General features: G+C 35.4%; 17 protein-coding genes, 4 long non-coding RNA genes, 1 other non-coding gene and 4 pseudogenes across 51 annotated transcripts; 11 read left to right on the top strand and 15 right to left on the bottom strand.

Moving 5' to 3' along the window:
- Positions 1–4070: 4070 nt before the first annotated feature.
- LOC147500248 (putative 12-oxophytodienoate reductase 11) lies at positions 4071–23455 on the bottom strand. The gene is made up of 6 exons (XM_086561925.1): positions 23396–23455; positions 6579–6650; positions 6334–6474; positions 5490–5620; positions 5118–5294; positions 4071–4915 (listed from the first exon to the last, which is right to left on the bottom strand). Exons 2-6 carry the CDS (start codon positions 6647–6649, stop codon positions 4311–4313), a joined length of 1125 nt encoding a protein of 374 aa, XP_086418051.1. The 5' UTR covers position 6650; positions 23396–23455; the 3' UTR covers positions 4071–4310.
- Positions 11195–16298, bottom strand: LOC147500250 (RNA cytidine acetyltransferase 1-like). Of its 8 annotated transcripts, XM_086561939.1 has the most exons (12): positions 15876–16298; positions 15635–15761; positions 15032–15188; positions 14334–14874; positions 14163–14250; positions 13981–14080; positions 13832–13884; positions 13139–13330; positions 12679–12827; positions 12002–12080; positions 11634–11874; positions 11195–11536 (listed from the first exon to the last, which is right to left on the bottom strand). In XM_086561939.1, the coding sequence occupies exons 4-7, from the start codon at positions 14471–14473 to the stop codon at positions 13832–13834; spliced, it is 381 nt and encodes a 126-aa protein (XP_086418065.1). In that variant the 5' UTR covers positions 14474–14874; positions 15032–15188; positions 15635–15761; positions 15876–16298; the 3' UTR covers positions 11195–11536; positions 11634–11874; positions 12002–12080; positions 12679–12827; positions 13139–13330. The 8 variants fall into 8 exon arrangements, with proteins under 8 accessions (XP_086418065.1, XP_086418063.1, XP_086418064.1 ...); XM_086561937.1 differs by having other exon boundaries at positions 12002–12365; positions 14334–15188; positions 15635–15731; positions 15882–16298; XM_086561938.1 differs by having other exon boundaries at positions 12679–12816; positions 14334–15188; positions 15635–15731; positions 15882–16298.
- Positions 20382–23282, bottom strand: LOC147500249 (putative 12-oxophytodienoate reductase 11). The gene is made up of 5 exons (XM_086561930.1): positions 23113–23282; positions 22226–22356; positions 21860–22030; positions 20796–21343; positions 20382–20630 (listed from the first exon to the last, which is right to left on the bottom strand). The coding sequence occupies exons 1-4, from the start codon at positions 23265–23267 to the stop codon at positions 20871–20873; spliced, it is 930 nt and encodes a 309-aa protein (XP_086418056.1). The 5' UTR covers positions 23268–23282; the 3' UTR covers positions 20382–20630; positions 20796–20870.
- Positions 23456–25632: 2177 nt separating the features above from the next.
- On the bottom strand, positions 25633–28070 carry LOC147500247 (uncharacterized). The gene is made up of 3 exons (XR_015196268.1): positions 27899–28070; positions 26631–26673; positions 25633–25899 (listed from the first exon to the last, which is right to left on the bottom strand). It is a non-coding gene; the product is annotated as an uncharacterized LOC147500247 (long non-coding RNA).
- Positions 28071–33268: 5198 nt separating this feature from the next.
- LOC147500246 (uncharacterized) lies at positions 33269–43656 on the top strand. 10 transcript variants are annotated; one of them, XR_015196263.1, is made up of 8 exons: positions 33269–35217; positions 38254–38342; positions 38506–39709; positions 39815–39895; positions 40808–41239; positions 41356–41548; positions 42202–42253; positions 42829–43466. It is a non-coding gene; the product is annotated as an uncharacterized LOC147500246 (long non-coding RNA). The 10 variants fall into 10 exon arrangements; XR_015196259.1 differs by lacking the exon at positions 38506–39709 and having other exon boundaries at positions 33703–34450; positions 34829–35217; XR_015196262.1 differs by having other exon boundaries at positions 33703–35217; positions 39061–39709.
- Positions 43657–45370: 1714 nt separating this feature from the next.
- LOC147500245 (putative 12-oxophytodienoate reductase 11) lies at positions 45371–48137 on the bottom strand (annotated as a pseudogene). The gene is made up of 5 exons (XR_015196269.1): positions 47921–48137; positions 47653–47793; positions 46774–46904; positions 46415–46591; positions 45371–46214 (listed from the first exon to the last, which is right to left on the bottom strand). The product of XR_015196269.1 is annotated as a putative 12-oxophytodienoate reductase 11 (transcript).
- A 1558-nt stretch (positions 48138–49695) lies between these two features.
- Positions 49696–52641, bottom strand: LOC147500244 (putative 12-oxophytodienoate reductase 11). Of its 3 annotated transcripts, none has more exons than XM_086561921.1 (5): positions 52412–52641; positions 51698–51833; positions 51282–51412; positions 51059–51205; positions 49696–50398 (listed from the first exon to the last, which is right to left on the bottom strand). In XM_086561921.1, exons 1-5 carry the CDS (start codon positions 52470–52472, stop codon positions 49800–49802), a joined length of 1074 nt encoding a protein of 357 aa, XP_086418047.1. In that variant the 5' UTR covers positions 52473–52641; the 3' UTR covers positions 49696–49799. The 3 variants fall into 3 exon arrangements, with proteins under 3 accessions (XP_086418047.1, XP_086418048.1, XP_086418046.1); XM_086561922.1 differs by having other exon boundaries at positions 52434–52640; XM_086561920.1 differs by having other exon boundaries at positions 51698–51838; positions 52412–52639.
- Positions 52642–52896: 255 nt separating this feature from the next.
- LOC147500243 (uncharacterized) lies at positions 52897–53802 on the top strand. The gene is made up of 3 exons (XR_015196256.1): positions 52897–53089; positions 53227–53322; positions 53665–53802. It is a non-coding gene; the product is annotated as an uncharacterized LOC147500243 (long non-coding RNA).
- Positions 53803–54553: 751 nt separating this feature from the next.
- On the bottom strand, positions 54554–57638 carry LOC147500242 (putative 12-oxophytodienoate reductase 11). Its single transcript, XM_086561919.1, has 5 exons — positions 57126–57638; positions 56880–57035; positions 56005–56135; positions 55487–55663; positions 54554–55266 (listed from the first exon to the last, which is right to left on the bottom strand). Exons 1-5 carry the CDS (start codon positions 57197–57199, stop codon positions 54662–54664), a joined length of 1143 nt encoding a protein of 380 aa, XP_086418045.1. The 5' UTR covers positions 57200–57638; the 3' UTR covers positions 54554–54661.
- An 8454-nt stretch (positions 57639–66092) lies between these two features.
- On the top strand, positions 66093–85480 carry LOC147500241 (exportin-4 protein). 4 transcript variants are annotated; one of them, XM_086561914.1, is made up of 32 exons: positions 66093–66333; positions 66501–66588; positions 67943–68051; positions 68993–69091; positions 70191–70233; positions 71581–71652; positions 71766–71861; positions 72017–72253; positions 72344–72527; positions 72919–73030; positions 73112–73198; positions 73957–74095; positions 75288–75381; positions 75562–75624; positions 75725–75834; positions 76092–76196; positions 76904–76977; positions 78488–78563; positions 78735–78971; positions 79741–79812; positions 80441–80512; positions 80608–80672; positions 80761–80863; positions 80951–81082; positions 81259–81402; positions 82262–82369; positions 82466–82516; positions 82584–82661; positions 82742–82855; positions 83885–84081; positions 84219–84288; positions 85129–85480. In XM_086561914.1, exons 1-32 carry the CDS (start codon positions 66241–66243, stop codon positions 85243–85245), a joined length of 3441 nt encoding a protein of 1146 aa, XP_086418040.1. In that variant the 5' UTR covers positions 66093–66240; the 3' UTR covers positions 85246–85480. The 4 variants fall into 4 exon arrangements, with proteins under 4 accessions (XP_086418040.1, XP_086418038.1, XP_086418041.1 ...); XM_086561912.1 differs by having other exon boundaries at positions 85057–85480; XM_086561916.1 differs by having other exon boundaries at positions 66193–66333; positions 67954–68051; positions 85057–85480.
- A 1963-nt stretch (positions 85481–87443) lies between these two features.
- On the top strand, positions 87444–92588 carry LOC147500240 (uncharacterized). The gene is made up of 7 exons (XM_086561918.1): positions 87444–87813; positions 87888–88065; positions 88832–88929; positions 90765–90861; positions 91406–91491; positions 91568–91642; positions 92265–92588. Exons 1-6 carry the CDS (start codon positions 87604–87606, stop codon positions 91619–91621), a joined length of 723 nt encoding a protein of 240 aa, XP_086418044.1. The 5' UTR covers positions 87444–87603; the 3' UTR covers positions 91622–91642; positions 92265–92588.
- Positions 92589–93869: 1281 nt separating this feature from the next.
- LOC147500239 (putative methyltransferase PMT8) lies at positions 93870–98482 on the top strand. The gene is made up of 8 exons (XM_086561917.1): positions 93870–94111; positions 94751–95230; positions 95387–95551; positions 95639–95821; positions 96120–96714; positions 96881–96993; positions 97127–97347; positions 97742–98482. The coding sequence occupies exons 2-8, from the start codon at positions 94964–94966 to the stop codon at positions 98058–98060; spliced, it is 1863 nt and encodes a 620-aa protein (XP_086418043.1). The 5' UTR covers positions 93870–94111; positions 94751–94963; the 3' UTR covers positions 98061–98482.
- Positions 98483–99012: 530 nt separating this feature from the next.
- LOC147500238 (Serine/Threonine-kinase) lies at positions 99013–104652 on the top strand. Of its 3 annotated transcripts, XR_015196254.1 has the most exons (11): positions 99013–99212; positions 99293–99366; positions 99462–99542; positions 99656–99748; positions 100069–100188; positions 100363–100434; positions 101003–101080; positions 102131–102349; positions 102434–102528; positions 103197–103312; positions 104325–104652. XR_015196254.1 is itself a non-coding variant. In XM_086561911.1 (9 exons), exons 1-8 carry the CDS (start codon positions 99134–99136, stop codon positions 102320–102322), a joined length of 789 nt encoding a protein of 262 aa, XP_086418037.1. In that variant the 5' UTR covers positions 99013–99133; the 3' UTR covers positions 102323–102349; positions 102434–102786. The 3 variants fall into 3 exon arrangements, 1 of the variants encoding a protein (XP_086418037.1); XR_015196255.1 differs by lacking the exon at positions 103197–103312; XM_086561911.1 differs by lacking the exons at positions 103197–103312; positions 104325–104652 and having other exon boundaries at positions 102434–102786.
- Positions 104653–113647: 8995 nt separating this feature from the next.
- On the bottom strand, positions 113648–119811 carry LOC147500237 (uncharacterized). The gene is made up of 3 exons (XR_015196253.1): positions 119676–119811; positions 118744–118866; positions 113648–113981 (listed from the first exon to the last, which is right to left on the bottom strand). It is a non-coding gene; the product is annotated as an uncharacterized LOC147500237 (long non-coding RNA).
- Positions 115705–120176, top strand: LOC147500236 (protein CUP-SHAPED COTYLEDON 3-like). The gene is made up of 3 exons (XM_086561910.1): positions 115705–116243; positions 119217–119482; positions 119626–120176. Exons 1-3 carry the CDS (start codon positions 116075–116077, stop codon positions 120040–120042), a joined length of 852 nt encoding a protein of 283 aa, XP_086418036.1. The 5' UTR covers positions 115705–116074; the 3' UTR covers positions 120043–120176.
- Positions 120177–121116: 940 nt separating this feature from the next.
- TRNAI-AAU (transfer RNA isoleucine (anticodon AAU)) lies at positions 121117–121190 on the top strand. The gene has a single exon. It is a non-coding gene; the product is annotated as a tRNA-Ile (tRNA).
- Positions 121191–128900: 7710 nt separating this feature from the next.
- On the bottom strand, positions 128901–130756 carry LOC147500234 (SUN domain-containing protein 3-like; annotated as a pseudogene).
- A 286-nt stretch (positions 130757–131042) lies between these two features.
- On the top strand, positions 131043–139360 carry LOC147500233 (putative lysine-specific demethylase JMJ16). 2 transcript variants are annotated; one of them, XM_086561907.1, is made up of 13 exons: positions 131043–131777; positions 132961–133045; positions 133189–133490; positions 133625–133696; positions 133793–133870; positions 133988–134497; positions 134588–134815; positions 135032–135193; positions 135664–136032; positions 136145–137927; positions 138046–138149; positions 138418–138615; positions 138802–139360. In XM_086561907.1, the coding sequence occupies exons 3-13, from the start codon at positions 133194–133196 to the stop codon at positions 139069–139071; spliced, it is 4071 nt and encodes a 1356-aa protein (XP_086418033.1). In that variant the 5' UTR covers positions 131043–131777; positions 132961–133045; positions 133189–133193; the 3' UTR covers positions 139072–139360. The 2 variants fall into 2 exon arrangements, with proteins under 2 accessions (XP_086418033.1, XP_086418034.1); XM_086561908.1 differs by having other exon boundaries at positions 131344–131744.
- Positions 139361–139600: 240 nt separating this feature from the next.
- On the bottom strand, positions 139601–141346 carry SETH3 (Sugar isomerase (SIS) family protein). Its single transcript, XM_086561909.1, has 3 exons — positions 140664–141346; positions 139997–140220; positions 139601–139903 (listed from the first exon to the last, which is right to left on the bottom strand). Exons 1-3 carry the CDS (start codon positions 141291–141293, stop codon positions 139747–139749), a joined length of 1011 nt encoding a protein of 336 aa, XP_086418035.1. The 5' UTR covers positions 141294–141346; the 3' UTR covers positions 139601–139746.
- A 6647-nt stretch (positions 141347–147993) lies between these two features.
- Positions 147994–150120, bottom strand: LOC147500231 (protein LIGHT-DEPENDENT SHORT HYPOCOTYLS 3-like). 2 transcript variants are annotated; one of them, XM_086561905.1, is made up of 2 exons: positions 149825–150120; positions 147994–149035 (listed from the first exon to the last, which is right to left on the bottom strand). In XM_086561905.1, the coding sequence occupies exon 2, from the start codon at positions 148987–148989 to the stop codon at positions 148444–148446; it is 546 nt and encodes a 181-aa protein (XP_086418031.1). In that variant the 5' UTR covers positions 148990–149035; positions 149825–150120; the 3' UTR covers positions 147994–148443. The 2 variants fall into 2 exon arrangements, with proteins under 2 accessions (XP_086418031.1, XP_086418032.1); XM_086561906.1 differs by lacking the exon at positions 149825–150120 and adding an exon at positions 149466–149705.
- Positions 150121–163419: 13299 nt separating this feature from the next.
- On the bottom strand, positions 163420–169302 carry CDC5 (cell division cycle 5). Its single transcript, XM_086561904.1, has 4 exons — positions 169046–169302; positions 167205–168968; positions 165337–165618; positions 163420–164816 (listed from the first exon to the last, which is right to left on the bottom strand). The coding sequence occupies exons 1-4, from the start codon at positions 169220–169222 to the stop codon at positions 163821–163823; spliced, it is 3219 nt and encodes a 1072-aa protein (XP_086418030.1). The 5' UTR covers positions 169223–169302; the 3' UTR covers positions 163420–163820.
- Positions 169303–169680: 378 nt separating this feature from the next.
- LOC147500229 (ARM repeat superfamily protein) lies at positions 169681–174690 on the bottom strand. Of its 3 annotated transcripts, XM_086561901.1 has the most exons (6): positions 174301–174690; positions 174120–174185; positions 172996–173283; positions 172535–172651; positions 170484–172367; positions 169681–170069 (listed from the first exon to the last, which is right to left on the bottom strand). In XM_086561901.1, the coding sequence occupies exons 3-6, from the start codon at positions 173269–173271 to the stop codon at positions 170007–170009; spliced, it is 2340 nt and encodes a 779-aa protein (XP_086418027.1). In that variant the 5' UTR covers positions 173272–173283; positions 174120–174185; positions 174301–174690; the 3' UTR covers positions 169681–170006. The 3 variants fall into 3 exon arrangements, with proteins under 3 accessions (XP_086418027.1, XP_086418029.1, XP_086418028.1); XM_086561903.1 differs by lacking the exon at positions 174120–174185; XM_086561902.1 differs by lacking the exon at positions 174120–174185 and having other exon boundaries at positions 172996–173276.
- A 2308-nt stretch (positions 174691–176998) lies between these two features.
- LOC147500228 (bifunctional aspartate aminotransferase and glutamate/aspartate-prephenate aminotransferase-like) lies at positions 176999–194653 on the bottom strand (annotated as a pseudogene).
- Positions 194637–200191, bottom strand: LOC147500227 (putative E3 ubiquitin-protein ligase XBOS34). Its single transcript, XM_086561900.1, has 9 exons — positions 199825–200191; positions 199634–199748; positions 199459–199539; positions 199280–199368; positions 199071–199162; positions 198849–198930; positions 198506–198608; positions 196411–196496; positions 194637–195491 (listed from the first exon to the last, which is right to left on the bottom strand). Exons 1-9 carry the CDS (start codon positions 199924–199926, stop codon positions 194808–194810), a joined length of 1434 nt encoding a protein of 477 aa, XP_086418026.1. The 5' UTR covers positions 199927–200191; the 3' UTR covers positions 194637–194807.
- Positions 200192–202874: 2683 nt separating this feature from the next.
- LOC147500226 (ENTH/VHS/GAT family protein) lies at positions 202875–205840 on the top strand. The gene is made up of 3 exons (XM_086561899.1): positions 202875–203467; positions 203573–203836; positions 205299–205840. The coding sequence occupies exons 1-3, from the start codon at positions 202982–202984 to the stop codon at positions 205614–205616; spliced, it is 1068 nt and encodes a 355-aa protein (XP_086418025.1). The 5' UTR covers positions 202875–202981; the 3' UTR covers positions 205617–205840.
- Positions 205841–207055: 1215 nt separating this feature from the next.
- Positions 207056–218439, top strand: LOC147500225 (monothiol glutaredoxin-S15, mitochondrial-like; annotated as a pseudogene). The gene is made up of 8 exons (XR_015196249.1): positions 207056–207173; positions 217242–217325; positions 217404–217526; positions 217613–217711; positions 217798–217864; positions 217945–218023; positions 218134–218189; positions 218290–218439. The product of XR_015196249.1 is annotated as a monothiol glutaredoxin-S15, mitochondrial-like (transcript).
- The last annotated feature ends 2730 nt before the right edge of the window (positions 218440–221169 follow it).

Raw genomic sequence — 221169 nt, 5'->3', positions numbered from 1 at the left:
TATATATATATATATATATATATATATATTTTTTTCCTTATCCCTAAGGTTAATAAGATTTAAACTTTCCTATAGATCGAGAGTTTCCTAATAGGAAATGCTTCATTTTGATAGATTTTACATTTAAAATTTTTACGATCTAATTCAAGCACAAAATGTGATGCTTTAGTTAAACCCTTCAATATACAAAATATTTTAACTACGCATTTGATAGCAACTCCTGACACCACACGTGAACACCCCAACTAATACATCACAATTAATCTATGTAGGTACAAACTGTAGCAAGCACTTATAGTAGTAAGAACTTGTAAGTTATAAGTACAAAATATTCAAGTTTTTTTATCTCCCCTAGTCCCCTTAATATTAAACTTGATAGTTTAATTCAAAAAAATTTGGCCATCTCAACAATTAAGAGTCTCCTTGTGTATTTGCCCTACTCAATTTATCTTCTTTTTTATTTCCTTCTTATAGATTTTGAATAAATTATGGTCTTTTTTCAACTTATAGTTGGTCGATCTCATCCCTAGCGGTATTCTGGCTACCTGTCAATATTTCAAAATAGATATTTATTTTGACCAAATGTGTTCTATGCTCCATTGCGCCTATCATCAGTCTATCCCATATGTCCCATTCCCCAAGCCACTTTGAAGTCCAAGCAAAATCCCCATTTCCAGTCAAGGTTTTTGTGATGTTATGTCAAATGGATTCTATGTTAAGATGGAACCAAGACACGTACATAACATAGTTTCTAGACTATTTTCATGATTTTTTGACAAACACACAATTTCTCTGAGTCAATTAGAGAAATTATATAATAGGAAAACACAAAACGGGACTCAATTATACGTTAGGCAACACAACTTCGTTTGCTTAATTTTTGGTTCCGATCAAAAGGTTATTTAACTGACAATGAGGTTACTTGGCCACAACAATAATGATCTTCTTTTCTTTAATTCCAACATGAAATATCAAAATCTATTCACAGAGGCGGATGGAGATGTCTTGGTGCCAAATCTTGCTTAATTAAATGCAATGGTCATTCTTTTAAAACTTTGAATTTAATGAGTGTGTTTCATTTCAAGTCCCATTATGTACATTTATTTTGGTGGTGTCAATGCCTACAATTTTATGATGGCATCCTATTTGTTAGTTAAACATAATTATTTTTGCGGAATTTGTTTTAGGAAATAATTGTACATGCTAATTTGAATTGCCCTTAAGTTGGGAGAGTTGTACTAAAATAGTACGTCATGTTAAATGGTTTATGTTGATTTTTAATTCCAACATTGAAGAAAAATATATACGTACATAATTTAAGATCATGTGTCCTATTTTTTAGGAAATAATTAATATATATTCTTTATACGTGCGACATTTGTGTGGTAATTCCTTTCCTATTTTTGAGGAAATAATTGTTAGTTAAACATAATTATGTTTGCGGAATTTGTGGGGACTAATTTGAATTGCACTTGAGTTAAGAGAGTTGTGCTAAAATAAGAAACCATGTGGTAGAGCTATATTAATTGTAAGTAGGCACTCTTTTGGAAAGTAGGAATTGAATCAAACTCTCTAAAGAGTCCACGTGGCAAGGTAGAAAGCATTGTAGAAAGCTAGGAGAGACAAAAAGTTATCTCTCATATTAGAGTGCCACCTAGGTGAGAGAAAAATCTCTTTTAGAGGTCTCTGCTTTAGTATATAGACCGGGACTAGATTTTGAACCCGGGCATACGCCTGAGATCTTTTAGGTATAAACCCAGTGACCCACTACTAACATTACTAACAATTTGCTTCATCTGCATGATCTCTCTCCTCAAGTATCACTTTTATAATGTGTGATTCATGTAATGTCGTACTGAGTGGAACAATAATTTGTTAAACAAAAGTTAATGCAGAGAACATATAGTGTTTAGACTATTTTTGAACGTACAATATAATTTATTTAATTGACTCTTGTTTTGTGTAAATTTAAGTAAACAAACAAACTAATAATTGAAAGAATGCAAATAATTGATGAATTCTCCTTTGTCGTCGGTTATGCATTACCCGTGGTGAAGATTTAAGGTCAACAATTTATGAGGATCCCAATAGATGTTTATGCATACTCTCCCATGTAAAATTTTATATCAAAAAGTTCCCAGCTCATAAACATTGCCTCTTAAAAAAAATGTAATAAATGACTTCTGTGTTTGATGGAATATTCAGCCTTTAAGGAGGACCAACTGTTTGCCTATTCCCATGGTTGACCTCCAAGTTGGTTGAAATTAATGCAGAGAACATAGTGTCTAGGCTATTTTTGAATTTTTTTTGTAGAGTTTTAATTGAGAGAGAAGTCTACATGGCATTGTAGGGGTTATTAGAAATGGATAACTCTCATATTAGAGTGCCACCAGCTAGGAGAGAGAAAATCGTCCATTGGATGTCTCTGCTTTAGTATATAGATAGTAGATAGTAGATGTAGTTTAATCGGGCACTCATGAAATTGCAGTGGGCCAAAAAAAAAAATACACCTAAATTTAGTATGCGCAGGATTTTCAACAACACATTTTCAAGGGCAAAACCGGAATAACCGGGTGAAAAAGTTTCGAAAGACTTAGGCCTGCTTGATAACCGAGTGATTCGGTAAGGTCGTTATATAATATTGAAACCGACATGGCTGAGTCGTGGTATGTTTCAGTGGACGATTGGAGTGGATCGTTCAGAGCATAATCGAGCGATCTTGGTGAGAGTAGCGGAAAGAGTTATGCATATTGCTTTTTATGTTTTTACTCTTTAATGTGAAAATTTCATTTTTACCCTTAACTGTTCCTTTTACTCAAACTTGCTCATCCGGTCATGAAAATTTCAAATGAGTGGTTCATAAGACAGCGCACTCATGCACCTTGCGCACCCTAGATTTAGTTGTGTTATAATACCGTGAGAAAATAATTCAACTAGTTTTTTTATATTTACAAACGGAAAAGGATTATTCCTTACGCTTATATACCGTTAGCAAACAACTAACGCTTACAAAAACGTTAGAAAGCTAAAATTGTGTGCGTTATAGTAAATCACCCAAATGGTGTAGTGATGGTTGGCTAAGTTAAGTAGATTTTCTCACTCTTGGACTGCCCATGAGCACCGTCCCACACTCCCACCTTTGTGCATGTCATTTTGTTCCTCTATCAAAGTCGGTCGGATGTGTCCAATTTAAGAAGTGTGGATGGCCTAGGAAAACCAACTGCTTTGATCAAACATCTCAAAATTTTGATAATGCCCCAAATCCATTTTCTTATGATTTACTTTACCCACATATAAAAAGAGACTTATGGTTAGGGTTGAGACAACTTTGAGAGATTCATTTCATGATAAATGTGGGAACTCTATTAAGTTAGGGTTTGAGTGAGGTTGTTTGTTCTTGATTCTATAAAATATTTCCTATAGTGGAAACTCGGCTCTTGTGTAGACATAGATAACATTTACCAAACTACCATAAATTTTGTGTTTCTTTGCATTTACTTTCATATTTATTGACTGTTATTGATTGTTTGTAGATAACTTAGTGGTTTTGCTCTAGTGTGTTTGTTGTGATAACTTTCAAAGTCTTGGATTGGTGACTTTTAAGAAGTTGAACTCATTTGGGATAGAAAGTAACTAAGATTGAGGTGTGACTTCCTAGTGAAATATCTCAACAAGTAGTATCGGAGCATTAGGTTATTTAAATCATAATTTGAGAAAAAGACTCAACTTTTAGCGTTGCACAAAAGTTGTTTTGCAAGTTAGTGTTTGTAAAAATTACTTAGAAAGATTATCCACTGTCATTTGGTTCATTGAAAGTCACTCCGTTGTTCTTTAATATTTTTCAAATTAGTTTGTTTACATGTTGAGCTCGTGAGATTGTGGAATTAGCGGATTCCAAAGATGATTCTATTAGTAGTTGTTTCGGGTTTATTTGATAATTTTCATTCACCTTTTGAATCTAAGAATAAATGTTTATTTATTGGAGTTTGATATTTTGATTATGAATAGTAATATTTTGAATAATGGCAATTGGAATAAAGGTTGGACTTGTATTTGTATTTGGATTTGGATTTATGGAAAAATCCTTATATTATGGAAATATCATTCAAATATAATGATTTGAATGAAGTCATAGATACTTCCAAAGGCACAAGGCGTATCAATAGTACTATATTTGTTACATTTTCAACTGGAAACATCAGTATTAGATTCCAGAAACGGGTAGTCAACATAACCACGAACAGGATCAGGGAAGTCATAGATACTTCCGAAGGCACAAGGCGTATCAATAATACTATATTTTTACATTTTCAACTGGAAACATCAGTACTAGATTCCAGAAACGGGTAGTCGACATAACCACGAACAGGATCAGATATGTAAAAAGTCTCTCTGTCATATTTGTTAAGAGGTGCACCAAGCTCAAACCTCCTCGGCAGATCAGGGTTGGCTAAGAACCACCTGCCATAAGCAACAAGATCTGCATAATTCTCAGCAATTGCTTTGTTACCATCTTCCTCCACATAACCTCCAACAGCTATGAAAGTACCCTTGAAAGCCTTTCTCATTGGCAGAAGACTATGAGGAGTTTCTAATTTCTGTCCTACCAACTTCATTCTTGGTTCGACCATATGGCAGTAAAGAATGTCATATTTGTTTAGTGATTTAGCCATGTAAAGTCCAAGAGCTTTTGGGTCTGAGTCACCTGACTCCATATAACTAGCGAAAGGGGAGAGCCTTATTCCAACTCTATCAGCTCCAATCTCATTGACTACTGCCTCCACAATTTCCAGAGCGAACCGACACCGATTTTCAAGAGTGCCACCATATTCATCTGTTCGGTCATTGACATGATCTTTCATGAACTGATCAATCAGGTAGCCATGCGCCCCATGGATCTCAACCCCATCAAAACCTGCATTAACATGTTTGAAAATGATCAGTACAAGATTCTGACATGAAACAGAAGTATATTAGTGTTGAATGCAAATGCCACATGCCATTTAACGTGTCAAAGTCTACTTGCACGAGGAAACAAATAAGAGTAATGTAGACACAGGTAACGCCTTATGATGTGCCAGTAGTGTATAAGAGTGTATTGAGGAAAGTGGTGTTACCAGCTTCTATAGCATTCCTGGCAGCGATTCTGAAATCGTTTACAATTTGAGGAATTTCTTCTGTTTTTAACCTCCGAGGAGGCGAAAATTGTGCTTCATCAATGCCATTGGATCGTATTTGTGGTGTCAGTGACTTGTCAGTAGAAGATATTGGAGCTTGTCCATTAGGCTGAAAACCTGCATAAGAAGACATTAAGAACCAAAGAAATGATTGAACACTAGATGAGAAAGAAAAACAAAATCATATCCACTTTTAAGATCCTTAAATAGACATGTTGCATCCACTAAACATTTTTCAAATGCTTTTTCAACTCATCGCCTATGAAGAAAATATAAAAATAGTAGTTTAGGTTTGACAAATACAAATCATACCTGTATTAGAAACCCTTCCTACATGCCAAATCTGGCAAAAGAAGATACCACCCTTCGCATGGACAGCATCTACAATGGGTTTCCAAGCTTCCACCTGTTCCTTTGTCCAAATACCAGGCGTATCTGGATACCTAATAAATTAAATGGCAATAAGTAAATTAAACCATATACAGAGTCATGCAATTCCGACAAACCATCTATATGTGAAACAAATGTAGATCGCGACCTTTTCAAGATTGATCCTTAGCAAGTGAGCTTTTCGAGAGCAAACTTTGGTCTCCACATCCATAAGCAGGGGTACTACCTTAGCATCTTCCCCCAACATACGTTCCAAGCAGTGCTTATATATTTTCCTAAATAGTAACGTACTAAGCCTGGCTTGGTCTAAAGCAAATAGTTTCAGAACATATCTGGAATTCAAAAAATTCGGTTGTTGCTAGCTATAATCTACAGTGCTAAAGCATGAAATGAGAGAGCCATTTCCAACAAAATTCCATGGAGTATTCCTATATAACTCCTGATTATCTCGGATCACTTTGATACAAGCATAGCTCATCCACATTTTTCCTTTCTAGTAATCTTTTGATTTATACCAAGTGCACCCAGGACCAAGGTACAATGTGGTCCACTAGAACCTTAGTACCATACCTAGATACTAAAATGCCATCTTCACGAGTATTCTACAATGTATAAACATACTAATAGTTTACGAGGATTTTGAAATTGATACAGAGCTGGATTCATGACCAAGAAGTTACGAAACGGAGATCTAAGTGAAATCGACACAGGTAAAATTGAGGTATATCACCTTCAATAGAAAATTAATAGATGGTAAAGTTATTACCCTTGAGCAGTATCAGAAACCCCAGTGGCTTCAGTTATAAGAAATCCTCCTTTGGTGGTTCGTTGAGAGTAATACAAAATTGCATGCGGTTGAGGGACATTTCCGTAAGATCTCTGTCTAGTCAATGGTGCCAAAACAACTCTACAGCCCAACATAAAAAAGATCAACTAACATTTCTTAGCATCTAATTTCCAGCCTATGAAAAATATGTTGTGTATAAGAGAGACAAAACAGTATAATAATACCTGTGAGATAATTGGAACTTGCCCATCTTGTAAGGTGTGAGAAGAGGGATTGTCTTTTCAATAGAACCCATTCTCGTCTCTCTTTCTTTATTTTCTTTTCTTTTCTTTGTTTCAGTTTCGAATTAATATCAATTCAACCACCAGGTGCGGGGTTTTATAGCTGAATTAGTGTGTGTCCGTTGACGAATCAAAATCAAGAAAGTGATTGGATTTGTAATAAGCACGCACACTTGTTTTGACGGAGTTGAGTTTTATAATAATATACAAATTCAATGAACTTGGACGGTGGTACAGAAATAGTATGATCTTGTGGTGAGCTACTGGCAATCATTTGATTCCTTCGGTCTAATAAATGTAAAAACAAACGTCACTACTTACGCCCTCGTCCTTACCGGGGACCAATGTCTCGCGAGTCACGACTCAAATCACTTTGCTACCCCAGTAAGGCCAGTATACGCGCAAATATAGTTAATCAACTAGGGAACTGTTTTTGCAACTTCAAAAAAAAAGGCAACTTCAAAAAAGTTGTTAAAGGTGATCTTGGACATACCCCAAAAACAGGCCTAATTTTGTAAATAAATAAAATTGTTTAAGACACATTTAGATTCCTAAATTATCCCTTTTTTATTAAATATATCATGGAAAAAAAAAAAACAAGTGTTTATCCTTCCAAAGAAAAAAAAACCTTCGTGACTTTTTTCCTTTTTTTCTCACTTTTTACGAAAGGAATTAGAAAGAGATAAAATTGTAGAATTTAGTCTTCCTCCTCCTCCTCCTCTTCAAATTAATGTATTTTTTACTCATTCAGCCCTTTCCTGTTTTCTCATTTTCCAAAATTTTCAATTTAATATATTTCTTAAACTCCTTTAACCCTTCTACAATGATGAAGAAGTAATTGCAATAAGAAAAAAAAAAATTTTCTAGAAAGGAAAAAACAATTTGTTTTTGAATTTTTTACCTTTATTAGAAGTTATCTTATTGTGTAGTCCGTTTGTAGTAACACAAAGATTTTCAAGGTCCGTAGAGTATTATTTTCAATTTTTTTATTTGTTGTTTCCTTTTGGAATGAACTCTCGGTCTTTTTTTTTCTCTTTCTTTACTCCTATTGAAAATATCTCAAATTAATTTGGAAGATATTATTGGATTGAAGCGGTTATTGGGGTATGGCAAAAAATGAGTTAGTTATGGGGTACGGGAGTATTTTTATGGGTATGTCCAAGATCACCCTTCTTAAAAGTTCGGTGTCAAATTCCAAATTTTCAAAAAATTAAAATATGTAATTATCGAAGATATAATTATCTTAATCATCACCCTATTCAATCAACTGAAAACCCATAATGAAATTAAACCCTAATAACATATTATCAACCACAATATTAAAATCTAGTATCAAATTTAAAACCAAAATGAACAATCTTTTCAATCACATTATTAAACTACAAATAAACTAACCAATTCTATTACATCTGTATCAAAACAAAATCGTACTCTTCAGAAAAACTTAAATTATAAGACTCAAAGAGCAAATCCAAATATGTGTCTTCATCCACAGCATTTCATCATCTATGTTTCCAAGAACACACTCACATTGCAAAACAAAACAAACATGGGTCAGAAAATTGAATTTATTGGTATGAGTAAGACTAAAATAACATTTACTACATTTAATCTTTCAAATAAATAAATATAACATTACCAACCATTTCAACTTGGAAGACAAGATAGTTCTGTTTTTTAAAACGGCGTATAGTTTCTTTCCAAATAAAATTTCAATCCCAATATCTAGTAAGTTGATTTTATACAGAGACGTGTTAAGGTAGAACAACGTCTCTGTATAAAAAGTTAATAAATCCTACTCTCCTGCAAAGTTACGACATACATTTATTTCAAAACAAAATTAGATTTTCCAAACGAAATCCTTTAAAATATACATTTATTTCAACTATTATGGGTATACATAATCCGGCATAATATATCGCCAATATTACCATTCATGTCACACCACCATATCCATCATATCACATTAACCACATTCACGTACATTCCTTCGTAAGAAATTATATGCATCATATCATAATATACAACCAATCATATCCAATAACTCACTCATATATAAAGCCAATATTTTACTTAAACCACTAGTCTACTTATGAGAATGGGGAAAATATCACAACTAATGAGTACATTCATCCCTTGTGAATATCAATTCACATAAACCACGTATATATTTCTCATAAAAAATCATATACATCATAATACATAAATATTCGTATGCAATAACTTACTCACACGTAAAATCAATATTTTATTTTAATATCACTCGTCTACTTATGAGAACGAGAAAAAACACAACCAGGGAGTACATTCATCTATCGTGAGTATCAACTCACACAAACCACATAAACATTTCCTTGTAAGAAATCATGTACATCATAATAGATAAATATTCATATGCAATAACTTCATTACATGTAAAATCAATATTTTACTTTGCTTATTAATTATCTCGTTGACTCATTTATTAAAAGACACAGCCCAACCTTTAGTTCCTATTCCACGATTTGCACTTCACACATTTGTCAAATCACACATATCTGTGTGCCTCACTCACACCAAGTACCACTACAAGACATATGTCCCAAGCCTGGGATATCGCCTCCAAGAAATATATTTTCATCTTGTAAACTCGAAAGTTGTGAGTCACAGCCATTTCTCTGGGTTTTCCATACACATAATCACAAAATCTTTTTTGGGCATAACAAAATATCAGGTCATTCATGGCAAATTCATTGAATACCTAGGGTATTTCCCGCCACATTCAAGGAATATCCATCATAACACTAACAGATTATTCATAACACATTCAATGAATACCTTGGGTCATTCCCGTCACATTCAAAGAATAACCATCATAACACTAACAGTTATTCGATCATGGCACATTCAATGAATACATTGGATCATTCTCGCCACATTCAAGGAATACCCATCATAACTGTCACACCCCAAATTTCCAGAAAATACAAATAGGGAATTATCCAAGATATAATTATCTCAATCGTCACCCTATTCCATCTTCTGAAAACCCAGGATTAAACGAAACCCTAATAACCCATTACTAAACATGATATAGAAAAAAAAAAATTAAATTAAAACCAAAAGAACAACTCTTAATATACGACTTCAAAAATTACTAAACAACTATATTACATCTGTTTCAAATCAAGACTTTATACTTTATAAAACTTATACCAGTAAGACTCCAAGAGCGAATCCAAATCAAACGTCTTCATCCACTGCATTCCACTTATGTTCCCAAGAACACACCCACGTTGCCACAATAAAGCAAACATGGGTTAGGAAAATAAAATTTGCTAGTATGAGTAGACTAACAACATAAAAATAATTCCATACTTTAATTATCCAAACAAACACTTTATATGTACCCATAACTTAACCATTCTCAGCTTGAAAAACATATAGTTCCGTCATTTCAACCGGCATAGTTTCTTCCCAAGCAAAACTTACATTCTGTTAACTCATTATAATAACTCATCTTGATAACTTAATAATTGAATTAAATCTTACCGATATCCACTTCTGTATAAGGGTAGGACAGCGTCCCCTGACAAATATTATTAAGTCCTACCTTCCTGCAAACGGAAGTTAGAAATTCTATATAAACATATGTAGATATCTTATAAGTATTCAAATGCAAGTCCAAGTACACCCGTACAATCAAATCAATTTCTCTTATTAATTAATCAATTACTTTTCTTATACACCCACCCTTTAGTACCTACTCCACGATTTACACTCCACACATTTGCCAAATCACACATTTCTATGTGCCTCTCTCCTTCCGAATACCACGATATCATAGCCATCTTTGGGCTTTCATACACATATTTCACAACCTCTTCGAGCATATAAACTCAGGTCATTCATGGCACATTCAATGAATATCTTGGGTCATTCCCGCCACATTCAAGGAATACCCACCTACATTTTCGTACACTTAAGGAATACAGTCCACCCGCAAGGCGAATGCCTTAGTTCCTCTCTAAGGCGGCTTTTCACATGATATCATTAGTCATAAACATTTCAATTCATTTCTTTTCATCAAAGATGCGTGGAGAGATCTAAAGATATGGGCGACACATTAAATTTTCACCGGACACTTTTACACCGGATTTTAACACTCAAGAGTTATCATTTATTATAATATTTTCATTATAAATTAAACATCGTCTCAAACAATTGAATCATTAATAAATATTCTAAACACAATAACCAATCAACTCATCTCATTATCCATTATATAAATCATAAATATCCCGATTATCAATTATGATTAACACGTTAATTAAATACCTCGTGAATACCTTTTAAACCACCACAAACACATACATAATTAAGTATTAACATTGTACATATATAATTATCACAATAACTACTATATAATACTAGCAAGATGCACATGCTCTGCACGCGATGTCAAACAAAACTTACCAAAAATTGTAAACATAATTTGTTTGACTTAATATGTTTACAAAGAAAGAAGCTCGAGATATGCTAGGCAAAAAAAGTACCTTGTCTGACTTAATGAGAAGATCTTCGGCAAAATTTAAGTGAATACTTTAGCATTTCAATATATAATAAAAGCATTTCAATAACTATAAGTACATCCCGTACAAGATTTTCATCTTCAAAATAATTCGCCCCAACTACATAGTACACAAAAAATAATAAACTGGGTAACCTTAATACAGTACAACAAATCACAAACAAAGAAACTGTTCCTTGTTCCTTAGAAACAGAAAACTCTTCAGAGATCTCTTGTTGCCCTCCAGATACAAGTAGCTGACGACTCATTCCCAATGATGGGCCTGATCAGCAACCGTGAAATGGTAATCAATTGCATCATTTTCTTGCTAACTGTAGGAGAACATGGCATCCTTGCAGGTGAGAACACCAATATTAGGCGTGCATGGTCAATTTCTACTGTAACGTTAAAAATTGCTCGGGAAATATATAAAGGCAAAAAGATCTTACTCCTCGCATCCTATTGTGAAAAACAACAGGTTTAGGATAGTAACTACACGCAATGTCATGGTTGTCCTTTTCTTTAAAGGTTTTACCACATCCTTTGTTTTACGCAAGTCCGAGGCTCGCTGGTTCGGACCAACAATCTTCTTCACTGGAGCAGGATCATGTTTCGGAACATCGACATTGTTATCCACAGGTATAACTAGAGCATTCAGAGGTTTTGAGTTTTCTTCTTTAGGTTGTGAACCTGGGGGGAGAAAGACTTAACTTATTATTTCATTCCCCATCTGTTTGCCAATTAATCAAAGTTCTCATTTTAAACAAAAAAAATTTCTATACCAAAATATCATTCCTATTTAAATCAAATTTTGTACCTGGAAAAACGATCCATTAAAGACAGCACGAAGCTTCCTTGACGCAGGAATGCATATGCTTGGGACTCAAGAATATGAGCTAGAGAGCATTAAAGAAGCTTTGATTCAAGGTACTCATGAGATTCCATAATAAACAAAGTCAAAGATATAACAAAAAGTATATGGCCGGATGGAAGGATTCTCTTTCCCATGATGTATAGATGGGAACCAATTCAGTGTATGAAAAGAATCAGATCTAATCAATCAAAAACCACAACCAATTCAGGATATTTACTCACAACGCAAGGGTCGAGCTTTCTCCGTGGCATTCTAAGTATGCAGGCTACATTGTTTCTTTGGGTCATAACCTTTCCTACCATCATACCTTATAATATAAATGTATGAAGTTCTCATGTCAAAATATAGGGAAAATTTTCAAAAAATCACTACAGATTGGTTTTGGGTCTTCTATTATACATTGTATAAAATTTTAGTGTCTGAATGTGGGGAAATTTTCAAAAGAGTGATTTTGGATGAAGTCTTCCAAACTCGGTCAATTGTTTAATCTTTTGAGACCGCATTAACGAAAAATCACCACATCAACAACACAAGAAGGACCTCCTTTGAACATCTCGCTATTGCTCACATGAAGTAAATAAACAAAGCGCATAAAAATAAGATTAACACTTTCTCTATACCATGTTCTGAGCAAATGAATCCTTGTTTGCATCTTGAGCAAGCCACGTTCGATGATGCACTGTCCAGTGGAGAGGGAATCGGCTTCATTGTAGTAGAAACAACCTTTGTTATCACCAGTTTCTCAGTTGTGTGTTTACCTGTCTTGCATCTTCATTAATAAAAATTTCTTTGAGCGACTGCTATTCATAGATATGTCAACATAATCATATTTAGAAACCCTAATCAATAGTTGAGATACTACTCATAACAAACAGTTCTAATTCTGCCTATCTCTACTTATCCGAAAAAAGGTCCGCTCTAGCTCTCTTCATGTTACTCAAGTTTTCGTTTAATTATATGAACGGAAAGTGCAAAAAAACTAGAGTCTAAATAGAAATACGTAAATTAAAAACTGAATTGTAACTACCACAAATATTCCATATCTAATAGAAAGTAATACACAAACATGTCAATGCTAACCATTAAAATGATAGGCCTCAGACACTCGAGCTAAAATCAGTAAATAAGTGTACAATTTCTGTCTTTAGTATTGTTACTTGCATCAAGAGCATCCTTTGGGCTGGGCATTCCAGACCACTTCTCAAAGTTTCGTATTCGAGAACAATTGAAGACCACTTCTCAAGAGCATCCTTTGGGCTGGGCATTCCTAACCTACAAATTTAAAGAAACCAAAAAGCAAAACCACCAATTGTCATTCTAATAAACATAGACATCTTTATTACAAAAATGGATCTCATCTAACTGATACACTCATATGAAGCAAACTATGATGAGGGAAGGGTCGGTGTACTTATTATGATCAAATGGAATATGCCTGTGTATACATTTGAGGAATACTTTGATGTAAAGTAACAATCCAAAAACTGCAATATACAGACTCCTCCAACTGCCCCGTAGAACTGCATCTAAACAGGACGGAAGTACACTATCATGTACAGGTATGTAGGTATGTCCTGCATTATCAGGATCTAACCAAAGAATCTGCCTCTTTGTGTGTTTTATTACATGGAATACAACTAAATTCAGTTAAGCACTACATCAGTATTATACGCTTAGTTTTATGATGAAAAACACTTATTACAAGGAAGAGCTTATAAGTAATATGTTGCAACAGATCATTATGTTTGTACAGTTACAAATCAGGGCACAAACCTAGATGACACACAAAATAACAGGAAGGTTGTTTTTGGATTCATCTACAGGACCTGCACAAAGGAATAGTCAATGAGTATGTAATAGTCAGTGAGTATATAATTTTTACAAGAGCCAAGCTTGCAGAGAACGAAAACAGATTTAAATACCAAGTAAGACAAACAACTGGTGAGCCGGTGCATCTGCCATTAATTGCAAGTCGTTTGGAGAATTTTTATAGTGAGAAGCAACATAAAGGGCCATCATACGCTGCAACAAAAAAAAGTACAGGAGTCAACTATAAACTAATACAACAAACATACTAAACGTTTAAAATCAATAAAAGTATTACCTGCAAAAATATTTCACTTTCTTTGTGATAAGAGAAGAGTGTATCTCGATTAACGTAATAGAGATCACACTCATTTCCATCAGGTAACCTGGAAATGATACATAAAATATTAATAGGATGTGGAAACATCAGTTTCTAGAGATCCCAAGTTCCTAACAATTAAGTGCTAACCTGCGAATAGGAGGGATAGAACTTGTAACATCCAAGCAAAGCAAACCATGAAGCCAAGACTCTATTGGATCACCAGAAGCATATCTGATGGATTCACTCAATTCTACTTTCTTAAAAATCCTGCCTACATCCACCATCATTCTCCTATTTTGATTCCAACATGATATATTGGATCACCATAAGCATATCTGATGGAACAACATGACGGGTACTTCTCAAAGGGCCCGTCAGAATCGCAAGCAACAGACCCCAAATTTTCCAATCTTTTCAACAAACTCTCTGACGGGCTTTCAGAGTTTCATATATCACAACATCTTGAACTTGAATGGTACTCTTTTTGGATAGCTTAAGCAGAAGATTATTACAGGAATGATAATCTCCAAACGCAGGATGGGAGTATGGATCTTCATTTTAGTTAAGTCTCACCCTAAGATGTTTTGGAATACCGTGAAAGCTAGGGTGTAGAAGGAAGCGCCATCAAGGTCCAAGGGCTGGTCCAGAGATCTTGTATTTAGCTTCCTTTTTCCCCGTCTTTCCCGTCCTATTACCATTAAACTTAAATGAAACTATATTTAAGTATTTTTTCATATCACTACCATGGATTTGTGGCCTACTTAATTAGTACCCGTAGTGTTATGCGAAACAACTGACGAAGTTGACGATTCAGTATAGCGATACTAATGAATTTGGTTATCTACCTTAAAAGTTTTTAACCTTCGAAACAATCTTCACTGCAGATACGATAGCTTACTTCTTGTTGCTGGAGGAATCGGGATAACTCCATTTCTAAGCTTATTGCAGGAAATCCATTCTGCTCAGAACAACAAACAAAGTAGACTCCCCACAAGCATTCAACTGATATATGCCATCAAGAAAACACAAGACATTAATATTAGGCCGGCTTAATTTAAAATTTTGAAAACTTGATAAAGGAACTAAAATCTTTTAGATTCAATTAAAGAATTCAATGGCACTATCCATGGGAAACGTATGAGATGTTTACCAACTAAGCATACAATTAACATCCCAAAATAGCAATCAAACACACAACTAAGTTGACCGGTAAAAGATAAGCTGACAGAACTTTGGTTAATACAAACTGGAAATATCTCGAAAAGTTGATCCAGTTGTAGCATAAATTACGCATATCATCACAAACAGATAAAAAGAAAAGGTGTGCGTAAGAACTTCACATATAGACTCTAAACATAAGCTAGAAATAGTGGAACAGTATATATTTACTCAGTAGAAATATGTTAGCTAGAAGAGAAAGAAGCTGCCAAAGAAAATCTAAGAAATACCTTCTTCCAACCTTCTCACTAACTCCTCATATGTTTCTCCTAATGAAGAAGTTTGTTGATCTTGAGTCGTCTGAGCTTCAGGGTACTTGGCCAGAACCTTAATGCAGAAAATTTGGAAACAAATCAACTATTAAAAATAGAAAAAAAAAAAAAATAGGGCTATCAGCAACCGCCATGTACAACATATGGTATATCATTATTCACTGTGTCCCTCACTTAGTAGCTTAAGATTAACTTGTACGCATACCTCACCATATCTGCTTCAGTCGAAAGGATAGCAACCTCTTTAGTGTGTCCCAATCATTCCTGAACACAAAGAAAACCATCAACAAAGCAATCGGCTTGCTAGAGACATCGATTCCATATTTAATGTCATTGGTTTTTATAAAAGAGAGATGAACACATAATTATAGGATGAGAATGAGATAGAGAGAGGGGTTTTCCTCTGTGACACTTTTTTCTCCGAGCTCTTTTCTAATGGTTTTTTGGTTACTTTTTTTTTTTGTTACACTCATATTACACTCAATTTTTTGGTTATTTTTTATTTCATTTTGTGTTACAGGGAAAAATCCAAAATTAAAAGAATGAGAGTAGTAGTTTCATTATGAGAAAAAAAAATTATGAGAAACACAAGAAATAGGAGAGAAGGATAAAAAATCGGTTTGTATTATCTGATTAGACTTTTCCTTTTCTTAACCTCTTATTAAAAAAACTCAATTATTGCTAATTAAATGACATTTATAATAAGGCGTACAATTGAGAATGGCGTGGATTTGGTTTTCTAATATACTGCCACATGAAAATACCGATTGCTCCTATTTAAAGGCGTTAAGCAATATTTTTATTTAAAGACAATATCGGTACTGAAAATTTATAAAGGCATAAAAAGATCTAGGCATCTGATTTTATTATTCATCAAGGATATTATGGGTCATAAAAAAACACGGATGAATTTAAAAGGCCACGATCATTATAGGCTATACTACTAGTAGAGATATAATATAGTATAGTGACTGCACTTTTGCTCAAAGCTGCATACGTATTCAAATCTTTTAAGATTGGAATCAAGCCTTCGTAGTTCTTATCAGCCACATAGTCAAAATCAAAGTCCATTAAAGCCAAATATATTTTATTGCATAATACCATGTCAAATCTTTATTAGATAATTACAAACATGTTTATACAAGTTTCGACACATCCTATTATTGGATTTGTCCACAAAGTTAAATATGTCAAAAGTCCGAAAAGTCAACATTCCACAAAATTTCACAATTGCTCCAAACATATCGCATAACCTTTTTAAGCGTTTTAGGAATATTATGTCTCTTAAGATTTCACTATCGGCACGTGTCAATAACTACACAATGTCAACGTCAAATCTTTCTTAGATAATGAAACCAAATTATACAGGCTTCCGCAACATTCTATCATTGGACTTTGTCCCTCTATACAATTTACAACATAAAAAGTAACGCCATTAAGCAGTCAATAGTCCACAATTAAGGCCCAAAACCAAAGCCCAAAAGTCTAAACATTTAAAGATCCAAATTGGACCCATTTTAAGTCATATGGACATAACCCAAACAGAATAAAAACTGGCCCAAAGAAAGCTAATGGATTTCGGCCCAAGCCAACTAAAAATAAATGAAGCCCAAAACTTTAATTGGTTCGGTCCAAAGAAATAAAAGAAATTGGCCCCAAAGACCAAACTGAAAATGGCCCATAGAACTTAAACTGAACTGGCCCAAAACAAACCAACTTAGTTGTTCGGGCCCAAGCCCAAGCAAAACATAAAATCAGTTTCAGCCCAACCAACAAAACAAATCAATTTCGGCCCAAAGAAACAATCAAACTTAGCTACGGCCCATGACCAAGCCCAAGCCCAACAGAGTCATCTTCCTCACCTCGCCAGCTACTCTCCTCCACCACCGGCCCTCCACTCTTCACTTCCTCATTCCCATGGTTGGACTCCCTGCGAAAACCCCTAATACCGTAACAAAAGCAAAAACCTCAATTCATTACTTCAAAAATCCTCCATCAAAACAAGATCGATGTCTCGACCTCCATTAACGCCGGTTCCCAATCTTCAACCTCACACTCTCCAACACCCAATCAAACATCAACAACCAATCACAACAAAAAGTTCAAACCAAACAATCAGAACGTTTTCTCTATTTAGGCTTGGCGACGCCATTAATGCCTGATTCAAAGCTTCGACATCCACACCCAATTTCAATCCCGACAGCACCCAACAACCGATTCTAAACCCGACATCCCCCATAAACCAACAATCTACAATCAATCAAAAACCACAACCACCAAAGTTCAAATCATATAATAAAATAATTATACTAGGCGATTTCGGGGCTTTAGCCGCCATTGACAGCCCATAAGCTTCAACAAATAAAATTCCAGAATTTTACAGTCGACCAAACAATATGCTAACCCTTAAAACAATTAGACAGGATGAAAATATCAACAGTAAGCAGAACAAAATATATACTGAGCGGAATCAAAACCTTGACAGTAAAGCTTTTTTTTCTCGTAGGTTCGGTGAAAATAGATTTAAAAATATAACTACTCACCCGTGATACGCTCATGTTATCCGCTGATATCAGCTATCAGTAAAACTCTAGCAAAAAAACCTCTCTTCTCCTTTATGTGAAAAACTCTATATATTTTTTTCTTCTTCTTTTTCCTTTTTTTTTAACTCTCGTGTGTAAACTCGTATATTTGTTTTCCCTTTTTTAAAACCCTAGAAAATAGGGAATGGGGTTTATCCTCTTTAGCCTATCTCTTTCTAATCTTTATCATTTTTATTTTTGTCTATTATTATTATTATTCTTATTATTATTATTATTATACAAGTAAAATAGGGGGACAGGGTGTTATAATAACACTAACAAAGTCATTCATAAAGACATTCAATGAATATCTTGGAGATCATTCCCCGCCACATTAAAGGAATCTGAGACCTACATTCCGTACATTCAAGAAATCTGACCAAACCAAAGCCGAATGTCTTACTTTAGTTTCTCTCTATGGTGGTTTTTCACATGACATCATTAGTCATAACATTTCATTTCATTTCTTTTCTTTTCATCAAATAGGCGTGGAGAGATCTAAAGATGTGGGCGACACATTAAATTTTCACCGGACACTTTTACACCGAATTTTAACACTCAAGAGTTCTCATTTATTATAATATTTTTATCATAAACTAAATATCATCTCAAACAATAGAATCATTACTAAATATTCCAAACACAATAACCAATCAACTCACCTCATTATCAATTATACAAATCGTAGATATCAAAATTCTCAATTATGAGTAACATGTTAATTAAATGTCTCATGAATACCTTTTAAACAACTACAATCATGTACACAATTAAGTACTAACATTGTTCACATATAGTTACCACAATAACTAATATATAATATAGTATAATGTAGTGGCTGCACTTTTGCTTAAAGCTGCCTACGTATCCAAATTTTTCAAGATTAGAATCAAACATTCATAGTTCATCAGTGTCAATATATATAATTGCATAATACCACGCAAAATATTTAGCTACCAATATACGCTCTATACATACAATATTCATCAAACAATTATGCATGCAACTCTTATTCCAATACATGTAATAGAACTCTTTAGACAAATAAAATAATTACTCCTCCAATCCATACACATTCATTTGAAATATTAAAATGATACAAATTGCATGATCATTACATTTTTTTGGTGTACAACTAAAACCTACACTAATAGGTTACGTATATTGTTCTATGCACGAGAAATTGGTTAGGACAATTTGACCTTTGTCCATTCTAAAAATTATAGAAAATTCATATAATCAAAGTTTTGAATCAATTATACCATTTTAAAAATTAGATAAAAATCCATTTCAATACAAAAATTCTTAAACACTAATCCATTTAGTATGTACCCTTAACTATGTGATGGAACATACCCAACAACTTAAATTCTGCTATTCAATTTTCAAGGCCAATTTCTTATAAAATTCATATCAAATAGAATATAAATTGGAATCAGTCAAAGCCAATTGGAAATGAAAGATGACTAAGAGAACTAAAATTGTTTAGTTTTGTCGAAAAACTAGTTATATCATCTAATTAGTCGAATTTAAGTCACAAGTCAATACTTGTGCAAAATTCTACAAACATATCATCGTTCCAAACGACAATTAAAATTTCAAAACAAATAACAAACGTTCATAATTAAATATGAAACTTTTATAAAATGATAATGAAGCATTTATGAAGCAAACAAGATAAAAATCACAAAAAAACGATTTATATATATATTTTTTGATAAAAATATGTCCACACACCTAAAATTGAATTTGCAAAAGAATACCAATGCTTCCTTTTCTCCAATCTCTTTTCTTCTTCTTCCCCTTCTTTTTTTATTTCATTCAACCAAAAATATTCTTTTTAATGGAGGCTAGGATTTTATTTTTGAACAATAAGATTTTTACAAAGGAAATTCGCAAGTATTGTTTATTCAATGTTTTAAGTCTGTTTAAATTAACATATGGGCCTCAAATGGGTCTAAAAACACTAAAGATTCATACCTATATGAATAGGGTACATTTTAACAATGTTTTCAAACCCAAAAATGATTCTAAAATACCCACAAAAATTCTAACAAACAAATTCAAGTGAAAATAATTTTGAAAAATCAACAACAACAAACAAATTCTAAAACAAATTAGACTTCATAATATAATAGTTATTTTCAATTCAAATAATATAATTTATATTGTTTAAAAATTGGGGTTGTTATATTCAACCTGCAAATTCTTTCCTCCAGGAGGTCACAACATGCTTCACCGAAGAAAAGGATTATTCCCTAGCATTTCCCCTTTCACAACATTATTTGGTAAGATAAAATTGTACAACATTTTTGGATTGTATCTAGTTGCATGGGTTGTTATAATTCAAATGCAGATTCAAGAAATGGATAGTTTGGTAGGGGCTCTGAGAGTTCGGCTTGGGCTTGGCTCGTTTTAACGTTACTATAACCACGAACAAATAAAAGGAACTTGATCAGTTCAAATAGTATTTATAGTGTAAAATAACCGGGGCGCAAAAGTCTCACTAACGTGGTAAAGCTTTGTTTAGCTTGGATAGTCAACGTAACCACGTGCATCAAACGTAATTGTTGAGAGGTGCATCAAAAACCTCCTTGGCAAGTCAGGGTTGGCTAAGAACCACCACCTGCCGTAAGCAACAAGATCTGCGCTGCATAGTTCTCTGCAATTGATTTGTTACCATCTACTCTATCATAATCCCCAGCAACCATGAAAGTACCATTGAAAACCTTTCTCATTGGCAAAAGACTCTGAGGAGTTTCTACTTTCTTTCCTACCAACTTCATTCTTGGTTGAACCACATGACAGTACAAAATCCCATATTTGTTAATTGATTCAGCCATGTAAAAACCAAGAGCTTCTAACTTTGAGTCAGCTGATTCCATATAACTAGGGAAAGGGGAAAGCCTAATTCCTACTCTATCAGCTCCAATCTCATTGACAACCGCTTCCACAACTTCCAAAGGGAAACGACACCTGTTTTCAAGTGTCCCTCCGTATTTGTCTGTTCGATCATTGACATGTTCTTTCATGAACTGATCAAGTAGGTAGTCATTTGCCCCGTGGATCTCAACGCCATCAAAACCTGCATTATATTGAAAGATTAAACCTTCCCCGCCAGTGTACTGATGAATTAAGTCTTTTATATATGCTTGGTGAGTTTCACCAGTGAGAATTAGTAGGTCCAAAATAGAGCAAGCAATCTTGGTTTCACGTTTACTTGAAATCTAATCCAGTGAAGTTTCATATGAAGCAGTACAAGAAAGCTTAGAAGCATTGGAAAGAGTGAAATACCAACATAATCAAGTTGTACTGAGTCAAATACTGTGAAATTGATAGGAGTGACAATCAGCAAGCCTTTGGTTGAGATTCACTTGAACAAGCAAGCATACAAAGGGGAAATTTATCAAATCAAGCATTTGAATGTAGACACACAAGAAATAGAAGTATATTAGTGTTGAATGCAAATGCCACATGTGCCACAGGCCATTTAACGTGTCAAAGTCTACTTGCATGAGGAAACAAATAAGGGTAATGTAGGCACAGGTAACACCTTATGATGTGCCAGTGCATAAGAGTGTACTGAGGAAAGTGGTGTTACCAGCTTCTATAGCATTCCTAGCAGCAATTCTGAAATCGTTTACAATTTGAGGAATTTCTTCTGTTTTTAACCTCCGAGGAGGCAAAAATTCTGCATCATTAAAGCCTCCTATTTGTGGCGTCAGTGACTTGTCAGTAGAAGATATTGGAGCTTGTCCATTAGGCTGAAAACCTGCATAAGAAGACATTAAGAACCAAAGAAATGATTGAACACTAGACGAGAAAGAAAAACAAAATCATGTCCACTTTTAAGATCCTTAAATAGACATGTTGCATCCACTAAACATTTTTCTTATGTTTTTTAAACTCATCGCCTATGAAGAAAATATTAAAATAATAGCTTACATTTGACAAATACAAATCATACCTGTATTAGAAACCCTTCCTACATGCCAAATCTGGCAAAAGAAGATACCACCCTTTGCATGGACAGCCTCTACAATGGGTTTCCAAGCTTCCACCTGCTCCTTTGTCCAAATACCAGGCGTATCTGGATACCTAATAAATTAAATGGCAATAAGTAAATTAAACCATATACAGAGTCATGCAATTCCGACAAACCATTTATATGTGAAACAAATGTAGATCGCGACCTTTTCAAGATCGATCCTTAGCAAGTGAGCTTTTCGAGAGCAAACTTTGGTCTCCACATCCATAAGCAGGGGTACTACCTTAGCATCTTCCCCCAACATACGTTCCAAGCAGTGCTTATATATTTTCCTAAATAGTAACGTACTAAGCCTGACTTGGTCTAAAGCAAATAGTTTCAGAACATATCTGGAATTCAAAAAATTTGATTGTTGCTGGCTATAATCTACAGTGCTAAAGAATGAAATGAGAGAGCCATTTCCAACAAAATTCCATGGAGTATTCCACTATTCCTATATAATTCCCGATTTCACAATGGAAGCTTCTAGCATAAACAGCCAGATTATCTCGGATCACTTTGATACAAGCATAGCTCATCCACATTTTTCCTTTCTAGCAATATTTTGATTTATACCAAGTGCACCTAGGACCAAGGTACAATGTGGTCCACTAGGACCTTAGTACCATACCTAGATACTAAAATGCCATCTTCACGAGTATTCTACAATGTATAAACATACTAATAGTTTACGAGGATTTTGAAATTGATACAGAGCTGGACTCATGACCAAGAAGTTACGAAACGGAGATCTAAGTGAAATCGACACAGGTAAAATTGAGGTATATCACCTTCAATAGAAAATTAATAGATGGTAAAGTTATTACCCTTGAGCAGTATCAGAAACCCCAGTGGCTTCAGTTATAAGAAATCCTCCTTTGCTGGTTCGTTGAGAGTAATACAAAATTGCATGCGGTTGAGGGACATTTCCGTAAGATCTCTGTCTAGTCAATGGTGCCAAAACAACTCCACAGCCCAACATAAAAAAGATAAACTAACATTTCTTAGCATCTAATTTCCAACCTATGAAAAATGTGTTGTGTATAAGAGAGACAAAACAGTATAATCATACCTGTGAGAAGAGGGATTGTCTTTTCAATAGCACCCATTGTCGTCTTTTCTTTTCTTTTCTTTATTTCAGTTTCGAATTAATATCAATTCATCCACCAGAAAGTGATTGGATTTGTAATAAGCACGCCCACTTGTTTTGACTTTTGACGGAGTTGAGTTTTATAATAATACTAGCCTCTTTGTACGTGTCCGACACGTTAACAGTTTCCGATTTTATTTTATTTTTCATTAATTTATGAATGTGAAACTATTATTTTACCCTTGCAAAAAGACAATAAAAAAATAAAACAAAAAATGGCATGAGTTATAATATTCGTGTTTGACAAGGGGTAAAATTGGGAAAAAAATTAATGGTGTGATGAATTTACCGTTGAAGCCCTCGTTTTCTTTAAAGGAGTTAGATACAAATTGAATGAACTTGGATGGTGGTTCAGAAATAGTATGATTTTGTCTTTTTTCTTTGTTTTTTTGATAACTGTAGTGGTAGGATCTACGATATAAAGGATGAGGGTAATGCGACCTGATGCGAGCTATGGTAGTAGGAACCGAAGAGTAGGGATCGACATGGGAAGAACTAACTTTAAAGAATAAATAACGGAAAATAATAATATGGATGCAACTACATTGAACTAACCTTAAAAAATTATCAACGGGAAAAACTAACCTCAAAAAATAATTAACAATAATTTAAAATCTGGATGAAAATGCAATGAACTAACTTCAAATAATAATTAACGAGAATCATAAACTTGATGCATACGCATTGAACTAACCTCAAAAAATAAGTAATGGAAAATCATAAATTTGATGCAGCTGTATTGAACTAACCTCAAATAATTATTAATGGAAAATTGGAAACCGGACACAACTGCAGGGAACTAACCTAAAAAAATAATTAACATGAAATCAGAAAGTAGATTGCAAATGCATTGTACTAACCTTAAAAAATAATTAATGAGAAATAGAGAACTGGATGCAAATGCATCAAACTGACTTCAAATAATAATTAACGGGGAATCGAAAACTTGATAAAATTGCATTGAACTAACCTTATAAAATAATGAACCGAAAATCGGAAACTAGATACAGATGCATTGAACTAACCTCAAATAATATTTAATGAGAAATCGAAAATTGGATAAAAATGCATTAAAGTAATAACCTCAAAATTAAACATTGTTGTATTATATGTAATGGGAATGTCTCAACAAGTATAGTTTTGCATTTAACATAATGTTTAATTATCAAATTTTTTTTTTCGTATGATTGGGAATGCATTGCTATTCAAATAGCTTCAATATGATCTTCGTCGTTATTGAGCATTCTCACAAAACTTCAATCAAACTTCCATTATTAAACAACAAAAAAAAGTCGAAGGATTTTATCAAAGGTTATTTTTTTTATATCAAAGGGATGAGTTATTTTATTTTTAACTGGAGAGTTGCAAATATTTCATAAAATTTAATATAATGCAAAAATTTGGATGATACACAGCGGTTTAGGTATGTTGTTGGATCAAGGTGTGGGGTTTTCTTAGAAAAGGCCTTGATGCTAGTTTACAAAGATCCACATTTTTATACTTAGTGGTTGCTTCATCCTTTGACAATGTGGGACTATTGATATGTCGGTCCACACATCCCAACTTAACAGACAACTGTTCCACAACTTCGAAAGGGATACAATAGTTATTCTCAAGAGTTCGTCGTCTGTATTTTGTTTGTTCAATCGTTGACATGTTTTTTTCTGTTTTGTTTGTAGAACCATCAAGCTTTGATTTGGTGACCCACCAGCATTGGACAGTTTGGATTGCACTGAGGTGTTAAGAGTGTAAAGCATGCACACTGCACCATAACATGCTATTAATTACATATAAAAAATGTTACTAAAAATGTTCGTAACGCTTTTTTAGTAAGTATTATTGTGTTTCTAATTTGTTACAAGTGTTTGTAACGGTTGTTTAACGTTGCAATATTATATTTTCTAACGTTTGTAAGCGTTACTGAAATTTTTGTAACGCTTCTTTGGCTTATTATTCAAAGTTTAGTAACGGTTTTGCAAAGCTTTGTAACAGGGAATTACCGTTAGGAAGCCAGTAAAGCGTTGAAACAAAAGACTTTGTAACGGTTTCTAAACGTTAGAGAAGGGATTGTTTTTGTCAAAAAAATATATTTTTTTTTAATTTTTCTCCCCCCTTTCTTTCGTAGAAGACTCCTACTCTGCAAAAACCCTGTTGCAAAATACAGTAAACATACTAGTAACTTAGAATTTAGCTGCAATTAATGAAAGTGCATTTAGAATGCCATTTATAATTACGAAATAGTGCATAATAATAAAAAAATGCCACTTTACAAGAATCTGTTACTTTACATTTCAGACAACCATTATCCTCGCTAACAAAACAATACCAACTACAGAACAGCCGAAGTACAGAAACTGAATTACAATACGCATTACAATCGATCTCCCAAGCATACAATGACATGTAGCTCCATACACTCTGAACGATCTCCCCACTACTATATAGGTTCGTAGACTATAAATTCCTGAAAAAATAATCAAAACCATCGAAACCCCATCATGAAAAAGGATATGAACAATCTTCTTTTTTAATAAAATACAAAGCTAAAAATGCCTAAACAACAAAAATTAACAAAAATTGAAATTGACAAGCAAAGGTTAAAGACCTCAATCGCCAGGCATTGAACTAACATGCAAGTTTCTAGCTTCAGATTTCTCATAAGATCGTATATAGAAGTCTTCTCTTACTACAATATTCATCAATGTATCACAAGAATATTATGAGCAAGCTGAAACAAGTACACCGCCCTTATACTACTTTTAAGTCAAAATGCAGTACTAATGTAGCTAAAGGTATTTTGTGATGCACCATACATACTTACATAGTTATATGGAGGGAAATATATATATAGAGTAAAAAGTTCAAACAAGATAAAAAATATAAGGTGTTTCTGACTACCTAAGTTAAATGAGTCTACACCACATAAATTCAAAATTTCTTAAAACCTTGTGATCAAATATAGTCCTCTAATAAGACAAATGGTGTGTGTACACAAGCAATTTTGTGCACTATAATACATTAGAAGCAATTACTATCACCAACCACATTCTGCCAAGTATTCCATAGACCATATGTTGACTATAGACTATTAGAATCATACACCGTTTCTATTAAAAAGTAAGCTAACCTTGTCTAAACGTATCAATGAAACTTTCTAGAAGACTTTTAAATGCAACAAAGAGATATACCAAATACCTTAAGCTTAAGCACAGGTCCAATGATATCATTAGAAGAATCCCTGAAATGTGAAACACAATACAACAACACCCATTAGTTTTTTTATTGAAACATTACCTATCCTCTTTTACAATTGGTACAGAAACGAATGAGACAAAAATAAAATAGAGACAACAATATTCACAACTATACCAATAACACCCAAACATAATTACATGGTCCTATCATATTAAGAAATGATACAGATAGTTGTATACAAGTTGCCAAGTGGATCGATGATTAAGATTTCTAGAAGCAAATACCTTTACCCCAGACAAAATTCACAAGACCTGACTCAGCTCTTCTAGTGTAACGGCCCCAACCCATTATATCCTAGCTCACAAGCCATATAATGAGTTAGAGAACCATGCTACTTAACCGTCTCGACATAATAGTAGTCCAAATCCAAAATTCACAAGTAGTCCAAATCCTTATCCATATATATATATATATAGCTCAAAACTTTGAAAATGCATCACTGTCATACATCCTACCTATATTAATATCTGTTTCTCCCAAGATGCTCATAGTGAGCCACATCAGCAAAGTTTTTAAAATAGTTCCTATTTGAAAAATAATCACTTGCCTTCTTACCAAACTAACCCTGAATTTGGCTTCTTTCTAATTTAATATAAATTAAAATTGTCCTTTTCACGTGTGTTATCTTTAAAACAAAAACAAAGTTTCACGGATTTCATTATTTCAAATGTATGCATGGGATAAAAAACAAATTCTAAAAAACAATGGATTAGTTAATTGATATGTATTAGTTATTGGATATGGATATGGATATGTATTAGTTAATAGATATGGATATGTATTAGTTAATAGATATAGATATGGATTAGTTAATGGATCATGATATGTATTACTTATTGGATATGGATATGTTAAACTTCCAAGTGCTTCCCTTAAATATAGGCCCATACATGATGGGTTTAAGAATAACAGGCCCGGCCACAGGTCGGGCTGCATGGCTAGTATATACTTAAATCAAACAATAACTCACTCATCACTACAAATCAGAATACAGGACCAAAAGCACAAACAAAACAAATTTCAATTTAAACATAGGTGTTAAACATAACAATAATAACCAAACTCAACAAGTAATACCATCATACTAATTAACCTACTCATGCATCCAATCTCAAAATAAAGTACACACAGTAACAGTGTCGACAAAGTCGAAACTAAACTTGGTCATAGTTTATTTAAACGAAAAAAAAGTTTGTAGATATACTTGCCTCAATTATTCATCCTGAAAAACAGCAAGGGAAACGCCCACAAAACTGATCAAAAGCCATGAATAAAGTCACCTTATTGACCTATACAAGCTTTCCCACCAATCATAGTTTCTACATCACTCTGTCATAAATTTCTGCCCATAAAAGACCTGAAAAACTGTAACGTCTCCCTGCAAACTATTAAGGAAGACTTCAGTCAAAGCTAGAGACAAGAGAAGTCAGTGCCAGCTCATCATCTTGAAACAGACTTGTAACCGTTTTTGTAACTGTTTTTGTAACTGTTTTCTGTGTAATGAAGAGTATAAATACAGGATGTAAGAACTTAATAATCAATTAATGAAAACATTAGTTTCAGTAATTCTATTTTGGTATCGAGAAGAAAATGCCCTGGGCGCTCATCGATCCATCACTAAAATTCCTAATCCTAGTTTATCAATTCCAATCAATCAATCCAAATGGCAAGAACAAATCAAACTTCTCGCCATCAAACCCTAATCCAAATGGAGTTTGAAAAATCAAGCTTTTCATCAAATTATCGATCAAAGTAACGGGGTTAATCATCAAACCAATGTTGATCTTTTCTTCTTCCAATTGTTAAAACAATGTCGTTCTTTGTTCTTCCGGCTATTTACGCTCGAATCAAGATTCAATTCATAATCTTGGTACACCGCTCAAAATTCAAATCAACACTTCAATTTCAACAACAAAATCCGAATTCTCATTCATTTTTTTCTACAAAATCAACGATTTCAAAGAACAATATCAAAGTTCTCAATTCAATCAAGAACCCCCAAGGTTATCAAGGTCCTTATAATTCAATTCCTACTCCAAGTTATAATTTCACGGGCTTTAACGCTCCAATGGTTGTTCCAATCATTCAACTACATCTTATTCCTTCCGAACATCTCCAACATGGTTCCTTTGAAGCTCAAACGGAGAATTACTTGATGTGGAAGCAACTTTTCTTACCGCTTTGAAAACTTATGATCTAATGGATCTTATTGAAGGTAATCGATCTATGTCCTTCTAAGTTTCTTATGAGTAAAAATGGAAGTATCACAAATACTATTAATCCGAATATATTTCTTGGATTAAAAGAGATCAAATGTTGTTGATTTGGATAAATTCTTCTTTATCCGAGGAAATTTTGCCTTATGTGGTGGGATTGCCAACCGCAAGAGATTTATGGCTTACATTAGAAAAAGATTAAGTACAATTTATGTCGCCATGTCATGCAATTAAAGAATCGGCCACAAGATCCGAAGAAAGGAGAGTTGTCTATGGTGAATACTTGAAGAAGATCAAAATAATAGCCGATAGTCTTTGAAAAGATCGGGATCACCTCGCAATTCCGATTTGATATATCATACCTTGAGAGGATTACCCCAAGAGTATAACTCATTCACTACCTCAATCGAAACCAGATCAACTAATGATCTTGTTTATTCGAAAGTTACATGGTTTATTATTGAATGAAGAGATCACTTTAATTCAAAGAAATAGAGGCGCTGATCAATTCTCGAAAGCAGATTCATCAAGCATTTGCAATCTTGGCCGGCAGAGGTTCTTATGATTCTAACAGAGGAAATGGTAGAAATTCTCGCAGAGGTAATAATAGAGGAAACCGGATGGTAGAGCAAATGGATCTTCTAGAGGCGTAAGATTCAATACCGGTGGTGGTTATTATAATAGTTCATATAATAATAATGGTGGTGGCTACAATCAAGGTGGTTATAACAATTCTTCCGGTCATCTTCCTACGGATCATCCGGACCTCAATGCCAAATTTGTAATAAGTTTGGTCATATTGCTTTGACTGGTCACAACAGATGAATTATAGTTTCATTGAAGGATACCACACTCGCAAAACTTGCCATGTTGGCAAGTTTCAATGATACAAATCCTCAATTTAATGATTCTCGCAAATACTCGCAATGATTCTTATCGGTTTGAAATTCTCAAAAGATGATAATTCTTGTCGGTTCATACCCACTTCTCGTGATGATTCATGTTGGTTTGCTGATACTGGAGCATCAAACCATCTCACTACTGATCTAAATAACATGGCATCTCATGCAGAGTACAAAGGAAAGGACAAAGTACTTGTTGGCAATGGCCAAGGTTTGCAAATTATTAACATTGGATCTACTTCATTTCGTGTCCCTCATACTGATAATACTCTTCATCTGAAAAATATTTTACATGTTCCTACCATAAAGCACAATCTTCTTAGTGTTCATAAGTTTGTATATGACAATCATTGTATGCTTATTTTTACTCCCTTTGCATTTTTTATCAAGGACATGGCATCGGGGAGGATTCTTTTCCAAGGACAAACTAAGAATGGTCTCTACCCTTTGCTTCTATCATCACAGTCTCATCAGTCCATTCAATCCCCTACTGCTCTTCTCTCTAATAAAGCATCAAGTTCAATTTGGCATAGCAGACTTGGACATCCTGCCACTCCTATATATCTTTCACAAGCTTCTTCAAACAAGATGCATTGATGTTCAAAGTCAGTCAAAGAAGTTTTCTTTTTGTAATGATTGTGCTGTAGGAAAGATTACAAAACTTCCCTTTACATCTTCAGTTTGTAAATCTACTGCACCTTTACAATTGTTACACATGGATCTTTGGGGTCCATCTCCAGTTTTTTTAGTAGGTGGCAATAGATTTTTTGCTACTATTGTCGATGATTTTTCAAAGTATTGTTGGTTCTTTCCCTTACACCTTAAGTCTCAATTCTGTTTTGTATACCAATCCTTTAAATCCTTTATTGAAAATTTTCTGTCTCATAAAATAAAAATAGTACGATCTGATAATGGTGGAGAGTTTGTTAGTGATGCTCTTGAAAGTTTTTTGTATAAATCTGGGATTGCTCATCAATTCACTTGTCCACATACTCCAGAGCAAAATGGAGTTGTGGAGAGGAAGCATAGACACATTTTGGATATGTCTAGAACTCTCATTTCTCAGTCTTGCATTCCTTCAAAATACTGGGTAGACCTTTTTTCTACTTCAGTCTATCTTATAAATAGATTACCATCTTCTTCTCTTGCTTTCATCTCACCTTGGGAAAAACTTTTTAACAGAAAACCTACTTACTCTACACTCAAAGTCTTTGGTTGCACTTGTTTTCCATGGTTGAGACCTTATACTAATAACAAGTTAGAGTTAAGGTCCAAACTATGTGTTTTCATTGGCTATTCTTTAAATCACAAAGGTTACAGGTGCCTTCATATTGAGTCTGGTAGAGTTTTCATCTCAAGGCATGTTATCTTCAATGAAAATCAGTTTCCTTTTAAAGTTCATTCTTCTTCAAACTCCTCTTGATCTTCCTCAACAGTTTCTAAAACAATCCACTTCAATATCACCTCTTCAAATTTCTTCTCAACCTAAGACTATCAATACAACCTCTTCTCAATCTCAATCTCAATCTATCAACATAGTTCCAAAAATTATCAGTCCTCAATCATCCACTCTTTCTCAGGTTTTACCATCTTCATCCAACACTCATAACATGCAAACAAGAGCCAAACAAGGTATTTTTAAAACCAAAGGTGTTTCATACAACTAAACATCCCTTACCTCATGCTTTACACACTATTCTTTTTTCCCAAATTCCATCAACTCCAATATGTTATACTCAAGCTATTAAGGACTCTGCTTGGAAAGATGCCATGGTTTACTGAATTTAATGCACTGCTTAAAAATAGAACCTGGATTCTAGTTCCTCCTTCCTCAGCTCAGAATATAGTTGATAATAAATGGGTCTTTAGGTTGAAGCAAAAAGCAAATGGGTCTATTGATAAACACAAGGCAAGGTTAGTTGCCAAAGGCTTCAATCAGCAGTATGGATTTGATTACTTAGAAACTTTCAGTCTTGTTGTCAAGCCCACTACTATAAGACTCATCTTATCACTTGCAATCAGTTTCAATTGGGAAATAAGGCAGTTGGATGTCTCCAATGCTTTTCTGTATGGTCACTTAAAGGAGCAAGTCTTTATGAAGCAACCACAAGTGTTCATTGATCCTCTGAAGCCTCACTATGTTTGTAAACTTTTGAAATCCATCTATGGACTTAAACAAGCCCCTCGTGCTTGGTATGAGGAGTTATTTGAAGCTTTATTAGCACTTGGATTCACTACATCTGAAGCAGATCATTCCTTGTTCATTAAAAAAGGTCAGAAGTCCATTACTTACATTCTAGTTTATGTAGATGATATCTTTATTGCAGGAATCTCTAAAGTTAAGTATCTGCAAGTCATCAGTCAGCTGAGTTCTACATTTGCTATGAAGGATCTAGGTTTACTTCATTATTTTTTGGGACTAGAGGCTCAAAGAGATTCAAGGGGTATATTTTTGTGTCAAACAAAGTATACTTATGATTTATTACGAAAAGCTAACATGATTGATGCTAAACCAGCTTCAACACCTATTTCATCAAGCTGTAAATTGGATTCTCATTCAAGAGAGTTGTTAGCAGAACCTACATCTTATAGGTCCTTAGTGGGAGCATTACAATATCTTACTTGGACAAGGCCTGACATCTCTTTTGTTGTTAATTTAGTCTGTCAGTTCATGCACTCTCCCAGGTCTACTCATTTAGCAACAGTCAAAAGGATCATCAGATATCTGAAAGGTACAATCGATTATGGAGTGTGGTTTACAAAGAGTTCCTTCATTATTCAAGCATACACTGATGCAAATTGGGCTGGATGTCCTATTGATAGGAGATCTACGACCGGATTCGTGTATTTTTTGGGGAGTAATCTTATTTCTTGGTCAATAAAAAAGCAAAGATATCAGTAAGCACGCTCAAATCTTGAAGTTGAATATCGATCTCTAGCACACAATACCGTGCATAAATCTATTGGGTTTGCTTACTATTGAAAGACTTACATATTACTATATTGAAACCTCCTCTCATATTTTGTGACAATATCGGTATATAGCTTAACCAATAATCCTATCTTTCATGCTCGCACTAAGCATGTAGAAATCGATTATCATTATATAAGAGAGTTGGTTGTTAATAAAGTAGTGGATATTCAGTATCTTTGTACACAGGATCGCATCGCGGATATATGTTTACTAAAGGTCTATCATCTCAACGATTCCATCTAATGTTATCCAAGCTATCAAGAAGCAATAATCCCTTCACCTTGAAGGGGGGTATTAAGGAAGACTTCAGTCAAAGCTAGAGACAAGAGAAGTCAGTGCCAGCTCATCATCTTGAAACAGACTTGTAACAATTTTTGTAACTGTTTTTGTAACTGTTTTCTGTGTAATGAAGAGTATAAATACAGGATGTAAGAACTTGATAATCAATTAATGAAAACATTAGTTTCAGTAATTCTATTTCAAACCACCCTGTGAGTCATATATCCCCAGAAACCTCTTTGAATCTATTTTCCAACGGTCCAAACGGCATCTAAAACCAATCACTATGTAGAAAGTTATGACTAATTTGGTGAAAGGTGTCAAATCTGCTCCAAAACCGATTTCTCTCTCATTTCTTCTTCTTGGGTGGTGAGATACCATAGATATTAGAATCAAACAACCATTAATTCAGGGTATTTGAGGTTCCCATCATCTTCTCCATTTGTGAGTTGTGGTTTTCGGCCAAAATGAATGAGATAAGGATGAAGAGAATTTGACATTCGGTGCTGTGTTTCTTTGGTTCTATCTCAAACCTTTAAAGTGGGTTCTGGATCTTAGAATGGTTATTGGGACAGACCAAAACTCAATTCACTAAGCTACCCACTCAAAAGTCTACAAGTCTCAGAACCCGTTTAATTGCTACCAAGCCCCAATCAAAGACCATTAATACTGAGTAGTTGAGAATGCTCCCAGTGACCCACGTCAGTCCCCTTTTTTTTTTTTTCTGAGACTGACACATCAGATTTTACAATAATAATTCGGCTAAAAAAAAGTAAATCTACACTTTTTGCAGATTTCAATTGTTCGTAACCCAAACAAACATAAAAAAACAAAACTCTTCACAAAAAAAAAAAAAAAAAAAAAAAAAAGGTCTCCGCACAGATATATCTTAGGTTTATACATGTTCTATATACAGAACAATATCTCTCCACAAAAGCTATAAGCAAACTTAGAATGATATTTCATGGTCTGTTTTTGGAACAAGAGAAATCCATAGCCAAACAATCGATAAGAAGCACGGTAGGATTACAATAACTGGCCAACGCATTCTTTTGCCTATATTTTCTTCTTCTTTGATTAGGTGCCAATTATAATCTGCCCGCTCTCCATGCATATAAAGATAGAATCTTTGAAGGTTTGGAGATAAGCTGGCAGTTTTTAGTTTTTTTCATTTGGTTTTTCAGTTTTCAAAAGAAGAAGAATAGTATTGTTATTATTATAGGTGTGTAAGGATGGTGGTTGAGAAAGAAAAAGGTGGTGGTGGTGGGAATAATAATGTTGGGTTTAGAAGTTTGATAAGGAGGAAACAAGTGGATTCTGTACATGTGAAATCAGAGGGTCATCAACAATTGGCTAGAGAATTATCTGTTCTTCAGCTCCTTGCCATTGGTACCTTTTTTTTTTTGTTAAATGATTTTCCTTGATATTGAGGTTTGTGGTTATTGTTTTTCCTGTTATTTTGATGTCCCTTGATATCTTTGAATTGTGTATGTGGTAATATGTTGATGGTATATGCGTAAATGGATGAACAGTAATGGGTTTGTAGGTTAGAACTGTTGGTGTAATTATTATGATGATACTATTATTAGCAAAATAAAACATACTGTAATAATCCGCAATATGAAGAATGATGATGGGACTAATATACGTGTTTGCAGAGGTATCAAACTTAAATACATGGTAGGCTTGAAACTTGCAATTACATACAATTATTGTTATTATTGTCTTAACTTGTATAATCTTAAATATGGGGTTTTACATCTCTAGGCTCTCAGTTGCCAACAAAATCAACCATCTAAACCCCTTTAAGAGAGCGTGCCCGAGTTAGCCGTTGTAGTTTTAGCCGCCAGCACATAGAAGCGTGGGCCTTTTCTTCTCAGCCCATTCGCCATCTGTACTTTTTAGCTGCCTAAATCTATCCGGCATCCGTCCGGTTTTCCCTCCAAACAGCACTCAACACCTACCTTATCCTAGCTGCTCAACTCCGAGCCATCCTCCTCAGCTTCCACCGCCTGTTTCACCTAATCAAAAGAATCAAATCAATTCAATCAGTGATTTTGCTGTTCTTATTGAATAAATCGCTAACCCATCGTACCAATTTATCCTTTTTCAATCGCTAAGAAGAAGAAGCAGAAGAAACAAGCCATTAATAAGAGGTAAGAACCTCTTTGTAAATCCATTCATTCTTGCTATCTTGATAACCCTCTTATCTCTTCTTTATATTTGTATTGAATCTGCTTATTGCTTTTATGCTTTCTTTTATGGCTACAAGTTCATATTTTGACACTGACCTGTTAAAAACATTTTAAAAATCATTCATATGTATGTTAAGTAGAAACAAAACCGACGGTGCTAACTTTCAATAAATGTAGAATACATGATATTAAATGGTGTTCCTGCAGTTTTGGGTACAGTTTTCCCAAACAGACCCATGACAATACGACCTGTAAGAAAATAATATAAGACAAAGCAAAGTTGCAAAGCAATAGGTCACTCTCTATAACAAGAAGACAATATTTCACCTCAAGATAAGTAGCATGTGTCATTCCTTTAAGTACAACAAATATAACAAATTGTCGATGAAGATTTGAATAAGGGCAAACCATACCATTAAAAAGAGAGGGACAAAGCTCTAAGAAAGTAAGTCAGAGATTTGGGGGAGAAAGCTACCCTCTGATTATTGACATAATCATTTGGTTGTTGAGACACATTCCCCCGTTGTCCAGTTCCAGAACGTTATATCTGAGGTTGATGTGAACCTGGAAATGAATTGTAGTTTGGAGGTGGTGTCTCTGCCTGTCGAACCCTAATCTGATGTTGAATTTCTGACACTATAGGCTTAGATGTTACAGACTCTAGATGTGCATCAAATTCCCATGGGTTGTACCAATAAAGCCACTACTTTCATCCCAGTTTTTGGCATCTATCACAAGATAAGCCTTTGGTTTGATAGGGAGGGTTATATGTGAGTTTAAGAGAATGAGAGTGACTTTGGTGTTTGACGGAGAGGGACATGGAAGCGTAGAGGATATGGAGGACAAGGTCACAGGAGTTGAAGTAGTAGTAGAAGCCCTTGACATGTTCCCAACATGCATCACATATAGTTAGTGCTCTTTCTAGGTAGGAGGGTCGTGAGAGGTAGGGTAGTAAGCTTTGTTGGAGTAAATGGGTGGGTAATCAAGCTTGCAAGTGGGCTGGTAGCGCTTGGAGGATGAGGGCATGGTTGGGATCTTCAGGGTGCTTAATATGTTGGGGTATTTGAGAGCATTGGATATGGAGGATATAATTGCAAGCCTTGCAAGTGTAGAACCATTCAGAGGGTTTAAGGTTGCACCCTGTACAAGAAGATAAGTTTGGAGAAGGTTGCTGGATGTTAGAGAGCTCTAATGGATGTTCATGTCTGAAATGTTCAATGGATTGGTCATAGTTTAGCTTCCCCATCCCTTTCTGTTTCTCTTAGATAGAGATAAGCACAACGGAGACGTTGATCCCTTGAATCTATATGTTCTCATAAGATGGTTGATTCTAACATGATAGGTTCAAGTTGATTTTTTTTCCTTCAAGGTAACCAAATATTTTGTATTAATCAAGAAAAGAAAAATTCAGTGAAATCCTTAGGCGCGCAACTGTGCAAGTTGACCATACTGTTACTGTCAATGTTGATGGACTCTAAGAGTTGGCAATATTGGCCCACAATTCTTTTTTCCATGTTGCATACTCCGCATTATTAATTTTGGTTGGGAATAATCTTCATCTTAACAAGGGGCGATAAATGACAGTTAATATATGTAGTGATTGACCCTACGTTGTCCTAGCTTCTTAACTCCGACCCATCCTTCTCAACGTCCACCATCGAAACTTTGCTCAAAGCGAGTTTATGTAGAATATTATCATAATACTTACAAACTATAGCATTCTTAGGAAATTTGTAGAAGTTACTCTTCACAAACTAAAGTTACTGAAGTAGAATTCGTTACTCTTAGAATAATTTGATCATAAGGAGATTTACTTTCGGTATCCGTTTGCATAGTACCCGCCTTAGGCGCCACTTATCTTTAGGCACATCTATATTCTATTGTCGTGGAAAGAATTTTTAATGCAAGAATCTTAGAGAAAGTTTGTTGTTCTGTATTTACAAGTCGATCAGGGGATGCAATGCTTGATTATGAAAACATCATAAGGCTTGGGTAGGATAAAAAAAAAAGGAATAGCCCGAATTTTAATATTGACTTGCATGTTAAATGTCACTCTCTTCCTGCCGCCTTGAACTTAGGTATAGTAAACTACCAGTCATGTTGTTTGTTGGAAGTCTTTATTTTAAAAATTGTATAGCAACCCCTTCCCAGTATATACATGTTACAATGTGAAGTTTGTGGGTTATGGTTGCTTTCATACCATTTTCGTCTTAAAGGCTTAACGCTTGAGGGTAAGATGTCCCCGTTAACTCACTTGACCTCTGGGACTTTAGGACACTCTAGCCTTAACTTTGACTTCCAGCTTTCAGTTTAGGAATAATAGGTGTTAGTGGACTTATTTAGTATTTCAATAGTATTTTTATTATTGCTAGCTTCAAGTTTATGTCACGTAGTTATTTACAAATGGTATTCGATTGGTGACACACGAATCACCCTACTTGACAACTATAATTATATATAAATAATATTAAAATAAATTCGCTTCAAAAGAGTTTTATAAACAAATTAACTCCTTTGGACCCCTGCATCAATGCTAAATTATAATGCTATCTCCGGCCCATTAGTTTATAGTTATGATGATTAGTAATATGGTTAGTTGCGGCTAGACTTTTTAATAATCTCCAAGCCCTTGAACTTACATAGAGTAAACTACCCGTCATGTTGTTTGTTGAAAGTCTTCATTTTTAGAACTGTGTAGCAGCCCATTCCCAATATATACCTGTTACAATGTGACGTTTGTAGGATTATAGTTGGCTTCATACCCTTTTCATCTTAAAGTTTTAACGCTTAAGGGTAAGATGTCCTCGTGAACTCACTTGAAAAGACAAGCTACAACTAAGATTTAAACATTCAGTAGGTACGTCAAACTTTTTCTTTCTATATTGCTTATATATGTATGAAACATATTCATTGCGCTATTTATTAACCCTAATTTGAAGTCTTCCGATTACCTAATTTCTACATTGCTAAAAGATTGATCACATGTTTTTTTTTCAGTTCTATATCTCACTATATTAGCTAAGTCGCCGACCTTGCTTGCTTTTTGACTTTTTCTTGGATTTCCTTGAAGAATAAGAAGAAATAAGGTTAGACTTTACAACAACTTCATCTTTTTTATTTTCTGATTGTCCAATTGTCCAGGACTTATAATTTAATTTACTATCAAAATATGCTATGAAATGAGTGTGAAATGTTTATTAAGGTCTTCAGATGTGTTGTTCAGATTGACGTTGATTTTTTTTTTTTTAGGTGTAAGAGGAATAGGATGATAGTAGACAATTTTGTGTAACTGCTTCAGCACAATTTTCTTCATACGATTTTCATCGAGCTCTTCCTATTTGTAGTATTCGTTCGTGACCACCCAAAGCAACCTACTTGACATCTATAACTATATACTAAACTATATATAATAATCAAATTAAATAAATTCACTTCTGTCAAAAAGTATTATAAAGAAATCAACTTATTTGGACCTTATACATAATTGCTCAAGTATACGTTTTCTTCCTCAATTAGTTTATAATTATCATTATTAGTAATTTGGTTAGCTACATAAGATTTTTCATAATATCCAAGCCATTGTGGGATTTCAAAACTTTCAACTCTACTAAACTTTGGGTTCCCGATTACTCTTGACGGTTGTGTGATTGAGGATTTAAGTAGTTATAACTTTTAAATTGAATTTATGGCTATAAATACGACTGTTGCCTGAGTTGTCTATATCATGTGATGATATATAATCATAATTATTCCACCTAAAAATGTATGTCAAGCTATGAAATTTATTGCTTTTCGTTTTTACAGTTATCTTTTTTTGCTCCAACTAAATTGTTAGCAACAACATATCTATCTAAACACCTTTAAAGAAGCGCACCCCAGCTGCCAAGCCTAGCTTTAGCCGCCATCACATAGAGGCGTGGGCGAGCTAGCCTTCCACCGCGCTCTTATCGTAACCCCATTCAATATCTGTCCTTTTTAGCCTTCTAAGCCTATCCGGCGTCCGTCCGGGCTTTTCCTCCAACAACAATAAAACACCTATTTTTCTGAGTTGCTTGACTCCAAGCCATGCTCTGCAACTTCCACCACTTTCTTTGTACTATCAAAAAAAGAAACAAAGAACAAACTCCTAGATGCAATGAGAATAATGAAGAATGCACCGTTTCCGTAGACCCTTCATTTCTTTCCCAAACTGAAAACCTAAAGACCACTCATATTCATTCAATAGTCAATCCTCAATCCCCAATTGAAGGAGAAAATCCCAAGCGGTTTAATCAACTTTATTGGAGTAAATTGAAGATGGGTACAAGAGTGAGGTCACTTCAATTTGAATGAGGACGCCAATGATTGGGTTCTCCAACCCCCAACCTTTTCCACTCCCTCAAACCCCTTCCCCGGTATAATTTGGGCTCACTCTCGAAGGTGGGCTCGCTCTTCATGTATGCATAGAATAAAGGTGTGTTGTTGATTTTATATTTTCCATGCATGTTTCATTGATTTTTGCAGTATTTCCTCATACTACTCCATTCATGTAATTGACATGGCTTTTTTCTTTTCTTAGTTGAAGGCTACAGAAATACAGGTTTAAAGTTGCAGGTTCACTTTGATGGCTTTGGCAATTGTCTATCTCTACATGAATTTGGTATGAACGTTGGGGACAATTAGATCCATATAATGGTTTTTTTTTTTTTTTTTTTTTTTTTTTTTTTTTTCGATCAATCACCAAGTTGCTTGAGGATTTGTCATTCTCAATTGAATTATATATGCTCAGAAATAACTAAGATGGTTGTTTGGCTTTCCTAATACGGTAATACCTACTTGATAAAATCATTTATAGGTTGGAGGACATCAGTTAAAAATTGTTCTACTATGGGAATGTAGCATAAAGGATATGATTGTTCTTTTCATTAAAGGAAAATGTTGCAAACTCCTTTTCCACTATGAATCAAAAGATCAAAAGGTGGGTTTGGAATCTGGTTAAAAAATATTAATTGATAGACCAATCATAAAACTAATTTTCTCATAAAATACATGAGATTCGCATTAGCTGGTTAGTGCTCTGATGGATTTTATATCATATATACAATAATTGTGGCGCTGGACCTTCATAGCTTCTTCCTGGTAAACAATAATTTTTTAGTTAGAACTTATTATTCTCATCATTGAAAGTTTTGCACTCATTAATAATTACACTTTAATGTGTTTTGGGTATAGTTTGCTATATTGCACCAATTTGAGTCAGCCTGATCTAGCTCCTTTTTGGGGACTATTGTCAATTTTTTCGTTGCTTTTATCTTCACTATAGAAGTATAAGGAATGAACTATAAAAGGTCATCATTTCAAAGGCTACGGAAGGCCTTCAAATTATGATCGCCGCTTCAACGTTTTGTTTGCAGGAGATTTTGTCTACACTGGGTACATAAAATTGGTTCATCTTTTGTTATATATATTTTCCAGTTTACTTTAAGGCCTTCTCTTCTTTGGTATGTCTTACTAATCGTTATGACCCATTAGCTTCTCATGATTTTGTTTTTTGTTTGTTTGTTTGTGGCAGGGAAATTCTTGGAACATCTAAACACCTTTAAAGGGGCGTGCCTGCGCTGTTAAGCCTGGCTTTAGCCGCCGTGACATAGAGGCTTTCACGAGCTAGCCTTCCACCGCCATACCATCTTACCACTTTTGAACATCTGTGGGTTTTATTTAGTCTTCTAAGCCTTTTGGCTGTGATTCCGTGTTTATTTGGGTTTTAGTCTACCAGAATGCAACACTTGTTTTCTTAGCCACTCAAGCCTTCAAGCCGTCATTTAACGTTGTTCCTATCTTCTGCTTTTCGTAACCAAATCTCTTTTCTCGCTAAACTCATAACACCCCAAATCTCTTCTCACGAAACTCACAAATCTTCTTACAAACCTCTTTCCTCGCTAAACCTAAATAAACCGATGATACTACTGGCAGCTGATCGCATACTGCCTTCTCTGTGAATCAGGTATGTTTCAAATTTTCATATTGGGTTTTATGTGAAAAAGCTCTATTGAAGTTGGAAATTGAAATGAACAAATATCTGATTTCATTGTTGGTCTGAAAATGTTGATTGAATTGAAGGATTAGTGCAGTTCAACCCATTCCTACTAATGCACCTTTCACTCCCATTTCATCATCTATCTACCAACAAAGTCATCACTTTCAAACCATTCAACCCAAACTTACATTTCTCTTCGTTTCTAAATACCAAGCAAACCCAAACACTCTCTGCTTCAGCTGCTGCAGTTGAAGCTATTGAAGATGTCGAAAAGAGGTATTCACTCAATCCCTCTTTGTTTGTCAATTTTTTTCCACTTATTTGTTTAATATTTACTTATTTAGGCATTTTGTTTCATAAAAGAAAATACGTATTTTGATGGATTATTCCATACAAGGAAAACCACTGCCTTCGTTTATGAGATGGAAACCAAATAAGCAAACTCCTTAGTTCTCGCCTCCATTCTTTGCAACGAATATATTTGTTTGTTTGTTTGAAGGACTTGCTGTTTGAGCTTAGCTATATTTTCATTACCATTATGTTTGTAAGATTTAGGGATTGAGTGCTTGATTTGGATTCAAGAACCTGAGAATGTCAATTTTTTATTACATAAAGTTAAGGTATAAAGAATTTTTTTTTGTTTTCTTTTTAGTGCTTCAACTATTAAGTTTCTCAGCAAAAAAAATAGGGACAAGCATTTAAGTGTGCGTAGGTTTTTCATAAATATGTAAATATTGTTTTTGAGGAGTTTATGTTGTTGTATGTGACAAAATTTAAGCTACCAACTTGGAGTTCCAAGCCATGTCAAATCTTTTTTTATAGTTTCAAAATTTGAGTGTTTTTTTTCTGAAGGGTTGAGTTCTTTAATTTTAGGTACTAGGACTACCTTTCAATTGTTATTCACTTTTTTTTTTACTTTGTTTGCTCAGTGGTAATTGATTGCTGACATCAAGCTATGGCAACCAAGTGGATCATGAGCAGGTACATATTGATGATTAAAATATTAGCATTCTAATGAGTTATGTACTTATATATTGTTTGTTGATCACATGATTAGAAATTTTTGGGGCAGTGGATTTATGTGTTGAGTGTGAATGACATCTGTTCTTTATATTCATTACAGTAATTATTTTTTCTTTTAAGTACCGTAACGTTAGTCTTATTTTGCTGTAATTTTTTGTACTATATTGCAAGGTATTTGCCGAATTGCCATCTGTTTTTCTTGCGACTGCTGTTTAGGGTCATGGATGTTTGAAGATTTTTCTTGCCTTCTTGGTTATTTGATCTTTTCAGTGTCATGGATGTTTGGAGATTGTTGTTTTGTTGTTTTTACCATAACAAAATGATGTTAAAATGTGTTTGTACATTTCATTGACACGTATGCCTTACATGAAAGGAGTGACGATGAGATTAAACAATAAAAGCAGTAGATGCACATAAGTTCTGCTTACATATAACTGTCATGTAGAGCAATAGCTCTGAGTTTTTATGTTTGAGATTTTCTTACTCTTCTTATCTTTTATTTGCAATAGCATAAGCAACATTATTTGATTCAGGAATTCAGGATTAGAAGCGACCTCACTGTTGGGACACATTAGTAATGCCATGATTCTGATGTTCAGTTTGACTGGTTTTGTTCACTCATTGCAATGTAGTATTGCCTATTGGTCACATGCTGAAAAATATGGTCACTCTTTCAGGTTACAGTTTGTATACGAATATATGTGTATTGTTTCACACATTTCTCTCAAATACATGTTTGTGGTCTTCACGACTTTGCATTCCTTTTTATGCATATACTTGCTTGGATTGGCATTGCCGATTTACACTTGCATTGAAAGCATAGGATGGACTTTAACTGACCTTTGGATTTGCACAAGTACATGCTACATTGGATTTGTTTGCGAGAAAGTAACAAGGAAGAAACCTTAGGCAGACTTTTGTAATACGTCGTCTATCTAGAATCCAGACTATTATGGTTGCAGTTGATTTGCCATTAACCTAAAGAAGCTCTATTTAATGGCTGCAAGACAAAGTCAATACTGAAGAATGCTTAAATGTAAGGTTTGGAGTATGTTATTTATGTCTTTACCAAAAAAAAAAGTATGTTATTTATGTCAGCAGCAGCAGATTCTTCTCTTTGTATTTTTCATCAACATATTGAGACGAAATTGTGTAAAAGCATTTTCAAATCTGTGCATGACAGCGTGGCACTATAGGAAGCTCTTGGTGAATACCGCAATAGGAAGCTTGAGTTGTGCATGCCTATGGATTGCAAAGCTACACATTGAGAACACTTTCAATTTTCAACACCAATTGCAATGCAATACTACACTATTTGGGGTGCAATGACAAATTGTTGGAATACACATGCCTTTCTTCAATATTTGTAGATAGTTAACTGTTTGAATGGAATAAACTAAAAACATAGTTGTCTTTACCACAAGGCTATATAAAACGAAAGTTGGCAAATAGAGAACTAAAATTTGGTAATGCTTCGACACGGACAATATATCTAGTCCTATTTAAAAAAGGAGCAAAAAGTAGTTATTAAATTGGAGGGAGCAATCAAACCTGAGTACTTATCCATGAATGACAACAAAACACAGCTACAACTAAGTGCCCTTGGGAATGGTCAGAATATCTCCAGCACCAATTTCAACATACTCCGAGTACCCTTGTGTAGGCCTGCACGTTCCTTAAGCAACTAACCTGATTCTTCGCACTAAAATAATCCACTAGGAATTGAAACAACTATTAGAAAAACTAGCTCTATACCTTATAGAACTTATACGAACATTAAGATCCTTAAAAGAAAAAACACATTCAGAAAACAAGCAATGGTGTTCCTAATTGATATATTTTATGTGGGTTCAACAAGATATATAAAATTTAAGTAGCTAATTGTTGGATGTGATCACGTAGCTCCTTGTGCTGATCAAGTAAAATAATCATGCATTGACTCCAAATAATCAAGCACGGTACACACACAGTAGCAGGACATACACAGAACTGGGAAAATAATATTAAATAAATAAACATCCACATTTGATAAGAGCCGATGCTAGCTCCAAATACCTTAAATACTACACAGTGAGACAATAATCCAAATGAAAGCCATAGTTGGAAAAAAAAAACATAGAGCCATACTATAGTTATCAGATAAGCTAATTGTATCTTACAGACATCATTCACGCAAATACAATCTAAGACGTCTCAATTCCTTCGAAATTTGACATTAGTAAACAAAGTAATGGCAAAAAAATGATTGTAATTATAAAGAAGATAACAAATTCAAAAATTACATTCAAATTCAAAAATAAAAAGCAAAATCAATCAAAATAGAACCAACATTGCACCAACCAAATGAACAAGAATATAATGAAGGTGAGAAAGTAGAAAGAACCTTTTGTCGAAAACTGAAGAGTTGATGACTTGAGAGCTATCCTCTCTGAAACTGACAAGAGTTTGTGATCGATGAATTTAAGTTTTATGTGGTTTCCTTTCTTTATTTTTAGTATTTGAGTGAGGTTGTTTGTTCTTGATTCTAGAAAACTTTACTATGGTTGATTCTATATAATCTTTACTATAGTGGAAACCCAGCTCTTGTGTAGACATAGGTAACACTTACCGAACTTCTATAAATCTTGTGTTTCTTTGCATTTACTTTCATATTTATTGATTGTTATTGATTGTTTGTGGATAATTAGTGGTTTTGCTCTAGTGTGTTTGTTGTGATAATTTTCAAAGTCTTTGGTGCGTGACTTCTAAGAAGTTGAACTCATTCCGGAAAGGAAAAAAAACTAGGTGTGACTTCCTAGTTAAATAGTATTAGGTTATTTAAATCATAATATACAAGTTGTTTTAGGAAATGACTCCACTTTTAGCATTGCACAAAAATTGTATTGCAAATTGTGTTTGTAAAAATTTCTTAGAAAGATTCTCCACCGTCATTTGGTTCATTGAAAGTCACTCCGTTTATTTATTGGAATCTAAAAATAAATGTTTATTTATTGGAGTTTGATATTTTTATTATGAATAGTAATATTTTGAATAATGGCAATTGGAACAAAGGTTGGACTTGTATTTGGATTTGGATTTATAGAAAAATCCTTATATTATGGAAAAATCATTCAAATATAATGATTTGAATGAAGTCATAGATACTTCCAAAGGCACAAGGCGTATCAATAATACTATATTTGTTACATTTTCAACTGGAAACATAAGTATTAGATTCTAGAAACGGGTAGTCAACATAACCACGAACAGGATCAGGGAAGTCATAGATACTTCCAAAGGCACAAGGCGTATCAATAATACTATATTTGTTACATTTTCAACTGGAAACATCAGTACTAGATTCCAGAAACGGGTAGTCAACATAACCACGAACAGGATCAGATATGTAAAAAGTCTCTCTATCATATTTGTTAAGAGGTGCACCAAGCTCAAACCTCCTCGGTAGATCAGGGTTGGCTAAGAACCACCTGCCATAAGCAACAAGATCTGCATAATTCTCAGCAATTGCTTTGTTACCATCTTCCTCCACATAACCTCCAACAGCTATGAAAGTACCCTTGAAAGCCTTTCTCATTGGCAGAAGACTATGAGGAGTTTCTAATTTCTGTCCTACCAACTTCATTCTTGGTTCAACCATATGGCAGTAAAGAATGTCATATTTGTTTAGTGATTTAGCCATGTAAAGTCCAAGAGCTTTTGGGTCCGAGTCACCTGACTCCATATAACTAGCAAAAGGAGAGCCTTATTCCAACTCTATCAGCTCCAATCTCATTGACTACTGCTTCCACAATTTCCAGAGCGAACCGACACCGATTTTCAAGAGTGCCACCATATTCATCTGTTCGGTCATTGACATGATCTTTCATGAACTGATCAATCAGGTAGCCATGCGCCCCATGGATCTCAACCCCATCAAAACCTGCATTAACATGTTTGAAAGTGATCAGTACAAGATTCTAACATGAAACAAAAGTATATTAGTGTTGAATGCAAATGCCACATGCCATTTAACGTGTCAAAGTCTACTTGCACGAGGAAACAAATAAGAGTAATGTAGACACAGGTAACGCCTTATGATGTGCCAGTAGTGTATAAGTGTATTGAGGAAAGTGGTGTTACCAGCTTCTATAGCATTCCTGGCAGCAATTCTGAAATCGTTTACAATTTGAGGAATTTCTTCTGTTTTTAACCTCCGAGGAGGAGTAAATTGTGCTTCATCAATGCCATTGGATCGTATTTGTGGTGTCAGTGACTTGTCAGTAGAAGATATTGGAGCTTGTCCATTAGGCTGAAAACCTGCATGAGAAGACATTAGAACCAAAGAAATGATTGAACACTAGATGAGAAAGAAAAACAAAATCATATCCACTTTTAAGATCCTTAAATAGACATGCTGCATCCACTAAACATTTTTCAACTCATCGCCTATGAAGAAAATATAAAAATAGTAGTTTACGTTTGACAAATACAAATCATACCTGTATTAGAAACCCTTCCTACATGCCAAATCTGGCAAAAGAAGACGCCACCCTTGGCATGGACAGCATCTACAATGGGTTTCCAAGCTTCCACCTGCTCCTTTGTCCAAATACCAGGCGTATCTGGATACCTAATAAATTAAATGGCAATAAGTAAATTAAACCATATACAGAGTCATGCAATTCCGACAAACCATCTATATGTGAAACAAATGTAGATCGCGACCTTTTCAAGATCGATCCTTAGCAAGTGAGCTTTTCGAGAGCAAAGTTTGGTCTCCACATCCATAAGCTGGGGTACTACCTTAGCATCTTCCCCCAACATACGTTCCAAGCAGTGCTTATATATTTTCCTAAATAGTAACGTACTAAGCCTGACTTGGTCTAAAGCAAATAGTTTCAGAACATATCTGGAATTCAAAAAATTCGGTTGTTGCTGGCTATACTCTACAGTGCTAAAGAATGAAATGAGAGAGCCATTTCCAACAAAATTCCATGGAGTATTCCTATATAATTCCTGATTTCACAATGGAAGCTTCTAGCATAAACAGCCAGATTATCTCGGATCACTTTGATACAAGCATAGCTCATCCACATTTTTCCTTTCTAGCAATATTTTGATTTATACCAAGTGCACCTAGGACCAAGGTACAATGTGGTCCACTAGGACCTTAGTACCATACCTAGATACTAAAATGCCATCTTCACGAGTATTCTACAATGTATAAACATACTAATAGTTTACGAGGATTTTGAAATTGATACAGAGCTGGATTCATGACCAAGAAGTTACGAAACGGAGATCTAAGTGAAATCGACACAGGTAAAATTGAGGTATATAACCTTCAATACAAAATTAATAGATGGTAAAGTTATTACCCTTGAGCAGTATCAGAAACCCCAGTGGCTTCAGTTATAAGAAATCCTCCTTTGGTGGTTCGTTGAGAGTAATACAAAATTGCATGCGGTTGAGGGACATTTCCGTAAGATCTCTGTCTAGTCAATGGTGCCAAAACAACTCTACAGCCCAACATAAAAAAGATCAACTAACATTTCTTAGCATCTAATTTCCAGCCTATGAAAAATATGTTTTCCAGCCTATGAAAAATATGTTGTGTATAAGAGAGACAAAACAGTATAATAATACCTGTGAGATAATTGGAACTTGCCCATCTTGTAAGGTGTGAGAAGAGGGATTGTCTTTTCAATAGAACCCATTCTCTCTCTCTCTTTCTTTCTTTCTTTTCTTTGTTTCAGTTTCGAATTAATATCAATTCAACCACCAGGTGCGGGGTTTTATAGCTGAATTAGTGTGTGTCCGTTGACGAATCAAAATCAAGAAAGTGATTGGATTTGTAATAAGCACGCACACTTGTTTTGACGGAGTTGAGTTTTATAATAATATACAAATTCAATTATTTCCTTGATACAGAAATAGTATGATCTTGTGGTGGTACTTTGTGGTTGTGGCACGCAATGATTGGTCTAATAAATGTAAAAACAAACGTCACTTCTTACGCCATCGTCAAATCTGCTAACCCTATTATAATTGAAATTAGAATTTCCTCCCAAACTTGACCGTCAAAAGATGTCAACCAACAGTGGACGTGAATTGACTAATCAAGAATTGTGAATTGTCATAAATATTTTTTTTCTGTGGAAATTATAAAATTTGTCATAGACACTGTTCAGAGCCCACAACTCGAAATTAGATACAGGAGTAAAAACCCTTTACTCAAACCTAGCCATCGAGTAACTTCGTCTTCTTTCTATTCACATTATCCTATTCACCACACACGTCAGAGACACATTACAGAATTGTGAGTCTCCTGAGAATGGCAAGAACTCACTACAGAAAGGAAATATTCCAGGGACATTTTATTTTAGTGTTTTAGATAATGGTGTGGTGTCAAATGAATTTCTGATGATCTGAGCTGGGGTTTGTTTCATTATAGTGGTGCTGCTAAGGTTGCAGGGCAGTCTTATACTGGAGCTGTAGCTAGTCCAAATGGAGAGTATCCAGATGAGATAGAGAAAGAGAAGTTGGTTTCTACTTTCTACACTGGAGAAGTATGGCATCAAAGAAAGGGAGCTTTATATGGTTGATAACTGTTTATATTAAGATTCATGATTTGACAATCTTAGTTTATTTAGTACCAGCAGTAGCAGGTGGTTGCATTTGCACCATTAAACAACCCACCCCAACTTCTTCTACTCCGTCCATTTCAATTGGCCTGCTATGTGCTACCACCACCTTATTATATAAATTCTAAAAGGGAAAATTTTGATAATATCAGACTGTATAGTATCCTGAAAAGTTGATACTTCGAAAATATTATTTAAACATGACTACATGAGACAGGACACCCAAGCTGTGAAAAACCAATGTCTCGGTATATTTGAGTTCAGACTTGTGGTTCGGCTTACTTCCAGAGTTCCAGTAGAGCAACAACGTATGTTGTATGCAGTTTTTCTCCATTCCAAATTGGAAGTAAAAGTAGTTAGTTGCCATTTTATAGTGGGTGTTCGTAATTTTGTATTTGTGTCTTTGTGGGCTTTGAACAGTGTTTAATTTTCGAATTGTGGGTTTTAAACAGTATTTATGGTAAATTTCATAATTTTCACATAAAAAAAATATTTAGAAGAATTCACAATTTTTGACTAGTCAACTGGCGGCTACTGTGGTTGACTTATTTTTCTTCTGACTGTCAAGTTGGGGGAAATTCTAATTTCAATTATAATGAGAATAATCTTAATTGCAACTAGTGGTGGGGTATATCAATATAACCTTTTAAAATTTTGAAGCCCATAGGCTTTGGAAAGGAACCTTACCGGGACCAATGTCTCACGACTCAAATCACTTTGCTACCCCACGTATACGCGCAAAATATAGTTCTTTCCTCCAGGAGGTCACAACATGCGTCACCGAAGAAAAGGATTATTCTCTAGCATTTCCCCTTTCACAACATTATTTGGTAAGATAAAATTGTACAGCATCTTTGGATTGTATCTAGTTGCATGGGTTGTTATAATTCAAATGCAGATTCAAGAAATGGATAGTCAACGTAACCACGAACAGGATCAGGAACGTAAAAAGTCTCTCTAACGTAATTGTTGAGAGGTGCATCAAGCTCAAACCTCCTTGGCAAGTCAGGGTTGGCTAAGAACCACCTGCCGTAAGCAACAAGATCTGCATAGTTCTCTGCAATTGATTTGTTACCATCTACTCTATCATAATCCCCAGCAACCATGAAAGTACCATTGAAAGCCTTTCTCATTGGCAGAAGACTCTGAGGAGTTTCTACTTTCTTTCCTACCAACTTCATTCTTGGTTGAACCACATGACAGTACAAAATCCCATATTTGTTAATTGATTCAGCCATGTAAAGACCAAGAGCTTCTAACTTCAAGTCAGCTGATTCCATATAACTAGGGAAAGGGGAAAGCCTAATTCCAACTCTGTCAGCTCCAATCTCATTGACAACCGCTTCCACAACTTCCAAAGGGAAACGGCACCTGTTTTCAAGTGTCCCTCCGTATTTGTCTGTTCGATCATTGACATGTTCTTTCATGAACTGATCAAGTAGGTAGCCATTTGCCCCGTGGATCTCAACGCCATCAAAACCTGCATTATATCGAAAGATTAAACCTTCCCCGCCAGTGTACTGATGAATTGAGTCTTTTATATATGCTTGGTGAGTTTCACCAGTGAGAATTAGTAGGTCCAAAATAGAGCAAGCAATATTGGTTTAACGTTTACTTGGAATCTAATCCAGTGAAGTTTCATATGAAGCAGTACAAGAAAGCTGAGAAGCATTGGAAAGAGTGAAATACCAACAGAATCAAGCTGTACTGAGTCAAATGCTGTGAAATTGATAGGAGTGACAATCAGCAAACCTTTGGTTGAGATTCACTTGAACAAGCAAGCATACAAAGGGGAAATTTATCAAATCAAGCCTCCCCCCCACACACACAACAACAACAACAACAACAACAACAAAGGTGTAGAAAAAAATGTGTGAACTCTTTCACATTTCAACATGACATTTTGCACAATTTGTCTGGCCACTTGTTCCGTTGGAAATGCACTGCCCTGGATACTTCACAATGATATATACAAGCTTTCGACAAGAAACAAAGTAATTTGCTGTGATGCCGTTGAATGAACGTGCCACATGCTTAGCGTGCCAAAATGTATTTTCATGAAAAACAAATATAGGGTGCCTTAGGCAAGGATGGCCATTTTGTTCGTTCCGTGTATATATGCTCGGGTAAGGGGTCTTACCAGCTTCTATAGCATTTCTGGAAGCGATTCTGAAATCATTGACAATATCAGGAATTTCCTCTGTTTTTAACCTGCGAGGAGGTGAATACTTTGCACCATGTGACTTGTCTGTACAAGAGACTGGAGCTTGTCCATTTGGCTGAAAATCTGTAAACAAGTACTAAGATTAAGAAGAGTATCGAAAACTCATCATCTATATACTTTTAACAAATCGAAATCATACCGTAATTTGAAGCCCTTCCTACATGCCAAATCTGACAAAAGAAAACACCACCCTTGGCATGGACAGCGTCTACAATTGGTTTCCAAGCTTCCACCTGCTCTTTAGTCCAAATACCAGGCGTATGTGGATACCTAACAAAGCAGATGCCAATAAGCTATAAATATATAGGGTCACAAATTAAGGCGCACAAGATTTACGAGACTAAATGGACATGCTGGTACGAATATATTGACACGAGTCAAGGGCTGTGTTCCAGGGAAAATAATTTCTCTGTGGAGATCATGACCATCGTTAGAGAAGGGCCCATTCAAGATCACACCTCCTCTGTAAATGTGAACTTCGCAGTGAAACTATACTCTCTAGGTATGCGAGTAATAAAATGATGACAGAATTATCGGTTGCTAAATGTAGCTTACCCTTGAGCTGTGTCAGAAACCCCTGTGGCTTCAGCTATGAGCAGTCCTCCTTTGGTGGTTCTCTGAGAGTAATATAAAATGGCATGTGGTTGAGGGACATTGTCGAAAGATCTCTGTCTAGTTAGTGGCGCCAAAACTACCCTACAAGAACAAGAAAAAAATATTTAGCTCAGCTATTCAAGATTCACAACAATTTAATCCCAATTGTTCTAAAAACCTGAGATTGTAGAGAGGTATGGTACACCAAATAGATCAAGCAGAGGCCACAAACATGACACACAACAAGGCGGTGGACAGTGGACACATCAAATAATAGTAAGGTGTCACAGACCAGACACTGGCAATTCCTAATTAATAGGTGTGCTTCATGCTAAAGTGGAAGCTAGAAAGCATGATATACCATATTTCATATTGAGTACGGTACGTATCAGTGTCACCATGAAGAAGTTTTACACAAACAGTCCGCATAGGGTACTCCATACCATCTTATTAAAAGACATTGCCAAGCTGGTAACTTCAAACAGATGAAAATCCTGTGGCTTGTGGGAACCAGAAAAAACAAATTATTGCACTTAATTCTGCCCTTTAAATTTCTTTTGAAAATAGAGTAAGTCCTTTAATGAAAAAGTAAATGCTCGGCATAGGGGAACAACCATTTAATGAAAACGTACATATATATTCTGCACACGGAAGAGAAAAACAGCAGAAACACACCTGTGAGATAAATAGAATTTACCCATTGTGTAAGGTGTGAGAAGAGGGATTGTCTTTTCATCAGTACTACTCATCCTGTCTTTCTTTCTTCCCTTGTTTGAATTGTAAGTTCGTAACTCATCAGCTCATCCACGGATCCACCATCAATGTGTCCAGTCCCCAGTACAGTACAAAGAACATTCCAACAAATTAGAGAATCAACACTTACCTACAAATCCAATGAGTTTGGACAATTGGACGGTTGTATGTTGTCCGCTAGCAAACTTGTTTTGTTTCTCGCCTGCATGCCCATAATAAGCCATAACATTGGAAACGGTAATTCGGTAATAGGTGTCAGCTCAAAATATTAAAAACACAACCCGGTCCAAGTCGAGCTAATAATGGGCCTGGACTTGGACTTACACAATTAAAGCCCAACTAACTTGGGCTAACCCAAGCTATAAATAGAAGCAAAAACCTCATTTTTTTCATTTCCAAAAAAGTTCCTTCTACTTTCATCACTCTTCCCTCGTTGATACTCGTCCTCATTTCACCAAAACCAAACTTACTAATCTTCATTCTTCAATATCAAAAACAAAGAGGAAGATGGAAAGTTCTCTATATGGAGCATCATTGATCGATATATCTCGACTTTAACAAACTATGCAAGCAATCGAATACGCTTGTACTTCTATTCAGGTTCTATTTTTTTTCATTTCATCCAAGGTTTTTCATATTATCATTGTTTACTTCGTTAAAACTTTTATAGATTTGTTATTTTTCTGTTTGAGGAAAGTAGATTAAATATTTGTGTTGTTGTTTTGAGTTGTGAGCAGATGCATGTAAGCCCAGCTGAATCAGAAGCGACTATTTTACCGTTGCGTACTTGCGTCAATCTCCTCATGCGTATCGGAAAAGCCGATTCATTCTCGGTAAGTCAAGTGATAGTTCATTTATGTGTGTTATTTCATGACAGTGCTATTACTCAAATATTTGCGCAGATGAATATTTTTGTCTGTTTACTCAAATATTCTTCGTTATGAACATGATTTCTGTTCAGTTTAGTTCAGTCAGACAATCTGCTTCCTTTTGTGATTCCATTTAATTGCTTATATCAGTTTTAGATTGTAAAAAGAGTTACAAACTCATGTCTAAATACTAGTGATTGATGTAATGTCTTTTCAGAAAGTGTGGATGCCATTGAAGGTCATAAGTAAATCAGTATCTGTATTACATTGTTGAAATAATTGGTGGACTTTTCTATCTTCATGCAGTTATCATGTATGTACTTCTTCCCATGCCTTTGATGTTCTTTATGGGTTCGGATAACTCTAATTTTTCTGAAAGTGATACAGGTCAGCCTTCTGATAGAAATGAAATACTCTTTTACCGTTTTGCATTTACACATTCAATTAAAGCTTCTCCTTCATAAAATATTGACTTGCTCTATTTTGCTTTTAAAACCTCTGCAACAGCTGGGAAGATGCTACCAAGTTCTTAATTGGATTTTCAGCAGTTGGGAGCATAGCGATACCAATTATCTTGAAGCATACCGATCTCATTGGTTGGGGGTTCTCATAATGGAGCTATCATCTTTTCTATTTTTGTATTTGTTTGGTCCAAATGAGCAAAGAATCTGAGTTTGATTACATGAAATTATTTGTTTGTTAAATTAAATGAGTATGTGTCTGCGATTTTCTTAGCTTGTCATTCAAGAGTTATTATAGGCTTTAAGCCTTGCTAGGAAGAATTGCTTAGTTTGGACGCTAGGTATACATTTCTCTCCTACCCCCGTTTTTACATTTTAGCAAATTGTACATGTGCCACCCGATATTTCTTTAGTTGTGCCCTGTCCAGCGGGTCTACGGTGTAGTCCTTGGTTTTTCACATTATAGGAGAACAACTGTATGATAGAGCTTCTGATCACATGTCTAATGTATTGAGTAAATCGCCAGAAAACCTTCTGATCTCGTTGGAGATGGAACATTGTATCAACATCTTAAAGTAAAACGAGAAGCCACTAACATGAACACCGTCCCATCATTTTCCCCTGTGGTGTATTTCTCTTATAAGAGGCTTTAGTAAGCTAAATTTCTCAGAACTACGGTACTAAAAATGTCCCAGGTTTGAAAAGAGCCTTTAAAAACTTGGTAAGGCATGAACTAGATTTGAAAATCTGCAATTATTGTTCGCCATTGTATTCATATAAATTTATTCAACCCCACCAATATACACAAGGGGTACCAGTATAATATTATAATTGTTATATTTTCAACTGGAAACATCGGTACTAGATTCCAGAAATGGGTAGTCAACATAACCGCGAACAGGATCAGATATGTAAAAAGTCTCTCTGTCATATTTGTTAAGAGGAGCACCAAGCTCAAACCTCCTTGGCAGATCAGGGTTGGCTAAGAACAACCTGCCATAAGCAACAAGATCTGCATAATTCTCAGCAATTGCTTTGTTACCATCTTCCCTCTCATAACCTCCAACAACAATGAAAGTACCCTTGAAAGCCTTTCTCATTGGCAGAAGACTATGAGGAGTTTCTAATTTCTCTCGTACCAACTTCATTCTTGGTTCAACCATATGGCAGTAAAGAATGCCATATTTATTTAGTGATTCAGCCATGTAAAGTCCAAGACCTTCTGGGTCTGAGTCACCTGACTCCATATAACTACCGAATGGGGAGAGCCTTATTCCAACTCTATCAACTCCAATCTCATTGACTACTGCTTCCACAATTTCCAAAGCGAACCGACACCGATTTTCAAGAGTGCCACCGTATTCATCTGTTCGGTCATTGACATGATCTTTCATGAACTGATCAATTAGGTAGCCATGTGCTCCATGGATATCAACCCCATCAAAACCTGCATTAACATGTTTGAAAATGATCAGGACGAGATTCTGACAAGAAACAAAAGTACATTAGTGTTGAATGCAAATGCCACATTGATGAAGACATGGGTCATTTAATGTGTAAAGTCTACTTGCACGAGGAAACAAATAAGGGTAATGTAGACACAACCACACAGGTAACATCTCATGATGCGCCAGTGCGTAAGAGTGCATTTAGGAAAGTTGTAATACCAGCTTCTATAGCATTCCTAGCAGCGATTCTGAAATCGTTTACAATTTGAGGAATTTCTTTTGTTTTTAACCGCCGAGGAGGTGAAAATTCTGCTTCATCAATACCATTGGATAGTTTTTTAGGCGCCAGTGACTTGTCAGTAGAAGATATTGGAGCTTGTCCATTAGGCTGAAAACCTGTATAAGAAGACATTAAGAAACAAAGAAATGATTGCACAGTAGACGAGAAAGAAAAACAAAGTCACCAGCAGTTTTAAGATCCTTAAATAGAAATGTTCCATCCACCAAACATTTTTCTTATGTTTTTTTTTAACTCATCACCGATGAAGCAGGGCGGATCCGGGATTTTGAATCAAGGGCGGATAGAACAAATTTTTATCATAATTTTATTTTTTGGGTGAAACTGTGAATTATATAACTAGTATTTTTTTTTCGACAATACCCCCCACCCTAGATCCGCCCCTGCGATGAAGAATATATGAAAATAGTAGTTTAATTTTGACAAATACAAATCACACCAGTATTAGAAACCCTTCCTACATGCCAAAGCTGGCAAAAGAAGGTACCACCCTTTGCATGGACAGCGTCTACAATGGGTTTCCAAGCTTCCACCTGCTCCTTTGTCCAAATACCAGGTGTATCTGGATACCTAATAAATTAAATGGCAATAAGTAAACCACATAAATGGTCATGCAATTCTGAAAAACCATCTATAAGTGAAACAAATGTAGATCGCGACCTTTTCAGGATCGATCCTTAGTGCAAGTGAGCTTTCAAGACCAAACTTTGGTCTCCACGTCCATAAGCAGGGGGTACTACCTTAGCATCTTCCCCCAAAATACGTTCCAAGCAGTGCGTATATACTTTTCTAAATAGTAAAGTAATAACCCTTGCTTGGTCTAAAGCAAATAGTTTCAGAACATATAAGGAATCCAAAAAATTCGGTTGTCGCAGGTTGTAATCCACAGTACAAAAGAATGGAATGACACAGCCATTTGCAACAAAATTTACAGCCATTGACTGGCTGCAAAATGCCATGGAGTATTCCTATATCATTCCTGATTTCACAGTGGGAGCTTCTACCAGATTACGTCGGATCACTTTTATAGAATTGTAGCTCTTCCACATTTTTCATCTCCAGAAATCTTTTGATTTATACCAAGTGTCCCTAGGACCAAGGTTACAATGTGGCCCATTAGTTACTTGTACCATTCCTAGATACTAAAATAATGAGCATCCTACAAACATACTAATAGTTTACGGGGATTTTGAAATGATACAGAGCTGGATTCATGACCAATTAGTTACGAAACGGAGATCTAAGTGAAATTACACAGGTAAAATTGAGGTATGTAACCTTCAATAGAAAATTAATAAATGGTAACGATTTTACCCTTGAGCAGTATCAGAAACCCCGGTGGCTTCAGCTATAAGAAGTCCTCCTTTGCTGGTTCGTTGAGCGTAATACAAAATTGCATGTGGTTGAGGGACATTTGCGTAAGCTTTCTGTCCGTAAGATTTCTGTCTAGTCATTGGTGCCAAAACAACTCTACAACAAAAAAAAACAATAACAAATAACATTTCTTAGCATCTAATTTCCAGTCTATGAAAAATATGTTGTGTATAAGTACAATCATACCTGTGAGATAATTGGAACTTGCCCATCTTGTAAGGTGTGAGAAGAGGGGGGATTGTTTTTTCCGGAGTACCCATTGTCTCTCTTTGTTTCTTTGTTTCTTTGTTTCAGTTTCCAATTATCAATTCATCCACCAGGTACCCAGTTTTATAGCTGAATAAGTGTGTGTCCACACTTCATGGAACACTGGAAAGTTGACAAATCAAAATCAAAGAAAGTGATTCGATTTTGAAGGAGTTGAGCCACTTTGCCGATGCTATTGAAATAGTATGATCTTGTGGTGAGCCACTTTGTCTGCTCGCACGCTTGTGTTATTTTTAGTCACAAATACAACGGGAGGAATCCGATTGAGTCACAAAAATCCGTTGCCGTTTCGCGGATAAAGAGATTAGAGAGAGAAGTTAACGGTTGGAATTGGGAAGAAGAGTCCCACAAAATTGACGCAGCTTTTCTATTCGTCACTTTTTGACTTTTTCGTTAGTTATTCGTGTCTCCGGATACGAGTATATCTCTACTACTTATAAGTGGCAGTTTAAGCTGTAACTCGGTTCTAACCACTGCTGATTTATGGACACGTACACGTGCATAATGTTAGCCGTCTGAGCCGGAATTTTGATGTATTTGTGAGACAAAAATTTGTTCAATTCTGTTTTTAGGGTGATAGTGTCTGACTTTCTAACATAATTTTTTGTTTGAGTCTACCGTAAAGCAACATTAGAAAAAAAAAAAAAAAAAAAAAAAAGGAAAATTTAGGTAAATAATTTCAGTGTATATAAACGAGCAGTTTCCATTTACCATAGTTTATACAATTATACCACACTCCCTAGAATATGAGAACATGATACGTGTTAATAATATATGGATATGATCTACTAACCATTGATAATATCTCTTCAAAAATTCGTCTCATTTAGAAATCTCTAACCTAGTTAAAAATTTTGATTTTTTTTAAACGGTTCGAATTTTTCAATTTTGCAATCGTCTTTTAACATAGTTAAATATTATTAAATAAGTTGAAATTTTACATAAGTGATTTTCATGGTTAGTTGAATACATCTACAAAAAATTATGTTATAATTCACGTTGTACATAAAGTTGTAGGGCATGGCATAAACTATGGTATAAAAAGTGTGATAAACGAAACTTGTTATATAAATTTCGCCTTATAGTTACTCCACCACTAATTACAATTAAGTATAAGCTAATTTTTGGTGGAGATGTTCTCCACACAATGGAGATAATCTTCGCAAAAAACCAATTCATTTGAAGGGTACAATCTCGTAAAAAATCATTTATAATGTTATGAAATTATCCAACGGCCTATATTTGTGTAATTTTGGTACAACTTTTGATAAGATTAAACATATTCAATTGAGCTGATTTTTTGTAGGGATATTCTCTCATATATTTATGAGCTACATAATGAACTAAGAGCTTATTTTTTGGGAATATGTTCTCCATACAATAGAGATCATCTCCACAAATTATCAAGATATTTGAACATGTTTAACATTGTCAAAAGTTGTGTTTAAGTTCAATATTTATCTAACGGTCCACAATTTTAGCATTTTTTTAATAAAGCTAGACATATCCAATTGAGACGAGTTTTGGTAGATATTCTATCCAAGATAGGAAGATATTCTCTACTAAAAATCAGCCATTAGTTTAATATACAAATTTACTTTTAGGTTTTGGCAGCTGTCAAGGTATATATATATAGCCGATTTTAGAAGCACACTAGATTTTGGACATGAGCATACGCCCGGGATCTATTAAATATTTTGTGTGTTGAAAAGGCTTTATAAAATATCTCACACAAATTTTTGATTCAGAATATATTTTTATTGAAAATAAACCGAAATACGTTAATGACCAACGATTATGGTGTATAAGTACTTAGAAATTAAGGGATCAAATTGAGATAATTTCTTTACTTTGTGGTTTAGAATATTAAACCATAATTTTCAAATATAATTATCTTAAACTCGGTCTAGTTTGTATAATAGTTTTCTTAGATTTATGGTGATTTAGCAGCAAATTTTCGAATCATAATATATTTTTATTGAAAATAAATCAAAATTCGTTAATGAGCAGCGATTATAATACATAAGTACTTGAAAACTAATGGATCAAATTGAGATAGCTTATTCACTTTGTGGTTTATAATATTAATCCATAATTTTCAAATAGAATTATCTTAAAATCGGTCTAGCTTATATAATAGTTTTCTTAGATTTATGGTGATTTAGTGACAAATTTTAGAATCATAATAAATTTTTATTGAAAATAAATCGAAATACGTTAATGAGCATAGATTATGGTGTATAAGTACTTAGAAACTAAGGGATCAAATTGAGATATATATCCTCTTTTGAATATTAATCCGTAATTTTCAAATAAAATTATCTTAAACTCGATCTAGCTTGTATAATAGTTTTATTAGATTTATGATGATTTAGCGGTAAATCATCATCATTCGGTTTACGTACTAATGTATACAAATCACTTAAACAAATTGACTATTTACATATCCTCAAAGAATACACTACTCACACTTAAAAAGATTTATGACATGAACGTGTCCTGCGAACGGGTGCCATTATATTAAATTATTATAAAAAAATATTAGCAACTATGTATAGCTATGAGATATGAAAATTATATTAATTACTCATTTAAATTTCTTGCACCACTCTTTATAAAAAAGAAATACAAAACATTGATAAAACTCATCGACTTCTTTTTATTGTTAGGTTTAATAATATAAATTTGATTGAAGTTTTGTGAGAATGTCAAATGTGGCGAAGATAATATTAAAGTTACTTAAATAGCAAGGTATTCCCAATCATAATAAAATAATTATAATAAACAATATTTAAAATGCAAGACTATATTTGTCAAGACAGTTATTCTCTATACATATAATACAAATATGTTTTAGGGTTATTAGTTCAATATGTTTTTGCATCAAGTTTATGATTTTTCATTAATTATTCTTTGATGTTAGTTTAATATCGTACGTTGCATCCAGTTTTCAATTTCTCATTAATTATTATTTGAGGTTAGTTCAATGCACTTGCATTAAGTTTTTGATTTCCAGTTAATTATTATTTGAGATTAGTTCGGTGCAATTGCATCCACTTTATGATTTCTCGTTAGTTATTCATTAAGGTTAATTCAATAGTATAGTTGCATCCAGTTTTCGATGTTTCGTTAATTAGTATTTGAGATTAGTTCATTGCATTTGCATCCAGGTTATAACCTCCCGTTAATTACTCTTTGAAGTTAGTTCAATACATCTGCATCCAGTTTTTTTGATTTTCCGTTAATTATTTTTCTAGGTTAGTTCGATAGTTTACTATTTATATACAGTTTGCATACATGTAAGAGTCTATTTTTATAAATTCACTTTCATTTTGGGTTCCTAATTACTCGTAATTACTCATGTGATAAGGCTAAAAAAGTTGATATTTATGTTTTGAGGTTAGTGCGATGTAGTTAAATCCAACTTCCGATTTCTAGTTAACTATTTTTTGAGATTATTTCAAGACATTTGCATCCAATTTTTGATTTCGCGTTAGTTAATCTCTGATTTTAGTTTAATACAATTGCATCCAATTTTTTGTTTTCCGTTAATTATTCTTTGAGGTTAGTTCAATGCAGTTGCATCCAATTTCCGATTTTATATTAATTGTTATTTGAGGTTAGTTCAATACATTTGCATCAAGTTTTTGATTTCCCGTTAATTATTTTTTGAGGTTAGTTCAATGCAGTTATATCAAATTTATAATTTCCCATTAATTATTCATTTATGTTAGTTCAGTGCAGTTTTATCTATTTTTCAATGTTTCGTTAATTAGTATTTGAGATTAGTTCATTGCATTTGGATTCAGTTTCATGATTTCTCATTAATAACTCTTTAATGTTAGTTCAATACATCTGCATCTAGTTTCTGATTATTTATGCTTTGAGGTTAGTTCGATACAATTATATCCGGTTTCTGATTTCCCATTAACTATTATTTGATATTATTTCAATGCATTTGCATTTAGCTTATAATTTTCCACCAATTATTCTATGAGGTTAGTTCAATGCAGTTGCATTTGGTTTTTTATTTTTTGTTAATTATTTTTTGAGTTAAGTTCAATGCATTTGCATCCAGTTTTCGGTTTCCCATTAATTATTATTAAAGGTTTATTTGATGTATTTGCATACTATTTTCGATTTTCTCTTAAATACTTTTCAAAGACTTACATCCAATTTATAATTTTCCGTTAATTATTTTCTGTCGTTAGTTTAATGCAATTTGCATAAAGTTTCCGATTTCCCGGTTAATTACTCTTTGAACTCAGTTATGTATTTGAATATAATTTACGATTTTCTTATAATTATCCAATGTGGTGTGTAATACCAACTTCTACTAATCCATCTATAATGTCCTTGCAAACATGACATAAAAAGTAAATTATGCTTAATTTACTATGTGGGATCATCGAAGAATATCTAGTTTCTGATTTTTCGTTAATTATTCTTTAAATTATGCATGACTCACTAAGTTGAATCTTCAAAGATTATCTACGAACGGGTGTTGTTATATTAATTATTCTGAAAAATATTTGCAAATATGCATAACTATTATATATTAATATTATATTGATCAGTCAACAAAATATTTTATAACGTGAAAACCTCATTATCCATTAAAAAAAAAACTCACCTTTGTTAAAACCCTTCAACTTTATTTTGTCGTTTAATAATATAAATTGGATTGAAGTTTTGTGAGATTGCCTAATAAGGCGAAGTTCATATATATTGAAGTTACTTAAATAACAATAAGTTCCCAATCATACGGAAAGAGATAAAATAAACACCATTTTAAATACAAAAAAACTATACTTATTGAGACATTCCCACAACATATAACTCAACTATATTTTGAGGTTACCTCAATGCATTTGTATCCAGTTTCTGATTTTCCGTTATTTACATTTTGAGGTTAGTTCAATGCAGCTGCATCCAATTTTCAATTTTCGTTATTTATTTTTTGAGATTAGTTTAATGTAGTTGCATCCAGTTTCTAATTTTTTGTTAATTATTCTTTTCGGTTAGTTTAATATATTTGCATCCAATTTCCAAATTCATGTTAATTATTCTTTGAGTTAAGTTTAATGCATTTGCATCCAGTTTCTGATTTCATGTTAATTATTATGTGAGATTAGTTTAATGCATTTGCGTCCAATTTTATATTTATTGTTTATTATTTGATAAAGTTGCATTTGCATATAGTTCCCAATTTTCCGTTAATTATTGTTTTAGTTTAGTTCAATGAGTTTGCATCCAGTTTTCAATTTTTCCTTAATTATTTATTGAGGTTTTGCATCCAGTTTATTTTTTGAGATTAGTTAAGTGCAGTTGCATCCGGTTTTCGGTTTCCCGTTAATTATTTTTTAAGATTAGTTTCACGCATTTGCATTATATTTCTAATTTATAATTAATTTTTCATTGGGGTTAGTTCAATGCAGTTGAATCCAATTTCCGATTTTCAATTAATTTAATCTTTGAGGGTTAGCTCAATGCATTTGCATATAGTTTATGATTTTTTGACAATTATTTTTTATATTAGTTTGATGTATTTGCATCTAAATTTTGATTTTCCGTTAATTATTCTTTGAGGTTAGTTTAATGCAGTTGTATCAATATTCCGATTTTCTATTAATTACTTTTTAAGATTAAATTAATGTTTGCATTTGCATCAAGTTTCTGATTTCCCATTAAATATTATTTGAGGTTAGTTCAATGAATTTGCAACCAGTTTCTAATTTTCCATTAATTATTTTTTGAGGTAAATATTATTTGAGGTTAGTTCAATTAATTTGCAATCAGTTTTCAATTTTCCATTAATTATTTCTTGAGGTTTTGCATCCAGTGTATTTTTTTAGATTAGTTCAGTGCAGTTGCATATGGTTTTCGATTTCCCGTTAATTATGTTTTAAGATTAGTTCCACGCATTTGCATTATGTTTCCAATTTATAATTAATTTTTCTTTTAGGTTAATTCAATGCAGTTGAATTCAGTTTTCGATTTCCTGTTAATTTAATATTTGAGGGTTAGCTCAATGCATTTGCATCCAGTTTTCAATTTTCTCATAATTATTTATTGATGTTAGTTCGATGTATTTGTTGCATTCAAGTTTTGATTTTCCGTTAATTATTCTATGAGGTTAGTTTAATGCAGTTGTATCTATATTCCGATTTATCTATTAATGAATGAGTCAGTGTTTTATCATATACACTAAAATTGTATGATTTGTAATAGAAAATTAGTTTATACAAATCACCTATTTTGTAGCAAATTTTTTTATTTGGCTAAATATATAAGAATTGGAACACTTAAAATGTTTGACTAATCAAAATGTTTTGTAGCAAATTTTGTAGCAAGTTTTGATTCGTAATAGGAAATTACCTTATACAAATCACCCATTTTTTATCATTTATTTTTTATTTGATCATATATATAAGAATTGAAAATACACTCAAACTCTCCAAATATAATAATTATAACTACACTCAAACTCTCAAAAGATATTTCCATATACGTGGGATTGTAGGCTATTAGAAAATATTATCTTTCATATTAGAGTACCACATAGGATAAAGAAAATGCTAACTCTCATATTAGAGTATCACATATGAAAGAGAAAATCCTCATTTAAAGATATCTGTTTTAGTATATAGATAGTAAATATTTATTTTAAGTTAAAAGTAAGTATGTAAGTAAAAATTCACCTATACAACGAATTCAAACGAAATATTTTGTGGATATAATATATTCACCACAAAGATCATCTTTACCAACTTTTAGCTAATTTGGAAACTTCTAACCTAGATAAAATATGATTGCAATAACTCAACATTTTTTTACCATTAGTTTTATTCTTAAATGTAACATCAATTTTTATTTAGATTAGGGGTTTCCAAATGAGCTACAATTTTGTGGAGACAATCTTTTATGGTGAATATATCACATATACAAAAAATTGCGTTTGAATTTATTTTATAAGTGAAGTTTTACTTACATACTTATTTTAAGTATGTACTTCTAAGATCGACCTTATATATCAATATATATATATATACACTAATACGAATGGATATACACAAAGTATGCATTGACAGTTGTGCATATCATTCATGCGTGTGCGAATAAATTGTGTATACCTTAATACATATAAATTATAATGTGTACCGACTCGAGATATATCAAAATAAATAAAAGTTGTAAAACAAAAATAATCATTCATTCAATTCTGACACAATATTGGATGGCACAAATATTGCGTTTTCTAACATAAAAACGAAGAAAAACATATATAATTCATAACTTCAAACTGCCTCACTACTTTATCCCCTCATTTATTTGAGTTACTAGATTCACCCAAAAGTAAATACTCAAACACTTGTTTATGCTCCCCATTCTCACAACCACCAACCATCAATAAGTTCAAGCTATTAGATTCACTTGGAACATAATTGTAATTACTACAACCAATAACTACTACAACTTAACCAAGAGCAGACACTATAAACAACTTCAACCTCCACAATGTACTCCTTATTCACAAAACAATAACATAATAGCACGACAGATAATGTAGACCATTCATCACTCATTTCATGATTCCAACCATCCAAATAAACAAGTTTATGAATGGGCAACAAATCACTTTTATAACAAACAAACACCCACCACACTTAAGTCCATAACACTGCAAAATCAACCAACTACAAACCACTAAAACATCACAAACTAGAAAAATCATTTAAACTTAATAAAGGGTTAACGAGTATTAGTCCCCTACTAGATGAGCTAATTAGGATTTCCCCTACTAGATGGGAAATTAAGGTCTCTTCCTCTAAAATACACAAAAAAAACACACGGTTAACCCAAATTGATTTTTTTTTTTTTGTGTTCCCATCTAGGGGTAATACTAGTTAACCCATTAATTAACCCACAATCATTAGAAACATATTCAAAATAAAAAATACAATTCAATTCAAACAATAAAATACAACATATTCACACAACAAAATTTTATAATAAAAAATATAGTATATATGCACAGTTGTTTGTGCATGCTAAAAACCTTAAATCCATTAATAAATCTAGCTATATCAAAGTAACTACAAATGAGTGACATATGTTTAGATAAAAAAAACCCATAGTTCAAATAAGTTTCTAATCGTATTAAACCTAATTCAACAAGATACCTTTACGAGTCTCGATCTCAAATATATTGAACTACGAATAAATTATTAAAAGAAAAACCCATAGTTCTAAAGAAGCTAAGCTAAATTAAAAATATAGTTAACAAAATAACAGTAAACAAACCTTCCAATTAAAAAAAAAAAAAAAAAGAATCAAAACAAAAATCAAATCGAAAAAATGAAGCGTAGATTATGAGTTTGAATAATAAAATTGAGAAAAACCTTCAATCCAAACTAATCAACATTGCATTTCCTTTTCACTTCGCTTCACCTTTTATTGATAGTTTATTTTGCTTTTAATTCAAAAGGAAAGCAAAAAAAAGTATAATTGGAACAAAAATAAAACAAAAAAACAAGTCAATATGGATTTGTCATTTTGAATGATTAAAAACGAAAAACTGATTTTATTAGTGATTAACATGTCTTAATTAATGATTTGTAAATTCGGCTGGTTTTATTAGCGATATAAAAACTGAAATTTGAGCATTCTGCCCAATTTCTTGATAAATTAAATGAGTCTGGACGGTTAGCGAACTTGATTTGTTTCTCGCCTGCACATTGGAAACGGTAATACGTGTCAGCTCAAATTCTAAAAGCACACCCCGGTCCAACTCGAACCAATATTGGGCCTGGACTTGGACTTATTACAAATAAAGCCCACATAACTTGGTCTAACCCAGGCTATAAATAGAAGCAAAAACCCTCATTTTTTTCATTTCCAATAAATTTCCTTCTACTCCTCCACTACCACTCTCATCAGTCATCACTCTTCCCTGATACTGATACTCATCCTCATTTCACCAAAACCAAATCTACTAATCTTCATTCTTCAATTTCAAAAACAAATAAATAAGATGGAAAGTTCTCTATACGGAGCATCATCGATCGATATATCTCAACTTCAACAAACCATGCAAGCAATCGAATACGCTTGTACTTCTATTCAGGTTCTATTTTTTTTTTTTTTTTTTTTTCATTTCTTTAATCTATTCATTTCATCAAAGTTTCTTCATATTATCATTGTTTACTTTGTTAAAACTTGTATAGATTTGTTATTTTTCTGTTTGAGGAAAGTATATTAAATATTTGTGTTGTTGTTTTGATTTGTGAGCAGATGCATGTAAGTCCATCTGAATCAGAAGCGACTATTTTGTCGTTGCGTCAATCTCCTCATGCGTATCAGAAATGCCGATTCATTCTCGGTAAGTCAAGTGATAGTTCATTTATATGTGTTCTTTCATGACAGTGCTATTACTCAAATATTTGTGCAGATGAATATTTGTCTGTTTATTTGTAGAAAGTATAATGATTGCAAATAAAGGGAGATATATGTATGAATTCCATAGTTGGACTTTTTTGCTGTGTCAATTAGTATATTTAATGTGAGTGTAGTTGATTCAGATAACGTGATTTTATTACGTAACTTGAGAAAATTAAAATAGAAAGCATTGTTTTATTTACAGGATTTTGTAGCATATTATTATAGAAATATAAATGAGATTCAGTAAATGAAAAGGACGTGTCATATTTGGAAGAGTTTTAAAATCATTTTGCCTAGCTTCTAAGTCCCAATTTAGAATTAAATTTTTGAAATTTTTGAACGTATCACCTAAGTTCGCAATACACTGGATACCACATAAAGGTTTTAGTGCATTCTGTCTGGTTGGGAACGATCTTCAAAGGCTTAGATGCTTAATTATCCCTCTGTTTCTAAATTTGCCAACAAATGGCGGAAGGAATGTCCTCTGAGGGGCTTCCTCTTGCGCTTATAATGGAACACTTATCTTTTTAAGAAAATCTCCAATATTCTCTGTGAATAACCTGGAACTAATTAAGACAAGATAATATGGAAGCTGCATACATTCTAATAACTATCTGATTTATTACATGTCATAATCAGAAAACCTTTTGCCTGATAGTTATGCCTACTGGAAATATCAATACCTGTGTGTGAGTGTTGTAGACTTGTAGCACATGTCGGAAATTTTGGGATTCATGCGGTATAAATTCAGAGCTGGTATTGGGTTCACTCCTGAGTCCCAACTGTAGTGCGAGGGTTCAAAACAATAGCAGCAACCAGGTTGGAGGTTTCGGTTACTATGGTTCAATATCTGTTATAAAAGCGTTAGAAAGGGTGACACTAGGAATTGCTTAGGGGCAAGCATGGTTTTATGTGTATCATACATGCAAGACATTAGTCTTTGTAGTTTGAAGACAGTCATGTTATCTTAAAGTATTGATTTTAATTGGATTGAGGAGGGAATAGAAATAAATCTTATCACTTGAATTTTATGATTTTATCGTATGGGTACTAGGATTAACCTCCCATGTCAGTCTTATGAAGGGTGTGCTGAGAACACAAGGCACTAAAATTTCCTAACGCTTAGTTGCAAGTAATGTTTTTTTTAACTATACTGTTTATTGTAACATACTGTTCTTTTAGATGTATGTGAAAAAGGAATCTGATGATGAATGCCACAAACTTGGTCTTAGTATTATGTTATTACTATGACCCAAAAGTCTTGTCTTCATACCAATAATGATTGGTCCTACCAGAAAACTCGCAGGTTGGAAATGCTAGATTTCAGGCTGTTGCGGCTCTTCGTGATGTAGCAGTAAGGGAATGGGGATTGCTTCAATCCGTTGATAAGAAAGGACTGATAAGGTGTGATCATATGTTCACTTGTTTGCACTACTAGAGTAATAGATAACTATAAATGTGGTTGTTGTCCTTGCACAGATAATTTAGTTTTGGTATTTTATGTCGTCATGCCATCATCATTACACAGCAATCATCATGATCGTATCGTTTCTAGGATCGGGTCATCCCAACTTGAACTGAAAAATAAAATTATGCCCCAAACTTCGATTATAGTGATTATGCACTTGATGGAACTTTCTAGAGTTGCATCAATTCTCTGGCTCAGTTTACCTTCAGCACTCACTTCAAGTGTCATCAATTTGAAACCAGTTTTTGTGTCCGAGTGTTTTCTCCTTCATATGCTGTCTGATCACTCGAAGTGGAAATTATTTTCCAGGAGTTGCTTAAAAATCCTAAAAATGAAAACGATGATGAAAAATTGTTTATTCACAGTTGCTGTTGTTGCTTATTTGCTTCTCTACACATTGAATCCGCATTTTATGGAGGATCATTTGCACTTCATGATTATTATCTATCTCTTTAGATGTCCCTATCATTGACGGATTCATTTTTATTTTCAAGATAATGGTTCCTGGCTATTGTTTCTAGTATTTTCATGAAGGACTTAATCCCCATTATTATCAGTTCCTTCTTTTTTGTTCAATCTATTTTCTCTGACTGAGTTTATACTCAGAGAGGGAACATTACAAATGCCACAATTTTTTTTCAGAGATAAGATTCAAATATAACGTGTCGATATATTATGCCAGAATCTCAATGGCAATATTTATTCCCTTTGAAATCTGCCAACCCAGTCATTGCTTTATCTGCGATATATGTCGAGAGGCTGTTGGCACTTTGATGGCTATTGAGATTTTAAAACTTTAGAAAAAGGATGTTTATATTTTATGTTCATGGCAATATGAATAGTTAGAAGTTGATTTCTGTTTCTTCTCCATTGGCAGTTTTTGCTTGGGCTTTCTGTTCCAACACTCTGGTTCGGCAGAAGGATATCTTCTAGCAAAGATATCAGCTGTGGCTGCCCAGCTTTTAAAAAGGGGATGGTGAGTTCTGCATATTTTACTTTAAGCAACCAATGTTCATAATACCAATGGTGATTCCATAATTTTTTAATATTGAACCAACACAGACCATTATAGGTGTCAGTACTAGTTTCTGCATCTGCATTAAGGTGCATGTGGTGAACTGGTATACACCAGGATCACTGGAATTGGTGGGCAGCAAAGCTGGTTGCTATGAGATTGAGTACCTTGCGTGGCCCACACGACCAGAAGCGAGGGCCAAACTCTTGTTTATAAGCACTATATCCATCTCCAGGTAAATAACTGCTATAATCCAATCAGGAAATGGATTAAGCAAGTTTCTTGACGACCTAGAGGTGTTTTCGTATTATGAGGCCGACTTCTATAGTGAATATACGACTCTCCCTGGTCTTTTAATTAGAAGCTTGTGGGATATGGTTCTAAAATAAATAAGGATGGGTCAAATTAGTAAGAGCAGTCCTAGAACACATGGTTTCAACTTTCTAGGATCTTCACCTCTAGTCATTACATACTGGAGGTAACTCCTACAGGTTTCACTAATTTGTTGTTATAACACTGTCTTTTCAATTGCTCTAGCATTCATCCTCTTCAAAGAAGCAAACTCAAACATCGGAGGGGCTTTGACCAACTTCATCCTAGTGTGTCCAAGGTCTTACCTGCATTAATATCTTAAATTGACTTTACCTATCTTTTACTCCTCAACAATTAAGCTAATCTTAGGGCGTAGATGAAGAACAAAATTACTTTCCGTGTTTTTCTTATACAGTTGAGGTAAACAATTGGAACATCATCTGAAGATTTTTGATATCCATGTGGATTTGTTTGTCATCAAATTTTACACTTTACAGAAAGGGTGTTGATCGGGTGTCTTATTATATAACAATATCACATGATGTTAGTGAAGGTGATTGTTAGTGAAGGTGATTGCGTGCCAGTGCAAGCGATTTGCCAAAAACAATAGGGATCATCATGATTTTACAGTCTTCTTTAACATAACTGCTCCTTTTCTGGAACCCATAGAGTGCATGCTCCGCTGTAGAAGGGATCCCTGTTAATGTTTAAAATCATAGTAATATAGATTGTGTTTCTTTCTATGCAGGTTAGACTTCACGTTAGCTGAGAAAGAGGCTTTTCTTTCTGAGGTATCAGCATGTTCATTTCATTTTGTCGAGTATTGCTAATGTTCAATTTCTATTATCTTTTATGTTATTTCTACCTAATTGTTGTATTAGATGAGGAGTATTTGAGGTAATTGGGGCTTTAATATCATATCCATCCTGATATAGCCCATGGTGGTAATGGGGAATGGCAGTATGCCCTATGAGGTTTGCTATGCTTGTGCACAGTGTACATTGGTGTACGGTATCTTGTGTGTGCATGGCCATCCTTGTGCATGCACACATTCTTGTGTATTGCAACTCTAACTATCTTTGTGAAATTTTAGAATGCAAGTGAAAACTGAATGCATGCACCAATATTTTCAGTGTGCTGGTCTTGTTAGAAAATTTTTATTGGAGCAGTGGAGATTGTTTCTTAGTTGCCGTCCAATTAGTTTTCTTTTTCCCTTGTGTACAGTGTGCTATGGTTATTGTTTCCAATGCATATACTGAATTTTTAGAACTCTCAGTTCCTGCTTGTTATCGGGATATGGACCCAGCATATACCACCAACATTCCACCTATGTTATTCGTTTGAGATAAACATAGGTTGGACCAATTTTTTTTAGAAATTGTTGTAGCTGAATTAGTTTTGCCTGGCTTGGAGTTTGGCAAAGATTACAAGTGACCACGGACAAAGCAGGAGGAAGTTGATTTGTTAAATCTTAATGATAGCATTGTTGGCAACTCATAAATTTCATCAACCTCAGTCATCAACTTCCGCGTAATCTGGAGTTGTAAGCACGATGGGAAAGTGGGTGTTTTGGTATGATGGAGTAATAAACTCTGTTTATACTGTCCGAAAAGTTTAATTTGGTGACCGTGGGGTTTAGTCTATGAGAGATTAGAGTAGTGTGGTCTAATTTTCTACCATGTTTTCTGTTTTGTGTGAGCCCACTGATGTTGTTTCAGACGTATTTCTGACTGTATGGTTCGCAAATTGCATTTTGCATCGTCGTGGGTTTTCAAGAGAAGATTTGAAAGTTTGCATGTTCTTGTTTGGTTGGTCATACATGATGAGAATGTGGAAAAGGTCTATTCTTTGTGTGGTGCTCTTAGTTCAGACTCTAGAGAGAACCTCTGGAGTCTGGACTTAGTGGCTAGAAGGGATTCTATCATATCAGGAGTAGCCTTGGGATGGTTGTTTGTCACTTGGGTACTTGTTGGTGACCTCAACTTTGCTTATTCCAATCAATTTGTTTTTTCATTGGAGAAAACAAATTTATATACAATGTAGACCGTATAGTTCTAATTTTATCTGAGTGCCCTATGTTTTTCGTGAAAACATCTATAGCTTTTTGTTGGGAAGATCTAATTTAAATACGTCTACAGGTAAAGCAGGTTGTTCTCGGTGTTCATGGTTTTGTGGCACAGTTCATTGGGATGAATTTCCTGGAGTCCATGGTACATATAGTCTTTCAAGAGTTTGTTCCACTCTTTTAATGTGTTTTTGAGAGTTGAATTGCATCATGTTTTACGTGTCAAGGGATGGTTATTAAAAGATGTCTCTCTTTCAGGTATCAGAGTTTTCACCTTCTACGTCATCTTCCATGGGCCTTCCAAGGGAGTTTCATGAGCAGTGCCGGGATGGGTTTGAACTTGAATATTTAAAGGTTGTTCCAAATGTCTTTTGCAATCCTCTGAGCAATCACAACCATTACTTTTATGTCCTTAACCACTTTTAGTGTAGAAGGTTGCTTATATATTACTCTTCAACTTAATGTGTTTTTTTCCTCCCCTTTCTTTCTTTCTTTCTTTCTTATGGTAGCAATTCTACTGCTGGGCACAAGATGCTGCATTAAGTGTTACAAACAGAATTGTCGAATGTGATTCCGATATAGCAGAAGTCACAGTTTGTTCTTCTGCACTTAAGCTCATGTTTCAAATTCTGAATTGGGATTTCCAGTTCAACAGAAGTTCACAGAGTGTCAAGAACCGAACAGATGTGTTTGCATCTTCAACTAGAGATGATGTTGAGGTGTTTAGGAAGGTTGAGCGTATAGAGGTTGCAACTAACCTATTCTATCTCTTAGTTAGAGGTTCACTTGCGAATAATTTTGTAACTAATATAACTTCTTTCCTTTGTTTTTTGTAGCCAGGATCAACATGGCGTGATACTTTACTCTCAAGTGGTCATATTACTTGGCTCTTGGGCTTATATAGGACACTGCGTCACAAGTTTTCATCAAATGGTTACTGGCTTGACTCTCCTCTTGCAGAATCTGCTCGAAAGCTTATAGTGCATTTTTGCTCCTTGACGGGGACCATCTTTCCCGCTGGTATATCTCAAGTGCTTCTTCTTTCTTTCACTAAGTGTGGTCTGAATAAGAAATATGATAGAATGAATGCACTTACGACAATTGTTGAAAATAATGTTTGCACCAAACATGTGTTGAAAGGGTTGACATGGTTCTTTTGAGGTGGTCAAGAAGGTTGGCACAACAGGATGCTTCTTGAGGTCATTCTAGGAACATTCTGAGTGCTTCCTTTGACTGGTTCATATATGTTGATGGGCAGACGAACAAGCATTCCAATAGATAAAAGTGCTTCCTTATTAAGTTGTACAGATTCTTATGCTATAAATTTTTATTTATTGGTGCCGAAGTTACGAGCTGTCCTTCCAGGGAATGATTTGTCCTTACTGTTTCTAACTGAAATGTATAAATGCAGATAATGGGCAAATGCAAGAACAACATTTGTTGCAAATGTTATCTGGAATCATACAATGGATAGACCCACCTCATGAGATTTCAGCCGCGATTGAAGATGGAAAAACTGAAAGGTTCTACGTTGGAGTCAATTTGAGTTGTTAGTCTTTGTACTATTTATTACCATGCTCAGAATTACTTCTGATTTGTCTCAGTGAAATGCTTGATGGTTGCCGTGCATTGCTTTCTATAGCCACTCTAACTACTCCCTTGGTGTTTGACAAGCTACTAAAATCATTCAGGTCAGGATCCTCCTCCTCAATATATCACTACTACAGCACTTCTCAACACCACTGCTACAGTACTATATAATATTTGTATTGATACATAGAGTGCTGAGAAAAATGCCTAAGAATCCTGAGGCGCCAAGTCTCTTAGAGCTTAAGGAGAGTGTCAAAGGTAATTGAGGTGTAAATGTGTAATCCTCAATGTCTAAAAATGAAAGACGTTTAAAAGTCCATAGAAGTATAAAATAGTTGAGGAATATGAGATACATGTCATATGAATAGTAGAGGTTTGGGGCTCGAAAGCATCAAAGAGTTACTGATCTCATTTAAAACAGGCTTGCCAATAAAAAAAAAAATAAAAAAAATAGTAGAGTTGAAATGGAAATTGAGGTTATAGGCTTTTCTTTGTGAGTACAGTATTGGGCTACATGTAGAGTTGTGGGAGGCCCCAAATCTAATCCTTTAGGCTTGTTTTGATAGTTGAGGGGGGGGGTGTGGAGGGACAAAGTGGAAAAAGAAATAAAAAAAATTAATATGCCTCAGTACTACAGCACTGGGATGTAATCCTTTTATACTGCAAGTGAGGCTATAGCCTCAATGCAAAGGTGTGAGGCTCCGAGGCACCCCTTGAGTCGTAAGCCCTCAATGAACTTTTTTTTAAACACAAAATACACATCATTATATAAAATTAATAAAAATTTTCTTTCATGTTCCATCAACAATAAAAATAATAGTTCTGTATAAATTTTGACTGGCGATTCCTTCTTCTTCAGCCCATTTGGTACTCTTAGTCTGCTATCGTCCTTGACATGTGAAGTTTTAAAAGCCCGTATGGCTTGTTATACTGATGAGGAGACATGGAGTTGGGTGGCACGGGATATCTTGTTGGACACATGGACTGCACTTCTTGTGGTAATTTTCAGTTCCTTTTTTTCTGTTTAATTTTGTTAAGCAATTATCATTGTTTTATATATTTTTATTATTTTTCTCGTTAGACTCGGAACTCACTCCTTTTTAATAGGTAAATCACTCTTTTTAATCGTAATTCACTCCTAAGCGAAAGTAGGCTGAGATTGCCTACAAGTGCAAGAAAACAAAGACAACTAGCAGTCTACAACCAAATAACCCATCACTGGATTGTAACAAAATTAAAAGCTGATCCACCTACCGACTAAAGAATTAAAGAGCACCAAATTAAGCTGAGCTATCAAGGCTCCTTGAAGACTTTGGACCATTGATGCTAAAAAAGTTTGGTTGAAATTTAACCTCCAGCTGTGTGGCTGTGTTGCCGTCAAAATGTCATCAATTTTACTCCATCCTGATACCCTGCAAGATTGCAAAGGGTAATAAGCTCCAAAAGGAGGTCCTAGACTCTAGGTTTCTATATCTGTAAATGATAGCCTTTGGCTTATGCCACAACTAACCATAAGTTTGCTTGTGGTGAAGTGGGGAAATGGTTTATTCTTCGAAGGGTAATGGTGTATAATTAGCTCTGTGGTGAAGTTTCTTTGTTGTGGTTAAACTTTATGAAATACGTTGTGATGGCAGAATTTTCTGTATTTATTTAACTTAACTATGTGGCAAAATTTATAAAACCAACCGCTATATTTAACATCAGAGCTTTGCTCCCAAAGCATGAGTTACTGGAGAAGGCTTACACCTAACAGTACTACTTGTGGTAGCCCAAAAACTCCTGTCTAGTCAGTACTTCCAAGGGGATTAAGACTCGAAGGAACAACCTCTACGGCGTACTACTTGTTATTGTTAACAATCACTACACTCGAGAAGCCAGGTCTGGTTGAGAGAAACATTAATTACATAGCAAACTTGCTGCTACAGGAGAAAGACACAATTGAGGGACAAACGTATTTGTTATTGCTGCTGTTTTCATTTTTTGCGACTTGAAATCATTTAATCTTTTAAACATTTCCGCTCTACATATTGCCACAAGAAATGCATAACACACACCGAAGGGGCTGCAGTCAACCACAAGAATAAGACACCCTAATAACATGTCACTATTGTTGTTGTTTTTGTTATCACTGTGGCTACTTTTTGTGATACAAATTCATGGTACTTTGAATTCTATCCATTTTGTGAACAGGAAACAGATGTTACTAGGGATACTGCATTCCCGCCGGAAGGGATTACTGCAGCTGCGACTGTTTTTGAGCTGATTGTAGAAGCAGAACTAAAGGGTAATTACCATTAGAGCAGTACATTTAAAAGTTATATTTTTGTTTAATTTAGTATCCGTGGGTTCATTTTTTTCATTGTGTTTAGATGTAGTAATGTTTTACTTCCTTTGTCCAATTGCATAGGGTTTAATGCTTCCTCATTTTGCTTATCACTATGTAACCACAAGATTTTTGATATAGCTGCTGCCAGGTCAGCTTTTGATGAGGAGGATGACTGTGATTATCTTCGGGCATCCATTTCTGGTATGCAAATAAACTCCATAAATGTCATATGTATTTCTTCTATTAGCGATCGTTTCAGCATTCTTTATAGTTTATATTCAACTTGGTTGTCCGTTTGTAGCAATGGACGAGAGGTTAAGTTCTTATGCTCTAATTGCCCGGGCTGCAGTCGATGTCACAATTCCTTTACTCACTAGACATTTCTCTGTCCGCTTTGGAGTACTTCATCAGGTGCATAGCGGTCCCCAGTGGTTACATAAACGATTATATAATTATAATTATGAACGAGGGTGTCCAGTGGCCTAAACCTTGAGGGGTTGGGCCCAACCGCCCAAAGTTTTGGGTTCGATTCCCACCTTCACTGGGAGGGGATTTAAAGGGTTTAGGGGATGAAGTTCTAGATATCAAAATGTAATGATGTCAATAAGAAAATTAACAATTATTTTATGGATTTATTTCTGTATTTATTTCTTCTTCTAATTTTGTAGGGAAGGGGCACTTCTGATCCAACTTGCACTCTTGAAGAACTTTACTCTCTGCTATTGATAACTGGGCATGTCCTTGCAGATGCAGGAGAAGGAGAAACTCCCTTGGTAATGACTGTTTTCGATATTTTAACGTGCTGTTATGTTTGAGATTCCATGTTGTTGTTTAGCCTGAATCACTATTCTGTTAGGGTAGAGAAGTTTCATCATTGCTCTGCCTCTGCTAAAATGTTTACCTTGTCCATTTACTTTGAGGCTGTATTTGATTGCTTGCTAGAAAATTTATTCTTAGGATTTGTATCTCTTAGGATAATAAGGCTTCCATCATATTTTTCTATCATTGGCTGTATTACACGAGCTCACACTCCCACATGCACGACATGTCGTGCACTGTCTAACACGTGAAAAGTGTGTTGAATAACAAGTTGTGGACTGTTGGACGATCCCAAAAACTGGAACACAACTTTTTGTGTGGTTATACTTCTAACATATAGGAATAAGTTGATTATTTGTGAGGATGATCTTCATGGTGCAGAGAGGTATAAATGTCCCCGAAAAAAAGTCAGCCCTTGATTCAGTTTTAGAGTGAAGTGGCTCCAAGGCTGTGGCTCTATCCATCCTCATTAATATATATCTTCCTGTCAAAATGTGTGAACCTTGTTGATACAAAATGCACTTTTGTAACTGTTCAATTAGTTTTATGCCAATGGATTGTAATGACACTTAGGTTAGCAGTATGTAGCTTTTAAGGAGCTGTGATCTGTTACTCGAGTTAGATTTTCCTGTTTATATGCAGTTTGAACTCTGAATTTCAGGTCCCTGAGGCGTTACTGACACATTTTGTTGGTATTGTTGAAGCTGAACAGCATCCTGTAATTGTTCTTTCAAGGTAAGTTTTAATTGCACTTTATGATATAAGTTTCAATGTATAAAAATATGACAACTTTTGTGTTTTTTATCCAACTCAGTTTAACTATATATGTATCTACCCTTAAATGTTAATGTGAAGTATGATGTCCTACTGACTCATTATTTTACTTTTTTCTTCCTACATTTATTCGGGACGTGGTACCTTGAAACCCGTAAAAGTTGGTTTGTCTCATCATTTACCTACTCTACTCGGCTTGATTTGGGTAGTGAGCGGAGCTGTGGAGTGAGAGAGAGGAATTATTGAGGGGAGAAGGAAAAAGAGTTTGGGCAAAGGAGAAAGAGTTGGGTGAAGGAGAAAGAGATGTGGGTGGAGAAAAAATGAGACAGACGGAACGAACACCAACCAATTGACGCGTTACCCCAAAAAAAAAAAAAAAGACCCAAAAACGTTCGCTCCGCTCTTGATGATACGGATCTAAACAATGATAAATACCCATATATTTAAGTGGATGTTTAACAAGTCAAAGGATTGGAGGCCATAGGATGTAGAGTAAAACCCTGATGTCACAAGTCTAGCATATAGCAATTATCTTCCTCCTACTTACCTTAACAGTCGCAGCACCTCAAAGTTTCCCACTTGCTCCCGGGGTTACAGGGAAATGTACAAAGCTGCCGGTCACTTCTGACAACCTTGACTTGAAGGAGGCTAAATGGGACTATCCTAGATGACTAGACACAGTTCTGAAAGTCCTTTCTTATTATTTTACTCATATATCCTTTGTTGTCAAAGGCGGCCCAGGGCATCACATGGAAAACCTAGTGCCTCGCTGATACCCTCGCCTTTGACAAAATAGCTCATACCTTCCAGTCTGACATTTTTAATTTGGTTAGTTTGATGTACTACTTATTATATCGCTTAGCACTCATACCCTAAAATAATCTTTATCGTCTTTATCAAGTGAACATTTATAATAAAGAAAGTGCTGAGATGTTTGTTATATTCCCACATGGGATGTGGGAAGCCTTGCAGTATAGTATAGATGTTCCTGGGCCTCTCCACTTATCACCAGTTGCTTTTAAGTTGGATGCTAATAATGTTTAACATAAAGCATATAATACATGGGATGCAATAGTCAGAACTCAGAAGCATCATTCCTATCCAAGACCATTAATCATTAGTAATTACATCCTGACCATATTTATCAAGTTTTATTTGGGATTCTAAAAAAGTAAGCACAATTGACACCCAGATTGAGTTTGGTATAGAAGGGATAGAATGACCAATTGAAGTTAGCATGCCATAATAAGATTTTTAATTGTAGGTGTTTGTGTGTAACAGTTTTTTCCCTTTTTTTATTGTATGCGTTCTCTCAACCTACTTTTCTTATGCTCTAATGAGGTTTTCACTTTACCGTTTAACAAAATACTAGGATGCCAGATCTATCTAATTCGCTTGCAAAAGGTTTTTTTTCGAGTAGTATATTACCATAATACCATTACTCACCGTTTAAAAAAAAAAAAATAAGCAGCTCAATAATAAGGTTTGCTGAGAAGTGCCTAGACCCAGATCTGAGAGCTTCCTTTTTCAGTCCTCGACTTATGGAGGTAATCTGTTAAATATTATATTTGCATTCGATAAGCTGTTTCCTGCTATCATAATCTTCGCCTATAATTATCTTGTGTAGGATGAAATTCTTAGAATTTTGCCACTTGCTATGTATTCAAGGTAATTGGTAACTTAGATTTCTTTTGTTTTCATATGTATAAACTGTACAGGCAGTTACTTGGTTTCTTGCAAGATGGTCTGATACGTATGTAATGTCTCGTGAAATTGGTAGAGGAAGCAACTCCAATCTTATTAATGACCACGAAAGACAACATGTTCAGCTACTTTCCAGGAAAATATTGTTTACTTTCTGTGGAGAGCATGACCAGGGAAAACTTATCCTTGATAGTATTGTTTGCATCTCCTTAGCAACACTCATTTCATACCCTGGGGAGAATGATCTGCAGGTATGGCAGTTATAGCTCATTGTCTTTTTCTCCTCTTCCGCTCATGTTGATTCTTGAACTATCAAGAAGAAGAGGGAGATGTTAGATGGGCGACATTTGTACTTATAACAAGAGAGACTGAGGTTTACTCCAAGGCCCATGTGATATGCTAAATTAGCATTACCTTCTTTAGTAAGAGAGGACCATAGATCCTTACAAAGGAAAAAGAAAACCATAGAGGCAGAGACAAGGAAATCGCGATAAAATTGTTCATTTATTACTTTATCTGTTTGATTAAGGATGAAAGGTATGATTTGCTGTTTACCATAAACGTGCCCAATCTGGTTTGTGTGTCGACACACAAGGGCACGTATTAAAAGAAAGGAACACGTCAGTTTTCTTGTATAAAAAAGGAGCCCATGAATAATGACCTCTTTACCACAGATAGTTTCCGGTATATTGAGACATATATGTTAACTTATCAGGATTTCAGACCTAATTTTACCAACCTTGTAGGCAAACTAGGCATCATGCATACCATAACTACCATAAAATGAGAGACGCGAATATATTTACCTGGCACGGAATTTTGTACTATGGCTGTTGTAGTTTCACGAAAATTAGTTCTTTCAGGCTGCGCTGAAGGAATTATTCTTTCAAAATTATTTACGAAATTTTTGATCCAACATGAGAAAATCTACTTTAAAGTGTTGGACATCTTGAATTGTAGCTGACTTAATGTGTTTCAGGACTGGTGTTAGTGTGCCTTAATTTTTGTATTCCCTGGCAGGCACTTACTTGTTACCAGCTACTTCCTGCACTTGTTAGAAGAAGTTATGTCTGTGTGCACCTGGTTACATTGGTGAGTTTTGGATCAAAGTTGGTGCTTAATATGTTGATATCTTTGTGGTGGTTTACCCGTCCCTTTGCTGTTGTGCACTGTGATGAACCCTAACATTTCTTAATTTTTCATAAAATCTACTTGAATGTGTTGTTATATGATTAGATGAGTTGCGTAGTTGTTATATGACACTCAATGACCTGGCGGAGTTCTACTGCCTTTCTGCTTTAACATGTGCATTTCTTTACCTCCCGGTAATCTCAAAGATGACATTGTCAGCTTGTGGGCATAATCTTAATATTATTGCACCTGTCATGCCTCGAGAAATTCAATTATAGCACATGTCAGGATCATGCTAATTGTATTGCACATTTGCACCTGTCAGCTTGGCTTGTTGATAATTTCTTCGCACATACAGCGTGTTGCACTATTAAGTCTCAAGCAGAAGCTTGGCAGAATCATCTACGCCTTCCTACTTCCTCGGGATATGATGTATTTGGTCACTAAATGGTATCACAGGACCATTTATGTTTTTGCACTCTTTGAAAAGCTGGAGAATGATTAGCTTAGATACTGGAAAAATTAGATATTATTTGCCTACATATTGGAAGAATTTTACTCTTTTTATTTAGCTATTTTCCATTGGCAGGATTCATGGAAGAATTTAGCAAATACTTTTGCAAATGAAAGGACCTTATTCTCATTAACTGCTCCTTATCAAGTATGAACTCAGTAGTTTTCTATTTGCTATGTGATCGTTCCATTCCCTAGTGACTAGCCAGTCCTATGGCCTTTCTCATTGTTTTTTCCTTGCAGCGTTCACTTGCAGAAATCCTTGTCCGTTCTGCTATTGGCATGAAATGTTCAGAGGCATCCAACCAGTGAGCCATTCTTCATTATGTGCCTCTTTCACTTATTTTATGCATATTCGTTATTCAAGAGAGTTAACTGTCCCTTATATTCTTCTAGGTATGTTAGGGATCTCATGAGACAAATAACAGCCTACCTTGTGGATTTATCTAGTAAGAATGGCCTCAAAACTATTGGTCAACAGCCTGATGCTGTACTTTGGGTAAGTCCCAAAGGACTTCTAGCAAAATGTTTCACATACTTCCACTGGACAAAAACTTATTGCATTAGCATCTTGAATATCACGCAGGTCAGCTCTTTGTTTGAGAGGTTAAGAGGAGCAGCGAGGGCCACTGAACCTAGAACTCAAAATGCACTATATGAGATGGGTGTCTCTGTGATGAGCTCTGTTCTCGCTCTTCTAGAAGTCTACAAACATGAGGTACTAATTGTGTTCTCTATTACTTGTGTTGCAACTATTTATATAACTGAAATGTTTTTTGTTATATGTCCTTGTATGAGCATTGTATATCGGGGATTCTTCTTTAGCAATTTATATTATTCCATTATTTGTTATAATGATTCCTTGGTCGATACTGATCCTAAGCTACGTTTTAGCCTGCAGTTGTTTATGTGTTACTAAAATTTGTCGTCGACTGGGTTAATGGACAAATTGTCTATCTGGAAGCTAAAGACACTGCAGTTGTTGTTAACTTTTGCTTGCAGTTGCTTCAGTTATACTCATCTCACAATATTGGCAAGGTAAAGTCCTATATCTTTCTCGTGTGTTCTTGGCCGTCTCTATCTTATATTACAACTACTGTCTCATGTGATAAATTTCTCGTATCTAATCCTGTTAGATTTCTGTTTTTGTTATTTTTGTTGTTCAAAACAGTACTCAGTTGTGGTTTAATTGCACATTGTATGTCATTATGTTCTGTGCACTCATGATAATAGGCAATGTTGCTATCAAATCCTTCTAATCCTTCTTACTGAAAATGGAAAATAGTATCATAAACCACATTATTTTATTTACATGCTTTTGGTTTTATCCCTTGTGTGACTACTACTTATTGGTTTTATGTTCTCTTTAAATCAAGAATATATTCTATTTGTTATACACATTAATTATACAAAGGTAGTAGAGGCAACGCGATACAAATTGCGCTGCAAGCCCCTTCTGAACAATCAAGAATTTATTCTATTTAGTTTCCATTCTTTTTCATTTTTTTTATAGAAGCAAAAATGTAACTTCTATTAAGTTCTTTCTATTCTCTTTGAATGAATACACAGACTGGGGAAAGCTCTGCACTGTCAGGCATGATCTAAAAACTAATGTAACAAGTTTGAAATGTAACAAACATATCATATAGATGAAACAAGCAGAACATATTGTAGATGACACTAGCTGACTAGCATAAACCTATCTATGTCCGTTGGTTGTTCCTGCTTTATGTCTCAGCATCAGCATCTCCGATTGATATATGTAGGTGTTTCTTGTGGTGTATCTGTGTATATTCATTCCCCAAAAAATATGATTGCACATCATCTAGGCGGCTTTGTCAGCCCAGGATGTTTGTTCATGACCGGCCTTATTCGTGAATTTCTGTTGTTTTCTCAGATATCAGTAAATTTTTCAATCAGCTTACTGAATGGAACAAACACTGAGAAGTATAAGGATTTACGAGCTCTACTTCAGCTCCTCACAAGTCTATGCTCAAAGGATCTGGTACGGAATTTGTCTCTTCAAGTAGAAATGGAACATTAATTGGCTGATACTGATAAGTTCTTGCAATATGTACTGATTAATTGTGAATAATTTCAGGTGGACTTCTCTTCAGATTCTAATGACACAGAAAAAACTGACATTGCTCAGGTGAAGTAATGTCGTATCTTCCTAAATCTCTTATTTAATTGTGTTTTCTAAACTTCAGCAACTGCAGGTCATCTACTTGGGCCTACACATAGTTACTCCTCTCATATCTATGGAGTTGCTAAAGTATCCCAAACTTTGTCATGATGTAAGCGCCCCTTGTAATCTAGATAGAAAGATCCCCCTCTTTTATGGTGAAGAAGTACTTATTTCTCCTCACATGTGCAGTATTTTGCCCTGTTATCACATATGTTGGAGGTGTATCCTGAAAAGGTTGCACAGTTGAATGCTGAAATGTTTGCTCATTTAGTTGCCACTCTTGATTTTGGTATTCATAATCAGGTATGTTTCTTCTTGTGGATCCAAAAATCTTTAGAGAGGCATTACATGTGAACAGATCTTGCAAATGACTTCTTTATATAAAATCTGAATGTTTCAAATTTCAATAATTAACACAATTTGTTGCAATGAAGTTAAAAAGAAAAGTTTGTATTATCATCAAAATTTATCACTGTCTCAACATACAACCCCGTAAGGAAAAAATTAATTTTTCATTTCCTTCCAGGTATTTTAGGAATAGGTCCTATGTGCTACTACTATAACTTTCTTCAGTACACTAGGATCTCAAACTAAACTAAACAATACAAAATTCAAGCAAGAAAAAATTAAAAAAAAAGGTAAATAATAATACAATAAATAAACAAAAACCTTTAGTATATAATACATTAATAGTTTAATGCAGAATGTTTGTTTCGACTTTTCTTTAGAGAATAGACACTATTGGTAGGTAAATGCAGGGTAAGTATATAACTACCAAACCAGTAATTTTGTACTCAACAATCAAACTCGTTTTCATGGAGAAACCAGTGATTCTTGTTTTAATAGTATGCAAGTTGAACAAGGTTGAGGTTCAATATTGGAATAGCATATCCGTTTCCCATGGTATTTTTTTGAAACTGAGAGGAACGAGTGAGGAGACATTGTATTATATATTTCATGGAAAAACAAGCTATTCTTGTTTTCATAGTGAATTTTACCATTAAAATAACAAAATAGTAAGCAAGTTGAACGAGATTGAGGTTCAATATTGGAAATAACATATCCGTTTTCCATGGTGTTTGTTTGAAACTGAGGAAAGAGCAAGAAGAAATTGTATTATACATGAGCTTCTCAACGTTACTATTGTTAAATAAGTGTAAACTGTTGCCGTGTTAATGTTAAATGTAACTCATCTGTTTATGAGGTTCAACAGGGAAAGTGGGCCCTGGATGGTGATTGTCATGAGCATTCTATGGAGATAGCTTTCTTACAAATTACAACTTGATCTATTAAAGATTGTTAAAAGGTTGGCAAATTTTATATATGGTACAGGATTCAGAAGTGGTGAACAATTGCTTGGGAGCACTGAATGCACTTGCATCTTACCATTATAAGGAACGAGGTGGTGGCAGAGAGGGGTTGGGCTCACATGCTTCAGGTTTCAATGACTTGAATGGGCAATCACGGGAGGATGTGTTGAGTCGGTTTCTCAAGTCATTGCTGCAGTTGTTACTTTTTGAGGACTACAGGTGAGAAATTGTTTTCACATCAGGAAAGGTAGAAATAGGATAACATGTCATATAAGAAGGAAAACATTTCTTGTTAAATCATACATGATGCTCTCGTGGCCATCTATGCTGATTTTAATTTCTGTGGTTGGATTTAGCTCTGATCTTGTCAGTTCAGCAGCAGATGCGCTCCTTCCATTGATCCTTTGTGCACAAGGTCTTTACCAGGTACATTTGCATGCTTTGCTCTCACCTTTAAACCATTCCTCATTTGATTGCATGGTTGATTCATTCATCTGTAAATTTTGATGATTGAAAGGTAACAAATGTGTTCAATAATTGTAAAGACTGTGAGTGCGACAGTTCTTTTATTGGAAAAATTATGGATAAAATCATAAAATTCTACAGGGTGTGCGGCAATTTGGAAATTTCATTCACATACTAATCTAGTAATTGGTAATGATTCTATGAAGAATGTAAGAAACTGCAAGGAATTTGCGCCCCCTCGAATTATTTTCATTAATTAAATTATTGCCCCCCCCCCCAAAACAAATAATAATAATAATAATAATAATAATAATAATAATATTATTATTATTATTATTATTATTATTATTATTATTATTATTATTAATGAGTAATTAAAATTACCAAGGGGTGTTGGGCGGAAACCAATCTGCTATGCTATTCAGAATTCCTGTCTGGACTTGGAGTAAGTGCACCTTCATGAATTGGATGGTTCAGGAGTAGACAACCGGCAAGACCTATGAATAAACCCACCAACGTGCACATTTTGAGCAAAGGCCACAATCCATAATTCTAAGAGGGATGTATTCGTTTAGTTTATTTACCCAAATCTACTGCTTATACCAATAAGGATAGGCGTCTTGTGGTCTTTTAATTGATCTTTACACTGCATCGGTCTTTTTTTTCTCCCGGTGAGCTCTTCGTTGTACACAGAAATACATCTGGATATCCATATTACATATTTTGCAGAGATTAGGGCATGAATTGATAGAGAGGCAGGCAACTCCCGAGCTGAAATCAAGGCTGGCAAATGCGTTGCAGGTTCTCACAAGCTCGAACCAACTCTCTTCTTCTCTTGACCGGGTAAACTATCAGAGATTCAGAAAAAATCTCTTGAGCTTCTTGTTTGAAGTTCGTGGATTTCTTCGGACAATTTGATGGTAAGAGATATACTCTGTAAATTTTAGAAATCACAGCAAAAGAAAAGTGAGAAATTTTTTGGTGGTGTTGAGGGGTATTTTGCAAATGTAATTACAGTAGAACTATTAGAGTTCGCAAAAGGAATAAAGGAAATATGACATTTTGGTGATGGTGAGCTCTTGTTTGCTAATGTAATCATATACGGCCTTTGCATTCATTTGAGATTCAATTATACATTCCCCATTTTGATTTATTGCTAAATATTCATGTAGTCTCTTCTGTCAGCCTCTTTTCACATCCTACTGAAAGTTTTTGCTCGATCAATATTGCCAAACTTGACATGTGCTTCCCTCGAGGCTCTTTTGAATTGCGTTAGTTTCTCTAGCACATTCACTCTCTGGTGATCCTGATCACTCACATTCCATTCTATTTCCACACACTGCAGCCATTGCCTTAAGCAGGAGGAACTTGAGGAGTTCCAGTTCATTTTCTACTCCATTGAACCAAGAAAAGGCAATGTTTCTGAGGTTTTGAAATATGACTTATTCTTTTCCTATATGCTTTTGCCAAAATTGTTCTATGTATGAAAGGCTAGACACAATATGGTTACGGGCCTGCGAAGACAGAGCAAGAGAAAAACAAGTTTAGATTGACGTTTTATTGTATGTATTAATATAGACGTATATGTGAATCATCCAATTGTACAAAGTGTATTTGCAGTAGTCACGTGAACAGCTATTGTTTCCAAGGAGGGAGAGCTTCTAAACAGGCAAAGAGTAGCTACAATCTGCTTATCTGCCTCGGATCTTCAAAATTCATGCTCAAGCACACACATTTCAGGTGAAAATAAGTAATTGCGGGTTATTGCCTGGCGAGAACTGTAAGATAATTGGAGCAAAAGAGACGAGGGTCAAACATAGAAAAATACCTCTCTTCTTCCCTTTTTTCTTTTTTTGACAAGAAGACGATGCAAAATGGGGAAAAAAACTGTACCTCCACATGTACCTCCCATTTTTTCGGATTTTGACTTGTCCTTGAAGAAGTTTGTCCAGCTTGCATCGTTGCGACATTTTGATCAGTACATCCTCTAGTTTTTAAGACAGTAGTTTTGAAGACAGTGATGCCTTCACAAATCGCATCTACAACTAATTCTGTAAGATTTGGAGCACTCTGAGATAGGGCAGATTACAATTAGACAGACTCAGGCGTTCCAAGAGTGGACTGTTGTTGACTAAATTTCCAACCGTTGACATACAGCTACATATCTAAGTTCAAGGGAAGTCAGATTATTGAGTCCTTCAAACTGAGGTGGTAATTGCAATATACAACCTTGCAACGTTAGAGTCCTTAGATACTGACAGGAGAAGAGACTTTAGTGCACCATATACAGAGGCGACCTTTTGAATACAAGGACTAGATGGTTTAACAAACTTCTTCTTGATAAGACCAATATCCATCGATCAACATCGGAGCAACCAGAATCCAAGTAATTGTTTAGTACAAATTTGGTAATTGCACTATCGTGTAGCATAAGAACATGATTAATACTGGTGACCCCTTGCCATCTGCAGCGTCTGGAATTGCTTCTCCAACAATCGGCCGAAAAGTTTAAGTGGCTCTCTAAGGTAAAATACCAGTGTCTCGAGTATGTGAAGATGTGAGGGAGATGGTCGAATTGTTTGTTTAGGAGTTGCGCGACTTAAAGTCAAGTTGGTGTATGTGTATCTTTAATCAACTGTAAACAATAAACAAATCATGAATTAGTTACATGGCCATGAATCAAATCAGCAATACGATAAACGCTGGACAGAAAGTATGAATAAACTATATATGTTTACGATTTACGAAATAGAACAAGAATAACTTCCATGCATATAGCAAAAGTACTTGTTTAGTTATATAAAATCATACCCGTTCACTAATCTAAATCAAGTTGTTTCTTCATCACATATGCTAAAATTATTAAACTAAAAGTCTTCTTCATTCATATTGACAACAAACAGAATTCAAGGACCTAAATGACTGGAGTTGAATACAACTTCAAATTCTCCAAACTCACGTAATTGACGTCCATAACTCCTATTTACCGATTTTTACCCTTCATGTTTAATCAAACTTCGTGTGCAGAGCGGTATGCCGGACAAAAATGTGTTTGGTTGGTTTCTGTCTTTCCGATATATATATCTCTATATATCAACGAAATATTTAAGAAAAATGAAAAGATATTTTGTACTATGGTCTTCTTATTTCGTGCCACGTAGTAACACCGAACTCTCCAGAAATTCCGGTTCGTTAAATCTCCACTTCTTCTCCTTTCCTTTCTCAAAAATACTTCCCATTCCTCTTTTCCTCTTCTTTTGAATTCTCACCCACCCCATGTCTACTTTTCCGAATTCTTCAACTTCATCTCAATTTACATATTCCAACTCATCATATTTCCCACTTCCATTTCATCTCCAACAACAATCTACTACTCTTCCACATTACCCTCCCCCGGTTCAAATTCCACCCGTTCCGGTTCTTCCTTCGGTTTACCCGACTCCGGTTCCTGTCGTTGGCCCGTATTCTTTACCGCAGCTTCAACAAGTAAGTCAAATGTATGCGTAAGTATACAAGTGTTGTGACATTTAAGATAACGTTTTATTTGTTAATGTGAGCAGGCACATCAGTTATTTCAAAGGGATGCACAGACAATTACACCAGAAGCTATAGAAAGTGTGAAGGCTGCACTTGCAAGTAGTGAAGTGGAGATTAAGACTGAAATGAAAAAGAGAGCGGTTCCTCGTAAAGCTGCTGGACAGACTTGGGAGGACCCAACACTTGCAGAGTGGCCAGAAAGTATGCTTTACTCACTTTCACTCCTTTTTTTTCGTTTTTTTTCTTCTGTCAATGCATGACTTATTGTAATAATAATGTATGGCTTCATAGATGGAAAAAATGGCTAGACTATAAAAGGATTCGCACCCCCGAAATATTTTACAGAAGCTCCACTACTGCACCCCCCTTACTTCAATTACTGGGTTGCATATACTCTTGCACCCCCAGACGTTGAATCCTGGTTCCGTCCCTGTATGGCTTCTTAATCTTTATTTTGTCACTTATAACAAAAACCAAGTATTAGGTTATTTGAATGTCTACACACTATGAAAACATGAATGAGTACATTGAGAAGTGAGAAGATCTACTTAAGGTTAATCACAATGGAAAAAAATAGATATCATATGGAAGTAAAGATGACCGAATATATTGTTGGACAAACCTGTATGAAGTAGCAACAATACCACCCAACTGGAAACCAGATATAGAAACCTGTTGTTGGGAGTGGTCTTTTTAAATCTCGTCTACGTCAGGGAGTCGAGTCCCCGAGTGTACTTTTACGTGAAGTGTTGGAGATTGTGTTTTAGTTAACGATCACATGCATTGGTCCTCAAATATCTTGTAGTCACACATACGAACATACTTCTGTTTTTTCAATGCATCAATGCTTCTCCTTGTAGACATGATTGATTATGTGGTGAATCACATAGCTACTGTTATAAGACTTTATGCCATTTCTCTCCTGAGTGTGAATTTATTATTCATTGATGTTTGGGGTCCTTTGCAGATGATTATCGTCTATTTTGTGGAGACCTTGGCAATGAAGTGAATGATGATGTTCTTTCAAAACCATTTACAAGGTTTCCTTCTTTCAACATGGCAAGGGTAAGTCCCCACTGACCCTTTTATGACACTATTGAGTAGGATTGTTTGTTTGTCAAGTGCATGTGAGGTATTTTCCCCATGTGCCTTCAGTTGTTCCTTTAATAGTTTGATTGCTATGAAGTTATCATTTTCTAAGCAAGTCTGCTCTTATTGGTAAATTTTTTATTTGTGTGTATATAGTCTGCAAGCTGTGAAACATGAAACTATTGAGGCATCAGGATGACTAGGTTCAGATTGCAACTATACACGTAAGTACTTCAGTAGCTGAGTTGGTGGGGTTTTGTGATTTGTGGTATACTGTTGGTAGTTAGACAAGTCATGGTGCTACTAGGTGACAAACTGACAATGCGTTATAAATTGTTGGTGGAGATAACTAGCTTGAAAACATGATCGTGACACAAACTTATGTATTCCTTAATAGCTAGCTAATATTATGACGTTACATGATTTTCTGTCCAAAGAAAATGTTCCTCCTTGTGGTACGTGGATTAGCTGAGACTTGGGCGTTAAATTTTTAGACAGTCCTTTTAAAACACGCATAACCAAAAATGCTGAATTATTTTCTCGCCATTATAAATATTTTTGACATTACTTGTGGTCATCCTAGTCCGAGTTTTATAAATGATGCAGGGAACAGCTCGAACAAACTTTATATTGAGTGTTGGGTTGCTAACAAAATGAGGAAGGTGAGAAAATCCAGTCGGGAGTTGCTAAGTAATAAATATAGAGTTGTAGAACTCAAGAGGGAAAAAGGAACAAGTTTCCAGGATTTTGGTGTGACATGTGACGGTTCGAGTTCTGCAAGTAAATCAGTGGTCAGATTCTTTAGGGCAAGGCCACTCCTAAAACCAATTTAAAGCAAAAATCAAGCATCCCTGATCGTTGGTTTTATGTCCCCACGATCGATCCTTCTTTGTCTTCAAAATGATTCACTGAAGACTTGAAAAGGCAGAACCAAGGGGTTTTGAATGTACTAAGGCAACAAAAGGAAGCTCCCGAGAAAAGTGAATGAAATAACTCTTAGAATGTTTGCAGAAACTCTCTTGAACCAGTGTGTAAAAGTGATGAGACTAGGGCAGAGCTGATTATAGGGAAATATGTAGTAATTAAGGAACAAAACTTGGAGAAAAGACAAAATATGAAATAATTAGGAAAAGAAGTTGGAGAAAGAAGCATTGTTGCAAAGTAATTTATGGAGCCTTAGGGATAACTTAATTTCCTTTTGGGATACCCACATAATTTGGAGTTACGATTTTTTATTACTCTTTCTCCTTGTTGATGCACATCGGAAATATGGAGTAATTAAGGAACAAAACTTGGAGAAAAGACAAAATATGAAATAATTAGGAAAAGAAGTTGGAGAAAGAAGCATGGTTGCGAAGTAATTTATGGAGCCTTAGGGATAACTTAATTTGCTTTTGGGATACCCACATAATTTGGAGTTACAATTTTTACTTACTCTTTCTCCTTGTTGATACACATCGACTTCTCAGTTCTGTAACTTTTATTAACAAATATATATTAAAGTCTATTGTCTGATTTTAAGTTCGTGGTGTGTGAATGTTTAGTTTCGCCATTTTTGCCTGCTTCTTAGATGTCTTGTAGCCCTTCTGTAGATTTGGTATCATGAATGCTGAATGCAACATCATGGAGCAGTCTTATTGTTGTTAGTGGTAGTAACTGCACTCAAGATTTGATACTGTCACACAATTATGGTTTATTCATATCAATTTGTCAACTCTGTTGTCTTTAGTTCAATGGATATAAGGAGTTTGTTCTCTGCATATGCTGCATTAAATGTTTTAGACGTTATTTATCTTTTGTTCAATTTTCAGGTGGTAAGAGACAAACGGACTGGGAAGACCCGTGGCTATGGATTTGTTAGTTTTTCTAATCCCTTGGACCTTGCAGCAGCGTTGAAAGAAATGAATGGTAAGTTGTTATCAACATTAGGTACTGGCCTACTATTTGTCAGAAATGGATTGCATTCTTTTTGTATCACATATTTCATTTTTCAGCCAGATGTGTAGTTTTCTTCCTTGTGGGGAAAAAAAGAAATACAATCATCATAGTAATAAAAGATATTTTGGACATATATTCATGATTAAAGTGAAGGAAAAAGGGGAAAATAAATAAATAAATAAGAGAAAGCACAGCTGTATTGTTCTTGTTGGGCTTTTCAAAGTCTCTGTACCCCAGACCTCATACCAGCCTCTTACAGCGATGTACATTTGTGTTTTGTTGATGTGATTTAGATTTCTAAGAATGTGAAACTTTATGGAGGTTTACGAGGTATATTTCAGTGTATTACATTGTATCTTATGTTCTTCACCGTTTCTTATCTTTCCTGTTTTCTTCATGTACTTTTGTTTGAATCACTCTCTTATTCTAAAACAAGTGACTTCACTATCCCTTGATTCCTTCTGTCTTTAATATCAGAAAGAATGTGTATGTAACTTGTGTAGCATATCTGCAGGTAAATATGTTGGTAACCGACCAATCAAACTGCGTAAGAGCACCTGGAAGGAGAGGACAGATCATGAGGCCTTAGTAAGGCAAAAGGTGTGTTAACTTGACTGGTTCCTTGATTTAGTGTTTAGATGCTAGGAACTCTTCTTAATATTCTTATATTTTCCAGAGCCGTCCTCAAAAGAAACAAAAGTTGCTGAAGAAGAGTGTTTTGCATAAGTGATTCCTTTGTCTCGTAACAATGGTAACTTACCTTATCCGTAATTCTTCCATTTCCCATTTTTTTCCTTCATTCTCTTCTTTTCATCTTACTGCATTTATCAGTTGCAAACCATATTCTTTGTTTCTGCTTACAATTGTATGCACAACGAGGACCATATTTTTGGTCTTTTGGGTTGGTCTAGTGTACATGTCTTAGACTGAGTTTGGCTAGCGGGTGGTCTTTGAATAATTGAAGGGATTTCATCATTTTGAACTAGTCAGCCTCTTTCGCTTGGATGCTGGGAAGCAGAAGTGACACAGACGTTCTGTGGGTTGAGCTGACTTGTATGAAGAAAGCTGAAGTGAAGGCCACAGGGCATTTTTTTTTACCTTTTCCTTCTTCTTTTATTTAGCAGGATACCCATTTTAAAGTAAATTGTGCCTTCTTTTCCCATTTTTAAGACTTGGCAGTTGGTTTACAAATGTGTGCCAGTGACACGCAATTCTGCTAAGTTTGGTACATCAGAGTCAACCTAAGTACATTATTAGCACTGGCTTTTATATATTGTTATCTTGTTGCTGGCTTCTGGTTTCTATGCAATTGTGTACTTGTTGTACATTCTTTTATTGGAAGGAATTTTCATTGACTTTTGTTTCTTTTTCAGGCTGAGAAACACACGGGCGATTAATTATGCAACTTTCTGGCCATCCTTCCCATTATGCACCGAGAGGACCGCATAGATGCTTCACAATTTGTTACATTTTTTCTTTATTAATCTTGAGACCAGATCAACTTTGTTATAATTGTTTGCAAAGGATTTTTGAAAATTCAGATGCTTGTGGTTTGAACTGGATGACATTTGGATTTTATAACCCATAATTGACATTCTGATGGACTGTATTTGTGGTGTTTGCATCATCTGATTGGTACTGGGACTGGGACTATCTATTAGAAATCGTAACAACTGAACCTGAGTTTTACTTTTTTTTCTTCTTTCTGCTTCTAATTTCGCAAGTTTACTGGAGTTTATGAAGTGCTAAGAGTAGCCATCAGAATCAAACCAAGATGGAAGTGAAACATGTTTTCTTGCTGCTTCGATCTATAATATGACTAAAACCTGTCTGAGAAAATGTATTGTAAATATGGGTTTCACTCAAATTTCATGGTTATAGTTTGCTCGGCCCAGATTATATAAACTCAGTGTCAGTTGTTCTTCCGCTGTTAAGTTTTTAGTCATTGTCATGCATCAGTGAGACAAGAATTAATCTCAAGGTTGGAGTTTGGTATCCGTTAGTGTCATTGAATTGTCTCATTGCCTAGATCTTTTAGTCATGAAGCGGTTATCCCAACTTGTGTTACATCCTAACGTAACAAATTGTACGTCTGCGCGTACATTTGGTATAAATGAGCCTCTATGACTTTGTGTCTCCAAGTGGGTCATATTATAAAGAGATTTCATTCTCCGAGTGATTCACCGGCACTTGCGGGGGACCACACCACGATCTGAAAGTCACTAAGGCGAATCTCTTTTTAGCTGTATATTTTTTTAAATCTAGTGTTGAGTCTTCCCATTTTTATGCTCTAATCCCCACACACTTTTCGTCAAGCCAAATAATTAATAGCCGACACTAATTTTTCCTTAAGAGTATTTCCAATCCAAGGCACTTTTATTCACCTCCGTGTAGGCAATATTTTCTTTTTTTTCACCGTAATCCCAATGCAAACTACTATTATTCACCTCCATGTAGGCAGTATTTTCCCTCTTTTCCATCGTTTTGGTAAAAAATAAAGTGAAGTTGCCCAATGCAAAGTGAAAAATAATCATGTATGATATTTTATAATAAGATAGAATTAAACATCCCGTCTGGTGAGTCTAATATCAACAGACGCAAAACAACCCACTTTCACTTTCTTCCAGCCGGACGGGATGTTTGATTCCGTCTGGAAAAAAAGAAATATAGTGAGACGAGATGTTGGATTCCGTCTAATGAGTTTTGTAATCCAGATAGAATCCAACATCCCGTCCAAAGTTCACAACTCAACCACTATCTCAGTTGAATGTTTTATTCTTGTTTTGACTTGGAAAAATAATCACCACCATATTCACCTTTGTATTGGGCAAAGGTTTTGAACTATAATAAAAGGTGAATATTGTCACATTCCCACCATATCCACCTGCATCTAATTATAGCTAAACCAAAATGTAAAATTATATTGGGCCTTTATTGGGGGCCCTAAAAACACTGAATTCCATACCATAAAATTCCTCGCTCTCTCTATACCTGTCGTTTGTTGTGTTTTGGTTTTATTTGTTCCCATAATAAAACAAACAAGAAAATAATAATAATAATAATAAATATTTCAGATCTCATCTACTGAAGTTTCTCGCTTCATTCACTCTTTATAGTTTATATTATATATACCGTCCTTCATTTTTCTCTTGGCCTACTTTCTTCTTCTCCTTTTCCCTACATTCTAGGATTCACTTATATTTATTTGAGATCTCAGCTTGTAAGTTCATTACTTACCTTACATTATTGTTTTAGCTAGATCTGATTCAGTTATTACTTAATTTACTCGATCTGATTATTAGATTTATATTGAGATTATGTTAATTCAGCTCATTTACTGATTAATTATATGCTTTGATTGGTTATATGATTGTTTAAGTTTGTTGTGTTTATACTAAAAAAGACATTTGGTGTTGGTTAAATGTTAATGAATATTTCCATTTTGTATTTGAGATCTCTCAATAGAAACAACTTAGTTTTCCACCCATAGCCAATCAGGGGACTTTAAAAGACTTGTTGTATCAAACATTGTATTCATTTGTAAGCTTGTTAGGTTTGGTATGCGGTAAGAGAATTTTGTTGATCTTATGCTTAGATGTTGATTTGCATGTTTTGTTGGAATTTATCAGCTATCTACTTCTCAACTTCTGATCTGAAAGCACCTAGGTCTGTTTAGCTCTTACTCAATATATCGAATTGCAAACTGTCGTATCAATGACCACACGCATTACCAACTCAGTAAAATGCTATGTTATATTTCAGTCTTCAGATCACTGTACGATAGCATCTGGACTTTATCGGATTATTCTAAGTACATTTGATTTTATTTTTTTATTTTTTATTTTTTTACATTTTGCAGGACTGTGCATTCAGCTTCAGTTATGCTGTGAACTCGTAGGGGATATTAGCTCTGCTTGTTGTTTTAGGTCTGTTGATGCAAGATAATTGGAATGTACTATTCATAGCTCTTAGTGGATTCTTTTATTGATTCAGTGCACCACATGAAGCATATTTTGTAATCAGAGTGGGTTAGAAGAATAGCTAGGTCTTTTAGAATTTTTTTGATACAATAATGACAAGGGGAAGAGCTGATGGAGTTCAAAAGAAGCGCTTAATCTCTGCTTTGTGTGTTGTGGCAATATTTCTGGGGTTTCTGTATTTTTACTATGGGGGGTCCTCTCTCGGATCTCAAGTGCATAGTGGTGCAACATCCTTAAAAAAACTCGGGTCATCTTATTTGGGTGGTGATGACAATGCTGACTCGGTCAGCAAGGATGAAACATTCACAAAATTTGGGCAGGATGATGGAGAGAACAACATAGTGGCAAAGAGCTTTCCTGTGAGTATCTAAAGTGCTGTTGCTTTTACTAACTGTTTTAAATATACCTTGACAATGAGCTTTTCTGAGTTTTCTTTCCTGATGTGCCTTAATGATCAACTTTCTCTTGAAAAGTATCAATATAATAAGTTTAAACTTCTGTTCCTTGCTTCATAGGTTTGTGATGATCGGCATTCTGAATTGATTCCGTGCCTAGATAGGAATCTAATATACCAAATGAGATTGAAACTTGATTTATCTTTGATGGAGCACTATGAGAGACATTGCCCTCTGCCTGAAAGACGCTTCAATTGCTTGATTCCTCCTCCAACAGGCTATAAGGTTAATAGCTTAAGTGAAAGATGGTTTGTTATTTATTTATTTTCCTTTGGAAATTTTAGAAGTGTCATTGTTTTTGGACTATTGTAGGTCCCAGTCAAGTGGCCAAGAAGCAGAGATGAAGTATGGAAAGCAAACATACCTCATACTCACCTTGCACATGAGAAATCTGATCAGAATTGGATGGTTGAAAAAGGTGAAAAGATTATATTTCCTGGTGGTGGTACTCATTTTCATTATGGAGCTGACAAGTATATTGCCTTACTTGCAAATGTAAGATTTTTTCTCCTTTAGTAGTATAAAATGGAAATGTCTTGAAACAGTAGCACCCAGCCCCATCCCCATCCCCTTCCTCCTTTAATTTGTTTTATTGCTAAGAAACAGTGTCTTAGAGGAGATGTCTCCATGACTTTGTTTGAGACTATCTCTCTCTCTCTCTCTCTTCTCCAGTGGTTTTACTGTGCATAAAGTCCATTTCATCCTTTTTTCTCAATTATATTTTGTGTAGATCAGTTTTATAATTGAATTGCAAAATCAGTGCAATAATGTTGTTCTTGGTTTGAACTAACAGATGCTCAACTTTTCAAACAATATTTTAAACAATGAGGGAAGGATCCGGACGGTACTTGATGTGGGGTGTGGAGTTGCAAGTTTCGGTGCCTATCTTCTTTCATCTGATATCATAGCGATGTCTGTAGCACCTAATGACGTGCATCAGAACCAAATCCAGTTTGCTCTTGAGAGAGGAATTCCTGCATATCTTGGTGTGTTGGGGACAAAGAGGCTACCTTACCCGAGCCGATCTTTTGAACTTGCTCATTGTTCTCGGTGTAGGATTGATTGGCTTCAACGGGATGGCATTCTTCTTCTCGAGTTAGATAGGTTGCTCAGGCCGGGAGGCTATTTTGCATACTCGTCTCCAGAAGCATATGCACAAGATGAGGAAGACCTGAAGATATGGAGAGAAATGAGTGCCCTTGTAGAACGTATGTGCTGGAAAATTGCTGCCAAGCAAAACCAAACAGTCATTTGGGTCAAACCTCTGACAAATAATTGTTACATGGAAAGAGAGCCTGGTACTCAACCTCCTCTCTGCAGATCTGATGATGATCCAGATGCTGTGTGGGGAGTGCCTATGGAAGCTTGTATTACACCTTATTCTGAGCGTAAGTTTATGAGTCTTATGTGCCACCCCTGTTTTTTTTTTTTTCCAGCTGGTTTGGTATGTGTTACATAGAATGTGAAAACAGTTCTTTAACCCCAAAGTAGGTGTTTTCTTAGGTAAATGTTTTTGAACTGCAACCTAATTTATTTTATTGTTGCTGTTATCAGAGACCCAGAAATCCAAAGGGAGTGGGTTGGCTCCATGGCCAACTAGATTAACTTCCCCTCCTCCACGTCTCACTGATTTTGGTTATTCCAATGATATGTTTGAAAAGGACACGGTAATTTAAGGCACCCCATTGTTGTCATTTTCATATGTTTGTTCTTGAAATTTTGTTATCTAGCGGACTGTGTTAGTGCAGAAAGAAATGCAAATTTCTGATTAATGGAATAACTGTTGTTGCTGTGGTGCAGGACGTGTGGCAAAGAAGGGTTGAGAATTATTGGACTCTTTTGAACCCGAAGATTAAATCCAACACTCTGAGGAATATAATGGATATGAAAGCAAACTTTGGATCTTTTGCTGCCGCTCTGAAGGGCAAAGATGTTTGGGTGATGAATGTTGTACCAGAGGATGGTCCAAACACACTGAAATTAATATATGACAGAGGCCTCATTGGCTCTGTACACAGCTGGTAAGCAAGAATTTTGTTCAAGCACAATAATTACCTGATGCGTTTTATGGTGTAGAAATTGCGAGGTGTTTTTTGTAAACAGATTATGGTTTCAGAGCAAACTTTTTAGCCTCCAGTGGAATATCAATCAGTTAATTCTTCATGAAATCATACCAGCTGTTGTAACTTGCAGAGCTCCTGTTAAAGTTTAATTGCTCTTTGGTTGATTGATATAACACTGTGATGCTCCTAAATAAGTATATTTAACAATGTTATTTATGATATAATTCATTTTTTGTTTTGTTAATTGAAGAGAAAGAAAGCAAGGAAATAATGAAGAGGAACGTAAATACAGTTTTTGGTTCCACATCTTTATTGAATATAGGGTTTTTCTATCTTGTTCTATCTTTGACAGGTGTGAAGCCTACTCGACCTACCCTCGGACTTATGATCTCCTTCATGCTTGGACTGTCTTTTCCGACATTGAGAAGAAAGGATGCAGTGGTGAGGATCTGCTGATTGAAATGGACCGTATGCTAAGGCCTACTGGCTTCATCATAGTTCGGGATAAGCGTCATGTGGTGGAGTTCATTAAAAAGTATTTGACAGCTTTCCACTGGGAGGCCATTGCAACAGCTGATGCTGATTCTGATTCCGAGCAGGATGATGATGAAGTTGTGTTAGTGATCCAAAAGAAAATATGGCTGGCCACTGAGACTGTGGATTCTGAGTAAGAGGTCCTTTGGGATGGTTTTGTTTCAAACTTTCAATAGTCTTGTTCCCACTTTCACCTATAGCATAGCCTAAGCAGGGCCGCACCTAAGGAGTATGGCCTAAATAGTATCTTTACAGTCGCAATTTAGGTTGTAAGCTGTCCGTTGCTGTTATATAACATTATTATTCTTCCTTTTCAGCATTCTTTTACATTCTTTTGTCCCAAGATTGTGCTTTTTAGCAGATAATATCTGATGGAAACACTGGAATAGATGGTGTTGGGGTAAATTAAGAAAAGCTCATGTATATTTATAATTTTCTTCCAGGTTATGTAGCTGTTCATCTGTTTTTCTTCAGAATATCTGTATTTTTCAATGTCAGTTACTCATGTAAGAATCAACATGTCCCACATATATTAAGAGACCTTGATCACTGATGAAAATGTCGAGCTTCATGTGTTTAATCGTTGTACTTTACATAAAAAAGTCAGATTTAATTAGTTAATGTTTGGGAGCCTCGACTCTTGAGCGCTTGATGCATTTCATGCTTGTGATTTTGGCTCCTATAGGATGCTAGTGGCTGAATTAGCTTGTTTTGTGCCTCAAGTTTAGTGTGCAATGAAGCTTCTGATTTTTAATTTATTGTAACCAGTGTCCCAAACTTTAAACTTCTCAACAACCATAACGAATCCAATTGCTCACAAGTTCATAACTTCAGACCTGATGCTATTTCATCAGACTTGCTTGTCTCGATATTTCTGACCTTGCTAAGGCAACATAACTCTTCTATTTACCTATTCAGCAATTTTTCAAGATAATAATCAAGTGAGCGGTCTATTTGTTCTCATTTTTCTTCTCTTCGTCCCCTCTCTCTCTCCGCACCCTCTTCTCTCTCCGCTCACGGCCCACTGAAACGAAACTGCAAAACAATTTCGATGTATTAGGGTTGTGGGTTGGGTCAATGGGTTGTCGGTGGGGTCGATGATCTTAACCTGAAGGGCCCATGGACCATATATTTCTAGCCCAACTCTCTTTATTTTGCCGCCGTCCCTAAATTTCCCGGACAAATCTCAAACTTGGTTAGAACGTTATAAATGGAGAAACATTCAAATTCCAAAGGAAAAAAACGCCAACGAGAAGAAGATAACGAAACCACGGAAATATTATCCCTTGGTAACTAATCGCCTTCTTTTGTAATCTTCTCTCCTTTCAATAATGGTTCATTTAATATTAATTTATTTCTGTAAATGCAGAGAACAATCTTATGTTTAGTGATACTTTAATTGCTCTTCGAATGATGCACGGCCAATTTCCCAAACTTGACAAGGTTAGTTTGTCTTTAAAATTGTTGTTTAATTATGGAAATGTATAGGCTCTTTATTGTTTAGCTAATTAACTGTTTCTTGTGTGTGTGTTTTAAAGATTTCTATCCATCCTTTTATTTTACGCTCCCAGTTGTATAGCAGTGTATATGACAGGACACAAGTGGATAGGGATTTAGAGGTATGGGATAATTCTTTCCTCCTTCTTTAGTCAGTGTTTGTGTTTTAAGAACCACTTTTTTTTTTTTTTCCTTCTTGAATATAATTGACTTTGATATGTTGTAACAATCGCAGTCGATGAAGGAAGATAAAGTTTTAAGAATATTCAAATTGAATACTGGACAGGATGACCATGCTATCATGTTTATGGAAGACTATATAAATCAGGTTGAACTATATTCTATTTTATCTTGTTAAGTTTCAACTTTCAAGTATGTTTTCATTTATGATCGTAGTACAAAATGCCCTTCGGTTGAACTTCTGTTGGTTGAAATCTCGGCATTTGTTGCATAGTGGCATATCTCCAGACCGACAGTAAAGTATATCGTGCAATTCCTCATAATCTGGCATATGTCACGATTATTTGTGATATATTTCAGAATTTTGTCTTATGACTGTGTGTATGGCATGCTTTGAGTGTTGTTAGGTGTTTAGATCGACAGTATCATGACAGACTATTTTTTTTCTCTCTCTCTTTATGTGTTTAGGTAGGAATTGTTGAGAAAAGGATGGAAGCAAAAGGAAAAGATGACATCATGGTTTTTGATTGGTTCAAATTGTATGTTATTGCCTCCAAGCTGGATCCCAGCATTGGACATCACGAGTTGGTGAGTCATTTAGTGTGGTCTTTTTAATTTTGCTGCCCCCATTTGTACATGTGTTCCTAGCAATTTTAGTATACTGAGCTCTAGGCTTTCTTTCTACTGTTGTCAGTGCATAACACTTTTCATTTCTTTTTATTTTTTTTCTTTTACAGTTTGGTCCTCTTTGCTACATTGCAGTGTTCACTCCTATCATTGGGGGGGAAGGTGAAAGATGAGCATATAACACTGTTGATCAACGCCGGTCTTCTTGTAAGGATCTTTGACATCCTAATTCACTGAATGCATATAAATAGTATTTCTGAGCCTTGTAGTGGTCTTCTGATTTCATTTTCTACTTTCTTTTCCTATTATAAACTTTACGGTCATCTCTGTTCAATCCTTTGTACTGCACTAAACGAAGGAAGTTCCCCCATCTCTTATATGTAAGATATTGTTTGGGGGGGGGGGGGAATGCTTGGTAGTATGTACAATGAGAAATGAACACGTACATGTTGATATGTATTGGCAACAGAAATCTTAACTTATGTTTAGCCTTTCCTATTCCCAAAATACATGAATATTTGTGACCCTCGAGAAATGAAGATGACCATTTAACAGTATGGCCTCTGTGGCTCTTTGTGATTGTAGGACCTACTATACCGGCTGCAGGCTTTTAGATCTCTTACCTTTTTCTTTTCTAAATGTTTTTGATCCATTAAGAATATTAGTTGTTGTGCAATGAAAATTTCCTGAATGATTTCTCCCAACGTACATTTTTTCTTAAATATCCCTACTTCCATGTGGATGTTCTGCTTGAATAGTACCTGTTTTCGTGTAGACACGCCAGTTGATTGATCCGGACATGTACTGGTTTGCAATTCCAAATATTGGTTCAGTGCTTAAGGGCCTCTCTCAGGTATACATGTGCTTCTAAATTATATCAACATTTTGTTGGTAGTAGAGTTTGTAATTCAGTAATGGGCGATTTAGTTGAGTGTTGCTTACTGAACTTTAGATGGGAGTTGTTAACTTGTTATATTCTATGAGTTTTGGGGCACTGTAAGGTAGAGTAAAGTTAATCACATCCAAATGTCATTATGAATGTATGGTAATATCTTTTCACCCATACTTTAGTATGTCACACTGCTCGAGTAAATTGATCTGTTGGTACTTGAACACTACAAAAGCATCTTCAACCACCACGAGAAGTAGGTTTGAATAGTGCACTGATTACCTGTAAGCTAAGAGCCTACATTGCTTTGAACGTCACCACCCCTATAGCCGGACTGTCATCTATATCAAGGCTATTTAGGAGTTCATAAGATATTTTCACGCTGAAGTAATGAACTATTGAAGTGTATACACAATGGATGATTTTAATGAAACACGCTCTGTGTAGATGCGGGTTGGTGTTACATTTGTCTTTTCCCACATTTTAAATTGATCTAGACAATTGGAAGGTATTTAATTGTGGTGAATTTTAACTTATGGAGCCGAAAATTAATATGTTTTTAAGCATTGATATGTATTTGAGGTCTTCTATAACTATTCTTGTCTTCGTTATTCTTTAACTTATGGTACAATTGAATCCTTAACCTTTAGGTTTTTGCAATATTCTTTTCATGTAGCTCTTGCTCATTTCGAATTCTATTGGAGACTCCCTACCTGCTTTGACAGCAGGTGATAGGGTGAACCTCAATATGAATCATTTTTACCAGAACTTGTGAATAAGATGTTTCCTTGATACTTTTTTTTGATGCACTGAGAAACAGTATTTGTTTTTTTTACTCTATCATCTGATTACAATTTGAACAGTTGAACAAGCATGCTATACCGTTGTTTTGTTATCCCTTAACATGATAAGAAAGAAAGATTCTTTAAGTTGGACAGCCACACTAGCAAATTTTACTTAATACGTACAGTTTTCTTGTTTCTGATGGTTAACTATTTAAACGGATTGCTTCAGGGGAGAAAGGAGCTTTTATCTTTCCTTAGCCGTAGAAAATACACAGAGATGCTACTGGCCCTTTTGGAGAAAAAACGGCTTCACATGTCTCCACTTGATATGCGTTTTCATCTTCGTGATTTGATTGGTTCTGGTAAGCTAAAAACAGTTCCAACCCCAACTGGCTTGTTGGTTCGAATAAACAAGGATTAAAGAGACCCATTCTCAAGGATTAACCAGGTATTGCTAGTTCTTACAAATTTTTCATTCAAGCATGAAACCCTTGGTGAGGTTAGTCGCTGATGCTATCTGATGTTTAACCAGTATACAGGATTCCATCATTTCGCGGATACGGGCACCAGAAACATTTTTTAGAAGACAATTTCTTTGTAACTTTGGAGAGGTGATATAACTTCCAGGTATATGCTTGAAGCAATGATTGATCTCTTGAATATATCTGTCATTTGTATGGTTTTCATTATTCGTTCATAATTTTATATGAATTCGAGTGTCATTGTATGTTTCGGTACAAAAATAAATGGATGTTTAATGTAAACGCCATACTTAAAACTTACCAACTCAACCTGGTTAAAGCTAAGGATGTCAATGGCCTAAAATTCATTTCCAATTGTAAACAAAAGTCTGCTGATATGTTAGTAGATTATCTCATTCTACCACAGTATGCCCAGAAGCAATTAATTGGCACATGTTTATTTGCTCATCTTTTGTTGTTAATAAAACTTAAATACTTGAATCTTAATTCCCAAGACATTAGATGCTAAGAGTTGTTAGTATTTATCCTCTATTAGCTTATCAGATGGTTTTTGAAACCGTGGATTCAGCTGAACTAAGAACTTGTCAATTGGCAATTTGTATTTTAAAGCTTGGTTTGGTTTATTTTATCTATTCTTTATTAAGCGTAAAATTTGTCTCTGTTTTAGAGCTATTTTAAAACCTGCATGTCCCTGTATCAAAATTGGTCTTGAATACCATGGCCTGCTGGAAATCATTTGATATATATGGTGATCGTCTTTTTGCAGCTTGAGATTATAGTTTTCCTTGATTAAATTTTGGCAATTACATACAGAGATCCGCAACATGCCAAGATTTTGTCTCCACGTAGTCGTTCAGAGACATGTAACAAGGGCCCACCTCGACACTGATACATAGACCCCCACCGCTACATGTGTTGATGCTTGATAGGTAGTCATTCAATCTGATGAGGCATTTATTGCTTTGGCTTGCTGCAACATACAAAATATTTTCTTCAATTATACTAATACCAGATCACTTGAAGCTTATTTCCGTGTCTGGAGTGGACAAATCCATGCAGGTCCAAATTACCAGCATTGAGAATTGGAGAAAGTGCCAAAATTGAATATAATTATATCGAAAACTACAGCCTTCATTTAAAGTGCCAAAATTGAATATAATTATATCGAAAACTACAGCTTTCAAATGAAGGCTGTCTGATGAGTCTTTCGCTAAAAATACTGAGCCAAATTTTTTTTTAGAAGACATGCAGCTTAAATTTAGCATTGCCATGAAAACAAAAGGAGATTACTATATCCACGTAGTTTGATCCTGTAGAAATTAGGATCCAATGTAGGTGTTTGTCTCATGCACAAACTATAATTGGAGTATTCATGAGGTTGCTATCTATTGCCTGTAATATTCCATTTAATTATCTGATCTGAGTTCGACCTCCCCCCTCTTCCCTCCTTCGATAGGAAATAGGAAAGTTAGGACTGGCCACTATGGCCAAATCTTTGATCTACTCAGCATATATGTTAGGACACGAGGATGGATTTATCTCGAATTATAGAAGACTTGTGTTTTTGTACATATTATTTTTGTTTCTCTCAAGGTAATTGATAGGTAAAATTGTCATTACTGGTTATATATGTTTAAATAACTATGTCAAGTACATTCTGCATGACTAATGCTTACGATTTGGATCATCATTTCCTACATTGCTATACGTTAAACAGCTTTAAACTTTCAAAAATGTAATACGTGCTTAATTTGAGAGACGTTCACTTATTATGATGCCTTCGTAGATTTTGGAAGTTACGCTAATTCTAAATATTCTAGTTTGCTGTTAGTATTTTATTTGTGAATTTCCCAAGTCCCCCATCAGTCGCGGTCCTTAGGTTTGCTATCTACGTTTGGATTTATAGGGTATAATAAAAGATAATTTTAAGTTTTATTGCAGGCTGAAAGATAATCAACGCCATCAACGCAGGTAAATACTCGCGTGTTTGAGAATTTGGAGTTTAACTGTGCTCTCATAGTCATCTTCAATTAAACATTTAAACATCGCATTGTAACATTGTTGTTATTATGTTTACGTACATAAACTTTTGTAATTTAGATTGTGGTTCCCATGGGTTTGCACTTTTGCATGTGGAACACAGGCGCTTTAGGTGTTTAGGTGTGGGTTGACTGTTTACCATATATATGCACTCTTGCGGCTGAGTAAGGTGATAATCGTATGATAGAGTTGGTCTTTCATCTTAATGCTAATGAACCTCTTTGTAAGGGACCTCATACTCTAAGTCAATCACAACGACTCCATCAACTCATAACGACTCCAGACATATGCACATTCCTCAAATTTAAACTCAATGACTCGCACTCTCGTCAAGCTCAATGACTCGCACACTCGTCATGTTGCACATTCTTCAAGCTCAAAGACTCGCATGCATATAAGCACTAACGACTTGTCACTCGGTTCCACCTCGTGACATTATTATTTGTCATTGTTATCATTACTACCATTATCATTAAGCTTTCTTCATGTCGTAATACATGAACCATTACAGTCGTCATTCACCATCATTACGGAGTATTTACCATTATTACACCCTATGCCAGTTCAGACAAACCTGAACACCTATGACTACTACCCACGTGCCTCTTATGAAAGCATATCACTCATTTTGACCGTATATTTGTACTCATCAGTACACGTGTTGCATCCGATGTACACATTCAATACATATAAAAGTCACCCCCCAAAAACTGCGTATGACTTGATTCCAGTGTGATTATTGATTCTAATATGAGTTATTAACTCAAATTTCACTACCACTTCCAATATACATACTAGATACGTAGATATCTTCATTCTCATAAAGAGCAGCCATTAACAACAACCAAAATCCTTCTCTTTTCTCATCCCAACTTAAGAATTAAGTCTTAATTTGGTATAATGTCCTAATAGTCTTTTAGGATAAATGTAGATATTTATACTATTGTTGCCACTTGTGCGCGTAAAGATATGATGGTCGCCCCCCTTACTCCAAATACCCCTAAGCCGGGAAGAGAGGCGAAGCAGCCGAAAGATGATTTTTCTTGTGTGACACAATGACACGAAACCTTTTTCGTCATTTCTCATAGAAGGAAAAAAATTGTAAGAAAGTTTTGAAATCTACTCGAGAGGAGGCGTACCATCTTAGTGTGTAGTCGTAGGTATGCTGATGCAAGAGATTCTTTTGTTTGGTATGGTCGAGTTGATAGATGCGTCATGACCATCACCTTCACTTCTCCGAATATATATAATAGCAATTATAGGACATCCCGGCCAGCCTGCCATGACGATATAAATTCAAAATATTATGAAATATATAAATATATAAATCGGGTGCTCTTCCTTCGCATGAGAAAAAATAGAAACAAGAATATGAGATCATGTTTTTCTAACGAACCTCGAGTCCTAGCCTCTAGCCCTCTAGGAGAAGACTTTACCAAAAAATAAGTCCTAGGAGGAGACGAAAGAGTATTTTGGCAGAGCACTAGACAACACTCATTTTCTTATTTGTTTTATTTTCCTTCAAATGAAAGGTTGCTGTTTGATAATTTTTTTTCGTACAACGAATAATATATGCATCAATACATGCCATGTCGTTTCTATTTGCCTTTTCTCTGTCATTGTTTCTTTAAGCTGGTGAATCTTGTTTCACATCTAATAGTACGTATAAGTTATATTATTTGCCAAATTCTAAAGTAGGCAGGCTTTATCTGCACTGTGACATCTTGGGCCCTATATCAGGCAAAGAGTATGGAGAGTATGGGTGTATTGCATGGCAGAGTCTATAACCACGGCTACTCATAATCCCGCCTACTTTAGCAGCTCTAATGTTATTTTATTTTTTGATGGTGAACTAAGTGTATAGTGTACACATTGATTCAATATGCTTCTTCTGGTCCAACGGTTATGTCACGAGTATGTATCAAACTAACTTAATTTAGAACATTCTATATTCTATATTCTATATCTTACTATATTAGAAAAATATGGGGTTTGATGAACAGTAATTTTCACGTACGTCATAGGGGTATTTTCGTCTTTTCGCATCTAAAACAACAGGGGCAGTTTCGTCATTTTGCACCTAATAGGACAAATTTTCGAAAACTCTCCAACTCGAGAAGAAACTCTCCATGTTGAATTTGGTAGTTAAAAAAGGTATGTTCTAGCTTTCTCACTCCTACAGATTGAATTTCACCAATTGTAATTTTGTAATAAAAATCAATCTGTTTTTCTTAAAATGTCTGAAATAAACTTTGTATATCCATGTTTATAAATTATAATAAGCTCTCCTTCTTCATCTCCCCGCCCCTTTCGTTTCTCTTTTCAATGTTTTTCTGAATGTAAAAGAAAAATAGTTAACATTGTTTGTTCATGTTGATAGAGTAGAGTATTAGTTTATAAATTTTTTATTCATCTTAATTTTCTATGTCCACCCCAGATTTTAGATCAATCTCTAAAAAGGTTTGGATTGTTTTGTTTGGTGAGATGGTTAATTAGATTTGTAAAGGTGGACAAATGGATTTGGCTTTTGTGATAATGTCTGAGATGATGGTGAAGAATGTATTGCCTAATGTTGTAACTTATAGCACCATGATTGATGGTTGTGCCAAAGGGTGGAAAATTAGAGGAAGCTTGAGGCTTGAGCCCAATTATCCTGGGGATAGCTGAGATACTAAATCCCGGGTAAAGGGTTGTGTGTTCCTTGTCACCCCGGGTGCTAACACAATAGTTCATTATCAGAAAATGGCTAAGACCACAATCGACCAAGTAAACCCCGTTTCTTCAAGGTCATCGTTCTGGTTCACACTTAAAGAAATTGTGAGCACCTCTTATTTTCTACTATTTCCTTATATGTAGCTCGAAAAGTGCTTTGATCTCTATTTAGCTGGATTGTTTTTCTTTTATTTATTGTAGTCAATTCTCCTCGCTTTCAAGAACCAACACTTAGAAGAGAAGTGCAATTGAAGGAAATGTCACATTGAGGACCGTAGAAGTAGCAAGTGTTGGCTGTTAGCATGAATGAATAGGTTTTGGTTTTAGAAGGTTGGGAAGATTTTGCAAGAGCACATGATCTATGTATTGGGGATTTTTAGTTTTCAAACTTGAAGATGGTTTGAAGTTCCATGTTCGCATATTTGATCCCATAGTGAGAAAGAGTATCCAATCCTGGATGTTGTTGGAATTTGGAAGTGATGATGAGATAATGGAGAAAGTTCAAACAACAAAAAGTACAACAAATTCACCAAGTCGTTTTACTTCACCACCTATTTCTCATTTTTCAATTAGCAATTGCTTTGTGCCAAGGCCTTTGATTACCCCAATTTTCAAAAATTTTCCCTATTTATAATGCTTTTGAGAAATTATGGAAAGTAGGGTATTTATGATGAGGTTAAAAAGTCGTTGAGGAGAGAAAATAAGAAAACTTGAGTCCTAATCTATTTACTTACTCAACTTTGATTGATGTGTACTTTCGAAGGGGTATCTACCAAGATGCAATGGAGATATTTAGAGAGTGAAAATAAAGCAGAAACGTTGTCTTACATAGTGCCTTGATTGACACCTTATGTAAGAATGGATTGGTAGAGTCCGCTGTGTCATTGTTAGATCGATGAAATGACAAGGGAAGGAAAATCGTTGTTGTTACTTATAATTCTATTGTTGATGCCATTGGTCTATGGGTAACCTCGGTCATTGGCTTTGTGATTGAATACTTTACTAGCAATGCATATAGGTTTTCTATTCTAATAAACTTTTCTATATTCTTTATTATTTCTTGATCCGTTTCAACTCTTATTTTCCGGATGCTAGATGTTGCTTGATTCTACTGCGGAGCTGCTATATTTCCTTTGAAAAGCCACCTAATCCGAGAGAGAACCGATACTCTTGATGCTATTGGAATCACTCTTGATCTGGCGCTTCGTTTTTGGCACTCTTTGGTGCCTTTGTAAGTCATGCAAAATCTAAGTGCATCTAAGTGCTATTGAAGCAATACTTTGAGCTGGTATTCATTTGAAATCACAGCCTTCTTGCCAACTTGCGAGCATGCTCGATCGAACCTTTGTCCGTGAAGTATGCTTATTTTAATTTTGCTGCCCCCTCTCAATGAATACAATAAGTGCTACTAATTGAACTTGATTAATTTTTTTCTTCCCTTCTTTTTTTAATAAATGTGCGACTTTATGCTAAAACATTGTTTAAATGGAATGATCGGGCTATTTAGTCAATCGATGCATGGTGCATGATCGGGTTATTGTTGATTGTTCTCAATCGGTACTTTTACTCTATTGCGCATTTTCTCTCAGATTCTCCCCAAACCATGCGGTTCTCGTGTCTAAAACCTTTCCATTCGAATACAATATTCAAAACATGTACAAAGTTAAGTTTTGTAACGAATGTTAGAATCGTCTGTTTAATACAACGCGTCGCCGAACACGCAATATGCTAGTAACAAAGAATGGTGGAGTGGGTGGACAAATTCCACCTCCCAAGATGTTGTGCCACTTTCTAATTCTAGCCACTAAAATGTTTTTCTGGGTGAGTTAACAAGTTTTTTCGGGTGAGTTTAAAATTTTTTCTCACCTCACCCACCCCACCCCAAAAAGGTTTGGATTGTTTTTAGGCTGAACTTTTATGGGTTGTTGGGCTCTGGATACATAAGTAGGAGGGGATCCGCCGTCGGGGAATCAAGGCGCCTGTTTTAAGGGGGTGGATGTACGTCGGAGGTGCCGAAGGTACACGATTTGTCGTCGTTAAACGGATGTCGTCGGAGTCCGGCGATCTATGTCGGGGGGGGATAATCGGGCGCCGAAATTTTATGTGTCGTCAATGCACGCAAAATACTAGTAACAAAACACACAAAAGGGTGGTGTAGGGCCTGCATGGCCCCCATCCTATGGTCCAAACCCCTTCTCAACATTTCATACTGCTTGTGACATGGCTAATCCAAGTGTTTTAAGAGTTTGTGCAATTTATTAAACTAAATCAGTATTACGGGATATATCCAAAAATCACCAAAAAGTCAACAATTGCAGTTGTGCTTCTAAACTGTTGGGCCTCTAAATTTGACATGGTATTGCACAATTGGCTTGATTTTTTAGGTGGGTAGTTAGGCTTTTTTGGTTGGGTTTCTGTTTGGATGCACTGAAGGCACACGTATTATCGGCTTGCACTAGGGGCGGATCGCTGGCGTTGGGGGCTTAATTTGTGCCGTGATAGAGACGGATCGCGGCGTCGAGGCCGCATATGCTTTGCCGCAAAGGCCGAAACGAAATCGTATTAAATGCGCACGGCAAATACTAGTAACAAAACACACAGAAGGGTGGTGTGGGGCCCGTAGGGCCCCCCATTCTATAGTCCAAACCCCTTATCAACATTTCATACTGCTTGTGACATGTCTAATCCAAGTGTTTTAAGGGTTTGTGTAATTTGTTAAACTAAATCAGTATTATGGGATAAATCCAAAAATCACCCAAAAGTCAACAATTGAAGCTGGGCTTATAAACTGTTGGGTCTCTAAATTTGACATGGTACTGCACAATTGGCTTGATTTTTTAGGTGGGCAGTTGGGCTTTTTTCGTCGGGTTTATGCTTGGATGCATGTCTGGGGCGCCAAAGGCGCTATGTACCTGTGTCGTACGACACGGGCAAATACTAGTTAGTTTATATAACAAAGAAATGTAAAGCAGGTTGACAAATTCCACCTCATAAGGTGATATGTGGTTGTGCCACCTTCTAACCATAGCCACTAAAATGTTTTTCTGGGGTGAGTTAACAAGTGTTTTTAGAGTGAGTTTAAAAGTTTTTCTCACCTCACCCACCCCACACAAAAAAGGCTTGGACTGTTTTTGGGATGAACCTTTATAGGTTATTGGGCTCTAGAAACATGAGTATGAGCTCATTTAAAAAAAAAATGGGGAGGCGGATGCGAGTCGGAAGCGCCGAAAGCGCGCGTATCTGTGTCGTACGACACGAGCAAATACTAATTCATTATAAGATAATGTGTGTTTCAGTTTTTACTCATAACAAGTCCAATGGTATGGACTGCTAAAGGCCATATAGCACCTCAAAAACCAAATAATCATTCCAATAGAACTGCTAAAAGGGTTCTAAATTTAGTTTGTGTCATATACCCAATTAAATTTGTCGCCCCTTGTTTAGCAGCGGACAGACAAACGACGCAATTTCTACCGTTCTTATATTAAATTTTTACGGATGTCAGAAATTGTGCCGTTCAATAAAATTGGACTTAAACTTGCAACTAATGGACTGACCACATACGTCTGTATGCCATTACCACTTCAAAATAAAAAACCACCATTGGAATGGTTTTTGTGCTTTGTGGCTGCCAAATTTGACACTCCTACCAAAAAGCCAAAAAAAACTAACGTGGCATCCTTTAACAGCTCCTTTTAGCAGGTTCCCATTGGACTTGCCATTATCTCCAGCGGTCTTAAGCTGTATTTTGACTATTTTCCCCTGTTGCTATATCTGAGGCGCTGTGCTGAACTTACAACTAAATTTGCATGCAGTGACAAGGAAAATTATATCAGCTAGAATTACGTGCAAATAGCTGCCATTTTATTGAAATGGTCATGCATCTACTAATTTGCAACAGATGTTAGCTTGGTTCTCATACTCTTAGTCTCTTACACACATCACCAGCTGAATATCTCATGAAATCCTTCGCACGGGGCATTTTAATTATATAGTAATCGTTTTTAAATTGATAAGCCTACGTCAAATGATCATATATTTGATTCCACACGCAATGTTTAGAAGTGAAAGGTTTTGGGTATATTCTATCAACATCAGATCATTCTCTCATAATTGTACAATTAACAAACTAATTTAATTAGTGTTTATAGTACTTAATGCCAATCATCATGCAGAGGAATAGAGGATATTTTTAGGCTGTGCTACCAAAATCCTGCTCAGAAGGATCAATGTCTGATAATTACTCTTTTTATTTTGGCTAGGTAAGCTGAGAAATTTTATTAACGTCTGATAATTACTCAGATGAGAATTAGGATCATAATCCTGCTTAGTTACTAACTTTCAATAGATCTTAGAGCAGGACCTATGTACCATCCAAAAAAAAAAGAGCGGGACCTATGAAGTTGACAAGGATTGTGTCTTCCCTGATAGGAATGTTTTGCCTATGGGAAATGTATAGATAGAGGCGGTTTTGCGACATACATCCCTACCAATGATATGCACACCTCGTGAAAACTTTGCTTCCATCCCTTTACGACAACAGAGTTATATCCCTTTGACGACTACAGAGTTTATCATTGTTTGCACCAATGTTTTTACTACTTATTAACCGCCAAGTCCACCAGTAACAGTTAAATAACACGAAGTCACGTGCGGCAAGGCTCCAAAACCATACTTTGAAGAGCATGCACCGCCAAGTTTCCTAGAAATGCATGCCACACATGAAAACCTTGTGTCAGTTGTGTGCGAGCACGGAGCACCTTTGTTGCGCAAATATATTCAATGCGCCCATACCGCTATACAATTCCCAAAAGTTACAGACGCATACACCTATCAAAATTACATTAACAATAAACAAGAAAATCGATTTAATGTGCTCTTGCCGTCACAGTGACAAAGATATGTAAGAGTACTCGATCGCCATGTAAAACTGTTTCGTCGACTTGGACCCCTGGTCCATGACATGGATTGAGTTCAGCCTTACTTTTGCGAAGTAGTCAATTGGGGGTGCAAATTATACAGTGTCCCCGCAGGCGTTTGCAAAAAAATACGGACCCGCCCATACTAGAAGACATTTATAACTACAATCATAACATATCTAACAATTATTTTGCAAACGTTAGGTAGATCTCAGACTCTCAGTCCTCCTCCTCCTCCTCCTCCTATATGACTACAAAGTAAGAAAATGACATTGTCGAATGAAAGTTTGTGATGTTTACGAGTTGAATGAAAAAAGGTAACCTCAAAAGAAAAAAGTGACAAATTAATGTTGGCTTTGTAGAGTAAGAGTGTAAAGCCGTCACTCTTTCTATAAACCCTAACCCGCCCACCACTTAACACACGTTATACTTTAAAGGTTGGAAAGAACATCCAAAATGTATACAATAATTGGGAACTTTTAACCTTTGAGACTTAGATAACCAAAATGTATACAATAATTGGTTACTTTGTACGTACTTTCCCATTGTCAAATAAGGACGCGAGAACGTAAAAATTAAGATTCCATTTGTAGGATAATTCAAGCAAATAAAGTTAAGAACCATTGCCTAGAATAGGTTTAGACTTTAGATTCTATAATAAGTCATTTACAAACTCTTTGATAAATTCCGAATTTACAATAGTACTCAACCTATCACTTAAGTAGAATTCAAAGAAAATTTGTTAGAGATGCATATATATGATAGATCGAGGGATTCTTTTTTTTTTTTTCAAAGAAAAGCCTTTTTATGTACTAATTAAGCATTATGTTAATATGTCAAAAACAGTGATCATGACATACCGTTGCCACCAAAGTAATTTCATTGCTTGCGCAATACGTGAAAGCTACCACTCTATGACTCTGTTTTTCCTTTTGTCCACCTAAGCAGCCATGTCAATATCTATACAGTAACATCACCATCCCCGCGTCCTTAATGCATATCCAAGCAATTAGGTGCTTTTGCTTTCGTCGTTGTAATCGACTTTACAAAACCAACCCGTATGGGTCTCATATATTTACACGAGTATTATCTGCTTACTGTATCCAAGCAATTATGTGTATAAATCAAACAATAAACATGACATTTCGTAGACCAGCATCATCACCTAGAGGCTACCATCAGTCCATCACCACATAGGTCCCCCAAACATAACCACAAGTGAAAATTCCATCGACGAGCCTACCTCGTACAAGTTCTGAACTCGGAATCTTCCGCTGCACAAGTCAGCCGTTGAGCCACTGGGCTCATCTTTTGAATACTATCTTTAAGTATAAGCATGTATTTGTCGTCTCTATTAATTGATTATTATTGTCTTCTTGTATTACAGATTTTAAGTTATTGAAGGGTAATTTATATTTTCTAAAAGGTATATATTTATACCTTACCGACCTTAGCAATTGATCGACCTGATTTCCAGAATGGTGGGCTCCAATTGACCTTTTTTAGACCCTTTTTTTTTGGTAAAACTTATTTTTGACCTATTTCAATGTTGTAGCGTCGCATGCAAGTAAAGACTCAGCTCCGCATACAATGTTTAGGGCCAATCAAGATATCCCATTTATATTGAAATCGTTATCTATCAGACACACATTTCTCTGTATGTGACAGAGATAGAATTGTCTCTGTTCTCATTATTGCTTATTTTCACAGCAATCACAGCAAAGAATGATACGTGGAATTAAAACAGTTTATAACTTATGATCTTGCATCTGTAGTCTATTTGTAAGACGTGGTTGTCTGAACTCTGAAGTCATCATTTCAATCTTTATTTCTCAAGTCTTGGAAAAGAAGTTTATGCTGTTTCAAGTTTCAACTGTCAGCTATTACCTGTTATTGGCTGCAGCGCAATGTCCCGCTCAAAGTCCATCTGGATTTAACAGTGATGCAGCCACATATCAAGGAATGCAGAATAGAGATTGTAATCATATATCAAGTGCAACATATGTACTTAAGCTAAAAACTTAAGTACTGTACTTTTATTGAACAATATGCATAGTTAATATGTGCAATAAATTAAGTGGAGGCCGACACAGCTTCTATGTTCATAGTCATTGCCCATTGGTCGCTCGTACCAACGTGACACAACAACAAAAGGAAAAAGAAATTCTGAGGAAGGAGGATCCTATTATATTCCGTATCTAGTACCAAACTAACTAAGCATGTGAATGAAAATAAAATCCACTATACTTGATTGTACATCGAAATCCCCTGCAAACGGAACATGCTAATGACTAGCTGAACCCTCGACTTGTCCATTCACCAAAGTAATACATCTGTGAGTTGTTAATTGGTTGTGACATGCTGATTGGATAGCCATCCACACTACCTTACAAGGATATCACTCTCCTTATTGAAAGCATGCAGAATTTGCAGCAATATATGCAGCAATATATGCAGCACAATGAGGGTGGTAAATCTAATTATTAGTCCTTTCTTTTTTGTTTTTAGTGATTTGTCATGTAGTTTTTGTTATTTGAAAACAATTAAACAATACTTGCTTGTAACTGATCAGGAATCAATCATTAGTTTTGTTATCTGTTAGAAGATGACAAACACCCTTCATTAATTTTACCATTCTTCAATATCCCTTTCTCTTTTATCTATCCTAAGAGTTAAGACATGCAGCATTGTTTCAGTGTCTCTGATAAATTTACTTGCTACTGGGATTTATATTAAATTGGAAGATCAGAGGACAATCCAATCATCTGAATTTCGAGATGATCCATTGTTGTAAGATTGATCTTCTTCTGCTAGCTTTTCCATCTTGCTTACTTTTAACCCTTTGATGAGGCAGATTAATAGAGCATGATTCTTGATACTCTTCATCACAGACAAGATTTCATGCATGTACAAGAAACTTGTGCGGCTCCCTTCTTTTCATTTCATTTCGGAGCTAATTACATTATTTAATTTATGCTTAAAATCTACTTTTGAATGAGAAAGTAAGGGAAGATCTAGCGAAAACTTTCCAAGTGTATCACTTACATATAACTAGAAGTTTACCATTTTTATATAATCTAAAGTCTACACATCCATAAACCATTTCGGGAAAGGGACATAGCACACAAGTGTGTGTATCCTTGATTGCATGAAGGATACTACAAGCATGTCTTGTCTGTCTTTTTACCTATAAAGACGGGGATTTTTTTTTTCAATGGGACCAAAACATAAAATGGCAAAAAAAAAAATGGTAAATTTATACGTCTTTTTTCGCCAAGACCATTTTATTTGAAAACGGTTCAGTTAAGAGCTGTGTGCAATATGTATTCACGGTCAAGTTTTAGAAAATAAATAGGAAAATTACCTCATGTATCATTAGCTAAGCAAATGATTACTCCGAAAACAGCTACACCAACATTTCCAAGATAAACGCCGTTCACGGTTCACTGATTACATACAAGTTGCGCACGCTATTGCTAAATAATTCAAACATAATATCCTTTTAACATTATCTTTAATATTTTGTGCCATAATTTTTATGAACCTGGAACATATTAGTGAAACTAACTTTCTCATATTGTTTTTCCAAATAAGCTGTATCGCTGGCTATGACTTACATTAATTTGTAAACGGGTATTAATACATTAAATATGATAAATCATGTAGTATTTTGGAGGTTTCTATTAAATGACTTGGATTTTGCTAATATATAGCAACAAAATCCAATCTATATGGGACCTAACCAAGATTTCTTGTAACAATGGATTTTCTTGAAGCCTCCCTCGTCACACAAGCTTTAGCTCCTAGAATATTGGCTGAGATTATGACTTGTAAGGAACTTATCACAGCCTAACTGTCTCTATATTATATCTTCTCCTCAAAGAAAAGAATCTAAGTTTTTGTAGAGCTATCTACTAGCAAACTCCCACCTCCTAAATAAACTTCTTTTGAATCCTGCAGATTCAAAAGCACACATTCTATTTGTAAGAACCTACCATATACTTCTTTGAAAAGGAATAAATGAGTTTAAGAGATATAGAAGCCACGCTCCCTCCAGGGTTTAGGTTTTTCCCTAGTGATGAAGAGTTGGTATGTCATTATCTTTACAAAAAGATTGCTAATGAGAAAATCTCAGATGGAACAATGGTGGAGGTAAATTTGCACATATGTGAGCCATGGCAACTACCAGGTGTGTGCCTCGATCTGCTTATATGATTAATAGTCTTCATGATTTGTTCCTCAGCCACTTCTTCTCTCTTTATCTCTATCAATTTCAACTTTCGTTTTAAGGTCTGCATGGATGATGCATTTTAAGTTGTGTGGTGCTTTTTTTTTTGGCTTGGCAAGTTAAAAGTTGTGCATGTGTGCTTCACCAGTGATTATATCGCCATGAAAATTGTGTATAAACTGATACAAGAAACACTTCAGCTAGTTTAACAAGCATCCAATTAAGGGATGTGTAACAAATGAGCTAGTTTTCTCTAACTATTGGATGTAGAATTCCTGCTTCAAATCAAATTTTATGTAGATAGATGCAGATATACAAAAAGTAGATGTTATTGACTTCTAAGTGAGTGTGTCTGCTCTGCTGTGAACACAGATAATATGTATGGCCTTCATATATAGCTATGTTCTGCTAAAAGCTTAAAAGGTGTTCTTTCCTTGTACCACAAAGGGAACCCGTTCGTTCCTACGGCCTTCTTTGAGATTAGGCACACACTAAGCGACAAACGCAGCCAATGATATCCAAATGCCAGCGATTGTGAGCAAAATAAAGGGCCCGCAATGCACGAGTACTGTGGGGTTGAGTAGACAGATTAATAGTAAAACAATGGACTTCAGGTGCCCACATATAATCAATTAATGAACCCTATCCTAGCTCGTTATCAGCCTCTCAGAACATCGTATGCATGAAGTGTCGAAATGGTGAGCAATCCAATAAATCATACAATTTGGACTGCTCATGAACAAAGTAATGATACAAAAGTGGCCCACATCACATGTATAGAAAGCATAGGACATTAAGGATGACTGTACTGAATGCTAGTGAGGAATTTCTCTCTCTCTCGCTCTCTCTCACCTCAGCTCCCTCTGTGTGTGTGTGCGGGCTCTTTTCAGTGTCTAAAACTAGTGAACTTAAGCTGCAAAAATATGTCATTAAATATATAAGGATGCATGAACAGCTTAGAGGGTTATAGTTAGGGACCATAACGTTAATTAACCTATAACAATGGAATTTGAAGGAGGCTATTGTGGAGCTATATATATATAGATGACATATAAACCTGAGCATCAAGTTGGAAACACTCTTTGGTCTCTGTAACTGTTTAACGTACAGGTAAATGTTTGCCTGATATATGGTGTCCTCCTACAAAGCAGCTAATAATAAGAGCTAGATTTTCATATATATATATTAGCATAACCCGGCTCCTAAAAGAACTTTAAATAAAGACCAAATGTAAAACAACTCACAAGTTTATCTACAAAATGATTTAAAATCTAATCTTTTGTACATATGATCTATTAACCATAAAGAACATCTCTACAAAAATTTAACTCGTTTGATATCTTCTAACTTAAATAAAAATTGTTGTCAACTTTTGAAAAAATATATAACGTTTCAGAAATGTCTAGTTTTTGCAATCATCTTTTGCCAATGTTAAAAATTGTCAAACGAGTTAAATTTTTGTAGAGATGTTATTTACGGTTAGTAGATCATATGCACAAAAAATTAGGTTTTAAATAATTTTGTAGGTGAAGTTGTGGATTGTTTTACATTTGGTCATTTTAGGAGCCGAACTATATATATTAACTTTTCTATGGTTTATTCTACGGAGTTCACACTCTAGCTATGTGACAAGTCTTTCCATATTGTCAGTAACACGACTTTCTTTTTCCTCTTGGGTCCATTGATGATGAATTTTACTATTCCCAGGTGAGCTTACATCGTTAAGGCATCTCTAATGGGGGGTGTAAACCGTATAGAGTGGAAATTTTACACTCCAAATGTCAAAAAACTCTTTTCAATGGGGGTGTTATACCATAGGTAATATAATATTAGTTAATAGAGAGGGTGGGAAATTCCCCCTCTCGCTATCAACTAATAAAAAGCCCGGGCGACACTAGAACAGACGTTTGAGTTAAAAAAATTTGGACGTCACTTGGAGTGTCGTCCCTATCTATTTCTAAAGTCACAATTTGAAAATTTTAAACTCGGACAACACTTGAAGTGACGTCCCACTTTAAAGAGGGACGTCACTTGAAGTGTCATCCGAGTTTAAAATTAAACTTTTTTACACTTCTCTGTTGAGAACAATAGAGAGTGGATATTTATGGACTCTACAATAATTTACAATTGGAGTTGTAAAATCCTAATGGCACCTAGGCGGCGCCTATGTGGTGTAATTTTACACCCGCCATTGGAGATACCCTTAGCCACTGAATTTGAGCAATTTTATCCTGACCTAACCGAAAATTTGAATACTTAAATAAGTTGTAACTCGTAACTACTGTTGGAAAAGAAGAGATTTAGAAACCTGACATATTCATGTTTAGAGGTTAAGTAGTAGAAGCAGCTGAGGGTGTTAAGATATACTATTAGGACTGATGACATATTGCTAAAAGACTACAAAGTTATCTTGATCGAAATAATTCAACTAAGCAAATCTAGTAAGAAATGAGAAGTTTACCTGTAATTAAGTTGGTGCCTCCTAAGCTAGATGATTAAATTGCTAATGTCGATAATATAGGAGTCAAAGACGACTGTTTGATCAATCGCATGAATGTGTGGCCAGCATTGCCCATTGCTGCAGCTATGAAACAAAAAACCTTGTAATGTCAGATATTTTGAAGGGGTCAAATTCAAAATTTCATATCATATGCCTTTATTCCAGTTACAGTGCATAGGTTGTGTTTCAGTTGCTTTATCTTGGTACCAAAAGCACATTGTTCGTCTCTCTCAAGGCTCCAGCTGGACTAAGTAAATCTAATAGATAAACATACAACATGGTTGTAACTTGTAAGCTAATGTAGGAAAACATATCCTCAATAACAGCTGTTGTTTGTTCTAACTGTGAAAATATTGTAATGGTAATATGAAATAGTATTTCCAAGGTGACTGCATGCCTATAATCTTCAACTGAGGTTTCTATATATGGTTTAGATGTGGCTAAGCTAGGTGACAATGAATGGTACTTCTTCAACTTCCGGGATCGTAAATATGCAACGGGTTTTCGTTCAAATCGAACCACGATATCTGGATTCTGGAAAGCAACTGGAAAAGATCGGCTAATATATGATCCATCCACCAATGCGGTAGTTGGGATGCGAAAGACATTAGTTTTCTACTTTGGTAGAGCTCCAAATGGGATCAAGACTGGTTGGGTCATGCACGAATTCCGCCTTGAGAATCTGCATATGCCTCCCAAGGTATGATTTTCCGTTGTTTCTTTTCCGTTTTTCTATTTATACATCAAACACTGCACAAGAGATACCAAGCAGTGTGCTATGTTTGTAAATGCACATTGGGATTTTGCTTTTCTACTTTCTAATATGAATGTATACATTGACAGGAAGAATGGGTGCTATGTAGAGTCTTTCACAAAGGCAAGGAAGAACTCACCTCCAAAAAGTGTCTAGAATATGACATTGACGACGCAATAATAGGTACCTCATCTCCAAATTATTCTTCGTCTCCTCCTGTGGACAAATTCATGCCAGCTGGATCTCAGCAGATCAACTCCGTCCCACAATGCTCATACTATCATAGCAACAATCCAAGCACCATGCTGAATTTAACAGCATTGAACCCCACTTTTATTGAGCTTCCTAGGGAGGAATGTGATGCACTTAGTAATGAGAATAGATCGGAAACTGGAGATGAATTTCTGTATGATATGATACTAGAAAATGGCGTGCTAGGGATGACTGGATCTTCAAGTTTCGAAGAAATGACGTTTGAAGATGATGACCGTTTGATGTTTCTCTAGACTATGCGCGCTCCACGAAAGCTCTCATTTGTTGATTTATATGTGTATAAAATGTTACTTGGCTTCGATTGATGTATACTGTATTACACTTAATTAGGAGTTTTGCACGTTTGTATGTCCAGTTACTAATTGTATTCTTCTTAATTAGTTAAAGAAATGTTATATTGTATGTAGAGAAACGAAGAAATTAAGTTCATATTTGACTTGTTAGATGATTGTGTCGGCAGACACCACACCTTTAGTTAATATCTACTTCGTAGAGAATTAACTTGAGACTCAAAGAGGGTACGTAGCCAAACTGAAAACCAATGTGCAGATTTGACCATCTATAAAAGTTATTGTGTACATAATCCTAATGCGGCAATTCAATGGTGAAAAACGCATGCACCATCGCGCGTCTTAGCTTAAGTGCGGATACTGACATCATAGAATTTCAAAGCACATGAATATATATCCTCCTCGTCTGTCTACAATAAGCAGCCAACAAAATCGACAACAAGGGAACATGCTATTTGTTTGAGAAGCGGTCGTTTGTGGACCAACAAATAATACACCAAAGTGAACAAGAAAATCACAGCAGAAGCTACAATCTTGCATCCAAAAAGTAGGACGTACAGTAAAACCAACCAACAATGCTGATTTTTAATAATGAGAAAAAGACTACCTGTTTTGACAGCATTCGATCTGGATCAATTATATTCATGTGCAATTCTTCTTTTCTGAACAAAGAGAACCGATATATACATAACTTCGGCAATATGATTGCTCCATACCTAATAGATTAATCTGCTATTGCCGAAGAAGATAATTGGTGAGAGTCCGTCAATGATGAGATTGAATCCTAGTTGTTAGGCCATATATTATTTGCTCAAGAGTGCCAACTTCAGAGCTTGGTCTAGAGGCTAGAATTCGAAGTCTTTGAGTATGGTAATTAAAGGCTTTGGTAAGACTGTAAGAGAACGTACATGGCATGAAATTCAGTAACCCTGGTGTTCGAATTTTTCTTCAAGAATCACCTATTGTTATCGTTTGAGATATCGAAGAGTTAGAAAATAGTTTGCAGCTTACCAAACAGGCCTATTAGCTCAGTTGGTTAGAGCGTCGTGCTAATAACGCGAAGGTCGCAGGTTCGAGACCTGCATAGGCCATGTTTCTGTACTTCTGGGGTTGCTATATAGGCACCCAAACACACCAAATTACCATTTTAAATTTGGTTGGTATGATAAATTTAGTATAATTTGTGACATTGTCTAGCAATTGCCAAAATAAGTTCAGGGAAACAAACAATACAATTTATATCGTCGTCCTTGTTTTAAATTGTAACGGACGACAAATAGTTGTGTTGTTTATATTGTACTAGTCATTTGGCCCGGCCTATGGGCGGACTTGCTACATAGATAGCTAATGACTCAAAAAGCTTAAAGTTTACTTGAATAAATAATATATGTATATTGATAGCTAATGATTCATTGCATGCTTTGTTTGAAGAGTTTATGTTTTTCTATTTTTTTTAAGAGATTGCAAGCTCTCAAACCTTGATCTAGCACGTGTAATGCGTACATTTTTTATGGTTGATGCATCAGCAACAACGAAAGACAAATCGATGTTAATTTCAAATCTAGATGAATATCATGATATAGGTGACAATGAATGTTTGTTTGTACACCATATTGCACCATTTGCAATATTGAAGTATTGAGACAAATAATAGTTATCACAACAAAAATGTAATTTCTTTAGATTCTCAAGTCAATTTGATCATTCAGGTTACTTGTTTTGGAGATTGACATTTGCTCCATCAATTCCTTGTACTTATGACTACTTTAGGAAACTGTTATACATGACAACTAAATTCTATAGTCTTTCGAAGTAGATGCAACTTTAAGAGCTTGTCCTTGAGGCATTTATTTTCGAGACTGGGTTGGGCTAAGATAAGTCACATTTGCACCACACAAATGTTTGTCATCTTAATGTAATTGTAGTTGTGATATTATTCTCTAGTCACTCGGAATAGTATGTTGTTGTGAAAACTACCGCTTGTTTTCAAGTCATTTATCTATGGGTTTTCTTTAAAATTAGAGTTAGAGGCCGTTTGGTTTTTAGCCTCTAAAATGCAATGTGCCTCTCATTTTATTATCTTTAATTACGATCAAATACATTGGTTAATTTCGAAAGCAACCTTGATTTTATAAAAAGCTTAAAAATCAGAAACATGTCATAGTTTGTTTTTAAATAAGTTTTGTAATTTAAAATTCGATTAGTGAAAAAAACATTTTTTGAAAAATAAATGTTTTGGTTTCTATTTATAAAAACATAGTTTTTCATTATGGACCAAAATTTGGTTTTTATATCGAGAAACATAGTCATTTTATAAAATAGTTTTTAAGAAAAATCAAATATAAATGTTTATTGCCCTCTCCTACCTCATAAAAATGCCTTTGAATGCAAAGCTCTAAATGTTGTAAACATGCTTGTTTTGTTTATGTCAATTGAACCTCTTAGTTTCTATTTAAAAACAATAGGTTTTCATCCAAAAATGTATGATAACTAAAGAAAAAATTACACAATGGGATGTAACTAAATAAAATAAACAAAACAAAAAATAATTAACCTACTGATTTATAAAAAAAGGTACTATAAAATAATATAAACTATTATTTTTGAAAAAAATAAATGTTTTGGTAAAAAAAAAGATGAAGAAACAAAGTGCAAGGTTAAGATAAACAAAGTGCAAAGTTAAAAGAAAGGCACCGGAGCGTTAATAGCGTGAAAAGGATATTACCTTTTTTTCAAAAAAAACAACCAAATATGTTTATTGAAAAATTGTTTTTAGAAATGAAAAAATGTTTTTAAGAGATGTTACTTCAAAATTCTACAATTGACAATGAAATCATATTCACCTAAGTGGCCTAAAATGAGGGTTAAAATCCGTTAATCATAGCGTGAAAATAAATTTTAAAAATGGGACTTACTTCAAAAATTATAATATATTCACAAGTGTAATCAATGTCTACCTTTTATGACATAACTATAAATCTCAAGCCAAACAAAAATATTGACCAAATTGGTATAAATCTTAACACACACGATTATGCAATAAGAAATTAAGTTTATAACAGAGTCTAGGGAACAACATGAATTTACGAATTTCTTTTTTAGGAGGAGAAAGTATCAAAAGCTAAAAGAGAACAAAGTGATCGACATAGGTAGTTGAAGAATATTTCAATTCAACAGGAATGTATATGCAATATTAGTATAATGATACCACTTTGTAACACCCCAAATCTCATGCAATTATATACCTAAGATACGTGACTTTTCTAGTAAAATTTCGACAAAGTCTCATTTGTATATTTGACATTTCATAAATATAAATCTGTCATAACCTAAAAATTTAATAAGAATACATCCAAACCAAATATAAAACCTCGTACATCAGTCGTAAATTCAACTACTAAAAAATATATTGATCCGTAGAACCAGCTACTTAACCATCTCGACCAATACCAGTTAAGTCAAGTAACCAATCCTCAAATAAGAAGAAAACTATAAATATACAAACATCCCAGAAACCCTCATACACAACTTATACAATGCAACTAACATACATACATCTCCACGTTATAGATACATTCAAATCTCACCGGGAAAAAAAATCACATCACATATTACAGATTGAGTTGAGCACAAATTACACTTGATCTCACTCACTAACTCACAATTTTACTATTAAGATTGTGCTAACAGTATCTGTATATATTACTCTATAAATCAATTTCAAAGAGAAAGTAGATTTTCAGGTAGCAACGGCAGTACCAGCCCCAAGACCAACACTACTTCCAATGCCAATTCCAATACCTCCATCGCCAATGGCAATGTGAGAGGTATAATAGTCCAGTGAATATATTTGATAATAGTATACCAAAGTACCGAAATCAGAACCAGCGACTATCAAAATTAAAACAGACGACTCCTAAACATACGTAATAAATGCATAATTTTAGACTGTAAGATGAAAACAATATATGCACTAAGTAGCAGTCAAAGGTGTAACATATATCAATTTATTAATTGTGCCTATATTGCTAGCAACATAGCTATCGAGGATCGGGAACAAATGCAACAAAATATAAGTTACTTGGTCAAGCGGGTTGATCTACAAATCGTGTAAAGCATAATAACTGTTTATATGTATTTGTGGATCATATAAAGAGTGTTTAGTTTTATCAAATTGTGTGCAAATTTGAATAATATAAATGGAATCTTAACTTACGCATGAATCAATGATTTTTCCATTCATGCCATCCACCTATTTGAAAAAATGTATATTAATAAGACCTCAAACTCGGTGAATATTAGGAGTAGATAATTCAACAAAATCATAGCACCTGCTCTGCCCCAAGAGCATCAAACATCACATGAACAAAAACAAATACTAAAACGGTGCATATCTAATAAGCAGAGGGATTATCTAATGGACCCCAATCCTGTTTTGCGTCCTTATAAAAAATCAGACACTTAAATCTCTATGCAAAAACACTCTAAATTAGAAACATGTTTTCACTTCTTGACATATAAAAGAATATGTAAAAACTTGCAAGGGATTCAACTATACGTAAGCCACTTGCAAGGGTTGTAATTACCCTAGTGCAACTCAGCAAACTCTTATTTCTAGCTAGATAAACATAGTAGTATTTTTTTTTTTTTTTTAACAGTATAGTAGTAGGAACCATTTTTTTTTTTGATTTGCTGGTAATGCCTTTCTCCTTGTCACCCCTTTTAAATGAGATCCGACCCTAAGCCCTATAAAGCCCTCACAACTAAAGCCCTTTTAGGATGCTTTGGGTTTGACTTTCACTATAAATACACATACTATAATTGTCCAACTCTTTGTTAAATATTTTCAATTAAAATCATCAAAAACTTGTCAGGTTTTAATAAAAATAAGACTTTATTCCTTTGATTGGTAAGCTTATTATTCTTTTTTTTCTCACTTTGATTCTTATAAATTATATTTTTATTCAGTAATCTAAAACTAACCATTCTTAATTCTTAAATAAAACCAAAAACAACCTTTGTAAAATGACCAATGAAAATAGGGCCTTTCCAAACTTACCAATCACTTTTAAATTAGAAAAAGGTAATATTATATTTGTTGGATCTATTATAGAAATAATTTATGATATTACAAATAGTTTAACATAGAGACCAAAACATTTGTTTCTTCTTTACATATATTACTTCTTCCTTTAAAAATGATAATATAATTATTTGTCATCTAGTTAAATGCCAAAGATTGATGTTGCAAATTCGAACTATTAACGATATGTTTTAAATTTATTTCTCCTTGTCACCCTAGTTGGACTTTGAGTTTGTAGATTATGTACGTAATATAAATGAGTTTTAAAACGAGTAGTAAAAAAAAAATGTAATCTCCAACTTTGGAAAGGGTGTGCATTGCTTATAGATTGGTTCTATACCAACAATGAGAAGCAAATAAATTAAACCCAAAAGCATTAGCTCTTAACGAAAAACTATACCACAATCTTGTAAATTAAACCCATATTAGAACTAAATCCGGTTTGGACTATTAGAACTTCCCCTGGACTGTGGTGGAGAAGGGAGATACCCTTATAGAGTATGAAATTCTATGTACTGATGTGATCAATAGTTTATATTAACTATAAACATTTTATTTTTTATGGTAAAGCTTCACTCCTTTGGTTAAATAAAAACTTGACCTAATAGATTGACTAAACACTCAAAATTGAAATTGATATAAGTGTTAGAAATTGATTGAAGGTAAGAGAAGAAGAAGGAACAAACCGTGAGTTTGTAGATTGAAAACCACGATTGGCGACGGTTATTTTCTCTGTTGATTTAGTTCCATTGATTATTTTATCACCGTTCAACTAATCCAATACCAAGCCAATCTTGAAATACAAAGACGTTCTTAATCAGTACCAAACACCAATATATATTGTTTCAACCATATCACAAACATAATTTTCAAGGGGGAAAAAAATCAATTCAACAGGATTGTTTATGCGAGATGGTATAATTACTAAGAAATTACACGGGAGATTTAGAATTATATCTCAACTGAAATAATCTGAAGAGTTAAGATTTTACCTGATTCCCCAATGTTCATCTATAAACTCACAGCTGTATACTCGACCATGGTCATCAATTGTTGCATCACTGTTTATGCTTCTTCTTTTCAGTTGTTTTTAGGTGACAACTTCGATCTGTACCCATCCTAAAAAATAAGAAGACATTGATGACAAAAGCATGAAAAATGCATTTACTGGTAAAAAACAATAAAAGTTGCAGTAAGATAGTATCCATTCATATTACTTCTCAAAATAACGATGTAAGTTGTGTCACTGAGGGTCTTTGCACCGGTTCCCAAAACGGACAACTTCACCTGAAAATATTTTCAACTCTTCCCTGTTTATATGTAATGCAAAGAAGAAATTGAATCTTTTAGAAAAGGTAAGGAAAATATAGATAATTATACAACTGGACTCACACAAAAAGAAAAGAAAATGAAATGAAAATTTTCTAATACACACCTCTTGTCAGCAGCAGCAATCCTTAGGAGATCTTCCATATCTTTCGATACCAAGCACTGAACTCCTTCTGATGGAAGCACCACTTCTTTCAAATGTTCTATGTTCTCCTTTGAAAGTGATTGCATATATAAGAGTAGCACCTTTAACAATTGTGTTGGCAACCTCAAAAGCCAATATTGATATTATGTTTCCTTTTGTTAAGTTGCCGCCCCTGGGACAAATCCACTACTAAGGTTCAAATTTGTCATGCTACTACCAAGGGTGTCTAGAACCTCTATTGCTTTCCCAAGCCTAGCAGTGCCAGCTTTGCCTAAAAGCACACTCATTTCTTAAACCTGAGGTACAATAGGAAACTATTTAGCATTGGAGAAAGAAACATCGTGTAGAAGACAAACTGACAACACACAGGACCTAAATCACCAAAAGGATTAGATATTGTCATGCTGAAGTAAGTTCTCACTAATTAACAACAGCATAAAAACTAAGATTTCCTATTGACCTTTTATATGATTATATTTATAATCACAATTTGCATCCATCACTAAACAAACATGCTTGGCACAATTTTCGGTTGCAAATGAGCTTTGATGTAGTCATCCACACATACTATTTTTACAAAATTTTGCCTAAGAATATTTGAAACAACGTAACCTTCTTTATTACCCTTGGAAGAAATGCTACTGTAGTTCAGCCCAACATTTCAATTTAAAGCCTTAAAGGAGATGAGAAGCTTGAGATGATGCCATTTGGGATCTTAATGTGTTCTCGAACTACTATTTGCACTCCTCAAACAGGTCAATTGAGCCATATTAGCATTTCCGCCATCTTAAGAAAAAGGACCATCCCTTAGGTCCAATCTACTAAAATCATCACTTCAGACTAGGGACTGTTTATCACACATCACTGATACACCCACTCTTCTATGATCAAGGCGGCTTTTGACACCATCCCCCCTCGCAAGAACAGTAGGATCGAAAAAAGTATTAATCCCCATCATTGCATTTTACGATGGTAATTTATGAATATACGAATATTGCAATACTAATGACTTAATAGTAATACATTATATTTTATATGACGTAAGCTATGGATTCTAAAAGTGTCTTTTAATTTTCTACGGAAGCACATATTTTTTGGCAACGATTCCCTGCGAAAAACTTTCCCCTAGACTCAAAATTGTGCCATGAACCAATGAGAGATGGGAAACCCCTTATATATCCACCCTAAAGAAAAATTTCCATACTATCAAACATTCCATAAGGAAGACGGAACACACAATTTTCTCATGCCATACGTAGATTTCAGTCCTCAAGCCAAAGATAATATTATCAATATACAAATATTGCAGTACTAATGACTTAATAGTAATACATTATATTTGATATGACGTAAGCTATGGATTCTAAAATTGTCTTTTAATTTTCTACGGAAGCACATATTTTTTGGCAATGATTCCCTACGAAAAACTTTCCCCTAAACTCAAAATTGTGCCATGAACCAATGAGAGATGGGAAACCACTTATATATCCACCCTAAAGAAAAAAAATCATACTATCGAACATTCCATAAGGAAGACGGAACACACGATTTTCTCATGCCATACGTAGATTTCAGTCCTCAAGTCAAAGATAATAAAAAGGTGAGTCCATACTTCTTACCAATATCACAAATTTATTAATTCAACTCTAATTCATACCCAAAACCAATATTTTGGTTATTGATTTCCTGCACCAAACTGAACCAAATGCCATTACAAAAAAACCACGCTAAATCCAAAAACAATAAACTCAATCAAAAACCCAATTTACCACCAATAAAAAATACCCGTTGTTCGAGAGAGAAGGGGGATACAGAAGAGAGAGAAAAGAAAAACAATTGACATGGACTTCAAATTTATCTTGTGGATCTGAAACTTTATCATCGTTGAACAGCTTTGCAAATCCTAAAATCTCCTCATTTGAAACACGGGCTCCTTTCCTGACCATAAACAGAATGTGTGCTTATATGTGAGATCATCATCAATGAATAGATTAATCAACCCCTTTAATAACCATGCCCGAAATCAAAATACAATGAAATCAATACTTTGCTTAAAAAGTCATCCAGATCTTCAGCAGTCTTCTTAATTTCTCTAGAACTATATATTGAACTTGGAATATTCCTTAACCCAAACGTAAATATAGGATCGCTACAAAAACATAAATGTTTATAAGAAAAAGGAAACCTACAAGATCCTGATGATGTATGGCGTAGATATTGTCGACCTCCTCGATAAGGCAATAATCAATCAGTTCGATCATCCATAATCTTCTTCCTCAAATAGTGGTCAACCAACATTCCCTCTGATGGGCAAAATGAATATCCCAGCCCAAATAACTTTTTCATTTCTTCCTGCATGCACCATCCAAAACAGAGTTTTAAACGTCTCTATCTCAACACTTCAAAAATAATAAAATGCAAATTGAGCACCATGACACAATCTATGTCAACCTAGACATTGTATCTTCTTGGACTGCAAACAACAATTTCATAGCTAAAAAGGTGAGCTTAACTATGTATGAGAACTTAAGACAACCTTCGAGAACTGTGGATGTGGATCATCTCAATGCACTTGTTCTCGACTATTGGACTGGAATCACATCGAACACGGTTGCACTGCCTATGAAGTGAGAAGTTCTTGTGTTCTAATGTATTTTGTGAGCTTATAGAAACTTTCTAATTTTTATCGTCCAAGTCAATACCTCTCCTCCACCCTCTCCCCTTGAAGTGAAACAGAACCCAAGGCTTAGACAACTCGAATTGGGAATAACACCTAGGGCTAGGATACATTTGACACATAATGGTTTTACCCAAACTGGGATGAAATGAGAATCTTAAGGTACCTCATTAGTATTAAAGATAGTGAGTGAGTAAAGTTCAAGGAAGAACTCCCACCTGAGAATAACATTATCTATGATTAAAGTATCCATTTGCAAGGAAATAAGAGATTTCCAAGCGATAAGATCAACGACATCTTTAGCATGCGAACAAACAAAATTATGAGTTTCATGGTTACTAGACTCAAGAACTCCACCAAAAGATTTAAAAAGGAAAGTTACATACATTGACCTCATTGTTGCGAACACAACTCTTTAGATTAGATGTGATTTTCTCCAAAAATTCATCTTTTGTAGCAATTTCATTGTCAAGCTATTTGAAAATGCTCCCATATCTGGAGTTTAGGTCCTCCAAATATCGCTCCAAAATAACTAAGTTCAAATCGAGAGATCGAACTTTCTGCATCAATATTTTGAGAATAGTATCCTGGCGACCTCGGTCGGTTGGGAGAGTGTTTCTAGAACTGCATCGGGGGCATTATTTTTGAAACTTCATATTTCACATGAGACTTCTCGGTGAAGAATCATCATCGATTTTTAAACACAAAGTCTTGAAATAATTCATCGTCAACAATTGTCTCTCGGGTCGACTAACTTTGGGCGCGTTGCTTCAACTTTTGGTTCCTCGGACATAAATGGATGATCTTGATCCAAATCAAATCTTATAGCATTCTCTCAACAACATCCACTCCATATACTTCAACCTAACTTCGATTAATGAAGAGAATTATGCCCATAATGGCTCAAAGAAATTCAGTTTCAAATATCTCACCCATTTTGGATCCTCGAAGTATAAATCTCATGCGTGCTTTACATTCCCACCGTGAAATTTCCGAGACAAACCCACTGCCTTTGGGTAAACTAAACTTCCTAATAACTCGAAAGCCTTCAAGTTGGATGAGTGATGCTCAAAGTTTGCTATTTCAATTGTATCTACTAAAGTTTCGTCCGAGAGTTCAATGATTACAAACTTTTTCTCAGTGGAACAGGGATTCTGGAGGTACTCATCCTTGTCTTTGCCTAATACATTGGAGGCACCCTTCGCTTCTTTGTTAAAAGCTAAGACCTTTGCTACTTTTGAGGCTGAAGCATAATTGTGTTCTTCTCCACCAGTTTTCAAGAGAGAGGTTTTTCTTTTGTGCTTTTTGTTTTTAGTTTTTTTTTTATGAACAATTGAAAAGGGCGTGGATTTGTATTTTTTATCTAAGGGTGACGTGTCTCTATTAGAATAAAAAGGAGACTAACGTGTTGTACTGAGAGCATTCTCAACTACTCAATATTCATGATTTTTGATATATGCCTTAACGACTTTAAATGTACATTTTAATGGACAGAGATTAAAAATTGTGTCATCGATATTGATTTAGCACCTTGAAATATTAAACCCATTGAAACAATTTCCAAGCTTTTGAAATGCCAAGTTTATCTTGCCAAATTAAAAGGGCCAAATGATATGGCACCCTTTTAGCATGTCCACTGGACTTGCCAGTTGAATTTTACACCAAGCAAAACTAAAAGCGAGAGTATGGAATCATAACTTCAAAAGAGTACTAATCTTCATAAACTAGATAACTAACCCTCTTCAATTTTCTCAAAATCTCAATCAATTTCTCCTTTAATACATTAAAATCTCATCTTCCAAACTTTAAAATTCAACTAATTTGTACACCTAATATATTGGGTTCACACACCTCTAAATTCTGAAGTCTGAACCAACTAAATAACACCCATCAGATCTTCTCATATATATATATATCAGAAAACAGTCAGAGAGAGAAAAACTTTATAAGGTACCAATATTACCCCTCATCATGAATCCCAATGTTAGATTTTTTGTACCATTTATCTTTGTCCTTTTTTGGAATAATCCAAATTTAATTCCAACTGATCTTCAACCTTGCCTTCAATTTGCCTAGTCAAAAAAACTTAAAAATTTTAAATTTTAATTTCTATTTTATACCAATAATAAAAACTAGGGTTTTCTTGATTGTTCAGTTTCCTTGATAAACAAAAAAAAAAAAAAAACTTGTATTTTTTATGAGAGAGAAGATAAAAAGAAAAGTGGACCAGAGGTGGTTTTTCTAAAGGTGACCCAGAAAAACCACTGTTGTGATTGTATTGAAATCTGGTTTTAGGGTTAGATCTATTGAAAGGAAACTAGATCTGCGAGATTTATTGATTATTAGGGTTCTAAAATTGGTCAAAATTAGGGTTTTGTAATTTCATGCGGTTTGAGTTACTTTTGGTCAAAGTAAGCATTTGGACTCTTCAATTTAGATACTTTGTAAGTTCTGAATTTTTTTTATTTTTTTTTGTAATTTTTTAAGTGTTTGTAAATTTTGATCATGAATTTACTTACTATATAAAATGGAGTTGACATGAATGGGTTGAATATTTTTTCATATCGATGAATAATTGAGAATCAGATAATCTAAAATTAATCAGATATCTTCATGATAATCAGGTATTGGATTGATTGATTAATTCAAAATATTAAAATTTATGAAAACAAATACGCAACTTCGGTGTGTATATTCTCTGAATTATGAGAATTAGGTTGTCAGGATAGCTGATCAGCATAATGAGACGATCTTTTAATCAATTGTAACTTGGGTAATACAATTATCTGTGCTACTTAGGACTTGAGGTTTTTGCAAATATATCTTAGACTTGTATGATGCCTGAATAGCTCGTGGAAATTCACTCATTGTATTTAGTTACCTGTTTTATTATGGTGTATGATTGAGCACAAATTGACTAGTCTAAATCGTGTATTCTTACTTGTACTCTCATATTTTTGTTGTTGAAATGCTTCAAGATTGCAGAACTATGTCGTTTCATGTTTGTGTGTGACTCGTTGGTTTGTACATGTCAGGAAAGATAATACATTGAAGAGTAGATTTTTCAGTAGATAGATAACAATAATTTGCATTTTATTATGAGCAGAGATGATTTAGAGTATGCATGTGATTATTATATATTTTTTGCACATCCTTTTAACAATCAACTGGTCCAGAATTGGCCATGAAATTTTATCTCATATTGTCCATGTCTTCTTTAGGCATATGCTGATGAACACTCATCACGTCAACCACAAGGATAGGAAACCATAAGAAATTGTATATATTGAGTTTAATGAAAGATTGAGATAGTTGTAGATGTGAGAAAAGGAAAGAGAATTAGTAGAAGAATTAAGAATAGGAAATAGTGTTCTTGAGTCGCTATATTTAAGCATAAAATTGTAAGAAATAGGAAGAACGTTGGCTTCTACACTCCAAAAGGTGTTTAGCATTGACTCCTAGAGTGGAGCATAAGGTTGTGTTGTCATTCAGTCGCTTATGTGTGCGTGTGTTTCTGCTGATTATTATTCATTTGCTTAACCCGCTATTTTATAGTTATTTAGAATCAGAATACTCTTGTGCATTTTAAATCAGCTCCTAAAGAACATAAATTTTTGCTCTTTTCAGGAATAATAGTTTGTTCTGCCTGCACTAAGATGAAGGCATCAAGTTGACAGAGCATGTCACATACTTTTTGCTCCCAGTCAGTGAGGTCCGTGACTAATAGTCTACATGATTTTCTTTTTTCCTTTTTCTTTTTTTGAAACTTAATTCATGCATAGTTTTTCTTGCTTAGATCAATTTATATCGCTTCACTGTTGGTCATGGTTTTTCTCATATTGTTTCATTTAACAGCATTGATGGGGACAGAATGCATAAGAACGTGTGTTAAGGAGGAGATAGTTGATCCATCAGTTCCCCCAGGTTTTGAGTCGCTTACATCCTTTATCTTAAAGAAGATGGATGATTGTGAAGTGAAGATGACTTCCATTCCTTCTGTGGGTGTTTCTGAATCCCAACCAGCTGAAATGGCTGCTAAGTCGGACATCAGTGACAATGCAAAGCTTACAAGATGCCTTAGGCGTAGACCATGGATAAACTACAATCAACTTAATAATAGTTCAGGGGAAGAATCAGACTCTGAACAGATTGATCAGGTCACTTGATCTTTACCAATCTTTAATAAAAAGAAAACCTTGTCTGCTTCCATTTACATAAAATGTACTTTTCCTTGACATTCTTATACACTACCATGCATTGACTATCATCTAATATTTCCTTTATCTAACAGAACATATCTTCAAGGCCTCAGCTTCCAAAAGGCGTGGTGCGTGGGTGCACGGATTGTTCTAATTGTCAAAAGGTTCTTCTTTTGTAGTCTTTGAACTTGACCATCTTGGCTTTGGGATCTCGGTGTCCTTACATGGTTAATATATAGTTGCTAATGGATTTTTAACAGGTTATAGCAAGATGGCATCCAAAAGATGCATGCAGGCCTATTCTTGGGGACGCTCCTGTTTTTTATCCCACTGAAGAGGTAATGGTAGCACCGTGATGGACTTCTATAGATCCTTATTTGCTTTATGGTCTATTGGCGAAATTGAGTTCTTGCTTTGGAAATTTGGAGAAGTAAACATTTTCATTTTCTTTTCAGGAGTTCAAAGATACATTGAAGTATATAGCGAGCATACGTCCTAGGGCAGAGCGATATGGAATCTGCCGCATTGTTCCACCCTCTTCTTGGAATCCACCCTGCCCTCTCAAAGAAGATAATATATGGAAGCATTCAAGATTTTCTACTCGCATTCAACGGGTCGACAAGCTTCAAAATCGGGATTCTGTGGTAAAAAGGTCTAGAATGCATACAAAGACAAAGAAGAAAAAGAGAAAATGCGGTGAAATGGGTACCGATTGTGGGGTGAATGGGGGTCTAATGCAACCTAATGGAATGGGTTCGGAGTTTGGCTTTGAACCCGGTCCAAAGATCACTCTGGAAGCTTTTCAAGAGTATGCCAATGATTTTAAGGGACAGTATTTTCAGAAGGAAGTAGATGCAGATTCAGGAGGTAGTAGGAATATGCTTGAGAAGCAGTGGGAACCATCTGTGGAGAATATTGAGGGTGAATATTGGAGGATGGTTGAGAAGCCTACTGAGGAGATTGAGGTAGGATTGGACAGGTGATTAATTATTTGAAGAACATTTGTCTCTTTTTTGTCTTAATGAAACTTTGTTTGTGCTTGTGATGCTTTGTAGGTTCTTTATGGAGCCGATTTGGAAACTGGACTTTTTGGAAGTGGGTTTCCAAAAGAGTCCTCTACAATGGAGTGCTCTAATTACGACAATAAATATTTGAACTCGGGTTGGAATTTGAATAATTTTGCAAGACTCCCAGGCTCAGTGCTCTCTTTTGAAAGTGGGGACATTTCAGGTGTGATGGTACCTTGGTTGTATATAGGAATGTGCTTCTCATCATTCTGTTGGGTAATACATTTTTTTTTTCTCTTTCTTTTCATTTTCCTGATTTTTTTATGCTTATTTTGTCATCTAGTCTTTTTCCCTTTGAGGTTGCTTTGGTTATATGATCTATATATTCATGACTGTACATTTCTTAAACGAAATAACGGTTTATAGGTTTCCAGTTTAGAATTAAATGAGACTTTGTTTGTTCATCTTCGTTTTTTTTCCTCTGATAAACAGCATGTTGAGGACCACCACTTCTACTCAATGAATTACATGCACTTTGGGGCTCCTAAAATTTGGTATGGTGTTCCTGGAGAAGATGCCGTCAAGTTGGAAGCGGCTATGAGAAAGCATTTACCAGACTTGTTTCAAGAGCAGCCTGACTTACTTCATAAGCTTGTGAGTAATTATCTTTTTGTATCGCCGCCTTTTAACATGGAGGCTTTTATGCAAGTCGTTTTTACAGCTATGTAAAGTCAAATTTGTAATGACCTAATAACACAAGACTATTGAACTGTTAGGAACCAGGTGTGCATTTTACATGCATATATGTCTGGTTAATAGACCCTCATAATAGTTTATGAAGAAAAGAAAGTGGAATTTTTGAACCTTGCTATTCTTGGATGTTAGAAACTTGGAACCACTTTATGGTTTCTCTAAATGATAGGAATCATTTTTCAGAGAATAATTCTAACTGTAGCAAATGCTGTTTCCAATGGTAATTTGTTTAAGAAAATGTGTTTTCCCAACAATTTAACTCATCATTACCCGGATAATTTGGAGTTGGGATTCAATACTCCTAATTTTTCTCTTAGTTTGTGCTATGAATTTTATTGTAACTTGATAAAATACTTGTGTCTTGGATGCAGGTAACACAACTCTCACCTTCCATATTATTGTCTGAGGGGGTACCTGTTTATCGATGTGTTCAAAATCCAAGGGAATTCGTTCTCACTTTCCCTCGAGGATATCATTCAGGATTCAATTGTGGTTTCAATTGTGCGGAGGCTGTAAATGTAGCCCCCCTTGACTGGTTGCCTCATGGGCAGAATGCAATAGAGCTCTACCGTGAGCAGGGACGAAAGACATCTGTATCCCACGATAAGATGTTGCTAGGGGCAGCAAGAGAAGCAGTGAGAGCCCAGTGGGAACTATCATTACTGAGGAAAAGTACCTTAGATAACTTGAGATGGAAAGATGTCTGCGGAAAGGATGGAATATTAGCAAATGCACTCAAGGTAAGCTTTTTTTAATTTCATTATTTCATTTTTTGTAGCTGAAAGACATGTTCTTGCTTAAGACTGAATAACAGCGTTCAAATGTTTGACTCTGAGTTCCTGTCTTGTTTAGACACGTGTTGAGATGGAGCGAGTGAAGAGGGAGTATCTTTGCACCTCTTCACGCTCAGCAAAGATGGACGCCAATTTCGATGCAACCTGCGAAAGGGAATGCATTGTATGTTTCTATGATTTGCACCTCTCAGCAGTCGGTTGTCAGTGTTCTCCAGAAAAATTTACTTGCTTGAGTCATGCAAAGCAGCTCTGCTCATGTGCTTGGAGTGAGAAAACTTGTCTCTTCCGTTACGAAATCAAAGAGTTGAATATTCTCGTTGAAGCTTTGGGAGGAAAGCTAAGTGCAGTCTACCGATGGGCAAAGCTAGATCTTGGATTGGCTTTAAGTTCCTATGCCTCCAAGGATAACGTAAGAGTACCAGATTCTAATGATAAACAACCCCGTAGCTCTGAACCTTTAAAACAGGAGAATGGATCATTCCATGGAACAATCTCTACTGGTGTTAATGGGCTCCCACCTACACTAAATCAGGAAACAAAGAAACCTGTTATTCAGGTCACGTCCATAAATGATCTAATCCGTCCTTCCTTGTACGAGGGAACGAAACAAAAAGAGCTTGGTTTTCTGGATGATTCGTGTCCTCCGGGATTTGAGGGAAAATCCCCCAGCAATGCTTTGTATCCTCCTGGATTCGAAAAAATTAAGCCACCTCAGGCCGCGTCCTTGAATGAACAGAAACCGACAGAACCCACACCATCAATCTTGAATAGTTTGACCAATAGTAGAGTTGATATCTTTTCTCAGTCAAGTGAGAAGCCACCTGCTGTTTTTATGGGTTCTAAAGGTTGGAGTCAGTCTTGTGTACCAGATGGATCTTCATTCAAGAAAGAGGTAGCAGAGAATAATCAGGGATTGGTGCAACGCTGCCCAGCTTTTTCCTCCAATTTTTTTACCGCACCAGTCTGCCGGCTCTCTCGGGAAGACATGTCATACACTGAGATCCCACGAGGAAATTGTAATCAAACTCAAGCTCTGGATAGAGACAAAACTTTGAACATCTCAGTTGCACATCAACCACAAACAAAGAAATCTTTATCATCAGGAAATGGAAATCTTATCCTTCTTAGTGATTATGCACGTGATGACCCAGGAAAATTGTGTATGAATGGAACCACTGGAGATTCAAATGCACAGTACTCAGAAGTTTCTGCTAGGCTGACAAATTGCGATGTGAAGGCGAGTCCATGTAATCATCAGAATAATCAAGTCTTGGATATACCTGAGACTAATGCATCAATTTTGGGTGAAGGGGATATTAGAATGTTACCTCATGTTGAAAAGGAGAGTCACCACATGCATGCAGGGTCTGTAAAGATAAAAAATAATGAGATGGGTGATAAATGTGTAGAGCACAACTTCATGGATCCAAGAGATTCACTTATGGTTGGACCTTCCCCACAAAACCGTTCTTGCAATGTGGAGTCCCTATTTGCAAAAACTTCCAAGGATCTTTTTTCAATTGGAGAATCAAGTGATTGTAATGTTGCAAATGCTGGTAGTCACTCTCAGTATTCACAACTGCATGGTAACGCCGAGCAGGACAATGAGGGGGGAAATGAGAATAAAGGATTGGGTTCTGCTTTAAGTTTAGCTGAAAAGGCAAAGCCTCTAACAGGAAGTTCGCCACTTTTCCCAAACAATTTAGACAGGTATTATCGTCAGAAGGGTCCTCGCATTGCAAAGGTTGTGCGGAGAATTAATTGCAGTGTCGAGCCTTTGGAATTTGGGACGGTCCTTCCTGGAAAATCATGGTCAAGCAGCCAGGCCATATTTCCCAAGGGTATGTCGATGTATCTTATTTCTCATGTTCAAATGAAGATGCTATGATCTATAGCTGGAGTCATCCACATTTATTAACTTACTCTATATACATTCTTTTGTTTTCCTCGTCACTACAGGCTTTAAGAGTAGGGTCAGTTATTTAAGTGTGCTAGATCCAACAAAAAAGTGTTTCTACGTCTCACAAATTGTGGATGCTGGACTTCTTGGGCCTCTGTTTATGGTAATTGAACTCTGTTAAAATTTGGTATATCGTATTTCTATATATTCTTTTAGTGCTTCTTCCTGATGGACCAGAAAACCATCCAACCTATAATTCAGTACCCTAATTGAAACCCGATTTCTGTAACGAGCTTACCTCGTTACTAGTCTTTGGAAAATGGAATCTTTTCTTATTTTCCTGCTTAGTTCAAATTCAAATGTAGAGCTTGGAGCTTTTGCAGTATGTTTAGCAATCTTAAGTCACGTAATACTTTATGTGCCTATTTCAGGTTTTGGTTGAGGAGTGTCCGACCGAGGTATTCGTACACCTTTCGGCTTCCAGATGCTGGGACATGGTGAGGGACAAAGTAAATCAAGAAATAAGGAAACAACATACCTTGGGAAGACAGCACCTTCCTCCGTTACAGCCTCCAGGGAGTCTTGATGGCCTTGAGATGTTTGGGTTTACTTCACCAGCAATCATGCAGGTAAATCTACTGCAGGAACCTGTTATCTCATTGTTACTGCAAGACTTAGTTTTGGAGGCTGTCTGGTGCTACGTCCTAGAATTAATGTTTGCAGCTCAGACTGAATTCATGCTAATATAAATTTTTATGCAACTTGGATGGAGCTGAAAATCTGGTTGTTTACTTATTTCTTGTTCATTTTAACAGGCTATTGAGGCAATTGACAGGAATAGAGTTTGTACAGACTATTGGAAATCCAGGCCACTGGTTCAGAGGCTACACAATTCTTTTGCTGGAGATCCCACCACAAATTTGGAGGCAGATGATAAAGCCAATCCCATCAAAAGTTTGTTCAAAAAGGCTAATCCAGAAGAGCTTCACTCACTGTACAGCATATTGAGTGACAATAAACCTGCTGTTGATATAGGATTGGTGACTCAACTCCTTATGGAAGAGATTCAGAATCGTCCAAAATAGTTTTGACGCTTCACACGATGAGTTCTAAAACTGGGCCTGATCTCTGATGCAGGTCCAATACACTTTGTAAATGCCAACTAGCCACTTTTAATCTCACCACATTCTTTTAGACCCTAATTATTGAGGACTTTAGTAACACTGCATGGAGAAGCGGAGTACTCTGTAAAGCTACTGTCATTCATTTTTTGGACAACTAATTTTAGTCCACGATGCTCAATACAATTTTTGCAATGAGTTCATAAATTTGTACTTACAGTAGTCCATTTGTTAAATCGAATAAACACAATTTGTTAAATCGAATAAACACAATTTTCAACTGTTGGTGTAAACTTCCTGAGACTTTAATTTATTTTGAGTTTTATTTTGTCATCGCCCCTACATTTTGGGACCATTCGAAAACAAGAATCTTAATCGTTTATTTGCAGATTTGTTTTCCCAGATGAGTATCTAGATATCAAACAAACGGCATAATTACATATTCTTGAAAATGAATCTCAACTGAAGATGGGGAAACATGAATGCCTATTCATAGCAAAACTCTCACGATTTATGTATTCTTAAATACTGAAAGGTGATACAATAGAAAACCCTCCTGCTTCCTTAGGGGATCTGAGAATTACAACGAATTACAAAGAATTGCTGCCTTGAATTCTACATAACACATGCCTGCATAACTCATAGGCCTGCCGAAACCAATCCATGCAATGTTATGATACCAATCACAACGTTTTGATGGTCTATGACAGGTAAGAATTGCACTGGAGATGGGGGAGACTCCATCTTCTCCATAGCCTCAACTGCCATTGCGTCTGGACCTATGGTTCTTGGGTTCCTGTCAAAACCAAAGCGTGGACATATTACAGGCATGAAAGAATGAGAAACATATTACTTCTTAGTGCCATAATTAAATGGCTTAGTCTCTTACCTATTGCACATTTCTCCAACAGTAAGTTTAAAAATGCCTTCTCCACTGGCCTTTAGTGTTCGTCGCAGATCTCCGTCTGTGAAAGTCCCAATTAGATGATGCGCACTCTCGACAACAAGAAGACACCCACATCCTTTGCTAGTCAGCTCTACTAGTTGATCCATTATCAGATCTCCTTCCCTGCAGACAGGAAGTTCTTCTTGCTTCTTCATAACATCCTTCACCTGCAGCAGAAACAAATCAATAATATTCATTTAGATCTTCACTAGTTTCACTATTCTTCTAATAAGCAAACGGGAAGAACCAAGAAAGAACAAGATCAACAATAACCATTAGTCCATTACACAATGTAGTTAAGAAGTTCCACCATACTACAACCAAATGAGCAATGCGGTGAAACCATGTCCCTCAACTTTGAGTTCTAAAGAAGCATACAAGACTTAGATCTGAACTGCCTCGAATACCAAAATCTTTAAGCATCAAAACATTTACAATATACTCCTTTAACAGTACAACCACAAATCAAATATAAATAAATTTCCTGCCCAACCACAAGCATAAATATCAGGATCCCATTCGAAGATCTTTACATCCATTCAAGTATCATAACAATATGCATCATAAATCTAAATTCTAACAAAAACCAATAAAATTTGATAAAGAAAACCTTAAAAATGAGGCTCTTCCCAATCCTCCCAGCCGGATGATTCTTCCCATACTCATCTCTAGTCAAATTCCTAGCCCCCATCAACGCAATCGCAACCGTATCACCAAAAACCATCTGAATTGCAGTCGAAGTAACCGGAGCCAAATTATAAGGACACAACTCCCTCTCTAAAGGCAAATGTACATTCATATCACAAACACCCTCCAACAAATTCCCTTCCATTGAAGTCACACATATTAAAAACACCCCTTTCGCTTTCGCACACGGTACCAATCTCAAAAGCTCTTCAGTATTCCCAGACTTACTAAACAATACTAATATATCCAGTTTGGATAAAATGCCAATATCTCCATGAAGTGCATCAACAGGTGAGAGGAACCCAGATTTAATTCCGAGTGATACTAATGTTTGTGATATTTTTTGGGATACAAATCCTGATTTACCGACACCGGTGAAATATATTGTGCCTTTGGAATTTAGTAATGTCTGTGTGAATGTTAGGGTTTGTGAATGATTTAGGTTTTCGAAAAAATAGTTTAGGTATTTTTGTTGTGATTTGAACATATTTACAAGGTCATTTTGGTCAATTTCGGTTTTCGTTTTCTCTGTCGGTGCAGAGAGTGATCCCATTTCTTTTTTTCCTCTCTTCTGGTGTGTTGTTTTTTGAGGGTAGATCTGTTTTTGGAGGAAAGGGGTGTGTGTTTTAAAGTGCGCGGGTTCCGCGGTAAAATTTTGAGGTTTGGGCTGGATCAACTGAAGTGGGCCTTACAAAATGGAATCCCACAAGTCCAGTGTACGACCACCTAACATGGGCTAGGCTTTCAATTGAAATTTGAAAAGCCCACAAGGCCATACCACTACAACAGTTTTTTTTTTGGTGCAAGCCACTACAACAGTTGAAGAATGCAACCTCAGCACCAATCACTGAAATTCCATTCAATGCATAACGATCAACTAAATTATTTTGAGATTGGAGTTCATGTGTATATATATATATCCACACTGGAGTTGCAAAGAAATTAAACGTTGTATTAAATATCTATACTCATCTTAGAAATGGCCAACCAGCTAGTTCTTTGCAATTAATATTGACTTGGGGAGTTCTCCTAGTCAACACACATCTCAATGTAAGAGAAATGTCACTAGCAGGCCTCAGTTTACATCAGTCCAGAAGGAACTAGATTGATAAGACGGCTGTTGTCGTCCCATTTATGGATGTGCTTATAGTTTTGGTTTTCTCTGCCCAAACAGTTCCCACATCAGGAATAAACGATTCATTTGTCGGTCTAATTAAGGTGCTCCCCATGAACCGTTAGTTCTGAAGGTTTGAACTTTGAACACACAACGACTCATAATTTATGAGTCACGAGTATGGGCTCAATTCCATTCATGAAGTGGACCCTCAAGTACCACCTTCTTCCTTGATTCAAAATGTGGAGTAGTACGGATTTACACATGCAATTGTTCCCTACCATCAATTTGTCTATACTTTTCTTTTATTGATTTCAAAATTAAGATCAATTTATCAACAACATTCATTGGATTTTAATTAGTGGCTATGAAATGCATCAGGAGCAATTGTTCAGGGCTATGAAGTATGAACAGTGGACTGTGGTTGTTCGGGTGTGTGGTGCATACCAATGGACGAAATTGCACGTATCCAGTACTCTAGTAGAGCATTAGTTGATTTGATTAAAACAAAAAGAGTAGAGCATTAGTAATTTAGATATAGGCACCAAGCTAGGCACTAGTGACAACTGACAAGTTACTGGATAGTTGTTTATGATTGTAAATTCTTCTTTGCAAGAACTATTAAGGGTTATTTAGCTTTAGGCCCTTCTAATAATGTGAGTTTTGCATTGAGTCCAATTTTGTTCGTTTATTTATTAGTGTTAAACTCTTCCTACGGTCGTACCCTTATCTGACCACGTTGACCATCATTGACTTTGTGGAGGTGTGGCTAGTGTTTTGAAATTATAGATTGTCATAAGCATAATATAAAATATCAGGATATAAGTATTTATCGATATTCAATTTCGGATATGTATCGTGGATATATCCTCCTCTTTGGAGATATTTGATATTGTTTCACATGCAAATATCACAGTCAAATATCGTGGATATATTCAAAATATCGATAAATATCGTAGATATTGTGGATATTTATTGATATATTATGATACATTATTTATATTTATTTGAAATATAATGGTAAATATTAAATAAAATTGTTATATATACAAAATATCGCCAAATATCATCAAACATCCCTAAATATCACAAATATTATCGAAATATAACTGATATTTGCAGTCGTATATATCTCTAAACATATTGTGATATTTAAATATTTTTTTTCAAATATGGATAGATATCTCCAAATATTACGATATATCGAATATTTTGTACTATGGTCATAATTACCCCTCACACCTAGGACTGGAAATGGAACTCTTCGATCGAATTCTCACTCAAAACTCTTTATTATATTTAGATCCATCTGGATTCGGGTCGAATTTCGAATATTCATATCCATTAAAAAACACTAAAAAATACACTATTTTTATAATTTATATATATAAATATAAAATATAAATTAATTTTTAGACATCAAAATATAAATTTTATTAAAATAATTCGGATTTTCTAATATTTGAATCGGATTCTAATTACAAACATAAAAACCATATCCGTTCAAATAGATTCGGATAGGCATCAAGAACTATTTCCAGCTCTACTCACACCTCTTGCACATGAAATTGAATTCAATTTCACATAACACGTTTCACAATCCTACCATTATTAACTCTGACAAGAATTATTTTTCCAGTACGACAAGTGAAATACTAGCAACCAACTCGCGAACTGCATGCATAATGTGCAAATCAACATCTATGAATATGAAAAAAAAATCCACGCTTGAATCATTCACAGTCAATATAATAATAATTTTTTATAATCGATTTGGTTAATTTGCCCTGGATTGGATTACGACAATGCGTATAAAATTCAAAGACTTAGGTTCAATCATCAGACTAACATTTAATGTAAGAGCATATTTCTTCTCACCATAACGTCTCATCTGACGTGTATTTCGATGCAAAAACTGGTTAATGATGCTGGATCATTGAGCAGTTTGGGATTTCAAATCGGGTTTGGATTGAGAGAAAGTGCAACATTGAAATTAACACAGAGGGTCATCATATGAAAAGATCCTGATTGAATCCTAATTGATGAGCAAACTAGTTTTTAGTTTTTTACAGATAGATGAATGGGCATCAAAAGCCCCTCACGTGTCTTTTCCTGACTAGTAAGTAAAGGACAACTTTTTGAAACCTACGATAAGACATCTCGTCTGGTATGCGCATGGTTTTGCTCTTTTGAACACGTACGGAGTGGTAAAATTTTACCCCCGCTCAAAGTAGAAAGCCCACGACGATTTCCATAGAGGCCATTGATGTCGAAAGCTAAGATGCTGCCAAGTGTCACTTTAATGGTGGGGGCCCAGTTGAGACGGCTCTCATACAATGTACCGGACATTTAAAACATACAGCCACGTGAGGAGAACCCACGATTGGTGGGACCACTTGACCCTACGTGTCAATTCACTGTCCCCATCTGAGTTGACTAGTGAGTGCGGGATTCTCGTACGAGTTGTCCAGATTTTCTGTGTGTCCGTGTAAACGTCTCACACACATTAGTCAGTCAGTACTCAGTAGCTCAGTTCAGAACACACTACACAGAGAGTATCAACTGTAGATGTGTAAAGCTTGCATCTGTAATAATTTTCCTCTACTCTTTTTCCCTGAAAATACCATGTAAAATGCTTTTTATTTTCTGCTACAGGCACGACGCATGAGTGGCATGACCATGCATCTGCCATTTCTCATTGTCAAAATAGTATTTGTCAGAGCCTTCAAGATATAAGTGCATGTGTGTGTTTTTTTTTTTTTTTTTTTGTAGGAATTGATTGCGGTAGTCCTTTGAGTTGGAAATCCAGTATGGATTTCCATCTAAGAGACAGATATTTAGTGGTTACTAATCTCTGGAAAATATTTTTCTTCTTCTTATTTAATTGTAAATTTCTGTCTCAATATAATAAATCAGTCTGCTGTCATGCATTTCAGCATCTGTCTCAATATAATAGTTTTCTTTTCTTGTTTTTTTTTTTTTTTTTTTTGGCAAATTAGAAGTATAAAACTTCGAATTGCCAGCCATCCTGCAAGGTACCAGTTTCTAAAAACTTGTTGCCGCATTTGGAGATTTTAAGTGGGGAAACTGCTTTTAGAGGATAGTGATTGAAAATCTGCTTTTTGCTGCTAGCCATGGCATTATCCAGAATGCCAGGCAAGTCTTTTCATATTTTGTTCATAGATAGATAGATATAAATGGAATACTCATGTACGTATTTCACATCTTCTCCACTAAATCCAGAGACACGCACACATGCAGTTTGTACTTGTAGCATAGTGAATCAGAATATTTAACAAATGGCCCCAGCTCTCAATCTAATTTAGCCATTAAATGGAAAATGAAGGTTGAAACCGTAGGGTCATGTTCGTATCAATTCAAGAAGCTCACACCGAAAATTAAACAGTTACATACGTACTGATGTAGTTCGGTTAAATCTTTACCCTTAAATTAAGGGTAGTAAATGATGTAAATCACAAATAAAGGTTTACCGTTTTTGTACCTTTAATTTACTTTTCTTCATGTTCCTCTACTATCATTTGACCATATATATATTTTTATTTTTTTATTAGCAAACATATTTTTAAATGAGATCAATAACTTTTTAATGGTAGGCGAGTTACGATCCCATATTTCTCCTATCATCACCAAAAAAATTTACCAACTTTGCTAATTAGCATATGCATCAAATAATATATTACCCCATTTCGACTTATAGATGTGGTGGATAATACAAATACACAATACATATATTTGTATATATATATATATATATATATAGTTTATACCACACCCCCTACAAGATAAATTAAGTGCTAATAATTTGTTGATATAATCTACTAACTATAGATAATATCTCCACAAAAATTCGTCTCATTTATAAATCTCTAACCTAGTTAAAAATTGTTATGAATTTTAATTTTTTTTAAACGGTTAAGATTTTGCGATTTTGCAATTATTTTTTAATATAGTTAAACATTATCAAATTAGTTAAAATTTTGTAGAAATGATCTTTATGGTTACATATCAAAAAAAAAAAAAAAAATGAACATGAAATAGTACATCTACTTTTTTCTACTCTTTTTCTAGCATTTTAATTTTCTTCAAATTCTTTTACTGTTGTTTTAAATTTGCTATTAATCGTTGATATTACAAAGGATCCTAAAGCACCTACGTAACCTTAAGAGTACATTACCATTTTTTCTCACTAACATTTTTCTTTTTCTTTTTTTTCAAAGTTTCAATTCAATTTTGATAGGGACCCGGCTCCTCCACTGAATCTTTTACATTTATACATATATAAGTAATCAAAATATGAGCCTACATATTTGTTTTTGGTAAAGATGAGCCCACATAATTAGTGGTGAGAATATATATACTTTAATTGGCATAGTGGTGAATTACAGCTTCCACTTGAAAAGCATAATTGAAAATTGAAACAAATTTAATCGCAATAATTAGCATCTCTGCCATCAATAATCTTCATTTCTCTTACAGTCAGAACATACGTACTTAAAAGCAACTGAAACAACAATCGAACATTTGAGAACAAGGTAAAACTGGCAGCATTCAAATCTAAATGGAGCTAATTAATAATTATAAATCAGATACGGCAAAAAGGAAAACCTCAATTGATTGCAACCAAAGGGTGTTACATGTCATCATTATAAATTGATTTGTCTGCCAGATTGATTGCAATAGTGCTACACAAATATTTTAAGGGAAAAAAAAACAAAAAGAAGAAATAAACATATTTTCATTTATGGTTTATAATGACTAGAGTTCTCAGTTAGGTTAGCGTCACTGAGTAAGACAACAATGGATTCATGTTGAATTATTGCTGATGAAGAGATAATTCAGAATGAAATTCACCTGTGAGTTTTGGAGGAAGTGTAAAGAAATGAAGAAGCTAAACAGCCTGCCATTCGCAACCTATGCCTTTCAAGTGACATGACAGCACTTGACTAGCTTACATCTTTGACAAGACAACCGTATAAAATCTTATGAGGTACTGAGGACATTCTCAGTCGCAAGCTCAATGAAATTGGTCAAAACTATGAAAGAAGAAACTTAGATTACTCATTGAGGCTAATACCTACCAGTACTCTTCCATGAGTTCCATCTACTATGTCTAACAAATGATCGTTTTATTTCTGAGACCAGGCTTTTAAGGTTCACACAGAGATTTAAAAAATAATTTTATAGGAATCAGTATGAAATTATTCCTTGAAGGATCCGATGATCCATCAATAATGTAATCAATCCTACAAATAGTCACTTCCTAAATCTTTCTCAAACTGCAGAAAACAATGAAAAGTGGAACAAATTAAAAGTAAAAGAAAAGTTAGTAAAGTCATATGGAATTGGGAAACTGTCCACCATTTTTTCATTCACATATATAAACAGGAAAAGTGTTACTAAACATATATCTGACATATCATCCTTGTTAATAAGTTCACAATTAAACTTTAAGAGCAACCCCAACGGTTGTCATAAAGGCAAGTCATATCTGATTATAACATAAAAATCACATGGGATAGATAAAAGTTGATCTCAGTAGCATAGTAGTTCTTCACCTTGCGAAATCTTCTCTTACCGTATGTTAATCCTTCTGCCACATGATGGCTAAAAATGTTGAGAAAATAACTATTAGTAATGATGGTTGTTGATTCTTAACTACCGTGCGGCAGAAGACCAACCGTATAGCCAAAAATATAACGACCCACCCCATCCTACCACATCAATACTGTCACTATTTAGCTATTGCGGACCTCCAACAGTGTAGAGTTTTCGGATTCCGACAGCAGTTTTTGAGAAAATCACCCATATTCGGACTATGCGCCTTTCCATCATACTCCCTCTTCGAGGCTCGCCCAGGGTTATCACAAAATACTTGCCCCAAAATAACAAAAAACTAACACAGTCATATGTGTTATTTTTAGGCCAAATTTAAAAGAAAAAAAAAACATTTGACTGGTGAGATATAACTTATGAGTTATGACACAACCATTGGGCACACAAAAAAAAGAGGTTGTGTCAAATATAGGTTATGACAACCATTGGGATGCTCTAAGAGCTTGAATTCCATTACACATTAAAATATAGAAAAGAAAGAGAAAATAAGCATGGAAACATGATCTGCAAATCTAATGCTTGGCATACATGAATTTTCAAGTACATATCATTGAGCAGTTGGATCCACATAGACCATGCATAACTACAAGCAGCTAAGACACAAGTACAGTACTACTTACAAGCAGCGCTATTACTGCTTCTACTAGTTTGATACTAGCTAGTTGTACTACTAGGTGCTACTACTAGCACTGTTTGCATCAAAATAAGAAGCTCAGAAGGGTGTCCCACAAATCCAACTATTAACCCAGTGCGAAGAAAAGAAAGCAACACGAAAATAGCTTAAACTATCTAAAGCAACACAAATGACTAAAACATAGTAACATACATTACCTACGAACTTGGGAATTTTAGATACCAAATGATACTTCACAAATCCAATTCTCCAATTCTCCTTGGTTCATGACCATTCGCCATATGAACTGCAAGATAAATGGATGGCAATGATTCAGTCTTGCTAAATTGCATTAGGAGGTGGCAATGCCGGTGGTGGCTGAGGGCGCTTTCGTTTCTTCTTCTCATAACTTATCCCCCTTGCCTTAGCCTGCAATTCACGAACTTCGCGTAAATAAAGCCTCACTGCTCGAGCGCCAAATGGATTTGCCTCAGGCTTCCCACCATGTTCTTCAAAGGCGGCTCTAAGGCGTCCGATGAGAGCGTCGAGGCTTCCCCAGGCCTGACGGAGAGGGCATGGACATGGCGCAGGCGGGTTTGGATGCCCAAAAAAGGGGCAGAATTGGTTGTGTATTTTAGTCTTTCCAAATTGGTCAAGGTATCGAAGGAATTCAAGGACATGTGCGCCGCTGCACCTAGAGAGTGACAATGGAGGCCTATGATTCTTAAGGTACTGGCCAAAAGTGTTCCAGTCTCGGCGCTTTTGGTTTTCATATCGGCTGGAGGACGGTGCTGTTATTATCGCCATTGAATTGTTTGTATTGATCATGTTGGTGTTGGAACTGTTGTTCTCAGAGTTAGAACTGTCAGCTGCTAGTAGTGCATCCATGATAATGACGCTATGATCTTCTTTAGGCAATTGATTACCTAAGATCCTGCAATAAGTGATATTATATTTGTTATAGTAGTTCTTGTTGTTGTAGTTAAAATTAATGAAAAATATAATGAAGATTGTTTTCATTCATTTCCTCTTTAATTTCTCTACTGTTTTCACTCCTTAGGGTTTTAGCACTTGCTCCTCAACGTTAGCAATACATATGAAATCAGCACTTACTCCTCAAGGTTAGAAATACACATGAAATCAAGACGAGAGAAACTATGTATGCACAGAAAATCAGATCAGGTTACTGAAGAAAGTGAAGAGAAGTGAGGAACAAAACAAATTGAAATAGATACTGTAGACTGTTAATCAAAACCATAAAGAGACACTGTAGAGAGAGAAAGCAGATGCAGTAGAAACTGTAGCAAATTGAGAAAAAACTAGAAAGACATACAGTAGAGAAAAAAGAAACGAGATGTGCTCACCAGTGATTACAAACAGATGCTTGAGTTGAAGAGAACAGATGATCGACTTATATTTTATTCTACACTTAATTTCCAACAGTGCTTCAGTGCTTGGGTCTGTTTATATGTTTCAGATCTCACTACAGATGAAGACTATTAACTTATCGAAGAAAAACAGCACTAGCTTGCTTTTAACAGATTTTCTCACAGTTTCCATATATGCTAAAAATAAAGTAGAGAGAGAGAGAGTGTGTGAGAATTGAATTAATAACAAAAGATGGTTTCTTTCATATTTTCAGGTGCAGTGAATATAACTATATATGATGACGATGATGGGGTTATGAAAGAATGAAAGAATGAGGGACTTAACCTTTCCTTACCTGTTGGGTCTTGTTTGAACAATAGTAGAAACTTTAGGTAGCTGTGCCTGTGATATATGTGAACTCACTGCTTTCTTTCCTCAAAATAGTTAAGAGAATTCTTCTTTTCAATTATTTCCAACAAAAGAGGAAACAATTGATGAATGAGTTCATAGAGAAAGTATAGACAAATGAGTAGTAATGGCAAGTTGGGTAAGAACACTGTTTTAGGCTTTTTGAGGTATTGGAAACAGGTTGATAGTAAGTTGAGGTGATGGAGACAGGAAAAATATATGGTAAGTTTATCTGATGGAATAACATGATCATGTTTCTTCACCCTTTTGTAGTGACATTACCTTTTCTTAATGACCAAACTACCACCACTATTTGGCCTGTAAAGAATTAAAGATGTAATGTACTATATTTATTTACTTTCCTGCCTAAATCAACTCCATCTCACTTATATGAGATAATCTCGATCAGTGCAATTATTCCGCTGCTAAACTGTCTGGACTCAATCATTTGGTTCTAATAATTGACAATATCATTCATCCTTTCCCCAAAGAAGACTCTCATTTTCCTAATCAAATGTTTCATTGATTCATTCATTTGGAACTGACTAGAACCAACCTCCCTGACCCTAATATGGGACTGCATTTGATCATCATAATGATTATATCACTTGTTACTATGCTCCAAAATGCTTCAATCTAGTATTCTAGTCTAGTATGCTCCAAAAATGCCTCAAATAATCTTGAAAAGGACAAAGCTAAGCCAACATATCGAGAAAACCATATCATTACAAATAGGTTTGGACATTGGCTCTACAGTGTACAAAGTCCGATTGCAAATTAAAGTTCGGTCACACGTATTGTTTTAGATACTCGTATTATTTTGCAACAATTATAAGGTACGATACTAAGATTGACGACATTTAGGATTAACATCGATCAAAAATTCAAAACCAGACAGTAATGTACTAATGTACAAGTATTGTTCCAGATTTTTTAATTTTAAAATAGAGAGGAAGTTCGAAGATGTACTCCCTCAACATAATTAGACCAGTCCTAACTCCTAACACATTAGTGTAAATGTCTAAATTTATCCTAAAAGATTATTAGAATATTATACTAAATTAAGACTTAAAGTTAAGGTGGGGCAATAGGATGGTTTTGGTTGTTGTTAATGGCTGCTCTTCATGAAGATGAAAATACTTATGTATCCCGCCTGTATATTGGAAGTGGTAATGAAGTGTGAGTTAGTAACTCAGGTTAGGGTCAATAAACAAATTGGAATCAAGCCACACACGTAGTTTTTGGGGTGGCTTTTATAAGAATTGAAAGTGTACATCGAATGCCACACGTATACTAATGGTGACAAATGTGTGGTCGAGATGAGTGATATGTTTCCACAAGGGGCACGTAGGTAGTAGCCGTAGGTGTTCAGCTCATAGAGTGGTGAATAACTGTGATGGGTGATGGTTCATGTATTACGGCTGAAAAGAGACTTAAGGATAATGGTAGTAATGATCATAGTGACAGGAATGATGTCACGAGATGTTACTGAGTGACGAGTGCCTGAGTATAGTGACGAATGTCTTAGTATAGTGATGAGTGACTGTGTATAGTGACGAGTGTAGAAAGTTGTATATTAGTTTTCACTACATTTTGGACCCGGGCATATGTCCGGAATCTATTAAATATTTTGTGTGCTGAAAAGGCTTTACAAAATCTCTCACACAAATTATCGAATAAGAATATATTTTTATTGAAAATAAACCGAAATACGTTAATAAGCAACGATTATGGTGCATAAGTACTTGGGAACTAAGGGATCAAATTGAGATAATCTCTTCACTTTGTGGTTTAGGATATTAATCCATAATTTTCAAACAGAATTATCTTAAATTCGATGTAGCTTGTATAATAGTTTTCTTAGATTTATGGTGATTTAGCGGCAAATTTTCGAATCAGAATATATAATTATTGAAAATAAACTGAAATACGTTAATAAGCAGCGATTATTGTGCATAAGTACTTTGAAACTAATAGCATCTTTAGGAGATAAACCAATAAAACACCAAATATTTTAACCAAACCAAAAAAACACCTTAGAAACTAAGAGCATCTTTAGGAGAGAAACCAAGAAAACACCAAATATTTGAACCAAACCAAAAAAACACCAACCAACTTCAGGAGCGATATCAAATAGTTGATATCAAATTACGTGGTTTTGGATAAACTGCGTCGTATAGCCCACGCAACTTTCGCAAAACCACGCCACAGAAGCCCACTTTAGAAGCCCAAGCCCACGCGGTTTTCTAGGAACTGCGTGATGTGTCACACATCAACTTTCTTCTTTATTTTATTTTCAAATCTCTCACGCAGTTTTCGCAAAACTGCGTGATTGAATCCCACACTCTAGCCCAAGCCTATGCGGTGTTGAAAAAACCACGCGGTTTTGGAAAAACCGCGAGAGAGATTTGATACAGCACCAAAGCAAACACCAAATTTTGACACAAAATTATTGAAATTTTGGTATTTTATGCTAGGATAGTCTCACCTAAAGATGCTCTAAGGGATCAAATTGAGATAGCCTCCTCACTTTGTAGATTAGGATATTAATCCGTAATTTTCAAATAGAATTATCTTAAACTCGATCTAGCTTGTATAATAGTTTTCTTAGATTTATGGTGGTTTAACTGCAAATTTTCGAATCAGAATATATTTTTATTGAAAATAAACCGAAATACGTTAATGAGCAGCGATTATGGTGCATAAGTACTTGGAAACTAAGGGATCAAATTGAGATAGCCTCTTCACTTTATGGTTTAGGATATTAATCCGTAATTTTCAAATGAAATTATCTTAAACTCGATCTAGCTTGTATAATAGTTTTATTAGATTTATGGTGATTTAGTGGTAAATCATCTTCTCGCGCGGCTTACATACTAATGTGTACAAATCACTAAAACAAATTGATTGTTTCCATATCTTCAAAAAATACACTACTCTCACTTGAAAAGATTTATCATATGAACGTGTCCTACGAACGGGTGCCGTTATAATAAATTATTCTAAAAAATATTAGCAACTATGCATAGCTATGAGATATGAAAATGATATTAATTACTCATTTAAATTTCTTGCACCACTCTTTATAAAAAGGAAACATCAAACCTTGATAAAACTCATCGACTTCTTTTTATTGTTAGGTTTAACAATAGAAGTTTGGTTGAAGTTTTGTGAGAATGTCCAATATGGCAAAGATAATATTGAAGTTACTTGAATAGGAAAACATTCTCAATCACAATAAAAGAATTATGATAAACAATACTTAAAATGCAAAACTATATTTGTCGAGACATTTATTCCCCCTACATATAATACAAATATGTTTTAGGGTTATTAGTTCAATGCATTTGCATCAAGTTTCTGATTTTCCATTAATTGTTCTTTGATGTTAGTTTAATGTAGTACGTTGCATCCAGTTTCTAATTTCTCATTAATTATTCTTTGAGGTTAGTTCAATGCAGTTGCATCAAGTTTCTAATTTTCTGTTAATTAGTATTTGAGGTTAGTTCAGTGCAATTGCATCCACTTTATGATTTTCTGTTAGTTATTCATTAAGGTTAAATCAGTAGAGTTGCCTCCAGTTTTCGATGTTTCATTAATTAGTATTTGATATTAGTTCATTGCATTTTCATCCAGGTTCCAATCTCCTTTTAATTACTCTTTGAGGTTAGTTCAATACATCTGCATCCAGTTTCTGATTTCTCGTTAATTGTTTTTCTAGGTTAGTTTGATAGTTTACAATTTCTATACAGTTTGCATATATGTAAGAATTTGTTTTTATAAATTCACTTTCGTTTTGGGTTCCTAATTATTCGTAATTACTCATGTGAGAAGGCTAAAAAACGGACATTTATGCTTTGAGATTTTAGTTTAATGTAGTTGCGTCCAGTTTTTGGTTTTCTGTTAATTATTCTTTGAGGTTAGTTCAATGCATTTGCATCAAGTTTCCGATTTTCCGTTAATTATTTTTTGAAATTAGTTCAATGTAGTTACATCAAATTTATAATTTCTCGTTAATTATTCATTTAGGTTAGTTCAGTGCAATTTCATCCATTTTTCAATATTTCGTTAATTAGTCTTTGAGATTAGCTCATTGCATTTGGATCCAGTTTCTGATTTTCCGTTAATAACTCTTTAAGGTTAGTTCAATATATCTGTATCTAGTTTCTGATTATTTATGCTTTGAGGTTAGTTCGATGCAATTATATCCGATTTCTGATTTCCCGTTAATTATTCTTTGAGATTGTTTCAATGCATTTGCATTTAGTTTACGATTTCCCACCAATTATTCTATGAGATTAGTTCAATACAGTTGCATTCGGTTTTTTATTTTCTGTTAATTATTTTTTGAGTTTAGTTCAATGCATTTGCATCCAGTTTCCAGCTTCACATTAATAATTATCTGAGGTATGTTTGATGTATTTTCATACCGTTTCCAATTTTTTGTTAAATATTTTTCAAGGATTTACATCAAATTTCTAATTTCCCATTAGTTATTATCTGACGTTAGTTTAATGCAATTGCATCCAGTTTCCGATTTCTAGTTAATTACTTTTTGAGTTTAATTAGTTTATTGCATTTGCATAAAATTTCTAATTTTCCGTTAATTACTTTTTGAGCTCAGTTATGTATTTGAATCCAGTTTCTAATTTCCTTTTAATTATCCAATGTGGTGTGTAATATCAACTTTTACTTATCCATATGTAGTGTCCTTGCAAACATGACATAAAAAGTAAATTATGCTTGATTTACTATGTGGGATCATCAAAGATTATCCAGTTCCCAATTTCCCATTAATTATTCTTTAAATTATGCATGACTCACTATGTGGAATCTTCAAAGATTATCTACAAACGAGTGTTGTTATATTAATTATTCTGAAAAATATTTGCAAATATGCAGAACTATTATATATTAATATTATATTGATCACTCGACCAAATTTCTTATAACGTGAAAACCTCACTCTCCATTAAAAAAAAAGAACTCCCCTTTGATAATAACCCTTCAATTTCATTTTGTTGTCTAATAAAAGAAATTTGATTGAAGTTTTGTGAGATTGCCTAATAAGGTGAAGTTCGTATATATTGAAGCTACTTGAATAGCAAGGAGTTTCCAATCATACGGAAAGAGATAAAATAAACACAATTTTAAATGTAAAACTATATTTATTGAGACATTCCCACAACATATAACCCAACTATATTTTGAGGTTAGTTCAATGCATTTGCATCCAGTTTCTGATTTTCCGTTATTTATATTATTTTTGGTTAGTTCAATACATTTGCATCAAATTTCTAATTTCTTGTTAATTGTTCTTTGAGGTCAGTTCAATTCATTTGCATCCAGTTTCTGATTTCTCGTTAATTATTCTATGAGATTAGTTTAATGTATTTGCTTCCAGTTTCCAATTTCTCATTTATTATTTGATAAAGTTGTATTTGCATATAGTTTCCGATTTCTCGTTAATTATTGTTTGAGGTTAGTTCAATGAATTTGCTTCCAGTTTTTTATTTTCCATTAATTATTTCTTGAGATTAGTTCAATGCATTTGCATCCAATTTATTTTTTGAGATTAGTTCAGTGCAATTGCATATAGTTTTCGATTTCCCATTGATTATTTTTTAAGATTAGTTCTACGCATTTGCATCATGTTTCCAATTTATAATTAATTTTTCTTTAAGGTTAGTTCAATGCAGTTGCATCCAGTTTCCGATTTCCCGTTAATTTAATATTTGAGGGTTAGCTCAATGCATTTGCATCCAGTTTCCGATTTTTCGACAACTTTTTTTTTATGTTAATTTGATGTATTTGCATCCAAGTTTTGATTTTCCGTTAATTATTCTTTGAGGTTAGTTTAATGCAGTTGTATCTATATTCCAATTTTCTATTAATTACTTTTTAATATTAGTTTAATGCTTGCATTTGCATCCAGTTTCCGATTTCTGTTAAATATTATTTGAGGTTAGTTCGATGCATTTGCATCTAGTTTTCAGTTCCCCATTAATTGTTTTTTGACGTTAGTTTCATTCAGTATTATATATTTTTTAAAATATTTGTCATTATTGCTTTGCTTTATTTATTTTTTTTTTCATTTTCTATTATATATTTTGTGATGTTATTTTTTGTATAATTGCATGTTTTTAACTATGTTTTGAGGTTGTGTTAAGGATATATTTGAAATAAGTCGGTGCTTTATCATAGACACTAAAATTGTATGATTTGTAATAGGGAATTAGTTTATACAAATCACCTATTTTTTAACAATTTTTTTTATTTGATCAAATATATAAAAATTGAAACACTAAAAATGTTTGATTCATAATAGGAAATTATCTTTTACAAATCACCTATTTTTTAGCAATTTTTTTTTTTTTTTTTATCAAATATATAAGAATTGGAAATACACTCAAATTCTGCAAATATAAGAATTAGAAATACACTCAAACTCTCCAAAGAGATTCTATGTACGTGGGATTGTAGGCTATTAGAAAAAACTATCTTTCATATTAGAGTGCCACATAGGAGAGAAAAGAAAACTAACTCTCATATTAGAGTGCCACATACGAGAGAGAAAATCCTCAATTAGAGGTCTCTGCTTTAGTATATAGATAGTAGATGTATAGATTGTTAGAAAAATAGATTTGTACAAATCCATTGAGATATGAATGTGTTATTTGTCTTCCAAGTTACCCCACTTGAGATGAAATGAGTTTCTCTTGAAACAGTACGTAAAGTGAGAAAAACTTTTTCGAAATGGTGCACTGGTTCGAAATAGTGCATTATGCCGAAAAAGTGTGACCTTTCAAAATATACACTGGTTCAAAACAATGCATCATGCCAAAAAGGTGTGACCTTTCAAAATAGGCACTGGTTTGAAATAGTGCTTTATGCCGAAATAGTGTCTTTTCGAAACATGTGACTTTTCAAAGAGTTGCTTACTTTTTTACAAGAGTCACTGTGTTGTTTCAAAGATGCACGACTAACCTATAAATAGTGGATGAATTTAGAGAGAAAAACACATCAGATCACGAGAGTTCTGATCTTTCTCTTCTCCCCCCATTCTTAGTCAAATACTATGTTGTGTTTGCTGATTCTATAGAATTGAAGTGCTAGCTTTCTATAGAAGGAAATCAGTTCTATCTTGGGAGACAGTTTCCCATCAACCTTCAAGCACCGTGAGGGGGAAAATCTATCTTAAGGACATAGTGAATCTTCACTAGGCTCGGATTTAATAATTGGTAAATTAAGTTTATTAGTTGAACTAAAAGTTTGTTCATGATATATTTGTTATATCAATTTGATTTTCTTGTTTACTTAATAATAATTATATTTTTTGAAATAATTTTCCTACAAGCGTGACCTGTGCTCAGATGAAGTACAAATGGAGCTCAACCTGCGCCTCAGGCGTGAGCGAGTTCCAGTAACTTGAGCGCAACCCGTGCCCTGTGTTTCTCAAGCCACCGACTGTTTTGTTTCTATTTGTTGTAACCTCTATATAAACCAAATTGTAATCTCTTATAATTCAATCAAGTAAATATATACTGAATTGAATTGAATCCTCTGGTTCTACATGGTATCGGAGCCAAACCATTGAAATCCGCTGCGTATTACAACCATTAATCAAACCATTCTTGAATCTCAAACCCAAATTTTTTCCAAACCCTAAACCTAAAACCCAAATTTTTTGTTTTTTCTGCAATGGCTGGATCTGACAACAATTCTTCCAATGTCATTCATCACCATTACACTCCACTCCATAAGACAACTCAATGTTCCCAAAAACTGTTCCATTAGATGAGTCCAACTATACCATCTGGGCTCCTCTCATGCGGATGCGGATTGGAGCAAGGGGAAAGCTTGGTTATTTGATTGGCGTAATGGTTGAACCTCTTATGAATTCGTCTGAATATGAAGTTTGGGCAACAGATAATGAAAAGGTAAAAAGCTGGCTTATTGATTCTATGGAGATTTCTCTTATGAACCGTTATATTCGTCTTTCTACTGCAAAAGATATTTGGGAGGCTGTGGAGAAGACCTTCTATGATGACTCTGATGAAACTCAATTTTTTTAATTGAATACGAAGTGCTTTGAAGCGAAGCAGAATGGGAGACTTATTCCTTCCTATTACAACAAATTGGTGGCTATGTTCCAGGAGATTGATCAGAGGGTGACTTCCCAGAATAACAGTGTTGAAGTTGTAGTCCATGAAACGTCCACGATGTCCTAAATTTTCCTTGGAACAAAGCTATGCTTACATTCGTAAGGTACAATCTGATAAACATGCTATGGGGTGCTCTGTATGAACTGAATCTTCTGTCTTGGCTGTTCATAGCAAGACAACTCTAGGTTTTTCTGGTCCTCCACGCCATCCTAAAGGTAAATCAAATCCTTGGGCAGATAAAAAGTGTGGTGTTTGCGGAGATTTGGGTCATATCAAGGAGAGATGTTATGAAGTGATTGGTTATCCTGATTGGTGGGACTTCTCGAAGAGGCCACGAAAGAATTTAAGCAAGGCCGCCATTGCTAATGTTATGAATGGAGACAATGCTTCGGTTAGTGTCGCGCAATCAGGTATGAATGGTAAGATTATTTCGAATAGTACATGGATAATTGATTCAGGTGCATCTGACCATATGACAAATGACCCTAACCTTGTGAAAAGTCTTAGAACTTCACCTCAGACCGCTGTTTCTACTACTGATGGTACTCCAACTCCGGTTAGCGGAGAAGGGCCTATTGAGTTATCTAAAACCTTCACTCTTGAATCTGTCTTAGTTGTTCCATCCCTTGCCTATAACCTATTGTCTGTTTGTCAAATTATCCTCGCACTTGCATGTACTGTGACATTCTATCCATCTTTCTATGTTTTTCAGGACATTCTGACTCGACAGATTCTTGGTTATGGTGTTAGAAAGGGGAAACTGTACTACCTGGATTTGACATAAACTGGCGAGAAACAAAAGAATTTTCTGGGGAAAGCTAATCAGGTCAATAGGGTCGAGAATGCAAAAGAAGTTGTGTGGTTATGACATCGTAGGTTAGGTCATCTATCTTTTAGTTATTTGAAGATGTTGCAAACTCAGTTATTTTCAACTGTTAGTGAGTTTGAGTTTCATTGTGACATTTGTGAACTGGCCAAGAGCTACTGTATTTCATATTCACCAAGTATTAATAGATGTCCTGTTCCTTTTATGAAAATTCATTCTGATGTTTGGGGTCCTGCCAAAGTTTCTTCATTTTCTGGAGCTAGATATTATGTGACTTTTATTGATGATTGCACTTGCATGTCGTGGGTGTCGTTACTGAAAAACAAAAGTGATGTATATGGGATGTTTACTGATTTTTACAAAATGGTGGCGACACAGTATCAACAATCTATCAGGGTCTTTTAGTCTGATAATGGTGGAGAATTTGTGAATGGCCTCATGTCTGAATTTTGCTGGTTAATTGGAATTTGTCATCAAACCTCCAATTCTGGTACTCCCCCAACAAAGGTTTAGCCGAACGGAAAAACAGGCAGTTGGAGGTTGTTCGTGCTTCTTTATTTGGCATGAATGTACCTCGATCCTATTGGGGTGAAGCAGTGAAATCAGCAGCCTATGTTATCAACCGTACTCCCTCACAGGTAATTGAGTTCCAGAATCCTTATCAGAAACTCCATACACTTTTGTCCATCCTATCTATGCCTAATTTGGAGCCTCAGGTGTTTGGATGTACAACTTATGTTCATATCCCACAACCAGAACGAAGTAAACTTGATCCTCATGCGAAGAAGTGTATTTTTGTGGGTTATACAGAGTTTCATAAAGGGTATAGGTGTTATGATCCGATTACTGCCAAGATGTATATATCTCTTGATGTCTCATTCCATGAATCAGACCCGTATTACTCAGAGGGAGTTTCCCAGTCTTCCCTTCAGGGGGGAGAGTGGCGGTGAAGGGAATCCTGATGTCTTTGGAGAATCGGAACACTTGGAGGAACGATTTGAAGTTCCTGAAGCAGAAATTGATCCTGTAACAGTAGAGATAGAAGCACATGATCTGGATGTATCTGAAACTGTAGTACACGACATTTCCCCTTCTACATCAATAACTGAAGATCTTTATAAAAATGCTCCGCCTCAGGTACCTCCTATAACCTATAATGAGTCTGTTGGGGTAGAAAGTCTTGAACCTAGACAATCACAAAGAGCTAGTAATGGAGTTCCTAAGAAACAATATGAACCAGACATCAAAGCCAATGTTAAATACCCTATAGCTAACTCTATGTCTAACCATAGCCTTTCTGAAACCCATGCACTTGTCATAAATCAATTGTCTATTGTATCTATTCCTAGTAACATGCAGGATGCTTTGAAAGATTCAAAATAGAAAAAAGCAATGAATGGAGAATTGGAAGCCCTTCAAAAGAATGTAACATGGGAGGTAGTTGATATGCCTGTTGGAATGAAGACTGTTGGATATCGTTGGGTGTTTACCGTGAAGCTTAATGCAGAAGGCGAGATTGGTTGCCAAGGGATACACACAGCGTTATGGAATTGATTATGAGGAGACTTTCGCACCTGTAGTGAAAATCAATACAGTCCAGATTTTAATTTCACTTGTAGCAAATAGAGATTGGCCCTTGCACCAGCTTGATGTGAAGAATGCATTCCTGAATGGGAACTTGAAGGAGGAAGTATACATGGATATGCCTCCAAGTGTGAAGAACCATCCCAAAGATGTTGGGAAGGTGTGTAAACTGAAGAAGGCTTTGTATGGGCTGAAACAGTCTCCAAAAGCTTGGTTTGGAAGACTTACATAGTCAATGAAAGTTTTTAGGTACAAACAGAGCAATTCTGACAATACCTTGTTTATCAAACACAAGGATGGTACTTCAAAATTACAACTCTAATTGTATATGTTTATGACATGATCGTTACAGGAGATGATCCGAAGGAAATAAATGAATTGCAGAAGTATTTGTCGAAGAAATTTGAAATGAAGGATTTAGGACAACTGAAGTATTTTCTGGGTATTGAAATTGCAAGGTCTAAAAAGGGGATTTCACTCTCACAGAGAAAGTATGTCCTTGATTTGTTTCTTTGAAACCGGGGATGTTGGATTGCAAACCCGATGGAGATACCCATTGAGATGAATCACTGACTCGCCATTCATTCTGACCAAGTTCCTACTGATAAAAGCAAGTATCAGCGTCTTGTAGGAAGGTTAATCTATCTCTCTCATATTAGACCTGATATTGTTTATGATGTGAGTGTGGTTAGTCAATTTATGCATTGTCCTAGTGAAGAACATATGGATCGATCTTTAAGTTATCCTGAAGTATTTGAAAAAAGCACCTGACAAAGGTTTACTATTTGGAAAATATGATGCATTGGATATTGTTGGATACACAGATGCAGATTGGGTTGGTGATAAAACTTATAGACGGTCTACATCAGGATATTTCACTTTTGTCGGTGGAAATCTTGTAACTTGGCGTAGTAAGAAGCAGAAAGTTGTTGCCAGATCGAGTGCAGAAGCTGAATTTCGAGGTATGGCACAGGGAGTATATGAATTGTTATGGATCCGTACTGTCTTGATGGAATTGGGCTTCAAGCTTCAAAAGCTTATGGATTTACATTATGATAATAAAACCGCCATTCAAATTGCACATAATCCAGTTCAGCATGATAGGACAAAGCATGTCGAAGTTGATCGTCATTTTATTAAAGAAAATCTTGACAGGAAGGTTATTCGTTTTCCGTTCATAATCTCATAGGAGCAATTAGCTGATGTTCTTACCAAAGGTGTATCTCACAATGTGTTTGACAGCTCAGCTGTCAAGTTGGGCATGATTGACATCTATGCACCAACGTGAGGGGGAGTATAGAAAGTTGTATATTAGTTTTCATGTATAGAGCGCGACCTGTGCTCAGATGAAGTACAAATGGAGCGTGACCTGCGTCTCAGGTGTGAGCGAGTTCCAGTAACTTGAGCGCGACCCACGTTTAACTCCAGTGTAAACAGAGCGCGACCCGTGTTTCTCAAGCCACCGACTGTTTTGTTTCTATTTGTTGTAACCTCTATATAAATCAAATTGTAATCTCTCAAAATTCAATCAAGTAAATATATACTGAATTGAATTGAATCCTCTGGTTCTACAACGAGTGCCTGTATGTCTAGAGTCAAGTCGAGAGTCAAATTGGGTTGGTGGAGTCGATACGATCGATTTGGAAAAGGAGGTCCCTTACAATTAGTACTTGAAATAAGAGACTAAGAGTAGAGATGGAAAAAAATATATGGCTAAGAGAAATAATACCAGTGGTGTACATTGATAGGACCTACTGATTAATTACATCTTTTTCTCCTTTTGTAGGCAAAGCGACTAGTAGTTAGGGAGATGCTGAGCACCTCCACTCTTTGCTATGAAACCAGCAGTTCTAAATGACGGAGGATTTGGGCATTTGAGGATGGTAAACGCCTTCCATAAATATTATGGTTCCATATATTGAAAGACCATGGCATTCGTTTTTCTTCTTATATGCTGCCTTGCTGGTAAATTATGCTTAGCTTTATCAAAGAAGACACACAATTAGATTCTCACACCAAACCATATTCAAGTGGAATTTCAGAGGGTTTGTAGTTTGATGTATGGAGGGAGTGACGCAACTGTGAGACCCAGGCACCCAGCTTTACTTGCTATATAACTTGCCTTGTACTTTTTACTATGCCATGTAATAAACCTTTGGCCAATAAAAGAGGTTGTGCTGTCAATTCAAACATACTATTTAACCTTTTGTGCCCCACAAAAAGTTATTGGTATGTACCCTATGCCTTGAGTTCCTAAAAAAATAAAATTTTGTGCGAGTGTTTCTTTTTTGTTTTCGATAATACTGTGCGAGTGTTTCTAACTTCATAGTTAATGACTTAATGCAACAGTGCAAGTCGAATCATGATATGAAAGGGTTAACTAGCAGCAAATTAGGATTTTCTCCCACTAGATGGGAAAATTAGGATCTCTCCTCAATTACACACAAAGAAAAAGTCAATTTGGATTGACCACATTTTTTTTTCCTGTATTTGGAGAAGAGAGACCCTAATTGTTCCTACAATTTTGTCTACTCTTAAACGGTCACCAATACAACTTTGAACCAAAGCAAACTTGCGAATTTACATCGAGCAAGATTAATTTCTTAATCCTGGCGCGGAGTGTTTCATTTGTCTTTCTATCGAAAAAAACAGCAAGGTTTATGACATTATGTGAACCATGTTTTGTTTAACATGTAAACACATCTGGGCAGTGCTCACTGCAACCCCCAAGTTCCACTAACCTCATTTGCTCAATTTGTGGCATCAAAGTATCAAACACTATACATGAACTAATAAAAACTACGTTATACAAGGACTAAAAACAAACTACTTCGGAAATCACTTTGTGCTTTACCTTAATGATCAGGATTAGACCTCTACGATCACCAAAGAAACCTTTCATACTAATAGTAATCCATCTAGTAATCCATCTGGTATGTTGAGCTGAAGGATGCCGCAAGTCGTAAGTTGACTTTAACTTCAGCGAGTCTACAGACTTTCAATATATAAAATAGTTACCAATCCAAATTAACCTCAGATGGGGATATACACATACATAAAACGAAAGTCTATATAAAGGATCTCACTCTTTCTTCAAAGGGTTCTAGGTGAACAACTCATTGAGATGCAAGTTCTCAAGATTAATCTGACAGCAGGCAGAAGTTATAACTCAGAACCTACAAGTCCAAAAGCCAAAAATATAGGAACTAACAATTACCACGGACGGCACTCCAGCCCTTGATACTATGCAGGCAATCTGACAGAAGGTAATCCATATACATGGTTCGAATAAACTTAACTAGCACACTTCATATTCTGCAGGATGAAACAAGCACCTTCATAGTCATCAAGGCGTAATCAACTCTTGATTAACACTCTCTCTCGGTATCCATTTCTTCAGTTGTTGCTTGTAATGTATTGGAAATACCATCAACCAAGTCCACTGCATTCTGAATCGACTCCTCAGTAATAATAGATAATGCCTCGTTGTTTGAAATCATATCTACACCACAAACTTGATCTATAGTTTTGTCAGATGCTTCTCCATCTGTGTTGACCACAACCCTCTCTTCAATAATGCTTGAAACCAACATGGCACTCCTACCCTCATGGCCATCATCTGACGCATGTTGAACAATGACTTCTGATTTAATCAGAATACCATTTTGATGTCCAACATCCATTACAATAAGCTGCTCCTGGGTCATCTCCTTTATGCCATTCTCCAAAGCACCTTCAACAGAATCAAGAGGAATTTGGACTATATCATTACTTGCATTGTCATTGTCAGCAACAAAGGCCTCAGTATCACTTGGGATAGGGACTTCGCAGCTACTGCCGTGTACCAGCATTCCATTATCCCCAGCAGTAGCATCACTACTTATATTACCGTCCATGCTTCTAGTTGAATCGAACTGCCCATCAACAACCATTTCAGTCCCCAAATCTTTTGCGCTTTGAGCAGCTTGCTCTTGGACAACATTCACTTGATCTGCAGCAGAGTTTGACAACTCATGAGCTTGATCTCTTTCTTCAATTTCTTCCTGTATTTTCTCTTGTATCCTGGACTCTTCCAAAGCACGATTCTGTGCTGCAATTTCTTCCTGTCTTTGGGCTTGTAGTTTGTACTCTTCGAGAAGCCGTTGGATCCTATCTTCTTCAGCTATGAGGTTCCCATAGCGCTTCTGTAGATTTTCCTCAAACTCCTTCTGCTTACTAATTTCCTCCACCAAACCACTAGTCCGGTGGGATGCCGCAAAATGCTCTTGCTTTTGTAAAGCTTGAAAGCACTCCAATTCTGTAGCAGCAGTGTCCATCTGCTTGAAGGTTGCCTCTATTTGCGACCAAAGTTTCCCAGCACGAGTCTGAACACTCAAAAAATAGCAAACAAAAGCCAGTCAATCAACAGTCTGCTCAAGATTGTTCAGAAGGAGAAAATAACAATACCAATCTTCGAAAGAAGCAATTGTATGAAATAAATTTTTACAATTAGAAAGCCATAGAAGAGGTAAATCTGATATCCCATCTCAATACTCTTCAACTACAAACATTAAGAAAATCAATGACATGCATGGACAAAAAGTTCATCCCATTCAAATATTTCTAAGTTAGTCAAAAGAAGTTCGAAAAACCTGTAAATTGTGGACAGTTCATTTTTTCTCACATCTTTTAACCAAGTTGGACATCATCAAATGAGACGATTTTTTTGGTGGGGCTCATCTGCATGACGGGAAGTCCATCTCCACAAAAAATCAACCTCAATTCTTTGTGTAGAGCCATCTTTTAAGCAATATCTATGCAAAGATGTGCAAAATAGATGTCCATTTACTCACTCCCCTCAAGTAAATAACAATTGAGATACTGGGCAACCAATTTTCACTGTACCTCGTAACCTTGTGTTAGCAGCTTCGTCTTTTGCTCAAGTCGATTTGCCTTCTTAGTTTCATCATCCATCCTTCTTTTCACATTCTCAAATTCATTCTGCAAGGCAGCAAGTTTCTCCATGTTGCCAGCGACACTAGAGAGACCATATGCATACCGGGAAGGAAAGTACATGAGATCTTCTTGACATGCACCATGCGCTGTAACAAATTCATCAAGAGATTTATTTTCATGTCTCATTGCCACACGCAAAAAGTCTATTTCTTCCTTTATCAGTGAATCAGCCTGCAAAATCAAAACAAGTCAATCGCTTACTAGTTCTAGGGTGTCAAGACTGCTAAATTATCAACACCAATAAATAAATAGTTCATGCAAAGAATGTGGAGCTCAAGATCAATTTCAGCTCATAAACAGAAAACAAAACTCAACTAGTCCATGACTGATGCTAGGGATTGGGTGTTCTGTCCCCAGCCCATGTTGTACATTGGTACAATATTAACCAACATGCTGGTACAAGTACTAATAACAAATTTAAAAATAATCAATAAATAAAAATAAATTATAATGGAAGTGATAACAAGTGTGGTTCATCGCAGATCCCTTCAATATTTATTTACCCATAAAGGTATATTACATTCAAATTCTAACAATAATTACATACTTCAGAATATAGAAAATTTGACGTACCAAGGAGTTACCTATCACATCTAACCCTCATTTTACCCTTAAGGACAATAAAAATACAAAGCCAATTGCATCCCCACTACAGACAAAGCCATGGAACCTATATACCATAAGAACCATGGCACCCCTACACCGAACAAACAAGGTTTCTGAACCTCCAACTAAAAAACTCTTCAATTTCGGTCTTCCCAAGTGTAACGGATGTAATAGTCAACCTTGGCTGTAGAGGATGCTTGCTATTTCTGTACATATATCTAAAATATATTTTCCACTATAATCAAAAGAGAACGTTGACTATTCCATCAGTTACACCAAGGCACCCACACAATTGCCTTAAGAGGATCATCCGCAACCCCTTTTCCCTTGGATGATAAGGAATGAAATGATGATACTTCTACCAGGGGCTTCATTAATTTTGTCCGGCAGTGGTTATTGGCCTTTTAAAGAAGATTACTTCCCAACAATCTAAAGTGAAAGTGAGTACATTTAGTCTCCTTCATTTGACCAAATTAAGAACCTCTAAGAGTACACAAGGCGGACTACGACCAATTTTTTTAATCAGCAAGTAGCTACTACCTTTTTAAACAAGAATATCGCTCTTATTGATCCAGTTACTAAAATTGTTTAAAAATACTTGATCAAGTTGTTAGTGTTCAAGTATAACATTGTAGCGTTTGACAGGATTTCTTTCATAACGATTGAGAGAGCCTCAGTCACTTGTAAATTAGTTAATTTAAAATTTCAGTTTCACTGATCACAGAAGCCTAAAATGCAAATAACCTGTAACAAATTATTGACAAAAGATGAAGAAACAGGCATATATTAAGAGTTCCCATCATAAACCAACTAACAGCAAAGAAAAAATTAAAAAAAAAAAAGAAACTTGCAGATCACTATGTCCACATTATCAAATACTGGAAGCAGAGATAAACAATGACACCTTCTAGCTACGTGAGAAGATATCTTCTACTGGAACTCTAGATGGGTTGGGAGGATTACAAGTGACTACTATTTTGGTTGCATTGTAATCTATAAAGTATGAAGCCATCTTTTCCTAGTATTAGTAGATTACCTCAACCTACTCTCTTTCGACCTACAATTCTCCACTTAATCGATCCCAAGAAAAAAATGAAGATGACACCTTTCAATTCCTAATATATACATAGAGTTGATGGATCAAAATGTACCTCCTTCAGCACATCTTCATCGAATTCGTCAATCACGGGGATGTAAGTAGCGGATTTCCCATTTGCGCCACGCTTACCCCCTTTCTTCTTCTCTTTAACTACTTTTTCATCAAGTGGATACTTGGCGTTATCGTGCTCTAATAAAGATAAGAGCTCCTTTCGAATCATTTCATCAGCCTGCTCAACTGGTGTAGGTGGAACAAAAGAACTCTTGTCTTCATCAGATTTCAACAATGATTTTCTAATAAGCTCCACTGAATCAGCAGGAGGTCTGGGTAGCTCTCTCTGCAGTACTTTGGATCTCTTCCTAAGTAATGTCAGCTGCCTTGCTTCCTCTTCCGCCTTCTCCCTAGCCATCTTGTCTGACATATCTTCTTCAATCTTATCCTCGGATTCTTCATTTTCCTCTGGAAGGGGTTGGACAACTATCTGATACTCATTCTTTGGCTGTGGAAGATTAGTCCAGCCAGAACGTAAACTTCTCCTCAACTCAGCCTGCCTGCGGAGCTCAAGTTTGCTTCCATCAAGCACATCCATGTCTTCATTAATATGAAGCTCGTCTCTCATAGGAGTTCCTTTAGGAGTCATACCAAAAGAATACCCATCACCTGTAGGTGTCATGCCAATTCTAGGAGTAAGACCAGATGAAGGTGTCATGCCACTTCTAGGAGTAAGACCCGTGGCTCCAGGAGTCAATAAAGGAGTAGCCATTGGGTTAGGTGTCTGTATTTCTCTTTTCCTAGGAGTGACACCGGAAAAATCTGAAGGATGCAACTCTGGATTGTCACCGCCTAACAATGGTGTTTGTGATTCTCTCAATCTTGCAAGGTTTTCCGCTTCCATCATAATTGCATCAGCCTTACCACCAGGTGTGCGTTGTGGAGTTCGAAATGGTGTCATCCCCTGTCTTGGAGTTTGTGCATAGTTGGCAAGAAGAGCACGTGTAGCACCACTTCCTTCCGACATTTCCTCGCTTCCTGAAACAAGATCGCTAGCATAACCCATCTTTGCGATTTCTTCCAATTCATGATCCGAGATCTGCGGTGCTGGAAGCATCAGTTTCGATCTCTTCCTAACTGTTTCCGGATCATTTAACTTGTTAACCTGCAAGATGGATGATGGGGCATCCTGCCTTTGAGCAATTTTGTTCTTGGCAACATCTTGCCTTCTTAGCTGAGCTTCAACATCAACCCTTCTTTTCCCTTCGAGCTCTTCAATGGTTGTCGGAAACTTTGGCTGTTCCACTACTCTCTCCTCATCAGCAACATCGAAGAAACCTGGTGGAGGCTTTTTCTCAAAAGGGATCTCAGAATTATAGTCTATCCCCTTCCTTTTTCTCTTTCTCTGCCTGTTATCAATTCCAGCTGCCTTAAGTTCTCTCCGCTTCTGCAGAGACGCATGCCTCCTTGCTTCTTCAAGCTGTTTCTCCCTGGCTTTTCTTTTCGCTTTCTTTCCCCTGGTGTTAGCCAACCGAGCCCGAGCTTCAGAAAGCATTTCTTTCTCATCCTCATCCATGTCAACAGGATCCGGACGTGCGGGTTTAGATTCCGGGTTGGGATCAATCTCTCCAGGACGCAACTTCCTTGGGTCATCATTTGGCTCATAGTTTTCTTCCTTGACACACGCAGCATCGACAAGTTTCTCATACCGCTCAAGGCACTGTGAAGGAGTCCGGCCAACGATAGGAGCAATCGTCCGCCATTGTGTGGGCATGAGTTTAGCAAGATGGAGCAGTTTCTCATCTTCTTCTCTTGTCCACTCAGTCTAAACAAACAATAAACATAACTAATTGGTAAACCCTAGATTTGAAAATTATTAAAACAAATGAAAAAGAAACTTACTTTTTTAATAGAAGGATCAAGCCATTCATACCAACGAGCTTTACATTGCTTAGCAGATTTACGAACAAGTAGAGATGAAATTCTAGCCCATTGATTTTTCCCATATTTCATAACAGCTGCTTTTAATATCTCATCTTCCGTGTTTTTCCAAACACCTCCCTTTATCATTATCCTCATTTTCCCCTATTTTTTTTTTTTTATCTTCAAATCTGTAATCGATGGGGTTTTTTGTCTAGGGTTTCACAAGTTGTATTTCATTGTTCAATACAGATGTTTTCTAAGTCGGTTCAAATATATTTCGGAATTCCGACCAATCCAAAAACCGAAATTAACAATATTTCGACCAGATTTATTTCGGAATGAATAATATTTCGACCTTATATTGGGTTTTTTTTAACCGAAATATAGGATATCACTCTATATATAGAGAGTATTTTTGAGGAATGCAGAATGCATTCTACGCGAGTTGAAATTGGTGGCGCCAGTTGAAATGGGCAGAATGTAAAATAGAATTTCATTTGGCGCCATTTGAATTGGAGTCTTTTGTGTAGTATTTTTCACACCATTGACCAAAACCTGCTCTCTATCCTTATAAAACTGTTTCTTTTAGGAATAGGGATAGAGAGTTAGCGGAGTTGGTTTAAAACCTTAAATGATATATATAGACATTGATAAAAATCAGTTACAATATAACAAACCATAATGACTTGGAATACAATCTTGATTTAAAGTACTACCCAGAGAACTACAAGAAATTAAATAGCCTAAATATGCAACTTGGTTCCATCTGCAGTCCAGGTAACAGACATGAACCTTGTTTACATGAAAGAATGCCTAGGAATAAAGTGGAGTATATTACACTGGGAAAAAAATAGAAGCAGTGATCGGGTCATCTCATTAACACCAAACTCATTTTTATACCAACTAGCATGACAGTAGCAAAAATCTAGAATCTGAATCATCACTTTGCCTTTCCAACGGCTCCCTCTCGCTGGTTCCGAAAATGACTGAGAATCTGGTGTGCCTGCGTGTAAACAGAATCACACTTTATTAGTACGAAGAAAAATTACGAGAAACACTAAACCGACACTGAATTGAGAGGTTCGCCGCATATCACCTCTCAATATACTGTATACTACATGAGCACTTCCATGCAAAACAATACTATTTATGTGTTGAGAATAAAACTCCTACCAATACACATTGTTCCAGAAACAAAGGTTTCTCTGACATATTATGTTGCAAGCAAGATTATCTTAATAGTTGTCTTTGATAGCTTTCTATCACCATTTAATATTTGTATATATCCGTTATGAAGTTTCATAGTCTACATTTTGATATATTTTTCTGCTAATAAACTCTATTTGTTATACACTCACATATCAGAGAAAAAGAATGCAAAGATTTATATTAAAGTAACAGGGTTAGGAATGCATACTTTCTCTTTTGCTCTAGGTGTACCACATTGAGACAATGCAACAAGAGGTGGCACAGCCCCTTCTTGAAGAACTAAGGTACAGAACTTCTGGCTATTAAAGCATAGTTGCAATAAGATAGATGCAGCATTTTCCTTTCCCCGCTGTGATCCTGTTTCTAGAACTTCAACAAGTAATGGGATGCCACCTTCACGAGTTATTGCTGTGCGCCCCTCTGGAATTGTTGACAGGTTCGCAAGAAGAGCAACGCATTTGTCAATCATTCCTGTGTCGGGATCCATCAGCTCAATAAGGTGCTTCACTGCCCCTGCTTGGACTATTCGAACCTTGTTCTCATGAAATATGGATAGATTGAACAAAGCAGTAGCAGCATCTTTCTTCCCCCTAAGGGTTCCCGATTCCAGGAGATCAACTAAGGCCTTGACTGCAGCGGAACGACCGATCTTAATTTTGTACTCTTCCAACACAGAGAGGCTGAACAAAGTAGCGGCGCCATTCTCTTTTGCTCCTGCATTTCCTGACTTAAGAACATGGATTAGTGGCTCTATTGCTCCTGCTTCTGCAATCATGTTCTTATTGTTTTCATTAATAGATAGATTCAACAGAGTAGTGACAGCATGCTCCTGGGTCAGCTTCTTTACTGAATATAGCAATGAAATAAGTGGTGGAATAGCGCCACAATGAGCAATAATTAGGCGATTATCCATATTGTGCTTGGCGAGAAGCCGCAATTCTGCTGCAGCTGTGGTTTGTGTGTCACTGCATTGAACTTTTAGATCCTCTACAAGCTTCTCAACATGGGAAGATGTGGTCAAATCATCAAATCCTGAGTCAGAAAATGGAAGAGAGAAGCTTCTCTGATGGTTACTTCCATTATCGGCAACTGCGGTGACTGTTTTGGAGCTATGATATTTTCTGCCAGACAGCCATGGAGAAAATCCTGCCTCTTTACTTGGAGAAGAAACTGAACAGTTGGATGTGACTTCTCCGAAAAACTCACTCGTGTGTCCATGCTTACTCGACAAATCTGATGCTTCATGTAAATTCGTTGCAAATGATGGGGGAAGATATTCAATGCTCGAAATAGCACTTGAGGCTGATTCAGTCCTGCTGTGAATATATGACTGCCCTGGGGATGATTGGTCACACTTTGGAATCACCTTGCTATTATCTTCAATACACTTTGACGAGTCGCCAACCTTTTTCTTTTGAGATCGATGTCCAGCTTCCAGAGAGGACCTTGGAGTAGAATTATTACTATAGAAACAACAACGAAAACTCTCTGCACGGGTGAAATCTTGAGAAGGGACGTTAGGAGATATAGGCAGAGGTGAAGCATTGTTTCCATTAGCAGTATCACAACGTCTTATGTTATTGTCTTCACACCAATTTGCAATTAAATCCTTCACGGTGTAATTGGTAATAAGATTTGCATGTGCAAGATCTTGACGGGTTTTTGGACAAATGGTTAGTCCGTGGTCAAGCCACCTTTGGATGAAAGCTCTTTCATAAGTCTGTCCAGATGCCACAATCACAGGGTCCAACATCAGCCCCAGCGACAGTGGGCAGCGAAAATAAGGAGGAATAGGCACGCCATTTATAGCTGAAAATTGCTCAAGTTTAGCCGTCCAATCCCGAATGTGCGCAATAAGATTCACAATTTGATCAATCGCTTCTAACTCCTTGAGCAGTGATCTTGTTCTCTCCTTTTCCAAGGTCACACTCTCCACCAGCAACTCCTGATTTGAAGTCAAACCAAGTGACTCAGTAATTTTTATTAGAATCTCTGAATGGGGAGTGAGAATTTCCTTTTGATCTCTCATAGCTTCTTTTATTAATTCCGATACTCTCTCTTGGTCTGAACATTGAAGTTCCTGCAAACAGTGCTGAAAACAGTCTACCAATAAATTAGCACAAAGCAAGGAAATAATGAGAAAATATGTAGCAAAAGTAGATCAACAAGACTTATAAAAGGAAATGCAAAAAAGGAAAAAGGCACAGAGGGCCATAACAAATAATTCATATGAGATTGAATTACAAATATATTAAGTACCTTCACAGCAACTAATTGTGAAGTGGATGGAGATGATTGCAGCATTATACACAATATGTGACAAATATCTATACAAGACCTCTGGATCTTTATTGCCAATGGCTCACTCTGTAGGACCTGGAGATAACAAAGAAAACTTATCAGGGGGGACCTCCTAAGAATAAGGAAATACCAGACTTCATTAAAGTTAGACCAACACCTTTTTTCTTGTACAAGGATGTTCACAGAAACCAGTGAGGCTAAAGTCATTTATGTTTCAGACAAATAATACTTGGGCCGTGCTGTATTTTGACATTATTAAATGAACTGATTTACTAATGATGTTAAAATTTGCTCTAGCAAAATATTGAGAATATCCCAACTTTATGTTCTCGTCATTGATTAGCAGATGAAACTGATAAAAACCAGCCATAGTATTTTGATTCTTCAATGAATATAAGATTTTCAGCAAAAGCACTCACACTGCATATCTTGCTCATCTTTGGATTCCACTTCTCTAAAAATTCTCTAGCCTCGTTGATAGCTATATCCAGTTCCTCTATTTCCTTCATTAGCATCTCATCTAACGAGACTCTGGAATCAACAACTTCATCAAGTACTGGCTTTAAAAGCTTCAACATATCCACCATATTCATGTAATCCTTCTGAATGGGCACCATTTTCACAGTCTGGCAAGCAACCAGGTGAATAAAACGCGACATGCTGTTGATCAAGCATCTCACTGATTGTATGTCCATCAGAGCTGTTACCTTAAGAGCAAGAGCATAAGAAATAATCATATACATGGTTTACACTGACACTGATAGTGGTAATCTTTATAAAAATACAATCTATATATTCTATCCTCCAGACATCTAAGAGCATAATCTCTAAACACAAGCAATGTCTTATTCTTTATTTTTTTCTTCCAATCAAGAAAATAATTACCTTAACTGGCTAAACTATTGGAAGATACTAAAAAGATAATTAAGGCTCACAGCTTTACTACGCTCACAAAGGCGTGTAGCTTAGTGAGATGGACATATTTTCAGACTTTTACCCCTTATAACCATTAATTCTTTCAGATAGAGTTCAACCATCAATCACAAGTCTGATTCCAAAAACTTATTCTGGCATTACATTTTGGTCTCAACAGTAAGCCAGCCAACAAACAGTTATCTCACTATTGTTGCTCAAGTCCGTAAAGTACCGATTTTGTAAAGACAAATTGATAATCAACTCAACCATCTTTAAGCTTGTGATCACAAAACAAATTATCTAAGTGCATGTATAAGTAGGTCCTACTTTTAGAAATTTAAGCTAGAATTATCAACTTCTTTGTTTTCCTGATAACTTATAATTTTCACTTCAAAAACCTACGAAAAATCTGAAGCAAAATAATAGCCCCATAAATATTAAAAATGTTGAGATGAGAAAGCAAATTCTAGTAATATTGTTATTCCAAATTCAGAGTTGATTTTGAGCAGAAAGTTGTTTAGAATGATCCGCTAAAATTTTCTTCATTTGTATAAAATAAAACAAAATTTTCAAAAAGAAATCAAACTAAATTAGAAAACAAATTGAAGCATTCATCCCAAGTTCCTACCTATTTCATAAACTGATCTGACAAACATGTATATCAGCAAAGATGCCAAGAAATGAAGCTTGCTATCTTGAAATAACAAAAACAACAAGCCCAACTCATTTCATCTCAAAACTCCATAAAACATCATAAACAAAACAACACTTCATCTAGCTACCAAAAATAACAGAAAACCCAAGCATACCTCAGTTGCTCACTACTTGCTAGCTCTTAACCAAACTTGAAGATGATGAAAGCAGCAATGACAAACCAATGATTTTAAGCTTCAAAATAATGCACTGCTCACTTCATGTACCAAATCTCTCAACTCCTTCTGTATACACCCTTCTGCCCACCTGCTTTGCTTCTAGACTTCCATGAGAGAGAAAGAAAGGGGAAAAAAAAACCAGAAAGTGTAAGTGTGGAGCCCTTTTTAATTGAAGATTTGGTGAATGTAATGGTGTTGGAATGGTGATGATAGTGAACTGTTTTAATATAAGCTCATATGATCAGACAAAACCTTGTTTTACTTTTACTTTGATTAGTAATAATGAGAATCTTGTAACTGTGTGTTCCTAGATTTCTCTAATTATTTAACTTTTCTGCTTTTTGAAACTTGTTGGGACTTGGGACCAAACTAGCCTTCTATAAATAGCTACCTACTTTACACTTTCAATGTCCATTGCCTGATTCAGCGTCCTATATATGGTAATTGGTAAACCTTACGCTCGTCGCATGTGTCCTACTACTTTTAAGTAGCCCCAGTTAATGAAAAACATTATGTGAGACACTGAGACTGGGCGAGTGTGATCTGTCATCTGTACATATGCTTCAACTTGGTCTGCTGGTAAAAATGAAATCTTGGTATATTATTGGTTGTTTTGTAAGTTTTATTTAGAATTTTACTTGGCCAAGAATGTTGGGTAGAGAAAAATGTAATCTGTATGTATTCAAATTCCGAATGCATTCCATCCATGCGAATCTTGCATACAGTGACATGCCTGAAGAATGTAAACACAAGTTTGGAGCAAAGAATATTAGTAGAATGTCCACACTATGGGCGCGACGTGGCCATACCCCCAAATGGATGTCGAATTTGTAACGATGACAAGAAATTGTTCTTGATTATTTTCTGCAGAATGTTGAATTCAAAAGGGTGGCTTTCTTAGACTAATATCTCCAGCTGCTATGAATAGACTAATTACTTTTTAAGTTGAGCTTAAAGTATAATGGTCATCTTAGACATTGTTTCTCACTAGTCACTACTCACTAGTAAGAGTGTGTATTAATAAATTGTGAATTAAAAAATGATATCATAAGCGTTTCCGTGTAGGGTAAACTGTCACCGCGTAAATCTCAAAAAAAAAATCTGCTATCCTTCATAAAAACATAAGAACTCACGCCCTTGTCTCAAAAAAATATTGCAGGTCATCTCAAGTTCTCAACATGGTTACGTAGTCTAAACGTGATTCCAAAAACGAAATTTTATATAAGAGAAAGCGTAAAATAGTTTATACTTGATCAATAAATATTACAAAGAATCACACCTATAAACACCAAATTTTGCTGGCTAATAGTATGAACACATTGTAGTAATTTGAATTATCTATTCGTCTGGTGTGTTCCGTTTGATTGTGGCACTGCCTTATTTTAAGTGTTTTTTGTACTAGCGTGTTTTTTATCAATTAATCAACATCTGGTTGAGCTGGAATGCTGGATAAGTTAAACCTGTCTACCTAACCAAAAATTCAATTGGGAGTTTGGGATCTTATTCCTACTGTCATTTCATACACATCGAATTTGTTTGGGAGCTGAAAATTGGTTTTTCTTAACCTACATTGAAGTATTGAACTAATTGAAGGACTAGACACTAATTATGAAAAAGTGTCAAAATTTGGATAACATATCAGGTTTTCAGCTTGCTGGAATTTTTTGGATTCCAAAATTCTGTTCTATGACTTCAAATTTGTTTATATAGGGAATCAAACACGAAACAAAAAAAGGAAAAAGAATATTCCTCACAGTGATAGTCAACGTTGACCTTCGTTATTACAACTTTCGCTTTGCCATGGTCAACGTGAATTTATTATTAAAGGATAGATTATTAAACGATTATCTAGTAACAAATTTGACTGGAGTCAAGGCAAGGAAACATCACAGCATACCTGTCTCCTTATACGAATTCTCCTATCTTAAGGAACATGGCAAGCATAATTTAGCAAAGCAAAGATATGTTTTGGCCCATATGAATCCTTGCATGCGATGTTTTACGCTTAAAAATATATAATTGTATCGCAATTAGAATTATTGAGTTCTTATAATCAGATGCTGTTTCAAAACAAACATTGTGAGGGCACACTATGAATAAATACAGTTATACAGATAGACTGAAGAATATAGAGATTTGGCCATGCCCTCTTATGCAGTCATGCTCGAAATTTCATAGAAATCCAATGAGCAAACTAGTGATAAAGGTGTTCTCCTGACTCTTGTACAATGTTGACTATCCCAACTGTTAAAATTGAACACGACATAAGTCATAAGTGATTTCGTGTACCCCTGGCCCTATTCAGCCATCCCTTCCAACAACTAAGAGCATCCACAGCTGTTGGCACTTAATAAAAACAGAAAAGGACCGATCTGTTGTGGATGCATACCTAAACGTTGCTTCTCAATCTGAAATACAACCTACAGGTGAAATGAAAGTTTGGGTGCGTATGTATTGATTGTTAATACAGCTGAGCGTTAGTATGTTTATTTTTTGTTTCTTTTTTGATAAGAATTAGTATGTTTCTGACTTGTTAAAGACTCCAAATTTTGCTAATAATAATTTGCAGTTACCATTCAGCGCAAAAATCATTCATTGTGCCCCTTGAAACTTTGGACTACTGTCAAAATGTTGTTCACGTACAATTAACTGTCCATTCTAGAGGCCCACAGTCCACATAACTTATGAAAAGGACAGCAATGTCAACAAGAAGACCAAAAACTGCAGTCTCTTTTAAACTGTCATTTTTTGAGTTTGGCAAACGCCTGTAAAGGTCCTAAGAACGCTGCTTGGCAAATTAGAGACCTACTTTCCTACTTTCGTCCGCTTAGGTTCTCAGGTGGTGTTTGTAGATCAGCTATGTACGTACCAACACGCATTTGTCAAAATTGTGTGTACAGCCAGGGAGGATCCAGGATCAGGGGCTGCTACAACTAATATACACTACGAATTCAGATACAATTATTAAGAAATGTGTGGTTTAATATATTGCATATCCTGCCAAAACCAACAGTTTCGCCTCCAGCATATCCAAGTCCTAAAACAGCAACTCCAATTTTTTGTGAAATACTACTAGCACCTAAAGTAGCTTGACTTTGAATATTCCCACAAGCTTGAACAAAATGTGTTGGACCAGCAAGGTACCCAAGTCTCCAACCAATCATTGCAAATGCCTTCGAAAACCCATTAACAATCAATGTTCTCTCCCACATTCCAAGCAAAGAAGCAAACAGCTTATATGAGTAGCTGGTGCATAAACGATATGTTCATAAATCTCATCCAATAACACTAATAGCCTAGGATAGTAGGATGTTTCACGACTATTTTAGCAATCTCCTCCATAAGTTTTCTAGGATAAACATATCCAGTTGGATTCGAAGGCAAACATAGAATAAGTACCCTCGACTTCCAATTAAGTTTTGATACTAAAACTTTAGGATCCAACAAAAAGTTATTATTCAAAGATGTTTTACAATCACTGGATTTGCATCAGCCATTCTGGCCATTTCAGAATAACTAACATAAAACGGACTAGGAATTATAACCTCATCACCCAACGAACAAACATCAAGCAATCATTGAAGTACACTTTGTTTAGCACCATTACTAACTAAAATCTGATAAGGTATATAACTAATATCATTCTCTTCTTCAAGTTTATGACATGTCGCTTTACGTAACTCAAAAGTACCAGCATTAGGAGTATACCTTGTATGCCCTTCATGTATCGCATTAATCCCCGCTTCAGCAATCACTGATGGGGTATCGAAATCGGGTTCTCCAGCTGCTAAACGGATAACATGTAACACTCCCATTTTATTAAATGTCCAAAATTAATTATTTTGCAAAATAATAATAATAATAATAATATAATATTGACTAAATCTTAAGTTAAGTGGAGCGAATATGTATGTTTGACTTTTTGGAAAAAAAAGATGGAAAATAGTTTGTTTGGTTTGAAAATGATTTAATAGGAAAGTTTTTAAGTTTTAAAATAATGTGTAGAGATTGTATTAATAAGGAAACAGGGATAGAATAATTCCGAAATTTATGGGAGAAAATATGGAAAGTTTCTTAAAGTAAAATATGGCAGAATTCTTTAGAATAGATGTTTTTTCAAAAATTGAGGTTTTTTTTTAAGAAAAACTAATTTTTCTTTAGAACTAGACAAGTTGAAACAAAGAAGAACGGAGCACGGATCATGCGTATTCTAGCTGGTGCGGAATCGATTTTTCTTTTATATTCTAGATACATTTTTCGCGATACAGGTGAGTAGTTTAGCTTTTCTATTATTTTACATCTATACATAGATAACTGTATTGTCTAATATTTTCGCTATTGTTTTCTTCTCATTCTCCGGTTGTTATTATGTGTATTGTCATATGGTTAAAACTTGGAGTATTGTTAAAACCTGTTATATATTGGTTGTTGTTCTTAATTACAAAAATTTATTGAACTGTTGGAACTGAGGTCAGTAATGGTGGCGCAAGCCAAAGAATAAATCGCCCAGTATTTTATTTGAACTTTTATTATTATGTTTATTGTGTTGTTGTGTTGGTTTATGATTGTGGGGTTGGGTAAAACTGTTGGTGGTATGGGAAGATTGTGGGTTTGATGTTTGGGTGATATAGGGTGCTATCAAAGCTCGAAGAAGTCGTTAATGGCGGTCGGATCTTGGTTGGGGGGTGATTTTTGAAGTTTAGGTTTTTGAGTTTTTGTGTTAACTAAAGTTGTAGGGGTTTTGTTTTGGGGTATTTTCGGTTGGGTTTGAAGTGGTGGCTAGTGGAGATGGGTGGTGGCTGATCAATGGAGAAGAAGATGACCGTGAGTTTCACCCTAGTACTCCTGCGTGCAAGTTATGTGAGTTGTGTTCGGATACCTTAGTTGGACCGAACCAACTGGTGGTTTTGGGAGGGCTGGTGGTGGAGGAGAGGAACTGGTGAGGAAGATGACTCTGTTGGGCTTGGGTTTTGGGCCAAAGTCTTTAGTTTTGTTGGTTGGGCGGAACTAAGTTAGTTTGGTTTTAGGCCAGTTCTATTTATTGTTGTTGGGCCGGACCAGTTTAGTTTAAGTTTTGGACCAATTTTAGTTTAAGTTTTGGGCGGGGTTTCAGTTTAATTCTTTGGGCGAACCCCATTTTGTGTTTTGAGCCAGTTTCTAATTTGGTTTTGGGCCGGTCCATATAACTTAAAATAGATTCAATGAGGTCTTTAAATATTTAGACTTTTGGGCTTTGATTGTGGACTTTTGACTATGTAACTGTGCTATGTTTATGTTGTAAATTGTATGGACAAAGCAAATGCTAAAATATTCTGGAAACTTGTATAAATTGGTTTGTCATTATCTAATTGAGATTTGACGCGAGTAATGTGTAAAACATATAAATATTGGCACGTAACAAGAGGGGAATTTTTATAAGACTTAGAGCATCTCTAGGTGGTGGTAGCATACTCTTCAAATTTGAAGAATGCTACCACACAATTTGATAGCAAATTTCGACCAACTCTAGGTGAATTATTCAATTTAAATTACCAAAAAATTTATTGGGGACCCACCCGCGACATTAATCTTTCGCCAAGCCCCGATTAAACTGTCATTTTTAATTGTTCACCGTACAATAAACTGTTTTTTTGTGTTTTAAATGTCGTGACGGTCGGACTTTTGTCATTTTACAATTTTTTTTTCAACTCATTCACTCTAGTTAGTAGGAAAAAAATGAGTTCGAAACAACGAATCGTCTATAATAACCAAACACGATGGAGTGGTGGTGGTGAGGAAGAAGAAAAAGCAGTGCATACATTTGGGATAATCCCTGGTGATCTAGATGATGAACCAACCACTTCGGATTCAAGGAGTTTGACAATCCATTCTTTGCTTCAATATCGACAAGTCGATTTTGAATTTCTGCGGGAGGCTATTGATTTCAACCATCTTAGGCCCGGTGTCTAAGAGGTTTCATGAAAGGCATGTCTCAAGAGTTGTTCTTGAACAACGGTATGTATTTTAATTTCATAAATTAGTAGTAGTAGTAGTTAATTTTAGTAGTTCAATACAATACATTATATTTTTATTTTTATTTTTTAATTTTAGTTTCATTTTGGACATCGGAAGATGTGTTATGTATCGGGTTGGTGCACTCCGCGTACTTAGGGCGTGGTGGGATGATATTAAGAAAGTCGGTGCACTTGACCATGTTAGAGATGCAATTTTAGCGACTCCTTTTGCTCATCTAGTTGACATCCCTTACAATAAAAGGCCGACATTCAGGGGAGTTATTAATGGTTTAGTTGAGAGATGGTGGGATAGTACACATACTTTTCACTTCCCTCGGGGAGAGTTGGGCTTCACTCCATTAGATTTTTGCATGATATCTGGTTTGAGTATAGGATTAGGTAATCCGTTGAGATGTAAAGTACTTTCGAGTTGTGCCCAAATGATGACTTTCTTCCCTTGTCGACCGAGGATATGTGATCTTTGGTGTTAGGATTTCCGGTATCAAGGCTGCATACATTACACCGTTGACTCTTGATTCGAGATTGCAGTTTTTGATAGATTATTTGTCACTTGATTCGATGATGGTCAAACACATGTTGATGAGTATGTAAGAGCTTTACGTATGTATTTGATGGGTGTCTTCTTTTTCCTTCCGGTCATTCCACGATTAATTTGGGATATCTAGCTAACTTTGAGCACTTGCAATGAGTTAAGGATTGATTTTGGTGGAGCCATATCACATCATTTGTTGCGTTGTTTAGATAGAATCTCGACATCTTGGTGTTGTCGGTAGTCCCCGGATGGGAGGGTTTGTCATTCTCTTAGAGGTATGGTTTTATGAGTATTTTAGTCTTTGCAAATCCTATCCTCACAGAGATCTGGATGAGAGGCCTAGGCTCGGGGCTTTAAGACCTTGTCGGCGTCGACCCGATTGAGATCGATCATAACATAACCCATCCAACCAGTTGAAAAACCTGTTATTGTTTGGAGGCCTTGGAGGACATCTCCTTGTGCACATCGGTATGAATGACCGTAGATATGCATTGTTCATTTCTCATAGGAGGATGGTATTCACTTGTGGGAGTGATATGGAGTGGTATTTAGGGGATAGATGTTACTGATACTTTGGTATCCCTCGATCCGCTACCCATGTATCGAGGAAGGCTAAGGACATGACCTTAGAGCAAGTCATCGAGTAGCGTGCATTGGACTTAGCTCATGACTTCGACCTAGTTACATTCTGCAGACTTATGAGCGATACTACCGTTCTTGGTTCGGGGTGTCTATTGGTCATTTGCTCCCGGTATTGTAGGTCGTCTGAGGCAACATTCATCTGGTTAGCAATTTGGGTGTCGGGCGTGAATTCAGTTAGCCCGGCCGTCCGCGGCCGGCGTTTGGCATGGACACTTCATTTGTTCGGCACGGATCCCCTCGGTCAGTGGCCTTGGGTTTTCGGTTTGAAATCCGAGTGGCGGGGCGATTTACCGACCCATTTCTTCTATTGATGCCACTTTCGGATAACATGTTAGAGCGACCTTGGACATCTATCTCAATGTAATTATTTTTATTGGTTTTGTTTTATTATTTTGGTTTATTATGAAAATGTCAAAATTATTAATGAATAATTATTTCGGGATGACCCTTGAGATATGAGACAAGCATTACTGTAAATGATGGCTTGCGCTCCTCGGTGTTATTCTGATGTTGAGAGAGAGAGACTTCTTTCCCGGGCTCATGTGGATTATGGCGATTTTTGGCGTCAGATTGATGATTTCAATTGATCGCTGGGGTGAGTTCATCCGCAATGGAATGTTTGAGGGATTGTATTAATCGAGGATGAGTTCACATATGAGGAAGTATGTAAGATAGTCTAGGAGGTTGTTGTATAGGATTATTATTATGTTGTGTGATTTAAATTGTTCATTTGATCATTTTGATATGTTGTGTCATTATTATTATGTTGTGTGATATGTTGTGTGGTTATTATTATGTTGTGTGATTCATATGTGTTTTTCATTTGATTTAGCAAATGAATTACAATTTTTATTAATAGAATGACAACTAATACATGATTAAAACACATAAAATAAAAATAAATAAATAAAAGATAACTATTACATATCACCCTTTATTACATACTACTAGAGTTACTCTAATTATATAATAAATAAATAAAAGATTACAACAATCAATGTTCACCCCTAATGCTCCATAGATGCTTTCGACAAGGTTAAAGCTTTTAAGTCTATCATGCATAGTCTTTGATTGAACTTCGTAGAGTCCCTTCAATGTAGTGTTCAGTAGGTGGAATCTGTGGTTGCCCTTCTGGATCAGGAATGTACCTCCTCATTTCATAATTTTTATTCTTAGCTCCGATTACCATATTGTGCAATATGATACATGCTCTCATAACAGTACCCATTGTCTCCACATGCCATAATTTGCAAGCTTTTGCCAAAATACTAAATTTAGCTTGCAAAACCCCAAAAGCTCTTTCAATATCTTTTCTTGCGACTTCTTGCATCGTTTTGAACCATTAGTCTTAAGAGCATTAGGGTTTGAAATTGTTTGTATAAATGCCGCGATAGTCGGGATAGATACCATCGGTAAATAATAACCCATATTATAGTTATGCTGGTTTACATCAAAAGAAAATAGGTGGAGAAGTACCATTGATCACGTTTCAAATATCGGCGAGTTGTCCAACCGTTGATGTCATTGTGTGATCTGGCATCCCAAAGAAAGAATGCCATATCCACAAGTCTTCGATTACAACGGCCCGAGAATAACGGATGGTTTTCGAGCGATCAAAGCTTGTAAGCACCTTGCCATCGGTTGGACAATTATGCCATTCCCAATGCATACAATCAATGCTTCCCAACATACCCGCCATCCGTGTGTGGCGAGATGTGCAAGCAAAGCGTTACGTATCTGCAATATTTGGCCTTAAGTAGGCGAACCGTACAATTTGATAATTGCATCACGAAAATGCCTCAGCCTTTGGTTTCCACTTTGCTCGGTATAATTGATCGTCAAGTTGATGGAACCGTGCCATAACCAAGAATACATAAAAGAACCACCTTGACCCGGAGGATCTATACCGGGTTTACCGGCATTGTTAACTTTAGGCTGAAAAAAACTTAAAATGAGTTTGAATATCGTTGAAGATGTGAACAAATAAAGATTTTTCATCTGGCGCCGTTTGAAATCCTCTTTTCGGAAAAGGCGGGACGATCGTCTAGTTGTTCTTCAAGATTTCCAAAGTCGAGCATATTTTCTATGTTTAATTTTTCGACCCTTCTTTGAACCACCATGTGGTGCCTTTACATGTACTTGTGCTTGTGCAAGTAAGCCAAAGTGTGTTTCATAAGAGGCATGACATTAACAAATTCTTCATCAAGACTATCTACCGTTCTTCGGGGAGGAGATGAAGAAGAAGCGGCGATGAAGATGAAGATGAAGATGAAGACTTAAAAATATCTCATATACTTCATGATCCATTTTTTACAATGTGTGTTTGTTTGTTAAGGATTGATGTGAAATGGTTGAGTTGTTTGATACAAATGTTTGAGTTGAGTGTGTGTACAATGAAGAAGGAGATGAGTGTAGATATAGAAGGTAGAAATCGATCTTTAAATTTTGCCCGTTTTGGAGCACGCGACATTAGGAATTTTTGCCGATGTAGTAGTGGCCGCCGATGTTGTAATGGCCTTGGTTGGTTGTGGTCAAAGTCAAAAAGTTAATACATTAGTAATGGGCGACATTACTAATGTTGCTCGCATCCGCATCCAAATTGCCAAATTTGCGAACAAGAATCTTGAACAAGCGGTGATCGACCACGAATCGACCACCTAGAGTTGGAATTCGGAAATTCCGGCGCATTTCTTCAAATTTGAAGAATGCGACCACGGATACGTCCACCTAGAGATGCTCTTAGATATATACGTTTTTATGATAATTAAATTATATACGGACTTAGATCCATGGACTTTAGTATTGGACTTTGATGGTGAATTGAGTTCACATAAATATATTGAACGAATACATTATATGATTGATTACTATTACGAGTTGCTACTTAAATGAATTGTAGTATTTATGAAGGCATGAGATATTCTATATGGTGTAGTGCAATATATGATTGGCACGTGAAATAATAAATGTTGAGATTTGAAATAGAGATGCTTGGATATCGTGCAATGAATAATATTGGCACGAGATAATATTGATTTTATTATAACGAGAAACGTTGAGCTTCAGTGCAATTAAGTATACCGGCATGAGATAGAACAAGAATTATTAGGAGATATAAATATATGACACTTGAATAAATTACGTAACGAAAATCCTAGAACCTAGCTACCACAACTCATGTGATTTTGCCCTTGTGATGGCGTATGTGATATGATTGGCCTTTCGGGAGTTTCAGTGAATCTAAATAGCCTTTCTGGCGTAAGTAATTTGATTGGCCCTTCTAGCGTTTTAATGAATCTGAATGACCCTTATGGCATAGCCGAATAGTGATTTGATTATCCCATTCGCAAAATTAGAACGAGACGCGCGATATTTTTGTCGAATAGTGGCAGTACTCACATAATGACGTTAGTGTGAGGGTTACCTGGTATGCGATATCCCGCTTAGGGTAACTGTAACGCCTGTATTTAAAATACGTATTTTTTTATTTATTTATTAATTAAATTATTTATTTAAAAATCTGTTGGATTGGATTTGGGATATGTGGGCCTGGTTTCTAGGGCCGAGGCTGTGTTGGGCTTGGGTTTCAAACCCAAGTATATAATCACATTGTTCTAGAGAATAGGGTTTTTAGAGAATAAAAAATAATAAAAATGGAGGCGAGCTAGAAACTTCGTTCTTTGGAGGGTGGAGCGGCGATTGGACTAGGAGGATTAGGTGGAGCTGTTAAAGCCAAGTGAGTAGAGTTTATCTCTCACCACTACTAAAACTATGATTTTAAATGCATTTAGTATTTACGATTTTATTGTCGAGTGTTTCCGACCGGTTTTATAATTTTAGTTACGTCGATATGTTTTAGATTTTAGTTGAACTCTTTGAAGCTCGAAAGAGCGTTAATGGCGGCGAGCCAAACACAAGCGATTGTTTGGTATCTGGGTTTGGCTGTTTGTAGTTTATTGAACAACTTTGTTTAGATATTAAATCTTGTTTAGGGTTAGTTGGTTGATGTCGGGGCATCAAAGCTCAAAAGCTTGAAGTCGTTAATGGCGTTTGATTTGGTTTGAACTTTTGGTGGTGAGGTTAGCTTTGTTGGTTTGAGGTTGGTTAGGGATGTTTGGAGGGGGCTTTTGAAGCTTGAAGGGAGCGTCAATGGAGGCAGGCGAGCCCCCAAACCTCCTCCCCCAATAAAAAACGCCATTATTCTTGTGATCTTGAGGATTTGATTTTTGTTTTATTTTAGGTGTTTGAACTGCTATGTTGTATTGTGGGTTGGTGGTTTGATGTATGGTGGTAGGGGAAAGTTTGTGGGGGTTTGAAAGCTCCAAGAACATTAATGGCAGCCCAAAATTCTTTCCAGATCTAGTTTTGGTGAAGGTTGGATGTTAGGATTTGAGGTTTTTGACTTAATTAAAGTGGTAAGGGTTTTCGCAGGGATTAAAACCGCCTGGCTGAAATGGGTGGCGATTGGAAATTTTGTGGTGGTTGATTTTGGTGGCTGGAGGAAAAATAAATTTGGAGAAGACGACCTGGTGTAGTCTGAGCTGGGCTTGGGCTTTAGTTGTTTAGGTTGGGCCCGGGTGTAGGTTAAGTTATTTGGGCCAAAAACTAATTAGTTCCTTTGGGCCGGTTTAGATTCAGTTGTGGGCCAATTCAATTTAAGTTTTTGGGCCTAAACACTAGTTAGTTATTGGGCCGGATTAATCCTTTGTTTCGGACCAGTTCCATATTAAGTTGTGGACCAGTTTTGGTTTAGTTTGGGCCCAGTTTAGGTTAAGTTGTTTGGGCTAAAACTAATTGCTTTTCTTTGGGACAGTTTCAAGTTTGTTTTGGGGCCGGTCCATATAACTTAAAATAAATCTAATTGGGTCTTTAAATGTTAAGACTTTCGGGTTCTAAGGTTTGGGCTTGGCCAGTTGGGTCCGAACCATTACCTTGGTCATGATCCCATGAGCCATGCACCTTTGACCTTAGCCATGAACCATGGCTATGACCCTGAACATGTCGAACATAGAAACGACAGTTTGACTTTGACCATTGATCGTTGATTTTGACCGTTGAATGTGGAATGTTGACTTTTTCCAGTTTTTCTCATATTTAAGAATATGGACAAATATAGTAATAAAATATTGTCGAAAATTATATAACGTTGTTTGTCATTATCTAATTAAGATTTGACGGGAGTAGTGTGTAAAACATATATATATTGGGCTTTGATTGTGGACTGTTGACTGTTTAATTGTGTTACGTTTTTATATATTAAATTGTATGGACAAATCAAATGCTAAAATGATGTGGAAGCTTGTATAAATTTGGTTGTCAGTATCTAGGAAATATTTGACGTTGATATTGTGTATATTTTTGACACGTGAAATAGAAACTTTAAGAGATATAATATTCCTAAAACGCTATAAAAATGTATGTGATACGTTTGAAGAAAATTGTGACACTATATAATATGTGGGATATATATATATTTAATGCAATAGTTTTTGAGACATAGATTTATATAAACACTCTATTATTATATATGTGAGATGTTACTATGAGGTAGTACAGTATTGGTGAATATTTTCCCACGGGAGTGTGGCGTAGTGTAATAATATATTGGCACATGAAAGAATGAAAGTGGTTATGATATATAATGGAGATATTTGTAAATATTGTGGCTTAGTGCAATAAGGTAATTGACCTGCACGTGATATAGTGGAATGATTCTGAGATATAAATGTATGACACTTGAATAAATTACGTAACAAAAATCCTAGAACCTAGCTACCACAACTCATGTGATTTGGCCCTTCTGGCGTTTCAGTGAATCTGAATGGCCTTCGGGCGTAAGTAATGTGATTGGCCTTTATGGCATTTCAATTGAAACTGAATGACCTTCCCATACAGCGCCGAATAGTGACTTGATTATTCCGTTAAAAAATAGAGCGAGACCTTGCGATATTTTATGCCAAATAGTGGTAGTACTTACATAATGGCTTTTCGTGTGAGGGTTACGGTGTGCGACATCCCGCCGGGTAGTTACGCCTGAGTGGTTCATTATGTAAGGGGAGGCATGTGGATGTACATGTTACGTTGGGAAGCGATTGTGGTAGCCAAGGAAACTAGGTAAGACATAGATACGACGTGATTTTAGGGACACTCAAAGAAAGCCTTAAATAATATAATTATGGTAATATGTTGGTTAATTATATACCTTTAAATATATAATTGTATATGGTTTTGCAGAAGGGTGGGTCAAACTAATTACTTGGGCAGAGACGACCCCCTCTGTAATTGAGCATGAAATGCGGTACGTATATAATATGCTTGGTTGGTTATTTGTTTAGTTAGAACCTAAGGCGCCTCGATGGAGGAACTACATGCCTTATTTATTATGCATATAATTTGTGTGTGGTTAGTTGGAAGTTAAGGCGCCTCAGTGGAGGAACTACCTACCTTAATTGTTGTACTTGAGGATGTTGTATTAGTTGTTGGAAGTTAAAGCGCCTCGGTGGAGGAACTAACTGCCTTATGAATTGTGTATATATATGTATAAGTATATGTTGTATTTTAGGGCTACTCACACCAGCATTTTTATAATGTTGACCCGATTTGCATGTTTGTTTATCGGGTGTGTTCATTAAATGAACATAGTTGATAAGTCTTGACAAGTTTAGTGTTGAAGAAGATTGGTTGCTGCTTGTGGTTTGCGTTAGCGTCGCATTTCAAGATAGGCCTTGTTTTCCTTTGAGGTGATATAGATTTTCAGTTGAGATAAGGTTATTTGCATTTTCATTTGTAAAATTTTGTAATGAAGATGACTTTTGTTTAAGTATAAATTTTTTATTGATTTTTATTTATCCGCATATTTAAATTGTTTATGGGTTTTTGGGAGTTGAGAGTGCATCACACCTAGGAGATCGAAGAGTTGGGAACAAATAATATTTTTCCGAATTCTGTCGAAATTCGGGGTGTGACAGTAACTACGCATGGAGTGGTGTATTATGTGAAGGGAGGCATGTGGATGTACATGTTCGGCGTTGGGTAGTGATTGTGATAACCAGGAAAACTAGGTAAGACATAGAGACGACGTGATTCTAGAGACACTTAAAGAAATTCTAAACAATAATTGTGATGATATATCAAAGTGTACGTTAAATCTATAATAAATGATTGATGGTGGTTGTGAAATTTGGTTCAATGAGATGATTGGAATTAGGTATATGATATGTTTGTTTTATTATAATTTATGTTGCATTCACAAAGATTTTTTCGTGAAGGGTAGGTTGAATTGATTATATATGCGGTTGACCCACTCTGATATATATATGCGAGTAAGTTTTTTAGTTTGTGACCCATCTGATTGATCTAAATGCGGTTTGAATTAAGGCTCTTCCGTTGCATAAATGCCTTATTATTATTGAGTTGGAAGTTAAAGCGCTTCAAGGAGGAACTACCCCCGCCTTAATTATTGTAATTAAAAATGTCAGTATTAGTTGTTGGAAGTTTTAGTTTGGTTATTTATTATTAGATCTGATTGATCTAACATTACCCCCGGTTTGAAGTTAAAATCTTAAGTTGATAACTAAATGCCTTATTTATTATTGAGTTGGAAGCTAACCTATTATCTATAAGCCCAAATCAATTGGAGGAACTTTACCTGCCTTAACAATTTATAAGTGTAATTAAGAATTGTTGATTTTAGATTGTTGGAATTAAAAACTCTCCAAACACTTGGATATGCCATCGGTTAAAAAAATTAAACCATTGGATTTATTGGGATAGATATATATGTATTAGTATGATTTGTATTTTAGGACTACTCACACCAGTATTGTTTATAATGCTGACCCGATTTGTATATTTGCTTATCGAGTGTGTTCATTAAATGAACATAGTTGATAAGTCTTGACAGGATTAGTATTGAAGAAGGTTGGTTGCTGCTTGTGGTTTGTGTTAGCATTGCATTCGGGATATGTTTTGTTTTCCCTTAAGATGTAATAGATTTTAGTGGAGACAATGTTGTTTTGTATTTTCAGTTGTAATTATAATTAAAGAGTTGTTGAAAGGAGATTTATAATTTAATCTTATTTGTGAGTTGTTGGTTATGAAGAGGACTTTTGTTTATTGAAAAAAATTTATTGGTTTTGAATTATTTGTGTAATTAAATAGATGATGGGTTTTTGGAAGTGGAGAGTGCATCACACCTCGAAAATCGAAGAGTCGGGAACAAATATTGTTTTTCCGATTTTGTCAAAATTCGAAGTGTGACATAACAAGTACACCAGCTTGAACTAGTGCAGTAGCTTGATCAGTTATCGCTACGGTTCTCGACGGTTTCATAGAATTCGCTCTATGACTCAATGTAGTATCGACTATAATTGGTGTTCATACTATTTTTTTTGGGAGGGGGGTATATCAGCGATCTACGTTGGTTGGTTGGGCTACAACCCCTTCCGTGTCCAACAGCTAAACACAAGGCATTGATATCGGGATATATATATTGTGTACCCAAAAATGATATATATCGGAAATATTATAGATATATATTTTTTTTTGGTGAACGGTCAAAATATCACTATATATCACTATATGTTAGAAATATCAGTGATATATATCGATGTATATTGAAAATATATGTCAAAAAGTCAAACAATAAATATCGGATATAAAAGATATAAATCGGCAAAAAAGAACTTCAATATTCTGTAGAGATAATCAAAATTTTCTATGTTGTGTTCATGTACCCAAAAACCGAAATATATCGGAGATGTTTTTGGTATTTCCTGCCTTGGCTAGGCACAGTTTGTGATTCGAATGGAAACTCGGAATTTCACCCAATATTTCAGTTTTTGAAAATTTTAACATTATATGTATAGGGTCGAAAAATCTAACATTTTGGAATGCACTCAGAATATACTGGAATAAGGTCCATAAAGCCAACATTTCCGAAATCGTGAACTAGCTATATATCCAAAAACTTTATGAACAGTTGATTTGCAATTTTGCATTGACATACACATGCTGGGTGTATAATTTATCTTCAGTTTGATTTATTGTCTATTTTCCCGTCTCCACTAATCCCAATCTAAGCTGGAACTATTCACTAGTTAAATAGCCACGAAAAAAAGTAAACATTAAACAAGTTGAGTACAATTAAAAATGATATTTGTTATTGAAAGACCTATATTGTGTTGGGCTGAACCAAAAAAATTATTATAAGTGTGTCATTAGTTCCAAAAAATAATAATAAAAAACAATATTACAAGTGTGCTATTGGTTCCAAAAAATTGAATTCAAAAACCCAAAACTTAAACGACCCGGCTAGGTTGTTCATTGTGCAAATCCAACGTTTGAAGATTTAGTCCAAAAAAATGTGGCCATTATACCGGTCTTCTTTCCAAATTTAAATTCATAAGAGTTTTATATTTTTTAAGCTATTCCAATTCAAACCATTTTTTAAATTTCCCAACTTATATGGCCTATGGAACGCAATTTTTTCGTTTGGGATTTGAACTTTTGAAAAATATAAAACTTTTTATTACCTCTTAATTAACGATTTGGCCACACCGTTTTTGAGACTTTAATCCAAACCGTCTTATCCACCAATATTGTTGGTTTTTGCCAATGAATAGCGATCTAAATACTTATCCTTTGGATCAAAAATGCCTCAATTTTTTTCCATGAGCTTTTTGGGACCTAATTCACACACTTATTGTTTTGGACTATTTGTTTTTTTTTTTTTGGGACCAATAGCACAAAACTTTTTAATAATTTTTTTTTTACCTAATACAATATTTTTGGGTCCAATCGATAATATGACTCTTAAAAATATACAATTTGAACATAGAGCAAGGCCTCTCCGGTTATTGGAGACGTGTATTTTCTTAACTCTTAACTAAATATCACAGATATATCTCGGTTTTTTAAGTACACAATATAGCTATATTGCGATATATTGGATGGATATATTGAAATGACACATTTTGTATTTGATATATATCAAAATTTTAAATATATCGATATATATTGACCGATATATACAATATCCGATACGGATCGTTGACTTTGATCAATATTTGACTGATTTTTATTAATATATCAATTATATTTCCGATATAATCAATGATATTTCTGATATTTTAACTAATATATCGACATACAAAACAAAATTTTGACCGGTCAACAAAAAAAATATATATAATATATATTGGTTTTTGAGAGGACCGATATATCGCCGGACCGAAATATTTGGCCTTACACATCCTTAAAAAGCCATGATCAACATTTTGCTCTTAATAGAAATCCCTAATATACCACATATGCTTTTCATAAGAAAATGAAACACTTTCCAATACCACATATTCCTAAGAGCAATTAAAACCTTTCTTAATCTCCATCATGAAATTCTAATACATTCAAGTCTTAATCACAAGATTTTGAACGAACGCATATATGTTAAACACAAGGAAAATTCAAGTACAAAAGTAAAAGATCTCAAACCTTAAGACATTTACTAGTACAATTACTATTTACTAACCTTAGGGGAAAGGAAAATAATATTGTCAAAGCTTAAAATTATGAGGGATAGGCAGTGGCGGAGCCAGGAAATTGGATGAGGGTGAGCCATAACTAATCACTATATAAAAACTAAAATAAAATAACACCTAATTTGTCGAATTTTTGTTTTCCCTTGCATATTTTTTAAAAGTAAAAAAGAAAAAAAAACACAATTCGAATCCCATCACAAAAGACATGTAAATTTTGGAATTACAAAAAACTAGATTGCTTAATAGATCAATTTAGGAGGAGAATATAAATAAAAATACACGGACATTTAACTTTAGAAAATTAGAAACTTAAGAAGAAAGTGCCTACAAATATATGTTTCTTACAAATATATATGTTTATGGAAACCACTTTAAAATTCCACAAATGAAAAAAGCAATGAATTCTTTGGAACGGTAAGAAAAATAGTCCAAAAGGTATTGGGAAAAAAAAATAAACACTTAGGCACAATAAATAATATTATAGAATGTTTAGACATTTTTTTGGCTAAAAGGTAATTAATATTAATAGCAAAAAATGGTGTTACAGAGTTACAAAGAGTTTACAAATTCTGGATTGGAAATATAATTCTCATGTTTACGTTTTCTCAAAAATCTATAGTGGGTAAGCAAAATTTGGATTTTCAAACTAGCTTGTTGCGCCAACATGGTTTATGATCCTACCATTGTTTTAAATTGTACATGTTTAGACACCAGTACATTTTTTTTGTGTCACTTTAGCATTTATTTTAATTGTTTTCGTTTTCATTCAATCCCAAAATTCCAATCAATACCTTAAGTAGATTCAAAAGTAAATTTACTACAATTTTATGCAACAAATTAAAATTGTAATGGACTCATCACTCAAGTAACCGATGGATTGAATTCATTACATACAAAATTGAATTATAACTAATAAAATTCATTATAAAAAAACTAAAAAAATAAGATATTGGAGAACTAAGGTTTAGAAAACATACCAATAAACATACATATGAATTATTGGGACTGAGACTTGAGAATGTTATTATTCTTTTTTTCTCTTTTTTGTTTTTCCAAACAAGGAAAAACACTTGCCAAAAGTGTTGTTTCTCAAAATACATAAAATTAGAGATGAAAAGCTTTCTCATGTTAGTTAAGGGAAGAGGGTTTTTATTTTTGATCGGTTACGGTGAGGGTTTAGTAACAAAATCATTTATATATATATATATACTAGTCACTTTTTAAAAAGAAATTGAGAGGGTGAGCCAGGGCATACCCTGCCCCCTGGCTCCGCCACTGGGGATAGGTCCATCCGTCCATAATAGTAAATTCTAATATGGTTTTTACTATTCTAATAGAAAAAAAAAAAAAATATATATATTATTTATGAGTTCAACACTTCGACTGACGTTCCTTAAGCTTAAAATTCATTTTTTAACTCATGCATGCATTTCATACGATAATGAACCATGAAAATTGTTCTGTAATTAATATAACAGTTTTATTTGGTGACTGAGTAGCAGTACTCTGCATGTATTCTTACACCATAATTTTTTTCAATGTCCATTTTTTGTTGATACTTTATAGTCGTTCCAATTCGAATACTATGAAATTTAGCTCTTATATTCAACCATGCCTACATCTATAAGTTACTTCCAATTGTTCCAAAGAGGGATGATACAGGTTTTTATCTATTTAAAATATACATACGAGATCAAACCTAGGTGAAAATAGCATGACACGAGTAACCAAGGTAACAGTTCAACTAATATAAAATAGAATAAATAATAACAATAATAATAATAATAAAGGTAACAAACCAAAATACAATTCCCACGGTTATAGAGGAACATAACATGTATGAACTTGAAGGGCGATTGGGCAGCAAACTTTATCGGGATATTTTCTTTAGGGCATCACCATGTCCTCAAAATAGAGGGCTACATTACCATTTTAAAGGGTAGGTTGAAAGAGAGACTTAATATAAAGGACCTCTAAATCATGGGTTCTCCAACACAACTTTTATAATCAAAATTAAAATCTGAAGACAATCAACAATCTGGTTTACAATGGGACTAGTGGCAAAGTATAGGCCAGAATAATCTCGAGGGTGGGGTGGGTGTGGGTGTGGGTGTGGGTGTGGGTGGATTTGACTTTTAGCAAGAACATGTTTTTTATTTCTACAATTCCAGCCTTTTGTAACTCAAAACAGTTTAGAAAAATCGAAGTGTTGGGTGTGGGACTCACACATGGGAAATTGCCTATTTTAGGAACCTGCTACCAACTACGCTGGGTTTTCACCGATTGAAATATTTTTAGACGTATTTTTCTTTAATTTGCGAAACGGACCAGCCCCTATAAACATGATAGAAATAGAGACAGTTTTAAAAGAGGGTAAGGCCATATACGGCCTGCATTGGAAGCCCATTTTCGTATTGTTTCTTTAAATTTGAAGATAGAGAGCCATATAAAAGTCCCATTGGTGATGCCTTAAACAGCATAATTAGAATTAGCAATTTTTTGAATAAGATCGTGTATAACTATATATACGTATACAGAGACCAGACAACCACAAACCTGTACATTATATTGTTGCTATTTCTCTTGTTTTCCTTACAAAACCACAACCAGGTGAACGCAATCAGGGGCATGGTCTTTCTCAGAAAATACAAAACAAGGCCCCCTTTTCCAAACAAATGAATGGAGCAGCTAAAGCAAAAACATATCTTCGGTGACCCATCAAACGGCATAGAGCCTTACAACCTGTTGAATGCTGGCACGGCAAACAGGGCAACCCCACTTTTTACCTTTGATCTCATTCAAACATGACATGCATCCAGCCATATGACCGCAAGGAATGCAAGCACCTTCTACAGGAGCATCCAAACATATCACACAGGAGGAAGAATCAGTTCCGTCTTCTTTTGCTTCACTTGGCTTTGCTACTTTGCCGTCCATAGACTGTGCAGGGAAATCAATTGGACTGGAATCAACTGATGGATAGTGTATTGGCCCATTTTCAGCACCCTCAGGAACCGGGGGAGCCGATGGAATAGCATCTATTCCAGGAAGCTCTTGAATCATTGCGACAACGGAAGTTTTGCTGTGCTGAGTTCTAGTGTTACTGGGACCAGGTTGAAGTACATCCCATCCACTGCTACTACCCTTGAAAGGAGGTGCAGATCCTTCCGATGAACCCCAACCATTGTGTCTGGAGTTGTCATCTGCAGAGTTGATCCAATCGTTTGTGTTGCTTACTCCCGTAGTCATGTGTGCATCAGGAAGTGGTGGTCTAAGTTCCATGGCAGAATGAATTGAGGCACTAATAGCCATGGCTAATTCTACGTCTTCTGTGGCACTGGATGGTGCAGTTGCCGGAATAAGTGAAGCCGTATTATTATGTGGTAAGGAGGGATTCATCACCTGCAGCGCTGAACAAGTCAAGATTCTCATAGACCAAAACTTTCTTACAGCAAAAACAAACATTTCCAACAATTATCTATGAGGGCATGTTTATCACCAAGTCAATTGCCATTAAGCGTGTCAACGTAAAATTCATACAGATTAGTGACAAACAAACATGTGTGGCAGTGTGGCACTCATATCACAGCAGTGATTAGTAAATTGCACTTTCCAAATTTTGACAGTAACATTCACTAAAACCAAATTATGACTGAAACATGTACAAATTTTGATGTGTCCGGTACTGAAGTGAACTAAAAATAAAATGAATAGAAATCTGTCAAACGCACCAACAAGAGGACGTATTAGCAAAGAAGCTTTGAGAATCACAACATCTCTATAAGGTGCATACCTTGGTAAAAATGCATACAGTTCCTCGTGACTAAGCTTGGAAATCGCAAAAAGAATATGTCCTAACATTATTTATACAAAAAATGAGACTAATCTTACATTCCTGAACATTTCATCTTCATTGAGGAAAAGGGACATAATAATAAGCTAATAACTAAGAATTCAATGTTGCAAGGACTTACTATTAAACAAGTGGTCAACTAATCTCTGAAACCAGAAGTTTCTCAACCTATATTCTGATGTATAATTCATCTAATAAAAATCACAAGCTTATCCGCCTTGACTATCTATTTATAGCTTCTGCATCGACCCTGCCACAGTGATACAGGTTTTGGATATTGCATACAGGGAATGCATGTGTAAGCATTAGCAGAACACAGACAGCCCAGTGAAACATATGTCCAATTCTTTTTTCTTTCATTTCTTTCTCATTAAAGGCATATGGCAATTCATGCAAACGACCATGTAAACGCTAAGCCATAGTATGTAGAAACAAAAAAATAACAATGGAGGTTATTCAACGTAGTACCTGAGGAATTCCAATGCATGCATTATAGAACCATTGCAGTTGCTGCTTGTCACCCTCATTCTCAGATGCAAACTTATACCGTGTTTCTGTAAATAAAGCAAATACAATTCAGCATCTACTCGTTTTTTAAGAAAGAAACCCTCACACTGATTACGATCAGTGTCATCCATATTTTTTTCTAAAAAGAAGCGTAGGCTATACAATAGTATACATTTAGTTATTCCACTAAGCATCTAGTCATGTAAAGTGTTCTGTGTTTCAAATAAGTGTCAAGTCGAAAGCTTGTCCATCCATGCGTTCAAGGTTCTGTAAAAAGTAAAGGCTCATGAGAGAGAAAGCTCCCACTGGCGGTGGCTGCCTTCCAAAGGCACCGTCGCCGGAACTCTTCCTCTCATTCTTGTGATTATGGTTTCAAGAACAGATCTGAGTTGAAAGCATCTCTATTAGAAGTCATCTTGGTGCAAATGACTATAGATCTAATTTGTAGATCTAGCTAGTTCTTATGCTTTTTGAGAAGATTCTCACTGAAAATTGCTGGATCTGTTCTGATTTCTAAATGGTGGCAGTAATTATGTGGGTAAAGGCTCTACCTTTCTCGTTAATTGTTGTCTTTCCTACCTTTGATTGTATTGCCATCTTCGCTTCCTCTTTTGTTGCTTTTACCTTGTAGTGATGGGGAGAAGAAGAGAAATAATATTTTTTCATAGTTGCATGGGTTGAGAGGATATGTTGATTTACCTAATTAATTCATTGAAGTCTTGAGGAGTTTGAGTTGTGACGTAGTATGGAGCTTCTTGTAATTCTTCTTGGAGTTTTGAGTTGAGAAGATGATGGATTATGTTTGAGAACTAGAGATTGCAGGCTGAGAAGCTTTGAAGGCTTAAGTTTGGGACTTGATTTACTTCTATTTGGCTTGAAACAACAAATGAATTTGCAGATTTGGCTTGTACTTTCCGCAATTGTTCTTATCGGGTAGAGATGGATTGATGGGTCTGAAAAACTCGTTATCTTGACCGATGAACTTAGAAAGTATTGTGCCTGCATAACCTCGTACACACTGTGAGTAGATGCAAAATCGGGGTTTGAACATGATCGGTTAATCTTCTTCTTCTGATTGGAGACTGTTTGTATATTAAGTTTTTGGTAGTACTACTGATGAGCGGAGTTGTCGTGAAATCTCAATTTCTTGAGCAGCTTTTTAGAGCTTTGCACATTCTTGATTTGATGTATGAACTAAAGATAGCAAATTAAGTCTTGAAGGCTAGAGTTTGGGATCAGATCACTGAATTTGTTTGAAGCAATGAAAGGTTACACGATTGAACTTGAAATTTCTATTAGCTTTTCGAATCAGGAAGATGAAAGCTTTACATGCTACGGATTCGTAATCATAGGAGTCGGATGCTTACAGGGATAACTGTTGGTAGAGATGGTGGAGTTCTGGTCGGACTAATCCATCTTGGGTTGTCATAATAGCTTAACCATTAGTCCTATATCAGTCTTTCAGCTTGGCTTGGTAATTTATAAGTTTTCTAATGTTGTAACCTGTTAGGTTTTGCCTAATGGGAAACTACATACCTAGTCTGTAATGGTTGCTCTTGGGGTGCCACACAAAGCCCCCAAACCCTTGTATTTCTTTATTCGTGATTCGTAATACAATTCCCTACTTGCGTGCAAAAAAAATAGTCATGTAAAATGAGGACTGACCATGGCGCAACAATAAGGTTACCCATTGTGACATGTCACGGGTTTGAATCGCAGAAACAGTCTCTTCACATGTGGCTGACTAAGTGAGTGCCTGGGTGGCTAAGGTAAAAGTCTGATTTTGGAATTCCACAAAACAGACCCTAACAGATGTCCTAACGCCGTATGAATATCATTTTTTTTTGCACAAGTAGGGATATTATTAATAATAATTAAAGAATGATACATCGTGAGAGAGCATTACATGCCAGTTAAAACTTAAGACTACGGACATCCTAATCAAATCTATAGTAGGTCCTGTAAGGACATTCTATACTGGTGATCAATATACTGTCAAATTTTAGATGACTAAAATATTACACCAAAGATGATTTTTAAGGTATTAAGAACTTACTGGTCTGATCATTCAAAATGATTAATGTCGGATCTGAATGGTGAAACTTTGGTTCCTCAATTTTCACCTTCCAGAGTGAAATAACAATACGTGGCTGAGCATCCTGTTCATTCAATCAAACATCAAAATTTCCAACTGAAAAAAAGGTCTAGTTATGGTAATCAAATCAAATTTTAAACACATAATACAAACTGCTCATGGAAGAAAGATAAGTATAAACAAAACAAAAGTCAGTACAATATCTATAATTTGATCTTGAGCACTGCAAAAGATACAGCAGGAGAAAGACATGAAAACTAAGCTAATGCACATAATCACTACTTTCCAATATGCTAAAATATACCTGGGCACTCGGATATATGGCGAGCTCCAGTTTGAGAGGCTTTGCAAGATTACGAGAACCACACGGTATAACCACAACCCAACTGCATATAATCAAGGACTCATTTTATATATGCTTTGCTCCTTCAACTATATACAGCAATTAAAAAAAAACGTGAAAATCGAAAAGAAATGCTCAGACATATTGATTGAAGGGGACTTGGGGGGGTTACGTTAAACCCACATTTTCTTTGATAACCATTGAGACGCTAATGCTTCAAGAAATCCTGGCCCATAAAGCTCCCGTAGCCAACCAGAGAAAAGGCAGATATGGCTCTAAGAAAAATAAATTTATATTGTTTTAATATAACAATTGTGGAAGCAAAGCACAAAACAAACTCAAGAGAAAGAGACAGAATTAATCCATAAGAAGTTCAGAAACTTCAAAGGTACCTCAATTGTGCGGACAACATTGGTATACCCTTTTATTCTAGCTACTTCAAGTGGAGTCTGGCAATCATCATTCACTACAGAAGCATTTGCTGCACACAGAAAACATAACTTATTGTGTCAGAACTGGAGCAGAATGGAAAAATAAATACATTTGCAAATGAATTTGAAGATACAAGCACCTCCATGGGAGAGAAGTAGCTTGACAGTTTGTTCAAGGCCTCTTTTCGCCGCATGATGTAAAGGTGTTCCCGCATGACCTCCTAAATTACAACAATAAAAAGGAAAACAGAAGAGATTATACACCAATTTGTTTACCATATCAAACTCTATTAATGCTAAATGAAAGACTCTTACCTGGACGATAGGCATTAACATTGGCACCCAATTGAATCAAAGTTTTAGCAACATGGAGCAGTTCAGCATTCAAACACGCGGCAATCAACGGAGTCTTTCCTTCTTTATCTATCCACTACAATGCACAAATATATAAATCAGCAAAAAAAAACACAATGCCAAAAACTCACAGACTTAATAAATATCGATACCTCGAGGCGTGCGCCTTCTCGGCAAAGTGCTTTGATTCCTTCCGCGTTTCCGTAATTGACTTGCTGATAAAGCAGTTCATCTTTTGATTGGGACAGTCCCATTTTAGTTACAACGGAACGTTAAATTAGTGCGGAATTTGGTGTGGGGAGAGACTGAAGGGGAAATGAAGAAATTGGAGTGCGGAAAGTTTAATGATTATTGAATCGGAAGCTACGAAGACAATGATAGAGAGAGAGAGATTTTACTTGGTATCTAAGGTAACGACTTCTGTGGTGGTGATTGTCAATTTTAATCCCGTTAAACAATCAGGCATTTGATGTCGGGTGCCCATTGAAGTGCGGGTTTGTCCATTGGGCTTTTGGCTCTATTATTTGTGAGAAAAATAGAGTTTAGTTGGAGTAGTTGGTAGACGGACCTACTATTTAGACCTATTTTTGTGATTCACTTTTTACTAGGGTGTCTCTTTTTGCCGAATTTCTGATTTTTCCGAAATCCGACCCGAAATTGGTCTGGCTCTGGGTGTAGTTTTCATGGGCCGATTTTCCGATTTTCGAAAATTCCGAAAAAAAATTGGATCGGATTTGGATATAATTCTAAAATCCGATCCGAAAATTCCGAAATTTCTGATATTATTGCCAATTTATTCCGAAAATATATACTTCTCTCACTATCCACTTGATTAGATCTCGACCGTTCATTCATTTTATAGTTTTTTACTTCCAAAAACAAAACAAAAACATAACCTAAATTCCGCTACTTCCCCACTTGAATTGGACCACTTTTCATTGTCATTCTGGCGCCCTGCCATAACAACAATGATATGAAAAAAATGTCATTGAGTCATACAATGACTTCGGACCAATCCAAAAGCCGTATTTCTATAAATTTAATGAAAAACGCATTTTCATATGCTTTAAATTCGATAGATAGAATATTATGTAAAGCTACTTAGAGTCCAGACCATAATCCATTATTTATCACGGAAATCCTACTTCACGCCAATTCCCATTCACACGAAAAAAAGATTGAAACATTACAAATACCCAAACCTCAAATCAATGCAATGCTTGCTATTGGTGGTTCGCGGGTTCTTTTTCTCGTTTTTCTTGGATCACTTGTTTGAATGAAAATGGGTTTTCTCGGAAACAAGTCGTATTTTGTTGTTGGTACATTGGTGTTGTGGACATGGTTTTCTCTCCCTACAATGAACATTGGCGTATGATATTCCAAAAATAATTGAAAGTAAATAGATCTTTGAAAATTTACCAAGTATTCCAAAATTTTCGAGTTATTCCGAAAGTTTTGAAATTTGAAATATATTTTGAATCCGAAAAAAAATTGGATCGGATTTGGCTAGCATATTAGGTTCCGAAAAAAATTTGGAAAAATTTCGAAGGAGGTTAATCCGATCCGAAGTCACCCCTACTTTTTACAATATACTAGGCTATGCCCGTGCCTATGGCCCACGAGACCTCGACACACCTACCACGCTACTTTCGACAACTCGTTTAAAGCTTTTAAAGCGCAAAGCGTCTGGCGATGCTTTCAATACGAAACAACACGTCGCGCCTTTAGCGCAAGGCCAACCCAATTGCCCATTATCCATAAGCCCAATAACATCAATTGGATCAGCCAATTGTGCAGTACCATGTCAAATTTGGAGGTCCAACAATTTATAAGCCCATAATATTGTTGACTTTTGGCTGATTTTTGGATAGATCCCACGGTATTGATTGCACTTAACAAAATTGCACAAACCCACTAAACACTTGGATCTGCTAAGTCATATTTTGGTGAGAATGATTAACTACCATTAGATAGGGCATTTTAGGCCCCACAATTTCCTATTTTGTTAGATAGATACGACACATATCTCTATATAAATCAATGATTATGACTTTTGACACATCAATAGGTCTAAATAGTAAGTCAATTAAGTGAGTCGGTCTAGCATTATTGGTGTAGACGTTATGGTTCTTTTGTTTTTAGGTCACTAGGGGTTGATCCCCTAACCAACTTGTTAAAAGTCAACCACACTACCAACGGATCTTTCGATGCATCAACGTGTAAATTAGTTAGTAAAGAAGGTAAGAGGCAAAGAAGAAGACCGAAATTAACCAGGGATGACGTGATTATAAACGATTGTAGAAACTTTAATCTAACATATTAGATGGTTTACAATAGATGAGATTGGAGGAAAAAAGACAATTTGTGTGGGGCGACCTCATTTGTGTGGGACTAGTATTTGGTTATGCCGTACCGCACAAATACACGCATCTAAATAGAAGCCAGACGAAAAAAGCCCAATTGCCTATCTAAAAATTTAGCCAATTGTGTAGTACTATGTCAAATTTGGAGGCCCAATAGTTTAAAATTTTAGCCGTAATTATTGGTTTTTGGGTGATTTTTTGATAGATTCCATAATACTAATTTAGTTTAACAAATTGCATAAACTCTTAAAATACTAAACACTTGGATTAGCCATTTCACAGGCAGCATAAAATGTTGATAAAATGTTGATAAGGACATGCCCACACCACCCTTATTTGTTATATAGAATGAACATGATGATGACTAGAATGATAGGGTTTGAATACTCTGCGCTTTCGCCAATACCAATACGTGATTTGTAATAGCCGTCCAAAAGTTTTGGGGTTTCAGTTGCCTACGATTTGAAAATAGCGTTTAAATACTCTAGCCTTTTGGCAACCACGATCAACACGTTTAGATATTCCACGCACGATTGGGGAACCGAACATACAAACCCGAAATGCAATAACCAAAGCCTGAGCACCCCTGCCTATATCGGCCATGGGGCTGCCAGTCTGCCGATATTATTGTTGAAGTATATCCTATATACCGAGATTTCAGAAGACTCCACTTGTCGCTTAACTACACCCCCAGCGTGTCAGTCATTAATACAGACCAAATCGACAGTTACGTAACCATGTAAAAACAGACACAGACTAGATACAGGAGTCAGAGCACTAGATACATCACTGGTCCCACCAAAAAGTATCATAACTCCATAATACGCCACGTGTATCTCACTCCCCACAAGTCTCAAGTCTCAACTCAGCATTCCCACCTGATGAAAGAATAAAGGTTCCCAAATAATCTAAAATTAGGATTCCAATTTAATCAGCTGAAAAAAAAATGGAAAAGTTAAAATTAGGAACATTAGGAGAGAGATTAAAAACAAGTGGAGCATCAATGGGAAGAATGGTAAGTGGTAAAATGAAAGATTTATTACAAGCACAAACAACTGAATCAAAAATGGTAGAAGAAGCCACGTCAGATAATTTACAAGAACCAAACTGGGGAATGAATTTGAGAATATGTGGGATGTTAAATAGTGATGAATTTAGTGGTCAAGAAGTATTGAAAGCTATAAAGAAGAAAATTTGTGGAAAAAATGTTACAAGTCAAAGATTGAGTCTTGATTTGTTGGAAACTTGTGCTATGAATTGCGAGAAGGTGTTTTCTGAGATTGCGTCGGAGAAAGTTTTGGATGAAATGGTTAAAATGATTGATGATTCCAAAACGATTCATGGGAATAGGTTGAGAGCTTTGCAGTTGATTAGAGCTTGGGGTGAGTCTGAGGATCTTGGTTATTTACCGGTTTTTCGACAGACTCATAATGTAAGCGTTTAGTTTCTATTGAGTTTTGCATTGGTGAAATTTTAGATTTTGTTGTTTGGATGCTTTTGATTAGTGTTGTTATTTAATCAACACTAAATTGTGCAGAGCTTGAAAGCAAGAGGAGCCGCTGTGGCTGTGCAAGATGAGAATTCAGCATTCCTGGGATCCAATTTCGGTGAACGATCACTTTTACCCCCTGAAAACTATCCTATCTCTGATACGGATTTGCACAACATTGATGATGAAACAATTATATTCAATAGTGGAAGTCTTTCATTAGAGGAGAAAAAAGAATTTCTTGTTACCACTCGAAACAGTGTTGAACTGCTCTCTTCCATCTTGGGTGCTGCAGAGCCGATGCCCATAGAGGTAAATCTCAATTGGTTTACTGTACAACATTGTGGAAGTGGAATCGTTCCCTGATGAATAGTATGTTTTTGTTTCCAAGTGTTTTCTAGATTGAATTGTTCCTCATATTAAGAAATCATGGTCATGCATTACACATATCACAGATTCTATTTGTGCTAATTTCATGTTTTATTTCTACATATGCTCGTTATATTTTTAAATATTCCAAATGTTGTGGGTTTCTTCCTCTATTCATGTTTAATTCTAGCAGTCCTTTAGGTGAAATGTATGCAAAATTATTTGTGTTTTAGTATGATCTAAAATTAAAGATGTATAGACTCAATAGCATCCGTATAACAAATTAGGTAAGTCTTGGATGGAAAAGAAAACTACCCTCTATTGAAGCTCATCCAACTGCTTGAAGGATGTTGAAGATTTCCTGGTCTAACCATTAGTGGTTACTGTTAGGTTTAAATGCAATGACATGGTGCGAAAATAAAAATCTTTGGAAGAGAAAAGACAATACAACTTTAAAGGTCTGAGAGGGTAACGGTGCATACAAACATGGGCGGACCCAGTGTATAGGCAGTGTATTCAAGTGAATACCCTCAAGTTTCTCCAAAAAATAAAATAAAAAAAATAGTAGGCTTAAATATTTAATATTTAACTTAACCCATTGGTATTTAGCCAAAAAAAAACTTGGCTCATTAGTTAATGATTTTTAACATTTTGGATTAAGGACTCTGTAAGACTGTAACGTAGGCCAAGTCCACACTTTTACTTTTACTCCAATGAGTAATTCATTTCGTTTTTTTTTTCTAGTAAATTTCTCAAATGTTCTTGATTTCTCAATCACCTTCTCTATTATTTGGACATTTTCTGATTCATTTATCAAACCATCTTGAATTCTCAATTCAATTTCTCGCGGGTATCATTTTGCTTTTTGAAATCATATGTTTATACTCATTAATTTTTATTTATTTTACATAACACTAAAGAAAATTTTCGTTGTTGAATTTCCGACTTAGCTTGAATACCCTCGACGAAACTCCTGGGTCCGCCCCTGCATACAAAGCGGAGAGGATTTGTTGTGCTTTCTTGATTTGCCCACAAAGATTATATAATGGAATGCTCTTGATGAGACATTTCAAAAGAGACCGCTAACAGAAGCCAAATTCTGGAGAAAAGGGTGGTGATTTGTCAGATTGGTGGGATCTGTGTTTGTACCAATGCAATATAGCTATTACCATTTATGTAGTAATTATAATACCTTTGTCATGTGTATGTGCTAGCATCAATTAATATCTCGTGTCCAGTTTCTGATGTTTGCACTATCCCGGCTTTAGGTTTTAAGTCAAACTGTACTGAATTTGGCTCATCTTATTATATTACTCAACCAAATACCCAAGCTTATGTGTATAGTAGATAAAATCTGATGAGATCACACCACAGTGGAAAGTTCTAACTAAACTGTTGTTTACAGGATGATCTGACACTAAGCATATTGGACAAGTGTAAGGAATCACAGCCTTTCATACAGAGGATCATCGAAAGCACCAATAATGATGAGGCAATGCTCTTTGAAGCTCTGAATCTTAACGATGAGCTCCGGCAGGTCATTTCCAAGTATGGAGAGGTCCAGGATGCAGTTAGGGCAAAAGGGAAATCTCCTGAAAGTTCTGAATCTGCTGACAATATTACCCCTCTTCAGGTTGAAGCTGGTAAGGAAGTAAAGTCAAATGCTGCTAAAGGAGAGAACACGGAAAACAACAATGATAAGAGCATTGCAATCGGGAGATGAAAAATGTTAGATGAATGTCTTTCTGTTTCAACGGTTGTCTTTGTAATGTATGTCTAGTATTAGGTGTTCAGTTGATATGTATAGCGAGTAGTAGTATTTCTGATGCTAATAATTCACTGTCCATCTACTAGACTACTCAATGCTTGTATGGTGACCCGTGGCCACGTTAGTCATGACGTTATGTAATTTTTCTTAAATTATAAGTTTGAAGTGTAGGATGTCAATATAGCTTGTGTATTTATATTTTGTTTATAAAGTAGTGACAAAAGGATGCCTTCCTCTTCAGTAGTTTGTACTCAAGTGGCATTGCCTCGGAATTCAAGAGCTTAATTTGGAGATCAATTGTTTTTTTCATTTTTTTTTTGTTAAGTGTTGCCAAAAGAATCCAGTCAATAGAAGATTGAAAGTGAAGGCAATGATCCAACTACTCTACCTACTCACTGAGAGGACTGGAACTTTTCTGTTTTCAACCAAATGGCTCTCTTTCTGTCTCTCTCTCTCTTTGTTCTGCAAGAGTTGACGGTGAGGTATTGGATCTGTTTAACGGTTTAACCCAAATATCTGCGAAGTGTCGCTGATATGGGCATTCAGAAGCCTCAGAGAATAATGAATATTGCTTTTGGTTAATGCCAATATGACATTCCCCATAGAAATTAAAATGTTAAAATTACTAGGGTAGGCTATACTAGTTGCATTATACCCTTATTTGGTTTTCATACACCACTTTTTTTGTCATGTGAAATTATCAGTGTATCTCACACTACTAAGTACTAAGCCAATAATTCTCTTATTTTTTATATATAAAAATATGAAATTCAATATTTCTTGCTTTTAAGAGAGGAAAAAACAAAGACAACGGTGTAAGAATATTTCAAAGCAGCATTGCTATTTACATGGTCACACAAATATGCAAACCGTGCTGCATATTGTTTTTTTTTTTTTCTAAAGTCTTAAAGTCTTAAAACCCGTCCCTGATAGTTAACATGATTTTTTTGGATTCTAATTATAATTATGTAGGAAAAACTTATCTATTTTTTTAATAGAGAATAATTATGTTATTTGAGTGACATTATAAAGCTTTTTTCTAAATTATTAATAAAAGAGAGCCTGTTATAAATTAGCGAGGGAAATTAGAGATAATTATATAATTTAAGTGATATTAGGGAGGCTTTTCTAAATTATTAATAAATAGGGGTTTGTTCTAATTTTTGTGAGAGAAGTGTTTTGAAATTGAGCAACTATGGAAATTACAAATTGCCTACTCCACCATGGAGAGGGCTGCTAACTACCCGGCTATCATATACTGTAGAGATAGGTGCCAAATAAGCTGTAGGTTTTGGACCGACCTCCTCTGTACAATTCCATAATTTGGGCCCTTAATAAATATATATCATATATGGGCCTGGTCTTAATAATGTTTTGGATCGGATCCAGTTGGGATGTATGACAGCTGTGATTCTCGAAAAGAAATATAAGACCACTGTTAACATTTGTTTGGCTTCGCGCCACTAACAAAAAAAAAAAAAAAAGAAAGAAAAACTCTGAAGAGCAAGTAAGGTAATCTAGAATTTCGTTTTCAATTCAATCTTGTTGATGTTTATTTGTTTTTTTATTCAATCTTTCGAATTTTAAATTTCGGTTTTTGTACCTGATTATTATTCAAGAAAAAATAGGGGTTCTGCAGTAATTATGCGAGAAATATTACCTGAATATATATATAAACAAATACTGAGAGAAAATTTTGAATATTTGCCTTCATATTTACATTACAACTAGAAGTGTTTAAATTAGCAGAACTTGTGTTGATCTAGAATTGTTTTTCTTATCTTATGTGTTTAGGTATTGTTAACACACTAGGGTGCAGGTGCGGGGCATTTATTTATTGTAATAGATTGTTCTTAAGGTGTTCTTGTGTGTCATACGGTCAAAGTGTTGCAAAAATGATATTTGGAACCTCATTTGGGCTCCTCTTGAGGCTTTAAAAGTATCGATTGGGCTATGCTAAAATGTTCTCTCTAAAGTTCCGAGCAACGACCCTACTACCACGCACCAACATTGTCTAGCCCAGGTTGGGAACTTGGTAATTGGGATTGGCTTCGCTTGATGTAGGCATTAATCCATTCAAAGAGAGTGCAGAAATGGATATAGATCCTTTTTTCAATTAAAAGTAATAATCAAACTGCTTCAACATATAATCTGAGACTGACAATATTGTCTGAGACAACAAGTTTCATTTCTTATCATTTGTCCCAAGGGAATTGAAGATATAGATTACATTGGATAATGAAATCCTAGAATTCGTCAATTCACTATTTTCAAAGACACTACAAACACAAATTTTGTTTAATTTCTTCTTCTCAAATAAATATACACTGGCTTGCCACTTGTATCTTCAAACACTTAGCCGCCTCAAATATCATCACATATGCAGCATGCTTGTGGCATTGCATAAAACTATTTTAAATAAAAAATAGAAAAAAATATATAATAGGAAACAAAAAATGTCATGTAGATAATGGCTGATCTGAAGAAAGGAAACGCCTTAAAGGGCAAGTCTAATACACATATGGGATTGATGGGAAAGTGCATGTAGTTTAATATCAGTAACGTGTTCAAACAATAAACTCTGTGCTCATTTTGTTATTGAGCCTACACCTGAATGAAAGCGAGACTAGGAGATGCTTGTTTCAGCAAGATTTGCCAAAACACATTAGTTGGGTCGGAAATGTTATTTTGGGAAAAGATTGTGAAGGAGATGGTTGTTGGGGAGAGTTGAGACTGGACTTCAGTGTGAAGTTGCCTACGTACCCAAATGTATTGTTTGGAATCAAGTCTCGATTGCGTAGTTTTGGAGAATGACGAATGTTGGATTTTATAGGTAGGATTGGTGATAATTACTTCCTCAATCTCCAATATTCCAATCGTGGGATGAAGTTGGAGAACTGTCATACGATATGAAGTGGATGGAAGTTTTGCGAACGAATTGAAAGTGAACAAAGTTGTGGAAGTTGTTTGAATTGGTCAAACGACTTCCTCGTCAAGTGAAGACAAATGTTTAATTGAATATCAAATATTTTACGTTGTGGTAAGTAGGGTCAATTTGGGTCTGAGCATGGGGCTTTATTATAGGAAGGTAAGTAGGCTGGTGGGCTTGTATTGAATTGGGCTTTTATTGGGCTATATTTGTGGGGCCTGGAACATCGCCTTCTCTTTGTTATATGGGCAAAGCCCATGTGGCAGAGAAAGTATTGTTTTTTTAGTATGTGGTAGGTTTTTTATTAAATTGATCGGTAAAGTAGAAGTGATTTGCAGTTTATGGAGGGAATATGCAATTTGGCAAATATTATGGGGCGAGGAAAAATGGATTGGCCACCAAAGATTTGAAGACGTGTAGATTATCTAAAGATATGACTAAAGGCGGGTCCATAGGTTTTATAGATGGGTGTTATATTGGGTTTTAAAACTTATATTAATATGGGTTTTTTGGGTCGACATATTGGGCTTTGATGTTAAAAGCTAAGACAGATGTAAGGATCATCATTTCTTAGTTGCAAAAGAGAAGCAGGTGCGGTGAGTAAAATGATCTACGAAAGCGAGCAAGATCAATTGATCGGCAAAACAAGGCCATAAAGTGAAGTAGGTATGGTTTGGCTAATATGGAAGGTAGGGATGAATTCGAATTGGGTTCAATTGAGATTGCTAATTGACCCAATTGAGATTGGGTTTTGGGTTAAGTAACTTGATTGGCAAATTGACAGATCGGCTAATGATTGACTATAGTTTAGTTCGAACTTCGCACAGATCGATAATTTGATAAGTTATTTTGATCGGCAACTTGGTAGCTAGTTTGATTGATTGGCAAATTGGATTTTGATCAGCAACTTCCTTTTTCGAAATAAAACTAATCGGCTCGAAATTCAAATTTGAGCAGTTCAAATTGATCGGCAATATAATCGATCGGCAATTCAAAGGGATCGGCAAATAAAGGTCTGTTTATGGATCGACAATAACCAAAAGGTAAACTACCCACTCAACTTGATCGGCACTTGCTTCGGGCGGCAATCGAGTGATTAGTTAAAGAAATTAATCAGCAATAGTATCCAGCAGCAAGTTCAAAACAAATTGATTTTCTATTTAAACCGAATTGATTGGCATGTTAATTGGTTTTAGGAATATAATTGGATCGGCAAATCGAAAGTTGAGTAATTAAATTGGATTGGTAACTGATTAGTTAAATTGTATTGATTAGCAAACGGAGAGGTGTTAATTTGAGAATTGTAGACAAATAGATCGGTGTCAAAAGTACACTTTTCAATATTTTCGAATTAATCGAAATGTATAGAGATTGGGCCAGAACACCTTGGCAAAAAGATTTGGGTTTGCCAAGTAATTAGTTTCACAAGTGGTTTCGGTAGCATATGATGGCAGTTTGGTAAATATAAGCAAAGGGTTGGCAATTTTTGGATTAGAAAGCTATAGTTAAAAGACTATTGAAAATGAATTGGGCCAATGGACTTCCTTTTAGAGATGGGTTATGTCTAATGGGTTTAATGGGTGACATAGGGTTGGGTAGCCTAAGTAGATAATTGGTCTTGAGGTAGGTCGGCAAAATAGATGTAAGGATTTAAGGATCGGTTTTGGTTTTGTTTATTTGACGAAAGTAAAACAAAGAGAAGATCCAAAGGGTCGGAAATCTTCATTGATTAATTTGATCGGCAGAAAAGGTAAGTATTGGTCGGGATTTTGATTGGTAATTTTTTGATATAGCTTATTGGTTTCAATTTTATTCGGCTCCTAATTTTGGTTGGGTTGTGACTTGTGAGCGAATTGATTGGATATAGGAAAAGAATAGATGGCTACATCGGCTATTTGATTTGATTATGTCCTTTTAATTTGGTACAATTTTGAAAAACGGATCGGTTTTGGGTTGTAATGATCGGCTACTTGATAGACCTTTGGAGTTTGAGCGGCAATGATACAAATTGATTGTGCTATAGAAACTGTATGGTTTTCGATCGCAAACAATTAAATTGGTTTGATTGGTAAATTATTGAAATGGGTTGATGGATTGATCGGCTATCTAACTGTTGGGTTATAACAGAGCTTAGAAGTGACCGGCCAAATTTTTATTAAAAGGTATTAAACTACTCAAAATCGATGATAGTATGATAAAAGGAAAGTAGTTGTTATCAATATGAAAAGGGGATTCAGAGATCAGTAATTACAGAGAAAAAATACTAGCAAAAGAAGGAGAAATGTAATAGGGACCTCGTATAGAGAAAAATTGATTTTGCAGAAAAAAGAGTGAACGACACTATTTGAAATCAATTCAGCTTGGTCAGTTGAGTTGTGCTTAGTTTGATTGGCAAAGGTGGCTATATCGACAACTTCTAGACAAGTTTGTTTAAAGGGATCAGTTAAGAAATTGTTACAGCTTTCTAAAAGATCTCAATTAGAAACAGTTGGGTTGTTTTTTATCGGTAATTTTGAATTGGAGCGGCAAGTTTTATTGAATTGATTTGGTCGGCAACTTTTAAGTTTAGTTTGATCGGTATAAAAGCTAAATTGGCAACTTAATAGTCAAATTGAATTTCAACAAGTAAGTAAATTGATCGGCTGTTCAAACAAATTGATTGGCAAGTTAAACAAATTGGTCGGCAAGGTCTAAACTGATCAGTTTGGATTGCAAACTGGCGGCTATCATTGGTAATAAAAGGATCAGTCATTTTATAGCTAACAATAATACACTAAAGACCGACAATTATTTTCGAAAAACTGATCGGTTTTTTATCGGGTTTCGGATTGTTTTAGACTAGTAGGATTGAAAAATAAAAAGAATAGCGGTTAAACTTGTTTGAAAAGTGACGAAGGGATCGGCTATACAGGCTAAAATTGAGAGAAAAGAAGTCTGACACTCTTTCATTAAAGAAGATTGGCTTGTATAAGAAAAGAACAAAGCCATCCAAAAATGGTATTGGACTTTTGGATTGAAACTTATGGATGATATGAAATAAGTGAGAGGTCGTTTCTGCGTTAGAGAAGAGGATCGGTTTGGCAGAAAGACTCGACGGAAAAAATTAGGATCGGCTCAGCATAGAAGGTGTTGTCTATTAATGAAGGGGGATTGGTCCAAAAACAAAGCAATTGAGAACTCAAGTTTAATTTGGATAAAGTAATAGAGGGTGGTCTAGTAAACAATTTAACAGATATTAACCAAAAAAAGTAAGTGGTGGGTGCTCAGTATATATACGTAGAACTATTCGAAGAAAAAATATATTTGGGTAGCCAATCCAACAAGGATCGGTTATCAACAGAAGTGAGTTTTTTGTGGCCAAACCAATAAGGGTTGGTCAAACAATATTTCGGATCGATCAAAAGAAAAAGTTTTCGAAAAGATCAATTTTACCAACGAAGAGATCTTTATGAGTTAACAGGAAGATCTAATTTTTTAAGAGACATACTCCAACTCAAAATAAGTTTGCATAAGATAGGTTTTGTTAATGAAATTTGAAGTGTCACCACCCCATAGTGTATTGATAACGTAATGAAATTAGGGGTGTCGCAGCCCCATAATGTAATGCTAACCTAATGAAACTTGGGGTGTCGCCGCCCCCATAGTGTGATGATAAGATAATGAAACTAGTGTCGTTGCCCCCATAGTGTATTAATAACGTAATGAAACTAGGGGTTTCGCGGCCCCCATAGTATAATAATAACGTAATGAAATTTGGGGGTAATAAAATTTGGGGTGTTGCCGCCCCTATAGTGTAATGATAATGTAATTAAATTTGGGGTGTTGCTGCAAACCCATAGTATAATAATAATGTAATGGAATTTGGGGTGTCGTCGCCCTCATATTGTAATAGTAACGTAATGATCTCCAGTGTAATGATGATGTAATGGAATTTGGGGTGTCGCCACCCCTATAATATATTGATAACGTAATGAAATTTGGGGTGTCGCCACCCCCAAAGTATAATGATAATGTAATGGAATTTGGGGTGTCGCCGCCCCAATAATGTATTGATAACGTAATTAAATTTGGGGTGTCGCCGCCCCCAAAGTGTAATGATAACATAATGAAATTTGGGGTGTCGCCCCCCTATAGTGTAATGATTAAAATACTTTGAATGAATTGCTATATATGATTGCTAATTTAAATATATGCATGCATGGATAATAAACTAATTATAAATGTAAAAGGATATGTAAGACGCCCCCATGCATGAATGGAAGGTCTTTCATTTTGACTGTGAGACTCTATCTCTTATTTGTAAAAGAGTGAATGTCATCATTCATGTAAAATACCAATGAATCAACATATCTTTGAGCAATGTTTATTAGTTTTGTGATATTCAACTTTGAACAACACACTTGGATGAGTCATAAAGTTAGACTGCAATCGACTTATTCGAGTCAACGACGATGACTAACTTCCCTTGTTGTATGCTAATTCAATTTGGTGTTAAGGCTAAAAACAGATCAAAGGATATCAAATATCGTCATTTGGAGAAATCAGCATGTCAATGAGCCCAAAAGCTCATGCTAATATTGACTATGCGAGTTCCACGACAAGATCAATCACTTCTTGTTATATGTCAATTCATTCTTTGGTGGGGCTACAAACAGAAGGTTGTTGACATCATCATATTGGACAAATTAGCATGTCGATGAGCCCTAAATGTTGGCTGTTATCCTATGTGCTAGTTCCAATATGAGGTCAACCACGTCTTGTTGCATACCAATTTCTCATAGTGCTGGGGTTTCATCTAGACGATCGAGCTATTTTTATATGAGATTTACTCAAAATGATTGATATGCTCAATATTAGATTATGATATACTCAATATAAGAGGATCAGAATAAAAATGAGATCTAACCAATATGAATTGAGTTGCTTAATAGTATATTCTAATCTACTCAATATAAAGGGATCGGAATAAAAAGAAGATTTATTAATGAACTGATCTCCTCAATACTTTCTGATCTACGCAATATAAAAGGATCCGAATAAATTATAGATCTACTTGGTCCAAATAAAGTTTGTCGAACTAGTTTGGAGTTGTTGATCCTTAAGGCAAACATATTGAATTGTTCATCTGGTAAGTTATTGTACGTACGTGTGACCAAATTGCGTTTTTTTCCTTGACGACCAAATTAAAAGAGCTATTTCGAAGAAGAAAAATTTTTGGAGCGCCAAAATTGGAAAAAGTCAATTATAACCGAATTTCTTTTGCCAACCAATTTTAGATCGCCATTTTTGTTGGTTGTTGGATTAGATATTGCAAATTGGCAATGAAGGAGACCGAGATCGGTTCTTTCGTCGCCTAGGTTGAACATCTGGAGAATATGGACAGAATGTGGGAATCTGCTCTCTTTTTGTGGTCCTCTGTAATTGAGTCACAATGTCACAATCTTCAGAACTACTATTGTCAACTGGCATGTAATGTGAAACATGCATTGGTCACAAAAAGCTCGAAAGTTGGGACCACTACTTGCAAAGCAACCCTCCAGAGATGTTGAACTACTAAAACATGGGAACTAATATCGGCATCCTAGCAATGGACTACGACTTGGACTTGCATATCGACCCTCCCTTTGTGGTCTGTCATGCTGACCTGCTCTAGTGGTCCGGAGTCCAGATAATTTCTTTTAGGAGAGAGTCGACCTCTTATAGCCTTTCGGCTATGATCGGCTACACCAACATTATTTTTTTTCATATATTCAATGAGTTGCCTACCATTCCGTTGAGTGATTGGTTGCAAAGTTAGTGGAAGAGTTTCTGGACTCATTCACAATCACACTCGAAACTAAGGGTCGTCGGAACTACCTATTCATATTGTAGTTTTGTTTCTGAGCAGCCTTCCATAATCGACTCGCATGATTTCTCTTGGAGCGTGAGCAAGTGCTTTTATTCTTTGATCAGCTATATGAGGATCCAACAGCGTCCAAACGAGCTCAAACACATCTTTCCTTACGTGTTGGTTTCGTTGGTTCCAAATTAACTTCAAGCAGTCGTCATAACTGTCTCCTGAGATTGTGATTTTCGTTTTCCAATCTTCAGAGATGACGATTGACCATAGTTGTTGGATCCGCAATATGGATATCCGATCCACTCTCTCAATTGCATTAGATGATTGTTGGGAACCATTGATGCTCTTGGAGGCGTGGGAATATCTATTAGCTTCTGAATTTGAAATTGAACGGGCGGATGGTCCTCTCCGTTAGGTTGAGTGTTTGATGATGTCATTGACGTAACTTTTTTTTTTGTGGTTGAGAGTAGGAGCATAGATGGCATAGATACCCACCCTCTTAGTCGCAGATGGTTGAGAATCATCGGACTTGGAAAGTGAATTCTCATTCATAGAAGTTGAGGGCTGAACTTGAGCAACAAGAGGAGAATTTTCACTGTTGTTTGTTCTTCGTGAAGCCATTGACATAACTTTTTTGTGTTGGCTTTCGGTGTTGCACATGTTGTTTACGTGAAGCCTTTCATAAGTGACTCACACAGTTTCTCTGGTTTCTCTTAGTGCAAGAGTTTGTGCTTGGAGTCTTCGACAATGATGCATCGGAATTCAGACGATCCCAAACACTTTTTAGATTTTTAGTTGTTGGGGTCGTTGATCCTGAATCATCTTCGAGAAGTCGATGCGTCTGTTTCTTCAGATTTTTGTTATTGTTCTCCAATTGTCGAAGACGACGATCGACTTGAGTTGTTGGATTTGCAATATGAATACCCACCTTCTTAGTCATAGATGGTTGAGAACCATCGGACTTGGAAAGTGAATTCTCATTCGTAGAAGTTGAGTGCTGAACTTGAGCAGCAAGAGAAGAATTTTAACCGTTGTTTGTTCTTCGTGAAGCCATTGACGTAATTTTTTTGTGGTTAAAGGTAGCCCCATAGACGGCGCCAAATATGTTTCAACAAGATTTGCCAAAACACACTAGTTAAGTCAGAAGTGTTATTTTCGGAAGAGATTGTGAAAGAGATGGTTGTTGGGGAGAGTTGAGACTGGACTTCAGTGTGAAATTGCCTACGTACCCAAATGTATTGTTTGTGATCAAGTCTCGATTGCGTAGTTCTGGAGAATGACGAATGTTGGATTTTATAGTTACGATTGGTGATAGTTACTTCCTCGTTCTCCAATATTCTAATTGTGGGATGAAGTTGGAGAATTGGCTGGAGAACTGTGTTGCATGGGTACGCCTATTATTCCGGCGTGTCTGTGTCGTGGTCGTGGTCGTGTCTCGATGACGATTACCGACCACGATTACAGATTCGCATTTGAATCTATTTTCAGTTTCAAAGAAAAAAAAAAGAAGATTAAGAAAGAAGGAAGATTAAGAAAGAAGGAAGAAAGAGAGAAATAGAATAGACTGACCTGAATTCCTGAGTGGTGGTGGATTGATGTGGACAGACCATCTTCTTCTATGGCCGGCGGCTGCAACCCAGATCTAAGATTTAGGGTTTGTTTGTTAACTTTGTTTTAATAAGGGATGTGGGCTTGGGCTATTTTGTTTCTTTTTTCCATAGATACTTAGATAAGATTAATTGGGCTTTTAATAAGCAATGTGGACTTGGGCTTTTTTAGAATGGTTATATTCAAGATCTAAAGTTAACAAAAACTGTTTTAAATGGCTAATGGGCTTTATCAAAATCTATATATATATTTTCTATTTAAAATAATTTATATTTTAATAAAATATAATATTAAATTAAAATATTAGCCGTGTCCCGTGTCTTGATTTTTAGACCTCGCCGTGTCCAAACCGCCGTACCCGTGTCTAAACCCGACACTCGTACCCGTACCCATGCAACAAAGCTGGAGAACTGTTACATGATATGAAGTGGATGGAAGTTTTGCGAACAAATTGAAAGTGGACAAAGTTGTGGAAGTTGTTTAAATTGGTCAAACGACTTCCTCATCAAGTGAAAAACGTGTTTAATTGAATATCAAATATTTTACATTGTGGTAGGCAGGGTCAATTTGGGTCTGAGCATGGGCTTTATTATAGTATTATAGGCAGGTAAGTAGGCTGGTGGGCTTGTATTGAATTGGGCTATATTTGTAGGGCCCGGAACAATACTCAAGCATATTCTAAATTCAATTGGTTTCGATTAAGTTGTGAAATTGTGTCTAGGATTAATATGCCATACACCAGGTCAGTGCTCATCAATAGTGTGCATATAAGATAAGACGGCCAATCCTTAGGCGAAAAAACTGAGCATAAAAGCATATTCTTTAACATAAATTATGCACCAAAACATTATTAAAAGTGACGTGGATACTACGTGGATAATTTCCATAATGATTCAGGTAAACCACCCATTATGGAGACATGGTTCACAATTCAAAGATGCATTCCAACTCAAAAAATGCATATGCTAGGCAGTACAGTAGGGTGGTGTATGGATCAATTCGGGTTGGTTTTCGTACCAAACCGAGGTGCTCGGTTCTAAAACTTGAGCAACTGAACCAAACCGATAGGCTTGTATCAACCAATCTGAACCAATCTGAAATTGTCGGTTCGGTTGTGTCGGTTTTCAGATCTACTATAATGGAGAAGATAAAACTTATAACTTGTAACAAAAGTTTTGATTATGTTTGTTTGTGTGTTTGTTAGGTTAATGTCATGGCAAGGTTGTTATCAAATGCACTCTTCAAAAGTATTGCACGTGCTCCAGAGACTCATTCATTAAGAACTATGGTAAGATGTTTACTTCTTTTTAGTATTCATAAATTTTTTCTATTTGTACCCGTAATGATAATTTAACATTTTGAGTAGGTGCCTGGGTCTTTTATGAGATACTCAACGACTGAGCCTAGTGATCAAGACACACATGATGATTTTAAACCAACTGATAAGGTTTCAGGTTCTGGGGTTTCTCTTAAGGATATTGTTAAGAAGGTAGTTTCTTTTAGCTAATAAGTGATTTTTATTTTTATTTTTCAAGTGTCTCATTTATTGACAATGTATATAGTTTTGTTGTATAGGATGTGGAAGAAACCCAGTTATGATTTATATGAAGGGAGTTCCTGATGCCCCTATGTGTGGATTTAGCTCATTGGCAGTTAAAGTTCTGAATCACTACCGTAAGTAAAGTCGTCGCATGTTTTAAAGATTGATAAGTTTTGGGATTTTGGTCATATGATTACATGTGCTTTTTACTTGCTTGCAGAGGTTCCTTTGAGTGCTAGAAACATATTGGAAAATCCGGAACTAAAGAATGCTGTTAGAGGCTTTAGGTACAAATCGTCATTCTGTTAAGCATGCAACATACTTTATTTCTTTTGTATTAATCATATGATGTTGATCAATGGTGCAGTCACTGGCCCACATTTCCACAAATATTTATCAATGGGGAGTTCATTGGAGGATCAGATATTATTCTCAGCATGCACCAGGTAGACCTCGATATCATACTTTCTTAGTTTTTGTTACATTATTACTATTTTACATTTTTACTGATAAAAAAGATATCTGGAATGACTTTTATATGGTTCATCATTTGCAGTCTGGAGAGTTAAAGGATAAGCTCATTCATCTCCTTCCCAAAGTCAACGAGGAAGAGTGAGTATAAGTTTGTCTATCTGAGAGATTATAAGGTGTGTTGGGGTGTGTGTGTGTTGTGTTTTTGTTTCTTAGTTACATTTGTTGTTTGTTTTTGTGGATTTATTGATGGTTAATATTCTAGGTAAGAATAATGATATTATCCTATTGATTTTAGTAAGCAAAAGTATGAGCTGGAATAATCCATAAGAATGATTTCTTCCTTGTAATAAGGAAGATATATTTTTAATCCCATATTTCTTGATGCGGCTCTGTCTATCTCATGAAATCAGAGTCCGGTTTGAAATTTTATAATCTAATCTCAATAGTGTCAACTGGTTCTTTACCTTCAATTATGGCAAATACTAGTGTAAGATAATGCTCTCAACAAAACTTGCGATCTTTAATTGAAAATAAATACTGATATTATTGATACGGAAGAACTAAATACTCAATTACTGAATTCATATTTAAAGAAACTTTTTATGAAGTATTTGATTGTAACTGTAAAGTCATTGGAAGGTTATTCTATATATTCTCTGTCGCTGAGTACATTGCAAGTTTGCAACTAATACGTCAATAGTTTCTGTGAGTGAAAATTTTAATTGTTTGATTTGTAGATTAGAATGAACAGAATTTTTAAAAAAGGGAAGGGTAGGGATAGGATTGGTCCTGATTATCGAGTTTGACTGCAGTTAGGGCAAAAGGGAAATCTCCTGAAAGTTCTGAAGCTGTTGACAATATTTCACCTCGTTGGGTTGAAGCTTATAAGGCAGTAAAGTCAAATGTTGCTAAAGGAGAGAGCACAGAAGACGACAATGATCAGAGCATTGCAATCGGGAGATGAAAAATGCTAGATGATTGTCTTTCTGTTTCAACATCGTAATGTATGTCTAGTATTAGGTGTCTAGTTGATATGTATGACGACTGGCGAGTAGTAGTATTTCTGATGCTAATAAAGTAATAATTCAATGTCCATGTACTAGACTACTCAACGCCTGTATGGTGACCTGTGGCCACGTCAGTCATGACATATCTTATGTTATGTTTTCTTAAATTAAAAGTTTGAAGTGTAGGATGTCAATATAGCTTGTGTATTTATATTTTGTTTATAAAGTAGTGACAAAAGGATGACTTCCTCTTCAGTAGTTAATTTGTACCTAAGTGGCATTGCCTCGCGATTCAAGAGATTGTATATAACTTTATATTTTGTATTTTTTTCTATTTCTAATTTCCATTTTTTTATTCCTGATTTCTGTGGTGAACCACCACTACACCAGGTGGTAAATTAAGTGTATCGTTCGCAGCCTTCATTCCTGCTGCTTGCTTCCACACACGCCTTGCATTCTGAACGATCAATTTTTTTTTTTTTATTTTAATTAAGTTTTGTCCAAACAATCCAGTCAGTAGAAGATTGAAAGTGAGGGCAATGATCCGAGTACTCACCAAGAAAAGTCCCGGACTGGAACTTTTCTGTTTACAAAATTACAACCAAATAACTCTCTTTCTGTCTCTGTTTCCCTCTCTTTGTTCTTCAAGAGTTCAAGGTGAGGTGTTTCGTACTTGGTTTAATCCAAACATCTGTGAAGTGCCCCATAGAAATTAAAATGTTAAAATTAAACCGATTACTAGGATAGGCTATGCTAGACTGCTAGTTGCGTCATACCCTTGTTTGGTTTTCCATACACCATTCTTTTTTGTCAAATTATGTGTATCTCATATTCTCACCACTAATTCAATAATTCTCTACGTTTTTTGCTATGATGAAGTAAGAAATTCACTTATTCTGTTTTTAAGCGGGAAATAGGTGAAAAACAAAGATAACGGTGTAAGAACATTTTCAATGCAGAATGCTATTTACATGGCCACAATGCCACATAGGTGCCAAATAAGCAGGCTAGTGGTCCTTTGCCGACTCCTTTGTACTCCCTGTTCATTAGACTGAGAATATCATGACATATGGAGATCCATGTCAGATCTGAAACAATTTCAATAATTGTGAGATTGTAATCCACTACTAACTTAACTAAAATTCTTATTATTGTGAAGCTTTCTTGGCTTTGTGCATTTTATTTTTGTTTTCTCCCTTTAACAATCTTTCTAAAATCCGTAAGACCGTAACCCCTCCGGGCACAATATATGATGTATGAGAGTAAACTCGAGACGAACTAGCTTAAGACTTGTAGGAACAACTTCCCAAGGTGTTGCCAGTGAGCCATTGATTCGATCAGTGGCCAAGCTGGGGTGGGTTGCTAGCTTCTACTGATTTAAATGATACTCCAAAGTCTAAACAGTGGAGTCTTCATACAATTTCAGAAGTTATATCATATCGTGATTTTAATGACCTCTCAGAACTCACTTGATGTGGAATTAGGTTGTTGCAGACTTGCAGCCATGGTTCCAAACTACTTCCAATTGCCAGTCTGCAATGCACTCGGTATTGTAAGAGTCAGTAAGACATCCCTTAGGCCTAGCCCAACAACTATCATGAGAATTATCGAAAAAAAAAACACTGTCATGCACGGGTAGGATTTACGTGAACTTTTTCATGCCCCTTTTTCGTTAAAACTTGCATGGGTTTCTTGTGAAACCCACCTTCTGTGAGATATAAAATAAGTTTCGTGGCACTCTCCCAAATTAGAGAAAATCAACTTAAATTGAGAAATAATAATAGATGATATTGAATATTATACTTAATATTACTGAAATATTGGAGGAAACTAAAATTAGATGGTAATCATCTCAAAAAAATGGTTGAAGTGTGGTGAGGCAGACGAGTGTGATATGAAGTTTCTTCTTATTTGGCTTACATGAAAATGATGTAGGTTGAACCTAGAAACTTTTATTCACCACCACAATCTGGCCCAAGTCATTCACCACCGGAATTTTTCTACAATTTTGAAATACCAATTAATTTTTCTTGTTCTGTATAGAAATAAAAATGTGTGGGTTTAGCCATCATAGTAACTGGACATCAAATTGTTTTTAGTTAAATTCCACA

Source organism: Coptis chinensis, chromosome 5 (assembly GCF_015680905.1).
Source record: "Coptis chinensis isolate HL-2020 chromosome 5, ASM1568090v1, whole genome shotgun sequence".
Classification (NCBI taxonomy): domain Eukaryota; kingdom Viridiplantae; phylum Streptophyta; class Magnoliopsida; order Ranunculales; family Ranunculaceae; genus Coptis; species Coptis chinensis.
Note: the sequence above shows the minus strand (reverse complement) of the source record. Positions and strands in the feature narration are given on the sequence as shown.

Bases quoted from the DNA above. Each gene is read 5' to 3' on its own strand.
- LOC147500229 (XM_086561901.1), bottom strand. From the start codon at position 173,271: ATGGACATACAATCAGTGAGATGCTTGATCAACAGCATGTCGCGTTTT. The intron at 172,652-172,995 runs GTGAGTGCTTTT...TGTTATCTCCAG, and splicing joins AGATGAGCAAGATATGCAGT to GTCCTACAGAGTGAGCCATT. The intron at 172,368-172,534 runs GTACTTAATATA...GACTGTTTTCAG, and splicing joins CACAATTAGTTGCTGTGAAG to CACTGTTTGCAGGAACTTCA.
- LOC147500249 (XM_086561930.1), bottom strand. From the start codon at position 23,267: ATGTTGGGCTGTGGAGTTGTTTTGGCACCATTGACTAGACAGAGATCT. The intron at 22,357-23,112 runs GTAATAACTTTA...TTAATTTATTAG, and splicing joins GTTTCTGATACTGCTCAAGG to GTATCCAGATACGCCTGGTA. The intron at 22,031-22,225 runs GTATGATTTGTA...CTTCTTATGCAG, and splicing joins AGGAAGGGTTTCTAATACAG to GTTTTCAGCCTAATGGACAA.
- LOC147500248 (XM_086561925.1), bottom strand. From the start codon at position 6,649: ATGGGTTCTATTGAAAAGACAATCCCTCTTCTCACACCTTACAAGATG. The intron at 5,621-6,333 runs GTAATAACTTTA...TTAATTTATTAG, and splicing joins GTTTCTGATACTGCTCAAGG to GTATCCAGATACGCCTGGTA. The intron at 4,916-5,117 runs GTAACACCACTT...ATGTTAATGCAG, and splicing joins CAGGAATGCTATAGAAGCTG to GTTTTGATGGGGTTGAGATC.
- LOC147500240 (XM_086561918.1), top strand. From the start codon at position 87,604: ATGTCTACTTTTCCGAATTCTTCAACTTCATCTCAATTTACATATTCC. The intron at 88,066-88,831 runs GTATGCTTTACT...GGTCCTTTGCAG, and splicing joins ACTTGCAGAGTGGCCAGAAA to ATGATTATCGTCTATTTTGT. The intron at 88,930-90,764 runs GTAAGTCCCCAC...TTCAATTTTCAG, and splicing joins CTTCTTTCAACATGGCAAGG to GTGGTAAGAGACAAACGGAC.
- LOC147500238 (XM_086561911.1), top strand. From the start codon at position 99,134: ATGGAGAAACATTCAAATTCCAAAGGAAAAAAACGCCAACGAGAAGAA. The intron at 99,367-99,461 runs GTTAGTTTGTCT...TGTGTTTTAAAG, and splicing joins AATTTCCCAAACTTGACAAG to ATTTCTATCCATCCTTTTAT. The intron at 100,189-100,362 runs GTGAGTCATTTA...GCTACATTGCAG, and splicing joins GCATTGGACATCACGAGTTG to TGTTCACTCCTATCATTGGG.
- LOC147500242 (XM_086561919.1), bottom strand. From the start codon at position 57,199: ATGGGTACTCCGGAAAAAACAATCCCCCCTCTTCTCACACCTTACAAG. The intron at 56,136-56,879 runs GTAAAATCGTTA...TTAATTTATTAG, and splicing joins GTTTCTGATACTGCTCAAGG to GTATCCAGATACACCTGGTA. The intron at 55,267-55,486 runs GTATTACAACTT...ATGTTAATGCAG, and splicing joins TAGGAATGCTATAGAAGCTG to GTTTTGATGGGGTTGATATC.
- SETH3 (XM_086561909.1), bottom strand. From the start codon at position 141,293: ATGGGATCACTCTCTGCACCGACAGAGAAAACGAAAACCGAAATTGAC. The intron at 140,221-140,663 runs GTTTTCTTTATC...TTTCTGCTGCAG, and splicing joins GGAAGAGCCTCATTTTTAAG to GTGAAGGATGTTATGAAGAA. The intron at 139,904-139,996 runs GTAAGAGACTAA...TGGTTTTGACAG, and splicing joins GTTGGAGAAATGTGCAATAG to GAACCCAAGAACCATAGGTC.
- LOC147500226 (XM_086561899.1), top strand. From the start codon at position 202,982: ATGGAAAAGTTAAAATTAGGAACATTAGGAGAGAGATTAAAAACAAGT. The intron at 203,468-203,572 runs GTAAGCGTTTAG...TAAATTGTGCAG, and splicing joins TTTTTCGACAGACTCATAAT to AGCTTGAAAGCAAGAGGAGC. The intron at 203,837-205,298 runs GTAAATCTCAAT...TGTTGTTTACAG, and splicing joins CAGAGCCGATGCCCATAGAG to GATGATCTGACACTAAGCAT.
- CDC5 (XM_086561904.1), bottom strand. From the start codon at position 169,222: ATGAGGATAATGATAAAGGGAGGTGTTTGGAAAAACACGGAAGATGAG. The intron at 165,619-167,204 runs GTACATTTTGAT...TTGATTTTGCAG, and splicing joins ATGAAGATGTGCTGAAGGAG to GCTGATTCACTGATAAAGGA. The intron at 164,817-165,336 runs GTACAGTGAAAA...TTGAGTGTTCAG, and splicing joins TGCTAACACAAGGTTACGAG to ACTCGTGCTGGGAAACTTTG.
- LOC147500241 (XM_086561912.1), top strand. From the start codon at position 66,241: ATGGAAAGTTCTCTATACGGAGCATCATCGATCGATATATCTCAACTT. The intron at 71,653-71,765 runs GTACATATAGTC...TCTCTCTTTCAG, and splicing joins TGAATTTCCTGGAGTCCATG to GTATCAGAGTTTTCACCTTC. The intron at 82,517-82,583 runs GTGAAGTAATGT...CAGCAACTGCAG, and splicing joins AAAAAACTGACATTGCTCAG to GTCATCTACTTGGGCCTACA.
- LOC147500236 (XM_086561910.1), top strand. From the start codon at position 116,075: ATGAGTTTAAGAGATATAGAAGCCACGCTCCCTCCAGGGTTTAGGTTT. The intron at 116,244-119,216 runs GTGTGTGCCTCG...TATATGGTTTAG, and splicing joins TGAGCCATGGCAACTACCAG to ATGTGGCTAAGCTAGGTGAC. The intron at 119,483-119,625 runs GTATGATTTTCC...ATACATTGACAG, and splicing joins ATCTGCATATGCCTCCCAAG to GAAGAATGGGTGCTATGTAG.
- LOC147500239 (XM_086561917.1), top strand. From the start codon at position 94,964: ATGACAAGGGGAAGAGCTGATGGAGTTCAAAAGAAGCGCTTAATCTCT. The intron at 96,715-96,880 runs GTAAGTTTATGA...TGCTGTTATCAG, and splicing joins TATTACACCTTATTCTGAGC to AGACCCAGAAATCCAAAGGG. The intron at 97,348-97,741 runs GTAAGCAAGAAT...TATCTTTGACAG, and splicing joins ATTGGCTCTGTACACAGCTG to GTGTGAAGCCTACTCGACCT.
- LOC147500244 (XM_086561920.1), bottom strand. From the start codon at position 52,485: ATGAGTAGTACTGATGAAAAGACAATCCCTCTTCTCACACCTTACACA. The intron at 51,206-51,281 runs GTATGATTTCGA...ACTTGTTTACAG, and splicing joins AGGAAGGGCTTCAAATTACG to ATTTTCAGCCAAATGGACAA. The intron at 50,399-51,058 runs GTAAGACCCCTT...GATATAATGCAG, and splicing joins CAGAAATGCTATAGAAGCTG to GTTTTGATGGCGTTGAGATC.
- LOC147500233 (XM_086561907.1), top strand. From the start codon at position 133,194: ATGGGGACAGAATGCATAAGAACGTGTGTTAAGGAGGAGATAGTTGAT. The intron at 134,816-135,031 runs GTAATACATTTT...TCTGATAAACAG, and splicing joins GCTTCTCATCATTCTGTTGG to CATGTTGAGGACCACCACTT. The intron at 138,150-138,417 runs GTAATTGAACTC...TGCCTATTTCAG, and splicing joins TTCTTGGGCCTCTGTTTATG to GTTTTGGTTGAGGAGTGTCC.
- LOC147500227 (XM_086561900.1), bottom strand. From the start codon at position 199,926: ATGGGACTGTCCCAATCAAAAGATGAACTGCTTTATCAGCAAGTCAAT. The intron at 199,369-199,458 runs GTGCTTGTATCT...TTCTGTGTGCAG, and splicing joins GCTACTTCTCTCCCATGGAG to CAAATGCTTCTGTAGTGAAT. The intron at 198,931-199,070 runs GTGGGTTTAACG...GATTATATGCAG, and splicing joins CAATGGTTATCAAAGAAAAT to TTGGGTTGTGGTTATACCGT.
- LOC147500250 (XM_086561939.1), bottom strand. From the start codon at position 14,473: ATGATGGTGGATGTAGGCAGGATTTTTAAGAAAGTAGAATTGAGTGAA. The intron at 14,251-14,333 runs GTTAGCACTTAA...TATCATTTCCAG, and splicing joins TCTATCCCTCCTATTCGCAG to GTTACCTGATGGAAATGAGT. The intron at 14,081-14,162 runs GTAATACTTTTA...TTTTTGTTGCAG, and splicing joins AAAGTGAAATATTTTTGCAG to CGTATGATGGCCCTTTATGT.
- LOC147500231 (XM_086561905.1), bottom strand. From the start codon at position 148,989: ATGGATGCACTACTAGCAGCTGACAGTTCTAACTCTGAGAACAACAGT.